This window comes from Pinus tabuliformis, chromosome 3_2, assembly GCF_031772625.1.
Source record: "Pinus tabuliformis cultivar Carrire ecotype Pingquan chromosome 3_2, CPIR1, whole genome shotgun sequence".
NCBI classification, from domain to species: domain Eukaryota; kingdom Viridiplantae; phylum Streptophyta; class Pinopsida; order Pinales; family Pinaceae; genus Pinus; species Pinus tabuliformis.
Genome location: NC_142302.1, coordinates 1,031,424,884 through 1,031,713,241, shown reverse-complemented (window position 1 = coordinate 1,031,713,241; position 288,358 = coordinate 1,031,424,884). Strand labels below are relative to the sequence as shown.

General features: G+C 39.4%; 1 pseudogene; it reads right to left on the bottom strand.

The window, feature by feature from the left end:
• Positions 1-215,774: 215,774 nt before the first annotated feature.
• Positions 215,775-216,408, bottom strand: LOC149184111 (pyrophosphate-energized vacuolar membrane proton pump 1 pseudogene; annotated as a pseudogene).
• Positions 216,409-288,358: the final 71,950 nt, after the last annotated feature.

Here is a 288,358-nt window from a genome sequence, read left to right as displayed (position 1 = left end):
AGCTCGTTAGAAAGATCTATCCGAGTACTACCACTTTGGGAGGCAACATGGGTCGTAGACCCATGTTGCCCCAGAATCCCAAAAAAACGTCGTTTAGGGCCTCAAAACGGCTCCGGAAGTTCAGGACCCGAAAAACTGCTAAAAATAGTAAACTGTTCTACAATTAAGGAAACTGAAAAGACTGAAAGAGACAGTTGTGAGGGTCCAAATGGGTTGGTGGGTGGCCACCAACATCCACCTGGATCAAAAAGATAAAAGATATTGTTTCTTTGATTTTCATTGCCGAGAAAGTTGTCTTTATAAGTTTTGCATTCTCCAACTCTCTTAGCTAGGGAATTCATTGAAAAGGAAAGATTGTTTTGTTTCATCCTAGGTGCATATTTTTAGTGGATTTGAGTCGAGTCTACACACCATCAGTTTCATCTTCGCTACCTTTTGTCCTAAAGAAAAGCCATAAAAATTAACGCTTAAAGTAAAATCAACGTAGTAAATTTTTATTTACTAGGGCTCTGAAACACCAATATAGATCAGGCTAGTGTCTTGGAGTGGGAGAGTAATTAACTCTCCAAGACAGTAAAACCAAACAAGTAGCTTATCTTGTGGTAGGATAAATCCAACTGTTTCATTTGTACTCTGGGAAAGCTCCTCTTAAAGGAGAAGCACGAGACCGTGTCCGAACCAGTGAGGGAATCAATCCTCCTTCATTGGGAACGACGCCAGATACGCACGTACTACAAACGATAAACCTCGGATTAATCATTGTCGAGGAGCCTGGGGTCACTTGTCGGTAAACATTGGATTATTGTCAAGGAGACGGCAAGGGGATTGAGCTTGTTACTCTGCCCTTGCGTGCTATCGGGTCGTAGACTATTCCCCCAGGTATATTTGTTGCTGTTGGTAACCTTAGTGACTATTATCTTTAGGATTCTACCCAAGGTGACGGTGGAGGGAAGATCCCACTATACCTGGAGCAGACGTCGGCTAGACTCACTTGCATTTTATGGGGGGTCCACTTCACTCGAGACGGTTTAAGTGGAGGAACTTGGTCCAGTCTATTCATTAAGCAGGTTGCCAGGGTAACTGTTCCACCCGCCACTTCTGTACTGAATTCGGCGATGTTGGATTTCATCACCAACTAGTGTTTTTGGTTCGGAAGGTTACTGTTTGTGTTTGGTTTGACGCCCTAGATTCTTTAGGTATGTGATTCGAATTTGTTTGGTTCTTTAGAGACTTTAGGCGGTTTGCTTTGAGATTTTACTTTGTTTGCGTGTGCAATAGTTAAAATTTTTAACTGTGGCTAAATTACCGAGACAGTCCTGTAGACTTCGGGGCTAGTCTCCTGAAGTTGTAACCGTGGCCGATTTTTTGAGGAAGTCCCGTAGACTTCGGGGCCAACCTCCTGAAGACATCCTGGGTCATTACGAAGGTTTAAAAGTCCTTGTAACTCCTAGTGGCAGTAAAGTAGGATCACCTGAAGAAGGAGAGTCGTCATTGGTTGTTCATCCTGATTACCAAAGTCTAGAAACAGGTTATAATCCTGAAGCTATTGCAGTTTCCGAGCTTGCTGGTAGTTTTTCATCTACTAGTGATATAGGCGAAGAACCTGAGATATCTGAACCTGATACTCCAACATCGGGGTTAGTCTCTCCAACTTCTAGTGCTCCTGATTCACCTAGGGTAGAAAGAGTCATCACCGAAAATCTTCCTTCTAGTTTGATAGCTATTGAAGAACTTGCTCCAGAAGAAGAAATAGGCATCCCTATCCCTGAAAATCAACCTACTATTGATCTAAGGGAGCGTGAATCCATTTTTTATAGTCCACCTAGAAGTACTACCTGGTATCTTTCTTTAACTAATTATTTGGACAACTCAGGGTTAAGTTTTTCTCCGCCTCGTGCTCATTATCCACCTGGAGGTCTTTATACTCCTGTAAATATGTCTGGTCAGTCATCCATGTTTATTCAATCGCCTGAATCCTTTTTGTACGGTGGTCCTTCTGTTCCCTCTGGGTATCAGTCACTGTCTGGTACCTTTGCGGGAGCATCTCCTCAACCCATTGAACATGGGTTATTAACTGGAAACAATGGTAATAAACCGTTGAGCGTAGGAGACATTTACATGATGTCAAGTTCAATTCCCAGTTCTCAACCTCAAGGTGGCCAGTTACCGGCTGGGGGGCAGCCTCAATTAACGCCTGGGGGGCAACCTCAAGGTACACAAATTGTGTCTGGGGGGCAACCTCAAGGACAGTACGTACCCATGGTGCAGTACATTCCTCAAGGTCAACCTCAGCCTCAATATGTACCCCAAGGCCAACCTCAGTATCAATTTATACCTCAAGGTCAACCCCAGTATCAGTACCTACCTCAAGGGTATCTACCCCAAGGTCAGTACTCGAGTCAAGGTTTCCAACCACCCCACGGTCAATCTTATGTTCAAGGTATGGGAAATGTACCTTTTAATTATCAATCCTACCCTCAATCCGGTTATGGATCTCAATATCCTCAACCTGTTATGGGTCAATACCCTGGAATGAACATAGTGTGGGATCCATTGCAAGTTCAACAGGTATTGCAGCCAAGTGTACAGTTGTCATCTCAAATTGGACAACCCTTAGTTTCTAGTTCACCCCAGCAACCAGTCCAGTCTAATATTCAAACTTCTGTACCTTCGGTAGTTTCTCAGTCTGGGCCTATTGCACCTAGTACTCCATCTCAAACGACTGTTGCAACTACCGCAACATCTGTTCAATCTACCCCGCTTACTTCTGGAGTATCGACAACTCTGATTTCTACTGTCTCTGTAACTACTCCTCAGACATCTTTGCCATCGTCTGGATCCACGATTCAAACTACGGTTGAGATGCCTGTAGGAAAAACTGGTTTAAGTACGGTTGTCACTAGTCAACCACAATTCACTTATCAACCGTACCAGGGCCAGTACCAATTCGGTCCTGCTGTCCAGCAGCCAGTTTACCAGTATCAACCGTATCCTGGGTACACTTATCAACAACCACAACAACCCCAGTACGGTCCGATTAATCCTGGTTTTCCAAGAGGATACAATATCCCAAACGCGATTCCTATTCCTAGTTATCCAGGATATCCTCCTCCTTGGACTGGTCTTGTGACCTGGAGTTTTAGGGATCCTAATTGGCAATTATTGTTTATCGCAACTTTGGATTTACCAGACTTGTCACGCCTAACGAACGATCCAATAAATTATCTTCCGTTTTGGCCGCCAATGCCAAATAAGTTGCCCAGTGACATACCCAAGTTCGAAGGTAAGTCTGGAGAGGACCCGTCGAATCATGTGATGACTTACCACGTTTAGTGTGCGTCTAATTCCATCTCGGATGATTCGATCCACTTACGTCTTTTTCAGTGTACTCTCATTGGTCTCACGGCCCAGTGGTACATTGAGTTACCACGAGCCTCTTTTTATAATTTTAGCTAGTTAGCTACCTCGTTTTTAACTCATTTTCAGTTGCCGGTCAAATATGATAATGGCACGGAGTTATTAACTTCATTAAAACAATCGACGTCCACATATATTTCCGATCATATTCATTAATGGAGACGTCAAAGGCGGTTAGTGAAAGTTTTTATCTCGGACCAGATCTTAGTGTTACACAGTAATTTGTCACTGTCTCCCTGTCAGTCACCCTACTATGTCAGGAGTTCACAATAATCAAGTTCATGCCTTCTGAACTGGCCAAAAACCCATTTTTTCCAAAGTTTTCATCATCAACGCGTCTGTTTCTAAAATACCCGCGCTGACTGGCGCTTCATAACAGACCGCGTGCACTGCCAGCGCGGAAGCACACGGCTTTTCCACGCTGATCGAATTTCATGACCAGCGCAGCCTCTATTTGTATTATCCCGCGTTGACCATAGCTTGACCGTTATTACCTTGCGACGTCAGCGCGCCAGACCAGTTATGCACCCGCGCTGATCCAGTTTGGGCGAATTTGTTCCAACAGCCAGCCTTCCAGATAACTACAGGTTTGGTTGTTGGCCTTGTGAATATCCCCTCCCTTCTATGGCATGGTTGTTCGACCCTTTGAAACTACTTCCCTTGGAGATAAGCTCATCCTTCCACCTTTCAAGGAGACTCCTTCTCCTATATAAACCTCTACCATTACCATGAGCAGCTAGTTTTGGAATAGCTTGGATGGTGTGGAGCTTATAGTGCTCAGATTGCTGCTACTATAGGTAGATGGTGTGATAAGTGTGGAAGTGCTTGATAGCTTAGGGAAGGTTGTGTTGTGTTGCTTGTGTGAGAGAGAGAGTTTCTTGTTTTGGGAGAATCATTTCCAAAGGAGAATGCTTAAGAGACTTGCTGACTGGGCCCTCCTGAGAAGGATATCGACGTCAGAACACTTGGTTGTAGTCTTCTCTGTTATTGATTAATAATAGATGACTACTATTATTGTTCCATTCTCATTTGTCTTTGCAATGGTTAATGTGAATTACATCCTTTCTGACTGATGTATAGTTGCTTTTATTAGATTGCATGCTTTTGTTTGTCTTCTCTTCGTGTGTGCAGGTATCTATCCACGGAGATCGCGGAGGATCGTGACCAGCCAGAGCGAAGGAGCGAAGGTGGCGTCTCTTCATCACACAATAGCGCTGGAATCCAAGTAGGTGTTCTTTACCTACCTTTTAATTGCAATTAGGAACTTGCATAGTAGCATTGACTGATTGTTGCTAGACCCATTCTGGGCTAGTAGGGATCGCCTCTATCCGTAGAGGGGATTTGCCTCTCCAACAATTTGGCGACTCCACTGGGGAGTTCAGCCTTTTGTCTCTTGTGTCCATTTTTTTGTTTGAATTTGATTGTTCTCTCTTTTCAAAATTGGAGATTGGTTCTCTATTTTTAGACTTCCTGGTTCAGTCTGGGAGGTGTATGAATTGTTTAAAGAGTTTTGGCCTTGGTTTGGGAGTCTTTGGCTTGATTTTTCCTCTTTTTTACCCTCAGCGCGGTTTATATCAAAACAGTTGCGCTGACAGTGCATAGTTGTTTCTTTAAACCCATTGTCATCGCGCTTGTACGTATAACAGTCGTGACGGTTCTGAAATCGAACCAGCGCACTTAATCTGTGTCCTTCCGCGCTGACAGTGCCAAGTTGCTACGCGTGAGCTAGTGTCAGCGCACAGTTGCTGAGCGCTACCCGCGTTGATCCTGTAAAATTGAATTGTCTCAGTTTTACCTCCTGAGCCTCTTGGTTTGACTATCTCCAGCTCTTTCTACTTGGTTTGTGACTTGATATTCATTGTTTGAACTGTTGCACACTTGCTCGCAAAGCTTTGTCGAACGAACTTCATTTTTGTGACCCGTGACCTAGTGCCATTGCCCAGTTTCCACTGGACTGACCTTGTTTTTTTCACTTGTTCACTTGTTTGCAAAAGTTCGTCGCTGCTTGCCTTTGCTACTGCGTAAACCGTCCTTTTTACTCTCTTCGCTTGGTTGTTTAGGTGGTTGTCCTTGAACCAGTCCTTCGGTTGTTTCGGTCACTCCTCGCCACCCAGACATAGATTACAATTTCTTGGGTTCAACCAGCTCTTTTCACGCTTGTTGTGTGTTCCATTGAGTGTTTTGTTTTCTTTACTCGGTGTTGCCGTCTCTCAAAATTCATTGCAAGTGTATCGTGCCATTGAAAAGGAAATCAAACTAATGTCTTTTGCATTCAATAGTTAATCAAAGGAAGAGCATTTCGTTAATTTGCATTCTCAAAAGAAAAGCCTCATTTCTTAGCCATTAGCTGCATTAGATTGTTTGGTCGCTTGAGTTCGTTTTGTTTGATTGAAAGCTCTTAACCTTCTCATAGTTAGAATTCATCGAACGAAATGATGTTCTTTGGCATATAGCTTGCATCTAGGTAATTGTGAGAGATCACACGATAAGGCCTGAAACCGAAACTTAAATTCAAGATCAACCATAAAATGAACTAAATTAACCTAAAAACGCATTGGAAATAAATGCAAACATCTAGAGGTCTAGGTTAGAGACGTGTTCCGGCGTCTTTAAACATAGTCACTATTGTTTCACATTACGGTTGGGTGATTCCTCCTTCTGTGACTCAATAGTGGTCTAACACGGACTGTGCTCCCACGTACCGTCGCGTATATAGGGAGACCCCACTAGGCTTTTATCCTTGATCCATGGGAAGCCGAGTCTGTCGCCTTGTGAACCGTAACGCACCGAACACAGCATTCGGGAAGATTGACTGCAGTATGGAAAGTCCTTGGCTCTCATACGATTGCTAAGGTGTATAAGCAGTTTTACGGATTGCTTGGTAAACCCTTTACCTAGAGTCTCCAGAGCAGTCACTTTTGATCCTTTTCGGACTCCCTAAAAGAAAAGGTGCCTGTGAGCGTCTTGTCACTTCGTGCTCATTAAACATTCGAAGGAGAGTGGAGTCATCTTTTCGTCCTTTTCTCGACTCTTGAAACATGAAAAGGTCAAGTTTGGTTCCTGTGCCTTAAAAATTTATTCGGCCACGATAACATCACCTGGTTAGATCTTGTGTGCATTAGCTTGAGTAGGGTCTTTATCGTTAGTTTTCTTTAGGTTTTCTAAGGGGTCTTGTCATCCTGGCTGACCCGTCAACTCCCGGTCCGAGTGATCAAGGTTCTCCATCTTCTGTTGCTCCTGAGGTACCAGTTGTAAGCGGTACTCTTCCTATTGTCCCGAGTATCGAGCCTATCAACATACGTGCCCCGGGCGACGAAGATTACATAGAAGATTGGAATCCTATCTGGGGGCCTGACAGCGATCATACCCCCCGTACTCCTCGCGGTATGTCGTCTCCGATGTCCACTTCCCACATGGATGAGACATCTCCCAGCACAGGTGAGACACCCGTGGTGTTGGACATTGAAACTCCGATCCCAGCTACTTCTCCACTCCCTCCACGATATCAGTAAGTAAGGGATAGGATAGCTGCTAGAACTACTTCTACGACTATATGGGATCCTAGTCTTATTGCCACCACGGGGCCCTTTATTTCGCGACCTCTTAATACGCCTGTTACTTCAGCTCTTAATATGCCTGTTACCTCAGTTCCTACCAATCCAACCGTTTGTGTAGCGCACTCGACTCCGGTCGTTAGTGCCGTGTCAGCGTCTTCGTCTATGAACGATGGTGCTGGTCCTTCTCGCAGTCAGGGCCAGCCAGAGGTTTCATCTGGAGTTGTTGATCCTGCACAGAGTCCTCAACCCTCTTCTGGTGCTGTTCCAGGAGCAGGGCCGTATGATGCCCATGGGCAACCCATTGTGGACCCCAATTACCAAGGTCCACTCTTCTATTATGATGCTAACGGTCAGTATCTCGAGCTCGTTCAATCCCTGCCTCGTCAACCTTACGTTGAAGTCTCGACGCCATTCGACGTTACTTATGACCCCGTTACTCATATCATTCGTGGACGCCAGGTCATCCCTGGGTAGCCTCAAGGACCGCCAAATCAAGGCCAGCCACCTTATGTGCAAACCCCTCAAGGGCAACCACTTTATGGCCCGCCTTACCCAGGACAATCTGGGGGGCCGCAGGGACAACCCTACCTGGGACAACCCTCGGTCGTTGGTGGTCCGTCGTTTTCCTATCAGAGTCAACCTTCTGGTTACCCAGGGCAACCTGGTACCCAGAAGGTTACCCAACTGGACAACCAGGGCAGCCTTACATCCAACAAGGCCAACCTGGTTTCCAGCAGGGGTACCCATCTGGACAAGCTGGGCAAGTTTACACTCCTCAAGGTCAACCAGCAGTCCAGCAGGGGTATCCTCTTGGGCAGGGGGGCAACCCTACTTATAGCAGGGCTAACCTACTGCCCAGTCTGGTCATCTTTCTGGGCAAGGAAGGCAACCCTACGTTCAGCAGGGTCAACCCACTGCTCAATCCATGCATCCTTTTGGGCAAGGGGGGCAGCCTGCTATACAGCAAGGCCAACCCATTCCTCAGCCTATGCACCGAGGGGGGCAGCCTGCTATACAGCAAGGCAATCCCACTGCTCAGCCTGTGCACCCTGGGGGGCAGACGGGACAACCTTCTATGCAGCAAGGCCAACTCGCTGTCCGCCCTAATCATCCATCTGGACAAGCTGGCCAACCTCAGGGTCAACCAGCTGTCCAGCCGACTCAGCCATCTGTTCCGCAAGGACAACCCTTGGTGGTTCACGGACAATCTGGCACCCAGCAAGTTCGTCCTTCTGGGTAGGCAGGTCCATCCCAAACCCAACCAAGTCAACCTTCGGGCCATATGATCCAAGCCCAACTGGTTCAAGGACATTATTCTGGGCCTCAAACTCAAATGGGTTATCAAATGCAAGGTGGGCCACAACCTCAACCTTCTTACCAGATGCAGCCTCCTTATCAGGCTCAGTATGGGGCCCAGCAAACATATGGCTACCAGCAACCCCAGGGGCAAACTCAGTTTACTCCTTATCAAAATTATCAACAACCGCAAGTCACTCCTTACCAAAATTATCAGTATGCTGCACCTGTAGGGCAAGTTGCTAATACTTGGGGAGCTGGGGGGCAGACACAGGGACAACTGTCCGCATATGGCCAGAATCCGTATGGACAGAACTCCTATGGGCAAGGTCCCTATGCACTAGGCCCTTTCGGGCCGGGTCCATCTGGGCAGAGCCCATGGGGGCAACCACCACCTGGTTGGAACCCTAATACTGCCTCGAATCCGCAGCCACAAATGTCCTTTAAACCTCAGTTACCATTCTTAGCGAAGTTGGAACTTCCTGATGTGTCCAAGTTAACAAATGATCCTATTTTGCATAATCCATATTGGCCACCAGTTCCAACCAAAATACCAGGTGATTCTCCGAAATTTGATGGCAAAGCTGGTGAAGATCCTTAGGCCCATGTAATGACCTATCACCTTTGGTGTTCATCGAACTCATGGCTTGATGACTCTATCCGGCTCCACCTCTTTCAAAGAACTCTCACTGGTTCAGCCGCTAAGTGGTACATCAAACTAAATCGCGGCATGTTTCAAGATTTCAACTCGTTGGCTATGGCCTTCTTGACTCATTTTCAGTTACCCATTCGGTACGAGACTGGGACACATCTCCTCACATCTCTCAAACAGGATACGGCCACGCACATCTCTGATCATATACATGAATGGAGACGGCGTCGTCGTCTGATCAAATTTTGGATTCCTGATCAACTCCTGACCGATCGATTCACGACTTCCTTTGTCCCTAAGATTGCAAAAGACATCGCAATGGGAGCGTGTGTAACTGAAGAGCAAGAAATTGTGCGAGCTCAGTACCTCGACTTAGTGTACTCTCAGTCAGGTACCTTATATGAGTATTTTCCAGATGCCCCGAGGCCTGGACAGTCCAAGGCTCCGCCGAAACCCTCTGTTGATGGAGTCATTTGCTCTGTGAATTTGTCATCAAAGAAATCGGCCGCGAACCCTGGGAAGCAGAAACAGAACGCTTCTAACGAGAATGCTTCTCAGGGCCAATCAATGTCTGGGAGTACCTCCGAGGTAAACGCCATTCAGTCCACCGCGGCGGATAAATCCTCAAAAGGGAAGAAGAAAGGGAAAGCTAAAGATAAATCTGGACAGCCAAAGCAGGATCCCCCTAAGCCTCCCTCCGAGGAAGGAGCTAAGCGAAAGCCTAAGTATCCTTGTCTCATCTGTGATGAGGATCACTATACCAAGGAATGCCCGAGGCGGTCCGAAGTTAGTCAACTTTTGAAAGGTGCTCCTGGGCCTCCTGTTGTGCTTAAAGAGCCTTTCCCTTCCCAGCAGACTCAAATGGTGGTGGATCCATCTCAATCCTCTTCCTCGTTCAGTTCTCAAGTGTTCATGGCTGGAACGATTCCCATCCATGTTTCAACTCGAGCGAAAGATTATCCATCTCAAGCCGGGAAAGAGCCAGAGGTTCCCTCCAGTGCTCCTCCGTCCAGTTCTGGTTCCCTTCACCTCGAACGGCCCAGCACTTAGACGATCCCCCAACCCCCTCCCAAAGGTGTATACAGGAAGTCATCTTATAACCCCAATGCTCGTGCCGCCCAGCACTATAGCATTGTCGAGGACTTAGCTTAGGCTCCGTCTGCTATGTCCGCGTTAGAAGTCCTCCAGAGCTGCCCCTCCCAGAGGAAGTCCTTGCTATCAGCTATTGGTGGCATCGACCCGGCAGATTCGGATTTAATTTCTTTTGATCTCGAGGGTTTTGCACAGAGACTGCCTCCCCAGGTGGCTTTCCTTATACAGGTCATCATCAATGGAAAAACGATCCATCGTATAGTTATTGATGAGGGTGCCTCAACGTGCATCATGTTTGTTGCTTGCTGGAAGGCTATTGGTTCCCCTGCTTTGAGCCAATCTCCTACGACCCTGGAAGCCTTCGATGGAAGAGAATCTCGTCCATATGGTATCCTCCAACGGTTGCCTATCTCTTTAGAAGGGAAGACCGTAGAGGTGGAGGTCAAAGTTGTTGACGCTAATCTCACTTACAACCTTCTCCTTGGACGAAGCTGGACATACGCCATGCAAGCCATGGCTTCCTCCTTGTTCCATGTCATTCGCTTCCCTCATCAAGGGAAGATCGTCACGGTGGACCAACTCTCCTTTTTTGCTTCTTCTTCTGAGGGTAATGTACCATTCGTGGAGCATACCTCCAAATCATTAGTGAGCGTGGGTGCCGGACTGTTCAAAGATCCCTCCTTAATGGGAGTCTTTCCCCTCCCACCTCCGAACCTCGCCCCTGTCAACATGATTTCAGTACGTTCTGATCCATGGGTTCTTCCTCCCTTGAATCAGGAAGACTCTTGGGGTGATATGATGCCGTTGAGTCCTGCCGAGCTCAACTACATCGAGATTGTCACTGCATCGGCTTCCCCTCCTGAACCTGCTTTTCTAAGCAGTGTTCCCGATTCATATGATCATTTCCCTTGGTTGGGTGATGAGGCCACTTCGGATCCACTGAAGGAAACATTTCCCTCCGATGAGGCCATCATAGAGACTATGTCTCTCGAAGAGCTCCCTTGGTTAGATCACCACCATCGCTCCTCGTTTCTCCCTCCACCTTCGGAAATGGTCGCATGTCTCGAGCGGTTTGCTTCATGTGTCCCATCCCCGCCCCTCCAAACACCTGTTCAGCTATATCAAGTGTCTTCAGAGGGAAATATGGGCAACATCATGCAAACCCAGCCTATCGACATCTCTGTCAAACCAGGGATTGTCGAGAATATTTTTATTGGAGTCACGTGCACTCCTGAGGAAGTTCATCTCTATACTGCCCTATTTCGTGAATTCCGTGATGTTTTCGCATGGTCCTACGAGGAAATTCCCGGCATCGACCCTAGTATTGTGGTGCATGAAATACCTACTTATCCAGACGCTAAGCCTGTTCGTCAGCGCTTACGTCCAGTGCACCCTCGAAAGGCTGCAGCCATCAAGGCCGAAGTCGAAAAGCTTCTGAGAGCTGGTTTCATCTACGCCATTCCCCTCACGGAGTGGGTGTCCAATATAGTCCCTGTGAACAAAAAGCAGGGAACTATCCGGGTCTGTGTTGACTACCGCGATATCAATCGTGCCTATCCAAAAGATAACTTTCCTACGCCTTTCATTGATCAGCTTATTGATGACTGCGCAGGAAGTGAAATTTATTCGTTCATGGACGGCTTCTCTGGCTATAAGCAGATCAACATAGCCCCTGCAGACCAGCATAAGACAGCTTTCATTTGTCCTTGGGGCACCTTCGCCTATAAGAAGCTCCCTTTCGGTCTCAAAAATGCCGGTGCCACCTTCTAGCGTGTGATGTCATATGCTTTTCATGATATTCGACACATCGTACAGCCTTACCTGGACGACCTTCTGGCTCATTCAACTAAACGTCAGGACCATCCATCTCATCTACGAGAAATTTTTCTCCGCTGTCGACACTACCGTATTCGACTCAATCCGCACAAGTGTGTCTTCTGCGTAGAATTTGGCCGACTACTCGGGTTCATCGTCTCCCGAGAAGGCATCCGTCTGGATCCCCTCAAAGTCGAGGCCATCTTGAATCTTCCTCCCCTTGCCTCTTTGCAGCAATTGCAGAGCTTGCAGGGCAAAGCTAATTTTCTTAGACGATTCATTCCGAATTATGCCGAGGTAGCTAAGGGTTTCACACGGTTATTAAAGCGACAGACACCCTTTCGTTGGGATGCTATCGCCCAGGAATCTTTTGAGCGCCTTAAAGACCTTCTTGTCTCAGCTCCGCTCTTAAGGCCTTCGAACTACCACCGTGATTACACTCGTTATCTAGCTGCCGCTGACACCACCATCGGCATGGTTCTAGTGCAGGATGATGATGATGGCACCGAGCATGTTATCTATTACCTTAGTCGCAACCTTCTGGATACGGAAACTTGCTACGCATATGTCGAGAAGTTGGCGTTGGCAGCTGTCTACGCCGTTCAATGATTCCGGCATTATATCCTGTTGCGCACAACGACCGTGATCTCTGACTGTAACCCAATGACCTACATCTTGTCGCGTCAACTGCTGGGGGGAAAATACTCGAAGTGGATTGTAATCCTCCAAGAGTTCAACTTGGAATTTACTGCGGCCAAGTCTAAGAAATCTCTGGTCTTTGCTGAACTGCTCTGTTCCTTGCCATCTCATTCTGCACCATCTCGTTCGGAGGAGCATATCTCGGATGAAACATTGTTTCTCATCAGTACCCTTGACCCGTGGTACGGGGACATTATAGTATATTTGTAGATGTCTTCCTTCCATCCCAATGTGTCGAAAGATGCTCGACGACGAATTCCTCACCAATCTCAACCCTATCGCATTTTGGGCGATACCCTGTACCGCCTCGGCGTTGATTCTGTTCTCCGCCGATGTTTGACTCTCGAGGAAGCTGAGCGGGTGTTGAATGACTGCCACTCTGGTGCTTGTGGCGGCCACATGTCCGGATATGCTACCGCCCAGAAAATTCTCTGTGCTGGTTACTTCTGGCCTTCTATCTTTAAAGATTGCATTCTTGCCGTTCGCGCATGCCATGAATGCCAGGTATACCACCGGAAAATGCGTGCACCTCCTGCACCACTGCACCCTGTTGTTACCGTAGGCCCATTTGCCAAATGGGGCATCGATTATACGTCTTGTAACCCTCGTTCGGCCGGGGGGCATGGGTATATCATCGTTGCCGTGGATTATTTCACCAAGTGGGCCAAAGCGATGCCTACATTGAACGAAGACGGTTACACAGCGGTGCATTTTTTGTTTAATCATGTCATTACTCATTTCGGAGTCCCTCAGGCTATCATCACAGATCACGGAAAACATTTCTGTAATCACATGATGACGGAACTAACGACCCAACTAGGATTGCGTCAAGATAGTTCGACACCGTCCTATCCACAATCCAATGGTCAAATCGAGGCCGTGAACAAAGTCTTGATCACTATGCTTCAACGCACCGTCAATACACACAAGTCTAATTGGCATCTGATGTTGTTCCCTGCCTTGTGGGCCTACCGGACTTCTGTGAAGGACGCCACCGGTTTCACGCCATTTCAGTTGGTTTATGGACTGGAGGCCACCCTTCCCGTTGAGTGTGAGATTCCTTCGTTGAAATTAGTTGTCGAGTTTCTTCCCAACACCACTCCGATGGAGGAACAGCTTCTTTACCTAGAGCGGTTAGACGAGACCCATCGTTTGGCTTCTCTGGCTATCGAAGCGCAAAAGAAGAGAGTCAAGGCTCACTTTGACGATAATGTTTAACCTCGTTCCTTCGTTGAGGGAGATCTAGTACTGCTCTATGATCAAGCTAAAGATAAGATGGGGGCAGGAAAACTCGAATCCATGTGGCTAGGTCCCTATATCGTGAAGAGAGTTTTACAGAAGGGTGCATATGAGTTGATTGATTATGAAGGAAATCCTCTTGACAAGCCCCACAACGGGCTTTATTTGAAGAAATACTATGCATGATTTCGTGCACTCATCTTGTACATACGCGTGTTTTAGTGTGTTTTGTGTGTGCATGATTTCACGTTTTGCTTTGGTGTGAAGGCGTGTTTGCCTCTTATTGTGTTTTCTCCTTCTTCTGTAGATGTCTAGTGCACCGTATGTTGGTTTCCCTGATGGCACCTGCCGTAGTACTTGCAATTTGTCTTCTGCGGCGGCGGGAAATCTATGATCCTCACGGAGAGTTGCTGGACCTTCAAGGAGTCTGCCTCGGTCGCATCACTAATAATGTTGCCGAATACAGTGCCGTAATTGAGTTACTAGCCGAAGCCATCGATCTCGGCATTCATGCAATGATGGTAAACCTGGACTCTCAGCTTGTCGTCCATCAACTCAACGGGAGATATTTCGTCAGAGACCAACGCATTCTAAGGTTGTATCTACGTGTCAGATTGTTAGAAAGGAATTTTGACTATATCACATATCAACATATTCCGAGACGATTAAACACGTTGACTGATGCATTGGCAAATCGTGTGTTAGATAGACATTTGCGAAACAGATAAACATCATACAAGAAAACGTAGAAAGCATAATAAGACCATAGAGTAAAGCATATGTAAATAAAATATTTTTCCAAGCATAGTTTGCATGCGTGTCATGTGTGCTTTTAAACTTGCTTTCAAAAAATTAAAATACATGGGTCATGTGTTATGCAATTCATATATGAGATTACATTTGTACTGAACATTTGCATAGCATAAACAAAACATCATCACATGAAACAAGATCCATCCAAAAAATCGCTATGTATATATATATATAAATATAAATATATATATATATATATATATATCATGTGGCGCACTAAGGCGCTCAAAAATAAGTGTATATGTCAAAAATAGAGTCAATGTCCTCAATACATCCGAGACCTATGTCTCTCAAAACATCAGTGGAAGTAAAACCTAGGCGACTACTATGCTGGATTATGCTCTCTGTAGCATACAGCTGCTCGTGCCACCCGCCTCAAAAGGCGGTGCATCCTGGGTTCCACCCCCACTATGTGGATCTGATGAGCTATGGGGACCTCCTCGACCCCCTGGTAATCTGGTACCCCCTCCAGCAAACCCTCAAGCTTGCGAGCTATAGTCTCCGTCGTGTCAACTCCTGGAGGAACTAGGGCCAGGGCTCCAGCTCCTTTCCCCTCTCGCCATGCCGTTGGGGCTAGGCCAATGGGTCTCGTGGGTCCCACATCTGCACACCATGACATTTATCAAGACATGTACATGAAAAACCAAAAACATCAAAAAATATTAAAATGAGATCAAGTGACATACCTCCATCATCCCAATGCTCTCCTGCGGGTAGTGGCATGTCAGGTTCGTTGCAGAGGTCCATACCCGCATATGGCCAGTCCTCGACGAAGATGACCTGCCGGTCCAGCCACTCTCGAAAATACACCCCCCAAGCCACTGGGCGACCTCCACCTCCACGTGGCATGACGCGGGCCCATCGGCTGGCCCTCGTCTCCCGAGGACCTCTAGGTGGATCCACAGCCATCGTCTGTAGCTGTAGGGCCGGCACCCGCTCCAGCATGAGCGGCAGAAGAAGCGACCCGTACGCAAACTGCTTCGTCTCTCCACGACGGCAGTTGCTCAGTTGCCTCTTCATGCTCGTCGTCACAGTTGTCGCCCAGTTGAAAATGGTGGGTTGTAGGCATTCCAGAGCTAGTAATAGTTGGTTCTTCGAGGCCTCATGATTGGCTAAAGAACCCGCTACCCGTGTCACTAGGAAGAGTATAGTGCGAAGAGGCATGTCTCGCACCATCGGGATACCAACCTTCCCACTCAGTGTTTTAACGGCTCCTGGGCATACTCGAGCCATCAGCTGGTCCAGAGTCTCACCGTTGGGTCGCTGCCCCTCCAAGATGGGAATCTGGCCCCTACGTGACAATCCAGTCAAAAAGTAGATGTCCGTAGAGTCAAACTCGATATCCTGGCCACAGATCGTGAATTTTCCATCTACTGGGTTCCAAGCTCTGATTAGGAACTCCAGCAAGTCAGGTTGCGCCCTCAGGCGCGGAGTCAGGAAGAATTTTAAGAACCCACATGCCCGCATTTCATTCCGGCATTCGGAAAGTGCATAGGCGGCTATATCCTCATCATCGTGAGCTCTCTCTTGCCAAACAAAAGCCATTTTGCCCTGCAAGACCTTGAAAAAACATTAGAGCGCTAATTGTGGAAGTTTGAACGTTCATTTCATTAAAAATCAAATTTTTCCGTGCCAGCGCGACTGTTTTTAAAACAGTCGCACTGAAAATGGCGCCCCTTTGTTTTTTCCTTGGGTCAGTGTGGAAGCACACGTGTTTTCCGCGCTGACCCAAGAGGTGGTACGTGTAAATATAAATCGATCAGCGCGGACCCGAGCGGGAAATCCGCGCTGACCGAGAGTGCACCAACGCTCAAAGAATTTGCCCAAAGGGCCAAATTCCACCATGGAATTGCTCTCAGAAAGGATCAAAATGAAACGCAAGGAGAGGAGAACCTACCTGGAAGAAGTTGCCGGATGAATGGTGTCCGCACGGGCTAGAAATCACTCCGTGAACCTTGCATCTCCTCAACGTTCTTCACGACCCAAAATGGTAACAATGGTAAAAAATGACTTTTACTCCCCTATTTATGGTAAAAAATTCATAATTGACTATATTTTCTTATCCATATGGGTTTTTGTCATCTTTTCACCATGGATTTAGCACTAATGTCACTGTATTATGCCTTTATGCATGTTTTAATATGTTTTTACACATATCGAACAGATTTATGCGGGTGGTGTTCTTGTGCAGGTTCTGGTAACCGATGTGGTCATAACGGTTCTTCGTGCACTTGGTCCCAAAAAATGTCGTCTTTAAAGCTCTTTTCCGACATGAATCAAGAAAATATGGACGAGTTTCCTTTCGGCTCGTTAAAAGGAACGAGAGGCGGTCGTTTTAAGCTCTTTTTCGACCGTTTAACTTAAAATGATTGTCGGGTGTTTGTTGTTTCGCACTCGTTATTGGCTCTAAAACGACGTGCTTCCGACCGCTTTTTTACCTTTTCGGGTCGAAGGCACCATTTATGAAAAGTAATCCTCGATCGTAATGGTCGGGTGGTTCTTTCGAGCATTGTTTTATACTTTTTCGGGCTCGAGAGACAACTTTACGAAAAAGGACCCCCCTGGAGTTTCCTTTTCCGCTGTCTTTCCAGACTCTCTAAACAAGAAAAGACGCCGAGGTTTTCCTTTGTCAGGCTCGTTAAACACTTGATGACATCGAGCATCGTCGAAATGATGCTCTCCAAGCATATGCTATCCCCGTCAAGCTTGTCATCCAAAAATAATCGGGGTACTTGCCAGAAATGGTGGGGAAAATGGAACTGTAATAATTATCGTGTCGGCAGTATGTCGCTCTTGAACATGGCACTGGTCTGCATTCGTGTCGGGTGGGGATTTCTCATTTTGTTTCACAACTGGCCTCCGTGGGTACGGGTTATCCTATTTTTACCCCTCATTTGCTCATTGCCTCATACACTCTGCTCATTTGATGTCAAATACTGCCAAATCCACTGTCGTGCCGCCGATATGTTCAAGAGAAGTTGACCTCTGCAACAGTGCAACCTTATCTGCTATCTCACACAAATCATTTTACCTCTGTCTCGTGTCGATGATGTGGGAAACATCATGGCCCACCTTCGATCAAGGTCACTTCCTGTCGACTTCAACTCATTATCCAGGAAGGCGACTTAGAGACTCCCTTCAGGTGCCTTGGAGCCTGCATGCCTCAATGGCAGGTTCTTCGTGTTCGACGAGAGGTTTTCATCATTGGCCTCCGATCGAACGATTCTGCGGGTGTTCGACACCAGCTCATTGATTCACACGCCGCGGATTGTACCTATAGTACCTTGAGGACCATTGTCATTATTGGTGGTACCTCTCGCGTCTGTTAACAATTTTCATCATTGACTGGTAATCAGATGATGTTCATGCATGTTCGACTTCGGCTCATGTATTCACATGCTTGGACTTGTACTTTGTTCGGGTCGGGACAGAGCGCAAGACCCTGGATCTCTGTCTGTTATGGTCTAGGTTGCGATTTTGTGGATGATCATTACATGGCTCATTAATGGATGGCTGCACCCATACTTGAGTCTTCATGGATGGCTGCGACCATACCTTATTATTATTCTGGTCTCTTTAGTTGGGTGGCTGCGTCCATTCCACAGACCTTTCGCATGTCTTTTGGATGGCTGCGCCCATGCCTAGACTGCATGTACTTGATTAGCAGAGATATTCGGTCCTTCCTGGTGGTGTTCCAGTTCGGCGAGTTTTGTAAAGCATTTCACCCCTCCCACTCTCTCGGTCTTCATGATTTAGGGGGCATCTGTTACACAGTAATTTGTCACTGTCTCTCTGTCAGTCACCCTACTGTGTCAGGAGTTCACAATAATCAAGTTCATGCCTTCTGAACTGGCCAAAAACCCATTTTTTCCAAAGTTTTCATCATCAGCGCGTCTGTTTCTAAAATACCCGCGCTGACTGGCGCTTCATAACAGACCGCATGCGCTGCCAGCGCGGAAGCACGCGGCTTTTCCGCGCTGATCGAATTTCATGACCAGCGCAGCCTCTGTTTGTATTATCCCGCGCTGACCATAGCTTAACCGTTATTGCCTTGCGACGTCAGTGCGCCAGACCAGTTATGCACCCGCGCTGATCCAGTTTGGGTGAATTTGTTCCAACAGCCAGCCTTCCAGATAACTACAGGCTTGGTTGTTGGCCTTGTGAATATCGCCTCCCTTCTATGGCATGTCTGTTCGACCCTTTGAAACTACTTCCCTTGGATATAAGCTCATCCTTCCACCTTTCAAGGAGACTCCTTCTCCTATATAAACCTCTACCATTACCATGAGCAGCTAGTTTTGGAATAGCTTGGATGGTGTGGAGCTTATAGTGCTCAGATTGCTGCTACTATAGGTAGATGGTGTGATAAGTGTGGAAGTGCTTGATAGCTTACGGAAGGTTGTGTTGTGTTGCTTGTGTGAGAGAGAGAGTTTCTTGTTTTGGGAGAATCATTTCCAAAGGAGAATGCTTAAGAGACTTGTTGACTGGGCCCTCCTGAGAAGGATATCGACGTCAGAACACTTGGTTGTACTCTTCTCTGTTATTGATTAATAATAGATGACTACTATTATTGTTCCATTCTCATTTGTCTCTGCAATGGTTAATGTGAATTACATCCTTTCTGACTGATGTATAGTTGCTTTTATTAGATTTCACGCTTGTGTTTGTCTTCTCTTCGTGTGTGCAGGTATCTATCCGCGGAGATCGCGGAGGATCGGGACCAGCCATAGCGAAGGAGCGAAGGCGGTGTCTCTTCATCAAACAACAGTGCTGGAATCCAAGTAGGTGTTCTTTACCTACCTTTTAATTGAAATTAGGAACTTGCATAGTAGCATTGACTGATTGTTGCTAGACCCATTCTGTGCTAGTAGGGATCGCCTCTATCCGTAGAGGGGATTTGCCTCTCCAACACTTAGCTGAATGGTTTGTTAAATAATTGTTACCGAAGATTACTGAAGATGTAGCTAAGGCCGGATTATTTACTGAGGAGCAAGTGATTGCTCAAGCGCAGTACCTTGACTTAGTTTATACTCAGTCAGGTACGTTACACGAAAAGATCCCAAATCTTCCTAAGTCAAATCAAATCGTTGCTGCTCCTTCGGGGTCTAATGCCGCTGATGGTATGATTGGTATGGTGAATACTAAAAGTAAGAAGAATTCTTCCAAGAACTGTTCTCCTATTATAACCTTGCCTAACTCCCCGACAGGAGATTTTTCTGCTGAAGTTTCCGCTAATATTCAAAATCTGGTGGGAAAAAGAAAGGCAAGAAGAAGAATAAATTAGACAAAACTCCAAAGGAGAAAACTGAAAAGTCAGAAACCAATGACGAAAAGCACAAACCTCGTTATCCTTTTCTTATTTGTGAAGAGGATCATTTTACAAGAGATATCCCTCATCGGGCAGAGGTTGTGAAAATCGTAAAAGGTTCCCCAACTCCTGCTGTTTTGAAAGATCCATTTCCAAAGCAGGAGAGTAAGATGATAGGTTCTTCCTCGAGTGCCAGTGAAGAACCCATATTGATGATGTCTCATGTAAGGATTGCGACTCGATCGCAAGATTATGGTAGTAAAAGTCCTGTTGATGGCAAAGAAGCAGAATCTTCTCATTCTAATCCATCAACCTCAGCTCCCGGTTCCGATCCACTACAGATCGAGAAACCTAACCCGGACTTAGTAATCAAACTGCCCGCTAAGGGTATACTTCGAAAGTCTGCTTTCAATCCACATGCGAGAGCGGCCCAGAATTATAACATTGTTGAGGACTTAGCTGTTTCACCCTCAGCAATGTCGGCTTTGGAAGTGCTGCAATCATGCCCAGCACAGCGCAAATTACTTTTTTCGGCTATAGGAGTTGTTGATGTTCAGGACCCGAACCTAATAATCTTTGATCTAGAAAATAGTACACCGCGTTTACCTCATCAAATGGCTTTCCAGATCCCAGTGATAGTCAAAAACAGGCCTATTCATCGGACTGTAATTGATGAGGGAGCTTCCACGTGTATTATGTCGATACAGTGTTGGAGATCGCTTGGTTATCCTTCACTAAATCAATCCCCGACAATTCTTAAGGCCTTTGATGGCCGTGGGTTTCATCCTTTTGGCATTCTTCAGGATTTTCCTATAGGGGTTGAAGGAAAAACCATTAGTTTGGATGTGGAGGTGGTTGATGCCCCTCTAGACTACAACCTTCTCTTGGGTCGAAGTTGGTCTTATGCTATGATAGTGGTCGTTTCATCGGTCTTCCGAGTAATAAAGTTTCCACATAATGGCAAGATCGTAACAATAGACCAGCTGGCTTACTTTTCATTCGACCCAGCCTCTTCAGAGAATATTCAGCATGTCGGTAAAATGACTATCCCTTATAAGGATGTTGGAGTAGGATTAGTTAAAGATGTCGGTTTACTGGGAACTTTTCCTTTTCCTCCAATCAACGCATTGTCTTCATTTGCATCCATTCATATGATTACATCAGAGACTATTGTTTATGACGATCCTTGGATCGTTCCTTCTGAATCTGAGATAGACTCATTTGGTGATACTATGCCTTTGAGTCCATATGAAATTTCCTATAAGGCCGTGCAGTCTTTTACCAACCTGCGTTCAACCAAAATCGACCAAATGAATGTGGTCCGTGAGGAATCACTTTTCACATCAACCTTGGAGTTAATAGCGTTTCCCAAAGTTGTGTCATCTGACGAGCAATTTCGTGAAGTCCTGTGTGTAGACGATTTACCATGGGAAGATCTCCATCACAGATCTTCGTTTTTACCTGAGGATGATCGTTTTGAAAATGATTTCTCATCTGTCTTTATAGTTGAATATGTCAAGGAAGCTCAGAATCCCATGAAACATCCTGATTCAGAGTTGAATTTGGGAAATATTTCTCGAACTATTCCCATTGACATTTCAGTTAAGCCCGGAATTGTTGAGAACATTCATATAGGTGCCTCGTGTACAGATGACGAAATTCAAATATACAAGGCCCTATTTCAAGAATTTCGCGACATGTTTGCCTGGTCCTATGAGGAAATACCCGGAATTGATCCCGCAATTGTTGTCCATGAGATTAAGACTTACCCGGACGCTAAACCAGTCCGGCAACGTTTGCGTCAGATTCACCCACGAAAAGCTGCTGCAATTAAAGCAGAAGTTGAGAAGTTGTTGAAAGCAGGGTTCATTTATCCGATCCCGTTAACGGATTGGGTATCGAATATTGTTCCGGTTAACAAAAAACAGGGAACAATAAGAATATGCAACGACTATAGGGACATTAATCGAGCTTGTCCAAAGGACAACTAACCAACACCCTATATCAATCAAATAATTGACGATTGTGCCAATAGTGAAATATTTTCCTTTATGGACAGTTTTTCCGGTTACAATCAAATCAATATTCTACCTGCCGATCAACCAAAAAAGGCTTTCATTTGTCCATGGGGGACATTTGCTTATTGCAAATTACCTTTTGGGCTAAAGAATGTCGGAGCAACTTTTCAAAGGGCGATGTCTTATGCGTTTCATGACATCCAACACATTGTGCAACCGTATCTCGATGATTTGCCCGCTCATTCATTACATCGAGCTGACCACCTTGTCCATTTACGAGCAATTTTCATGAGGTGTAGGCATTATCAAATTCGGTTGAACCCACACAAATGTGTCTTCTATATAGAAGTGGGACGATTGCTGGGATTTGTAGTTTCAAAAGCCGACATTCGCGTCGATCCCTCGAAGGTCGAAGCAATCATCAAATTGCCTCCTCCTTCGAGTCTTCGCCAACTCCAAAATTTGCAGGGGAAAGCAAACTTTTTATGACGATTCATTCCTAACTACACTAAGGTTACAAAGGGTTTTACAGGGTTGTTGAAATAGAACGCTCAATTCACTTGGGATGAGATAGCTCAGAAAACTTTTGATGCACTCAAGCACGCGTTGACCCATGCACCGTTGCTGCATCCTCCCAACTACAACCAGGATTACTTTTTGTACCTCGCCGCCGCCCATTCCACCATCGGGATGGTCTTAGTTCAGGAAGATGAATTCGGAACGGAACATGTGATATATTACCTTAGTCGGACATTAAACCCCACTGAGCTCAAATATTCACATGTGGAGAAATTGGCATTGGCAGCCGTTCAAGCTGTCCAACGTTTTTGTCACTACATTTTACTCCGTAAAACTACAGTCATTTCAGATTGCAACCCTATGATCTACATTTTGACTAAACAATTGCTAGGGGGCAAGTACTCTAAATGGATCGTTATCCTGCAGGAGTTCGACTTGGAGTTTGAGAAATCTAAGTCTAAGAAATCTTTATTTTTTGCCGAGTTAATGTGTGACTTCCCGCATGTTGACACGGAAACTGTGGCAGAGGAGCCCATTGCGGACAAATCTCTATTTCTAATCATCACTTTAGATCTGTGGTATGGGGATATCATCATCTATCTCCAGACCCAATCCTTTCGGCCCGAGGCTTCAAAGTCGGAACGTCGAAAAATTCGATTCCAGTCCCAACAATACAAAATTATTGGAGATACTCTTTATCGCCGTGGCGCGGACTCTATTTTTCGACATTGTTTAACTCACGAAGAGGCTGAAAGGGTTCTAAATGAATGTCACTCTGGAGCATGTGGCGGTCATATGTCTGGGTATGCCATAGCCCAAAAGATATTGCGCACTGGCTACTTCTGGCCGTCCTTGTTTAAAGATTGTATTACTGCGGTCCGAAAATGCCACAACTGTCAAGTTTTTGATCGAAAGATGCGCGCTCCACCTACTCCTCTCCACCCTATAATTTCCGTTGGTCCTTTTTCCAAATGGGGTATCGATTTTGTTACATGTAACCCTCACTCGGCCGAGGGGCATGCGTATATCATCCTTGCGGTTGATTATTTTACTAAGTGGGCCGAGGCGATGCCTACATTCGAGGCAGATGGCAAGACAGCTGCAATTTTCATGTTCAATCACATTATTGCTAGGTTTGGTGTCCCACAAGCGATAATCACTGACCATGGGCACCATTTTCGAAACGTTATGATGACAGAACTTATAGGCCAGCTTGGTTTGCGTCATGATAGCTCAACTCCTTATTATCCACAAGAAAATGGTCTGGTTGAGTCCATCAACAAAGTTTTAGTTATCATGATCTGACGAATCATTGGTATTCATTGGTCGAATTGGCACAACATGTTATTTTCAGCGCTTTGGGTGTATCGAACCTCGGTGAAAACATCAACAGGGTTCACTCCTTTCCAACTAGTTTATGGTTTGGAAGCTGTGCTACCCATTGAATGCGAAATCCCATCACTGCAAACGGCCATCGAGTTACTTCCAGCTACTTCCGAAAAGGAAAAGTGTTTATTATACTTAGCTCAATTAGATGAGACTCGACGTGATGTTGCATTAGCGATTGAGACTCACGCAAAATGGATGAAAGCTCAGTATGATCAAAATGTGACCCCTCGAAATTTTTCAAAAGGAGACCTAGTGTTGTTATATGATCAAGCTAATGATAAATTAGGTGCTGGAAAATTCGTTCCTATGTGGCATGGGCCCTATATTGTCAAGCGAAAGCTAGTAAAAGGGGCCTATGAGCTGGTAGACTTTGACAGGGACTCTTTGGGTAAACCCAGAAATGGACTTTACCTAAAGAGGTATTATGCTTAAAAGATGGGTATGGAGATTTTTATTTAGATTAGTTTTTTCTTTCTAGGTTAGTTTTTCTTTCTAGCTGGTGGGTTTGTTAGTTTAGACAAGTGTGCTTAGCTTAGAGAGTGTGTTTTTCATCGTTATTCTGCTTATCTTGGTTTTACTCTTGATGTTTGCAGATGTCGATGCCTCTCCAAACATACATTGGTTTCGCTGATGGTGCTTGTCATAGTACACAGAATGTCTCTTCCGCAGCTTGGGTCATCTATTCGCCCTCTGACGAGTTAGTTTCTATGCATGGGGTGAGCCTCGGTCAAACAACAAACAACATTGCATAATACAGTGCAGTGATTGAGTTATTGTCTGAATCTATTTCATTTGGGATTCAGAGTTTGATAGTGAGGTTAGATTCTGAGCTTGTTGTATTACAGCTTAATAGAGTGTATGCCATTAGAAATCCAATGTTATTAAGGTTATTTTTGAGAGTGCGTCTCTTGGAACGTGAATTTGATTACATTGAATATCAGCATATTCCAAGGTCTTTAAATACATTAGCAGATGCAATTGCTTCTTGAATGTTAAATAGACATTTGCAATAATCATACACGTAAATTTAAAAACATTTCATCGCACATGTTTAACAAGATAAGCCGGTAATAATGATATATATAGATAGGAGTGTGTCAAAAAATACATCGTCTTCGATCATAGGTTGAAAAACACCTTATGATCGGCAAAAATGATAAGTACAAAAAACCAAAATGTCGCATGTGTCTACAAAACGACCATCCAATCACTGGTGATGCTCTCTATACGACACCACTACACGAGCTACCCTACACAAGAACCTTCTAAAAGGTCCTGGGACTGTGACTACATAGCGCTGAAGCCTGATAGGAATATCATCTATAGTAGTCTCTGGTATATTTGCTGTAAGACGCTCTAGGTCTTGTTCCAACTCAGCTAAAGTCTCTGTGGCCTCGTCCTGTGGGGCTGGCGCCGCTACAACTGGTAGTCTCCTCTCGAAAGGCCAGAGATTGGCTGGACGACGTGGGCCTACATCTGCATTTTGAAAATTGTTACCTGTCAGTTTTGAGACGATATAAAAACAAACAAAAAAAATAAATAGTTTAAAAACTTGTGAAAATGAATTACCTGTGTCATCCCATTGTTCTCCCGATGGAAGAACCATGTCCGGATCTCCACGAAAATCAACTCCAGCATAAGGAAAATCCTGTATCGAAAAGACCTGGTCCTCTAACCAATGAAAGTACTCCGGAGTAAATTGAACAACCTTCGTGCCCTCATCCGGATGACGGGCCATAACTGCAACCCATCGCATCAATTTGGGCTCTCAGGGAAGCCCAACCTCAACAGTGAGCTGTTGTGGGATCAGCATTGGAACCCTCTCTAAGCCAAAACTGACAACTATAGGCCCATAACCAAAAGTCTTCAGCTGCCCGTTTTTGGCTCGAGTCAGTTGGCCTTTTAAATGGGCCAGCACAGCATCACACCAGTTGAAAATGGTGCCTCGATAGCAATCAATCACCATCCGCATCTGGGACCCGGTGGCAATGAGCAAAGCGGCAGCCCCACAATGTCTGGTAACTGTAAAGGAAATCACCATAAGTTCAGGTCAGGATATAGTTTTGATCTCTATCCCCTTCTCCTGGTTCTGAGTGTTACACCACTCTAGTCGGAGACTAGCGATGGACTGGCCACCCGGCCTAGTCCTGAACAGAGTTAAGTGTTCGCCTCTCTTGGGAAAACTAGTGAGAAAGTAAATATCTGAGGGTTCTATCTCGAGCTAGTGCCCTCTGATATAAAAACATTGTTCCTGAAAATTCCACCTTTCTACCAGCCACTCTAGAAATCTCACCTGGGCCCTCATGCCAGGTATGGCCCAGTATTTGTAAAGGCCGCATGCCTTCAAAGAATCAATGGACGGTTGATGATTAATGGCGGCCAAATCAACATCTTCGTGCTCTCTCTCGCGCCAATCAAGCATGGTGGGCAATCTACACACCAGAAAACATCTGTTAGATTCAATGAAATTTAAAAAAAATTGGTCCATTTTGGAGAATTTGGGGTTTGTAAACCCTTTGCGCGGAGTACGCACCCCACCTTTAGGAACAGAGTGTGGGTACACGGGTTCCCTTAAGGCAAGGTGCGTACGCCCGACATTTTCCCAACTGAGAAAATGTCGGGGTACGTGGGTCCCCAGTGGAGCACCTACGTACCCCGAAAGGCGTCTTGAAACCCCAAAGCCTCCAAAAAATGAAACTAGGGCCTAAAAACAAATTCTAAACGAATGAAAATGCAGAGGAGGATGTTGTAGAATACCTGAAAGAGACGGCGTTCAGTTTCGACGGTCGGATTCTCCGCAATGTCCACGGGAAGTTTATTGCCAAAAGCCCTTTTTCTCTCCTCAACAGTAAAACGGTAAAAATGAATTGGTAAAAGCCCTTTTTATAGGTTTTTTGGGTAAATAAATGGTAAATTTGTTTATTTTTCACCATGAAAAGGTATTTTTCAAAGTATTTTTATCTATCTTAAACAGGTATGAGTAATGTGTTGGTTTTTGTGCAGGATAAAGGATTTTCAGGGAAAATTGTCATTTTTTACAAACAAAAACACGAGAGTCATCTTTAAGCCCTTTTCTGACTCCTAAAACATGAAAATATTGCCGAGTGTTTCTTTTACACTCGTTAAAATGGAATTAAAAGACGGTCCTCTTATAGCCCTTTTCTGACCGTAAAAACATGAAAAGATTGCCGGATTTTTGTCGTTTCAAATTCGATATTGGGAATAAATTGGCGTGTCCTTGATCGCTTTTTACTTTTCAGATCAAAGACACTAATCATGAAAGTAATCCTTGGTCGTAAAGATCAAGCGGTTCTCTCAAGTATTATTTTATACTTTTTCAGGCTTGGGAGACACAAATTTACGAAAAAGTTCAACCCTGGAGTCTTCTTAAGTTTTTTCAGACTCTCTAAAATTGGAAAACATCGAGTTTCTCCTATACTGGACTCATTAAAATTTCACAGTAAAGGACCTATTCGATTACAAACAGGAACAGACCACTCCTTCTTAGGGTTCGAATCTAAACTAAGTTGGACTCATCCGAAGGATGAGCTTATAATCAAGCAAATGTTATCCTCCTCAAGCTTGTAAAAAATAAAGAGGTACTTGCCAGAAATGGTGGGGGAAAAGAGAGGAAAATGAGCCTATTTGTTATCCTTTGTCACAGAAAAAACCTTATCACCACTCTTGAACACGACACTTTTTCATTCACCTGGGTTGGGAAATCCTTTGCCTAACAGTTGATCAAACCACATTGAAAATCTTCAGCCGGTTCCGAGTATTAACTTTGGGTCAATTGTCACCAAGCCATATGTCGTCTCGTTATGTGTTCAAGAGGTCACTGCAAATAAACCATTCATCTGCAAAATACCTGTCATCCATCTTGACCATCCCTGAGTCATTCCTTATAGCTACATTTCTTCAACTTGATTTATGATTTTGTGTTGTAGGCTTGCCTACGACGGATCGCTTTCTATCGACATCAGCACATTATCTAGAAAGATGATATAGAAATCTTCAGTACCTTGAAGTCTGTATGCATCAATGGCAAGTTTCTCGCCTTTGACGATAGTTTACATCATTGACTTTCGATCGAAGGATTCCGTGACATGTTCGACATCAACACTTTCATTCACATCTCATGGATTGTACTGGGTACTTTGAGAACCATTGACATCACTGGTGGTCTCTCTCACACTTGTTAACAGTTTACATCATTGACTGGTAATCAAGTGGTTTCTACCATGTTCGACATCAACTCATTTATTCACATGGATAGAATCGTACTATTTTTGGAAGTAGAAATGAAGACCCTGGATCTAGTTTCCGCCATCCAGGCTGCGAGGATTTTTGTATTCATTATATAGTAGACTAATTATAAACAGATGGCTGCGTCCATACTGTGTCTACATGAGTCTATGATTATGAGGTACTGCAAAATCATTCCTATATCAGAGCAGTAGTTAGTTTGTTAGTTAAAGTTTTGATCTGAGTATGGGAATGCCTACCTCAGCGATGATATGATCTCATATATGTATTTTGTGTTGAATATTTGCAGGTTCCGTGTTATAGACATTTTTGTGCCTTGCATCACTGAGCATGAAATGTCAATAATTAAGGGATCCAAAGTCCCTAAACATGTTGTTCCTACCCCTAGAGGAACAAGGCCAGCAAACCACAGCAATTCACAGAAGTTCTCCACCTGAAAACACTCAAAAACAAGCCAATTCTGGATCATGTCAACTGCTCCACTGAGCATCTGCGTTGAATGTCAACTGCTCCATTGTCGACCTGCGTTGAATGTCAACTGCAACAAAGGCTACCTGCGCTGAGCGTAACTGGACAAGTGGCAGGCTCATTTCTCAATGTGTCAATGCTCAGGAAGCTTTCAAAATGACATTTGCATCAGGGAATTCGATTGGTGATGAGTAAGAGGTTCCAAATCTCCAAGTGGAAGAAAGAACCTCCAAGTGGACTCAAGAACTGAGAGAGGGAGAGGACACTAGTCAGTTTCATACCAGCCTCAAGCTGACTCATCCTCTCTCCAAAATCCCTATATATAGATCTCTCCTACATGAGATCTGGGAGGCTGGAATCTTGTTATTGCAAAGAATTGCTGTTGGTTTGAGGTTGGATCATTGGGTGCTTAATGCTTTGAAGGGAGCTGAAGAAGGAATTCCATTCTGCTGGGAAGGAGATGCTGGGTTGGAGCCCTATGGGTTTTATCTCTTCCTGAACCTTGTTATCAATCAATAAAGCTTCTTGGTTCTTTCCTATATGCTGGTGTATTTTGTATGATTTGCATTAGTATATTTGATTTACTTCTAATCCTGAATCATTTATGAATATGTATATTTGCCTTTGAGTTGTGTTCTTCTCTTGTCGCAAGTAGCTGTTCTCTTGTCACAGGTAGTTGTTCTCTTGTGATCTCGTGGGAATCAAGTAGCTGTTCTCTTGAGCAAGCGAGGAGGCAAGTAGCTGTGGACACCCAAAGAGAAGAGGATCTAGATCGAGGGACAATCGGAAGTAGCTGTATCTGTTTGTTGCTAAGGTACTGTCACACCTTAGGTGGATAGGATCGTCCTGCGTAGGCATTTTTCTACCCTTACTGATTTTGGAAAAAGTTTAGGAATCTTCCGAATCCATTAGATATAGAAGATTCCATATTGTAGGTTTCCACTGTGGCCACTTCTGCCAGATTACTTGCAGGCGGTAGGGCAAAAGTACCCATTAAGGCAGGGTCTTTTAGGAGACCTACTCCAATATTTTGAAGCGAATGATTGCTTCCATGGATCATTGGAATGCTTCCCGTAACTTGTGAACTGTCGGGGAGGAAAGTTTGTTGGTCGATGACTATAATTCCTCCTTGAAAGGGAAATGCAATCTTCCTGAAGTAGGTCGACACAACTGCGGCCATGGCATATATCCAGGGCCTTCCCAGTAGGATGTTGTAATCGAGGTTTCCATCAATTACTTCAACATCAATTCCTACTGTTTTGCCCCCTAGTTCAACTTGCAAGTTACTTAAAATCCCGTATGGAGTGTATGATCATCCATCAAATGCTTTTAACGTTGTTGACGATCTCGACAAGGGTGGTGAGCCTAAATTCTGCCAACAACTCATCGACATAATACACATTGATGCCCCCTCATCAATAATTGTTCGATGAACAGTTTCGTTGAGGGCTTTCACTTGAATAAGGAAAGCTAGTTGAACTGGTAATTGAGGGTCATATCCTTTATGATTAAAGGCCACAAGATTGGAATCCATCGGGTCAATCCCACCTATTGTTGATAATAAAGCTCGCTCTTGGGAGGGGCAATTTTGCGGTACCTCAAGCGTCGACATAGCGGACGGCGATGAGGCCAGGTCCTCTATTATATTATAATTCTGTGCTATTTTTGCATGAGGATTAAATGTCGACTTGTACACTACTCCCTTTGGTGACTTTATCATTGGTTCAGGAATGATGGGTGGCACAACTTCGGTCAAAGTTGTCGTCGAACTACTAGGTTGTTCATTAGCCTTGTTATTCGACAGTCGTGGATTCCCGTAATCTTTATTCCTTGTCAAAGCATCATTCTGCTGCTTTGAGGTAGACAACATAAGCACTTGGGATCGAGAAGCATTTTGATTAGCAACCAGTTTGGTTCCCGGGCTTGGAAATGGATCAGTCAATACTGATGAGGTTTTTGAACTCTTAAAGAGTTTCTTAACTTCAGCTATGTGTGGACAATCTCTCATCCAATGATCCTCATCGCATATATGACACCCCGCAGGGGGTTTCCTTTTTCTCCCTTTCTTTTTCTTCTTGCCCCCTGGTTGCTTCAGTTGTTTGCCCTTGTCGGTCGAGGCGGCATTTACTTCCGAGGCAAGAAGTTCGTCATTTTCATTTTGACTGGAAATCTTACGGGCCCTTTTAGATGTAGCCTTTGTCGATTTCGTGTCTATCGTACCAATCACGCCATCGATGGCATGAGAGTCATTGTTTGATTTAGGAGGAGGAGGAATTGAGAATTCCGGTCTAGGGGCGTCAGGTATTTTGTCGTAGAGCGTGCCAGACTAAGTATAGACCAAGTCCAGATATTGCGCATGAGCGATGACTTTCTCTTCCGTTACGACTCCCCCCTTTGCCACATCTTCCGTGATTGTAGGAAGTAAGGATTTGATAAACCATTCAGCTAATAGCTGATCGGGAACGTACGTTTTACCATCCTACGACGACGTCGCCACTCATGTATATGATCAGATATGTGAGTGGCCGTTGTCTGTTTGAAGTTGGTTAGGAGTTCCGTTCCCGTTTCATACCTTATCGGTAATTGAAAATGGGTTAAGAAAGTCGTGGCTAAGGTACTGAAATTGTCGAACGAAGCTCTACGCAATTCAATATACCATTTTTCCGCTGGACCCGTTAACGTCCTCTGAAAAAGGCAAAGTCTTATCGAATCATCATTCAGGGTGTTTGATGAACACCACAGATGAAATGTCATCACATGACTCGACGGATCTTCACCCGGATTTCCATTAAATTTAGGAATATCTGATAGAAGTTTATGCGGAATCGCTGGCCACCAAGGGTTATAAGCAATTGGATCATTCGTCAGTCGGTTTAGATCTGGTAATTCTAGAGTTTCTACAAAGGGCAACTGTTGATTCAGGTTAGGCAAAGCATACCCAGGATGAGATGGAAACGCCTGAGCAGTGGGTCTTTGCATACCAGCATAATGTATTTGATGCTGGCAACTTTAACAAGGTTGATGGGCATAACCATTATAATATGTTTGTTGATTACTGCTTTGGAAATGTGATTGCCCATTACTTACAAAGACTTGTTGTTCAGGTCCTTGATATGATTGCTCGAATGGGGGTTGTTGAGTTTGAACCAGCTCTGGTTGTTGAACCTTTTTTTGTTGACCAATACTGGATGATTGACCAAGATGAGGAGTCAAAGTACTTGTTTGATCCTGAGTCGCTCCAAATAAAGAGGCACTAACATGAGGTTGTGATTGAGTCGTTGAGACAAGAGGCTGTTGTCGTGTCGACCTCGTTAAAAAATGAAACAAGGAGTCATGAGGATAGTTCTTTTATTGTATCAACCTCATTAAAAAATGAAAACAATCCCCTTTCCAAATCTCAAAGGTAAACCTTCATTCCAACCACCAAGTTGAATGCAATGAAGCTTGGGGGGCGTGCACCTCGATTTGCGTTGTTATGCTGGGGGCATGCAAACTTATCATCGAGCAGTTTTAGCACATAGTTCATGCTCGTTAAAAAATAAACATAAGATCGAGCAGTGTTTTGGCGCATTCAAGCTCGTTAAAAAATGAACCCATCCCGGTAAATAACCATTGTGTATGTAACCTGATCAACCATAAAAGCCTTGGTCGTGTTTGCACCGTCACCTCCACTTTTCATTTGGCCGATCGTTTACCTCCATTTGATTGTTTACCCATTTTTGAGGAACAGCTGTGAAGAGTGATTTCACCTAGCCATCCTTGTGACATTGCAGTGATTGGAAAATTCCAACCTGTACCTGGAATCAGCTGCTACCCCTGTTCATCACTCGTTCCTCAAAAGACGAGTCTTCTTTAAGCTCTTTTCAATTGACTCGTAAAACATGAAAAGATTGTCGAGTTTTGGCCTTCCAGCTCGTTAAAGCGACCTAAAGAGCTATCCCTCCTCTAGATTTTAATCTTTTTGGACCTGAGGGATTATTGCACAAAAAGATCGAGCGCTTGTTTATTCGGCTCGTTAAAAATATCGAAAACTCATCCCTTCTGTATTGTTTTATACTTTTTCGGACTTAAGGGATTAGATGACGAAAAAGGAATTTTGGAGTTAACTTTATGTACCTTTTCAGACTCTCTAAAAATGAAAAGGACCGAGTTACCCTTGTCATTAGACTCGTTAAAATCACTAAATAGCGACAAACTTGTCTTTAGACGAGAACGAGTTTCACTATCGCTAGGCTCGTTAAAACATAGCGATGGGCTTTCCCGAAGGGCAAGTTATAGAACAAGCATATGTTATCCTCCTCAAGCTTGACAAAAATAAAGAGGTACTGGTCAGAAATGACTGGGGAAAAATTGGGAAAAATCAAGAAAACTTTGATGGTAGCAGGTTGCTCTTGAACATGACACTTTTCCTCCATACCACAATCGAGTTGGGTTGTTTCATTCACTGGTCACATCACCATGGTCTCGCCATACCATCCATATTTGGGGTAATGCTACCGATCCATCGCATCAGTGTCGCCATATGTTCAAGAGAAGTCGTTCAGAAAGAGTCAACCGGGTCCCACCCACTGCCATACATTATCCTTCATCCATTCATGACCGCCGCCCTGAATCATATGTCACAGATCGTTTTCACCTCCACTAAAATCATTAGCTCCATTCCGTGTCACTGATGTGGGATTCATTAAGGCCCTCCTTTGACAGATCGCTTCTTGTCGACATCAGCTCATTATCCAAGAAGTTGATCTAGGAACAACCCCTTCAGTACTTTGAAGCTTGCATGCCTCAATGGCAAGTTTCTCACTTCCGGCGACAGGTATACATCAATGACCTTCGACCAGAAGATTTTGTGTGGTGTTCGATGCCAATTCCTTTATTCACACCACGCGAATTGTACTGCAGTACCTTGAGGGTCATTATCATTATCGGTGATTCCTCTCGCGCTTGTTAATGGTTTACATCATTGACCGGTAATCAAGCGATGTCTTTCCATGTTCGACTTCAGCGCAATTCTCACATGGATCGACTTGTACTTAGAGTGAAGATCGAACGAGTTTGAAGACCCCGGATCTAGTTTCATCCATCCGGGCTGCAATATATATTCAGGAAAAATAAAGACATTTGACATGTACATCATTGCAGCAGATGATCATCCTACTCAAAGGATGATAATTTCGCCAAAAATTATCAGTCTACCATCAGACGATCATCTATTCTATGTACAAAAATGAATTTATAAAGCTGAGCATGGGAATGCCCGCCTCAGCTAGATCATGAAGGTAGTATGAATCATAATGTATTGTATTGTATTTTATTACAGGTCTCCTCCCAGCAAATGGATGAACTTCGGACCCTCCTAGATAAAGCATTTCACCTGATAAACGGCCTCATACTTAAGGGGGCAACTGTTATAGACATTTTTGTGCCTTGCATCACTGAGCATGAAATGTCAATAATTAAGGGATCCAAAGTCCCTAAACATGTTGTTCCTACCCCTAGAGGAACAAGGCGAGCAAACCACAGCAATTCACAGAAGTTATCCACCTGAAAACACTCAAAAACAAGCCAATTCTGGATCATGTCAACTGCTCCACTGAGCATCTGCGCTGAATGTCAACTGCTCCACTGTCTACCTGCGTTGAATGTCAACTGCAACAAAGGCTACCTGCGCTGAGCATAACTGGACAAGTGGCAGGCTCATTTCTCAATGTGTCAATGCTCAGGAAGCTTCCAAAATGACACTTGCATCAAGGAATTCGACTGGTGATGAGTAAGAGGTTCCAAATCTCCAAGTGGAAGCAAGAACCTCCAAGTGGACTCAAGAACTGAGAGAGGGAGAGGACACTAGTCAGTTTCATACCAGCCTCAAGCTGACTCATCCTCTCTCCAAAATCCCTATATATAGATCTCTCCTACATGAGATCAGGGAGGCTGGAATTTTGTTATTGCAAAGAATTGCTGTTGGTTTGAGGTTGGATCATTGGGTGCTTAATGCTTTGAAGGGAGCTGAAGAAGGAATTCCATTCTGCTGGGAAGGAGATGTTAGGTTAGAGCCCTATGGGTTGTATCTCTTCCTGAAACTTGTTATCAATCAATAAAGCTTCTTGGTTCTTTCCTATATGCTGGTGTATTTTGTATGATTTGCATTAGTATATTTGATTTACTTCTAATCCTGAATCATTTATGAATATGTATATTTGCCTTTGTGTTGTGTTCTTCTCTTGTCGCAAGTAGTTGTTCTCTTGTCACAGGTAGCTGTTCTCTTGTGATCTCGTGGGAATCAAGTAGCTGTTCTCTTGAGCAAGCGAGGAGGCAAGTAGCTGTGGACACCCAAAGAGAAGAGGATCTAGATCGAGGGACAACCAGAAGACAACGGTAAGTCTACCAATCTCTCCTCTTTCACATTTCATAAAGGAAGAAACCGAAGTAGCTGTATCTGTTTGTTGCTAAGGTACTGTCACACCTTAGGTGGATAGGATCGTCCTGCATAGGCATTTTTCCCCACAACATTCCGACTGGGCTCTCCACGAGATAATCCTTGAAATGATAAAGTACTTCACCCTTCCTAGATGATATGAAACCCTAATCTACTACAGGCTTCACACTTTAGGGGGCAATCTGTTACACTAAAATTTGTCACCATGACTATTTGCAGTTAGTATGGCTCCATCAACTGTCATACTATCCTCCTTAGTAAGTCTTATACCTCTGCTCCTCATGTCAAACCCCAATAAAGAGAGAAAGCCCTTAAAAAGTCAATTAACTTTGGTTACGCAGTTTCTCTTACCCTTACCTGCGTGTACGCACCTCAAGTTCACAATACCTGCGTACTTTGTATGCTCTGTCTGTAAAGGGCTGGGTGCGTACTCCTGTAAAGGTCAAAAGGCGCAAGTTTTACTCCAAAAAAGTTACTTGTGGTCGATTCTAGAGCTTTCTAGAAGATGGTTTGACGTGTATTGAGCGCCTCCAGATGGTTCATGCATCCCAAAGAAAGAGGAACTTATCCCATCAAGAGGGGAGCTATCCCATTGAAAGAGGGACTTATCCCATTGATGGTGGACCTGATTAACTTCCTCCAAAGCATTATAAATACAGGCATTGGGCCAGAGGGAGGGGAGGTTGAAAGCTGAACATTCCTAAGGGTAGATGTTGCTGAAATTAGGACTCCCTTTTAGAGCTTGAGAGGATAGATTCCAATCCTTTCTTAGCTTCATTCGGAAGTGGGTGAGCTGATCAAAGTAAAGGAGAACTCTTGCTGGACCCTGGGAGGGACCTGCACAACACCAAGGCACTGGTTGTAATGGTTTCTTTTGTTTCCAATTAATACAATTATTCATTTTTCTCAACAAGTTGTTATATATAATTTGTTTCATATACTCCTTGGTCTTTATGATGAATATGTTTTATTATATGAGTTATTCAGGTGCTATGTAATCGTTTGCTTGTTAGTGAATGCAGGTTTCAAAGAGAAGGAGGAGCTCATCTGGATCGGAGAGGCTTGGCTGCTGCAAACAAGCGTTGGACTAGAGGTAAGCCTTAAACACCTGGTTGCTTTTATTTTAAATGCATATTTAGGGAAAGATAGTCCTTCATTGTTTTGTTTGTCACTAGTAAACCTTAGATTCTAGGGAGGTCGGTTTTGTCTGCAAAATTGACTCTTTCCGCATGACATCTTTCTTGTTTCTAGGTAAGGGGATGTGACTGATGGCCTCTACTTTCTTAGGATTGATTTTCACTCCTCCTATTTCACTATGTGTCCCAGCAGCTTTCCTTCACTTAAGGATAACTGAGATTTCTTAAAATTTAGAGATAATCTATATCTTCTTCATTTTTCAAAGGTGAGTTTCAGGTGCATGATACGCTCTTCATCAGTCCTGGAGAAGACTATGATGTTGTCTAAAGATATTGTTAGCTTTGCTACATGTTTCTGATATTCGAGGAGAGGAAGTGGGCTTGGTTCTTGGTTTTGCTCAAAGGAGGCCCACACCGGTCGCTCTCACCTTCCCCTTCACCTCATCCATCCCCTTTCACCTAAATTTCCCAGGGCTTGCGATCAAAAATCATATGAAAACCTTTACTCTTAAAGCCCCAAGCGCTAAGTTTAAAACCACATATGACCCGCTTCCATATACCCGTATGCCTTCATAAACCCTGCCGTAACCTAACCATTGCTACCCGCCACCCCCAATACATCGTTTCCCTGTCACGTCAAACAAAACCTACACAGTTAAATCCCTACCGTCTGATCATCCCCTCTGCGATCAGATGGCAGTCACTTCCCCTGCACCTTCGAACCGCCCGGATGATAACTTGTGATCAAAAGCGGTTTCGTTTATTCCCTGCCGCCACACATCATGTGTTGACTCGTATTGCTCACCCTTGTATGTTTACCGCTTTCCCCCCAATGGCAGTGTGGGCAATACCGCTTACCGCCCTTCTGTTTTCCCCGCTCGTTAACCACCATGCACGTCCTTCGCCCGATGACCATTGGATCTAACTGCCTGAGATCCAACGGCTCATGATTGTCTACTCCCGTTACCTCTCGATACTTCCCACCAAGCGCTTCCCGCTGTCAATCCACCAAATCTAACGACCAATTTTCTTCCTCCATCTGTCTCGACTATCCACGTCCATAACCATTCCATACTCTAGAAAGGACGAAGGTGGCCAGCATCCAGTACTTGGTGTAGAAGCTCCTCAACAACCGCATTCAACATGAATTATGGCTTAGAGAGAAAAGGATGTGCCTCGAGCAGATTAGCGCATTTAACAGTTATGGAACTTCTTCCATATGATACTCCACCTACCCAAGAAGGACAGCAAAGCACCTGAGAAGATCGAATTTCTTCACTGAAGCACGCAAATTGTTCCAAAGACTCCATTAGGCAGTTAAGGTGGTTGGTGGTCAATTATGACCCCTCCATACCTAGAATGGTCGAGTGCCTTTATAATCAAAACTATATATATACCCAGAAAGAAGATGTAATCAGGGTTGATGGTTGTTGTATTGATGCAAGGTTCAACTTCTGGAGACTATAACTGCTTTGATACTTGCATCATCTCGTCTTCATTTTCAGCTAATACAAGCTTCTTTTTCTATTAATTGCTCACTTTCCATTTCTATTCTATTCTAGGCTGTGCCTGTTATGCTGCTTTCATGAACTCTTGATGTTTAGCATTAGAGGAGTTTTCATCCTACCTCTGTGTTAAACTCTTGTATGTATCAGTGAATGTGTTATTCAGGTTTCTTTTTACTTAATGCCAGAGAACTGTCATCCTGTCTATGCATTAGGAAATAGATTTTCAGACCTTTTACTGGTTGCAACCGGCCATCACATGGTCTTGTGCATCTGCTGGTGTGGTCGTATTCTCCATATTCACCTAATCCTTAAACTGTGGGTAATTGGTGGTCTAAAGCCTTGTAGTCTGGGGGTGTTCATGCATGTCTAGAGTTAAGCATAGTAGGAGTGGTTATCTGGCTTGAACAAGCATCATTCCTTCCATTCATCCATTTCCAACATCATGTTGAGTTTGTAATGTTCCCGAGCATCTCCGAGTTACAACCTAGGAGAGTTTCTTGGGGTGATAACATATACCACTACAAACTTGTCTTGTTCCCACACAAGTGCTATATCCATAGCTCTTTGAAACATGACTCCTGCATTTATAAGGCCAAAGGGCATGCAGGCATACATGAAAGTTCCCCAAGGGGTAGTGAATATCGTTTTCTTTTGGTCATCTGGGTGTACTTCCACCTAATTGTAACCTGAGAACTCGTCCATCATGGACGTTACAACTTAACCAATCACTTTATGTAGTATATAGTCCATCTTGGGCAGTGGGTAGTTATCTTTCAATGATGCTATGGTAAGGTTCCGAAAATATACACATAATCTTATTTCCCCGTTCTTTTTTCGGAGTGGGACTAAGTTTGCTGCCCACTCTGAATACCTTAAAGGCACTATGATTTTAGCTTGCAAAAGATTCCTACTTCCTTCTCAATAGAGGGGAGTAGTAGAGGATTGATCTGCCTAATTTTTTGTTTACAAGGTTTCATCCAACTTTTTAGAGGAATCTTATGCTAGATAATGTTAGTATCAAACATCTTCAAATCATCATAAGACCAAGAAAAAACATCTTTATAGACTTTCAAGAGATTTAAATACCTTTGTTGATATTGTTGATTTGGATTTAAACAGGAATAGAACAAATTACAGAGATAACCATAAATGCGGAGATGCAGGAGAAATAATACTTCATTTCATTAATGTAAAATATTGAAATATGCTTACAAATAGAAATGGAAATAAACTAGTTCAGGTGATGGTAGCTTATCTTTGAGAAGAGATCTGGTGGCTACATGCCTCTGAACTGTGTTACAATGAGGCTCGAAGGCCTATTTATTGTTTAGAAACAATGGAAAACCCTAAACATCCAAAAACATAACCCTAGGAGATGAAGCACCAAACTATGGGCCTTGTTTGGGTAAATTGGTACATCAACTTCTCGAGGTCGTAACTTTGGCATACGATATTCGTTTGACACGCACAATACCTCGTTAGAAATATCTATCCAAGAACTACAACTTTTGAATGAGAAACATCAATTTACAACCCATGTTGCTACTCGTTTTCCCAAAAAAACTTTTTTAGGGCCTCAAAATGGCTCCAGAAGTTCAGAACCCAAAAAACTACCAAAAATAGTAAATTGTACTACAAATAAAGAAACTGAAAAACTAAAAGAAACAATGGTGGTCCAAGTGGAATAGGACGATGGCCACCAATATCCATCTGGAACATTCCTCCCCCCTTAGGAAGCAATGGTCCCCATTGCGTTGAGTTCCTCCATGAGATGAGGAAACTTATGCTGAACTTGGTCCCTAGTGAGCCACTTGCCCTGGCGAAGGAGTTGGCCTGCTTTGACAACTCGATATAGATGGATCCTTTGTTGTCGAGTGTTCTTGATTTGTGTGTCCATTATCCGATCAGTTGTGGCTTGCTCCATGCAATACGGATTTAAATCTATAGGTGTGAATTGTTCTGCAATGTCTGATGTGTCTAGCAGTGGTGGGAAGTATGGTCGAGGGCGGTCCAAATTGAACACTAGGTGAACACCAAGGAATGGGGGAATGCTAAGCTCAAATGCATTGTCTCTCACAGCCTTGGTAATGGTGTAAGGACCATATCAGAGTGGTCTGAGTTTCTGATAGGCTTCGGTAAGGCGTTCCTTTCGTAAATGCAACCAAAATTCATCACCCACCTGAAACTTGTGTGGGACTCGATGTTGATCATGTCGCTGCTTGTACTTGGCATTTGATTTCTCCAGAATGTTGTGGACCTGTTGTCGAATATGTTGGATGTGCTCAATGAATTTGTTTGCCTTATCGGTTTCAGACTGGACATGATGCGAATCTATCAGAGTAGCTGCAAATGGCATGGCCACATCAACAGGACATAGTGGCTAGAATCCCAAGCCCACCTGAAAAGGGCTGTGACTAGTCAAGCTATGGAGAGCCTGGTTGTAGCTGTGTTGGACATAAGGGAGGCTCTCATCCCATGTGCATGGATTCTTTGAGTTGTACATGTGTAGAATGTGTAAAATCATCCTGTTGACGACCTCTGTTTGGCCATCAGTTTTGGGATGGAAGGTTGTGGAATTAGTGAGCTTGGTATCCAGCATCGACTAGATACTAGACCAAAATGTACTGAGGAACCTGCTATCCTGATATGAGATGATAGACTGTAGGATCCCAAAATGTACCCACACTCATTTAAAGAAGAGTTTAGAAGTGGCTTCTGCTATGATATTCTTCTTACAGGCTGCCAAAATGGCCATCTTTGAGAATCTGTTGACGACCACAAGAACACAGTGATTGCCATGCTTAGTAGAATTCACAAGGTCAACTAGGAGTAGGAAGAGTATGGAGGCCTTGATTCTTGATGGTCGGTTTTGCAATGGGATAAGAAGTGCAAGATCTGATGTACTTGCCGACATCCTGTCGAAGATTTGGCCAATAGAAATACTTCTACAGTACCACCACTGTTTTCTTGACCTTGAAATGCCCAACGGCCCGACTGCAGTTTGCTTCCCAAATAATCTTGGCATGCTCGTTTGAAGGAACACAAAGGTCTCCCAGGTGGCATAACAGGGCATCCTGGAGGTGAAAATCAGGAACTTGCTTACCCTCTAAGAGTGTTTGGTATGTGTGGCCGAATTCTGGGTCACTTTTGTAGAGAAGTGGCCAATCAGAAGTCTCGTGCCCACAAGAGGTTAGCATGGTGGTTAACGTCGTGACTAGTGGTTGGCTGAGTAAATCTGCAACATTATTGGTGTTTCCCTTCTTATACTTGATATTCAAATGGAACTGTTGCAAGTATGTGGACCACTTCTTACGGCGATCATTCTACAACTTCCCTTGTGTCTGTATGAACTGCAGTGGCCGGTGGCCTGTGTGGATGATCGTTTCCTTCCCCAAAATGTAATGCTTCCATTGTCAGTAGGCCTACACAATGGAATACATCTCTTTGTCATAAGTGGGATACTTCCAGACAGTTCCTGAAAGTGCCTCACTGTGATATGCCACTGGATGCCCCTATTGAGTAAGGACTGCCCCAATAGCATAGTCAGAGGCATCAGTCTCAATCTCAAATGGTTGTTGCAAGTCTAGTAATATGAGCACTGGTGCAGAGCAAAGGCAATGTTTCAACTCTGTGAATGCCTTCTGTTGAGATTCAGACCAAAAGAATTTTTCTTTCACTCCTTCCTTGGTGACTTGACTCAAGGGCCAAGTGATATGAGAGAATCCCGACACAAGCCTGTGGTAGAAATTGGCAAGACCCACAAAGTTGCAGAGATCTGTTAGAGTTATTGGAGCTGGCCAATCCCAAATGACTTGGATCTTGGTTGGATCCACATGCACCCCTCGTTCATCAATAATGTATCCCAAATACTAAACTTGGGTCATGCCAAAAGTGCATTTCTCCAAATTGGCACATAGCATGTGTTGTCGCAGTGTTTGGAGAACCTGTCGGATGTGATGGAGGTGCTCTTCCCAGCTCTGGCTGAAGATCAGGATGTCATCCAAGTATACCACTACAAATGAGTTGGTGAATGGCCGCAATATGTCATCCATTAGCCTCATGAATGTTGCAAGAGCATTTTTCAACCCGAAAGGCATAACCAACCATTCGAAAAGACCCTCCTTAGCTTTGAAGGCAGTCTTCCACACATCAAAGGGTTCGATCGGTACCTGATGATATCCTAACTTCAAGTCAATCTTGCTAAAATATTCCCCCCCCCCTCCCAGTTAGTCCAAAAGGTCATTGATCTGTTTGATCGTGTACCTATTCTAGACAGTGATCTTGTTCAACACCTGATAGTCAATACAGAGTCTCCAAGTCCTATACTTCTTCTATACATACATGATCGGACTCCCACAGGGTGATGAACTCAGTCGGATGTGACCTTTCTGTAGGAGTTACATAATCTGCCTCTTGATTTCATTGTTCTCCAGAACAGATCACCAATATATTGATCCATTGGGTAGCAATGCACCTGGGGTCAGATCAATGGAGTTCTTGACCTGACAATGCAGAGGCACCCTTGTGGGGGAGGTGAAGATTTCCTTGTACTCCTCCATGACCTTGTCCATCTGTTGTTTTCATGCGGAGGGCCCCTATCTGGAGATCGTGGACACCGTCTTCTTCTTTCCTTGAGGGCGTATCATCATGAAAACAAATTTCCTGGTTTTGGAAATGAGCTTACTGCATTGTTTTGCAGTAACCAAAGAGATGGCGGTAGGTGATGCTACCTCCGGTATCCTGTACAGCTTATTTCCCAAAGTAATAATAATAGCACGAGGCCTTGACTCATACACATCATGTCTCTTCCACAAGTATGCTTGGCCTAATAATACATCACAAACATCAAGGGGAGAAATGTCACATAATACCTCATCCGTGAAGGGCTTGATGTTGTATGGAAGGTGGCATTACTGGCTCACACGAAGATCCCGTCCTCGGTGAAGCCACCCAATGGTGTACGATTGTGGATGTGTTTGTTAGGTCCCTATAATACTAGTGTAAACCCTTATTGTTATTAGTACAAACCCCTTATTATATTGTTGTGCCCATGTAGTCCCCATATTATTATTATTGTTCCCCATAAAATCCCACTATTGTTATTATTGTGCCCTTACATTATTATTATTATGTCAGCTCTAATTATATTATGACCCCTTAGACTCCTATATATAGAAAGGAGGTCTTGTCATTTGTATTACCCAAGAATTGTTCATTTGTGTAATGTAAAGGAGGTTTCCCCCTCGAAGAGGCTGAATTCTAAGGCATTCATCTACCTTTCCTATCTTTTTGTGAGCTGCTTTCATAACATTTGGTATCAGAGCTGTGGATTCTAGGGTTTCGCTGCCCCAAATAGGTCATCGTGGAATTTTCACTATAAATTTTATGATACTAGGTTTCAGAATCTACAAAAAAAGCCCATTTGAGAAGAAATTAGTCTGAACCTCGCATCCAAATTTTAGATCTTTTCACACTATATTTTTGGTGATATGATCTGAGGAATTTAGGGTTTTGTCAAGCTCTAGAATTTCATCTAAAATAGGTCATCATGGAAGTTTCACTATAAATATTTCGCTATGAAGTTTCAGAAGCTAAGAAACAAACCCATTTGAGATGAAGTCGGTCTGAACCTTGGCTCTGAATTTCAAATCATGTCTCGCTATATTTTCAGAGATATAATCCGAGGAAGTTAGGGTTTCTGCAGACCCGCGAATTACATTCCAAACAGGTCACCTTGGGAAAATCATCATAACTTTTTGTCTAAGCAACAAATCGAATTTTCGTAAGAAGTTACAGAAAGAGGATGGATTGTAGTTGTTTTTGCATAGTTTTTAGACCCGAAGGTTGAAATAGTTACATGTGGCACGTCGTACAAGTTCGCTCTAGTGAAACATTATATAATTAGGTCATCTTAGGAGATTGGGCATAACTCTTTCTTGGAGAATAAAATTCTTATCAGACTTGCAAGGCTAGAAAGAGGACTCAGAGTGCTACTGTAGGAGACAATTTTAGGACTTTGAGATCTAGAAGTACAGAGTTATAGTCATTTCAAGATCGAGCTCCTAAAATCAAGAAAAGGCGATATGAGGAAGTTTGATGGAAAGGGTCCAGTAAATTGGATACTACAAATGGAGCAATATTTTGATCTACATGGTGTACCACTATTACAAAAGGTATGTATTGCATATTTATATTTAGAACTAGATCAATTATTATGGTATAAAGGGCTTTGTTCTCATAAACAACTTGTTACGTGGTCAATTTTCACGGAGGAAATGATAGCACATTATGAGGATACAAAGAGCAACACCTTCTTTAGAGAAACACCACAACAATTGCAAGAGAAAAGAGAAAAAGAGCTTTGTTACAAAGTGGAAAGCAAAATTATGGTAACAAGGAAGTCTACCCCTCACAACTATAGAGATGAAAGTGTTGTTTCTCCTAGCCTTCAACAACCTACAAGGGTTACACCGAAACAATTGGAAGAAAAAAGAGAAAAATGGCTTTGTTACAATTGTGATAAAAAATACATTAAAGGTCATAAGTGTGCTGAGAAGAAGTTATTTTACATTGATTGTGGAGAGAAGGAAGAAAAGGATCAAGAAATTTCAAAATAAGAGCATATACACCAAGAACCAACCCTAGAGAAAGAAGAAATGATTCTGACCATACCTTGTAAAGCATTGGAAATAATTACCACTCCTAAAACTATCAAGATAGAAGGAAATATCAAGAAGAAAAAGGTTCAAGAAGTGAAATCTCACATCGAGAAAAAAAGAAATGAATCTGACCATATCTTGTAATGCATTGGACGGAATTACCACTCAAACTATCAATATAGAAGGACATATCAAGAAGAAAAATGTTCAAGAATTGAAAGATCACGTCGAGAATCAAGAAATCAATCGGACCATATCTTGTAATGCATTGGAAGAAATTACCACTCCTCAAACTATCAAGATAGAAGGACATATCAAGAAGAAAAAGGTAAGAGTTTTGATTGATTCGGGTAGTACCCATAACTTTATTGATTGTAATATCGCCAAGGAATTGAAGTGTTTCCTATATCTAGCATCAGAGTGTCAAGTGCTGGTTGCAAGAGGAGGAACCATAAATTGCTCTGGAAAGTGCCATAATATCAAGCTATCCATGGGAGAATATGTATTGAATAGCCCAATGCTTTCCATTCCAATGGGTGGTGCTGATGTTTTACTAGGAGTCTGATGGCTACAATCTTTAGGTACGATAGCTTTTAATTTTCAAGAAGTTTTCTTGAATTTTTTTTGGGAAGGAAATTAAGTTTAATTGATGGGTATCGAAGGAAAAATTGGAAAGATAATCAACTCTAACAGCATGTCAAAGCTTGTAAATAAAGAACAACGGGGTGTAATTGCACAATTATGTTCACTAGAGGATCCCACATCGAAATCATGTATTTCTCCAGATCTCCAAAATGTTTTGGACAATCATTCCAAGGTATTTGAGACTCCCAAAGGCCTCCCACCTATTCGTGATCATGATCATGATATTCATTTGATTCCACGAAGTCTTCCTCCAAACATCAGGCCTTACATGTATCCATATGTCCAAAGGACTGGGAGCTCATTCAAAAGTTGCAGAAGATCCTAGTTCAAACGGTATTGCGAGAACTTGACAAGGAAGGAAAAATCATATTGGAACCTGAAGCAGTCACAGAATCGAGAAATTGAAAGCTATGAAATAGATCAATTTCAGAGTATCTCATCAAGTGGAAGAACTTACCTGCTGAAGATTCCACATGAGAGGACAAGAATTTATATAGAAGCATCAAGAACTACTCAAGCATTGAGGACAACATTTTTTGAAGGAGAGGGGCATGTTAGGTCCCTATAATACTAGCGTAATGCCTTATTATTATTAGTACACCCCCATTATTATACTGTTGTGCCCTTGTGGTCCCCATATTGTTATTATTTTTCCCCATAGAAGCCCACTATTGTTATTATTGTTCCCTTACATTATTATTGTTATGTTGGCTCTAATTATATTATGACCCCTTAGACTCCTATATATAGAAAGCAGGTCTTGTCATTTGTATCATCCAAGAATTTTTCATTTGTGTAATGTAAAGGAGGTTTCCCCCTCGAAGAGGCTGAATTCTAAGGTGTTCATCTATCTTTTCTATCTTTTTGTGAGCTGGTTTCATAACAGTGTTTTGGTTGGTAAGCCCAACTGCTTCACAACCTTTGCCGAAATGAGGTTCTTTTGGCTCCTGCTATCGACAATGAACTATAGCGGGGAACCCTTTACCCACATCTAGGAGTGAAAGAGGTGCTCCTCCTCCTTTGGATCTTGGGGTTCCTCCTTTTGGATCTTCGTGGTGGCAATAGTGGCGTTGGGCTCCGCATTGATAATCTGCTTCCCTTTGTCATTCCCCTTGTCGGGTTCTAACTCAGAGTGGGAACATGCATTTGATTATGAAGCCTTTAGTTTGGCCACCAGTGACTGCTTAGCCTGACACTCACTTGTGTTGTGAGTGGAGCTCTTATGGAACTCACACCACTTTCCCATGTCCTTCTTCGGCTTCGCGGTGTTGTTATTTTCTTGTGGCTTTGGTGGGATGTCCTGGGATGCCCTACCTTGGCTTTTTCCTTTATTCCACGGTTTGGGGGCACCTTTCCCTTGTTTCAGATTCACAGATCCAAAGTCTCGCTTCCTCTATTTAAAATTTTTCTCGATCTTGACAACATATCGGTATGCAATGCCGAGCGAGGAGATGTCCACGAACTCCATCTTGTCCTAGATGTACCTATGTAGGCAGCCACAATACTTGAGAACCAAATGTTTCTTAGAATCCTTGATACCCAACTTCATGCGAAGGGTATGAAAAACATTGGTAAACTTCAACACATCTTGGTCCCTTCCCTGTCACAGTGTTGTCCACTTTATGTATTTATCCTCATAGCTCCCAACAGGGTAGTACTACTCCTTGATGGCATCCTGGAACGAGTTCCAAGTGGGTGCGGCTGAAAACAGTGAGCTCGTGCTTTCATCCTTTTGCTCACAGTAGGTTTCCCACCAGTCCTTGACGTGGGGAGCGGCTTTGAGAAGAAAAAAAGTAATATTTTCTCGGCTGGAAAATTCATGAAAAATAAAATATCCTTCTAGCATATTTAACCATTTATCTACAGCTTCTGCATCTATTTGGCCCTCAAAAATGAGAATTTCAAATTTTACTTGTATCTTAAAAGGAGTGGAGCCTCCATAGTGGCTGCTAGATGGGGATGCACCGCCGGTGGGCAATCATTGAAGGATCTAGGAAAAGTTATCCATCATCGCGTTCCTTTGTTTCTAGAGGGCCTCCTCCAGCAATATTTTGATAGGATCCCCTACCCCCTTGTCTTTATTTTCTTCCCCCATGGGTGGCCATCAGGGTTTGCGAGGCTGATCTTGCAAAAGTTCAACCAGATCGATCCCTATCTCCTTATATCCCGACCTCATTGGGGACATGCAAAGAAAAGCAGAGAAAGAGCAGACTGATCTAATACCACTGATCTGGATTTAAACAAGAACACAACAAATTATAGAGATAACCATAAATACATAGATGCATTATAAATAATACTTCATTTCATTAATGTAAAACACTGAAATATGCTTACAAACATAAATGGAAATAAACTAGCTCGAACGATGGTAGCTTATTTTTTAGAAGAGATGTGGCAGCTACATGCCTCTAAGATATGTTACAATGAGGCTCAAAGGCCTATTTATTTTTTAGAAACAATGGAAAACTCTAAACATCCAAAAGCCTAACCCTAGGAGATGAAGCGCCAAACTATGGGCCCTGTTTGGGTAAATTGGTATATCAACTTCCCAGGGTCATAAATTTGGCATACGATCTCCGTTTGACATGTGCAATACCTCATTAGAAAGATATATCTGAGGACTACAACTTTTGATTGTCATTTAGGGCCTCAAAATGGCTCCGGAAGTTCTAAACCAGAAAAATTGCCAAAAATAGTAAATTGTGCTACAAATAAGGAAACTTAAAAACTGAAAGAAACAATGGTGGGGTTCCAAGTGGAATAGGCAGGTGGCCGCCAATATCCACCTGGATCAAATGGAAGCTGAAAGATATTATGGGATGTTAAGTTGACACCGAGATTGCTTAATTTTATGTAAACATTCCAAAGCAACCCTATTTATTTTTAGGGTGGTGTCTTCACCCATTAGACAAGAAATTGTGGCTAAAACAGGTTGAACAAATGTCTTAATGAGAGTCAATGGAAGTCATATATTTGAGGGCATGGTTTCGACCTCTGGGGTCAGGATTTTCTCTAAGAATGATTACTTCTCTCTAGCTAGGAGTGCTGCGAAATAATCGGCTAGGGCAACATCAGTGAACGTGTACATAGTAGAGGATTCAGGGAAATTCAGAGCTCTTTGGATTAAGAGAGGGGTTATCTTGAGGATTACAACCCCTAAAGTAGAAACAAAGCAGTTCCTCTCCTTTTGATAAGAGTCGTCCAAATAAGTTACAAACTCAGGGAGGTGATGGACAGGATGGGTAATCTGATAGTAAAACCCAGAATTCACAACCCTAAAAGGGTCCTCATTCCTCACATAGCCGGTGAACATTTCATAGCAGAGATATGTGAGTGGAAAGGGACAAATAGGGTCCGCTATTTGGGTCTCGGTGTCTGTTACAGGACTGAAACCAATGCTTTTGACATCATGAGTGTTGGGGGTTGTAGGAGTCACGTGCTGCATCCCTTTGAATAAAACAAAAAGTAAAAAATAATGAGGTCGGGGTGATGGGTTACCTGGAGCCCGCAGGGAGGAATGAAAATGACTTGGGAAGGCATCCTTGACATTTGGAAGTGTGCAAAGAGATGAATCATGTGTTGTTTTCCAAGCGAGAGGTTCTTTGACTGGGACTAAAAGATCAATGTCGGGAAATAGTTTTAGGGTTTAGGGGAGAGCCAACATGTTGGACCAGTTGAATGGTTTTCCTTCACTTTCCAGTTGATATAACATAGCAGCCAAACTCTATGGGAAGGTCTCTGTACTCCCTTTTCCGTACAAGTAGTATGCGAAGATGACCAAGAAATGGTATGCCTTCCTGAGTGTCTTTGTCCTATATATCTGGTTAGGTGTCATCCTGAACTTTGTTGGCTCCTTTACCTAATGCTTCAAGATGTCTCTTATGTCCATGAAGTTGTTTGGAGTGTAGAACGGTGCATCCATCCTTCTCACTGGCAATAGAAAATGATACATCTCCTAATAATCCTTCGTGCTAAAGGAAGCGAGCCTTGCTCCACTAACACTGCTCAGTATCATTGTCTCAGGATCAATGTGTGAGACAATCCAGTGGATCACATCTGTGTAAGGGAACAAAGGAAACATGCATGCAACCTTCCATAATCCTGACTTATGGATGTTCACATAGGCCTGGTCAATCCTCCAGATTCTCCTCAAAGCTACTTGAGAAAATGGTGTTGATGTATTTCCATGTGATATTGATGTCTTTCTCGATGAACAGGTGTGTGTGTGTGTGTACACAGGCAAGATCATAGTCCCATGTTCAACCATGTCCCCAATGCTTCTTTCAACTGTGTCTTTTGATCCAGCTCTCTTGGAGGCCATGATACCTATACTGATGAGAATCTGCTCAAAAATTTGTGGTACCTGGAGATAGCAAAGACACTCATGGAAAGACAATGTCAGCTAAAACATCAAACATCTTTGAGAAACATTCAAGGAATAAACTAGTGACTTTTGGGAAAGATGTTACAACATTGACTTCGGGAAGTTGGGAGACTGTCAGCTTGATCTGCGCATTGTGCAGTCCCCACTGCCAGTGAGATTGACTGCTGGTTGAATCTACGCAATGCGCAGTCCAGTGAGGTTGACTGCTGACTGAAACTACGCAATCCGTAGAATAGTCAGGATAAGTTATTGGCTGGAGTTGTGCATTTCACAGTTCTAGTGGGCAGGACTGGGAATTGCCTCCGAGGATTTCGCAGACCAAAACTGGGAGACAGTGTGGGAAGCCTCTGCGCAATTCCTAGAGGCAAAGCAGAGCCTTGACTACCAGGAATACACAGAGCATGACAGGAAAGACAAGATCCAGACGAAGTCAGCTTAGATCTGCCCAATGGAAACCTAAAAACATGAAGGAGTGAATGCATGTGTGAAGCTGGTGCATATCTAAGTGAAATAAACATGCATGCAATTCAAGCAAATGCAGAAATCATTCAAATGTCAAAACCAAGAAGCTCATGAAGCGAGTCACCGAAACGGTGACTGTGAGTGCAGAAACAATGTTATGTGTGTGACACTAAGGAAAGGTAATGCAAAAATTGAAAAAACACTTATATAAGATAAAATACATTGAAACTCCAGTGGTCATTCAATAAAAACAAGGAAAAATCACTCATACAAGCCGAAAACTAAAAAGCGACAGAAAAAGCGGCAAAAGGCGTGAAAAGAAAAAATTACCTAGAAAGTTGCACTGACTATGCCAAGGGTTCTTAGATGCCTCGAGAATGCTAGAGTTCCAAGATCGAATGTGAAGAATGAGCTCTGAGGCATTTTTAAAATAGATTTGGCGAAATTAGGGTTTATGATGCGCATGCCACAAATCTAGGAAAAAGTAACACTTGGTGGGGAGTTTCTAAAATTAATTTTTCATGTAACTCATGCTGCTAAAAATAAATCCCTAAAACCTAGGGATGTTTTTTAGCATTTTTATCTTTTTCCTTTTCGGTAAAAGTTCCTTGGCATGCAAAGAAGGGTTGTGCAATTCTGGAGGGAATCAGGTAACTTGTCAGCACATGCAATGGACACCAACTGAGGGAAACGTTTTATGTTGTTTATGGATTGAGAGGCCTTGGTTGAGTGGCTAGGTCTACGCAATTTTTAAGAGTAGTGAGGCTAGGCCGCTCTACGAATTTCCGGAGAGTAGTGCAGCTGGCCAGTTTTGCGCAATTTTGGAGAACAATGTAGTTGGCATAGGTTTCTCTGCGCATTTCTAGAGAGCATTGTAGCTCGGACAATTCTACGCATTTCTAGAAGGTAGTGCAGTTGGCCTGGCCTGCTCTACATAATTCTAGAGAGTAGTTCCAGCTTGCTAAAACTACACATTTCTGGAGAGCAGTGCTGATTGGCGTGCTCTGTGCAATTTAAAAAGCAAGGCTGGCTGGCCTACTCTGTGCAATTTCTAAGTGCAGGGTAGATTTCAGGTTCCTCTACGCAATTCCTGAGGGGAAGACAAGTTGTCCTCTAGGTTTGCACAGTTTTTCCAAATAGTTGATTGATTGGGTGTGAAACAAGTGTTGGGTGTGCTTGTGGTTGACTGACAGGACAAGTGATTTGAACACAAGCTGTTAAATGACTTATGAAATCAAATAAGCACAAGTACCCGATCAATGCATGATAGTTACGATGATTTCGAGGAGGGAGGCTCCAAAATGAAGGGAAGGAAAATTTTTGGAGGGTGGTTGTAGCTGCTACAATAGAAGGGGGGCTCATTAGTGCACTTGATGAGTTAAAGAACCCCAAAATAAAGAAAAGGAAACTAAAATAATAGTTGCAACATGCTCAAGAAGGTATGTATAACTCAGACAATGAGAATTTTTTTTATAAAAATAAAATAAAATTGATGCCACTAAAAGAAAAGATAATTTAGCTCTTCTACTAGAAGAAAAACAAGGACCATGTGAGAAACTAGAAGAAGAGAATAAGCATCTAAAGCAGAAGTTGTTCAAAGGAAAGAAGGAAATGATATCAAAAAAATGCAAAGGCAAATTTTTTTCCCTGAAAGTCAAATTAGAAGAAGCTAAATGAAAATAAGAAGTTCTTAATGGTTTGATTCATGAATGGGAAGAAAAATTTCAGAGTATCGAGGTAGAATTTGTCTCTCTAAGAAAGGATCTTGAGAGACTGGAGACCGAGAAGGTTGTAAATGCAAAGTTTGCAGAAGGATCAAGAAATATAGATTAGATTCTGAACAGTCAAAGGTCTCCTGAAAATAAAACAAGTCTGAGATATTCTAGACCACAGTAATCTTCTATGAGGAAGATGAACTTCAGGTCCACAGGATTTGACGAACCTTATAGCTATGCAAAGGCGCATGAAGAAAGAATCAAAGAATATAGAAAGGGAGCAAGCAAGAAAGGATCCCTTCATTGGAAAAAGAAATCCAACTTCTCAAAGGAGTCATACCATCGAAGAATAAATCATTCGATGAGACAACAAAGGTACCTTCATGCACAAACTCATGAACTTTCCAAATTCAGGTACTCTAATATATTTTATGGTCATTGTTATAAATGTCATATATTTTGACATAAGGATGCTGATTTTAGAAGAGTCAAATTTGAAAGAGATGAAAATTTTGCATACAATAAGTATCAACATTATAGATCTCAAACTCTCACTCCATAGATAGAAATCCCTTCTCTCCCCTAATAAATGATATTGAATTCTTCAAATGTAATAATTTTTGGCACAAGGTAAGTGAATGCAAAAGTAGATTTGAGCACTCATTTAAGTCTCAAAATGCTTGGAAACCAATGTTTCAAAATGAGAAGAAGAATTGGAAATGTAAGTATGGAAAACGAATGGAATGTGGAATCGCTATGTCAGCACATGATCAAGAAAACATCTGGTAAGTGGATAGTGGTTGTTCCAAGCACATGACAAGGGATAAAAGTAAACTCCCATCTCTAAAAGAAAAATAACAAGGTAACAAGGTTACATTCGAAAACATTTCTCCATCAAAAATTAAAGGCAAAGGCATAGTCAATCTTGATGAAAAGACTAAAGCTAAAAATGTATTGTATGTAAAGGGTCTCAAGCACAACTTTCCTAGTGTAAGATAGATGTGTGATAATGACTATAATGTGACCTTTGGATCCAAATTATGATATTTGACATGAAAAGAATGGAAAATTGTGGAAAAGGTTGTCAAAATGCATAATAATGTATATGTGTTTGATGACTCTAGAGTAATATTCTATTTGAGCAAGAAAAATGAAACCCAATTATGGCATAGGAGACTTGGTGATATGAATTTTCATAGGAACTTCTTCTCTATTCAAGTCTCTTAGCACATGGAAATATTCCTTGGATGAGATATTTTGGCAATTTTCCTTATTCTTTCATGATGTTTTCCATAAACTTCTCCTTAGGGAGGAAGCATTTTTACCAGAGGATTATGAGAGAATCTCCCATAACCATAATTGTGTCCACCTATTTCTCTTTGTCTAACACAATTCATTGGTAAAGACCATATATATCTGATTGATTATTTTTCCATGATTGAGAACCCATGAGAACCTAAACATATTGTCCTCCTCAGGGTCATAGAGTACCTATCCCCCTCTTCCACCCCTAGGTTTCATTTGGATGCCCCATCAAAATAGAGAATTCATCCTTGTTGCAAGCTCTTCCATGCTCTTAATCCTACCTCTATAAGTCTTAACTTCCAAATTTTATGTATTTCAATCATGTTCTATCCTATGTTTTGGGAAAATTTGTCTAAAACTATAAACTTTTTAATCCAATCCAATTTCATTTGATCTAAGGTTTGTTGCGAAGAGTTCTAGCCTATCTTTTAAGCTTGAAACTCAACACACAATGAGATTATTCATCACTATGTTGTGGGGAGGAGTATTCATGTTATTAAATAAGGCATTATTCCTTGTTAGAAATCCTTTCCAACATATTGTAACAGCCCTGGTAAAAAATTCATGTAAAAAAAATTTATAAGACCAAGGTCATGGGACTCATATTCCAAGCTAAATAGTGGGAAAAACATCCTAGTGGGTGTTCATTTTGGTTATTATGGCTAAAGGAAAATGGTGAAGGAAATGGAAAAGGCTTTGGAAAGGAAATATGGCATTAATTGGCATTTTATTTATGAAAATAATCGAAATTAGGAGAAAGTGAAGGTGAAAGGTCATAGGCTACATGTGAGCGGGAAAGGAAGGAAAATAATGGAAAATGAAGAAAATAGAGGCCTCATTGATAAAAAGGCTTATGCAGATTAGTTCATAGACTTTTGTCAGTTTGGTTTTGGAGTGCTCTCTCTATTCTCTCTCTCTCTCACTTGGACACTTAGAGTTTTCTTGGAGCACTTCAGCATTGGATTAAGAAAAGCAAAGAAGGAAAGAGGATGCAAAGATCAAGCAAGGAAGATCAGGATCAAGTGGCTACTGTGGAGCACTGGAAAGGTATGTTTTTGACGAACAATTTAGTGACTTTTCAGTAACAATTGTAACCCTTTCTGCATAATGAGCTTAAAGAAATAAAGAATTTTAATAGAATGTGTAAGAATTAGTATGGAAAGCTTAATCGCTGATAATTGTTATTTTTCCATGCAGAAAAGGGTGGAAACGAAGGACTGCCATTCGAAAGGAAAAGACAAAGAAGCAATAACTGCTGTCCCTTTAGGAGGGAACTGGATGCGAACAAGATCGAACAGATCGAAGCAAGACGACCCTGGAAAGAAAGAAGGATTATCAATTCGGCGGAACAGGGGAAGAAAAGTAAAGGATTAACGGCTTGGCGAATCCCTCAGGATCTTTGATCCTGAGGGATCGCTGTTTTTCTTATTTTTGCTACCTAGATACCTTCGTCATTACTCTTATAAGAAGGGACAACAGTGTTAAGCAAAGGGACTTTTTGTTCATATATGTAACTGTGAATTTCAGATTCAACTTTGATCATCGACTCTCACTAAGACTTATTTTGTTGTACATTTGTTGATGCATTAATACAAAAGACCTGGTGTTTATTTCATCTCTGCGTCTGGAGTAATCTAAGGCGGTGTACCGTTGGAAGCTAAGGGCCCAGCTTCGAAGGACACTTGCTTTTGTATCATTATAATTTGGTTTCTGTGTGGTTTGTTTATCTTTACAGTTTGGTAATCTGACGCGTTTTTCATATGCTATTCCATGCTCTGTTACAATTAATTCATTAATGGTTTCTTTCAAGAAGTGACTCTGTATTGTATGAGCGAATCTTTTCAGAGTTGACTGTTTCTGTTACAGAGCCTTCATATTGAATATTGCTGTATTGGATTCATTTTAAATCTCAATTATTGGAATCCTAAAGTGATATTATTCTATTTGGAAACATAGTCAGATTCTCGTTAATCATCAGATTGCTATAGTAAGCGTGTTGTGTATATATGTATGATGATTGATGTTCCATAATTCATTTGTGAATATTGCTCCATAAAGTATAATTCATTGAAGTTTCTTTCGAGAGAAGATTTCTATTTGATTGCAGAATGTGAGTTTCATTCAATAGAACAAAGCTTAGTCTGACTCGCGAGATTTAGTTTATTGGATTGTTGTTCCATTTATTGTTGTTCCATTTCAGATTTGCTGTTCCATTTCCTGTTTGTTGTTCCATTTTACTTTCTGTCGTTCCATTTACTTGCATTTACTGTCTTGGTGTGAGAGAAGGTCTAAGGTTGTAGTGAGCCTCAGCAAGTCGCTGCCTAGCTCCCAGACCTATGGTCCATGCTCTAATTTCCTTTCCATCAGTTTCTAAAGGGATGGGTTATCGCTTCCGTACCCTTGACTGATAAGCTACTTTGTGTGATCTTATTCTTTTAAGCAGTTTAGTCATAAGTTTAGCATCCGTTTATTCTTGTATTTCCTAGACAATGTACTACTAAGAATTACTCTGACGAATAGCCTCGGATTGAGTTACTCTTTGCAATAACAAAGCATTCCCGGATTGACTTATTAATGTGGCATAACTAGAGGTGAAAGAGACCCTTGTTACAGCTCTACATTTTGGCGTCGTTGCCGGGGAAAGAGTATAGCCATTTGTCTTTTACAGAGTAGTGTACGAGTCTGCTAGGGGAGAGTTGGATTTTAAAAACGGAAGGTAAGAACCTGCGTACGGAGCATGTAAAAGCCCTGCTCCACCGTCCGCTTTCTTGGCAGAATTGTGGGTTGAATAGAATTTGGTAGTTTATAGAGTGCATGACTAAGCAGAAAAAGCCAGAAAAAATTATCAAACCTCCGTTCAAACCTGAAAAAGCCAAAGGGCCGGTGACCCTTGGCCGAACAACCTTCATAGACGAAATCTATAAGAAAACTGAATCTCAGCCATCAGTAGGGTTTAGGAAAACCAATTCTAAACAACCTACTAGCTCCCTTCAGGCCGCAGGATCACCATCTGTAGCCTTCGCTGAGGTGCATAGTCAGACTGATGAATAGGACTTTCAAGAAAATGAAAATTCTATTCCAGAACGACTGCAGGAAGGGAATCTAAGCAATATTTGTGAAGGAGAAGGGGAAACAGGAGAAGTTGAGGAGCCAAGATCTCCTCCTAGGATAATTCATCCATTAAAAAGCCCAGATAAAGGAACCATTGTAAAAATCATTGTTGAAGGGATTCAATCTCCTCAAGCAACATGGACTCTCGTTATTCTAGACAAAGGAAGTGCTACTAAAACAATCCCTGTTAAGGTCGTTCCTTCTCTGCCTAAGAACACCCTCTTAGAGATCCCGGAAGGTTACTGACACATATTCGATCCCATGGCACAGAATCAGCCAAACACTCAAACTTCTACATTACAATATCCTATAGTGGATTCCGCAGCAAATGCTCCTATGAAAGCAATTCCCCTTCAACACATTCCTACATTTCATGGACTTACATCAGAGGACCCTGATGCATTCTTATTTGAATTTGATGTATTATGCAGGGGATATGATTACACCACTGACCCCCAGAAATTAAAGTTGTTCCCCTCCACTTTGAAAGGAGCAGCTTTAAGATGGTTTATGGGTTTAGGTGGTGGGGTTATAAATAACTGGGAGCAAATGAAAGAATCTTTCCTAAAGAAATATCAAGATTATTGTAGGTCTAGAGAATTGAAAGATGAAATATTTCAGATGACAGCTAGACCAAACGAAACACTAGAAGAATATGTAGAACGTTTTCAGCATAATTTGCAAAGATCTCCATATGCATCACTACCTCTGCCTGATAATGTGTTAAAAACAACATTGATTAGAGGCATGAAGGAACAATGGATTGAAACATTAAATATCATGGGAAAAGGGGATATTTATCAAGAAAATTTTACTGACATCATTGATTTATGTATCAGGAGCTAGAGAGGTAGCACGAGGATAAAACCAACAGAATATGATCAGTTTGTCAGAGATAAAAAAATATCAACAGAAGGAGTAACACGTGTAGAACTTGGGAATTTATTAGAAAATTTTAAAACTGATATCCTAGGGACATTGACTACACAACTTGATATTGTGCAGGCTAAACAGAAGCAGATAGAGGCAGAACAGAATTTGGCGATCTTCTGCCCCCGATGTAGAAGAAAACATAGCCACAAGGAATGTCCGCTGGATGCAGTTCAAACATGTGCTATTTGTACAAAAGATCACCTTACTGAAAGTTGCCCCTCACTTCCTAGATTGAAAGCAGTATATAAGGAAGCAGAAGAAGAGCCAGAATCAACATACTTCGTTAACCAACATCGCCAATGGAAACCAAGGCAATCAGGTATGTTTTCAGACCCAACTTCTTCTTTTCAGCCTCCACAGTTTAACGCTCAGCAATATAGTATGTGGCAAAACCAATCTCAAAGCCCATTCCCCAACTGGACATCACAACCATTTCCTTCTCCAAATCCATGGATGAATCAGCCAAGCCAATTTGGTTGGCCGAATTTTCCTTACGCCCCACCATATTGGTAGAATAGCTCATACCCTCCACAATGGACCCCCCCTACTTCACAAAGTTCACCCTGCTCGACAAATTGGCCAAGATCGACAAATCAGCCAACAGGAACTATTCCGCTCCCTCAACCGACTCTGCCAGCTTTGCAACAAAATCCCCAATCTAATCTGAGACCGCAAATCCCAGCCCAACCCAAGCCTAATCCTAATAATAGGCCGGTCCAATCCCTCCAAATTATAGAATCAGCAGAAATTGAACCTGAACTAAGGGAGTGCAATGATCTTCAGTTAAGATCTGGGCGTATAATAGAAACAAAGGGAGATAAAACAGTTCACACTGAAGATCAGTTACCAATAGAACAGTCGTTACAACAAGAGGGTGCAAATAAGGAGCAGACTCATCATCAAGCAAATACACCCTCTCCTCCCTTCCTAGAACGATTATTCATACCACGACCTTTACAACATCCAGACTTTGACATTCTGGGAGAGCTACAAAACCTGTACATACGAATTCCTTTCCTCCAAGCCATTCAAGACATCCCTATATATGAAAAAACTATAAAAGAATTGTGCATAAAAAAACCAAGGAGGAACGTAACCACTAACCCAAGAGTCCAAGTAGTTGGTACTTTATCTGACCTGTTATCAAGAGCACCCATTAAATATGAAGATCCAGGAAATCCAATCGTAACTGTCCAAATCTATGGTCAGACCCTGACTAATGCTTTAGTTGATTTAGGAGCTGCAATTAATATTTTGACAACTTCTACTTGCCAAAAGCTCGGTATTACATCAGTAGAACCCACTTCTACTTTGTTAGAATTGGCTGACCGATCTATAGTTCGACCGGAAGGAACTCTATACGATGTTATGGTCTCTATAGATTCTTGGGAATACCCAACTGATTTCCTGGTAATTAATCCAAAAACCCGACTGGATGGACACCCGCTAATTTTAGGTAGACCTTGGCTTGCTACCGCCGATGCTTACATTGGTTGCCGACAGGGGAATATGACCATATCCAGAGGACCAGATATTAAAAATCTAGTTCTATACCCTCCAGCACAGCCAAGTCTTACAATGATAAAAACTAACCAGCACCCTGTATCATACCTTACTGACAATATCAGATCACCATTGACTATACAGAAGGCCCTAGAATTTAAAGACCAAACAGAAGATGATTCCATCAATAACTTTGTTAGTCAAACTGAATCTAGGCCTCATGCACAGTGTTTTATGATAGAAGCTACATTCAAGAATGAACTAGAAGAAGATCCCTTGAAAGATACACATGACCAAACGATACCTGTGACTTCTGTTGCCAATAGTAAAGCAGTGGAAATTGAACTGGGAAAAACACTAAACATCAATGCTAACCTTACACCGGACCAAGAAATAAAACTCATCCACCTGTTACGGAAGCATCAAGAAGCATTTGCGTGGGATTACCCCGATATGAAAGGGATTGACCCCCAATTGTGCACCCACCATATTTATATAGAAAAAGATGCAAGACCTATCCATCAACCACAAAGAAGACTCAACCCTCACCTAAAAGATGTTGTAAAAGCAGAACTTCAGAAGCTTTTAGATGTTAATTTTATCTATCTTATTTCTGATAGTAAGTGGGCCTCTACACTTGTGGTTGTAACCAAGAAGAATGGGAAATGGAGGATTTGCGTGGATTATAGAGAGTTAAACAAAGCCACACAAAAAGACCACTTTCCCCTCCCATTCATAGACCAAGTATTGGAAACGTTAGCAGGAAAGAAATTCTTTTCTTTCCTGGATGGCTTCAGCGGATACAATCAGATTCAGATTGCCCCTGAAGACCAGGATAAAACTACGTTTACTTGTCCTTGGGGAACGTTCGCCTATATAGTTATACCCTTTGGCCTATGTAATGCTCCTGCCACATTCCAAAGGGCCATTCCTAGTATCTTTGCAGATTTAATAAATGATGGGCTTGAGGTATACATGGATGACTTTACACCATACGGGGATGATTTTGATCCAGCTCTTGACACTTTAGAAAAAGTCCTACAACGTTGCATTGATACCAGGCTTTGTTTAAGCCACGAAAAATGTTATATGATGATTACTGAAGGGCTCATTCTAGGACATTTCGTCTCAGCAGCTGAAATTCAGGTAGATCCGGCCAAAATTCAAATTTTGTTGCTTATCCCCACCCCCACTACTCAGACAGAGGTATGCAACTTTCTTGGATTTTCTGGGTATTATAGACGATTTATAGAACATTATTCACACATTGCTACACCTTTATATGCATTAACTGGTAATGTTGATTTCATGTGGACAGAAAAATGCGACCGCGCTTTCAAGGATAAAGAAGCTTCTATCAACAGCTCTAGTCCTTCGAGGACCAAACTGGAATTTACCATTCCAAATTTCATCTAATGCCTCAGACACGGCAATCGGTGCAGTCCTTGGGCAGGAGGAGGATAAAAAACCATATGCTATTTATTATATCAGCAAAAATTTATCCCCTGTTGAATTAAATTACACTGTCACCGAAAAAGAATTCCTCGTTGTAATACATGCTGCCAATAAATTTAGACATTATATTGCAGGCTATCTCGTTGTTTTATATACAGATCATTCTGCTATCAAATATTTAGCGAATAAGCCTGTTACAAATGCTAGAATAACGAGATGGTTGATCTTATTGCAGGAGTTCGATATCACAATCAAAGATAGACCTGGCAAAGAAAACCCTGTAGCTGATTTTCTCTCACGAATACCAAAATCAATTGAGGCAGCAGCAGTGGAAGACCAATTTCCGGATGAGCACCTATTTGTTGTTGTTGTTCAAACACTTTGGTATGCTGATGTTACCAACTACCTTGCAATAGGTAAGCTACCAAAACACTTAACCCCTAATGAACGTAAGCAGATTGTTCAGAAGAGTACTCGGTTTTCGTGGATCGGGGGTTATTTGTTCCACACAGGGGCAGACATGCAAATTAGAAGGTGTATTCGAGAAGATGAAATTTTCGACATCTTAAAAGCTTGTCATACTGGACAATGTGGGGGACACTTTGCCGAGAAACGAACAGCACATAAAGTATTGCAGACGGGATACTATTGGCCTACAATCTTTAAGGATTCGAAGAAATTTGTTCAAGCCTATGACAGCTGCCAGCGAGCAGGACGACCTGGTCAAGCCGACGAAATGCCTCTGAGGCCACAATTAGTCATTGAACCATTTGAACGATGGGCTCTTGACTTCGTTGGACCCATCAACCCATCATCAAATCAGAGAACATATATTTTGGTAGCCACAGAATATGTTACCAAATGGGTTGAGGCCGAAGCGTTGCCTAGAGCTACAGAAGATTCGGTAGTACAGTTCCTGTTCCATTTGTTTGTATGATATGGCCTTCCGAGAGAAATAATCATAGACGGAGGACCACAATTTTTCGGAAACAAATTAGCTGCAACACTTAACAATTATCACGTCCAGCACAAAATTACTACCCCATATCACCCGCAGGCGAATGGGCAAGTAGAAAGTAGCAATAAGGTAATAGAGTCCATTTTAACAAAAATCATTGCTTCACATAGGCGTGATTAGGCCGCCCGACTACCTAAAGCACTCTGGGCCTATAGAACCACCTGGAGAGTACCACTGGTTATTCACCCTATCAATTAGTGTTTGGGAAACAACCTATTTTCCCCATAGAATTTGAAATCCAAACGCTACGAACTGCACAGGAAGTTGGCCTAGATTTAAGTGAGGCACAAATCAATCGACTACAGCAGATTAATGAATTGGATGAAATAAGGCTCTCTGCATTACGAAACACAGCACTTATTCAGCAGAAGCGAGCTAAATGGCATGATGCACTTATCAAGAATAAAGTCTTTCATGAAGGAGACTGGGTTCTGTTATATGACTCTCGGTTTCAGGATTTCCCGAGGAAACTGCAGACTCATTGGTTGGGGCCATACGAAATCCAGAAAGTACATGATAATGGGACCCTTACTCTCATCACAATCGATGGTTCTGGATATGTATTCAAGGTAAATGGCCACCGAGTTCGTCTCTATCATAGGCCACTCACTCGGGAATCCTTCTGTGAGCAGCTACGTCAAGACACTGACATGGATATTTTAGGAGAGGAAGTAAAATCTTCCTCACCCATAATTCAGTAAGGAATGCATTTTTTTTACTTGTACTTAAGTTCTTGTATCTACGTTTTTATTTCTTTGATCTGTCTTTCTTAAGATTGCTTTTACGGTCAGCGTGTTTTTGTTGTTCCTTTTCCAAAAGGAACAGCAGTGGCTTGTTTTCCTGTTTTTGCTGTTCCTTTCTCAAAAGAAACAGCATTTCGTGTTTTTGCTGTTCCTTTCTCAAAAGGAAGAAAATTTCGTGTTTTTGTTGTTCCTTTCTCAAAAGGAACAACATTTCGTGTTTTTGCTGTTCCTTTCTCAAAAGGAACAACATTTCGTGTTTTTGCTGTTCCTTTCTCAAAAGGAACATCATTTCGTGTTTTTGTTGTTCCTTTCTCAAAAGGAACAACTTTTTTGTGTTTTTGCTGTTCCTTTTTTAAAAGGAACATCATTTTTGGGTTTTTGCTGTTCCTTTTCCAAAAGGAATAGCAGTTGCTTGTTTTCGTGTTTTTGTTGTTCCTTTTTCAAAAGGAACAACATTTTTGGGTTTTTGTTGTTCCTTTTTCAAAAGGAACAATAGTTGCTTGTTTTCATGTTTTTGCTGTTCCTTTTTCAAAAAGAACAGCAGGAGTGAGTTTTTGTTGTTCCTTTTTCAAAAGGAATAGCATTTTTGGGGTTTTGTTGTTCCTTTTCAAGAGGAACAGCAGTTGAGAGTTTTTGTAGACAGCACTCATGATCTTAGGTTGTTTCTTCTCAAAAGAACGGCATCCTAACTATTTGTTTGTATGGATTCTTCTCTTTCAAAAGGAACACTATAGCCATATCTTTGCTCTCAGTGATGATTCATATTGAGGATGCTTTTCGCCATGATCTCTCCAGTCTTTAAGATACAACTATACACTTATGCAATGAACATCAATTACAACATGTCGAAGTCAGCAAATCATAAAATCGCTATCTTTATAGAGCCTAATATTGATAAGAGGACACGAGGAGGGACATACTTCTCATCTCCATTGTCATTGCCTTATTCCCATTGTCCTGGTTGGTTATCTTTATCATGGCGATCTCCTTAAAAAAAAAAAATTCTCTGATTATTACACAAGAATAAGAAAAGAGGATTTATATCTTCCTGTTGGGATGATAAGGCTTCTTCCACCATTCCCACTCTTAAGGAGTGCTGAACCACCCTTATGTGTAAATAAATAAGAAAAAGTGCTTTTCAAAGAAAAAATGATGAGGAATATGGATTATTAATTGTCAAATGCAGGATAGGGGGTCTCATCAAGAGCTAGCCTACCATGATCATCAGATTGGAAGCGAAGTGGCATTCCCAACATGGCCACCAAACCAGGGATATGGTCCAAAAGGTACACTAAATAAACAGACCTTGGAACAGGGGGTCTCATCACGAGCCGGCCTGCCCACGATTCGCACCTTCCTTGTGAATGGCATTATGGCTATCTGGTTACCAAGCCAGCATAATGGCCTGCGTTTTGACAAAATACTTTTTATACACATACAGGATCATGGTTTCGGGGGTGAAATAAACAACTCTGCCAAGGTTATGAACACCTGTCGGCAACAGAGCTCTGTTAATGGTATCGAAGTCATAATGGTTACACCAACGGGGATGATATTAATACCTCTTTGTCTCTTCTATCCTATGAATAATTCATATTTTATTTCCCGATGAACATATCGCACGAACACTCATTACTACCAATCATGGCAAGGAAACTGACAATGACCTCTGGGGATTTCGTACGATTGACAGACGTCCCATCCCCCGGCCTCCCATCATATTACGCAGGCTCTTATGTAAAATGCGATCCACCTTTTTGCCTTGATTTCGATATTTCATTGTCCATCTAAAACATGGCGTAATTCTATATGTTGTTCCTTTATGACTGGTTACACGATGGTTGCTGCTCCTCTATTTGACGGCTGGGGCAGCCTATCACATCGCGGGGGGGAAGGTAATCTCATTACTCCACGAGTTACGTGTCAGCACACCATTCAGGGTAGATAGTGTACGAAAGTATGGCATGGTTTAACGGTATGATAATTCTATTTTACACAACGTTGCCATCCACAATCCATTTTTGCTGCATACTCTATTTTTCTCCGCGATGATCACCTTCTCTGCGTCCCAAAACAGCACAGGCAGTTGCTGTTCCATTGAAAATCCTTAGTAGAACCATGGGAGGAAAGGCAGTCCGAAGCGAACCTCAGGAATTGACAGTCTCTGCTACTGCCCGGGAGATCCTGGAAAAGGCTGGATGGCTGAATTATTTCAGTCGCCTACAAGAATCAAACGAGACAGTGGCGTTGGAGTTTCTGCAAAACTTACAGGAGGACTACTCCATAGTAAGAGGAAGGCGGATAGCGGTCACTGACGATGTAATTGCAGAAGTCTCAGGCCTACCAGCCACCGGACCTGTATGGACGCTGAGGAAAGAAAGACTACAGAAGATTATGGAGATTTTCCAGGATGAATTCCAAAGCTTGACAGTGAAGGGGAAGGGAGTTCTGCCAGCAACGTTAGGAGAACCCTGGACCGAACTAGCAAGGATAGTACAGAGCTACATTACTTGCGAAGGAAGGAAGGACGTGGTAAGACCACGCCATCTTAAACTCTTAGCTGTTTTGAAAGAAAAATGTTCTGTAAATATGTCTACACTTTTAAATTCACTATTGCATGATGCGGCCCGAAGCCTGAAAACGGCACAGCATGTAGAAGCAGTTGTTAGCCACCATGGATTGATTCGATTGATAGTAAGCCATAGTCTCACTCAACAGCAAAGTAGCTGGGAGGAGCTCGTTGCATTGATCGAGGGGAAATTGGTTGCAACACCCCCAAAACCTAAAACTTCCTCCAGCACACCAGAACGATCAGAGAAACGCAGAGAAGTGGCAGCAGGAAAATGTGTCGCTCCAAAACGAAAGCATTCTTCAAGTACACCGGAGCGACCAGAAAAACGCAGAGAAGTGATAGCAGAAAAACCTATTGCTTGTACACCTGAACAACCAGAGAAACCAAGAAAATCAGTCCGGCTAGCTCGAATACGAGGGAGGCTGGAAAAGATTCGAGAAAGCACCAGCCAACCAATTGAGATTATAGAAGAACCTCCAGAACCAGAAGGAATACCTTCCGAAGAAAATGCTGGACAATCTTGGGGTGAAGCTGAGCAATCCGGAGGAGGAGGTGAGGAGAGAGAAGTGCACTCCGAAACAGAAACAGAAGCTGAACACTCCAAGGCAGTCACTGAACAGGACAATCGGGAGGAGGAAGTAATACAGCCAGAAAGCAGCCCGCTGCGAGACCCTGTGGGCGAAGAAGAATTGGCCGTAATCCTGGCCAGTTTGGGGGAATATGGCCAACCCTCCAGCCCAACAGGTCCTCCCGATGAACCTCCAGAGGAAGACATACCTGAGGGTTCACATGAAAAAAAGGAAGGAGAAGAAAACCCGCCCGTTCATGAGGAAGAAATAAGGGACACCAACCGGGAACAATCTGTTCCCGAGGCACCAGAAGAAACTCTAGATAGAGTAGGAGCAGATTTAAGGGCCAGTCGCAAACCCTCTACTGAGGCAATGGAAATCAAGAAATTAAGGACTAAACAGCAGAGGCTGCTGAACACTATAGCCCGGCTCTGACAGCAAATTCAGATTTTGAAAGCCATTCTGAGGATACAAAGGACCACAAGGAAAAGAAGGAGGACCACTGCAGCAAAATCCCACAGAACAAGAAGATGAGGGACTTACAGTCGCACTGTTGGTCGAAACCCAATTGGAAGACCTGCTGCTGTTCCAAATGACATTGAGGAACAAACTGTTGTTCCAATTGCCACAGAAGAACAGACTGTTGTTCCAAATGACGTTGAGGAACAAACTGTTGTTCCAATTGTCACTGAGGGACAGACTGATGTTCCAATTGACAATGAGGAACAGACTGCTATTCCAATTGATAATGAAGAACAGACTGTCGTTCCATTTGGGGCAGAGGGACAGGATGATGTTCCATTAACAGAGGAACCACAGCAACCTTTCATTCGTGTTAAGAAAGAAAAGGAGAATAAGGAGATCCAAACAGAGGCACCGCCCTCAGGGGTGATCCGGGTTCTGAACTCCAAACAACATAACAAAAAGGTTTAGGTAAAACTCTCGGCCTCTACGGCCCTATGGAAAAAGGATCCAAAAACAAGAACCTTGCACAAGATGATGAAGCAAGCTCAGCAAGAAGCTGAACAGTTGAAGGAACAAACAGTCCCCCGGGAGAAATATGAAGAATTGCAACAGCAACTTCGGGATATTAGTCAGTCCGAGAGCCAGGCCTTCGAAGGCTGGCAAAAGGAGCAAGAAAAGGTTGCAAAGGTAACTCGTCGATTAGATATTGTTGTTAGGCAGATGGACACTATGTGTTCTTTGTATAATGACGTTCTGGCCTGTAGGTCCCCTGCTAAAAACTATGCTTTATTTTTGCTTGAACGATATTTACGATTAAAGATAAAAGTTGTCAGGGCAGGTGCCCCTATACAAATCAATACTGTTAATGATTTCATAGATTGTTGCAAGCATTACGGAGTTAAGGTTCAAAGGTTATTATGTGAATTTTACTTGCATAACCTCGTGCTAGACTAGGAAACTGATTTAAATCCTGGCCCTTTTGTTGGGGACATCCAATTGCAACCCTTCATTTCCTTCGGGGTTAATCAGCTAAAATGGCTCAAGGCATATAACACTTTTCAGAGACAGGAAAATAGCCTAGACTTGTGGGTAAGAGTCGAGCCTAGAGACCCAGTACTGTTATGGAGAGCACATAGGAAACTTATGAGAACCCCGGGTGTTATGGAGACATTAGGACCCATGCACGAGGACCTAATCTGACAAAATCTGGAATATTTCTGACTATTAAAGACTTTGCCATCGATGCTGCAAAATTTTGATACCATGCTTCGAACCCAAACATTCAGCTCAGGGAACCATTCAGATATGAAAATTTTGAGCTAGCTGCCAGCCGATTGAACCTTTATGGCGAACATATTTTGCAAGAAGGGCCATCCTGGTTAGGGTATCGATTTCGTAGTCCAATTATTTGGCACCCTGCACCTGGATATCAAGCCTTGTATGAAATGCCTGAAGGTCAAACAAATCAGTTCTTTGATGATCTAGTTGCTCATCACGGCTGTAGGCCTCCACACGAGGTTCCCTCTCCAGCCTATTCTCTACCACCTTGCATGTCAACTATAATGTTTTCATGAGGGCATGAAACAGGGTAAGCAGGGGGGTGTTGTGGAGCACTGGAAAGGTATGTTTTTGATGAACAATTTAGTGACTTTTCAGTAACAATTGTAACCCTTTCTACATAATGAGCTAAAAGAAATAAATAATTTCAATAGAATGTGTAAGAATTAGTATGGAAAGCTTAATCGCTGATAATTGTTATTTTTCCATGCAGAAAAGGGTGGAAACGAAGGACTTCCATTCGAAAGGAAAAGACAAAGAAGCAATAACTGCTGTCCCTTTAGGAGGGAACCGGATGCGAACAAGATTGAACAGATCGAAGCAAGACAACCCTGGAAAGAAAGAAGGATTATCAATTCGGCGGAACAGGGGAAGAAAAGTAAAGGATTAACGGCTTGGCAAATCCCTTAGGATCTTTGATCCTGAGGGATCGTTGTTTTGCTTATTTTTGCTACCTAGATACCTCCGTCGTTACTCTTATAAGAAGGGATAGCAGTGTTAAGCAAAGGGACTTTTTGTTCATATATGTAACTGTGAATTTCAGATTCAACTTTGATCATCGACTCTCACTAAGACTTATTTTGTTGTACATTCGTTGATGCATTAATACAAAAGACCTGGTGTTTATTTCATCTCTGCGTCTGGAGTAATCTAAGGCGGTGTACCGTTGGAAGCTAAGGGCTTGGCTCCAAAGGACACTTGCTTTTGTATCATTATAATTTGGTTTCTGTGTGGTTTGTTTATCTTTACAGTTTGGTAATCTGACACGTTTTTCATATGCTATTCCATGCTCTGTTACAATTAATTCATTAATGGTTTCTTTCAAGAAGTGACTCTGTATTGTATGAGCAAATCTTTTCAGAGTTGACTGTTTCTGTTACAGAGCCTTCATATTGAATATTGCTGTATTGGATTCATTTGAAATCTCAATTATTGGAATCCTAAAGTGATATTATTCTATTTGGAAACATAGTCATATTCTCTTTAATCATCAGATTGCTATAGTAAGCGTGTTGTGTATATATGTTTGATGATTGTTTTTCCATAATTCATTTGTGAATACTGCTCCATAAAGTATAATTCATTGAAGTTTCTTTCGAGAGAAGATTGCTATTTGATTGCAGAATGTGAGTTTAATTCAATAGAACAAAGCTTAGTCTGATTCGCGAGATTTAGTTTATTGGATTGTTGTTCCATTTCAGATTTGTTGTTCCATTTCCTGTTTGCTGTTCCATTTTACTTCCTGTCATTCCATTTACTTGCATTTATTGTCTTGGTGTGAGAGAAGGTCTAAGGCTGTAGTGAGCCTCAGCAATTCGCTGCCTAGCTCCCAGACCTATGGTCCATGCTCTAATTTCCTTTCCATCAGTTTCTAAAGGGATGGGTTATCGCTTTCGTACCCTTGACTGATAAGTTTCTTTGTGTGATCTTATTCTTTTAAGCAATTTATTCATAAGTTTAGCATCCATTTATTCTTGTATTTCCTAGACACTGTACTACTAAGCATTACTCTGACGAATAACCTCGGATTGAGTTACTCTTTGCAATAACAAAGCGTTCCCGGATTGACTTATTAATGTGGCATAACTAGAGGTGAAAGAGACCCTTGTTACAACTCTACAACTACTATGAGATTATTTGAAGGTATTGAGTTGCATGTATGATTTCCTTTCTATTTTTGGCATGCATGGTTATGCATGTGTGTTCTTGGTTCTCTTGATGTCATTGGCATGGGTTTTTCCAAGCGTGACAATGTTCTTCAGCCTTACATTTCCATTTCCAGATAGCCATGGTGTGATTGGGTTCTCATGTTTTGGTTGAGCTGGATTGTTGGATGGATTCGAAGCTGACTGAGGTGGATCTCTGAAAGAAAAGAACACATGGCCTAGTGATCCCTGAACCAGATTGTGGATCGCGGTAAAGACACTGACATAGTAACCCCTGAACCCAACGTGGGTTGCGGTAAAGCCAGGTATTGTGTGCCTTGGTGGGCCTAGGAATCCTTGATCGATGAATGGAAATATATACAGTAAAGCCTAGAGGGTGGAGTCTCAGTTAGGGCCTAGTGATTTGGTGTGGATTGCAATAAATCCTAGAGACTAGAATCTCAGTTAGGGCCTAGTGATCTAGTGTGGATTGCGATAAATCTTAGATACTGGAGATGGGAAAATTCCTCATGATGTAGCTGGAGAAATTCAGTGGCATCCATGTTTATTTATGGCCTAGTGATCTAGTGGGGATTGAGGTAAAACCTGATATTTTATGTTTATTCTTTTGGCCTAGTGATCCGGTGGGTATTGTGGTAAAGCCTTGTTCTATTGATGAGGATGAGGTGGTTTAGTCTCAAGAATCCCTGGTTGAGTTTTAGTTATGAGTCCCACATTCATGCTTGGAATATGGCATGAAGGTGATTCGCTGAAGAAATATTTGGTTCATCCAATCTATGGCCAAGTGCTTCCTAGAAGTCCCATATTTGGTTGGCTTATGCATTCATTAATAAGAGTTCCTTCTCCTTGATATTTCATGTGTAAATGTACTAGTTCATATGTGGTATTTATGGATGTTGTATCCTTATTATTTATGTTGGTTATATGTTGGTTATGAGCATGTTTTATGACAATAATGATGTATGGATCTCATCATGTTTTGGTTGATAAATGAATGAACAATGAATATATGACCTAATAGATGATAATGCAGATAATGTGATAAGGCATTAATTATTCCTTACAAATCTTAGATAAGTATGAGACCCCTATGTTGTTTTTATGACCTATAGATTACATGTGCACAATGTGTTCAAAAAAATGTCTATCATGGTTAGGATTGGTTAGGTCAAGTCCTTGATCAAGTTTTGTGTTAGAGTATTTTTCTTGGTGTCATATATTTTCTTTGAAAGTCTCATCGAGTTTCGGGTAGTGGTTTGGAGACATGCCCTGAAAAAGTGGCTTAAATCTCGGAGTATCTGGGACAAAACTGATTGAAAAATATTGTTGTCTCTCCCTTGAAGGCATTATGGGAGCGACTGAAGGGTCCATGTCGCATGCATGCCTATGTCATGGGAGTGGCTGAGGGTTTAATTCATTGAAAGGCTAGGTTAACTCAGGGTTTGGGCACTTGGAGTGGTAGATTAGCTCCTGGGGGTCTTATAGCACTCGATGGAGGTCTATAACACATTGGTTCATTAGTTCCACTTCCTTAATTGCACTTAAGGAGTTGTATCATATCATAGTAACTATTCATCACATGTTTACCCTGGTGGAACGGTTAGCTTGGATAAATGAGGGAGGAGGCCATTACCAAAGTGGTAATGGAGTATGGTTCAACACTTGGACTGTATGGGCAGAATGTGTTTTTCATGCATAGATGTGAGTTGCATATGTGTTATTTATGCTTGTGGTCTATGTGATTTTTGTATATGCATGGTGGTGGTCATTGTTACAGTTATTTTGTCATGCAGAAGTTGATGATGTTGTTGGGATGTGTTTGTCATGCATAAAGGTCAATTATATATGTGTTCATTATGCATGCTAGTCTATGTATGTTCGTTATGAATATGTTATGGTGACGATTATGCATTCATAGTAGGTCAGAGATGCATTGTGAGATTCATTGTTGCAACTTATGTCATCATGATGCTAATGTGTTAGTTGAGATAAAGCAGGAGATATAGACTATCAGAGTGAGGTTGTGTTATGAAACCAACTCAAAAAATAGAAGAAAGCGATAGATCAACGACTTCGAAAGTAACCTTTTCAAGGGGGAAACCTCCTTTACATTACATAAAATGAACAATTCTTCAATGATATAAATGACAAGACCTCCTTTCTATATACGGGAGTCTAAGGGGTCACAATATGATCAGAGCCGACATAACAATAATAATGTAAGGGCACAACTAACAATAGTGGGCTTCTATGGGGCACAATAATAAAAATATGGGGACAACATGGGCACAACAATAAAAATAAGGGGTACAATGACAATAATAATAAGGGATTACACTAGTAATATAGGGACCTAACGTACCTCTCTCCTTCAAAAAAGTGTTGTCCTCAACGCTTGAGTAGTTATGGATGCTTCTATATAAAGTTCTCATCCTCCCATTTCAGCAGGTAAGTTCTTCCACTTTATGAGATACTCTGAAATTGATCGATTTCATAGCTGTCGGGTTCTTTTTTTTGTGACTGCTTTAGGTTCCAATATGATTTTTCCTTCCTTGTCAAGTTTTGGCAATATTGTTTGAACTGGGAGGTTGTCACCTATAATCTTCTTTAAGCATGAAACATGGAAAACTGGGTGTACTCAGGAAGATGCAGGAAGTTCCAATTTGTATGCCATAGTACCAATATTTTGCAACACCTTGTATGGACCATAATAGTTTGGTGATAATTTATTATCCTTCTTAGGCACTAAATTTCGGGGTAAGATAAGATCGTCATATAGGTATTGTATATTTGGCATGCAGGTATGTTAGTTAATGGATTATTATATGAATTAGGATTATATACATGTATGAGATTCTATTATTGTTGTGGTTACCTGCATGATATATGCTAGTTGATCAGTGTAGTCATATGCACATGTGTTAGATAATCATGAAGGATAGTAACCTGTTGTTGTATGCATTGTGGTCATATGCCTGATGATTATGGTCATTGCAACTGAGGTATTGATGTTATTATGTTTTGTGCTAATTTGGATTAACGTATGCAGATGATTATTGTTATGACATTGAGGTATGAGTTAATATATTGTGATATGATGTCATATTAATCTGGACTTATTTGTGCAGATGTTACAAGGTATGAGTTTGATTATGTCGTCTATTTTGTGTTTGAGTGTTGATTATGTCATCTATTTGTTGTTTTAGTGTTTGATTATGTCGTATATTTGGTGATTGAGAGTTTGGTGTCTATTATGTCATTTATCTGTTGTTTGAATGCTTGATTAATTGCATGATATGAGTATGTGTCTATAATATTGCATGAAGGAATGATCTTGTTTTAAGATGCTTGTACTAACACAATATGTTCTGAGACAATTGATATGTACTTGAGTGTAAGTGGGTGATAGTTGTAGCATTATGACTAAAGACTATGAGTTGACTATTGATTATGACATGGTTGTTAGTCTTGGTAAAGGCTGATTTGAAATTCATAGACATGATGCCTTGATTTTTGGAACATGTGACTAACATGTGTGAACAGTTGCAGGGAAACATGCTTGGTATTAGCATGACAAGGTAATAGTTGATGTGTTTATATAACTAACAGTTGGGTGATGTGATAGTACATAATAAGACTCAATTGTAGCAAGGTAAATGGTAAAATAAAGGAATTGGGTAAGAATTACTTTGGCTATGTTTGGAAATCATAATTCCAAATGAATGTTTTCTTTGCATAAAGGAAGTCTTCTTAACCTTGATTTTGTTTGATATTATGTGAATATATGTTGTATTCATGAACATGTATTTGATAGGTATATTAATTATTTTCTAGTTATAGCTAGGTTCGTCAAGGGAATTGGAGTCCCTTGAGAGATGGTATGGATGTTTTCAGTTACAGGTCAACGTGCTTGGAATAACAAGGTATGTTAACTAGTATATTGTTATATTGCAATATTATGGTAAAGCACTTCAGGAGTATGGCCATTGTGGGACACTGTTTCCCAATAATGTCCATTGATTTCCATGAGCATGTTATGACCGGTATGATGGTTTTTAGGTAAGTATATTCCTTGGTTGTTTTAACTTCTTATGCAAGGAAACCTTGCTAAGGGATGGATCACCAGAGATAGGGGATGCCAGGGAACTTTGAAGGTGAGTGAATACACGGAAGGGGGTGATCAAACTGCTTGAGGGACTATGTAGCAGAGAAGGGAAGGTTGAGGATGGAGTTTTTTTGGTCATTAGCATTGCATCTGGAATAATATGCATATTGGGAGTGTGCCTGGGAATGATGAGCCAATAACTATTCACTAAGAGGACAAGTGGTGAAAATTATAGCACTAGACATTGGGTGCAGCTTTGATTTTAGCAACGGATTCTAGACTTCCTAGGAAGGAGATGAATCATGCTACTACTTTCAAGGTGGAGGTGTAAGCATCTAGATTCCCTTGTTGTTGATGCATATATCCTATCCTTTTATTTTTTGGTTGAGCATATGTGTATATGTATATATTGTTGTAAATATTGTATTGAGTTGGATTTATAAAGCTCCATAGACGGTATGATTATTTGTTGGTCGAAGAAAATGTGCATGAGTATGTTTGGTTGTTATTGTAAATACCGTAATGATTTGTGTTATAAAGCTCCAGTAAAAGGTACGTTCATCATGTTTTCATCTGTGGTCATTGTAAATACTGCAACAAGTTGTGTTATAAAGCTCCATGGGTAGTATGTTTTGTTTTCATTGGTTTGTTGGTTTATAGGTGTTATTGAACACCGAGGATGGTGTTCCCCCAAGGGGGAGGGTTCTGTAACAACCCTGGTAAAAAATTTATGTAAAAAAAATATAAGACCAAAGTCACAAGACACGTAATCCAAGTTGAATGGTGGGAAAAACATCCTAATGGGTGTTCATTTCAGTTATTATGCCAAAATAAAAATGGAAAAGGCAATGAAAAAGGCTTTGGAAAGGCAAAATGACATTAATTGGAATTTTATTTATGAAAATAATGAAAATTAGGAGAAAGGGAAGGTGAAAGGTCACAGGTTGCATGTGAGGAGGAAAATGAAGGAAAATAATGGAAAATGTAGAAAATAGAGGCCTCATTGATAAAAAGGCTTCTAAGGATCAGTTCATAGAGTTTTGTCGTTTTTGTTTTGGAGCTCTCTCTCTATTCTCATTGTCTCTCACTCTTGGAAACTTAGAGTTTTCTTGGATAAATTCAACATTGGATCAAGAAAAGAAAATAAGGCATGAAGAAGAAAGTACCAATCAAGGAAGAGCACAATCAAGAAGCTACAGTGAGATTATTTGCGGGTGTTGAGTTGGATGTATGATTTTCTTGCTGGTTTTGGCATGCATGGTTATGCACGTGTGTTCTTGGTTCTCTTGTTGTCATTAGCATGGGTATTTCCAGGTGTGACAATGTTCTTTAGCATTTCCTTTCCATTTCCAGATAGCCATGGTGTGATGGGATTCTTATGTTTTGTTTGAGCTGGATTTCCAGATGGATTCGAAGCTAAGTGAGGTGGATTTCCAAAAGAAAAGAACACATGGACTAGTGATCCCTGAGTCAAAGTGTGGATTGCAGTATAGACACTGGCCTAGTAACCTTGAACTTGACTATGGGTTGTGATAAATCTAGGTATCATGTGCCTCAATGGGCCTAGGAATCCTCGACTAGTGAATGGAAGGATATACGGTAAATCCTTGAGGTGGGTGTTCTCCATCATGCCTAGGAATCTTAGGATGGGATATACAGTAAAACCTGGAGTGTGGAGTTTCAGTTAGGGCCTAATGATCTGGTGTGGATTGTGGTAAATCCTAGAGACTGGAGTCTCGGTTAGGCCCTAGTGATCTAGTGTGGACTGCGGTAAAATCCTAGAGACTAGCGTGTAGGTGGAGAAATTTGGTGGCATCCATGCTTGTTTATGACTTAACGATCCGATGGGGATTGCGGTAAAGCCTAGTATTGTATGTTTATTCTTTTTTCCTAGTGATCCAGTGGGGATTATGATAAATCGTGGTTCTATTGATGAGGGTGAGGTGGTTTAGTCTCGAGAAACCGTAGTTGAGTTTGGTTATGAGTCCCACATTCATGCTTGGAATATGGCACGGGTGTTATTGGCTGAAGAAAGGTTTAGTTCATCTAATCTTGGACGGGTGGTTTGTGGAAGTCCCATACTTGGTAGGCTTATGCATTCATTAATAAGAGTTTCTTCTCCTTGGTATTTCATGTGTAAATGCACTGTTTCATATGTGGTATTTATGGTTGTTGTATCCTTGTTATTTTTGTTGGTTATATGCTAGTTATGAGCATGTTTTATGACAGTTGTGATGTATGGCTCTCATCATGTTTTGGTTGATAAATGAATGAACAATGACTATATGATATAATAGACAATAATTCAGTTAATGTGATAAGGCATCAATGATTCCTTATGAATATCACATAAGTATGAGACCCCTATGCTCAAATTTGTTGTTATGGCCTATAGATTACCTATGCACAATGTGTTCGATGAAATGTCTGTCATGGTTAGGCTTGGATAGATCAAGTCCTTGATCAAGTTTTGTGTTATAGGATTTGTATTGGTGTCATTTATTGTCTTGGAAAGTCTCATCAAGTTCCGGGTAGTGGTTTGGAAACTATCCCTGAAAAAGTGGCTTGAATCTCGAAGTATCTAGCATAGAACTAGCTGAAAAAGGTTGTAATCTCTCCCTTGCAAGCATTGTGGGAGTGACTAGAGGGTACCAGTCACATGCATTCCCATGTCATGGGAGTGACTGGGGCTTTAATTCTTTAAACGGCTAGGTTAACTTAGGGGTTGGTCACCTGGAGTGGTATATTAGCTCTTAGGGGTCCTATAGCACCCAAGGGAAGTTTTTAAGGTGTTGGTTAATCAATTTCACTTACTTAACTATAATTAGGGAGTTGAATAATATCTTGTCTAGGAGGAGAAGAATTATGCTATACAACCATCTCACAAAATGGAAGAAGAGATAGATCAACGACTTCAAAATTAGCCTCTTCGAGGGGAAACCTCCTTTTCATTACACAAATGAACAATTCTTGGATGATACAAATGATAAGACCTCCTTTCTATATATAGGATTCTAAGGGGTCACAATATAATCAGAGCCTACATAACAATAATATTGTAAGGACACAACAATAAAAATAGTGGGTATCTATGGGGCATAATAATAACAATATGGGGACTACATGGCCACAACAAAACAATAAGAGGGTTGCACTAATAACAATAAGGGTTGCGCGAGTAGTCCTAACATGCCCCTCTCTTTCAAAAAAGTGTTTTCCTCAATGCTTAAGTAGTTATGGATACTTCTGTATAAAATTCTCGTCCTCCCACGTGGAATATTCAACGGGTAATTTTCTCCACTTGATTAGATACTCTGAAATTGATTGATTTCATAGTTGTCGAGTTCTTGTTTCCGTGACTGCTTCAGGTTCCAATATGATTTTTCCTTCCTCGTTAAGTTCTGACTGTATTGTTTGAATTGGAAGCCTATCACCTATAACCTTCTTTAAGCATGAAACATGGAGAACTAGGTGCGCTCGGGAAGATGCAGGAAGCTCCAATTTGTATGCCATAGTACCAATCTTATGCAACACCTTGTAAGGACCATAGTACTTTGGTGATAATTTATTATCCTTCTCATCTTGCATGAGGAAAATTTGTTTGTATGGTTGTAGCCACCCAGTCAATAACATCAAAACGTCTTTTGCTGCGATGTTGATCTGCCTGTTGTTTCATTCAATTTTGTGCAAAGGTGAGGTTATCCTTTAAGAGTTGGAGAACTTGTTGTTTATGCTCAATGTGATCTTCCACTACTTGAACCTTAGAATGATTTTCCAATAATTTTTGGACATCTTGAGAAATAGATGATTTTGAGACACATATGGAGAAATATTTTGATCTACATGATGTGCAACCGAGTGGAGCCAAAATCTTGGTGAACCTTGTGTACGAATTTCAGATCTTGGTTCGCTCTATTTTCATAGATATGTGTTGAATAGTCCAATGCTCTCCATTCCAATGTGTGGTGCTAATGTTGTACTAGGAGTCCAATCGTTGCAATATTTGGGTACAATATCTTTCAATTTTCAAGAACTTTTCTTGATTTTTTGGGGGAAGGAAAGGAAGTTGAAATAAGGGGTATTGCATGGAAACTATGAAAGATAATCAACTCTGATACCAAATTGAAATCATCTCATAAAATAGAAGAAGAGATAGATCAACGACTTCAAAATTTAACTCTTCGAGGGGGCAACCTCCTTTACATTAACAAATGAACAATTCTTAGATGATACAAATGATAAGACTTCCTTTCTATAGATAGTAGTATAAGGGATCACAATATAATCAGAGCCTACATGACAATAATATTATAAGGGCACAACAATAACAATAGTGCTTCTATGGGGTATAATAATAACAATATGGGGAATAAATAGGCACAAAAATACAATAAGGGGGTTACACTAATCACAATAAGGGTTACACTAGTAGTCCTAACAAATTCTTAAAAATTGGAGTGCCATTTCACTCTACTAGAGAGTGGGGAAATTGCTTCCATCCAAACCTCTCTAGTATAATCACAATCTAGAAAGATATGGGAGATGCTTTATGCTTGATGCAACGAAAGAGGATACCCAGAGGGGCCATGAATGTAGGGAAAATTTTAAGAACCCCCCCTAAATTTATAAATATAATAAATGGGCGAATCTCCATGGTATATAGGAAAAATGGAAGGGGATTTTATCAATAATATAATATGTATATATAATTTTTTGGCGAATCTCTCACCAGGCATGGCGAATATTTTACTCAATTATAAAATCTTGTAAGATCTTGGCGAGTCTTTCACTAAATAATAAAACTTTGTAAAGTCCTAGTGAATCTTAGCATAGGCTACATGCTGGTTTAATTCCCCCATTTAAATAGGCTACATTCCACGTGAATACCATGGGTCAATACCATGTGCCATTTTTATTTTTATTAATTCTAATATTAGGGTTAATAATGGTTTTTTGCATGGTATTAATAACAATCTAGTCCATGGTATTTGTCTCATAGTATTTTGGCCATAGGTTTCACCTAAATATAACCCATTTTTGAGTGTTTATTTGTCTCATAGTATTTTGGCCATAGGTTTCACCTAAATATAACCCATTTTTGAGTGTTCGTAAATATAAGGTGACTTATGGAGTAAATATAAAAAAATAATTTATTTGTTTACCATACCTCTCGTTTATTTATATTTTTATTAATTTACCATACCTCTTTTACAAATATGGTATTTGGCCCATAGGATTCACTTAAATAAAACCTCTTTCTTGAGCCTTCATAAATAGCACGAGGGTTATGGACTAAATATAAAAATAGGTTTTATTTATTTACGATACATCTAGTTTATTTATATTTTTATTTATTTACCATACCTTTTGAGTAAGTATAAAAAGACGTTTTATTTATTTACCATACTTCCACTTTACTTATATTTTTATTTGTTTACACCCTTATATGTATATAAGGTGACTTATGGAGTAAATATAAAAAATGTTTTATTTATTTACCATACCTCTCATTTATTTATATTTTTATTAACTTAGCATACCTCTTTTATAAATATGGTATTTGGCCCATAGGATTCACTTAAGTAAAACCTATTCTTGAAAATGGGCGAATGGATTCACTTAAATAAAACCTATTCTTGAAAATGGGCGAATAGAAGGTTGTAAGTCCTAATTTCAAAGGCTAAATTTACCTTTTTTACCCTCTCCCTTAAAATAAGGTGGGCTATTTGAGGTGATTTGTAAAAATGTACTATGATACAAAATATTCGCCCACTAAAAAATTAAAACCCCTTAATTTCGCCAAAGGGCGAACATTCGCCCCTAAAATTATCCTTGCATGAATGCCTCTTTCTTGAATTCTAATTTGTCATTTTTTTTATCAGAAGGAAGCTAGAACAAAGATTTTACCTTTGGATTGATGTTGGATTTCCATATTTTTTCCAAGTGTTAAGATTTCGAGGAACTCCGGACTAGAAGAGAAGAGTGACATGTCCCTCCTTCACCAAAATAAGTAAGGCATTCCATCTTGCCTAATCCGCTTCCTTTGATTTCCATGGCATGCATTCCACTAGTTGATCATGAAGCTCGAAGGCCAAGTGATAAAGATTTTGTGGAATATTTCTAAAGTTCCATCTAGTCCAATTACCTTCCTCATCCCAATTAGAAGTGTCATCTAGGGTGAATTTTCTTTGAGCACATAAGAATTCTCTTTGTGGAAGAAACCCCTAGAAACATTTTAGTGGTTTGTTGATCCATTATTTTATCACTCCATAGGTTTATATTTCCCCATTTCTTGGCTTCCAATGTAGACCTAAACAAATGATAAGGAATGCTAATACAAATGATTTCCAGATTAGGGGGCACCCTCTTGAGGCTTAAATTGAATCCATACTTCTTATTCTTTCTCCTTGAAGGTATTTTGCCTTGACAACAACCTTATACCAATCTTCTTCTTGGGTGATGAATCTCCAAGCCAATTTTTCCCCAGTTTATTTTTTCATTAGCATAGGGTCCCTAATGCCAAGCCCTTCATGATTTTTAGGATGCTTCACAATACCCCATTTAATTATACTTATTTTCCCCCCTTCCAATAAAAACTTACAAATTTCCTTTGCCAAAATAGAGAGAATGCTTTATGGAGCAAAAAGCGCTGATAATTGATAAAGTGGTAAAGCAGAGAGGTATGCTTTGATCATAAGAACACACCCTGCCATATTGAGGCATCTATCCCACCAAGCAAAAAAAGATCCTTTGAATCTTGAAATAATACCTTCCCAAGATTGGGATGAATGTGATTTCAGGAAAATAGGAATGCCTAAATACTTAAATTATTTCCATGTTTCCTCCTATTGAAAACCCATTATTCTTCCAATTTTTCTTTTCTTTCTAAATGAGATATTATATGTATAAATATGAAATTTCCCATAATTTGTTTGACCCCCCAAAGCTTGAAGGAAATTATTCAAGCTCCTTTTAAATCTTCTTGATATTGTTGAGGAAGCTCTGCCCATCAAAAGTGTATCATCATCAAATTGAGAGTGATTGATGCTCTTGCTACCTCTCACAAAATTTATTCCTTGGAAGTGTTCACATCTTCTTTCAAATTCCAATCTGCGGCCAAGGGAATCTTCCATAATGATATGCAAGAAGGGAGATAAGGGGTAGCCTTGGTGAAGGCCTCGCAAAGCATGAAAAACCCCAACCACTCTCCCTTTAGCCAAAGGGGTAATTCAATGAAATTTTATGTAAAGAGAGACCGAATGAATGAATTTAATATCAAACCAAATTTTTTCATCACCTTAAATAGGAATTCATGACTAACTGTAATAAAAACATTTTCCATGTCAAGTTCGACAATCATGCCTTCATCTCCCTGATTTTGATTAAAATTGACAAACCCTTGAGAAAGAATGATGTTATCATTTTCCTCTCATGCACAAAAGCTCTTTATTTTCTTATATTAGTTTTGAAAAAAATGATTTGAGTCTTCTAACAAAATTTTTAGAAATCACTTTATACGAAACATGACAAAGCTAAAATGGGCCTTACTCTTGAAAAAGAAAGAAGAACTTAATTCTTTTGGAATCAACAAAGAAAATCTAATTTCACTCATGCGATTATTCTTAAGAATACAACATACCATTCTGCAAAAATCAATTCTTATTACCTCTCAAGGGAATTAAGCCTTCGGTATTTTAACATAAGGTAATGGTGAGTTTGTTATCTTCTTATTGTGTAGGAGTATTGTGGAAACATTGTAATGGGTATAAATGATTGTTTTATTGTGGAAATGTTGTAATGAGGGGAAATGTTCAATTCGAAAGAGAGATTAGTGTTGATAAAATGACATATTATTTATATTAAAATAGACACAACGCTGAAATATTGTTTATTTTCATAATTTGATAAAATTAATAATATATACCATATATATTTATGTAAATAAATACAGGTATATTTTCAAGCATGAAGTAATATATTTATGTAAACAGATATAGGTATTTTTTCAAACATGAAGTAATGGTGAATTGTAGGTTCATACCAATCATATGGAAATGGTGAGTGTAATATTTTTTTCTCATGTATTATAGTTTCAAATCAGGAAAATATTTTAAAATATATGAATATCCCCACATATTTAATAAATATTTATAATTAAATATTAAAAAATGTTACACTAATTTTTTATATAAATTTTTTAATATCAAGTAATAGTGAATTAGGTAATTGATATTTTTTTAACATAAGTAGCGATGATGATACAAGTTTTTGTATATATTATGGTTTCAGATACTAAAATAATATTAAATAAAATAATTTTAGTTATATGCATTTTATAATAATTAAGTTATATTTAATTAATAGTAATTTTTTTATAATATAAAATAATAGTGAGTTTGATTTCTTATTAAATATATATATTGTAATTTTAAATAAGAAAATATTTTTAAATATAATAATTTCATTTAAGTATATTTAATCAGGTATTTGTAGTAAGTAAAAAAAATAATTAAAAAATTAGTTTATATTTGGAAATGATTGATTTCAGCCATTTAAATTTTTTGATAGATTAAATTTCTCATCTTTGTCTTGAGGATGAATTATAGTAATTAATTGGAAACGTAGACCAAAAAGAATAATTATATGATTAAATTGGAAAACAATCTAAAAATAATATTTTAGTTTTTAATTATTATTATTAAATATATAATAAATTTTGATATAAAAATAAATATATATTAATAAAAAGGTAAATAAATGGAGTGAGATTTATTTATTTTAAATTACATTAATTTTTAATGAAACACTATTATTCGATTGGAAATTAATAATTGTGATAAAAAATCATTAAGAAGTGTTGATAAAATTAATATTAATATCTAAATATATACTAAAAATGATATATGTAGGATGAGAATATAACATAAAAATCAATTTATTCTTTACAAACTAGAAGTAACATCCATTTTTGGCTTTTTATCTACACAATTGAAGAGTTGTGGTTTGTTAGGTGGTAGACCCAACACCCATTGTTAGCTCTCTTCCAAAAAATGAATACAACAACTACTCCCCAAATTCTAATACCCACTCCAATCCCCATTGCCATTAATGACATATTTTCATCCACATGTTCAAGTCATCCCACTTTAATATTGGCAATGTTGCTACTGTTATCGCCTTCTCTCACTATATTTTCTTTTTCATTGCATGGATCTAAAGGACAACCATATAAGCACTCGTTCCTTTGAAACATTGTTGCATTGAATATGGAAAATTGTGTTCCTTTAGGGACTGGCCCACAAATTTTATTAGATTAAACATCCAATACAATCGAGCTTGCTCAAGTCCAATTGCTCTAAAATATTTATGTTACAAATGTTACTAAGAGATGCAAGTATTAGTTCTTCCAACTGGTTGGCAAATAAATTTAGCAATCATAAGCTAATTAAAGTTCCTATTCTTGTAGGTATTTGTCCTATAAGATTGTTGTTGCAAAAATAAAATATTGTGCTTGTAGATGACAAGTATGACACAGTGTATTCACTTCCTTTCATGTCAATTGTCATTTCCTGAAACAAAGTATTATCTTGTGAAGTGTTTTCAAATCCTTGAAGTCTTTCAAAATAATTTTTTTGCTTAAGCAAGAGACAGTCCTTCTATTAACTTAGGTAAAAAAATATTTTACACATGTTACAACAAATGACCAGAGGCACAAAATCCCACAAAGGGGAGTGAAAATACCCTAAGTACCCAAAAAAAATCCTCCAAAAATCAAACAGAGACAAGGCCTAGACTGCCCTGGAACTAAGAGCGGGCAAGTGGATCCTAAGTTTGTTCCCCAAAACTGACCGAAGATCTGCCTTCTAACAATCCGACAATCAATATTCAACTCGTGCAGGGGCAAAGCCCCTGAAAAACCCTAAAGTTGCCCGATCAATGCTGACCGTTGATCTTCTCCTTATGATCCAACAGTTGGAGTCCATATTGTGCGGCTTATAAAGCCTGCTGAATACCGCGTGATAAAGGCGGTTTGCTTTTTCGGTCCTCTGCCACTTGTTGCTTCCTGAGTGGAATCGCTAGCTTTTCCTTAATACCATCTTTGGTTTGGAAGGTGCCCAATGAAGGTGGTAAACCATTAGTGGTTTTATCCTTTCAGCCCCACCAACATGCACACCAAAAGGTGGTCGTTGATCTTCCCTCTCCAGATCTGACGGCCACAGACCAAATCTAACCACACAACTGCTCACGAAAAACCCTAAAGTTGCACAATCAATGCTGACCGTTGATCTTTTCCTTCTGATCCAACGACTGGAGTCCATATCGCACGGCTTAAAAAGGCCGCTGAATACCGTGCAATGAAGGTGGTTTTCTTTTTCGGTCCTTTGCCATGTGTTTCTTCCTGAGTGGAATTGCTAGCTTTTCACTAATACTGTCCTTGGTTTGGAAGGTGCCTAATGAAGGTGGTAAGCCATTAGTGGTTTTATCCTTTCGGCCCCACCAACTTGCACACCAAAAGGTGGTCGTTGATCTGCCCTCTCCATATTTGATGGCCACAGACCAAATTGGACCACACAACTGCTCACAAAATACCCTGCGATGAAGGCAGTAATCACTATCCATCCACCTCCATGCGTCACCTGCTGAATGGCATCACTTGTCTTCCAGGAAAACTTCTCCCGAGTAAAAGGTCGCCTGAAGTAGGTGGTATGTCTCGGGTAGTTTTTGACCCTAGTAATCTCTTCCTTTGACGCATTCGTCTTCCATGGAATCATTCCTCTTGTGAACGGATATCTTCTGTCTCGATTGTTGCCTCTGTTTCTAGAAGCTCCCTTAGAAAACTGACAGTGCATCTCCGCTGATAGGCTGTCTGAAGTGAACTTATCCATCATTTTCATGAAGTAACATTCTTTCTCTTGATTTTTCCTGATATTGTTGTCTATCGCTGAGGGCTTGGGATGAGCATTCCTCCTTCAACCTGTCATTCGTTACCTCCTCCCACCAACAACACAAGTTGATATGCTTGTTTTGTACCCCCTCATTGGCAAGACAGTCCGCAATTTCTTTGGCTTCCCTGTGGACATGCACCAAATTGAGAGTTCTCGGCATTCTTAGGTGTGCTTGGATTCTTTGGTAGACTTGCATAAGTCGCCGGTGTCCTGAGATCTTCTCTGGTGCAGTGCCAGCATTTATCCCCTTCACTGAGTTAATGACTAATTCCGAGTCAGCCTCAATGATGACATTGTGAATGTTGTACTTGAGTAGTATTTCCTGGCATAATTCCATCGCCATGAGCTCAACCATATTGTTGGTTGCCTTTCCTAGATAATTATGGAAGATTACTTGTATGGTTCCTTCCTCATCCTTCATGACCCCTCCATATCCTCCTTCTCCCGGATTCCCTTTTGAGGCCCCATCTATGTTAAATTTTAAAAAACCATGTGAAGGGGGTTGCCTTGAAGCCTTTTATGCTGAGGTATTCTTTTTGCTCTGCATAGAACCTTGAGAGGGATGAAACTTGAGCTCTAACTTCTCCAGTATTCTAGCCTCTCTTTGTCCGATGGGTTTTCCAATAGCTACACCTCCCAGGATATGAATAGTCTCTTTGAGTTGTTTAAGTTGTTTAAGGATTAGCTTAAGGATGCTACTCACCGAACTCGCTTTATCCTTGAAAATCCTGTTGTTGTGCTCCTTCCAAACATTCCAAATTATGAATCCTAGGGTGAGCATCTAGGCGGAGTTAATGATCTCATTATCCGAAAAAAAAATTCGCCATTTTTTCAAAGTAGCAATGATGTCATTTACATTTCTGTCTGTTTGCTCGAAGACTTCTCCAACCCAATTCCAAATTGTTGTAGTGAAAGTGCATCTATTCAGGAGATGATTTGTAGTTTCTTCCTGTTGTCTACATAAGTGACATCTTGAGGGGCCAACAAAGCCTCTTTTTCTTAGGTTATCCAATGTCAGAATCTTGCCCTATTGAACCAACCACTTGAACAGATTGACTTTCATCCAATGAGGATTATCCTAGAGTTCTTTCCATGTCTTATCAATGTTTGGAAGGTTAAACCCTGAATCTATCTTTTTGGCCTCCTTAAGGTTGAAGAGACCTGCCTTGTTCTTTCCCCATCTTAGTTGATCGTCGAACGTTGAGTTTAAGATTTTCCTCTTGTCTAAAAGACCTTTAAGGGCTATAGCTTGAGTATGCAACATGCCCATTCCACTATAATCTGGAAGTTTCCATGTTCTCCATTTCCCATTGTTCCTTGATTGCTCCCAATATTCACTTACCCACCTTAATCCTTTGTTGATGGTATCGTGTGAATGTCTGCTAATTCTTCATTTTGGAAATTGTCCTCCTGCTGCTAATTATCCTCCCAGGACCAAGCCAAATTTCCATTTCTGATCTCCCAGAAACTGTGATTTTGGACTAGGGCCCTATTCTCCCATGCCCTATTCCAAATTGCAGAACCTTTTACTTGTCCTGTCATTCTGATGAGGTTCTTCTCTTGCCACTCTCTTGCATATTTTTGCTTCCATAATTTTTCCTAGGGGGCTTGTATTTCCTTTAGCCATCTCCACCAAATTTTGGCACCGAACTCTGTTAAGAATTGCTGGGTCATGAAGACCCAAGCCACCGTGGGACTTAGGTTTTCATACCCTATCCCATGCTACAAGGGCCCATTTCTTCTTTTCTTCACCTTTCCCCCAGAGAAAGTATCTCTGAATGTTTCTTATATTAGTAATTACACCAGTTGGTGCCGGAATGGCTGATAGCATATAGATAGGGATACTTTGGAGGATAGCCTTAGTTAGAATCAGTCTCCCTACTAGATTTAGTGCTCTATTTGTCCATTTGCTAATCTTATCTTTTAGCTTATTTAGAATAGGCTCCCAGATATCCTTGTGTAGAGGTTTGTCGAGGGGAACTCCCAGGTACCTCGCAGGCAGTGACTCCCTTTCAAAGCCCAAAATTCTGGAAAGATTTCTTTCTATTGAAATATCTATATTGAAAAGGAAAACCTTTGATTTAGTAAGACTTACCTCTATGCCTGCTGCCCTAGCAAACTCACTCAGAATCTGCTTGAATGCTTTGGCTTCCTTGACAATGGGTGTGCCTTGAAGCACAGTATCATCGACAAATTTCTAATGTGTCACCATGTCCCCACCTTGAGTGAGTCTCAGACCCTGAATTCTCCCTTCCTCCTTAGCAGCTCTGATTGCTCTCCCTAACCCTTCCATCATTAGAATGAAAAGGAAAGGAGAAAGAGGATCGCCTTGCTTGAGACCTCTAGAAGGCTTGAAGGTTTTGGAGGGAGAGCCATTGAGAATAATTGAACTGGCGGTGGTAACTAGCACCATAACCCATTTAATCCAATTGTAATCAAAGCCATAGGCTTTTAATATTGCTCTTATGTACAACCAGCTAAGTTTGTCATAGGCCTTTGCGATGTCTAGCTGAATTATCATTCCTGCCTATTTATTGGTAATGAGTGAATCAACCATTTCATGTGCTTGAATTATGTTATCTAGAATTTGTCTTCCTTCCATATAGCCCATTTTCTCCTCTGACACTAGGGTTGGGAGGAGTGGTTTGAGATGATTGGCAATTACTTTGGATATTATCTTGTATACCACATTGCATAGTGCTATAGGTCTAAATATGTCTGGAGAGGTGGCCTTTTCCTATTTGGGGATTAAGGCTATGAAAGATTCATTGAGCTCATTTAAGACTATCTTAAATCGTTGAGAGTCTTCCACTACCTCCAAGATGTCCTATTTTACTATCCTCCAACAAGCTTTGAAAAATTCCACATTGAAGCCATCCGGGCCTGGTGCTTTCCCATTGTGCATCTCTTTAACGACTTCCTCAATTTCTTCCTCTGTTACTAGTTTGTTGAGATTGCAATTATCTTCTTTAGTAACCAATTTAGGAATGTACTGAGTAAATATTTTCATAAACTGGTGTCTGTCTTCTGAGGTTTCCTCAACAATTTTCTGAAAATGTTGGACTAGAACCTTCTCCATCTCTTCATGATTGTTTCTTTCTATTCCATGCTGATCTATAAGTTTCACAATTCTATTGTTGTTTATGTGAGCTATGGTGGATCTGCGGAAGAATTTGGTGTTTCTCTCCCCTTCTTTAATCCATTGTACTCTGGATTTCTGTCTCCAGAATATTTCCTCTTGAAGACATCTATTTTCCCATTCCTACTGGAGTGACTCTGCCATCTCTTTCCTTTCATCTTTATAGCCTTTTGTGATAAGAATATGGTTTATTTCCTTTAGTTTCTTTTCCACATCTCCTTTAGCTTTGAAGATATTACCAAATTCCTTTTTATTCACTCTTTGATTTTTCCTTTAATGTGTTTGAGCCTACAGTGAAGAAGGAACATCTTTGTACCTTGAAGGTGTAGATCTTCCTTCCACTATTTTTCGATGTTTGTGAGGATGCCTCCACATCAATCACACCAAATTTTTGTGGATCCCATAGAGTGAGAATGCCACCAACATATTTATTTTCCTTAACTTCAAGGTATTCATATCTATTTAACCATTTGATATGTTTTTCATAGATCTTCTCCACTGAGCATTTTGTTTCCGGTATGAATACTATGTTAGGTTTTTCCTCTCTGATCTTGTTACCTAAATTCCTCTTTTTTTCTTCTGCTCCCTAGTCCTCTAATGTTCCAGGTTGTGATTTTCATTGAGGTTGGGTTTTAAAGGAGTAAATGGAAAGGTATTTTATCCTTCCTAAGTCAATCATGATTTTGCCCACTCCAGCAATAGTTCTTTCTGTCTTTTTCTTCCCTCCTCTTGCCTGGATTTTTTTTTAGTTTTCCTGTTATTAATCCTATTGAGGAAGTCCCTTTATTTTCCTGGTTATCATGTCCTCTTTTGACTCCTGCAACTGTTTGATGTGACTTCTTAAGGAATATCTGTTGTACCTTGTCCACATCCTCCTAAGGGATGGAGTTTATTCCCAGGTTTCCTCCTTGTTCTAGAAACTTTTCCAGTTCTAGGTTCTCCCTTTCCAGGATCTCCTATAAGTCTTGGTCCTCTATACCACTTTCACTTTGAGTCATTTCCTGGTCTTTTTCTATTTCCATGGTACTCAAAGGGTCCATCGTGTGTTCATTCTATTCTTGAGTGAACTCCATGCTGGTCTCTTTTCCTTTCCCCCTTGCTGACTGATTCTCTGTACTCTCTTGATCACCTCCATCTACTTCTTTTTCTCCTAAGATCTCAAAACTGTTGTGACTTTTTGTTTTGTTATCATTCGCAATAGGGTTCTTTTGTGTCTTCCTTCCCCCTCCTTTTCCTTTTCCTCCTACTTTGGTGAAACCTGTCTAATCGTTCCCCTTGCTGGTGTTTAGGTTTTCCTCCCTTCTATTAAGAGGACAATCTCTAGATAGGTGCCCATGCTCAAGACATTTGTGACATCTAAACGGGATATGTTCATAGTCAACTGTTTGAACCCATTCCTCATCATAGACTTTTAGAATGAGCTCATCTGGAAGGGCTCCTGATAGGTCCATCTCCACACATATATGAGCATAGGAGGTATATTTTCCCTGTAGAGTTGCCTCTGAAATTTTTAAGAAATGACCTAATTTATTGCCTATATCTTTTAAAGACTCTAGCATCTAGTAATCTAAAGGTAAGGAGAAGAGTCTAATCCATACCTATGCCAAAGTGAAGGTTTCTTGTTCTGTCACAAAGTTCATCATCCATGGCCGCATATAGAGACCAGAAGCTACAAAGAAGTGTGGTCCTCCTTCAAAAATCTTGTCTCTGTCTTCCATGTTCATGAACACCACTCTAGAAAAACCTTTGGATCCAAGATGTATATTTAACTCCCCCTTTGGCTTCCAGTTGTATTTTATCCAGGTGTACAACACTTTCTCTGATGGCCAGATTCCCATAAATTTGCATATGATGGCATAGTTTGCCATGTGATCCCTGTGCGCTTGCAGAGCTGGATAATTCAGAATAACCCGAGGTTTAGTTATGGTTTTGGGTTTACAGGGCCCCATCTTGGGTCTGTTCTTTGTTTCCTGACCTCTGTCTTATGCTTTCTCCTCTTGTCGGACTTCTTCGTGGGCCCCTTAATCTGCATGGGTTTTGCTGCCTTCCGCCTTCTGAGTTTCAGTGTTTTTTGTCTTGACCTCCAAGGGTTGTGGAGGTTTGTTCTTATTCCATCCTCTTCCTCTGCTTGAAACCACATTACTGTAGGAGGGAGTGGAGCTTCCTCCTCCCTGTGCCTCCATGGGTACCTTTTTCCCTTTGTCACTCTCTTAGTTAAACCCTAGAACCCTCTCGGGAGAAGAATAGTCATTGCTATCTATACAAGTCAGAAGTTTTTTCAGGAATAGTGGCCGTCTTTCAAAATATAATAGCATTCTTCCATTGAATTTATTGTTGGATAAATCCAATACATACAATAGGGTAAAATTTGTCACCCATTCAAGAATCTCACCATGGAAATTATTGTAGTCCAAGCCTAAAACATTTAAGTAACTAAAAAATGTCAAATAGTAAGGAAGTTTCCCTATCAATTTATTTCTTCTTAAATCTAATAACTTAATATAAATACAATTAATCAAAGATATTTGAAGAGTCTCAAACAAATTATTAGTATGAGCAGAAAATAATTGTAAAAACGTATAATTGCCAATATTTTCAGTAACTTATCCTTCAAAGTTGTTCTTTGATAAATATAAAACTCTAAGGGAAACTATAACACTAATATTATTGTGTATAATCCCAAAAATATTATTATTATATACATCTAAATCAATTAAAGCATTTAGTTGGCCTACACTATGTGGGAGAGATCCAATTAAATGGTTATTTGATAAAAAAGAAGATTCAATGCCACATTGGTTTCAGGAATACTTGAAATGCTACTAATGTTGTTAGTGTCTAGGTGTGACACAAATAACCGAGTACCATTGAAGAGTGTGGGAGGTAGTGATCAAATTTGAATGGTTGGCCTTAATTTAATTTGGAAGGGTATATATTCATATAACCCTTCAAAGATGAAAAGTGAAAAAGAATTGTACTTCTATTTACAAGTGTATATCAAATAAACCCTTCATAAAATAATACCAAATAAAGTAGTTCCCTACTAAATCTTTAAGATCTTAAAAATTTAAAGAGTAGCAACATTAAAACACTATAAAATATCATTAGAACTTACTGAATAAGCAAACACTTTTCTCAAATTCCATTAAAAAAGGTAAACATATGTTTCTTCTATTCCTTCAATGAGCTTGAAAAGTATTTAGACTTGCATCATTGCAAATATAAATCTATTTTCCCAAGTGAAAAAAGGATTTTTAGTTTTCATTTATTTCCATACATCATAAATAGCATTCAAATCTACCTCATTTATATGATGAGGTGCACTATGAGACATAAAAATTAACATATCTAGTGTCTCCAATGAAAGTCTTGATATATCATCATTTTTTATCATGTTTAATTTTGAGAAGCCTCTTTCACACACTATTATGCTTGTTGGAATAACGAAAGTAGCTTTCCATAATTCCATCAAATATGGAAAGCCTTCAAACCATTCATTTTCATCTCTGCATATATCCCATGCTCCATACATATGCTTTTTAGGGTACGATTCAGAAATAATCATGGGGTCTTCACTCAATGAACCTCTAAAATATCACGTGTTCGCGACATACTAAACAATACCCTTAATTTGACTACAAATTCGAAAATACCTCTAAAATTCACATTATTTAACCCCCTACCAATGTGAACCCAATACACCTTCCTAATTTAAAAAACCCCTACTTTCACTAGATATTGTAGGTATCTATTTTTTTCATTAACATTTTTTATACTCCTTTATATTTTTTCATTAACTTTGAGGTCCATATTTTATACCCTTCAATATAAAAAACCTTTACCCCCTGTTATATGCTTAATATATTATGTCATTTTTTCCACGATATATATCCCCCAATATGAATGCATGTGGTATGTTATTTCTTTCCCAATGAAGCCCCTCTGGAAATAGTACAAATAAATTCATTCATTTCACCCAAACATCTATCAGTAGGTGATTCCAGAACACTAAATTTTTCACATAAACATTTCAACCATCTTTTTGTTTGATAGTCTCTATCATCCACTTCTTCATAATAATGTCGAGGATTGAAAAACTTAGTATCATTAAATAAATGTATAACTATGAACCTCCTATCTAAAGATTCAATCACCTATACAACAAAACATTTTCCCAAAAGAATACAATCGTCTAGTGTCCTTGATTTTTACATCTTTATAAACTTTCGAATCTCAATGGAGTAAATGGAACATACCTATTTTATCTGCAAATTCATTCCTCCTTGTGCTTTAACTGAAAAAGAGGACATGTGAACTACACCTACCCCATAAATGCTTCCCAAAAATCATTTGTGAAACATGCTAATAGAAAAATCTAGAGGACTACCAATAGATGTAATATCGACATGATCCTCTTGGAACTTTTGATTTAACTTATTTAATTCAATGAGAACATATGCAAGTAGATGGATGAAAAATTTCACTTGATTTATTGTTTCCAACTCATACACTTTTTTCTCCCCTAACCTGAAATCCTCTAACAAAGCAAGCATGAGTTTAACAAGTCTTTCCATAATCTTCCTCTATAGAGCCACCCAATTTGATGAATTCGTAAGACCTCTAACTTTGTGATTCAAAATGATTCTATTAGGCTTTTCAATTCTTCATGTCTTTTAGATGATTTCCCAAGCCATGATAAACTTTGTTTACAAATTCGTCAATATATTGCAACTCTATAAAATGAGATGAAGCATCATTGGTTGCTAATGCAATAGATATCTAATAAATGAGGGTCATATTGATTAGTCTTAGAAGATAAACCTTCATGAATGCCCCTCATGGTAGATGCACTATCCGAGCCAAAACCAACTAACTTCATCAAAGATACATCCATTTTTTCTTTACAAATTTAATATCATCATAACGGGGTCAAGGTACAAACCCAAGAACCTCCTACCAATAGTCTCTCATCCTTCATTATCCCTACAACTTAGGTAGTGCACTCCCTTCTCTATAATTGTAGTCCATCAAGCAACACAACTACCCTTCTAAGGTCTCCAACTCAGTCATTAAGGGATCTCAAGGCACCTCTTAGACCTCACATCAGGGAACCTATTCCCTTTCTCCTGAATCCTCCTTGAATTCTACTCAAGGTCTACTATGTCTTAGGGTCTTCCTTGCTTCCCCTTTGGGGAGTCCAATCATCTTTCCCCAAAAAGGTCATGATGTAATGTGTCTTCCTATAACACTAACACCATCACGTTTATGTGAATGTCAGTCTCTTGACACATGGTAGCCTCTAAAGTAATTTTATGGACCTTGGATAAAAACATGTGCACTTTTGACTTAGGATTATTTTTATAATATCTTAGACACATAATATTAAGCCCTTCATCGCTTACCCTTTAGCCTCGCTTTCACATTTGTGAACTCTTAGCCCCTCATACTCTCTTCTTTGAATTCATCTACAACAGATGCATGTGATTTCATATTTACAAAACTAGGCTCTCTAGTCCCAAACATGTAAGCACAATTACAAATCCTAGAACCCATATTTACATAGGCACACCACCCTCAAAGTAGTCCTTAGATCACCAGCCTAGACATGATATGTACATCACAGACATGGGTAATCATAGGGGTGTTACAAAGCATATCAGTAGCCTATAACCATACTACAATGCTTACCAAAATATTTGAGTTTTAAATTTATAATGGTTTCATTAATAACATTGGAACATGGTATATCCTTATTACTTTGGAGAGTAAATATCATGAATAAATACACTAATTTTCACATTGAAATATATTGGTCTCTACTAGAAGGACACTAGATTTATTGGGATAGGTATGTGTGGCTTTTAAGATTTAAATTGGAGATATTTATTATGATTGATGGAATATGTTAGATTCGTTGATATTTAGGGGTGATTGATTTTCAATTTAGGAGCATCAAGCAAAATCTTATAAAGAACACCCAACTGGGAATAAATGAGCTATAATTGCTGGGCTCTAAAGATAGCATGTTCTTCAGTGAACACCCTAGAAAGTCACACATCCTTAGAAATATCTAGTTGCAATTATTTCTAAAACAATTCAATAGGTGCACAACCATATTTAAAAATTATGTGTTTTATTATTGGGGAAATGGGTTGGGGCTAAGCCATAGCCCCGGGTCTCCCATGCCCACGAGACTGTAAGAAGGGGAGCCGAGGGATCAGGCTTAGCCCCATCCCATGATTCAAACATAAAAAATAGAAGCCACCAGACCATATGCCAAACACCTCGGAGCGGAACAGTTGGGGGCAGAGTTTTGGGGCCAGCCCATGGTCACCTTATCGCATGGAACCACACACCATTAGTGGAGGGCTCGACAGAGGATTTTGCAACAGGTGTAGAGTTTATGGGATAAGCCCTAAGGTCATATGTCACCATAGGAACATGCACCGGTGCAGAAGGGGGCTTTGACGGATAGGGTGGGCCGTTGGCCCAGCCCTCGGCCCCGTGGGGCACCAAATGATGACGTTGAGAGAGTAAAGGGTCTTAACTGATAGGGGTAGGTGTTAAGGCCCAACCCTTGGCCCTATGTGGCCCATGTGGCCTTGTTTTTTGGATGAAGGGGTTTGAGGCTAAATTAACTATCCAACAAAATGTATTGACGAGTAGCGAAATTGTTCAGGGAGGATTTGTAGGACCGATAGATAAGGGTGAATTTGTAGGATGATTAATTTCCAAGTTCATGGGAGAGGTTAGGAGCTCATATCTTTTTTATTTTTTGACCAAATTGAGCTCCGAAAGAGTGCACTTAGGGGTTTTTGGGTGTTTTGAATCCATTGGTAACCTCTAGTTTCTTATTTGAGCATATCTACAGAGCCTTTTTGTATGTTTGAGACTAAAGGTGTATGGATCAATCGAGGTTTGTAAACAGTTCTAGATGATATTTGGGTTTGGAGAAGACCTTGTAAGGGTATTCTCACTTCTAGAAATCTACTACAATAGATGTAACTAGCAAGGTTCAGTTTAGGTTTAACTTCTATTAACATGAAGTTTTGATTATGTGCATCAATGTGGAATTGAAGTGTTCACATTCTCTTTTTAGTTCATTTCAGTTGGAGTATGTCATCTTTGTAGAAGATGCTTTGAGTTGTTGTTGTTTGTGAGAGTTATTTGTAGGAGAACATTATCTTGTAGGGGTAATAGCCACATATTTACCTACATTAAATGTTTATATACTTCAATTGAAATTGAATATATGAGTGGTTTAGTCATGTTGACAGGCCCAGAGATGTAGCCTAAGAGGAGTGAACTCTGTCAACAAACCTTTTATTTTTCTCTTGATTATGCCTACATGAATTATCTGTTATTATGTTCATTATTTTAAGCTACATATGAAGACTAATTCATGACTTGAAGAGACATTGAAAAAACCGGTTGTTTAGGGACCCATTTTTAACCTTGCAAAACATCGACACAATACTAATTTTTTTGTTTTTGTTTTGTTTTTGTTTTTGGAAAAGAGGAAGAATTCACCTAATCCAATTTTAGATCAGGAATTCCCCCCCACAGTCACCTATGTGATCCCTAGCAAAGGGAACTAAGGTCACCAGCTCATGATCAGACGCTGGGAGGAATAGTCATGGGCACGTGATCCAACAAGTAAGAGAGGGGTATCTCTCTTTCCTTATCTTCACATGTCCTTGTGCTGAACTCCTATGTTAGATTCTGGAAATAAAAAATATTTGAGAGGACTTGAATCTCTCATTCATCCAAGAATTACAATCATCTTTCACAAACAAAAAAAAAGAAAAGAAAAAGCAATCCAACTTCAAGGTTGCACAAGAAGCAATTTCAAGAACAACCATACCTGTTCCAGAAGCACATAACAAGGAGAGACTTCGTAAAGAAGATCTGGAACCCAACTTCAAACACCAAAAGCTTCAAAAACTACAAACCCTAGGTTGACATAAGCTTTTCACAAACAAGATGAAGAACAATGAAAAGACCTAATAAAAATATAATTCTAGGCCTAATTCATATCATAAAATAAGAAACAAACTTGGTCAAATGCCCAACAAAAGCCATAAATGAAAAAAACAAAATTTTGTTGGGTTGTGTTATATTCTTTCCACAACTAACTGACGTAGTGAAACGGGGGGTTAGAGGGGGGCAGGAGCCCCCCTTCGTTGCGCCGATTGCGCAGCGGGGGGGTCACAGGGGGGGCGGCAGCCCCCCCTGTCCGGGGGGTTTGAGGGGGGCGGTAGCCCCCCCTGTCCGGGGGGTTTGAGGGGGGCGGTAGCCCCCCTCTACGAGGTCCGGGGCAGCGCCCCGGGAAAATTTTTTTTGGACCCTATATTAGGTTGGGCGAACCTACCTATGGTTTTGTGCATGATTTTGGCACATGGTATTGGACGCAATGGTTTTTTGGTCCATGGTATTGGATGCTTCGGCATGTATAAATATGTATTGTAACATTGAAAGGAAAAAATGAAAAATCAAGCTGGTAGTCCCGGTTTTGGGATCCAGGGAAAAATCTCTGTGCATATGTGTTTTATGGGTTTTGCTCTCGCATTGTTTATTTTCTTTGTTTAAGAATTCGTATGCAGGTAATTTCTGTATAGGGTTAAAACCTACAAATTTTTTAGATTTATATGCAACTGTCTGACTCGAAAACCATGTATGTACATGTATGAAGAAACTCATGTATACACAGTTTTCTTCGGAAGAAAACACACACACATATATATATGCTATTGTCTATAATAAAAACCACGTATAAATGGAAAAATAAAGAAAAAATAAAAAGACAGGCTTGGTCCAAGAGACCAGGCTGAATGACCAGATTGCTTAAGAATCAAGAAGGCCGGAAAAGTCAAGAAACAACAAACCAAAACCCATATCAAAGAACAAAAACCCTTCTAGGAAATACTTGATGGTATTCCCCACTTGAGTCGACAATTCTGTTGGCAGGAAAAGTTCCCTAAGGTAAGGGTTGAAAACCTCAATAGAGCAGAACAAGATAATCAACAAAGAACAATCAAACTAACATGCCAAACATATGAATTACTAAACATAGATTTGGAAATGTACCTAAAGGTCCTACGTTTAATGATGTTCCCATAGGGTCCAAACCCTCTGCTTCCTCTAGAATGAACAAGCGTGCAAGTCAATTCACAGAAACATATACATGATAGATAATTCAAAGTGCATACATAAAATATATGTTAGATTGTCTTATATAAGCATATAAATTACTATTCATGAGACAAGAACATATCAAGAACAAGAAATGAGCTTCTTTATTGATTAACAACAATAGTTACATGAAAGGTACAACATGATCCAAGCTAAAGCAACGAGGAATCCTTCCTCCAGATCTGTCCAGCTCGAGCCACGAAGAAAACCTCTCTAAAAAGCACAAGGAGATGCCATAAAGATGATGAACATCTCTATAAAGGAAACCAAGGTTTCTTAGAGACTGGGAGTGCAAGAGGCACAGGAAAAACAAACTTGATCTGGAAGAAAAATGGATATAATGTTGATAGCCCTTTTGTTCTTTTTTTTAGGCCTACCCAAGGGGTGTATATATACCACCTGAAATTAGTTAACTCAGTTGTACCACAGTCTCTTGTAGGTGGGATCTCAGTGTTATAGACATATTTGGGCACTGCAACCCCAATCACATATGTCCATAAACCAAGGGCTTCTAAGCCCCTAAAAGTGTTGTTTCATACCCTAAAGGAATAAGGGCAGTTGATTACATCATTTCCCAGAAGTTCTCCCTGAAAAACTGCTCAGAACTGGTCAAAATTGGACCATACAGACTGCTCCATGCTGAGGGTGCGATGCATTTCACCTATTACACAAAGAGGCTATGATGCATACTGAAAATCCCTTCTGTAGGGTGCGATGAGCGAGAGCAGACAAATGGTAGAGGCAGTTTGCTAGGTGGAAAACCAGAGAATCTTCTAAAAACTACTCATTTGACACTTGCCTCTCTGAATTCGCCCAGGGATGAGTAAGAGATCATGAAATCTCCAAGTGGAACCAATAGCTATCCAAGAAATGACGCTAATCAAAATCCCAGAAGCTAACTCACCCACCTGCAAATATATATATATATGGATCCCTCATCCTAGAGATCCAGGAGGCTGGAATTTTGTATTTTGTAAGGAAGTGTTGTTGGTTTCTCTGTGAAACATCATAGTGTTGGGTGATCTAGCTTTTCATGAGGTGAAGAGGGCTTTCATGCTGGGAGGATGGCGCTGGGTCATACCAATGGGTTGTAGTCCTCTCTTCTACTACTTCTATCAATAAAGCTATTTGAGTTTTCCTCCATATTCTTCTATATTTCTGAATCTTGTATTGATATATGCATTTGTATGGTTAATATAAATTTGATCCTATATTGTTTATGGTTATAGATCTCTATGCTTTGATGGTATTATGTTGCTTTGACTCTATAGGTGTTTCTTTGAAGCGAGAGAAGTGAGGAAGGAGTGGCAAAGCTCGATCAAAGGAGGGCGGAAACAAGCAAGGAGCCAAGTGAAAGATTGAGGTTGGTACTCTCTCCTTCTCTCTCATCTATCTCTCATAAAGGAAAACACAAGTAACTTTAGTTTGTTTGTTTCTAAGATAGCTACCCGTCTTAGTGGGACTAGCAGCTCTGAATGCGTACTAGTTTTCCCAATAATAAAATGGCAACTCCACTGGAGAGCAAATAGTTTGATTGTTAGTCACTGTTGTTTGCTTTATAAACTATAGACGGAGCCTGAAATTAAGCTAGCTAGCCTTCAAACTGCTTTTGCTATGCAACTGCAAAGTAGATCAATGTTGCTTCAGTCAATCTCCGGGTTGGTTTATGAACTGAACATCTGAATTGCAAACATCCTAAGTGCCCTAGTCGTAGCTCAAATAACCTCATTAGATCAGCCCCTATGCTTTGTGTTTACTGCCTATCATTAGCTCAGCCTAAATCCCTGAACTAAGCTGCAAACTGTGAGCAAAAACCAAGCCCAGTCTCGTCCCTGGATCATTGTACCGTCTCCCATTGGCAATCTGGATGCATCACGGCTCCCATGTGCTGCAGGTGAGATGCATCCCTGTTTCCCTGTGTTACAGGTGCGATGATTAGGTGAGACTGTTTCTGCTTCCATATTTTTGTTTTCTCTTCATTGTCTTTAGCTTTATTCAGTAGTTTTGCTGTCTATGATCAGTATATCATTGTTGAAACTCTCTTCCTTTGCATTATTTAGCCTCCATTGATAAAGAATTGTGAATGATTTTATGTATTTTTCGTCATTTACAGTTCTCCTTTGCAAACAATAGCTTAATCAAACTGTCATCTTTTGATTTGAAAGTGTCGCAAGTGTCGTTTTCAATCAAAGAAAAGAGTGTCGTAAAGTCTTCCTCTTTTAGATAGTCGATTACATTTTTTCCATTGTATTTGATTTGAATCATCAATTCTCTGAAGTGTCGAAAGAAGTTTTCAAGTCGAAATTGAAAGTGTCGTCTTAGTATTTCTTTCATTTTTGAACAAGAAATTGCTAAAGTGTCGCTTTGAGAAAAGATAGTTCAGATTTGTACTTAGTTTTGTTTTTGTCATTCTCACATTAAGGAAACTGAGAAACAAATACATGCATGTGCATTTGCATTTAGACTGCATGCAGAAATTGATTTAGGACAGTGCATCTTAGTGTGTGCTCTCTGCTCTATGTTGAAAAGATTTTACTTCTCTTTCCTTAGTAGCTAGGATTGTCATTGCAAAAGAAAGTAAATGATTGTTTATCATCTTAGATTGCATATTTAGGAATTGTATATCTACATCACGCGGTGAACCTTAAAGGCAAACTTCCTAAGAAATATCAATTGTAAAATCAATTTCAATGAACATAAAAACACTTTGGAACCTAACGCACAACATCTAGAAGTCTAGGCTAGAGACGTATTCCGGTGTCGTAAAGCCTGGAAACTATTGTTTTCATCGTAGGTTGGGTGATTCCTCCTCCTTGATACGATAAGTGCCAATACTATCGAGTATATATTGGGAGACCACAATAGGCTATATCCTTTATCCTTAGGAAGTTGTGTCTTCTGCCCTATAGATCGCAATGCACTGAACACAGCATTCGGGAAGATTGACTACCGTATGTAAAATGTATTCTGCAATTTTGCGATTGGTTTGCTAATCCCTCTGTCTAGATCTCCAGAGTAGTCACTTTCGTTCCTTTTCAGACTCCTTAAAAGAAAAGGTCAAACAAAGGTGACTAGAGTCATCCTTAGCTTTTTCTAGACTCTTTAAAATTGAAAAAGCAAGTTGTGTCAAAACTTCATAAAATTCATTCAATTCGGAATAACATTTTCCCCTTTTTATTTTGAGTTGATCAAGTAATCTGTAATTGTGGAAGAAAGTCAATCAAAACCCCATCATTCATAGAGACTAATGAGTCAACCATCTTTGACTTCAGAAACGAAACCATTCTAAGTAACTGGGTCAAATCTCCTGCTTTATTTGAAACTTGTGTTTCAACATCCTCAGAGACTCCAGTTACTCCAACTATTTCTGGTATCCCTGCCTCTACAGAAGAAGTTCCGCAGTTACAAGAGGACACTAGAACTGATCCTAGTGTAGCAGCAAACACTTCTATTTCTGAACCAGCTCCATCTAGGGCTGATTCAGAAGGTGTCACCCCTCCAACATCTATTGTTGCAGAGTCTATACCTTCTTCGGCACTAGAAATATTTTGTGGACCTGACGGTCTACCTCTTCCACCTTGGTTGATTGCTATATTAGATATTGTGGAGGATCTTCCATCTAGTACTCCATTGCATTTTGGAACTGGGATCCACCTATATCCTTCTACTACATAAGTTAGTCGCCCTTCATCGCAAGTTCCTATAGAATCACTAGGAAATCTTTTGGATAGACTCGACATGTCTAAACAACCATCGACATCTAGGACTGTGTCATCTGATACAGCAGTAGCGAAACCTCCCGCTTCCACTCTGACAATGTTCGCTGGTGTACTATCTATCCCAACTAGTTCTCAACCACTAGATGGAGTCCACCCAGGGACTGTTTCGATAGTATGGTCTGTTCCTATTTTTTCATCTGGAACCTTATCTAGAATTTCTTATGTTGAGTCTCAGCAAATTGATCCTTCATATCAGTATCAATTTGGCTAGTCCAGTCTCCAAAGGCTAATTTTCCCTTTGAACACTAGATTACTACCATATGGGAGGTAGTATGCCTTTTCATTGTTCCCTCCAAGAGAAAAACCATATGAGATTTCACAACAGAATTCGGGTCAAGCTGGAATCACATCCAGTGGTTGGGTACCAATACTGCCTCAACAACCGAGAGTTGTATATTCAATGCAACAAAATCAACCTGTGTTGAACATTCCCACTACACCAGCTATTGTGACGGTGTCGCAAGTACAAGCGCTGCCTGTTGTATGTCAACCTCCAATCTCTCAGGTCGTAATACAACAGCCTCTTGTCTCAGTGACTCAATCACAACCATCGATTACTGGCTCCTTAACTGAAGCAACTCAGGCTCAAACGGGTACTATAACCCCTCATCTTGGTCAAACATCCAGTATTGGACAACAGCAAATGGTCTCACAGCCATGGCTGGTGCAATATCAACAACCGCAATTCCAGCAAGCTTACCGAGGACCTGAGCAACAAAGCTTTGCAAGTAATGGGCAGCTGTATATTCAAAATGGTTACCAACAATCATATTATAATGGTTACACCCATCAACCTTATCAAAGTTATAAGCAAAAAATACATTATGCTGGTATGCAAAGACCCACGGCTCAAGCGATCCCATCTTATCCTGGGTATGCTTCGCCAAACCTGAATCAACAGTTGCCTTTCATAGCAACTTTAGAATTACCAGATCTGAATTGGTTAACAAATGATCCAATTGCTTATGCCCCTTGGTGGCCGACAATTCCTCATAAACTTCCGTCAGATATTCCTAAATTCAATGGAAATCTAGGTGAAGATCCATCGAATCATGTGATGACCTTTCATCTGTGGTGTTCATCCAACACTCTCAATGATGATTTGATTAGGCTTCACCTTTTTCAGCGAATGTTGACTAGTTTGGTAGTAAAATGGTAAATCGAATTTCCTAGGGCTTCATTCAATAACTTCAACACCCTTGCCATAACCTTTTTAACCCATTTTTAGTTACCCATAAGGTACGAAACAGGAACGGAGCTTCTTACCAACTTTAAGCAGATGACAGCCACTCACATATCTGATCATATTCATGAGTGGTGATGTCATCGTAGAATGGTAAAGACATATGTTCCTGATCAGCTGTTAGCTGAATGGTTTATTAAGTCATTGTTACCTTCTATTACAGAAGATGTGGCCAAGGGAGGAGTTGTCACTGAAGAGAAAGTCATTGCTCGTGCACAATATCTAGACTTGATCTATACTCATTCTAGCACGCTCTACGACAAAATTCCTAATGCTCCTAGACCGGATTTTTACATTCCTCCTCCTCCTAAATCAAATAGGGACTCTCATGCTGGAGACGGCGTGATTGGTACCTCCAGTATGCAAAGTGCGAAGGCTTCATCTGGTAAAGCCCTTGCAGTTTCTAGTAAAAAGGCAAATGACAAGATTCCTACCTCGGAGGTTAATGCTGTGTCGACTGAAAAGGCAAAGATCTGAAGCAACTAGGGGGAAAGAAGAAAAAGAAAGGCAAAAAGAAGAATAGGATGATTTGTCTCCTGAAAAATCTTCTGAAAACCCTTATGGACAAAAGTAACCTGGTCGACCATGTCTCATATGCGATGAATACCATTGGATGAGAGAATGTTCGCATAAAGCTGAGATTAAGAAGTTTTTTAAGAGTTCAAAAACCTCAGCAATATTGACCGACCCGTTTCCAAACCCAGAAACCAATCTGGTTGCTAGTGACAATGCTTCTCCATCCCAAGTGCTTATGTTGTCCATTTCGAAATAGCAAAATGATGCTTTGATATCAACAAGGAACACAGATTACGGGAATCCATAGCTATCGAACAACAAGGTTGCAGATCAACCAAGTAGTTCGACAACAACTTCAACCGGAGTTGCGCCACCCATCATTCCTGAGCTAACGATAAAGCTGCCAAAGGGAGTAGTACACAAATCAACATTTAATGCTCATGCTCGAGCAGCATAGAATTATAATATAGTAGATGACCTGGCACAATCGTCATCCGCTATGTCGACACTTGAAGTACTGCAAAATTGCCCCTCCCAAAAGCAGGCTCTATTATCAGCAATAGGTGGGATTGACCCAGCGGATTCCAATCTTGTGGCCTTTAATCATAAAGGATATGAACCTCAGTTACCAGCTCAACTCACTTTCCTCATCCAAGTGAAATCCCTCAACAAAACCGTTCATCAAATAATTATTGATGAGGGGGCATCTACATGCATTATGTCAATGAGTTGCTGGAAAAATTTAGGCTCACCACCCTTGTCACGATCGTCAATGATGTTAAAAGCATTCGATGGATGAACATACACCCCGTACGGGATCTTAAGTAACTTGCAAGTTGAACTGGGGGGCAAGATAGTAGAAATTGATGTCGAAGTTATCGATGGAAACCTCAATTACAATATCCTATTGGGAAGGCCTTGGATTTATGTTATGGCTGCAATTGTGTCAACATACTTTAGAAATATTGCATTTCCTTTTCAAGGAGGAATTACAATCGTTGATCAAAAAACCTTCCTCCCCAACAGCTCACAAGCTACGGGAAGCATTCCAATGATCCATGGAAGCTCTCAATCGCTTCAAAATATCGGAGTAGGCCTCTTAAAATACCCTACCTTAATGGGTACTTTTTCCCTACCGCCTCCGAGTAATCTGGCGGAAGTGGCCACAGCGGAAACCTGCAATATGGTATCTTCTATATCTACAAAGGTTCAAAAGATTTCCGGACATGATGTTAGCATGGATCATCATCAGGTATTGCCTCCAAGCCCAATAGAAATTCTGTAGCAATCAATTTTCTTAGCCTGGGCGGCGAACCCAAATCAATGCTCATCGAGTGTTTGGATAGATAGGTCTAAGGAATATGGTACCTCTTCAGATCATTGGTTGCATGTACATTCTGCAGACGAAGGAATTGTTCAGTCAATGATGATAGGAGAGGCACCATGGGAAGATTACCACCATCATTTCCGTCTTTCAGATTACCACGAAGATTGTTCCAGCGACCTTAATCATCCTTCAGTTTTTTATTTTCTATCAAATATTGTAAATACGGTGGATTCCAAGCGAAATCTGTCCAATATTGAAGAAACTATCACCATAAATATCTCGACCAAACCAGATGTTGTAGAGAATATTCATGTCGACAAATCTTGTTCTTCTTCAGAACTAGAAATATATTATGCTCTCTTTCGCGAGTTCAAGATGTCTTTGGATGGTCATATGAAGAAATTCCAGGCATTGACTCGAGTATAGTTGAACACGAAATCAAGATGTATCTAGATGTCAAACCGGTACGACAACGAATTTGGCAGGTGCACCCAAAGAAAGCCACTACCATTAAGGTAGAAGTTGAAAAACTTTTGCATGTTGGTTTCATTTTCCCCGTTCCTCTAACTGATTGGGTATCGAATATTGTTCCTGTGATGAAAAAACAAGGAATTATTAGAGTGTGCATTGATTACAGGGATGTAAATCAAGCTTGTCCAAAGGAAAACTACCCTACACCCTTCATCGACCAGATAATTGATGAATGCACCAGATGTGAAATCTTTTCATTAATGGATGGATTTTCCGGGTATAATCGAATTAATATCCATCCACAGGACCAGTCGAAGACTGCATTTATATGTCCGTGGGGCACATTCATGTATTGCAAATTACCTTTCGGTTTAAAGAACATAGGGGCAACTTTTCAGAGGGCTATGAATTATGCCTTCCATGACATCAAGAACATCGTTCAACCATATCTCGATGATCTACCAGCTCATTCACGAAAGCAGACTAATCATCCGCAACATTTGAGAGCTATATTTCTACGTTGTCGACACTGCAAGATACGACTCAATCTGCACAAGTGTGTGTTTTGTGTCAGTTCTAGTCGTTTACTTGGCTTTGTAGTTTCAAAGGACGGGATTCGACTTGACCCATGTAAGGTTTAGGCGATCATCGATATGCCTCCACCTTCAAATTTGCTTCAGATTCTGAAACTCCAAGGGAAAGAAAACTTTCTGAGGAGGTTCATTCCAAATTACGCCGAACTTGCTAAAGGTTATACGCGTCTTTTGAAAAATGAAGTGCCCTCTAACTGGGATCAGGTTGCGCAAGCTTCCTTTGACGCTCTAAAGGAATCCCTAATAAAAGCATCATTAATGTACGCTCCTGATTGTCAAAAAGACTTTAAGATGTATCTAGCTGCAGTAGATACGACCATCACAATGGTTTTAGTTCAAGAAGACAATGGAATCAAACATCCTGTCTATTATTTAAGTAAAAAATTAAATGATACAGAAAGAAAGTACTCCTATGTTGAAAAGCTAGCTCTAGTAGTTGTTCAAGCAATACAGAGATTTCGACACTATATAATCTTTCGCAAAACAACCATTTTGTCAGATTGCAACCCTATGACTTACATTTTGTCGCGTCAGTTACTTAGGGGAAAATATTTGAAATGGATAGCCATTTTGCAAGAGTTTGATCTGGAATTCGTAAAATCCAAATCAAAGATCTCTCTGGTTTTCGCGGAGTTACTATGCAACTTCCCATTGTTTTCCAACGATTCAACATCCAAAGCATCGACCGTGGATGAATCTTTGTTTCTGATATCATCGAGTGATCCCTGGTATGGAGATATAATCATCTATCTCCAAACCCAAACATATAGGCCTAATACCTCTCGCTTAGAACAACGATGTACTCGATACCAAGCAAAAGACTACATAATCGTCGATGATACACTTTACCGTCGCGGTATCGATACAATTTTGCGAAGGTGCCTCACCTATGAGGAGGCTGAAAAAGTCCTGAATGATTGTCATTCAGGCGCATGTGGGGGGCATCAATCTAGTTACGCTACTGCGCAAAATATTTTACGAGCAAGTTACTTCTAGCCAACAATGTTCAAAGATTGCATAACCACAGTTAGAAGTTGCCATGCTTGTCAAATCTTCGATCGCAAAACCAGAATACCACCTGCACCTCTGCACCTAGTAGTTGTTGTTGGGCCATTTTCCAAATGGGGCATAGATTTCATGACATGTAACCCCACCTCAGCCGGGGGGCATGGGTATGTCATAGTTGCAGTTGACTATTTTATGAAATGGGCTGAGGCGATGCCTACATTAAACAACAACAGTGAAACGGTTGCTCTCTTCTTTTTCAATCATGTAGTCTCTAGATTCGGTGTTTCACAAGCTATAGTCACATATCATGGATCACATTTCTACAATAACATGATGGTTGAATTGGTTGCCAAATTAGAACTGTCCCACGACAGTTCTACTCTGTATTATCCGCAAGCTAACGGACAAGTTGAAGTGATCAACAAAGTCCTAAAGCGCATGCTACAAAGGATGATTGGAGTCCATAAACGGAGTTGGAACCTAATCCTGTACTCAGTCTTATGGGCATATCGAACATCGGTAAGAAATGCAACCGGATTTACACCCTTTCATCTAGTGTATGGCCTGGAAGCGGTCTTACCGATTCAGTGTGAGATTTCATCTCTCAAGCTCGCAATCGACCTTCTCCCCAAAACTTCAGAAGAAGAGGCTCGTTTCTTGGAACTAATCCAGTTGGATGAAACCCGTCGTGATGCCACCTTGGCTAACGAAGCTCATAAGAAACAAGTCAAGGTGAAGTTTGACAAGAATATCAAACCCCGTGTCTTCTTAGAAGGTGACCTGGTCTTACTTTATGATCAGGAATCCGATAAATTGGGAGCAGGAAACTTCCAATCATTGTGGATGGGTCCCTACATTGTTAAGCGAGTCTTAGAAAAAGGAGCCTACGAGCTAGTAGATTATGATGGGATTCCACTGTCGCAACCCCGAAACGGGTTGTACCTTAAGCGTTACTATGCTTGACTAAGTGTAGTAATCTCTTCATATGCTTTTTTTACATTTTTGTTTTCGTTAAGAGTGATCATTTTGGTTAGGTAATCCACTTTTGCATTTATTACAGATGTCGAACCTATTGGAATCATTTGTTGGCTACGCCGACAGAGCTAGTCATAGTACGCAGAACCTATCTTCTGCAGCCTGGGACATTTTTGATCCAAGCGGTGAATTAGTGAGTTTCAGAGGGATATGCATTGGTTGGTCAATGAAAAACATTGTTGATTATAGCACATTGATAGAAATTATCTCTGATGCCATCACACATGGAATACGCTGACTTGTTGTCAGGCTAGACTCACAACTCGTCATCCTATAGCTCACTGGCATATATTCTATTTGGAATCCAGCTATCTATCGTATGTTCCTAAGGGTCAGGATTTTGGAAAGGAAATTTGATTCTATTCAATATCAACACATTTCTAGAAGCTTAAACACATTAACTTATTCATTAACAAATTATGTGTTGGATAGACATTTGCAACATTTATAAAACAAAAGCATTTCATCAACATTTGCATCAGGATCATATAACTTAACCAAAATAAAGCTCCGAAAATCAAAAATATATAACTGTTTATAGTTTTTACAAAATGATCTATGTCTAGGACAAAATCGGTCATACGATCCAAAAACTCAAAAATGCAAGGAAGCACCCTAGACTAATGGTGTTGGTGATAACAAGTCACCGCCTGTGCGATCATACGTAAGAGCCTAGTCCAGCGACTCGGCACACCAGTAGTATGGCGCTATAATCTTAGAGGTAACTCGTCAGTCATCACATTTGGAATAACAAGGGTGAGACTCTCGATATGATCCTGCAATACTGCAAGGGTCTCGGCTACGTCCAGATCACGAAGAAAAACCCTCCCTATAGCCTCTCCTGCTGGAACGGCAGTTGCTACCCTCGGGTGCACTACTGGTCGCACTGGTCCAATATCTGCACAAATATATGAGTTTGATTAGTCTTGATAACATGTAAAAAAACAAAAGAACATTATAAAAGCAATAAACAAAGATATATTCAGATCTTTTACCTATAACACCCCACTGCTCGCCAGTCGGCAGCACCAAATCTGGGTTGCCCCGGAAATCCATCCCGACATATGGATACGCGGCATAAACCATCTACTAACGATTAAACCACTCAAAGAAAGCATCAAAGAATGAAACCTAAGACTAACTAGCATGTTTTTCCATAAGGTCAACCCATCTCTGCATCCGTGGCTTTTTCGGTGCTGGCAGTCCGAGTGAAATGTACTGTGGCTGCATCAGTGGGATCTTCTCCAAGGTGAAAGTAGTCAGAATAGAACCATAACCAAATTTCTTGGATCTTCTGTTCTTCACCTTGGTAAGTTTTTCTTTTATCACTAGAAGTACTGTATCACACCAGTTGAATACCTTCGGTTCAAGGCATTCCAAGGCATACTGCATATAGGACCTATTGGCCAAGTGAAGAGCCACATTGCCAGCCAATCTAGCAAATGTGAATAAGATAGTCCTCAAGGACCGATTAGTGATGTCTCTAATGCTAATATTTCTGTCCCTGCTCGGTTGAGATCCATCCCTACAGTATCGACGAATGTAATCTGTTGGGTCCCTATAATACTAGTGATTACCCCATTACTATTGTAGTTATACCCCTTATTTATATTGATGTACCCATGTAGTGCCCATATTGTTACTATTGTGCCACATAGAAGCCCTCTATTGTTATTTTTGTGCCCTACAATATTATTGTTATGTAGGCTCTGATTATATTGTGACCCTTAGACTCCTATATATAGAAAGGAGGTTTTTCATTTGTATGATCCAAGAATTGTTCATTTATGTAATGTAAAGGAGGTTGCCCCCTCGAAGAGGCTGAATTCTAAGGCGTGGATCTCTCTTTTCTATCTTTTTGTGAGCTGGTTTCATAACATTTGGTATCAGAGCTTTGGATTCTAGGGTTTCGCTGCTCCAAACAGGTCATCGTGGCATTTTCGCTATAACTTTTTTTCTGTGACGTTTCAGAAGTCGCAAAAAAAACCCATTTGAGAAGAATTGGCGCTGAACCTTGGGTCCGAATTTCAGAGCTTTGCTCGTGATATTTTCGGAGATATGATCTGAGGAAGTTGGTCTTTTTGCAGACTCCTGAATTACATTCAAAACAGGTGACCTGGGGAAAATCGTCATAACTCTCTCTCTGAGGATCGGATTGAAATTTCGTAAAAAGGTACAGAAAGAGGACGGACTGTAGTTTCTTGTGCGTGTGTTTCAGATTCAAAGGTTGAAACAGTGACTCGTGGCACGTCGTACAAGTTCGCTCTACTGAATCAGTCTAAAAGCAAGTCACTGTGGGAGATTTCACATAACTCTTCCTTGGAGAATCCAATTTGGCTCAGACTTGTGGCATTGGAAAGAGGACACAGAGGGCTACTACAGGTAGAAATTTCAGAACTGGATGATCCGAAATTACAGAGATACATCAGATTCAATATCAGGCTTCTACAAAGTGAAAAAAGGTGTGTAGTTTTTTTTTAATTTTTGTGTAAGCTTGGTTTAACGGAATTCAAAGGGCATAGTAAAGCATTATTATCGGTAACTGATGCCCCGAGGAAAGAAAATGCAAACACCTAGTAAGGAACCTGAAAGCTCTAGCATGACTCATGAAGAAGAGGAAGAAATGCTACATGATATATCAAAATTACAAGAACAAGTGCAACAAATGTCACGCTCACAAAAGCTAACAGAAGCTAAGATAAGTGGCGTGGAATCTAAGGTAAATGGCGTGGAATCTAAGATAAAGGGAATGGAAGCTAAGATGGATGGCATGGAAGCTAAGATGGATGGCATGGAAGCTAAGATTGACGCTAAATTTGATGGCATGGATGATAAGATGGATGAATTGAAGAAGTTGCTACAAGAAAGGGTCACTAATGGTGAAAAGGTAGTAAAGGAAACTCATGATGAGAACAAAAGAAATGTTAATCATGATTCCATAGATCTAATGTTGGATCGAAGACTCACCATGTTCCAAAAATCGATATGAGGAAGTTTGATGGCAAGGATCCCGCCACATGGATATTACAGATGGAGCAATTCTTCGATCTCAATAATGTGCAAAACACACAAAAGGTACGTATGGCAACTTTATATTTGGAACCAAATCAGTTTGTATGGTATCAATGGCTTTGTTCTCGTAAACAATTTATCACTTGGGCAATTTTTACGGAAGAATTGATAGCACATTATGAGGATACAAAAAGCAACACTTTTTTTAGCCAATTGATAAGTCTCAAACAAAAGGGTTCAATAATGGAGCACATTGAGGAGTTCCAAAAATTGAACATAAGGGTAAAAGATATTCCAGAGGAGCATAGGATTGATGTGTTCATAGGGTCTTTAAAGGATAATATCCAACATGATGTGCGCCTTTGGGAACCTGATTCATTAGAGAAGGCATTCAGGTTAGCAAGAAAAATGGAAAGCAAAATTATGGCAACTAGGAAGCATACCATTCACAACTATAAAGACGGAAGTGTTGTTGCCCATAGTCTTCCACAACCTACAAGGTTGACACCACAACAATTGGAAGAAAAAAGAGCAAAAGGGCTTTGTTACAATTGTGATAGCAAATACACAAAAGGTCATAAGTGTGCTGAGAAGAAATTATTCTACATAGATTGTGAAGAGGAAGAAGAAAAGGAGCAAGAAAGGTCAAAAGAAGAGGATATATTCCAGGAACAAAGCCTAGATGAAGAACAAATAAATCCGACCATATCTTGTAATGCATTGGCGGGAATTACCACTCCTCAAACCATCAAGATAGAAGGACAAATCAAGAAGAAAAAGGTAATAGTGTTGATTGATTCAGGAAGCACCCACAATTTTATTCATTGTAGGGTAGCAAAAGAATTGAATTGCTTCCTATATCCAGCACCAGAGTGTCAAGTGATGATTGCAAATGGAGGAACAATAAATTGTTCTGGAAAGTGCCATAATATCAAGCTATCCATGGGAGAATATGTATTGACTAGCCCAATGCTTTCCATTCCAATGGGAGGTGCTGATGTTGTACTAGGAGTCCAATGGCTACAATCCTTGGGTACAATAGCTTTTAATTTTCAAGAACTTTTCATGAAATTTTCTGTGGAAGGAAAGGAAGTTGAATTAAGGGGTATTGCAGGGAAACCAGGAAAGATAATCAGCTCTAATGGTATGACAAAGCTTCTAAAAAAGGAGCAAAGAGGTGTAATTGCACAATTATGTTCGCTAGATGTTTCCACATTGGAATCATCTATTTCTCCAGATCTCCAAAAAGTCCTGGACAATCATTCCAAGGTATTTGAGACTCCCAAAGGTCTCCCACCTATGCGTGATCATGATCATGCTATTCATCTGATTCCAGGAAGTGTTCCTCCAAACATCAGGCCGTACAGATATCCCTATGTCCAAAAAAGTGAAATTGAACGTATGGTTGCAGAAATGCTAGAGGCTGGTATAATTCAACCGAGTCAAAGTTCTTTCTCAGCTCCAGTAGTATTGGTGCACAAGAAGGATGGATCATGGCGCATGTGTCCAGATTATAGGGAGCTCAACAAGCTCACTATTAAAGATAAGTTCCCCATTCCTGTCATTGATGAATTACTGGATGAATTGCATGGATCAATTTACTTCACCAAGTTGGATCTTCGTTCGGGATATCATCAAATCAGAATGAAGATTGAAGACATTCCGAAAACAGCATTTAGAACTCATGAGGGTCATTATGAATTTTTGGTCATGCCTTTTGGCCTTACCAATGCACCTTCAACATTTCAAGGTTTGATGAATTCAATTTTCAAACCATTCCTTAGAAAATTTGTGTTAGTATTTTTTGATGATATACTAATCTACAGCAAGTCTTGGAAGGATCATGTTGAACATGTTGACAGGGTGCTACAACTATTGGAGGAGAAACAATTATATGCAAAAAGATCCAAATGTTTCTTTGGAGTCCAGGAGGTGGAATATTTGGGTCATATTGTATCTCATGAAGGAGTTAAGGTAGACCCTAGCAAAATTAAAGCCATTAAGGAATGGAAAATCCCCACATCCATAAAGCATCTGCGAGGATTTCTTGGGTTGACAGGGTATTATCGCAAGTTTGTTAAGAATTATGGGAGAATAGCAGCACCTCTAACAACATTATTGAAGAAAGATTCATTTTCATGGACTCCGGAAGCAACAAAGGCCTTTGAACATCTTAAAGAGGCAATGTGCCAAGCACCGGTCTTAGCTACACCGGACTTCACAAAAACCTTTATTGTGGAATGTGATGCTTCAGGAAATGGAATTGGTGCTGTTCTAATGCAAGATGAAAGACCCATTGCTTTTGAAAGTCGTCCAATCAAGGGAAAGTTTTTAAGCAAAGCTATTTATGAGAAGGAAATGTTGGCAATACTCCATGCACTTAAGAAATGGCGACCCTACCTAATGGGAAGACACTTCAAGGTAAAAACGGATCATGATAGCCTTAAATACTTTTTAGAACAAAGATTATCCTCTGAAGAGCAACAAAAGTGGGTCACAAAGATGTTGGGTTATGACTTTGAAATCATCTACAAAAAAGGGAAGCAAAATGTGGTGGCAGATGCACTCTCAAGAAAGGATGAGGATGTGGAAGCATTGTTGTGTGCCATTTCTATTATCCAACCAGATTGGATAAACGAAGCAAGGGAGGAATGGAAGAATGACGAAGAAGTGTGGGCACTTATTCGAAAGCTACAACAAGATTCCAGTACTTCTGATACATTTAGCTGGAAAAATGATTCGTTATGGTACAAAGATCGCTTATACCTCTGTAAGAATTCCCAGCTAAAACAAAAGATTCTTATGGAATTGCACACTTCTCCCTTAGGAGGGCACTCAGGATTTTTAAAAACTTACCACAGGGTTAAGAAGGAATTTTTTTGGGATGGCCTTAAATCAGATATTCAAAAGTTTGTGGCGGAATGTTTGGTTTGCCAACAAAATAAAGTTGAAACAATTAAGACACCGGGTCTATTACAACCTTTATCCATTCCAAGCCAACGTTGGGAGGAGGTTTCAATGGATTTTATCACAGGTTTACCCAAGTCTGAGGGAAAGAGTGTCATCATGGTGGTAGTTGACAGACTTACCAAGTATGCACACTTTTGTGCATTATCACATCCATTTAAAGCCAGTACAGTTTCTACTGCATTTATGGAAACAGTTCAAAAGCTACATGGAAACCCAAAGATTATTGTAAGTGACAGAGATCCCATTTTCACTGGAAATTTTTGGACAGAATTATTTTCTTGTCTTGGTACTCAGTTAGCTCATAGCTCATCTTATCATCCTCAATCTGATGGGCAAACTGAGATAGTAAACAAATGTTTGGAAGGATATCTTCGTTGCTTTGTATCTGATAAACAGACACAATGGGTCAAATGGTTGCCTCTGGCTGAATGGTGGTATAACACTTCCTTCCATACAGCAACAAAAATGACCCCATTTATGGCACTTTATGGGTATCAACCACCATCCATCACATCATATTTAAGAGAAAATTCTAAGGTTCAGGCAGTGGAACATCACATCGAACATCAACAACAAGTCCTCCAACTCTTAAAGGATAACCTCGTGTTGGCACAAAATAGAATGAAACAACAGGCAGATCAACATCGCAGTGAAAGAAGTTTTGATGTAGGTGATTGGGTATTCCTACGGCTACAACCATATAAGCAAATGTCCCTCAAGCAAGCTAAGAAGGATAATAAATTATCACCAAAGTATTATGGTCCGTACAAGGTGTTGCAAAAGATTGGTACTATGGCATACAAATTGGAGCTTCCTGCAGCTTCTCGATTGCACCCAGTTTTCCATGTTTCATGTTTAAAGAAGGTTATAGGCGACAAGCTCCCAGTTCAAACAATATTGCCAGAACTTGACGAGGAAGGAAAAATTATATTGGAACCGGAAGCAGTCACAGAAACAAGAACTCGACAGCTACGAAATCGATCAATTTCAGAGTATCTTATCAAGTGGAAGAACTTATCCGCTGAAGATTCCACATGGGAGGATGAGAATTTTATGCAGAAGTATCCAGAACTACTCAAGCGTTGAGGACAACACTTTTTTGAAGGAGAGGGGCATGTTGGGTCCCTATAATACTAGTGATTACCCCATTACTATTGTAGTTATACCCCTTATTTATATTGTTGTGCCCATTACCCCCATATTGTTATTATTGTGCCCCATAGAATCCCTCTATTGTTATTTTTGTGCCTTATAATATTATTGTTAGGTCGGCTCTGATTATATTGTGACCCTTAGACTCCTATATATAGAAAGGAGGTTTTTCATTTGTATCATCCAAGAATTGTTCATTTATGTAATGTAAAGGAGGTTGCCCCCTCGAAGAGGCTGAATTCTAAGGCGTGGATCTCTCTTTTCTATCTTTTTGTGAGCTGGTTTCATAACATAATCCATCACAGATTCACCCCCACGGGCGGATCCTGATAGTGAGAGAGGGGCACCATGCCTCGATAAACTAGTCAAGAAGTAGATATCCTCAATATTCAAAGGGATGGATTTACCTCTAATCTGGAACACTTGGTTGGTAGGATCCCATGCATCGAGGAGATATTGCAACAAGTTGATTTGTTGCCTCATGCTAGATATGCGGAAGAACTTGAGCAAGCCACAGTTTCGTAATGCAGTTACCGTACCTGGATCATGTAAGGCAATCATATCCTCTTCTTCATGCTTGTGTTCATGCCATATAATGACCATCTTGCTCCGATGAATCTCTGAAAAATAAACAAGAGAAGAATTAGGATCTTTATTTGGGCAAAAACAGGCAAAATTTCCATGAAAAATCAGTGCATAAACTTTCCTCCTTGCACACATCGCACCCTAGATGTGTAATGGGTGGGATGTGTTAGCCTCCTGTTGCAACAGGTGTTCATCTTTCATGATTGACATTTTTACATGCCAAATATGTCATACTTTGCATGCTGCAATGCTCCATATTTCCAAAAAGAGGCCATGAAAGTGTGCCAGTCTAAATGCCACTGCTATATTCCAAATTTTGATGAGTTAACCATTTTTGAAGAATTTTTCTGTTAAGGGAAGTCCAAACAGCTTAATCTTGGCTTCCCTAGGTTTCAATTTCTAGTTTTAGAATATAGAGAATGAATATTTGTCCAAACAGCTTAATCTTGGCAGATTTGTAGATAGGTAGAGAAACAAAGGAGCCCAACTGCTTAATCTGGGCCCTTGGAAGAAATAAGTGTAGATTTAGATAGGAGGACAGAAAAAAAGAAAAAAGGATAATCAGGGTCTGCAAGTCCAAGTGCACCCATGCAAAAAGAATAAAAAATGTTAGGTAAGTAGGCTAGGTAAGTAGTTTTGTGGTTGCAGAATCATGCTGTGTGATCCATTTCATCTTTTCAAGTGTTATATCTATTCAGATCACAAGGCAAGGAAATTTCCATTTGGAGGAGCTCAAGCGAGGCGTGTCTAACTCCCCCTTCTTTTCATTCCCCAAATCACTCACTAACATCCCCTTGAGGACCTTGGGATCTGCCCAACCAGTCCTATTATCATTTTATTGTTGTAAAGCACCAAGTCAAGCTTTGACTTTCTTTTTGTAAAAAGAAGCCACATTTCTTGTGTAAAAACATGTCTCCACAGTCCATTCACTTTCAAATGTCTAAGTTTCAACTCACAAACTTAGTCTTCCCCCTACACTTTACCTCACAAATTCATATTGACTCCTAACTCTATTATCTAACTCCCTAAATCATTTCCCCATCCCCTATTATACAAAAAATACATAAAATCCAAAAATATTATATATCCCCTTCCCCTTGGCATTATAGCCATATTTATCAAGTCCGGGAAATAGTAGTCCATCTGGGGCTACTACTAACCCTTCCGTGTCCTAACCTGGAGTTAGTCTGACATCTAGTCACCCTAACAACCATTTCCCCTAAGTCCTAAACCCCACCCTTATCCTAAGGTCATGCTTGTAAATATTCAACACCGCCTGTATACAACCCAAAAACCCACTTTCCTAAAGTTCCCCCCCCCCCGCCGGATTAAAACAATTAAATAAAATAATGCCGCGGGCCCCGTCCCTAACCATCCGCCACGTTAACTATGCCTCCGACCGCCTGATCTGGCGCGCCCAAGATCTATGGTGGGCGGGTCTTTTTGTGCCCCGACATGCCGAGGGTTAGCGCCCGGGAGATGGGCGGTTTTCCTATCGTACTCCCGCCACGCGTCACCCTCTCGGCTATGGCGGAGCCCCCTCCTCCGAAACCGCCTGTGCATAAAAGCAGTTTGTCCGAAACCGGATACCGCCTTCCCCCTCCTACGTCAGCACCACGTCACCGCTGACGTCATCATCGTGTGTTGACCTCCTCCCACCGTGTCCTTGCCACATCATCTCCTCCACCGTACTGCCACGTCACCCGGCCGTACTGCTGATGTCACCCTGCCACGTCACCGTCGTACTGGGACCCACCATTGACGTCATGTTGACATCATGCTGACGTCAAAAAGCACAAAGGGCGCAAATCGCAGCACAGGAAGCCCGGAAAAAAAATCTGAGGCAGTTTTTGATGTGCGATTAGCAGGCCCGAAAGTCACAAAATGACATAAATGTCTTCGCAGAGATTCAGGAAAGGGGCAAAGACGGTTTTTTAAGCAACAGAGGGCCGAACAGCAGACATGAAAGGTCGATCCAACAATTTAAAGAGTATCAGAAGTGAGAAAGGCACACATTCAGTGCCAAAGCATATCAAGGAAGTGGCAAAGAGTATCAGTCGAATGTTTTTAATGAAAATCTTTATTCCCAATGCAGGTGAACATTGAATGGCCTCCAACAAAGTCAAAGAAAATGGTGAAAGCCCATCAAGGCTCTCCCATCATAGTCAAAAGCAATTAAAGCCACCGAACAACAATGGATCAAAACCCAAAGCACAGTTATGGCTAAGTGATCAGCACAGAGCCATAAAGACAACGCATTAAATCTTTTTTTACAGCTGCCCCAGCACAGCTCAAAGATATTTTGTTGCATTTATTTCAAATAGATGTTAGGTTAAAAGCACTTATTACAGCAGATCTGTCTGAGATCTGATTAGTGTATATATTTTAATTATAAAACAAGCCTAATTCACTGTCAAAAGGGTTAGTTGGTTGTATAGCTCCAGGAGAGACTCGCTTTGTATACCTGATGTTTTACTTAATCAAACACTGTTGAAAAGCTCGGAGGAATGACTGTGTGCTGTGTACTAATGTTTTGAAGAATTGAATGTGGAATTCTTGTGCTTCAACATGACTCAATAAGTGCTTCCTATCTCTGTTTCAATTTCATGTATGTCTTTATCATCCCTGTATCAGCATCTAAATAGCAGAAAGAAAGATTAGTTTAGACGTGGTTTAATGGCCCTCTATGCTCAATTTCTGCTATTTCTTTATGTTTTCATCTGAATTAGTAATGAATATGAATTCCCTGTGGCTCATATTTCCCCTAATTCACTCATGTTTGACAGTTATCTAGGGATTCTTTACTGCTCCTAGATAGAGCTCATTCACCTTCCCTCTGTTAAGCTGAACGAGAGATTCTTAATTGCCTCTCATTCCTTAGCCCTCATTCCATCCTTTTAGCTTGAATCATTGTTTCATGTGCAGCTCGCTTGCTCCATATTTCTCTCTTGTGACCAAGAAACGCAGTAGCAGTCCTACTCCTTGACTCCACGCCCAATGGTTCTAAAACTTTCATGCTATCCCTGCCTCTTTACTTGAAAGCATCATCCTTCCCACCAAAACTCAAACAAAACGCCTTGTACTTAATAACTAGCCTAAAATCATCATCAAAAAAGCTAAATCCTAAAGAGAGAGCCCTCTCTGACTGCTGGTAGGCTAGGACCTGCAGTCCAAAGATTGGTTTGTGGTTACCTTGGTCGTATCCCTTAAGGAGCCAAGGGACAACCTGAGTGATAACATAATGGCGACTCCACTGGGGACAACAATAAATTTTCCAAATTGCTGCATATTCCTTAAAACTACAGATGAAGCCTGAATGTCAGCCAGGAAGCCTTTGAAACTGTTCTTGCTTTTCATTTACAGGAATAAAAAAATGTTGCTTCAATCAATCTTCATGCTAGTTTTAAGTTATAGATAGCTATTCCAAAATTTGATCAGTTCCTTGCTAATTCTAAAAACATTCACAGAAAATACCAAAACAAGTTCAGAATCTGGCTCCCAAAAGGAATTCACGTTATACAAGGTCAAATCCAGACCCAAACCCCCCAGCTGCTTTTGAAAATCCAAATTTAATCCCAAGGAACCTCAGGAAGCTAGAGCAAAGAGAAGATTTTGTTGATTTTAGCCCTGAAGCAGTTCAGCCAAGCTGTGTTCCAACCCCTGTCAAAGTTTTATTTCATTCAACCACTACTTCCCCTTGTTCATCATCCACCTCTCAAAGAACTCCATCCACACCTCCATTTACTGCACATACTCCCATTACCACTGTAGTTACAGTTGTTCCAGTTGTCCCTGTTGTTCCACTTATCCTTGTAAACATGGCTAATAGATATGCACCCCTGCAATTACCTGCTAATCCAGAGGCTATGCCTCAGGATTATCAAACTAAAATCACATATTTTGATGGAACTGGCTCTTGCACAGCCCTTCAGCATACAAAGAAGATGCAAGACTATTTTGAGAACTACGAGATAGATGACGATAGCGTGAGAATGAAGATTTTTGTCCAAAGTCTGACGGGTGATGTCAGAACTTGGTTTAGAGCACTCACAGCCAATTCCATAGCAGACCTAGAAGCCTTATACCAGTCATTTATCAACAGATGGGAGAAAAAGAAAGACCCCTTACACATATTATCTGAATATGACACCATCAAAAGGGGCCCTCAAGAATCTGTCTTGGACTATTGTGCAAGATTTAATAATGTTTATAATGCAATACCATAGAACTTAAGACCTCCACCTGATCTTGTTTTGTATAAATTCCCTGATGGATTTGACACTGACATGGCTTATCAGTTAAGGGAAAGAGCCCCTCAAACCCTTGCAGACATGCAAAATGTTGTTGTTAGCGTAGAGGCAATCTAATTTCCAAAAGAAACAGAGCTAGAACTGAGAGAAGAACCACCTTTAAAGAGGAACCCTCAGCCTTAGATCAAAAGTTGGATGCTATTATCAGTGGCATGTACAGGCTGGGAGATAGAGTAGAGAGTGTTGAGAGGAAATCATCATGGGAAGGACAACAACCTAATACCATAAGGAACCCAAATTTCTGGAAAACTCAGAATACAAATGCTGGTAGGTCTAACCCAGACCATGATGTAAGGCCTCCTTTTCATGAAAATTACGCTGAAGCATCTACATCTAGTGAACAGACAGAGGACACTCACATGAACTTGGTGGATTCTAAGGTTGGGCAACAAATTTTCCTAACTCAACAAGACCAAGATGAGCATGACGTTAATCGATTTCAAACTAAATCTGGTGAGTCTTTTGATTTTAAACAAGGTTATGATACTATTGTGTATGAGGTCCACAAACAATATAAGATGAGAACTAGGACCATTGATATTCCTGAACCTAGCAAACCAAAGGATGGCAAACATCCCAACAAGATTAAAGGCAAGACTGTCATAACAGAACCAACTGATATACCTGTCCCAAACCCGCATCAAGTGACTGTAGAGGACATAACAGACATGCAGCCTTCTAATGATCACCCTCTGCCACCTTCTTCCTCGAAAGAAAATTTGAACAGCATTCCAAAAAGGCCTCCTAAAACTAAAAAACCACAAGCAATTACTTCCCTTAACACTGATAAACAAGACCAAATTGCTGATACTCCAATGGAAAAGGGGAAGCCTGCCTCTCAAAATACTAAGATCCAATCTGAAAATCATTTGACTTAGAGGCAGAAATAGGTAAACTGAAGATATCCATCCCTTTATCTGAACTTGCCAAACATGATGTGTATAGGCAACAAATTCAAAGATCACTTCAAACGCCATAGGTTAAGGATGATGTAAATGTGCTTGACGACCAACGTGAACTGCTATTCGATGTAGAAGTTAATGGAAAATCAACATATGGATCTGTTCTACCATTCTATGTTAGTTTACATATACATGACAAAGTCTTGCACAATGCTATGTTTGACTCAAGTGCCTCACACAACCTTATGCCCAAAGCTATAATGGAAAAGCTGAACCTTGATGTTACAAGACCCTACAAAGATCTATTCTCCTTTGACTCAAGCCAAGTCAAGTGTTTAGGCCTCATCAAAGACTTGTGTGTCTCCTTAGTCCAATATCCCAACAAGACAATCCTCATGGATGTGGTGGTTGCTGACATTCCACCAAAGTATGGCATGTTATTGTCAAGATCTTGGGGAGCAAAACTCCAAGGATCCCTCCAATTAGACCTCTCTTATGCCACTATATCTGTCTTTGGGAAACCAAAGAGGCTATATAGAGAAACACTGATGAAGTATGTGGTAACTAGTGAGGACAAGCCCCAAAATTTTCCTATTCACTCAATCCATTCTGATATGGATTCTTTTATTTTATTTAATGATGAAACAAATCCTCTTACTGATGACAAGCCGTTGGCTTTAGAACTGAACACACACACCAATGAAGAATTGGTTTCCCATACTGATGAAACTGTCAAAACAATAGATGCAACTAGCAGACAAGAAGAACCTCCACAAGCAGAAATTTCAAATCTGTCCACTGCAAGAATGACTGAAACTCTTGATACTAACCAAAAGCAAGAAATCACATGGTATTTAGAGTTTGATGGCTCTGTTAACAAGTTAGGAGCAGGGGCAGGTGTCTGGATTCACAATACACATAACAATCATGCAGAAGGCCATGCCTACAAATAGAATTTCAAATGCACCAATAACATGGCAGAGTATGAGGCTCTCCTTTTAGGCCTTAAACTGCTCAAAACTCTAGGAGCTACAAAAGTGTCTATTCTAGGTGACTCTGATTTAATCATACAACAAATGAAAGGCAACTTTGTTACCAATAACAATAGAATGAGGGCCTATAGGACTGTTGCCACTAATATACTCAAGGCATTCGCTGAATCCAAGCTTGCCAAGATTTCAAGAGATCATAACATTCATGCACACAGCCTAGCCACTTTTGCTAGGACATGCAAGCTTCCCTTTGAGCCAAATCACCATTTTACTGCTGAGATAAAACATAGGCTTGCTATCCCAAATAATGTTAAAGATTGGCAAGTGTTTGAAAGTGATGCCCAGATTAACAACTTCCTCACTCTTGAGCATGAGTTTTCAAATATTAACATTGACATGGATGCTATGACGGATGAACAATAGCAAACAAATGAAAATCAGCAGGCTGTAACAGCTGTGACAGCCAAACAAATGCTGAACCCAACTGTTTTTGACAATGCAAACATAAAAGAGCTGAAACAGATGCATTTGGAGGAAATAGTAGAAACAGAGGCCGAGATCGTTGATCTGAAAGATAACTTTCTCCCTGCTGGCCTCACTCCATTAGAAGATATGTTTGATGCAAATGATGTTCCCAAAAAACCAAAAATGCAACCCCTAAACGCTGCTATAGAAGAACACAACATTGGGACAACAGAGAATCCCAAAATGATCAAACTATCTCAATCTTTGCCACCCGATCAAAAACCCAAATATGTTGCTTTGTTCAAAGAATTCCAAGATGTATTTGCTTAGAGTTATGAGGACTTGGAGTCCTATGACACCTCAGTAATCCAGCACGCCATTCCTTTAAAACCAAACCAAAAGCCCTTCAAACAAAAACTAAGGAGAATTAATCCCATGCTCCTTCCTTTGATTGAAAAGGAAGTGAAAAGAATGTTTGAAGCAGGTATCATAGCACCCATCAAATTTTCTGAATGGGTATCCAATCTTGTTCCCACAAGAAAAAAGACAGGTGAGATTAGGCTATGTGTAGACCTAAGAAATTTAAACCAAGTCTCCCTAAAAGACCACTACCCCTTGCCAAAAATGGACCACATTCTACAGAGAGTAGTGGGGTCATCTAGAATCTCTTTGCTAGATGGCTTTTCAGGTTTCAATCAAATACTGGTTCACCCGGATGACCAAGACAAGACAGCCTTTACCACACCGTGGGGAACATTTAAATATGTGAAGATGCCTTTCGAACTTAAAAACACTGGTGCTACCTTTCAAAGGGAAATGGATATTGCATTTGCCAAGGAAATACATGATTTCCTAGTTGTCTACCTTGATGACTTAACCCCTTTCTCCAAATCTGATCAAGAGCACCTAAAACATTTGAGGAAAATATTCATGACATGTAGGAAATATGGCATTTCCTTGAACCCCAAGAAGTCCCTTTTTGGCCTTGAAGAAGGCAAACTCCTTGGCCATATCATCACAAAAGATGGTATTAGAATAAATCCTGAAAGGATCCAAGCCATCCTCCAAATCCCATATCCAAGAAGCATAAAAGAGTTGCAAGCATTCCTTGGAAAAATCAACTTCATAAGGAGATTTATTCCAAATCTAGCTGAGCTAATAAGACTGTTAAGCAACATGTTAAAAAAGGATGCTAAGGTAAAATGGTCTCTTGAGACCAAGCAAGCCTTTGAGAGTATCAAAACTGCCTTAACACAAGCCCTTGTCCTCACCAGTCCACAATTTGACAAAGATTTCATCATATTTCATTTGCATCTGAGCACACCATCGCTGCTATCCTTTTGCAAAAGGATGATCAGGGAGCTGAAAAGCCAATTGCATTTTTCAGCCGAGCCTTAAGATATGCCCCTTTGAAATACCAAATCATGGAGAAGCAGGCCTATGCCCTTGTTAAAGCAATCAAAGATTTCCGAGTTTATATTTTATATTCACATGTGATTGCCTATGTCCCAAATGCTGTTGTAAAAGACATATTAACCCAAGAGGGGTTAGAGGGAAAAAGAGGCAAGTGGATTGCTAACATCCTTGAGTATGACATAGAAATAAAACCAACCAAGCTCATAAAGGGACAAGGTTTAGCCAAACTGATGTCCGAAACAAACTTTCAAGCCTTAGACATTAACCAATTGGACAATGAACAGGAGCTGGCGACTCCACAGATCAGTGAAACCCTTTTTCAATCCCCATGGTATGCTGATATATGCTTTGTATTATTAAATCTGTTTGCTCCCCCAGGATTGACCAGAACTAAGAAAAGATTTTTAAGAATGAAGGCTTCAAAGTTTTGTGTCATAGATGGTGCTTTATTTTGGAAAAATCATGAAGGTATATTGCTTAATTGTTTAACCATGAGTGAAACTAACAATGTCATGAAAGAATTCCATGCAGGGGATTGTGGAGGACATCTATATTGGAAGTCCACTGCTAATAAAATTTTAAGGGTTGGTTTCTATTGGCCCTCTTTATTTGCAGATGTAAAGAAGTTTGCTATCTCATGTCATAAATGCCAAATCTTTGAGGGAAAAAGAAAGTTGTTACCCTTGCCCCTTAAGCCCATCTCAACCGTAAAACCTTTTCAACAATGGGGTCTTGACTTCATTGGGGAAATCCATCCCTCTTCCTCAGGCCAGCACAAGTGGATTTTAACAGCCACCGACTATTTCACTAAATGGATTGAAGCCATCCCATGTAGACAGGCCAATGACTCCATCATTATCCAATTCCTTGAGTGCAATATCCTTTCTAGATTTGGCTGCCCTGAGAAGATCATCACTGACAACGCTGCTGCTTTCAAATCCAAAAAGATGATCAATTTTTGCCATAAATTTCACATTACCTTGGCCCACTCCACAACCTATTACCCTCAAGGTAATGGCTTGGTCGAGTCATCTAACAAAAGCCTCCTCAACATCATAAAGAAAGTGCTAGAAGAAAACAAGAGGAACTGGCATAGAAAGCTCACAAATGCCCTATGGGCAGACAGACTTTCGACAAAGAAATCCATTGGGATGAGCCCTTATGAGCTGGTATATGGCATGGAGGCCAGATTTCCTTCATCCTTGGGCATCCCTACTATCAAACTGTTACAAGAGATGCAGGCTGAACCAAATGACATTCAATGAAGAATAAACTAGACCATTCATCTGCAGCAAACCAGAGAGCAAGTTTATGACAGAGCTCAGATTTTGCAAGAGAAGCTCAAAAATATGTTTGACAAAAGAGCTAAGGCTGAAGATTTTTGTGTTGGCAACAAATTTCTAAGGTGGGATTCATGAAGAGAAGACAAGGGAAAACATGCAAAATTTGATTTTTTATGGAAAGGGCCATTCGTTATTTTTGTTGTTCAGGGAAATAACACATATTTCCTCAAATCTGTAGAGGGCAGCACTGCTGAAGAAGGCCCTGTTAATGGCCGAATGCTAAAACATTACCATGATACCTTTTAAGGGATACAATGCAGCTCTGTATATATCTCTTTGTACATTGATATTTGTATATATCAGCCCTTTGTTTTATTTTTGTATAAACAGTCTGATCGTTAGAGGAGCAGCGGCAAAGTTGGTGAAGACACAACCAATGCAAGTGCTCCATTTTTTAAAGCTCCGTCTCTGCATTAATCTCAACAAAACAACAATAGTAGCGCTGTCATATCATAGAAATTCATGGTAAAAAGAAACTGTTTGCAGCTTTCAGTCTTCAGTCAAACAGTATCAATAGGAGAGGAGCAATTTTTTTAGTTTCACATCAGCAACTGTTTCTAGATCAAGGCTAAGAGAAACACATCAGTTTTGATCCATGTTTCGGATCTATTTCAAAGGCAATGCTCAAGCAACATTGTATATAATATCAAGCATGCAGAAGAAAGCAGACAGTGCTGTGTATTTCACAATATTTCAGTTGAGGAGAGGGTTGCTCATATTTCAAAGTTTCACACTTTTAGCAGCCAGCACAAAGAAATTTTTCAGTCCACAACAACAATAGAAGATCAAGGCAGTCTGACCTGCTGTTCTTGGCTTTTCACAAGGAAAATCCATCCCCAAGTGGAGCCACTGTTAGCCTCCTGTTGCAACAGGTGTTCATCTTTCATGATTGACATTTTTACATGCCAAATATGTCATAGTTTGCATGCTGCAATGCTCCATATTTCCAAAAAGAGGCCATGAAAGTGTGCCAGTCTAAATGCCACTGCTATATTCCAAATTTTGATGAGTTAACCATTTTTGAAGTATTTTTCTGTTAAGGGAAGTCCAAACAGCTTAATCTTGGCTTCCCTAGGTTTCAATTTCTGGTTTTAGAATATAGAGAATGAATATCTATCCAAACAGCTTAATCTTGGCAGATTTGTAGATAGGTAGAGAAACAAAGGAGCCCAACTGCTTAATTTGGGCCCTTGGAAGAAATAAGTGTAGATTTAGATAGGAGGACAGAAAAAAGAAAAAAGGATAATCAGGGTCTGCAATTCCAAGTGCACCCACGCAAAAAGAAGAAATTTTTTTAGGTAAGTAGGTTGGGTAAGTAGTTTTGCGGTTGCAGAATCATGTTGTGTGATCCATTTCATCTTTTCAAGTGTTATATCTATTCAGATCACAAGGCAAGGCAATTTCCATTTGGAGGAGCTCAAGCGAGGCGTGTCTAACTCCCCCTTCTTCTCATTCCCCAAATCACTCACTAACATCCCCTTGAGGACCTTGGGATCTGCCCAACCAGTCCTGTTATCATTTTATTGTTGTAAAGCACCAAGTCAAGCTTTGACTTTCTTTTTGTGAAAAGAAGCCACATTTCTTTTGTAAAAACATGTCTCCACAGTCCATTCACTTTCAAATGTCTAAGTTTCAGCTCACAAACTTAGTCTTCCCCCTACACTTCACCTCACAAATTCATATTGACTCCTAACTCTATTATCTAACTCCCTAGATCATTTCCCCATCCCTTATTATACAAAAAATACAAAAAATCCCAAAATATTATATATCCCCTTCCACTTGGCATTATAGCCATATTTATCAAGTCCGGGAAATAGTAGTCCATCTGGGGCTACTACTAACCCTTCCGTGTCCGAACCTGGAGTTAGTCTGACATCTGGTCACCCTAACAACCATTTCCACTAAGTCCTAAACCTACAACACACATTTCCCACCCTTATCCTAAGGTCATGCTTGTAAATATTCAACCCCGCCTGTATACAACCCAAAAACCCACTTTCCTAAAGTTCCCCCCCCCCCCCCCCGCCGGATTAAAACAATTAAATAAAATAATGTTGCGGGCCCCGTCCCTAACCATCCGCTGCATTAACTATGTCGCCGACTGCCCGATCTGGCACGCCCAAGATCTACGGTGGGCGGATCTTTTCGTGCCCCGACATGCCGAGGGTTAGCACCCGGGAGATGGGCAGTTTTCCCATCGTACTCCCGCCACGCATCACCCTCTCGGCTGTGGCGGAGCCCCCTCCTCCGAAACCACCTGTGCATAAAAGCGGTGCACCCAAAACTGGATACCACCTTCCCCTTCCTACGTCAGCACCACATCACCGCTGACGTCATCATCCTGCGTTGGCCTCCTGCCACCATGTCCTTGCCACGTCATCTCCTCCACCATTCCGCCACGTCACCCGGCCGTACTGCTGATGTCACCCTGCCACGTCACCGCCGTACTGGGACCCACCGCTGAAATCATGCTGACGTCATCCTCAAAAAGCGCAAAGGGCGCAAATCGCAGCACAGGAAGCTAGGAATCAAAATCTGAGGCAGTTTTTGATGCGCGATTAGTGCCTAGTGCTAATCGCGCATCGCTAAGGGAAATAGGCCAAAATGGAAAGCCCTTTCATGGCTCGGCCTCCAGCAGGTCCAAAAGTCGCAAAATGACATAAATTTCTTCACAGAGATTCAGGAAAGGGGCAAAGACAGTTTTTTAAGCAACAGAGGGCCAAACAGCAGACATGAAAGGTCGATGTAATAGTTTAAAGAGTATCAGAAGTGAGAAAGGTGCACATTCAGTGCCAAAGCATATCAAGGAAGCGGCAAAGAGTATCAATCGAATGTTTTTAATGAAAATCTTTATTCCCAATGCAGGTGAACATTGAATGGCCTCCAAAAAAGTCAAAGAAAACGGTGAAAGCCCATCAAGGCTCTCCCATCATAGTCAAAATCATTTAAAGCCACCGAACAGCAATGGATCAAAACCCAAAGCACAGTTATGGCTAAGTGATCAGCACAGAGCCATAAAGACAACGCATTAACTCTTTTCTTACAGCTACCCCAGCGCAGCTCGAAGATATTTTGTTGCATTTATTTCAAATAGATGTTAGGTTAAAAGCACTTATTACAGCAGATCTGTCTGAGATCTGATTAGTGTAGATATTTTACTTATAAAACAACCCTAATTCACTGTCAAAAGGGTTGGTTGCTTGTATAGCTCCAGGAGATACTGGCTCTGTATACCTGATGTTTTACTTAATCAAAGACTGCTGAAAAGCTCGAAGGAATGACTGTGTGATGTGTACTAATGTTTTGAAGAATTGAATGTGGAATTCTTGTGCTGCAACATGACTCAATAAGTGCTTCCTATCTCTGTTTCAATTTCATATATGTCTTTATCATACCTGTATCAGCATCTAAATAGCAGAAAGAAAGATTAGTTTAGACGTGGTTTAATGGCCCTCTATGCTCAATTTTTGTTGTTTCTTTATGTTTTCATCTGAATTAGTAAAGAATATGAATTCCCTGTGGCTCATATTTCCCCTAATTCACTCATGTTTGACAGTTATCTAGGGATTATTTATTGCTCCTAGATAGAGCTCATTCACCTTCCCTCTGTTAAGTTGAACGAGAGATTCTTAATTGCCTCTCATTTCTTAGCCCTCATTCCATCCTTTTAGCTTGAATCATTGTTTCATGTGTAGCTAGCTTGCTCCATATTTCTCTCTTGTGATGAAGAAACGCAGCAACAGTCCTACTCCTTGACTCCACGCCCAATGGTTCTAAAACTTTCATGCTATCCTTGCCTCTTTACTTGAAAGCATCATCCTTCCCACCAAAACTCAAACAAAACCCCTTGTACTTAATAACTAGCCTAAAATCATCATCAACAAAGCTAAATCCTAAAGAGAGAGCCCTCTCTGATAGCTGGTAGGCTAGGACCTACAGTCCAAAGATTGGTTTGTGGTTACCTCGGCCGTATCCCTTAAGGAGCCAAGGGACAACCTGAGTGATAACAGGATGCATACTGACTGGCCAATGGCTAGCTCAGTATACATCACACCTTTCGATGTGTACTAGGTGCGATGGGGAGAGAACGAAATGTTCAAACCCCAGAGGCTCAGAAAAATAGCAGAACATGCTCAGAATCAGAAAAGGAAAGAATGCAAGTGAAGAGCTTAGGGTTAGCTCCTACCTGGTCTAGACGACACTAAAAATAGTCTATAGAATCTCCTGGAATTAGCTGATGAAAATCGAGGGGGAAAACACCTCCAGAGCTCCAACAATCCCAAATTTGAATGAAATCGTAAAATGAGAGGTAAAAACTACTTTTATGTTATTGTTCACGTAATTCAAGTAAGGTATTGGTTTTTTAACTCATTTTTTCAAGCATGTATTTACATTTCTAATCAATTTGATTGAGCAATTGAACAGGTAGTACGACCGTCATGAGAACATAGTGTTAATGGTGAATCAAACATCTCTGACTATTATCACGAGCAATGTTTCTGCAAAGTTCAAGCTCGTTAAAAAATAAACCTAGTTATGAGCATATGTTCCCCCAGAGTTTAAGCTCATTAAAAAAAGAACCCGCTTCCGGTAAATAACCTTTTTGATCGCATTACTATCAACTTTTGAGCCTTGGTCATATTCTTACCATCACCTCCACTTTTTAGTCGATCATCTACCTCCACTTGATTGTTTACCCTTTTGAGGAACAGCTGCGAAGAGTGATTCCGTTAGCCACTTTATTTACACTACCGTGATTGAAAAGTTCCAAACCTTACCTAGAACCAGATACTACCCGAAAATATCACTTGTTCCTCAAAGATGAGTCTCTTTTAAGCTCTTTTTAGACTCGTAAAATATAAAATGATTGTCGATCAATTGGCCTCTCCAACTTGTTAAAGTCATTGGAAGTGCCATCCCTCCTCTAGATTTTAATATTTTTGGACCTGAGGGATCATTACACAAATAAAAAAGCGCTTGTCTTTTTCGGCTCGTTAAAGTGATCAGAAAAGTCATCCCTTTCATATTATTTTATACTTTTTCAGACTTAAGGGATTATACTACGAAAAAGGATTACTGGATTTTCCTTTCCATCTCTTTTCAGACTCTCTAAAATTGAAAAGGACCAAGTTATCTTTTTCATTAAACTTGTTAAAAGAATAGCGACAAACTTGTCCATTACAGACAAGAGCGAGTTTCACTGTCGCTAGGCTCGTTAAAACATAGCGATAGGTTTGCCCGAAGGGAAAATTATAGAACAAGCATATGTTATCCTCCTCAAGCTTGACAAAAATAAAGAGGTACTGGTTAGAAATGACTGGGGATAAATTGGGAAGAAAACTTGAAGAAAATTTATTGGTAGCAGGTCGCTCTTGAACATGACACTTTCACTCCATCACCATGATTGAGTCAGGTTGGGTTGTTCCGTTCACTGGTCATTTCACCATTGGTCCTCCGTACCATCCATTTTTGGGGTTAACGCTACCAATCCATTTCAGTGTCACTGATATGTTCAAGAGAAGTCACTTAGAGAATTCACCAACCCAGCTTACGCCTCATCCGCTGCAATACCTTCATGCTCTAATCTTTCATGACCGTCACCCTGAACCTTGTATCATCAAATCGTTTTCACCTCCGCAAAATCATTTGCTCCGTTTTGTGTCGTAGATGTGGGATTCATTAAGGCCCTCCTACGATAGGTTACTTCTTGTCAACATCAGCTCATTATCCAAGAATTCGACTTAGGAACAACCCTTTCAGTACTTTGAAGCTTGCATGCCTCAATGGCAAGTTTCTCACTTCCGGCGATAGGTATACATCAATGGCCTTCGACCAAAAGATTTTACGTGGTGTTTGACATCGACTCATGTATTCACATGACGTGAATTGTACTGCAGTATCTTGAGGGTCATCATCATTATCGGTGATTCCTCTCGTGCCTGTTAACAACTTACATCATTGGCTGGTAATCAGGTAATGTATTTCCATGTTCGACATCAGAATATCTTTTCACGTGGATCGACTTGTACTTCGAGCGAAGATTGAATGAGTTTGAAGACCTCGAATCTAGTTTCATCCATCCAGGCTACGATATATTCAGGAAAATAAAGACATCAAATGTACATCATAGCTGCACAGATAATCATCCAAGCTAAGGGATGATGGATCTACCAGAATCATCAGTCTACCACACAGACGGTTGTCTATCCTATGTACATGAAAATGAATTCATAAAGCTGAGCATGGGAATTCCCACCTCATCTAGATCATGAAAATGTTATGAAGATAATGTATTGTATTGTATCTTATTACAGGTCACCTTCCAATTCGAAAAACCTCAGATCCTCGTGATAAAGCATTTCACCCGACATCAGAAGATTTACGACCTCATGCTTTAGGGGGCAACTGTTATAGACATATTTGGGCACTGCAACCCAAATCACATATATCCATAAACCAAGGGCTTCTAAGCCCCTAAAGGTGTTGTTTCATACCCTAAAGGAACAAGGTCAACTGATTACATCATTTCCCAGAAGTTCTCCTTGAAAAACTGCTTAGAACTGGTCAAAATTGGACCATACAAACTGCTCCATGCTGAGGGTGCGATGCATCTCACCTGTTACATAAAGAGGGTGTGATGCATACTGAAAATCCCTTCTGTAGGGTGCGATGAGTGAGAGCATACAAATGGTAAAGGTAGTTTGCTAGGTGGAAACCCAGAGAATCTTCTAGAAACTGCTCATTTGACACTTGCCTCTCTGAATTCTCCCAGGGATGAGTAAGAGATCATGAAATCTCCAAGTGGAACCAAGAGCTATCAGAGAAATGACACTAATCAAAATCCCAGAAGTTGACTCACCCACCTGCAAATATCTATATATGGATCCCTCATCCTAGAGATTCAGGAGGTTGGAGTTTTGTATTTTGTAAGGAATTGCTATTGGTTTCTTTGTGAAACATCATAGTGTTGGGAGATCTAGCTTTTCATGAGGTGAAGAGAGCTTTCATGCTAGGAGGATGGTGCTAGGTTAGACCAATGGGTTGTAATCCTCTCTTCTACTACTTCTATCAATAAAGCTATTTGAGTTTTCCTCTGTATTCTTGTATATTTCTGAATCTTGTATTGATATATGCATTTGTATGGTTAATATATATATCTGATCCTATATTGTTTATGGTTATAGATCTCTATGCTTTGATGGTATTATGCTGCTTTGACTCTATAGGTGTTTCTTTGAAGCGAGAGAAGTGAGGAAGGAGTGGCAAAGCTCTATCAAAGGAGGGAGGAAACAAGCAAGGAGCCAAGCAAAAGACTGAGGTTGGTACTCTCTGCTTCTCTCTCGTCTATCTCTCATAAAGGAAAACACAAGTAACTTTAGTTTGTCTGTTTCTAAGATAGCTACCCGTCTTAGTGGGACTAACAGCTCTAAATGGACACTAGTTTTCCCAATAACACTCGTTAAAACCAGTGAACCCTGCCTGAAAAATAACATTTTTATTTCATATTTTAAAAGGTATACACGGGTGCAATGTTATAGGACTCGCGTATTTATGCGATTTAGTGTGGGCAGAGTCACGTATGGAATTTGAAATATTATTTTTTAATATAAGATCGAGTCTATATGAAAAAAGGGACTTCCTAGGCCCAGAAAAGAGCATCAAGTCTAAAAGAGTTCTAAATGATTCTATAACAGAAGCTCGAAAATAGGAGATTCCACAGAAACTCAAGGTTTTCTGTTGGGTGGCCATACATGGTTGAATACTAACATGGGATCAATTACATCATCGGGGTTTCATCGGTCCCAATATATGCCTTATGTGCAAAAACAAATCTAAGGATGTGAATCATCTGTTTTTCAGATGTCCCTTTGCTAGGAAGGTATGGGATGGCATACTAGCTGCTCTTACATAAATCCCCTGAAGGTGCATATTTCCCTTACAACTTGTATGGGACTATGGTGCAAAACTAGACCTCACACCATTTCCTTCCCTTTTACATTATTTGGACTATATGGCAGTACAAGAACTCTAATATTTTTGAAATGAAAGAGCTAGTGATAAGGGAAGCCACACTTAAAATTGTGGCATACTATGAAGAAATTGGAACTAGGAAAACGCGTTGTCAGAAAAACGAGCTGAAATCCCAGAATATTTGGGAGATTTTCCACATTGATTTTTTTTATGGTGCCTGTCATTAGAGAAAGTGTGGTTTTGGTGCCTTTATTATCTCAGATCCTGGACACTACTATCATTTCTAGTGGGAGGGAGGCACGGGGACTAATAGTAGAGCCGATATCATTCCACTATGGGGTGTTCTTTTATTTTCAAAGTGGATGGATCTGGAACATCTACAAATATTTGGGGATGCAAAGGGCATCATAGACAGGGTAAAAGACTTCATTGATTTCAACCCACTAATTCTATCAAATTGGATGAGACGCATCAGGTCTCTGGTAAGCTCTTTTCAGGATATCACCTTCCAACACATATACAGAGAACAGAAACCAGGTCACAGATATTCAATCAAAAAGGGGCATCACAAAGACTCCAGGTAAGTTTTATTATGTTGTCTATGTACATGATGTACTCACCAAAGCTGTAAACACAAAATTTTCTTAGAAGGTAAAACATGTGATCCAAATATGGAAGCATAGACTTTTCTTAGAAGGTAGAACATGTGATCCCTGTTGCATGAAAAATGATGAAATTTTGTTTTGTTTTTGTAAACTTATAAAGTATAAGTCACACATCTATGAAGGATTTTTGAAGGACATAAATGAACATTGTAAAAAGGAGAAAGCACATGGATAAAATTTATGATAGTATAATAGATGTAAGCTCTAAAAGTATCTTTGATGCATAACCATGAAAGATATACTCACTTTTTTATAATAACAAAAAGTTAGTGTTTTCTTCCCGGATATGAATGCAATTATATGGATATGAATAAGGCTTACCCACCTTGTTGATAAGAATGCAATTATATGGATATGAATAAGGCTTACCCACCTTGTTGATAAGAGTGCAATTATATGGATATGAATAAGGCTCATCCACCTTGTTGATAAAATGCAATTATATGGATTTGAATAAGGCTCATCCACCTTGTAGATAGGAATGTAATTATCATCACCTATGCTTTCAAATGATAAGAATTCTTGTGATGAATTATCTTTATTTACTATGGCATCATATAATAATGTTAATTAGTTGAATTTAATTACTAGGTCAAAATGTATTTGAGAAGCAAAGGATTGTTGTCTTCATAGGGACTTTAAAGGATAACATTCAACATGAGGTTTGTCTTTGGGAACTTGATTCATTAGAGAAGGAATTTATGTTGGCAAGAAAAATTGAAAGAGAAATTATGGAAACAAGGAATCCCACCACTCACGACTATAATTATGGAAGTGTTTTTTCTGCTAGCCTTCCACAACCTACAAGGTTTACACGAAAACACTTTTTGAAGGGCATGTTAGGTCCCTATACTACTAGTGTAACCCCTTATTGTTATTATTACAACCCCCTTATTATATTTCTATGACCATGTAGTCCCCATATTGTTATTATTGTGCCCCATAGAAGCCCACTATTGTTATTATTGTGCCCTCATATTATTATTGTTATATCGACTCTGATTATATTATGACCCCTTAGACTCCTATATATAGAAAGGAGGTCTTGTCATTTGTATCATCCAAGAATTGTTCATTTGTGTAATGTAAAGGAGGTTTACCCTTGAAGAGGCTTATTTTGAAGGCGTTGATCTATCTTTTCTATCTTTTGTGAGTTGGTTTCATAACATTTGGTATCAGAGGTTTGGATTCTAGGATTTCGCTGCTCCAAACAGATCATCGTGGAATTTTTGCTATAGCTTTTGTTCTGCGACATTTTAGAAGCTAAAAAAAACCCATTTTAGATGAAATCTCATTGAACCTCGAGTCCATATTTCAGATCTTGTCTCACTATATTTTCAGAGATATGATCTGAGGAAGTTAGGGTTATTGCAAGCTCCACAATTTCATCTAAAACAGGTCATCGTGGAATTTTCGCTATAAATTTTTTCACTACGAAGTTTTAGAAGCTAAAAAGAAAACCCATTTGAGAAGAAATCGATTTGAACCTTGGGTTTGAATTTCGGATCTTGTCTCGCTATATTTGTAGATATATGATCTGAGGAAGTTAGGGTTTTTGCAGACTCCCAAATTAAATTCTAAACAGGTGACCATGGAAAAATCATCATAACTTTCTCTCTGAGCATCAGATTGAAATTTAGTAAGAAATAACAGAAAGAGGACAGACTTTATTTTGTTTGGGTATAATTTTCATAATGTAAGGTTGAAATGGTGACATGTGGCATGTCGTACAAGTTCACTCTACTGAACTAGTCCATAATTAGGTCATCGTGGGAGAATGGGAATAAATCTTTCTTTGGGAATCCAATTGCAATCAGACTTATGGAGTTAGAAAGAGGACTCAGAGGGCTATTAAAGGCCGAAATTCCAAAACTTAAATATCCAAAATTATAGAGTTACAGCCGTTTCAAGATCGAGCTCCTAAAATCAAGAAAAAGCGAGATGAGGAAGTTTGATGGCAAGGATCCGGTAAATTGGATACTACAAATGGAGAAATATTTTGATTTACATGGTGTACCACTGTTACAAAAGGTACGTATTGCATCTAATTATTTAGGACCGAATCAATTTTTATGGTATAAAGGGCTTTGTTCTCGTAAACCACTTGTCACATGGTCAATTTTCACGGAGGAAATGATAGCACATTATGAGGATACAAAGAGAAACACCTTCTTTAGCCAATTGATAAATCTAAAAAAAAGGGGTTCAACGACAGAGCACATTGAGGACTTTCAAAAATTGAATATAAGGGTAAATGATATTCTAGAGAAACAAAATATAAATAGTTATATCTATGCCATGGAAGTTGATATCGATGGTATGAAAGCATATTGGAAGAAAGGCATGGAAGATTTGAAGAAAGACATGGAAGGTTTGAAGGAAGGTGGGACAAAGCTACGACAAGAAAAGCCTCCAAATGACGAAAAGGATCAAGAAATGTTAAAAGAAGAGGATATACACCGGAACCAACCCTAGAGAAAGAACAAATGAACCTGGCCATATCTTGTATTGCAATGGTAGGAATTACCACTCCTCAAACTCTCAAGATAGAAGGACATATCAAGAAGAAGAAGGTTCAAGCAGTGAAATATCAGGAAGAAAAGTATCAAGAGACATCAAAAGAAAAGGATACTCACCAGGAACCAACCCCAGAGAAAGAAGAAATGAATCCGGCCATATCTTGTAATGCATTGGTCGGAATTACCACTCCTCATACTATAAAGATAGAAGGACACATCAAGAAGAAAAAGGTAATAGTGTGGATTGATTCGGGTAGTACCCATAATTTTATTCATTGTAAGATAGCCAAGGAATTGAATTATTTCCTATTTCCAGCACAAGAGTGTCAAGTGTTGGGCATGGAATCCCCCAAGGCATGTTTTGGGGCCCAACGCCCAAGTTTTGACTGAATTTTGTTGTAAAGTTACACGAACAGCGGGCACGAAGAGTATGACAGAGTCACAAGGTTGTCCACCCTAGTTTTGTAATGTAATGTCAGCCTACCCATGGTCTATGGACCATGGGATTATATAAATAGAGTGAGGCTCTAAGTGTAAAAGATAGCGAAGTAGTAGAGAGAAGAAAGAGTCTAAGTACCTAAGTGTGTCTTTGGGTCATAGAGTATGAGAAGGCTCTGTAGCTGAGTGCGTAGAGGCCTAGTAGTCCACAGCTGAGTGCACGGACCCCTGCAGCTCAATGTACAGGGCGGAGTTGAGTCTATAACCCAGGAAGGAATTAATAAAGAGAAGTTTTATCATAATTTTGTGTATATGTTCTTGGGTTATTGCATGTTTGATATAATTTGTGAATATACTGTTTATTTACTACATGCACCTGTATGAATGGTTTATATTATTAAGTATAACTTAAAGCATGCAAGTAGGCTAAGATAATCAACTAACATTGGAATAGCAGTAATGTCTCGGGTAATAATGAAAAAGCATAACAGTCAGCCCTTGAGTAGGGTTGTGCGAAGGCAGTATCTCTGGCTGCGAGGTTGTGAGAAGTGTGCAGAGTCGAACCGCGGACCACTTAAACTCATCAAACATCTCTAGGGTGAGGAAACCTAGTTCTAGCACCCTCCCATACTAATTCGGGTGAGACCTCAGTCCGCACTCAACGGACTGTTGCCGAAAGGGCTAGTAGTACCGAGATTTGTTTGGCTAAATCAACTCTAAACCTGGGTCAGGCACCAATAAGCCAACAAATGGTTCAGGACCGGGATCTGCATAAGAGATGTCTAATGTCATATCACTGGAATCCGACAAAGAAAGGAATTGAAGAGTGGTTAGATAGGAAGATTCACGATTTCACGGTGCAGGAAAACAGGAATCCGTGAGTATTGAAGGAAGAGTGCGTAGAGCGCTACTTATATACGGAAATACACGAAATTTTCTTTACATCCTTCACCTATGAGTTGTACGAGTGGGTCACAAAGTTAGCAGACAATCAAGGAAGGTGTAGGCTCGACAAACTTATTGTGTGGACTCCAGAGCTGGTGCGTAGACTAGAAGCATCGGAAGATAAAATTGCGCATGTTGTGGACCATTGGCTCGATCAAATTATAGGATGGAATATCACCGAGTTCATGGTAGATACTTCAATCAGCTACAGTGAGGCGGAACAACGCTTCCTCAACAGACCACGACGTAAGTACGTTAAATCTTTGAACACTTGGATTAAGATGCTACTGTGTGAAAAGCGGGTTATGCGAATAAATTGATGTTTGGGGCTACACGAAGTGGGAGGATATACAAAAATGAAGGTAGCATAGAGATATAAACTAGCCCCTTGATTTCACCTCCACGAGAAAGTGAGGAAGAGCTCGCGAAGGTTTCACCAAGAAGTGAGATCTGTTTGATAAGGTAGTGAATTCCGTGCATACCACTTCCACCTATACCACCACCAGTCTCACCATATTCACCCCCGTCTTTGCCCACACCACCTCCGCCACCACCACAATTCAATATGGCAAGTGCAATAAAATTTCTAGTGTTCAAGGGAGTAGGGAATGAAGATCCGGACCAATTTTGGTTCGTGGTAAATGCTATATGGGAAGCGCAGGGAGTCACAGATGACAACATAAAGAAAGAAATGCTAGTCAGCACTCTACAGGATCGTACACTGATGTGGTACATTAAGCATTCCAATGACAATCCAAACACAGGGATTGTGGATATTCAAGCTACACTAAACAAGGAATTTAGTAGGCCAAAATTATAGACACAGTCGATTATCGGATTTAAGGAAATTGTGATGCTTCTAGGCGAGACCCCCTGGGAGCTGGATCAGAGACTGAAGGGTATGATTCGTGAAGCCAACATGACCTTGACGGATGGACAACACCATGCATGGTTTGTAGTGTCACTAACATCACATCTAAGCACCACGTTGTCACGACAGAAGCTATCCACTCAAGCCGAGGCCTTGGAGATCGTAATGAGACTGCACGAGACCCCAATACAAGTTCCTAACCTGGGAGTCCAATAGATCCACATGTAGTTGAAAAACTTGTGTCTTGAGATACAGAGTTTGAATCAAGACAAGACAACTCGCCCAGAAGCACGCGAGGAAGTATGGTGCACCATTGTCCATTTTTTGCGAACTACCTGACGGGAGAAGGGCCAATGCCATTGAGACCAAAGGCACAAGAAAGACCAAGTGCGGTGCCTACATTATGGTGCACAATTTTCTAGATAGGATTGAAGCATGCTATAGATAACTGACATCTATTAAAAAAGTATACATAGACATCCTAGTAGTTGTTCTGTAATTTCTCAAGGTCAGTAGGCCATGATGAGCGTACCTGTAGAAGTTATGAACTGATGATGGATCAGACAACTACCTACAGAGTTCAGACCAAAACACGAGCCCTCGATCAAAATGCAGGGATGGCGTGCACTGGATTTTAGGGGCGCGGATGAGGTCGAGGTGGAATTGGGCCAGGAAAGGGTTGAGGACAGCTGATTTGTTACAATTGCGGAGGGCCAGGGCATTATGCCCACAATTGTACAGATCTGATGAGAGCATCATGTTTATATTGTACCTAGTTTGATCATGAGACAGAGGATTGTCCCACGCTGATAAAAAGGTTGCGCGATAAAGGAACGCTCCAACCTCCCCCAACTCAGAACCTGCAAATGATGAGGTCTGAGCCACGCGAGGAAGACCCAAATGTAAATATCCTGCTCAGAAGTGGTATCACGACAGGAGATGACAAAGGCAAGCAGATCGAAGAGAGTTCTTGGGTTCGCAAGGCTCTAATGAAGGAACCAGAATTTGATTTAGAGCATGCTAAGGAGACATTCATGGAAGCTAAGAAGAGCTTCATAGAGGCCTCCACTTCAAGTAGTAAAGACAAACTGGAACCAGAAATGGACCCATCAATGCTCACTACCTTTCTGGAGACATGCATGAAGTTGTTATGCGACATCAAGGCTGTGAAGGGACTACAAGAACTCATCACTAGATGTGATGGCTCAAGAGAACCGCACGTAGTCTGGAAGCTCGGGAAGCACACAACGTGAACAGGAAGAGGGATGAGATTGACTGCGCAGATTGGGGAATATAAAATGGATCAAGTGATTTTGGATCTAGGATTAGACGGGAATGTCTTGCTAAAGCAAACATGGGAACACATGGGCAGTCCCACGTTGCAATGGTCTCCTATTCAATTTTGAATGGTGAACCAGCAAAAGATCCTACCAATGGGAGACTACAGGGAATAACGATAGATATCGAAGGTGCGAGTGCGCTTGCAGATTTTGAGGTAATAGAGATTGTTGATGACAACAATCCCTATCCTGTACTACTAGGAATAGATTGGGCCACTGACATGAATGGAGTGATAAATCTAAATAAGCGCAAGATGAATTTTGAGAAAAATTCACTATGCGTAGTGGTACCTTTAGACCCTGCGGAAGGATCGCGCTACACAGAGCCGATGCATGACTTCGATAACGAAGATGATCTAGACTGTATCTACAAGATAACTACGTGAGAGTAGGACTGGATGAATCCAACAACGAATGACAGGATTTCGTGGGAGCGCAAAAGCTCCTACACCCCAGATTCAGACAAGGAAATAAAATGATGGCAGAACCGGTTACAAGAGGTAACCACACTCAACTGAAACATGATGATAAGGTCACTAGACTATGTGACAATAGAGGTAAGAAATCTTCTTATGTATGATGAGTTGAGAAAAGTGGATGATTTCCTGGAAAAATTTGAAAGAGAGGTGTCAAAACAGTAGTGGTTCGATGCTTTGAAATGGGTACTACGAATTATGCCCACAAGGTGGTGGGGTACGCACCAGTGGAATTTTGAGGACTGGCGGGAATGCAGAAGGATGATGTGCCTACGATTTGGGAAACCTCAGATGTAGCTAACAGACAAGTATGACGGATGGATTGATCCACATGCACACCTTGAAAAATGGACCAAGGTCTACAGGGAAAAGGCTCAACCTGAATGGGTGCATCTGTTCTATCATACCCTGGATATCATACCTATGAATTGGTACACTGGGATGGAGCTCTGCCATGGCATGAGCGAATGGGATATCTTGCACAAAGGATTCCTATTAACCTTCATGTTTGAGGATCATTGGTGGGATACTATTGATGATGCGCTACAAGCAGTAAAAGTAATTATCTTCAAAATACCCCAGGAGATAATGGAAGTGCTTCGACCAGAATGGGCAACCCCGCTGAGCTGTGCACTGGAGTGTTACAATGTAAATATTGAGGAGGATGATGAGGATCCATGAAAAATTAACATTCCATAAACTGAAGGCCATCGCGAGGTTCGAGGACCATTGATTGAAGATCCTGACATCAACGCGCTGATGGAGAAACTATTGAAAAATGATGTCACATTTTGCTGGAATGATTATTGCATGAAGAGCCTAGATGTCCTAAAGGGGAAATTAGCCTCCGCTCCAATACTGGTCTTCCCAAAATGGGATGTGGAGTTTCATGTCCATGTTAATGCGTCATGTATCGCGCTGGGAGTGTTGCTCACACAATAGGTGGAGAGGGCTTGGATCACCCTATTGTGTTTGCAAGTCATAGATTGTCCAAAGCTGAGAAGAACAATTCCACAACCAAGCGCGAGGGGTTGGTGATGGTGTACGCACTCCAAACATATCGACATTATTTGCTAGGAGGACATTTCAAGATGTATACAGACCATTCTGCGCTAAAGTGCTTGGTCAATAAGCCTGTGTTGGGGGGGTGCATATGTAGGTGGCTCTTATTGTTCCAAGAATATGACTTTGAGGTCGTGGTAAAACCTAGATGCATGAATGAAAGATCGGATCACTTGTCGCATATTGAGACAGGTGAGGAACCTACTAGTTTGGAGGAACGATTACCTAACACACAACTCTTTGTTGTGCGCATCGCGGATGGACACTTCGAAGATGCAATCCAGTTTCTGACAACAGGGACCACACCAAAGCAATACTCCATCCAATAGATGAAGGAATTGGTGGTGCACGCGGTGTGTTTTTCTATCATCACGGGGCACCTATATAAAATGGGAAATGATGAGATATTGCGAAGGTACGTACCTAAATTTGAGCGAAGTCAGATCCTCGCAAAAGAACATGGTGGCGCTGCAGGAGGACACTATGTAGGATGAGTGACCAAACAAAATATTCTTCGCTCAGGGTTGTGGTGGACAACCCTTCACCAGGATTCAAAAGCACACTGTAAAGCCTGTGATATATGTCAAAGGACCAAAAAACCATCGCGTAGGGACGAGATGTCGTTGAATCCATAAATGACACTACAACTGTTGGAGAAATGGGTGATCGACTTTGTGGGACCTATCAAACCTTAGGGAAAAATAGGCACGTGCTACATCATCACCACGACGGAGTACCTGACACGATGGGCGGAAGTGCAGATGTTCAAAGACTGCATGGCTGCTACGGCTGCAAAGTTTTTGTTTGAACACATGTTGAGTCGATTTGGTTATCCGAAAACCTTAATGAGTGATCGAGGTACACATTTCCTGAACGAAACCATCAGTGTGCTCATAGAAGAGTTCTGTTAGAGCCTAAATCTACCTCAGGCTGAAAAGGTAGGATCCAGGGCCAACATCAAACCACGCTCAGCCTGGTAGCTAGCACTACCAGGTCAGGAGAGGGTTCTCTCCAAGTCAATCTTAGCAAATTATGATCGTTAAGGATTTAAGATTGACTGATATAGCTGCTAATCTTAGTCTAGGTATGAGCACAAAAGAGTTTGATTTGCTAAAATGGGGTTTTGTTGGCTCAGAGGGAAAGGCACATTTTGGGGTGCGGGGATTGAGGCTCAGTTCTGCAGAGATCTCAATGGGGCAAGGTAGGCAATCGTTTTGGCACTTAAATTTTAGTGAGATGGAAGGAATAGATAGGTGAGGTGTTGAAGAGGGTAAGAGCAATCATGAATCCTCCCCAAATAGTTGAAAACATCAAATAACTAAAGCAAACTTCAAGTAGAGCACTACACTTTCAATGGATTCTACTTACACTCTTGTTTGTTTAGTTCAAAAGAAATAAGATAGATAATGGCATACATAAAAACAATCACAATTACAAAGAGAAGCACTGTACCAAGACAAATAGCCACATGAATCCCAAAGAGTGCTGCAAATCCTAGTCTCAATTCCTTAGCCAAAATGATACAATGATGCTCAATGCTTTCTCAAGAGTCCAACCATGCTAATGACTGAAAAACAACATAATATAGACAAACATAGCTCATCCTTTCCACTAGGGGTCGAGCACACATGTTTAGGAGCTGATCCAACTGATTCTAAACTGAGAACTAGAAACTAGGCAAGATAACCGCATGCCTCTAAAAACAAGGGAACTGATTCATTCAGTTTCAAACAAACTCTAAACTGATGAATCTACCTCTACAAGTGAAAATCCAACATATTTACATCATGATCCATAAACTTTTATCAAATTACATCATAAATTTGCAATTAGGAAAGTCAAAAACTCAAACTAGGCAAAGTTGGGCGAAAAACAAAGCAAAACTTGGTCAAACTGGCAATTTTTCCTCTATGCACCGCGCTTGATTCTCTATGCATCGTGCCTGTTTGGAACCACTTTTGGAGGCCTTACCGATGTCCAAATGAGATTTAGGTGTGCTTGCTGGAAAGTTTTTCCTGTCTACTTTCCAACCCAAGTGGAATTTTCCAATTTGGCCTCCATTTGCCCCTCCAAAAGTCCATTCTCCCAACACTGCTTCCTGTGTGTCAAAATAGGGGCAGTGAGGTCATTTTTTGAGTGTTTTTTACCTTTTTGGGGGCTCAAAACCTGCCCAAATTTCTTGGCCATAGGTAGGCAAGTGTAAGTTTGCATGACAAATCCAAATATGTTGAGTTTTTGTGATTTAGAGGCTCCTAGCAAAAGCGAGCGCCACGTGGTGCGGCGCATTGGGCAGAAAAGCCTGTTTTTGCTCAAAATTTTCTAGTTCCACACTTTCTTTTCGTATTACCTGTGGTCCCGCACTTATTGGTCATGCCTCCTGTGTACCTGACCGCACCTTTCCTTTGTTAAAGGTGCAGACCACTGAGTGCGCCACGCCACTACCCAGGTGCAATGTGCCTTTTTGCAGGAGAGTTTTGGAGGCCTTCCTAGTGTCCAAATTGGGCACGAGATAGCTCATTGGAAAGGTATTTGAATCTAATTTCGAACCCAACTGGAATGTTTCAATTTGGATCTCATTTTTCCTGTCAAAAATCAAATCTCCCAAGACTGGTCAAAATGTGCAAAATGAGGCTACCTAAAGGCAGAGTGTTGTTGCAGTCAACTTTGAAGGTCTTCCTAAACTCCAAATTGAGCTCATGATAGCTCATTGGAAATATATTTGTGTCTAGTTATTATTAGACTCATCAAGCAAGTCATTTGGCCAACCAAGCTAGGAGAAAACTTGATTTTCCCAAGGTTACTTCAGAGGTGCATCAATTCTCCCGAGGCAACTTTATTTTTGACATTTCTCTAAAACCGTGACACCTGTGTAAAAAGTGAAGGGGGTTTTTCTTCCTTGGCATATTTTAGATAGAAAGGTCTCTCAGGTTTCCCCAATTCATCTTTCCTTGCTCAAAAACATCATTTTAGTAAAACCTACCCTAATGTGTGGAACAGGGGATTTGTCTAAATGAAGGGAAATGAAGGAGATAAGGGGCTTCTAAATTCTTGATAAAATTTTGGGAAGTATGGAGGGATGTTAGGAGGTAGGGGAAAGTGGAATTTCAAATATTGAGTGAGGGTAAGGGGTCCAAAAGGGCAAAACACAGGCCTACCCTAGAAAATTGCCAAGTTGTAGCAAGAAACTAGGGTTTGTGCGAAAATGAGGAATTTGAGGGATATCAGTGATGGGAAGTGTTTAATAAGGTATGTTAAGGATAGGGGAAGGTGTATGAACATCAGGATCCAAGTTTTGCTGATGATTTGACCATCCAAGAGAAATTTCCCTCAAAACCCTAGGAGAGGGAAATGAACCTTACCTAGACACAACTGAAGCATGAACAAGGTGTAAAATGACCCATTGGAACCTAACATGATGATGAAAACCCTCTGGATGATGGTACACTCAGCTGAATGGTGACATGGATCAACATTTTGACAACTTGACAGGAGTAAAAGCAAACCCTAGACCTAATACTTAGTGACCAAATTTTGCTTGAAGACTCACTAAAATGACAAAATTTGACCTTGACACCTTAAAATCACTTTGTAAGAGCATATTTGATCACTGGAGGAAGGCTGCAAAGACTGACACTAACATTGGCTCCAATGGGGATGGTAGCTCCTTGGAGGTGCCAAGAACTACAGATCTTTGGAAAGCAGACAGTGCCTTCATCCATTGGGCAATGGAGTCAAAAACTCAAGCTGAAATGCATGACTGAAAACTGATGACTTGACAACACAAATTGACTCTTACTCAACTAAAAACTTACTCGATACTTAAACACAACCGACAAACTAGAAAATAATTCTCAAAATAGAGCTTATTCATCAAAACCTACTCTAACAGTTTCATTCATCACCTGATCAAGTGAAATGAAACAACCAATGCAACCAAGTAAGTATTCCGGCTGCTGTTTGAATTCTCCACAAGTGCTTGCTTATGAATAACAAGAGAGAACTACTGAAAGGCAACCCCCATGAAAACTTGTGAACAGATCCGTTGAATACTATGGATTCTCTATCTGCCTCCAAAAACACTGCATAAGGATCTTGAAATTCATGCACACTGGGACTTAGCTCATCCAATGGATTACTTCTCTTTTCCTCGTACCATGAATGCAAACTTTGATCTGAGCTTTATGACGAGACTCCTGCTGAAAATGACAAAGAAACCGGCTGCCGGATCAAGTTTATATCAGCACACATTTCAAGCTCACATGTAGTCAATGGAGAAGGACTTTGACTACAGACATCATCCAACACATCAACTATTGGATCGTGAAAAACTTGAAAATACTGATGCAACCCATTTTATATTGGTTCCGATCAGATTACATGATTTCCTACAGGCTGCTCATTTGAAGATATACTATGCAATTTACCCTTCAAAAACTGAAATGATTCAAAACAGAAAGGTACGGAATCATCTTGTATCATTTGATCATATGTGCCAGCTTCCAAGTCCTCATCTGCAACTTGACAATCAATGGCATTCGGGAGCTGCAAATCTGGATATGAGAAGTCTTGAACAAGGTTTTCATTGCCCTTAAGATGGTCAAAATCAAGACTTGTCGACAGTTGATTTCTGATTGCATGAATGTTGTCTCTAATGAATTGAAATGAAGCAAAACAAAAAGGCAAAGATCCTTCACTTACTTCAAAATTTGCTGCACTTTCCTCGTCACTGTCATAGCTGATATGTATCGGCTGATCACTGTATTCGAGTTGCTGAAAATGATCTTCCTCCTTCCACAAAGTAGCTGGTGATTTTTCTGCAAGATTAGCTTCTATTTGGAAAACATAATCATCATCATACTGATCAAACTAAGGAAAATCATCAGTATAAAACACATCATCAAGCATACATGTCATATCAACAGCTCTCTCTTCTCCAAGAGGATCTATAAAACAATCATTATCAGATCTATGACAGCTAGGATAAGAAAGAAAATGTTTTGGAGCAGCCATTTGTTCTTCTTCAATTAGCGAGCGATGGGCTTGAACATTATACTCATTCCTTGCGGTGATCTTTTGCATCATCTCTTCCACTGCACTTACCAAAATGTCGAGCTTTACCTCTAAAGATGTTGATTCCTTTGGATCTATGTTTTTCATCTCTTCTTCCTTCAACTTTGCCCTTCGGATCAACAAATGAGCCTCTACATCTACTACACTGTTTTGCATCTCTTCAAGTGTTGCAAGGTTCCTTTCTCTCAGCTGAAACTCCATTTCCAGATCAAAGGCACCCGGGTAGTGCAAGAGAGAGCATCCAGGAGAAGGTATTATATTAATCGGCATCGAATAATAAACTTGGTTAAATCTGGTAGAAAATTATTGTGCTGTCTCCCCTGGCTGTCTTTTCAGCTGGTTATACTCTTCTATAATCAAGAAATGGTTTTGTCTTACCACCCACCTGTCGAGGAAAACTTTGACGAACTGTTGTAAATCTGAGATGTTCGCATCAGGCAGGGTTTTGAACCAACTCTTGACTTTGTCTTGCAAAGAAATAGCAAAAAGCCTAATACTGACATCTTCTTCATCAACTTCAAAAAGGTCAAGAAAAGACTCAAAATCCAATACATGTCTCTCAGCAGTGATATTGTCGCATTCACCATCAAATCTTGGTAGATATAGGTCATGATGTTTAGGGAAAGCATGGAATATAGGAGGTAAAATCAGAGGCTTGTATCGATCTGGAATTTTACAAGGTAGTGGGGTATGTATAGAAGCTGTAGAATTAGTCTTGGTCTCATTAGGCTCATCAGTTTGAAAACAGTCATCACAAGATTCGGAAGACGGGTCTTGATCAAGATCAAAGGCATGCAAATCTTTGGTATTCACAATCTTCAAAGGGAAGGAATCAAATGCAGGCCGAGGATCTTTTCCCAAATACAATATACTTTGCAAAGCTTTCTTGACATTCTCAGGAAAAGAGAAGAAATAATTTACAACAAAGAACAAAATGTCTTGGATGAAATTCCAACTTGAATACCTGATCTGTCCATATTGTCCTTTCATGTTTCTGCTGGTCGGGTTCATCCTCCAATGGTGTCTTTGGATCTGATCTCGAAAATGATTTGGAATCACCAGGTGAATGATTTCAGCCTTGTTGAGTCTGATCATTGTTCACCATCAACAATCAGATCTAACTTGATACATGTACTAGGGTGATCGTTTAGATCAGATGTTCAGTTTATAAACTAGACTGGAGATTGACTGAAGCAGCTTTCATCTACTTTCGCTAATGCAAAGCAAGAGTGTTTCGAAGGCTACCTGGCTAACTTCAGGCTCCATTTGTAGTCTATAAAGCCAAACAATGAATTAAACTTTCTTACCCAGTGGAGTCGCCACTATGTTAGAGCCTAAATCTACCTTAGGCTGAAAAGGTTGGATGCAGGGCCAACGTCAAACCACACTCAGCCTGGTAGCTAGCCCTACCAGGTCAGGAGAGATCTCTCTCTAGGTCAATCTCAGCAAATTATGATCGTTAAGGGTTTGAGATTGACTGATATAGTTGCTGATCTTAGGCTAGGTATGAGTGCAAAAGAGTTTGATTTGATAAAATGGGGTTTTGTTGTCTTAGAGGGAAAGGCACATTTTGGGGTGCACGGATTGAGGCTCAGTTCTGCAGAGATCTCAATGGGGCAAGGTAGGCAATCATTTTGGTACTTAAATTTGAGTGAGATGGAAGGAATAGACAGGTGTGGTGTTGAGGAGGGCAAGTGCAATCATGAATCCTCCCCAAACAGTTGAAAACATTAAATAACTAAAGCAAACTTCAAGTAGAGCACTGCACTTTCAATGGATTCTACTTACACTCTTGTTTGTTTAGTTCAGAAGAAATAAGATAGATAATGGCATACATAAAAAAAATCACAATTACAAAGAGAAGCACTATACCAGGACAAATAGCCACATGAATCCCAAAGAGTGCTGCAAATCCTGGTCTCAATTCCTTAGCCAAAATGAAAATATGAGTGTACAATGAAGCTCAATGCTTTCTCAAGAGTCCAACCATGCTAATGACTGAAAAAAAACATAATATAGACAAACATATCTCATCCTTTCCTCTAGGGTTCGAGCACACATGTTTAGGAGCTGATCCAACTGATTCTAAACTGAGAACTAGAAGATAGGCAACATAACAGCATGCCTCTAAAAACAAGGGATTTGATTCATTTAGTTTCAAACAACCTCTAAACTGATGAATCTACCTCTACAAGTGAAAATCCAACATATTTACATCATGATCCATCGATGTTTATCAAATTACATCATAAATTTTCCATTAAGAAAGTAAAAAAGTCAAACTAGGCAAAGTTGGGCGAAAAACAGAGCAAAACTTGGTCAAACTGGCAATTTTTCCTCTATGCACCGCGCCTAATTCTCTATGCATCACGCCTATTTGGACCCACTTTTGGAGGCCTTCCTGATGTCCAAATGAACTCCAGGTGTGCTTGCTGGAAGGGTATGCCTGTCTACTTTCCAACCCAAGTGGAATTTTCCAATTTGGCCTCCATTTGCCCCTCCAAAAGTCCATTCTTCCAACACTGCTTCCTGTGTGTCAAAATAGGGGCAGTGAGGTCATTTTTTGAGTGTTTTTGACCTTTTTGGGGGCTCAAAACCTGCCCAAATTTCTTGGCCATAGGTAGGCAAGTGTAATTTTGCATGACAAATCCAAATATGTTGAGTTTTTATGATTTAGAGGCTCCTAGCAAAAGCGAGCGCCACGTGGCGCGGCGTATTGGGTAGAAAAGCCTGTTTTTGCTCAAAAATTTATAGTTCCGCACTTTATTTTTGTATTACCTGCGTTCCCACACTCATTGGTCATGCCTCCAGCATACCTGACCACACTTTTCCTTTGTTAAAGGCGTGGACCACTGAGTGCGCCACGCCACTACCCAGTTGTGCCGCGCCTTTTTACAGGAGAGTTTTGGAGGCCTTCTCGGTGTCCAAATTGGTCGTGGGATATCTCGTTGGAAAGATATTTGAGTCTAATTTCCAACCCAACTAGAATGTTTCAGTTTGGAGTTCATTTATCCTATCAAAAATCAAATCTCCCAAGACTGGTCAAAATGTGCAAAATGAGCCTACCTAAAGGCAGAGTGCTGTTGCAGTCAACTTTTGAAGGTCTTCCTCAACTCCAAATTGAGCTCATGATAGCTAATTGGAAATATATTTGTGTCTAGTTATCATTGGACTCATCAAGCAAGTCAGTTGGCCAACCAAGCTAGGATAAAACTTGATTTTCCCAAGGTCACTTCAGAGGTGCATCAATTCTCCCAAGGCAACTGTATTTTTGACATTTCTCTAAAACCATGAAACCTGTGTAAAAAGTGAAGGACTTTATTCTTCCTTGGCCTATTGTGGACAAAAAACTCTCTCGGTTTTCCCAAATTCATCTTTCCTTGCTCAGAAATATCATTTTAGTAAAATTTACCCTAATGTGTGGAACAGGGGATTTGTCGAAATGAAGGGAAATGAAGGAGATAAGGGGCTTCTAAATTCTTGAGAAAATTTTGGGAAGTATGGAGGGATGTTAGGAGGTAGGGGAAAGTGGAATTTCAAATATTGAGTGAGGGTAAGGGGTCCAAAAGGGCAAAACACATGCCTACCCTAGAAAATTGCCAAGTTGTAGCAAGAAACTAGGGTTTGTGCGAAAGTGAGGAATTTGAGTGATACCAGTGATGGGAAGTGTTTAATAAGGTATGTTAAGGATAGGGGAAGGTGTATGAACATCAGAATACAATTTTTGTTGATGATTTGACCATCCAAGAGAAATTGCCTTCAAAACCCTAGGAGAGGGAAATGAACCTTACCTAGGCACAACTGAAGCATGAACAAGGTGTAAAATGACCCATTGGAACCTGACATGATGATGACAACCCTCTGAATGATGGTACACTCAGATGAATGGTGACATGGACTGACATTTCGACAACTTGATAGGAGTAAATAAAACCCTAGACTTAATACCTAGTGACCAAATTTTGCTTGAAGACTCACTAAAATGACAAAGTTTGACCTTGACACCTTAAAATCACTTTGTAAGAGCATATTTGATCACTGGAGGAAGGCTGCAAAGACTAACACTAACAAGTTCCAGGTATATCATCAAAAAATCACATTGTATCACCCACAAGCCAATGGGATAGTAGAAGCATTCAACAAAATATTGGAGACTGCACTGACAAAAGTGTGCAACGCACAGTGAAGCGATTGAGACCTGTGCGTACCTACAGTGCTATGGGCTTACAGGAGAACGTGCAAGAAAATGATGGGACAAACAACTTTCCAGTTAGTTTATGGTGTGGACGCTGCAATGCTGATGGAATATCTCATACCTAATTTGTGCATATCAGCACTCACAGGGATGACGGACCGCGAAGCTCTGGAGGAAAGACTTGTGCAATTGGAAGAACTTGAGGAGGAATGGTTCTTAGTTGGTTTTCATCAATAGGTACAAAATCAATGTGAAAAGGCCTGGCACGATCACAATATTAAGTTGCACACCTTCAAGGTAAATGACTTAGTGCTGTTGTATGACAGTAAGTTTGAAATTTCCTGGGAAAATTCATAATGCATTGACTGGAACCATACGTGGTTAAGGAGGTCTCAGATGGAGGTACGATTTAGCTAGTCAAACTAAATGGATAACTCTTCCCAGGTAAAGTGAATGGCAACCGCTTGAAGCCCTACAGAAGTGGGCCAGCTATCTGACTAGCCGGCAGAAGCACAATCTTCGCGCTCCAATTATCTAGACAAGGGCGTGGGACTATAAACATATACAGTAGATACCGGTACAGATGTATGGAAGCAGTTTGGATACAGAAGTCTCGGAACAACTTATGCAATAGATCCAGCAAGTAGTCAGTCAATGCACTGCTGATCTCTGCATAGTTCGAGAACAATTGGAGGAACTCCATGCAAAGATTGTCACGCCGACCGAGTGACTTGAGGGTGAGTCACGATGTTTGTGTTGAGGGCCTGTTGGGCATGTAATCCCCCCAAGGCATGTTTTGGGGCTCAAAGCCCAAGTTTTGACCAAATTGTGTTGTAAAGCTCCGCGAACTACAGACGCAAAGAGTATGATAGAGTCACAGGGTTGTCTGCCCTAGTTTTGTAATGTAATGTCGGCCTACCCATGGTTCGTGGCCTACCCAAGTTTTGACCGAATTGTATAAATAGAGTGAGGCTCTAAGTGTAAAAGATAGCAAAGTAGTAGAGAGAAGAAAGAGTATAAGTATCTAAGTGTGTCTTTGAGTCATAGAGTAGGAGAAGGCTCTGCAGCTGAGTGCGTAGACCCCTGTAGCTAAGTGCATAGGGTGGAGTCAAGTTTGTAACTGAGGAAGGAATTAATAAAGAGAAGTTTTATCATAATTTTGTGTATCTGTTCTTGGGTTATTGCATGTTTGATATAATTTACGAATATACTGTTTATTTACTACACGCACCTATATGAATGGTTTATATTGTTAAGTATAACTTAAAGCATGCAAGTAGGCTAAGATAATCAACTAACATTGGAATAGAAGTAAAGTCTCGGGTAATAATATAGAAGTGCAGCGGTCAGCCCTTGAGTAGGGCTACGTGAAGGCAGTATCTCCGGCTGCGAGGTACATGTGTTAAGCGACTTGCGTGCAGAGTCGAACCACAGACAACTTGAACTCATCAGACATCTCCAAGGTGTAGAAACCTAGTTCTAGCACCCTCCCATACTACTTCAGGTGAGACCTCAATACGAGCTCTACCGACTATTGCTGAAAGGGCTAGTAGTACCGGGATTTGTTTGGCTAAATCAACTCTGAACCTAGGACAGTCCCCAATAAGCCAACATCAAGTGATGGTTGTAAGTGGAGGAACCATAAATTGCTTTAGAAGGTGCCATAATATCAAGTTATCCATGGGAGAATATGTATTGAATAGCCCAATGCTTTCCATTCCAATGGGTGTTGCTAATGTTGTACTAGGAGTCCAATGGCTACAATCCTTGGGTACAACAGCGTTTAATTTTCAAGAACTTTTCATGAAATTTTCTTCGGAAGGAAAGGAAGTTGAATTAAGGGGTATCAAAGGGAAATCGGGAAAGATAATCAGCTCTAACGGAATGACAAAGCTTCTAAATAAAGAACAACGAGGTGTAATTGCACAATTATGTTCGCTAATGGTTCCCACATCGAATCATCTATTTCTCCATATCTCCAAAAAGTCTTGGACAATCATTCCAAGGTATTTAAGACTCCCAAAGGTCTCCCACGTATTCGTGGTCATGATCATCCTATTCATTTGATTCTAGGAAGTTTTCCTCCAAACATCAAGCCTTATAGATATCCATATGCCCAAAGGAGTGAAATTGAACATATGGTTACAGAAATGGTAGAGGTTGTTATAGTTATCCAACCAGATTTGATAAACAAAGCAAGGGATGAATGGAAGAATGGTGAAGCAGGGTGGGAACTCATTCAAAAGTTTCCAAAGATCCCAATTCCAACAATATTGCCAGAACTTGACAAGGAAGGAAAAATAATATTGGAACCTGAAGCATTCACAGAACCAAAAAGTCGACAACTATGAAATAGATCAATTTCAGAGTATCTCATCAAGTGGAAGAACTTACCCACTGAATATTCCACATGGAAGGATGATAATTTTATACAGAAGCATCCAGAACTACTCAAGCGTTGAGGACAACACTTTTTGAAGGAGAGGGGCATGTTAGGTCCCTATACTACTAGTGTAACCCCTTATTATTATTATTGCAACCCCCTTATTATATTTTTCTGCCCATGTAGTACCCATATTGTTATTATTGCGCCCCATAGATGCCCACTATTGTTATTGTTGTGCCCTTACATTATTATTGCTATGTCGGCTCTAAGTATATTATGACCCCTTAGACTCCTATATATAGAAAGGTCTTTTCATTTGTATCATCCAAGAATTTTTCATTTGTGTAATGTAAAGGAGGTTGCCCCCTCGAAGAGGCTTATTTTGAAGGTGTTGATCTCTCTTTTGTATCTTTTGTGATCTGGTTTCATAACATTCTAAACTAATTATATTTACATCCGAACATAGTCCATTTATTTTAATGTCTACTTTTATTTATAAATACATAATATTGTAATAATAATATACCAGTGCAATATCTTCTAAAGTGGTGTCTGATGTAACTCTCACACTATAGAGCTTGAAATATGTAAGTGTGAGAGTAATACTCTCCTATGTGTTTTGTGTGACAAGAATTTTGTCGAGCCACTCATGCCTATGATAATGCCACCAAGAATCACATGTGGATAAAGCTAAGGCCAATATTCCTATCATTGTTGACGATCATAATGCTTGCACCACACTCTCGTGGACTCAAACATGGCAACCTCAACTGTACAAATGGATGGAAAAGCAAATATTTGGAGTCTAGGACATTTATATTTTGATGTAAGGTTGTTTCTTGAAGAGACTTGATGCGAATAAAAAGTTTTAATGGAGTGTTTATGCTTTTTATCATTTGACTTATCCCTAACATGTCTTTATGATCACTATAACATATTTCTTTGATAATCACTGGTTACTTCATGACCGTTGTCATCTGCCATACTATTCTGATTGATTTTTTCCTCAGAAAGCAATAATATTCTCACTACGTAACTTCATAATTTTTCTTTCATGAACTATATTATCATTGGTTTTGGATGGCATTTTTTCATAATTATTTGATTCTCATTACATGACTCAGAAGTTTTTCTTGTTGTGATGTCAAAATTTGAATTTTTTAGGCTATTTATGGTCACAATCTTGATCATATTCTTGTGATAATGTGATAAGTTCTTGAAAGGATTGTGTTTACAAAAAAATGGGTCGAAGACTATTTTTGTATGTGTTGTTATTGTTGCATTAATGACATATAGATAGATAGATGTTGTTATCACCATCTTGAGATACATGTGGTTGATTCAACATTCAAATGAAACATTAATTTTCATAGGATGCAGATATCTCTGATGTTCACAATAATAAGTTAAAAAAATAAAGTGTATCGATAAAATCTAAATGAACTCTCAAACCCAAAGTGCCAGCCCTGTGAACCCTTAGTATTGCAAGATAGCATTGTGATTATGCAGATTTAAACAACTTAATATTCAATCCCTAATATTTTCCTTACTTATGTCATATTGCCTACCAAACTCTCAACTTTGTAATATCGAATTGAAAATATGAGCTGACTAAATTTAGAAGGCCACATTGAGAGATGACTTTAGAATTTATTTTTTGATGGTATAATCATTTTTTTCATATTAGAGCATGGAAGTGAAACCTAATTCATATATGGAAATGATCTATGATAGTAGATGCCAGGCATTTTATGATAGTTTATGTTGATAATGGATTGTTGAATCGCAGGGACATCTCTGTTTATATGTCCTGGTTTTCTTCATGTTAATATGATCAATTACAACGTTTTTTCTTTCCAAGAAAATATAAAATTACAAATATACAAACCTCAAGGTATATTGGAAGGCCACTGTAGATCAAAGGGAATTTAAAGGTTTTCAATAGATTAATGCCGCAATTTCCTCTTTGCTTCAAAGAACTTCCACTACTAAATTTGGTGTCTTTCCATGGAGGGAATGCTTTTTTAGGCAATCTCTCTTCAAAATATTTTGTATGTTTTGTTATGTATATGAATGTAATGCAAGCCATATCAATCATGTAAATAAGAAAAATCTTCATTTTTCACTTTGTATTTAGCAGGACATTTAAAGTCGATTAAACTAGAACTCTAGTGGCATGTAACATATTATTACTTGTATTGTTACACCACAAGATGCAGCGTTGCAATGTGTTGTGCTATTCAACACCCCCCCCATTTATTAATAGTAGTAGTTAATGTTACATTAATAAATGGGGACCCTTTAAAAAATCCTTCCAAAATAAACTTAGCATTTAGGCATTTTTCTTATTTAATTTTGGAATAAAGCAAGATGTCAATCAAACCCCTTTTTCAAAAGAACTACTAAATGCTTGCCTTCCCACATATCGCATGATTAAGCATCATCAAAAACCTTGCTAACCCACCAAATCTAGTGAAAAATGATTAAAAGAAGACTCCATGCTTTATACCTCAAAACTATCATATTTTGATATAAACTAGGTCCTAAAGATTTTCTCGTCAAAACCGAGTCTCGCATCGCATATCGCTAATTATAAAGGGCCCGCCTTAAAAGGTTACCTCAAAACAAGCGAAATGCGAAAATGCGATGGCATCATAACCTTTACCGCATCGCATTTTGAGCATTTAAAAGAGCACCACAAACTTACCATCAGTTGATATTGCAAAATGCAATCAAGACCCAGACCCACTCCTTGGATACATTACGAACAAATGTTTAGGTCCGCCGCTTATTAAAAAGGTCTTTACATAGAAAAACCTGACAAGTAGCTATGTTCTGAGGAAATAAACGAGTTGCCCGCATCTCGCAGCACGAAGAAATGTAAGGGAAGGTAAGAAAAACGAAAAGGCATAATGTGATATTGCGATCTGTGATATTGCTTCACAAATCGGAAAATCAACATTATTGCAACTCAAAGGCTCGCTACCCTAGAAGCTTTCTTCTTGAGTTATGATGCAGACATTTATGAACATTAAAGCTAAGAGATAACGAATAATTAGTGGGCATTTAGTAAGAGTTAACTGCATTTATTTATGAAGAGCCATTTGACGTGGTACGATATCTTCTCACTCGCATTCAAATAAAAATCCTTTCTTATCACCTTTTCAAAGCTATCCACATTATTCCATTTCACGTTCATTGTTATCTTTGTATATCCGATACTTGTTGTTCTTCACTTTCATGAAAAATCCATAGAGAAAATCGTTGGGAGCAATGGTGAAGAAAGGCAAGGCAGTCGTGTCTGAGAAATCAGAAATGACTCCACTATTTATGGATACTACATGCAACAGAGAGGGAGGAACCTCTATGTGGGAAGCCATGTATAATATACTGGAAGAAGGGAAACCAAGGATTCTAGAAACGAAGGTCACAGTTGACAGTCGTGATTCCTCATATGCCTCCATGTTTGAGACATCATGCTCATTTTTTCATCGCATAGTTCCGTGTCCAAAGATAATCCCTTATACAGACATGGTTAAATGGGTTATTGATGAATCCGACATCTCAAACAGAGAATTCAGGACCAGAAGCCAAGAGGTTATGGGATATTTTATGCCAGACAACCTGCAGCTTATGTACCACCTACCAAAGCCACAAGTCATCTACAACAAACAGTTCATCAAGAAGTTTTCCAAAGAGAATGAGGACCCAGCAGACTGCACCCAGACCTGGTCAAATAACGAGGGAAAAAAAAACAAGAATGGTAGGTACACTACTGCATCTATTTGTCCCCCTCATAGTTTTGCAGTGGCCATGCTATGTAGACTATTTGGAAAACTCGATAGCACTAAATTTTCCCCAAAATGGCTGCCATTGATAGATGCAGCCGTAAACACAACTATAATGAATTGGGCACAAATTTTTTCTAATAATTTAGAAAGAACAATAATGGAGTATAGAAGGAAAAGAAGTGTTGCTTCGAGGGTTTACCCTCCATTTTTTATGAGTGCCTATGTAATGGATGCAATTTGTTTTGATTCAAAATTTCCTATCATGGGATGGAAGTGGACTGTCCAAGATCCGCTTCCCATTCACATATACCATAGAGACATGTGGGAAGCTCAGTTTCAATCACATTTTTACAAAATTTGTCATGGAGTCATGCTCCCTATCCACAAACATCTTTACAACCAAGATGCCCCCAGGTTTTCCAAGGAAGCGGAGGTATATATCCTCCCAATGGCCAGATGGTTTAGGGAGGTAACATTCACGTATACCAGGGTATTTGGCAGCATTTCCCCCACCCCCCCCCCCCCATGTCCTCCCATACTATGTTCCAGACAAATTGATGGCTAGAGAGATAGCCTATCAAACATCTAGTGAGGGTGGGATGAGAAAAAGATTAAAGGATTCAATGAAGTCCATTTGGCCTACATTCCCTTTATGGTCTGGAGCATTTGCATTGCATAACCTGGGCATGCATTAAAATAATAAAAGATCATGTTATCTCTGCAATTACCTAAATTCCTAGGAAGGAAATATGACCCATTTGGCACTGTTAAAGACTTTACCACCATGATAAAAGTGAAAGTATTCAGTAATGAGGAATATGCATTTGATGACATCTTTTTACATAAGAATACGTTCACGGAGGTGAAGCATATGGCACGATTACGTTTTGACCGTGAAGATATTGAAGCATTTTATGAGTACAGAGAAAGGAGGCTAATAGAGGTCCCATTGGACCAATTATTAATTGAACCAATAAGGGAGCCAACTCCCAATGTAAGTCTAGAAGGAGACTCCAAAGAAAATTCTAAAAATGATTCTAGAGCATAATCCTAAGAGAAGTCTACTAGGGAGTTAGAGCAGTCAGAGCAACAATGACAAAATGGGAAAAGCAGAAGCAGGGAGTCAGAAAAAGATACAACCCAATCTACAAAAAAGACAGCTGAGCAAACTTCATCTAGCAAACAAGCTGAAATCCATTCCACCTCCACCCAGCCAATAAAACCCCTGGTGATTGATTTAGAGGAAGAATGGGAAAAATTTAATAAAAAGCTCCATACAGAGGAACAAACGCCAAAGTTGCAAACTCCACAATAGAAAGCAACTCAAGAAATTACAACAGAGGAGACTGTAAATAATCAAGAGCTAGAGCACATTCTTGTCACTCCCACCTTTGAAATTGTTTTGAGAATTGAGGAGATTCCCCCTCTAGATGTGTTCTATAGCCCAAAACACAAAGCAGTTGTTAAAATACAAAGGAAGAAAAGGAAATTGGATTCTACAACTGTTACTACCCCTGATAATGAACCGATGGATGTTGTTTGGAAAGACTCACCCATCGATCCATCCAAAAATCTTACTAGATTGTCACAATTTGCAGGTGCCTATGCTACAACAAATATCGACAAAGAAACAGAGGTGCAAATGTTGCTTCAGGAAAAAAAATTGTCGCTTGAACAACAATTACAGCAAGCAAAATCCAACCAACAAGCTAAAACACGGTTAGCTAAGCTCCAACAAGAGTTTGAGTAGATACAAATAAGACATCAAGCCAGCTTAGCAGAAAAGGAAGTGCAGTTACAAGAAATAACTAATATACATAAGGATGATCCAAAAATTGATCAGTTTATTACTGAAGCACTTGGCCTTAACTCCCAGCTGATGCACCAAAAGGAATTATTATGCCAGAAGATTTCGCAATGGAATTCTTGTTGCGAAACAAGCGACAAATTGATGAGTCAAGTCATTTAAGTGAGACTTGAATATGATGAAATCTTGAAAAAAGTCTCCAACTTCATCACCTAGCAGAATTTAGAAGATGGGAGAAAGGTCGACTTACCTAAACTGGAGGAGTGACACAAAGAAATCTTATTTGTAAACTAGGATTCTCGGCTTAGAGAGGCAGAAAAGGAAACAACAAATGCAGTAGTAGCAACAAACAATGTTATCGAGAATATTAACAAAAATTTACATTGCGTCAACCTGGTACTAGAGTCCATTTTGGGTTTTCTTCCTAATGTAAAATAGCTTGAACTACAGTAGAGGCAGGAAATAGAAGAAAAAGCAGAAGCAATTAGGCAAATGACCAGGTTAAACTGGGAAGCATATTGGCAACATTTAGTGATGTTGGGTTGTGTTATATTCTTTCCACGATCGGCTCCCCTAGTTAACCTAGGGGTTAGAGGGGGGACATAGCCCCCCCTTTGTTGCATTGATTGTGTAGCGGGGGGATCACAGGGAGTTTGAGGGGGGCAGGTAGCGTCCCTCTACCGGGTCCGAGGCAACACCCTGGGGAAATTTTTTTTGGACCCTATATTAGGTTGGGCGGACCTACCTATGATTTTGTGCATGGTTTTCGCACATTGTTTTGGACACGATGGTTTTCTGTCCATGGTATTGGATGCTTCGACATGTATAAATATGTATTGTAACATTGAAAGGAACATAATGAAAAAGCAAGCTGGTATTCCCGGTTTTGGGATCTAGGCGAAAATGTCTATGTTTATGTGTTTTATGTATTATGCTCTTGCATTGTTTACTTTTTGTTATTAGAATTCATATGCAGATAATTTCTGTACGGGGTTAAAACCTACATTTGGTATCAGAGATGTTTTTGCTTCAAGGGGACACCTTTGTTGCTGAGGGGTTTCGTTTAGGCTTGTGGTAGACCCTATTTAGTGGGAGATCTGCGGGATCGATTCTGGTGGTGAAAGAATATGGCGAGTAGTGGAAAGATAGAGATCAAGAAATTTAATGGTCAGATTTTTGAGTTGTGGAAACTCAAGATGGAGGATTTGTTGGTGGATAAAGATCAATGGATCACGGTAGATCCAGGTACTAAACCAACAGGATTATCTGATGAAGAATGGAAGAAGTTGCATTGGAAGGCAAAGAGCACAATATGATTGTGTGTCTCAGATTCAGTATTGCTGAATGTATCAGGGGAAGCTATGGCGAAGGATTTGTGGGACAAGTTAGGGACTTTGTACCAATCTAAGTCTCTGGTCAACAAAGCATATGAATGCATTTAATACTGTTGTAAGTTAGTTATTATCTATTGATATTAAAATTTTAGATGAAGATAAGTGCATCAGTTTGTTGTGTTCTCTACCAAATTTGTGGGATAGTCTGGTTATTGCAATAGGTAGCAATGCAACTGCCTTGCAGTTTATGAAATAATCTCATCCTTGCGTACGGAAGAGATGAGATGGAAAAATATGGAGAGCTAGAATGGTGATGCCTTGTCTGTACGAGGACGGTCCCAGAATAGAAACAAAAATAAGTCATCAAGTGGGAGATCTAAATCTAGAGGGAGATCTAAATCTCTAGGAAAACTTGTAAAGGTGGTGTGCTAGAAATGCGGAAAGGAAGGGCACTGCAAAAGGGAATGTCAATCTAAAGCTCCCAAGAAAGGAAAGGGATCTGATTCTGTAGATACGAAAACGACCTCAGATGAATGTGGGGATGTGTACTTGGCTTATTCAAGTACACATGTAGATCATGAGGCATGGTTGATTGACTCAGGTGCATCCTTTCAGTTCACTCCCCATAGAGAGTGGTTCTGCGAGTATGAGAAATATGATGGTGGTGATGTCTTCTTGGGGGGTGACAAGAAGGTTAGAATCATTGGTCGCGGAAAATTAAATTTGAAGATGTAAGGTGGAAGGATTAGAACACTTCTGAGTGTTTTTCATATTCCTACATTGGCCAGATATCTAATTTCTGTAAGCAAGTTGGATGGTGCAAGTGTAAAAATAGTGTTTGAGAAATATACCTGCAAGATGGTTCAGGGAGCACTGGTATTGATGTGGGGAGTTCAGATTGGAACTCTGTACAAGATGCAAGGTATCACTGTTATTGATGGGTGCAACAGTTCTATGGTTCCTTAAAGTGGAGCAGAAAATCTAGTGGTCACTGGAGAAAAGACCATGCTATGGCATCAAAAGCTTGGACATATTGGAGAGAAGGGCCTTCGAATACTTCATGGTAAAGGTATGGTAGAAGGTATGAATAATATCTCTCTGGATTTTTATTTCTGTGAAAATTGTGTATATGGGAAGCAGAATCAGGTGAGTTTCCCCTCTAGTTGTAAGAGGGCAAAACAGATATTAGAGCTTGTGCACAATGATGTGTTTGGACCTGTGAAGGTTCCATCAATGGGTATGTCTATGTAATATGTATCATTTATAGATGAATTCTCAAGGAATGCATGGATATATTTCCTCAAGAAGAAATCTGAAGTCTTTGACAGGTTTAAAGAATTTAAGGCTTTGGTGGAAAACCAGACAGAGAAGAAGATAAAGGGGCTGAGGACAAATAACGGTGGAGAGTTTTGCAGCAAGGAATTTGAAGAAGTTTGTAAGAAGTGTGGTATAGCACGACAGAAGACGACTCCATACACACCTGAGCAAAATGGAGTTGCAGAAAGAGTGAACAAGAGGTTGATGGAAAGGGAAAGAAGCATGCTCAGTGGTGTCGGGTTAGGACAGGAATTCTGGTCAAGGGCGGTGGAGACAACATGTTACCTGGTCAACAGATAACCTTCATCAGCATTGGAGGATAAGACTCCACAAGAGGTATGGACTGGTAAGAAACCCTCTCTTTCACATCTGAGGGTATTTGGATGTGATGCATATGTAAATTTTCTAAAGGAGAAAAGAACAAAGTTGGATAGTAAATCTGCAAAGTGCATCTTTATTGGGTATAAGAATGGTTTAAAGGGTTATAAGCTTTGGAACCCAGTAACAAGGAAGGTTGTGTACAACCAAGATGTGGTGTTCAGAGAGGTGAAAGATGTTATTAAAAATGAAGTGCAATCAAAGGAACCTGAGAAGATAGATTTTGAGCTAAAGGAGGAAGAATTAGACTCTACAGTAGAAGAGGAATCAAAAGATGAAGAGCCACAAACTTCGGTTGTGAGAAGATCAGCTCGAGAAAGAAGGCAGCCACAAAGGTATAGTATATCTTCTTTCTATTCAAATTTTTCTTTATCTATTACTGATGATGATCCAAGAACTATGAAGGAAGCAATAGATTTTGAGAATGGAAAACTCTGGAAAGAGGCCATGGTTAATGAAATGGCATCTTTGCACAAAAATGAGGCATGGGATTTGGTGGAGTTGCCGACTGGAAGAAAACCCATTGGCAGCAAATGGATGTTCAAGAAGAAGACAAATGCAGAAGGAAATGAAATTTGGAGAAATACAAAGCTTGGTTGGTAGCAAAAGGTTATTCCTAGGTATCAAGAATTGACTTTGGTGATATTTTTTCTCTTGTTGCCAAGGTAGCTTCTATTAGATTACTTTTATCTGTTGTTGCTGCTTTTGATTTTGAGGTAGAATAGATGGATGTGAAGACAAAATTTCTTCACGAGGATCTGGAAGAAGAGATCTACATGAAGCAACTTGAATGCTTTGCGGTGAAGGGTAAGAAAGAACTGGTATGCAAGTTAAAGAAGTCTCTTTATGGGTTAAAACAGTCACCAAGGATGTGGTATCAGAAATTTGATACTTTTATACGGGGACTTGGCTTCACCAGAAGCAAAGTAGATCACTGTGTTTATTTTAAATTAATTGGTGACCGTGCTATTTATCTGGTCTTGTATGTGGATGATATGTCGCCTGTTGAAAATGAAAAAGAAATTATCCAGGATTTGAAGACCCAATTGTCCTCCAAATTCAACATGAAATATCTTGGTGCTGCAAACTCTATTTTGGGCATGGAAATTAAAAGAGATTGGGCAAAGAGGAAGCTCATGGATGTTCAAGAAGGAAACTCATTAGCAGCAAATGGATGTTCAAGAAGAAGACAAATGCAGAAGGAAATGTGGAGAAATACAAAGCTTGGTTGGTAGCAAAAGGTTAATCCTAGGTGTCAAGAATTGACTTTGGTGATATTTTTTCTCTTGTTGCCAAGGTAGCTTCTATTAGATTACTTTTATCTGTTGTTGCTGCTTTTGATTTTGAGGTAGAACAGATGGATATGAAGGAAACATTTCTTCACGAGGATCTGGAAGAAGAGATATACATGAAGCAACTTGAATGCTTTGCGGTGAAGGGTAAGAAAGAACTGGTATGCAAGTTAAAGAAGTCTCTTTATGGGTTAAAACAGTCACCAAGGATGTGGTATTAGAAATTTGATACTTTTATATAGGGACTTGGCTTCACCAGAAGCAAAGTAGATCACTGTGTTTATTTTAAATTAATTGGTGACTGTGTTATTTATCTGGTCTTGTATGTGGATGATATGTTGCCGGTTGGAAATGACAAAGAAATTATCCAGGATTTGAAGACCCAATTGTCCTCCAAATTCAACATGAAATATCTTGGTGCTGCAAACTCTATTTTGAGCATGGAAATTAAAAGCGGGGCAAAGAGGAAGTATGTCGATACAATATTGCAGAGGTTTAATATGCAGGATAGTAAACCGGTGCAGGTTCCTATTCCTATTGGTGTAAAGTTATCTACTGAATAGTGTCCCAAGACATAAGAAGAGGAAGAGGACATGTCCCATGTTCCATATGCAAGTGCATTTGATAGCCTGATGTATGCAATGGTTTGTACTAGACTAGACATTTCACATGCAGTGGGAGTATTGAGCAGGTTTATGTCAAAACCAGGAAAGGAGCATTGGAGAACAGTGAAGTGGGTTTTAAGGTATTTGCGTGGCACTAGTGATTATGGTTTGTGCTACCAAGGAAGACCAAGATAGGACAAAGTTTTGAATATTCGTGGCCTTTTTGATGTAGACACGGTTGGAGATCTAGATCAGAGAAGATCTGCAAGTGGTTATGTGTTTAACCTATTTGGAGGTGCAGTTAGTTGTATGAGTAAGAAATAATCTGTAGTGGCACTATCAACTACAGAGGCAGAATACATCGCAGCCACTCATGCAAGCAAGGAAGCAATTCGGTTGCAGATATTGTGTTCAAGTATGGGGTTAGTACAAGGAGCTATAAGGATAGACTATGATAGCCAAAGTGTAATTTTCTTGGAAAATTCAAAGGCAAAGCACATTAATGTTCAGTATCACTTTGTGATGGATATGATAGAAGACAAAAAGGTGTTGTTGGTAAAGGAGGACACTTTGAAGAATACTGTGGATGCATTGACAAAATTTGTGAGCTCTGAGAAGTTCTCTTGGTGTAGAGAAACAATGGGTGTTGCAGGACTGGATAAATGACTAAGCTCTCCTGTGGCCCCCTGTGGAAAGAAAACAACAAGTGGGAGAATGTTGGGTTGTGTTATATACTTTCAATGACTAGCTCCCCTATATTAGGTTGGGTGGACCTACCTATGGTTTTGTGCATGGTTTTCGCACATGGTTTTGGACGTGATTGTTTTCGGCCCATAGTTTTGGATGCGATGGTTTTTGTTCCATGGTATTGGATGCTTCGGCATGTATAAATATGTATTGTAACATTGAAAGGAACATAATGAAAAATCAAGTTGGTAGTCCCGGCTTTGGGATCCAGGGGGAAATCTCTGTGTATATGTGTTTTATGTGTTATGCTCTCACATTCTTTATTTTTTGTTATTAGAATTCATATGCAAGTAATTTCTGTACGGGGTTAAAACCTACAAGTGAAACCTCACAGCCAGTGGATGATCTTGCGATGCCTAACCACTTCTACAGAGAAAATGGTCCCATCACTGACCGACATTGTATTCACTGGGCAGTTGAAAGCTGAAATCATCCAACTGACACAGCTCAAGCCCATGACGAACATTTGTGATCTAAAATATCAAATGCAGAATAGTTAGTCACCATGTTCATTTCTATTTTTGTTTTATTTTGCATAATTTGAGGAAGGTCGTTTAAACCTCCTCAGTTATTTTTATAAGAATATATTTTTAGTTTTATAGTTTAATATTTAAACCCCTCTCATGCATTTAGAGAGGAGTCTAGAAATTTTATTAGAAACAATATTCAAAACACGCACTTTTGTCCCTTTGAAGAAGGTCTAGTGAAATGAATGGAACATGATTTATTTTTATCTTATCTGGCATCTTCTACAGAAATTGAACTTTTGTACTCTTAGATGGTGTTGGATGGATTCGAAGCAGATCAATATCGTTGAAGCACATAAGTAGGACTTATTACAAATGGTACATTTATCTCATAATTCTCTTTTACTTATGTATCAAGAAACAATTTCTCTTCAAGTTGTTTATGTATGAAAGTTTGAATCTTGGTTAGCATTATTGCACTTATGTAAGATGATGGCCTAAATTTTATGCTAAATACATAAATAATTTATTATGCAATATATTTTTCACAATCGTTTCGGCTAACTTTTTATATGAAACGATTATTGTTAAACGATTTCATTTCTTATTGCAATTGAATGATCTTTATTACCAATTTCTTTTGGACATTATTGTAGATAGCATACTTCAAATTTATTCCTGGGTATAGTCATAATTAGATAGTGTTTAAATTAGGATAAATGCATGTGATTATTAGTTTAGATTAGATTACTTTTAGCTTAAACATTACTCCAAAATATCACATATCACCCCATCAACACTATCATAAATTATATTCGGAAACTAGTCCCATTATCCCTAGTCGAAGCCACTACACCAAACGTAAAAGGAGATGCCAACCAAGGTCTGTACTGGGTGGTTTTCCCCCATGTTGAAGCAACGATTTTCAAGGCTTCAACATTTTGGTACTAGAAGGAGGGCATGACTGTGAATTGCAAGTAAATCCAAATCAGCAGGCCATTCTAAGAGTAAAACTCTATTGGCTTGTATGGGCCTGAATCAGGTTCAGAGGTGATTTAGCCAAGCAAATCCTGGTACTACTGGCCCTTTCGGCAATAGTCCATGGAGCGAGGACTGAGGTCTCACCTGAAGAAGTATGGGAGGGTACTAGAACCAGATTTCCTCACATTGGGGATGTCTAATGAGCTTCTGGGGGTCCTTGGTTTGACCCTCCGCACACGTTTCTATGTGCACTTGCTATCCCTTCGCAACCTACAATGCTACTTCTGTGTAGCCCTACTCAGGTCACAACTCATAATATCCAAGTCCTTTTCTATGTAATATGTTATTATCTAGTTACTTAACTTATTTAGGTAAGACTAATGATAATTACAACATATTCAGGAATCATATTATTGTGCACAATAAATAAAACAATATAAACGTAAATAAGGCAATGCACAACATATGCATAGAAATAGGAATCAACTTCTCTTTATTAGCCTTCAATCCTGATCACAGACTCGACACCACCCTGCACACTCAGCTGCAGCGGTCTGCGCACTCAGCTGCGGACTCTACTAGACCTCTGCGCACTCAACTGCAGAGCCTCTCCCTACTACTATGACCTAATACCCTTAAACTCCTACTCTAAGATCGAACCATTCGTCTTCTTATTCTATTCTTCCTTCGCCCCCCTAACAACTTAGAGCCTCTCTCTATTTATACAATCCCATGGTCTGCGGACCATTGGTAGGTCGACATGACTTTACATTACATTACATTACTTTAGGTTGGACAACCCTATAAATTAACCTATACTTTGCGCTCCATGCCCACAAATCGCAGAGTCTTACAACACCTTTGACTAAAACTTGGGCTTTGAGCCCCAAAACATGTTGTGGTGGGATTCCATGCCCAACAGGCCCCCAACACAATCATCACGACTCGTCCCAAGTCACTCTGCTAGTGCGGTGACCTTATCGTGGAGCCCCTCCAACTAGTTTTGTACTACTCGAAGGTCCGCGACGCACTGTTCTCCAGTTTGCTGGACTTGTTGCATGCGCTCCTCTGATGCTTCTTTGTGAGGATCCACTACCTGCCTTAACACATATAGTTCTTGCATCTGTGTGAGATTGCCCTCAATGTTGGCGATAATGGTGAAGGCCTCATCAATCCAAGGCTGGACGAACCCCTTGAGAAGTTCTTCTTTTTGTCTGGCGGCATCGACCTGCTCTTTCAACACCCTTTCTTGCTGCATCTTTGCCATTCATTGGGTGAGGACGACTATCTGTGCAGTTCGCGCGCCTCTGTTTCCAGGCGCTGTATGTTGGGGTCCTCCTACAAGGATGTGAGGATTTCAAAAGCTTGGTCCAACATATTGGTACAGTCCTACACTACCCATCTAATTTCTTCCAGTCCTGTTTGAAACGCACTAACGCGCTTCTCTCCAAATTCTAGAGGAGTGGAAGGCTCCGCCTTCATCTGCAGCTCAACAATCTGGAGGTTCAGCTTTAGTTTCATTCATGTTGTTTCCTCGCGCGCGCTTTGGACTCCACTTGCCAAACATTGTATCAGCATATCTGTTGGTAGGTCTGCAGCGATTGACAACTCTGGAACTTGTCGGCATGCTTCATCCACTGTCTTCACAATCTGCTGGTTCTATGGTGCCAGTTCGTCCCGCTACAGGTTGAGCTATTCGATGTTGATCTTCTACTCACTCATCACCTGAATCACACGACCTTCCCTGGCGCGGAGCTCTACTATTATGCCATCTTGCAGCTGGGACAATGTGTCTCACGGAAAGGAAGCCAAATTTAGGCCAAGTCCCTTGTTCCTACCCACCGCGGCCCTGTCATCCTCTTTCTCTACTGTTAGTGCTCCTTCTGGTAGCACTACGGTATTGGCCATATTTGCACGTAGTAGCTGCTCTGCTGTTGATGTACTTGTTATGTCGTAGGTGGCTACGGTTCCTTCCTGTGGGGGCCACACCTATAGTTCCTGCAGTTGTGCCCTTAGGGCCCCCAACACAATCTGCAACTCCGACATGGCTTCCTGGAGTGCTTTCTTGGTGACCTCGCAAATCGTGTTGCTGATGTCATAGAGGTCACCTTCTATTAGTGTGATTGGTTCGATGGCCAATTTAGATTCCTTGACCCTTTTTCATGCACCCGATCTCTCCATGACATGCGATCTTTTCAGCTGGGTGAACGTTATGCCCGGGCCCGCACCTTCTTCTGTCTCTGCTCCCTATCCTATAGACAAGTTGTGGCCCTCCTCATCCTATGTTGTGGTGGCCCCTGTTGCCTGCGCTGCTACTGCTTTTTCAGCGGCCTTTGCTTGCTCTGCCGTCACCCTTGCTGCCTCATGGACAACCCTTACCTCTACGACCACTTGTTCATTGCACCTTTGCTGGGCCAACTTCGTGACATGCAACTTGGTTGCGTACTTCTACTTCTGTACTGTTGTTCTATCCATCTTTGCCAGATCTGGGGTGTGCCACTCGAGGGGCCATGATTCCAACACTTAAAAGATCTCATCATCGATATCGATGAAGGGTAGCTTGGTCCATTGTTGTGTCGGGTACTTACGCGCCTTGATGTACACATTATGCATGTCTACCTTGAAGTCTACAAAGCTCCGCTGACTGTTGTACACTGTGGGGGGCAGGCATAGTCATCTGTTGATCCACATCCAGATGCTCACCTCCATAAGCACCCAGAATATGTTAGTCTTGCAAATCCACTTGGTGTCCTTAGTGGCCCAGAGCGACACATACTTTGCGGCCTCTGGTAAGTCTTGTTCAATACTAGGGAACTGACTGTCCTCGGGCAGTTCCCCTGTTTCCAGTAAGATAGACAAGAGCAACCATGCATAGTGCAAGGTCTTGCCCTGCTCCTGGGCTTCCTTGTAGTTAGTCAGGAACTCCTCGCAGAGGAACTCGACCCAGTTGAATCAGACCCCCTCCGCGCATTATTCTACCAGTACAACTACCGGTGTTGGTACCTCATCTCCGTGGCATTTTCTCAATTACCTTCTTGGCCAAGAGCTGGGTGGCTATGCACACCCCTTTATCTTTAATGTTTCTAATTGCGTAACCCCTCTTTTTCTTCTCCAATTTGTATTTTTTCTTCATGGCCTCTGCTAGCGCCAAATATCTGCTTTTGCCTGCTATCGCCGTGGGGTCCTTTCCCTTATAGGAGAGTCGGGAAATCCTATGGATGAGATCTGTCGTGATGGAAATAGGCTCTTCCAGCCATAAGTACTCATCCTGCACCAGGCAAAGTAGTTGCCTGATGACGAAAATAGTGATAGGCACGTGGTGAAAGTGTGGAATCCATAGCAAATGAAGTAATCCGGCCTTCTCCACACCACGAAGCAATTTCCGCGGCTCTAGTGTTGTGACTGACTCCTCTGTACTTTGCTTCATGAGGCTCTCCATCTCCAAGTGTCAGAACTTCTCGTTGTCCATGAGGTCCTAATCGTCAAACTTCATTGTGGGTATGTGACCCAGGTGCGAGCCGTCAAACATAATTCCATCAGGGAGGAGTGGGGTCTGGAGTGTGCTTTTAGTGGCATCCAAGTCCTTGGGTATCTTGGCTTTCCCTTTTCGCAGAGGAACGTACTCGAGCAATTTTGCTGCAACACGCATCGGCTGGATGTCCTCTTCCATGTCTTCTGCTGCCTTTATCTCATCGACGAGAGCTTGTAGGTCCTCCTCCTCATCATCTATCTCAATGGTGACAACCTTTCCCTTTTCTTCCATTGAAAGTTTACCGAATCACGGATTCCTTGGGGACATGCGAACTGGTCCCGCCGCTTGCTTATCTTTCTTGGGCCTTGGTGTCCGAGGTGATTTCGCGATTTCCAGCGTGACCCAGTGTCTCCGAGGACATCATGCACCGTGGGGTTCTGCGCAGCTTCGTCAAGGGTTCCTTCTATAGAGCCAAAACCTCTCCTGGTAGTTGTCATCTTTCTTGAGCTGTCTGTGGTTGTTCGTGAACTTTGGGGCTCAAATCTTGCTCAGCGCTCAACACTCTGTGCTCTAATGAACTGCTCAAATCTCTATTGAACAAGTGTTGTCTCATGGTTAGACCTTGGAGTTTTATAGCACCTTTTGAATTCAAATCCGACCGTTCCCCCCAATTCTGGGCCATCAATGCTTTCTTAGTAGCAGATTGCCCCAAATCTAACCCTTAATTCATGTCTTAAATGCCTGTTGCTGACTCCCTTTTGCCTTAAATTGGACATATCATCAAGAACAGTGACACCAATGGTTACTTCCCAGCTTGCCCGCGTAGCAGCGTAGCCCCGGTGCGCAGGCGTGACCCTTGTGTCATGCTGATTCTGCGCGCACCTCCCTCATCGTGCAGCCCCCAAACAGACTCTTTTATATTCCTATACTCTTTCAACTGTCTGGAGAGTTGAGACTGTGCTCCCTTCGGCTAGTTAGGTGGTTGCACCACCTGTGTGAGACTTCAACTCGACTTCTAGCATAATCCACAGAAACACCTCAATTGTTTGCACAACTGACCACGCATTCTACTCTATGCAGTGCAATTCCTTGGTTACTAAGTTTGGTGAGGCGTAGTTGTAGCCATGGCAGCAGAGTCATAAACTCTCAACGACAATATTTTAATGTAGTGGTATGGTCATCCGTATCTTGCTTTGTCATCCTTGGTTTGAGACATGCTTGCATGATCTCGTTTTTTATTTCAGCATCCATCCAAATTCTTTTCTTCCTCAATCGTACCCAGTCCTGTCGAGTTCGCAAAGTCTAAGGTTCCCTCGCCAGATGGCTTCCTGAATCCTTAGATGTTCATCCTCGCGTAGATGTGTGATTTCTTCCTCCTTGCCATCGCACATTGTAAAACTATGAGAGCCATTACATTCGAACTCTTTTTGTATTCCCTTCAGAAATTACAGTTTTTACTATGCTTTTCATCTTTGGAATCATCTCCAGGTTTAGGGTTTTGAACATGGTCCTATACGCCCATTGAACCGCAGGTACGTGCAGGTCCCAATTGGTTCGCCTTGCTTGGTGAACCTTGTTCAGTACTCTGCACACCCTATCGAATGCCTCATCATGGAGAATTGGTAGCGCGCATCTCCTCCGTTGCTATGGTTTGTTCTGATTCTCTAGTCTAGGGGTGGTGTGCGCTTGTGCGGACTGTACAACATATGTTCATACCCATTGGGAAAGGTGGGTGCGCAAGTTGTTCCGCCCCTGCTGATTGGCTTTCGTTCGGAGCTGGGGTTTTCCAAAACATAGCTGCATCATCCTTCTGCATCTGCGCCAATCCTCAAAATTTCCTTGATGCGTATCCCACCATTGTGTGGGTGTTGCGCGCAGTGCCCACTTCAGCACATCGAACCGCTGCTGTTCTGGTACTGCGCTCGCAAATTTGCTCAGAAATTCATCCACTGTTGTTAATCCATCATACGTTGGTAGCTCCCTTGCCTATGTTGTCACACAACGCAATCATCTAATCATCGGGTTGTAATTAAGCATTGTTACTTCGTGCAACTGATTTTTCCATCGCTTTATCTCTTCGTCTGAATTTGAAGTGCAGGAGCTTTCGCACTCCCATTAAATCCTTCCATCTGCAGTCAGATTCACCCAATCCTGTTCTCGGGCAATTATCTTGTAAATACAATTGAGATCATCATCACTATCATCATCGCGCACTGGTTCAGTGTATCGCGCTCCTTCGGCTGGATCTAGCGGTACTACCAAGCGTAGTGACTTTTTCTCAAAGATCATTTTGTGCTTCTTTAGATTTATCACTCCATTCATCTCAGTGGCCCAGTCTATTCCTAGTAGCGTGGGATAGGGGTTGCTGTCATCGACAATCTCTATCACTTCAAAATCCACCTATGCGCTCGCACCTTCAATGTCGACTGTTACCCCTTGCAATCTTCCCATGGGAAAAATCTTATGTTGGTTCGCCATTCATAACTGAATAGGGGACCATTGTAACGCGAGTCTGTCCATGCATTCCCATGTTTTCTTTGGTAGTACATTCACGTCTGAACCCAGATCCATGATTACATGATCCACTTCGTACTCACCTATTTGCGCAGTCAACCTCATTTCCCTTCCTGTGTGTAATGCATGCTTTCCAAGTTTTTGGACCACACACGGTTCTCCTAACCCTACACACCTAGTGATAAGTTCCTGTAGTCCTTTGACCACCTTGCTGTCTTGCAACAGTTGCATGCATGTCTCCAGAAAGGTAGTGAGCATTAAAGGATCCATCCCTGGTTCTAGTTAATCCTTACTACCTGAAGTGGAGGCCCCTGTGAAGCTCTTCTTAGCTTCCATGAATGTCTCCTTCGTGCGTTCTAAATCAAATTTGGGTTCCTTTGTAGGAGCCTTATGAACCCACGCGCTTTCTTCTGCCTGCTTCCCTTTATCATCTCCCATGGTCATACCACTCCTAAGCATCATGTTTACATTTGGGTCTTCTTCGCACGGCTCAAACCTCATCATTTGTAAATTCTAGGTCGGAGGGGGCTGGAGTAACCCTTTTTCGTGCATCCTCACTATCTACGAAGGGCAGTCTTCTGCCTCATGATCAAACTGAGTACAATACCAACATGATATTCTTGTCAGGTTTGTACAATCGTGGGCATAGTGCCCTATCCCTCCACAACTGTAACAAATTAGCTGTCTGCGCCCCCTTCCTGGTCCCATTCTGCCTCGACCTCAACCGCGCCCCTGAAATCCAGTGCGCGCCATACTTACATTTGGGTCAAGGGCTCGCATTTCAATCTGCACTCTGTAGGAAGGAGTCTGATCCATCATTAGTCTGTAGCTTTGGCAGGTGCATTCATCATGGCCTACCAACCTGCAGAAATTACAAAACAATTGCTGGGACGTCTGCGTATACTTCTGCAACATATGACAATTGTCCATAGTGTGTTTTCCTCCTATCTAGCAGATCACACACCACAGGGAAGATGCCATGCTTGGCCCTACCTGTGCCTCCATTCTTAATGGAATCATCCCTCCTCTTGCCAAGTAGTTCATGAACATTGGACAATGGTCCTTGTCATTCCCTTGGCCTTTGCATTTTATGCACCATACTTCCTCGCGCACCTTCGGTTGAGGTGTCCTGTCTTGTTTCAAACTTTGCATTTCCAGACACAGATTCTATAGTTGTACGTGGATTTGTTGGACTCCCAACCTAGGATCTTGTATAGGGGTCTCATGTAATCTCATTGCCATTTCCAACGCTTCGGCCTGGGTGGAAATTTTTCGTTGTTATAGTGTCATCCTTAAGTGTGGCGTAAGTGAGGCCACAAACCATGTGTGATGCTATGCATCTGTTAATGTCATATTCGCTTTGCGGATCATACTCTTCAGCCTTTCATCCAGATCCCAAGGGGTATCACCTAGGAGCATCATGATCTCCTTAAACCCGATGATTGATTGTGTTTTTTATTTTGGCCTGCTAAATTCCCTATTCAGTGCGGCCTAGATCTCTGCGATTCCTGTGTTCGGGTGGTCATTAGAATGCTTATATACCATGTTAATGCGCAATCCTGTAGCGTGCTCACCAGCATAGCCTTCTTAATATTATCATCCACGACGCCTTGTGCTTCCCATACTACTCTTACCACGAACCAGAATTGGTCCAGATCTTCATTTCCCACTACTCCGAATACTGGTAGTTTGATCGCACTCGCCATACTGATCTATGGTGGTGGCAGAGGTCGGGTGGGTGGAGATGGAGGTGAGGATGGTGAGATGGGTGACGGTGTGGGTGGAGGTGGTAAATGCAGAATACGTTACCTTATCAGATTGACCATGCTTCTCAGAGAAACTTTCACGAGCTCTTCCTCATTTTCCCGCAAAGGTGAAATTAAGGGACTGTTTTCCAACTCTTCACTACTTCTGCTTCTGTAGATCTTCCCGCTTTGCATAGTTCCAAACATTAATTTATTCGCATAACTCGCTTTTCACACAACAACGTCTTAATCCAAGTGTTCAAAGATTTAATATACTTACCTCGCGGTCCCTTGAAAAAATGTCATTCTGCCTCACTATAGCTGATAGTCGTGTCGACCGCAAACTCAATGATAAATCCTCCTATCATTCAATCGAGCCAATGGTCCATAGCTCGCGCTATCTTATCTCCTAATGCTTGTAGTCTGCACACTAATTCCGGAGTCCACACTATTGGTTTGTCGAGCCTACACCTTCCCTGTCCGTCTGCTAACTTCGCGATCCACTCATACAACCCAAAAGGAAAGGATGTAAAGAAAATTTCATGGATTTCCGTATACAAGTAGCACTCCAACCACTATTACTTAGATACTTGTGGATTTATGTTTTCCTATACCGCGAACCCGTGAATCTTCTTGTCCAACCACTTCCTTGGATTCTAGTGACATGACATTAGACATCCTTTATGTAGATCCCCGTCTCGACAACGAAACCATTTGTTGGCTTGTATGGGCCTCACCCAGGTTCAGAGGTGATTTAGCCAAGCAATCCAGGTACTACTGGCCCCTTCATCAATAGTCCATGGAGTGAGGACCGAGGTCTCACCTAAAGTAGTATGGGAGGGTGTTAGAACCAGGTTTCCACACCCTGGGGATGTTTGATGAGCTTCTGGGGGTACGCGGTTTCACCCTGCACACACGTTGCTACACACACTTGCTATCTCTTCGCAACCTATGATGCTGCTTCCATGCAACCCTACTCGGGGCGCAACCCATAATATCAAAGTCCTTTGCTATGTAATCTATTAATATATAGTTACTTGTTTAGGTAAGACTAATGATTATTACATCCTATTTAGTAATCATATCAGTGCACATGATAAATAAAATAGTATAAACGTAAAGAAGGCAATGCACAACAGATACATAGAAATATGAATCAACTTCTCTTTATTAGTCTTCAATCCTAATTATAGACTTGACACTGACCTACGCACTTAGTTGTAGGGGTCCGCGCACTTAGTTGTGGACTCTACTAGGCCTCTGTGCACTCAGCTGCAGAGCCTCTTCCTATTACTATGACTCAATACCCTTAAACTCCTACTCTAAGCTCGAACCATTTGTCTTCTTGTTCTCTTATTCCTTCACCCCCCTTACAACTTAAAGCCTCGCTCTATTTATACAATCCCATGGTCCACAGACCATGGGTAGGCTGACATGACTTTACATTACATTACATTACTTTAGGGAGGACAACCCTATGACTTAACCTATACTTTGTGCTTCTCGCCTACAAATCACGGAGTCTTACAACACCTTTGACTAAAACTTGGGCTTTGAGCCCCAAAACATGTTGTGGGGGGATTCCATGCACAACAAACTCCCTCACCATCACCTCCAATGTCTCGATCGCATTCTAGATCCCCTAATCCTAAGCATGAAGTTGTAAACAAAATCATAGAACCCATTATTGAAATCCCAAAGAAGCCAGATCATTATTCTTCTACTGAAGCCCCTGAAGTCCAATATTTGATTCATAAATTACAGGGGTTTCTCGTTATCTCAAGAAGAATCTGAGTTATCCGAAGATATTGTTACCTCTCAGTTTACCCCATCTTAACGATTAAGTATTGCACATATTGAAAAACTTGGAATCTCCCTATTCGAACTCCCTCTACCAAGCCGTAAGAAAGCTAAGAAAACACCATCTGAATCTCACAGCGAGGTTCTTTCATCAGCTCAATATTCATCTTCATTCATTCCATCTATACCATCACAAGATCAATCATCTGCCTCGCCACTCCAGATCGTGATTCACACAGGTACAGGAACTACATCCTCCTCTACCCAATCACCTTCAACCACTACTACACCTTCTCCTACTCACATACCAGCAATGGCACAGAATCCTCTGAGGCCATGGACAAACCTAGGAGTTGTTAGGATGGCTGGGCCTTTACATCAATTGCCAGCTCATCCAGAGAAATCGTTACCCAAATTCAATCCTGATAATGGCCTACTTGTTGAGAAACATATAAACAATTTCATCTTGTCCATTAACTTGAACAAAGTAGTGGAAGAAGACGTAGTTGTAAGATTATTTCCCCATACTTTACAAGGAGCAGTAGGATCATGGTACTTCTCATTACCGTCAAGTTCGATCAATAGTTGGGATGCTTTTCAAGAACAATTCTTAACTAAATTTGGATATGATAGATCCACATCTACCTTAATCAATGATCTCTCCAATTTGAAAGCCAAACCGAAAGAACCCATTAAAGACTTCAACTCTCGCTTCAATAAATTATTGAATAAAATACCAACAGTTTCTAAGACTAGTGATGAGGTCCAAAATGAGTGGTATATTTCTTCTCTACCTTCAAATGCAACTACTTTCATTGATAGAGCTGCCAAACCGACTTTGGCAGAAAATATGAAAGAGGCAATAGCTTTAGAAAAACAAATTCTAGCTATAGAAAAGAAAAATGCATTAGAAGAATGAAAATCTAAGAAAGTGACTTTTAGGGATGACTCCAAGAAGAAACCACCTAAATATCCTTTTGATCTTGAAGGGTTACAGAAATTCCTCAAGACCATGTCTAACAAAATGGTTGATATCAAATAACAGGTAGCAGAGACCTCCTCTAAAAAATATTTTAGACCATTTAAGAGGAATTCCCTTGTTGGTCCTAAACCTCCAAATGCTATATCAAATACCAAATCAGATGGAGAGAAGGATGAAGTTTCAACAAAAAAATAACAAACAGATGATGAAGAAGTGGCGGAGTTAAAAGGAATGTGGGATTTTATTCTTCCAAACGAAGAGACTCAAGAAGCACTGTCTGTTGCCACCCGAAGTAAAAATCCTTTTGATTTGTCACAAAAAAATACAAAGCAGAAGGCTACAATTCCAACTCCCAGAGACAAAACAACATGTAAGAAGTCTTCACCAAAATCCACTCAAACCACTCCTTCTCAATTAGATTCTTCATCTTTGGCTAAAACTCTGATAGTTTCTGATAAAATGGAATATAATATTGTTGATGATATGAAGAAGACTAGGGAAAACATCACCTTTCATAAGCTTAGCAAATTGAAACATCAGCAGAAGCTACTCCTCAAGGAACTCAAAGCAGTACCTACATCATCGCTTCATGTTGTCGTGGTTTCACAAGCCGCCCAAGAAATGGTAAGGCCCCCTAGCACCTCTTTAAACAAGATTGATCCAACCGACATCACTCTAATTGGAGGAAGATCTAAATCTCATACTCCTCCATTTCTCCTTACTTTTGAAGTCTTTAATAAGAATTTACACAACTGTTTAGTTGATTCGGGAGCTTCATCTAACACCTTACCTAGAACGGTTTGTGCAAAGTTGAATGTTCAACCTCAAAAATCTGTTGTATGTATAGTACAGTTTGATCGATCTCAAGTCGAAGTTGTTGGGGAAATTAATCAAGTAACCATCATACTTTCATCAAATCCTAAAGTTTGTCAAGTCATTGACATACTTGTGGCTGATATTCCTGAGGTCTATGGCTTAATCCTTAGTAGAGACTGGTCAGAAAAACTTCTTGGTCATTTTGCAACTGACTGGTCTCACATGTGGCTTCTCTATAATGGCAAGCCAAATCAAATAAGGGTTGATCGTGAGAAATATCAAAAGTACATAGTCACAAATCTAGAAGGAGAAATGAACCTATCTTGTATAGTAACAATATCATCAGTAACTACTCAGTAGAATCATTTCTAGGAAATTTCAATGCTTACACTTCACCTTTCTTAGAAAACTTCGTTGTATCTCAAGTCGAATTTTTTTCCCAAACAAACACTTCTAAATGCGTAAATTTTGTAGATAAACATGTAGTTAGCTCTTTATTTTGGAAATTATTTTTTGATGGAGCAGGAGCAAGATGCATATTAGTTAGCCCAGAGGGGGAGATGACTATGTTAGCATGAAGACTTGAATTCGATTGCACAAACAACACTACTGAATATGAAGCACTATTTCAAGGTTTGTATAAGGCAATTGGCCTTAATATCAAACACCTCTAAGTATTTGGAGATTCAGAAATTGTGCTAAAACAGGTGCGAAATACTATATATTGTTTGTCAGGACATTTGAAACACTATCAGTCGTTATTCCAAGACCTAACCTCTCACTTTACAGTGTTTAATATTTCCCCTATTCCAAGACTCCAAAATGCTAGTGCCGATCTTCTAGCTAATGTCGCTTCTAAGCTTATTCCACTAGAGGATTATAGCCATGATCGATTTTCCATTGAATTGGTTTTCAGGCCTTCTATTCTTAATAATATCACCAACTGGAGAGTCTTTAATAATGATCTAGATATGATAAGCTTCCTAACCTCAGAAGGCTCTTACGATCAACAGATAGTTGATGAATACCATCATGATAACCAAGTTAAACAAGAAACCGTCAATAACACTATACCAAAGTCTGTAGTTAAGTTGGAAGATTTATATGACCTCAAAGACAAATTTAAATGACCCACCAATTCAAAAATTCAGAGTTCAACTCTGAGGTTTGAATTGATTAATCTTGGAACTGACCTAAAGCCTCAGAATATTAATCTAGGCCTCGGACTTACATCAGATGAAAAATCAGCCTTTATACGTTTGTTGAAGAGGTACAAGAATGTCTTCGCATGGAACCATGAAGATCTTAAGACATATGAAACCTCTATTATTCAACATATTATTCCCATGACATCTGATGAAAGACCTATTTAGTAGAAATTAAGGAAGATCCATCCTAATTTAGAAAATCAGATTAAATATGAATTGAATAAACTGCTGAAAGCCAAGATTATTTTTCCTGTCAGACATTCCCGGTGGGTCTCCAATCTTGTCCTAGTTAGAAAAAAGAATGACGATATTCAGATATGTATAGACTTATGCAACCAGAAAAAAGCTTGCCAAAAGGACAATTTCGCATTACCTCCTATGGAACAGATATTGCAATCAGTTGTAGGCTCAGAACTAATGTCTTTCCTGGATGGATTCTTAGGTTATAATCAGATCTTAGTACATCCAGATGACTAGCTAAAAACTACATTCAGGACAAAATGGGGCACTTATGCTTATCAAAAGATGCCATTTGGACTGATTAATTCCGATGCCACTTTCCAGAGAGCCATGGACATAGCCTTCAAAGGTTTAGTAAACAAATCAGTAGTAATATACTTAGATGATATAACTGTATATTCCAGAAAGCGCAGTAATCATCTAAGGGATTTAAAGCAAATCTTTCAACGTTGCCAAAGGTATGGGATCTCTCTTAATCCCAAGAAGTTGTTTTTCACGTTAACTGAAGGAAAGCTCCTTGGATTTGTTGTGTCCAAAGCAGGGATTCATATTGACCCTGACAAAATTAGAGAAATCTCTTAAATACCTTCACCGAATAAGAAAAAATCAATGCAATATTTCCTAGGTCAGATAAATTTTGTTAAAAGATTTGTCCTTGACTTCTCATGAATTTTTTTACCCCTTTAATCCATGATAAAGAAAAATTCTCTGTTTAAATGGGGACACTCAGAACATGAAGCCTTTAACTTGATCAAAGAAGAAATAAAAAATGCCCCATCTTTAATGACGCCGAATTTTTCAAATCATTTCATTTTATATACTTTTGCTTTCGAGAAATCATATGTAGCCGTATTGACACAAGTCAATGAAGAAAAATCTGAAGCCCAAATCTCTTTCTTTAGCTCCAATTTGCAGGGAGCTGAATTGAATTACTCAAACATTGAAAAACAAGATTTTGTTGTTTTCAAATCGATAAAACACTTCAAACCTTTTCTCCTCAAAACCCACACCAAAGTAATAGTACCATTCTCAGCAATGAGAAATATGTTAATACAAAGGGATGTAGGTGAGACAAGAGCAAATTGGGTTACAGCTCTGCAAGAATATGAAATCAAAATCAGACCGACAAAAATTGTAAAAGGTAAAGGTTTTTGCAGGATGTTAGCAGGAGCATCTAATCTATCAGAATTACAGCACTCAGGTGATGATGTACAAGTCTATGAGGTAAGCCTTAACAACACTGAGTCAAGATATGCTGATATCATATTTTACTTAAGAAATGGATATGCCCCAACACAATTAAATTACACAAAGAAAAGGGCCTTGAGATTAAAATCTAGACAATATCAAATTGTCAATGATGTTTTGTTTAGAATAAATTATGATTAAGTTTTTACGTAGATGCCTTGAAAATTTTGAGGTAGAGAAGGTGTTGCAGGAACTTCATGATGGACCAGCTAGTGGTCACTTTGGAGGAGATACCACTGCACATAAAATCCTGCATGTCGGCTATTACTGGCCAACATTATTCAAAGATGCACACAGTTATGTAAGAAGATGTAAAATTTGTCAGACAGCTGCTGGAAGACAAAGGAAACCCGCATTACCATTATAGCCAGTCAATATTGACCAACCATTTGAGAAATGGGGATTGGGCATAATAGGTGAGATCATTCCTCATTCTTCTAAGCATCATAGATTTATCCTTACAGCAACTGATTATTTCACCAAATGGGTGGAAGCAATTCCACTCAAGGTAGCCAATTATGAAAACATTATTGAATTCATAAATCAATTTATCATTACCAGATTTGGCCTGCCATCTGCCTTGATGTTTGATAATGCATCTTATTTTTCAGGCAATGCTATGACAGAATTTGCTCTTAAAAGAGGTTTTAAGCTTAAGTACTCTGCTAATTATTATCCGCAAGGAAATGGGTTAGCTGAATCCACAAACAAGAATCTCATTAGGATTATTAAACAAACTATTGACCAAAGCTAGAAGAACTGGCATAAGTCTTTGATGTTTGCTCTATGGGCAGATCGAATAACTCAGAAAGCCTCCATTGGCACTTCTCCTTTTAATTTGGTCTATGGGAAAGAAGTCATCTTACCTACAAATGTAGCTATTCCCTCTTTAGCCTTAGTTTAGTTCATTGAAGAAACTCCTTCCTCATCTATGCAAGTTAGACAGTTACAAATCCTTAAGCTTGAAGAGGAAAGAGAAAAGGCCAGGATCACACATGCACATCATCAGCAGTTAGTCAAAGCTTCCTTTGATTCAAATTCTGTAAGTTCAAAATCTTTTCAACTCGGAGACCTAGTATTGAAATGGGATAAAGCCCATGAAGAAAAAAGTAAGAATACCAAGTTCCAAAAAATGTGGCTTGGTCTGTTTCAAATTGTGGATCAAATAGGCCCATCAACTTTTCTATTACAAGATTTATCAGGTAAGAAAGAATCTCTACCTGTTAATGGGAAGATTCTAAAGAAATACTTTCCATATAAGAAGATATGTTCTATTCACTGTATATTACTACCTTTATTTTATTTCTTTTTTAGAAAGAATAATACAAGTTGAAAAACATTTAATTTTGGCTTTATAAATGATAGTCTCTTTTTAATTTTGACTTTTCGCTTGAATAAGTAAAGATTGTTATAAAAGTAATCTTCACATATGAAATATATAGTTAAGTTCTATTGCTCTAGATTTTCTTGTTCTCTACTAAAAATTATCTGATCTTTGATGAAACTTAGCTTTAGAAAAGAAATCTTTCCCTTACATCAGTCAAGAAAAGTATAAATAACAAAGCAAAGTCTCTCTAGAGAAAAGCATCTTTAAACTCTACAATTGTCATCCAAAAGCTCTTAAGGAGCCACTGATTCTCCCCACCTAATCAACTTTCATTTTTAGAGTGTAATTCTAAAATATACTTAAACTTGAAGGATAAGAGGTCTCATCAAGAGCCAACTTACCATGATCATAAGATTATAACTGACTGACATTATCAATACTGCATATCAAAATAGGGTAATGGCTTGAGATTATATTAATCAAAAGACAAGGGGTCTCATCAAGAGCCAACTTGTTCATTTAAGTTATAAATAAAGTGAATGGCATTGTCAATTTTGGTCACCAAACCAAGACATTGTCCTTTAAGAGATAAAAGATGAAAATTTGAAGGAAGAAAGAATTATTTCAGAAAATAAAGAGGGCAATAAGTATACAAACGAGCTTATCCTTAAAATTGCATTCTGACCTAGGTGGGATACTAAACCATTGTTGGTTAAAAGGTAACCCTGTCGAGGCTATGAACGCCTGCTGGCAGCAAAGGCTCTACCTCTGACAACTGAGTATACGAAAATTGATATGAAAAGAGCCTCCCTATTTTTATCTTTAAAAACCAAGTAATGACTGATGTAGACAAAGTGACTTTCTTATGAGAAAAGGATAATCAAAAGAATGATAGTTAAGTAGATGTTGTTTTATTATTAATGAGTAGTATTACTTACCTTATATTCCATGTAATTTTTATTTTCAAAACTATCTTTATTTTGGAAGTTTTTAGAAATTTCAAAAAACTCTCAGAGATAACTGGTTCTTCCAAGTGAATCGCCAATTGTTGTGCTATTCAACAACCCCCCATTTATTAATAGTAGTAGTTAATGTTACATTAATAAATGGGGACCCTTTAAAAAATCCTTCCAAAAATAAACTTAGCATTTAGGCATTTTTCTTATTTAATTTTGGAATAAATCAAGATGTCGATCAAACCCCTTTTTCAAAAGAACTACTAAATGCTTTCCTTCCTGCATATAGCATGATTAATCATCATCAAAAACCTTGCTAACCCACCAAATCTAGTGAAAAACGATTAAAATAAGACTCCACGCTTTATACCTCGAAACTATCATATTTTGATATAAACTAGGTCCTAAAGCTTTTCTCGTCAAAACCGAGTCTCGCATCGCATATCGCTAATTATAAAGGGCCCACCTTAAAAGGTTACCTCAAAACAAGCGAAATGTAAAACTACGATGGCATCGTAACCTTTACCGCATCGCATTTCGAGCATTTAAAAGAGCACCGTAAAACTTACTATCAGTTGATATTGCGAAATGCAATCAAGACCCAGACCCACTCCTTGGATACATTACGAACAAATGTTTAGGTCTGCCACTTATTAAAAAGGTCTTTACATAGAAAAACCTAACAAGTAGCTATGTTTTGAGGCAATAAACGAGCGGCTCGCATCTCGCAGAAACATAAGGGAAGGTAAGAAAAGAGAAAAGGAATAATGCAATATTGCGATATGCGATATTGCTTCGCAAATTGCAAAATTAGAATTATCGCAATTCAAATGCTCGCCACCCTAGAAGCTTTCTTCCCAAATTACGATGCATAAATTTATGAGAATTAAAGCTAAGAGATAACGAATAATTAGTGGGCATTTAGTAAGAGTAAACTGCATTTATGTATGAAGATCCATTTAACGTGATAGGATATCTTCTCACTCTTGTTCAAATAAAACTCCTTTCCTATCACCTTTTCAAATTTATCCACATTATTCCATTTCACGTTCATTGTTATCTTTGTATATCTGATAGTTGTTGTTCTTCACTTTCAAGAAAAATCCACAGAGCAAATCGTTGGGAGCAATGGTGAAGAAATGCAAGTAAGTTGTGTCTGAGAAATTAGAAATGACTCCTTTATTTACGAATACTACATGTAGCAGAGAGGGAGGAACCTCTACGTGGGAAGCCATGTATAATATACTGGAAGAAGAGAAACCAAGGATTCTGGAAACAAAGGTCATAGTTAACAATCATGATTCCACAGATGCATCCATGTTTGAGATAGCATGCTCATTTTTGCATCACATAGCTGCGCGTCCAAAGATAATCCCTTATATAGACATGGTTAAATGGGTTATTGATGAAGCCGACATCTCAGACAGAGAATTCAGGACCAGAAGCCAAGAGGTTATGGGATCTTTTACGCCAGACAACCTACGGCTTATGTACCACCTACCAGAGCCACAAGTCATCTACAATAAGGAGTTCGTCGAGAAGTTTGCCATAGAGAATGAGAACCCAGCAGACTGCACCCAGACCTGGTCAAATAATGAGGGCAAAATCAAAAAGGACAAGAATGGTATGTACTCTACTGTGTCTATTTGTCCCCCTCGTAATTTTGCAGCAGCCATGCTATTTAGACTATTTGGAAAACCTGATAGCACTAAATTTTCCCCAAAATGGATGACATTGATAGATGCAGTCGTAAACACAACTATAATGAATTATGCACAATTTTTTTTTGATAATTTAGCAAGAACAATAATGGAGTATAGAAGGAAAAGAAGTGTTGCTTCGAGGGTTTAACCTCCATTTTTTATGAGTGCCTATGTAATGGATGCAATTTGTTTTGGTTCAAAATTTCCTATCATGGGATGGAAGTGGACTATCCAAGATTCGCTTCCCATTCACATATACCATAAAGACTTTTGGGAATCTCAGTTTCAACCACAGTTTTACAAAATTTGTCATAGAGTCATGCTCCCTATACACAAACAGCTTTGCAACTGAGATGCCCCCAGGTTTTCCAAGGAAGCTGAGGCATATATCCTCATAGTGGCCAGATGGTTTGGGGAGGTAACATTCACGTATATTAGGGTATTTGGCAGCATTTCCTTCCCCCATGTCCTCCCATAGTATGTTTCGGAAAAATTGATGGCTAGAGAGATAGCATATCAAACAGCTAGTGAGGGTGGGATGAGCAAAATATTGAAGGATTCAGAGAAGGCCATTTGGCCTACATTCCCTTTATAGTGTGGAGCATTTTCATTACACAACCTGGGGCATGCATTAAAAGAAGTAGAGATCATGTTATCTATGCAATTACCTAAATTCCCAGGAAGGCAATATGACCCATTTGGCAGTGTCAAAGACTTTACCACCATGGTAAAAGTGAAAGTATTAAATAATGAGGAAGATGAATTTGATGACATCTTTTTAAAGAAGAACACGTTCACAGAGGTGAAGCATATGGCACAATTACTTTTTGACCATGAAGATCTTGAGGCCTTTTAAGAGTACAGAGAAAGGAGGCTAACAAAGGTCCCATTGGACCAACTATTGATTGAACCAATAAGGGAGTCAACTCCGAGTGTAAGTCTAGATGGAGATTCCAAAGAAAATTCTAAAACTGATTCTAGAGTAGAATCCCAAGAGAAGTCTACCAGGGAGTTAGAGCAGTCAGAGCAACAATGACAAAATGGGAAAAGCAGAAGCAAGGAGTCAGAAAAAGATATAGCCCAATCTACATAAAAGATAGTTGAGTAAACTTCAGCTAGCAAACAGGTTGAAATCCATTCCACCTCCACCGAGCTAATAAAACCTCTGGTGATTGATTTAGAGGAAGAATGGGAGAACTTTAATAAAAAGATCCATACAGAGGAACAAACACCAGAGTTGTAAAATCCACAACAAAAAGCAACTCAAGCAATTATAACAGAGGAGACTGTAAATACTCAAGAGGTAGAGCACATTCCTATCACTCCTACCTCTGAATTTTTTTTGAGAATTGAGGAGATTCCCCCTCTCGATGTGTTTTATAGCCCACAACACAAAGTTGTTGTTAAACGACAAAGGAAGAAAAGGAAATTGGATTCTACAGTTGTTACTATCCCTAATAATGAACCGATGGATGTTTTCTAGAAAGACTCACCCATCGATCCATCCGAAAATCTTACTAGACTGTCACAGTTTGCAGGTGCCTATGCGACAACAACTATCGACAAAGCAATAGAGGTGCAAATATTTCTTAAGGAAAAATAAAATAAAATTATGCCGCTTGAACAATAATTACAACACAATAATCCAACCAGCAAGCTGAAACACAGTTAGCTAAGCTCCAACAAGAGTTTGAGTAGATACAAATAAGACATCAAGCCAACTTAACAGAAAAGGAAGTAGAGTTACAAGAAATAACTTATCTTCATAAGGATGATCCAAAAATTGATCAGTTTATTACTGAAGCGCTTGTGCAGCCTTAACTCCTAGTTGTTGCACCAAAAGGAATTATTATGCTAGAAGATTTCGCAATGGAATTCTTATTGCGAAACAAGTGACAAATTGATGAGTCAAGTCATTGAAATGAGACTTGAATATGATGAAATATTGAAAAAAGTCTCCAACTTCATCACCTGGCAGAATTCAGAAGATGGGAGAAAGGCCGACTTACCTAAACTGGAGGAGTCACACAAAGAAATCTTATTTGCAAACTAGGATTCTCGGCTTAGAGAGGCAGAAAAGGCAACAGCGGATGCGACAGCAGCAGTAAATAGTGTTATCGAGAATATTAACGAAAATTTACATAGCACCAAATTGGTAGAAAGGTCCATTCCGGGTTTTCTTCCTAATGTAAAACACCTTGAACTATAGTGGAGGTAGGCAACAAAAGAAAAAGTAGAAGCAATTAGGCAAATGACCAGGTTAAACTAGGAAGCATATTGGCAACATTTAGTGAAACCTCACAGCCAGTGGATGACCCTGCGATCCCTAACCACTTCTATGGAGAAAATGGTTCCAGCATTGACCGACGTCGTATTCACTGGGTAGTTGAAAGCTGAAATCATCCAACCAACATAGCTCAAGCCCATGATAGACATTTGCGATCTAAAAGATCAAATGCAGAACAGTTAGTCACCATGTTCATTTCTATTTTTGTTTTATTTTGCATAATTTGAGGAAGGTTGTTTAAACCTCCTCAACTATTTTTGTAATAATCTATTTTTAGTTTTATAGTTTAGTATTTAAACCCCTCTCATGCATTTAGAGAGGGGTCCAGAAATTTTATTAGAAAAAATCTTCAAAACATGCACTTTTGTCCCTTTGAGGAAGTTATGGTGAAATGAATGGAACAAGATTTATTTTTATCTTATCTGGCATCTTCTACTGAAATTGCACTTTTGTACTCTTAGATGGTATTGGATGGATTGAAAGTAGATCAATATTGTTGAAGCACATGAGTAGGACTTATTACAAATGGTACTTTTATCTCATGATTCTCTTTTACTTATGTATTAAGCAATAATTTCTCTTCAAGTTGTTTATGTATGAAATTTTGAATCTTGGTTAGCATTATTGCACTTCTGTATGATGATGGCCTAAATTTTATGTTGAATACATGAATAATTTCTTATGCAATATATTTTTCACAATCGTTTCGGCTAACTTTTTATACGAAACAATTATTGTTAAACGATTTCATTTCTTATTGCAATTGAATGATCTTTATTACCAATTTCTTTTGGACATTATTGTAGATCGCATACTTCAAATTTATTCCCGGGTATAGTCATAATTAGATAGTGTTTAAATTAGGATAAATGCATGTGATTATTAGTTTAGATTAGATTACTTTTAGCTTAAACATTACTCCAAAATATCACATATCACCCCATCAGCACTATCATAAATTAGATTGGGAAACTGGTCCCATTATCCCCAGTTGGAGCCACTACACCAAACGGAAAAGGAGCTTCCAACCAAGGTCCGAACCGAGTGGTTTTCCCCCATGTTGAAGCAACGATTTTCGAGGCTTCAACACAATGGGAAGAGATGTCTTTTCAGTAATATGATCTATTTTGGCTTTTATGGTTAAACACAATAAATGGGATTTTGCTATGATTAAGGTAGTTCTAGATGCATTCCCCAAGAGAAATTTGGGGATCCTAGTAAATTAGGGAATTTATTTTTTTATATATAATTAATTTGTAAAATAGTTTATAATTTTTTTATATTGTAAAACAGAAAAATCAGATCATATATGTTATAGAATACACGGTAGGAATTATAAACATTATATACAAACTTCCAATATACGCAAATACAAACCCTATATACAAACTTCCAAAGTACCCAAATTATATTTTTATTTTTATTTTCAATTTCCACATTATATCTATATTGTTAAATTAAATAAGAATTTTTCACGACAGACATCTAATTGATTAGATAATGCAAACTATGGAATTTGATTACCAAATTATACATAATAAAGTAATGTTTAATAAAATCAACACATTTAATTGTCCATCGTCCAGCCATGCTATGATCTATTGGTAGATGCAAACAGGTGTATTAACATTATCTATTTTTTAAATCATTCTATATCTCTAGAAGGGATGGATTTGGATCGACAACTTGTTCATTGATTTTCCTATTAAATAGTCAAATCACAGTCACCAATCTTTTTTAAAAATGTTAAAATTATCAAATTTGACCGTTTTAGCTTTGACTCTCAACTAATTTTGAGATTATTTTGTTTTTTTAGGTTATTGAAGGTTAATGTTTTAGTCAAAAATGCATTGGTGAAGAGTTCTATTATTATGAAAACATTATTTTTGAAGAGAAAATTTTTAAACATAATGTTCTTTAAGGAAAAGCATAAAAACCCAACATTTCAAAAGAAAATTGTCTGAGAGGTAAAGAGGAATCAAAATTTCAACCCTACACTGACTTTCCATCCAATTTTAAAAATATATACATTGTTTGCATGTTAAGAAGGCTAAAAATTAGCATGTACAACATTTCAGATTTTTTGTGTCTCGGGTCAATGAATCTCAAACCCTGACAGTCGCCTTTCATACATGCCTTCGTACATAAAGAAATGATTCTCTGATGATGATGGCAGTCACATTTCATACATGTCTTCGTACATAAAGCAATGATTCTTTGACAACGATGAAAAATCACCGTAGTCTAACCAGGTTTCAAACTTTCCTCTAAAATCATGGAAATTGCAGCAAGATTTTGATAAAATATGATAGTTTTTTTTTGTAAATCTAGGTTATAGTTGTCTAATTTCAATATTTTGAGTGCCTACAAAATTTAGATGGTTCTGAATCCATTTTCACTATAAAAAAATGCATTTCAAACACTCCTACTAATGGATTCCAACTATTTTTTGATTTTTTTTAACTAGATTCTAGCTATTTTTAAAATTCTTTTTTACCGAATTCCAGTAATTTTTGGCTATCCATACAAATTTACCACTTAATAATCTATGCATGGAAAATCGGTGAACCTTATAGAGTTAGTAGGAGAAGCACTGTGATTCTCAAATTATTCAATTTCCTCATACCTTTTGGGGTTTGCTTCAAGCCTTCATCTGTTAAAATAATAAAAGGGGATGATCTTATTTATATGTTGTACACTTGTCCTAAATGAATTTCTTTTTATGGGGGTGGACATATCATGTAAACTGTGCTAACAATCCTTTTTTTCAAAGGAAAAAAAATATTGGATTTTATATGAAAGCTTAAGATCTAGTACATGTTGTCATAATAAAACATAAACTCTTATGTTGAGTTGTTTTACAACTCTGACTCATGTAACAAATAATGTCATAAAAAATCCCACATACATGGTGTTTTTTCCACATTATAGAAAAAAGTCTAAGCACGATTACAGTAAAAAGATCAAAAGCAGAATTACAAGGGAGATATCATATGTTACGGGAGATGGAGCACTCCCTCCTCTCATGTGTGGTTATCTACTATATACTTGTACATGATGACCCCAAAGGAATCACTGAGACCCTCTTTTGAGAGTGAGTATGCTACCATGTTTATTCATGGTAGATGTGTTGAACAAAAATGCCTGGAAGAGTCCCCATGATTTGTTTGATATGTCAATCCATCTAGATAAGATAGGAGAATCAAAAGTTGTGTGTCCGTTGATCCCCTCAATGAGATTTCTTGAATATCCATAGACATGTAAAGAATTTACTTGCATATTTTTAGCAAAGCAGAGTAATCCCCATAAAGCCAATAAAGCCAATACTATTGCCTTTATGTTGGTACCTGGGTCATCGTTCCAATGGAGTTTGTAGCGTTGCCTTTCATTGATTTTGAGCCATGCACCACAACCATGAATTCCATGTTGTGTTTCTCCATTGAAAAGACCTGCAGCAAAAAATATTTTTGGTGGAATGTTGCAGTAAGATAAATATTTACTAGAACCTTCAAATCTGGGAGGAGTAGATAACCATGAGATAATATGGTGGCATATCCTGTTGGTTTTTATGGGCACTCCTTTGAATAGATAGTGATTTATGGCATTCCAAATCTCCTAGAAAATATAAAAAGGAAGATCTTTGTCCTTGATATCTCCCACATCCCACTTTGTGATGCATTGTTCAATGTTTTGTTCCTGTCTATTCATTATTCGCAGAGTCTGTGTGGTGTACTTCCAAACATCCTTAGTGATAGTACAAAAAGGAAAAATATGAAAGCAAGATTCAAAATCATTTCTGCATAGTGTGTAGTGTTCAGGTCCCAAGTATCCTGTTTTCAAGAGGTTATCCCATGTAAGGATTTTGTTCTTCCATACCAGCCAAGTGAACATGATAATATTGAGGGGAATGTTCCATTTCCGAATGTGTCAATACCACGAAGGGGCCTATAAATCATATGTCTGTACCATATAATATCAGTATGACTTTGCCACCACCACCGACTGCTTGTGAAGTCATTCACTCCAAGTGATATGATCCCCCTATAGACTAGTAGAAAATGGGGAAATTAGTGAGTAAGTGACTAAATAATTTAGTCACCTCAGCTTTTCAAAGTGAAATACTACCAAAAATGAGCAATCTTAAATGACACAACTAAAAATGACTAACATAAATGACTAATTTAGTCGTGGGGTAAAATATATGACTAGCTAATAAGTAATACAACTAAAAATGACTAATGTGAATGACTAATTTAGTATAAGAACAAAATACGACTACCTAACAAGTAGTACAATAATATGAATCAATATTTTATGTTAGTCATTTTAATTATGTCACTCCAACAATCTAAACTAATTACAAGTGATAGGGGATCGAAAGGTTGTTATAGATTCATAAAAAAATTATACTTCCTTAAACACTTCTTTATTGGATCAATGGATGATTAGAGTTATGGAGTTGATTAGAATCTTCAAGGTTATATCCTTTGATCACAATCACAGGGAATTAAATTTAGAGGCTGAAAAATTATCGAAAATGGGAGTGGGCTGACACCTCTTTTTGCAACATGACATAACCACCTATATATGTTGCAACAACTTTCCAACTTCTTTAGTGGGTTTCACATCTATTTCACATGTCTTCTTCATCTTGAAAAGTGGTAGTGCCAAGGAGAGGGTGTCAATTTCAATCAATGAATATTTTTCACTTAGTACTGCTACCAAGTTTTCTAATTCGTACAACTTGTCAAATGTCTTAATTTTTCTTCACAACTTCTCATGGTGCTTAAATTACTTGTCTACACCTCTAGGTGAGATTAAAACCCCTAAAAAAATTTAGCTTTTCAACCTCTTCAATCCTTGTTAGAGTCGTCTTAGACATGCGCTCATGCCTCAAACATAACATAACACTAGCATCCCAAATGTGCATGTGTGTTCCCTGTTTTAATGCCTCATTGAAATCACATTATCACACTGGTTAAAATGAAATGTTCACATCTCAAGGAAAAAAACCTACTTTTCTTGTGACAACCTAAACTATGTCAATGATTAGGAGAGGACTCCATTTTCTCAAGATAAAAACATACCATCTCACAACCCCATTCACACAACAATTTGAATATATTTAATCTAAAAAGGATATGCACTCTACTCCTTCCAAATTTGACATATGACTTTTAAGAAATTAACACTAATTTTTAATTATTAAATCCACATACTCTATACTCAATTTTGTTTTCTCCCATCTAACATATGAGAACAAATAAATATTTTTAATAAAACCAAATTAAGACCACTTGTTTCCTTCACAGACAATCAAAAACATATAAGATGTCGTTAGTTTCTCCACTACAACAAATTTGATGTTAAGTGAAAATAAAATATGAAATCTATTGTTTTTGCGATGGAAAATTTTGTGAAAATTTTATAATTTAAAAAAAAAAAATATTTAATTTTTTGACAAAATCCCTCCAAACAAAAGCTTCGTATTTGTTGACTTTTCACAAGGCAGGAGAAAAAAAAATCGTATTTGTTCACTTTTCACAAAGGGGAGCGAAAACCAGAACTTCGTATTTTCTCTCAGGCAGGAGCGAAAACCAGAACTTAGTATTGGTTCACCAGAACTTAGTATTGGTTCACCAAAACTTAGTATTGGTTTACTTTTCACAAGGCAGGATAGAAAATCATAACTTCATATTTTCTCACTTTTCACAAGGTGAAAATGAAAACCAAAACTTCGTATTGGTTCTCTATTCACAAGGTAGGAGTGAAAACCAAAACTTGCTATTTTTTCACTTTTCACAAGACAGGAGCTAAAATAAATTTGAGAGAGTCGGTAAATAGGGTTTTAGCAGTAGAAAAACCCAATATCAAATGCCACCATCGGATTTCCATTCCATTGACATTGCCAAGGTATATTTCATTTTTAGCTTCAATGCATTTCCACCCACATTTAGTCTTCCACACAGAGAGGAGTACACACACCTCACGTCTCTAGTTTAAAATCCATTGTTTGTTTGCATTCACACTTGTATGTTTAGGTTTTAATCTTTGTACTCATTTCATAGTTAAAAAAAGGGAAACCTAATCTTGCTTCTTGTTGGTCCATGTAATTGCTTCAATACCTTCGTTGAAAACATTGCTTGATGTGGATTTCATGTCCTCCATTGATTATACCTAGTATAAATCTCAATATTCACATAATTGAGGTTCTTTATTCTTCCATATAGAATGCGAAACTATAATTTTCCTTCTATCCTCACACCCTTTTTGTTGTTGTTCGGTGTTCTAAACTTCTACTTTTGAAGTGGAGATGTATTTGATTCCATAACTCAAGTTATGTCTAATGTATAGAAATATAGATGAGGCTTCCCCCTAATTACCTGAACATTGATTCATTAACTGCTTTAGAATCATTCTTGGCAGAAGGATTCAAGCCTTTCTCAAAAAGTGTAGATATATTTTGAAATATATCATGTTGAAACCCATCTCAAAAACTTGTGGCCTACATTCTATGAACAAAAATATGTTTATCTATTTTCCAAAATTCTACAACTAAGTAGTAATGTAGGAGGCCTAAGTTAGTGATGTGAAAAGTTGCATATAAATTGGATTTTACCTGTGAAATAATACTTTCCTTGCTTCTTCTGATGATGATTTCATATGCATATACCATTGGAATAATTACATAATATTGAATGATTTTAATGTAAAGATTGGGATTTGGAGAGATTTTATGGAATTATGGTTCACCCAAATATTTGTCAGTTTTGATGTACTATGTTTTAGTTTCATGTTGTAGTGCATAGAGAGATTACTTCAATTGATAGACAAGATTATTTCCCTAAAATTTGAAAATCTAGTGGTCGGTTATATCAACATGTATACTTCTTCCAAATCTCCATTGAGGATGGCACTCTTCACATCCAGTTGGTATAGATTCCAGCTAAATTCTGTTTCCATGGCTAAAACCAAATGGATTGTGCTCATCTGTGATGTTGAAAGTTATTTTCATAATCAATTACTCCCTTTTGTGCAAAGCCCTTTGGAACCTTTCTTGCCTCATGTTTTTCAAGTGTCCATTCTTCTTTGCACTTGAATTTATAGTTATACACCCATTTGCAGTGAATATACCATAAAAATCTAGGAGACAAAAGATCAATAAATAGAGCCTTGCATGTACTTTCTTGAACCTTCACTTCTACCTCCGATGTTATATTCAAGTAGGCTTAGAGGGGTTTTCACTATGAATTCAACCGTGAATAAATAATGGAGGGAGTGAATCCTTATATTGGTTTGAGATCCATCTCCTTATCATTTAGTGGAATCTAGATCCACAAATATCTCCAAATGATAACAATAAAATATCTCTAGATTCGCGGATTTCTTAAAGAAAAACACTATAATAATACACCATAGGGCTCTCCAAGACAAAAATAACCAACGTAGAGTAACAATGGTGAAGGGGATGCCACATGTCCTTTTTCAAGCAAAACACCTCCTTCGATGAAGCATCTTTAACCAAGCAAGTAAACACCTCATGCTACTTATTCTCTTCTCCTTTGACATGCCCTTCAATGATGGCCTCATAACACGTAAATTTGTTCCCTGTGCGCAATGTGTTCTCCATCATGTGCATTCTGTAATCACAATATTCCCAAATAACCAAAATGATCAAGCAACAAAGGTTGGCATTTATTAAAACGTTGATAAAAATGTGGTGAGGGTTTTAAGAGGATGGATTTGTAGCCACCATAGCTCCCAGCGAGATTTGTCAAAATTTCTATTTGACCCTAATTTTAAAATTTTGCAACAATTTTTCATTTATTGGAACTCATTTGGCAATAGTTTGGGAACTTGTCAAAAGGTATATCTTCAAGGGCTAGGATGCCCCTCCAATAAACTTATCACACTCCTCCATAAGTAAATCTCATATATAAGTGGGAAAGCAATGGTCAAATAGTTGTTATGAAAACTCCTCAAAGGGTGACCTCAACATGTGTGCCAATAATATGTGGGGCATTCCTAAAATCATGCCAAGCAATCCCATATGTAGTGGATCTACATAGATATAACTGTAAAGCGGGCAATGATTGTAGTGTATACCATGGAATACCATAATATTTTTTTAATCCTTAAATATGAACAAGGGTGTTTACCTCATGAGCATCAAACTATGCTAGAGCATATTCAATCATCCCAAGAATAATTTCAATTCAAGTGATAACAGAAGGAGAATGATAGAGTGTTGTACACCATCATGAGGCTATTGAAATGATTATGTCAAAACGATTTGGTTTAGGGCAAAAATGATATGGAATTTCATCAAGTGAGTCATACATCAACATGTATCATTAACCATCTAATGATCACAGGGGCTTCACAACTAAGTCAACTAGCATGAAAAGAAAACAATCATCATCAAGGAAACCCAAACATCAACATCATCAAGCCATTTATGCTTACTACATAAATAACCTCTTTAAATGCAATCAAAACTCTAGGGCCATCTAAAGGTCAACCTATAAACCTCCCTTTGTGATGGTAATGACAAGAGTAGTGAAAAAATTCACAAGTGTAGGCCTCATATAACATGATAGGTAACAAGCCAGAGATCCAAATTCTCCAAGTGCAGCCTGCTTGGGTGGGGTCTTCAATTGGATTAATTCTAATGCCATATGATGGGTAACGGGGCTCACCAATTATGCATTTATTTATTGGTTGGGGATTTCCACCATCTTGGGAGGATATGTTGTCATTCCCCTACCAAATATGTGAGATGTTCACCCACACATGGGGACATCTACCCTGACAATTACTCATATATACATCAAAACTGACATGTGACAATTTTTGTAAGAGTCTAAGACTCAAGTCTTCAAACATAAATGTTCTAGATGAACTACTTTTATGATTTTATGTGTTATTTCACTCATAAATGATATAGTCAATTCTCATGTATGCATGAGAAATTGTTTTACCCTTGTCTCTTTTATCTTGGATGGGACCTAGTTGCATTAAGGATGTGTCCCACCTATAAAGGATGCATCCACTGATGGACCAATCGGTGGATCTATTCTTGTTGTCAACCCACCCTGAATGGATCCAGCCACCATCAAATGCAAAATGAAAGTGGATTGGCTTAGACTTTATTGTTTCCCTATCCATGAGGTACAAGGCAACTATTGGGGACATATCTTTTCCTTTTGGGATGTTACCCACATCCCAAAAAATTGGTGATGTAAATGTCCCTGAGGATGGGAAAATGTCCCTCAACTGTCTTAGGAATGTTTGATTTCCACCTGTCAAAACTAGTTCCTCTTAAGTGCGCTTGATGAAAAGTGAAAACAAATCTAGAATTCCCTTGGGTGTGCTAGCATGGGATACAAAGGAAGGCAAGCAAGCAGTGGTGTTACTATTAGAGCTATCAATAAATAAAAAATATTGGCAACAAATATAGAGTTCAAGATGATATTCTTCTACTAGTCACCATGCTTAATAATGAGACCCATTCTCTAGAGTCTCCTTGCTTAATAGTAAAGACCCCATGATGTAGAGGATTGTTGAGAATATCACAATACTTTATTAGATGGTAATAAAAATATTGTCCAAATTTCAAAAGATAATAATTTCAAGTCACTTTCCTAATATTTGTGTGAAGGCAATATATGTTCTTTCTGAAGGAATTCTTAAAAACCTTCAACAAAGTCTCAGGTTATTGCAAACTTTTGTTACCTCCTAGGTATATAGGAGTTGTTACTTAAGCATACTTACTACTTTGGTCAACTATTTGATATTTATTAAGCAAGTTTTCTTGCCACATTATCATTTATATTGAAATGTTGGAAGCTGTTTTATTTTAGTTTATCCCAATGGAGTTGCCTAAATTCCTTAAGCTAATCCAACAAATATTTTAGCACTCTACATGCTATTGGAAAGTGATATAATTTTCTTAGTAGTTGATTCCATTTTCCTTCTCATTTGTGTGAATATAATTTTTTTTGTGTCTTATGATTAATCATTAACCTATAAATCTAACAAATCAGTATATGCCCATTACTTCTATAATTATGATAGTAGTAGATGGTGTTGGTTGCGTATTGTTTAGTTGTCTTTTATCATTCTTCTCATTTGATTGTATGTATTTTGTAGGTTGTCGGCCATGTTTTTCTTGTAATAATATTTTTTTGGACATTTTGTCTCCTGGTGCATTTTTTGGAGGTTTCTCTGACACTGGAACCATATTAGAGGCACCAGAAGTTGTAGCATTTTGGGTAGCAGTTCTGGTAGATTGTGAGGGAATTGAACTAGACAAACATTCTTGTTGGCTATTGGGATGAGGCCATCACCAAACCCTCATCAAATGAAATCAAGACTCTAGGGCCATCTAAAGGTCAACCTATAAACCTCCCTTTTGTGATGGAAATGACAAGAGTAGTGAAAATATTCACAAGTGTAGGCCTCATATAACATGACAGGTAATAAACCAGAGAGCCACAATTCTCCAAGTGCATCCTACTTGGGTGGGGTCTTCAACTAGATTAATTCTCATGCCATATGATGGGTAACAAGGCCCACCAATCATGCATTTATTTATTGGTTGGGGATGCGCACCAGCCTGGGAGGATATGTTGTCATTCCCCTAACAAATATGTGAGAGGTGCACCCACACTTGGGGACACCTACCCTGACAATTACTCATACGTACATCAGAAATGACATGTGACAATTTATGTAAGAGTCTAAGACTCAAGTCTTCATACATAACTGTGTTAGATGAAATACTTTTAGTCTATTTCTATCACTGCTAAATGATATAGTCCATACTCATGTATGCATGAGATTTTTTTTTTATCCTTGTCTCTTTTATCTTGAATGGGACCTAGTTGCAATAAAGAAGTGTCCCACCCCTAAGGGATGCATCCACTGATGGATCAATCAATGGAACTATGCTCATTGTCAACCCACCCTAAATGGATTCAGCCACCATCAGATGCAAAATAAAAGTGGGTTGGCTTAGACTTTAATGATTCCCTATCCATAAGGTACAAGGAAACTATTGGGGACATCTCATTTCTTTTGGGATGTTACCCACATCCTAGAAAATTGGTGATGTAAATGTCCTTGAGGATGGGCAGATGTCCCTCAACTGTCTTAGGAATGTCTAGTTTTCACCTATCAAAACTAGTTCCTCTTAAGTGTGATTGATGAAAAGTGATAACAAATCTAGCATTCCCTTGGGTGCACTAGCATGGGATATAGAGGAAGGCAAGAAAGAAGTGGTGTTACTATTAGAGCTGTCAGTAAATAAAAAATATTGGCAATAAAATATAGAGTTCAAGGCTATATTCTTCTACTAGCCACCATGCTTATTAATGAAGACCCATTCTCTAGAGGCACCTTGCTTAATAGTAAAGACCCCATGCTATAGAGTATTGTTGGGAATCTCACAATACTTTATTAGATGATAATCAAACTATTGTCCAAATTGCAGAAGCTAATCATTTCAAGTCACTTTCCTAATATTTATATCGAGGAAATATATGTTCTTTCTGAAGCAATTCTTAAAAACCTTCAACAAAGTTTTAGGTTATTGTATAATTGTGTGATCTCCTAGGTATATAGGAGTTGTTACTTAAGCACACTTACTACTTTGGTGAGTTATTTGATATTTTCTAAGCAAGTTTCCTTGCCACATGATTATTTATATTGAAATGTTGGAAGTCGTTTTATTTTAGTTTATCCCAATGGAGTTGCCTAAATTCCTTAAGCTTATCCAAAAAATATTTTAGCACTCTACATGTTATTGGAAAGTGAACTCATTTGCTTAGCATTTTATTCCTTTGTCCTTCTTATTTGTGTGAATACAAGTTTTTTGGTTTCTTATGATAAATCATTAACATATAATTCTAACAAATTTGTATATGCCCATTACTTCTATAGTTCTGACAGTAGTAGATGGTGTTAGTTGTGTATTGTTTAGTTGTATTTTATCTTTCGTCTCATTTTATTGTACGTATTTTGTAGGTTTTTGGTCACGTTTTTCTTGTAATAATAATTTTTTGGACATTTTGTCTATTAGTGCACTTTCTAGAGGTTTCTCTAACACAAGAACCAGCTTAGAGGCACCAGAAGTTGCAGCATTTTGGGTAGCAGTTCTAGTAGATTGTGAGGGAATTGAACAAAACAGAAATGCTTGTTGGCTATTGGGATGAGGCAATCACGAAACCTCATCAAATGCAATCAAAACTCTAGGGCCATCTAAAGGTCAACCCGTAAACCTCCCCTTGTGATGGAAATGACAAGAGTAGTGGAAATATTCACAAGTGTAAGCCTCATATAACATGAGAGGTAACAAGCGAGAGAGCCAAAATTCTCCAAGTGCAGCCTGCTTGGTTGGGGTCTTCAACTAGATTAATTCTCATGCCATATGATGGGTAACAAGGCCCACCAATCATGCATTTATTTATTTGTTGGGGATGTCCACCAACCTGGGAGTTTATGTTGTCATTCCCCTACCAAATATGTGAGATGTGCACACACACATGGGGACACCTACCCTGACAATTACTCATACATACATCAGAAATGGCATGTGACATTTTATGTAAGAGTCTAAGACTCAAGTCTTCATACATGACTGTGTTGGATGGAATAATTTTATGATTTTGTGTGTTCTATTTTTGTCACTGATAAATGATATGGTCCATTCTCATGTATGCATGATAAATCAGTAATGTCATCTTGCAAGAATAGTTAATCCCATGTTCCTAGGATAACAATTAGTCTATGGGATCAATTTCCAACTATGTGGTAGTTATTCCAACAATTTGTTGATATGGTGTCTAAATGGATCAAATTTAATGAAAAGCCCTATAAACACTATGTAGTAGTAATAGTTATCCTAATGGAATATTTCTTGTTTTTATTCTCAAATCTTACAGACAAAGGCTTAACATTTAAAGAGCATCCACGGATGATAGGAATGGTTAGTTAGGTTTACTTGTTTATGAAAATATAGAGCTTGATATTTTATCTCTTTGAAGAGTTGTCATCTTCTATCAAAGTGTGGGTTAGCCTCCTTGGCCTACTACTAGAGCCTTGGCATGAATGTGTATTTTCTTGGGTGGAAAACTCTGGGTTCTTATTTGATGCTAGCAAAGCTCACAATAGAACGAACCAATCTATTATAAACAATATTGGTTATGGATTTTAAGCCGGACTTAAACCTTACAAACTTTAACTCCACTTGAAGCTAAAGGACTATTTGTGGGAGAAACATATTTGAATATGAAAACGTCCCTTTGAATTGTAATATCTTCTCTAAAACAGGGCATTTGGAAAATTATTGTGCAAAGGGATATGCACCCTTGGCAATCATTAGGGGTGTTTGTACAGGAAGTGTAAGGCACATAATTATGGGTAGTGTACAAAATCGATTACAACAGTCCTTCCTTTTAGCTAAGTTGTAGCAGTTGAAGTGTATTTACCCTTTCAAAATCACCCATGATTTGCACCTAGTTTCGATTCTCATCCACAACACATTGTTGGACATATCACATTTGTCTATTTTTCTACACAATCTATTATCATTATGCTTGACATCAACCTCATACTCTTGGTGAAGCCACAACTTACTGCTAGATCTTACCATGTGTACTGATATCCTTATTGTCCCTTTCCTTTTGGAAGGAGTATTTTTTTATTTCTTCAGTTGTTTGAATTTCAGTGGAATTAAGTGGTATTTCCAAGGTTTCATGTTTTTGCATTCTTCATTCCTTTTTTTTCCTCCTGTCTATGTTTTTTAATTCCCATTTTATCTCCTAGTCTTCACTTCTCTGGATATTTTCTTTGATTCCCTTCAAATTACTTCAAACTATTTTATTATGTCACTAGTGCTTAGAGTCTATTTGTACAAAATAGTACATGTCTCAAGTGAATCACACTTGGAAAGCTCTTTCCCATGCCAATATCAATATAAAATTTGCCACATGTAATGAAGGCCTCATCTTTATAAATATTATGACAAGGAAAAAGCTAGCAATAGACTCCAGGGTTCTTGGTAGCTACCAATAGACTATTAGTTGATATAATCATGAATACCTTGTTCATATATGATGACCAGCCATCTCAACTAGTTGTGGAGGATGCCATATCAAAAGTTCTAAGAGAGCCTGCATTTGTAAAAACATTTGCTGCTCCTCTTGTTCAATCTGCTAAGAAACATGTGAAGGTTGGGTTGCTTTTTAGATTCCTTAGCACTGTTATTCATGGGAGTCAACAAGCATCCAACAAGTGCCACATTAGCTTCAAAAATATTTGGCTTTCATCGTGAAGATTGTAAGTTGACATTTTCTGCCCCAAACCAATACCACTATTCTCATGACACAAGTAAAACCAACACTCCTCTCCTAGCTAGCTCAATCTATTGCATAGTTAGTTCCAGTTGGTTTTCATAGACAAACCTAGCCGGCCCAAAGATATCTCCCATGAGACATTCAGAATGAACCCTAACAAATACATCTAGTCCATCACCCATGTTACTCTTAACCATGACAATATGTTCCATGCCTTCCAACTTTGAATGATATAAATATGCTTGAAACGGTCCCGACATTGTAGGCAACCTAACAATAGCACTTAGTTCAACCAAATTTTCACATTTCTTCCCATACCTAACAAGATGTGCAATAGATATAAGTGGTAAATTATGCTCCTTTTCAAATTTTTGCAACCTTGGTAAGTGAGCAATTGAACCATCATCATCAACTATCTCATAAAGCACTGCAGTAGGATTTAATGTTGCTAATGTTGGCAGATCTGCAGATGCTTCTGTATGACAAGATCTCTGTAGGACACCATCTTCTCTATATTTCAGAGGGAAGATATGACCAGGTCTCACCAGGTTTAGAATATGGAGATGTGAGGGCCAAAATTATCTTCGCCCTATATTTTGTTGATACTTCAATAGTTCTACCCTCTTTTGCATTCACATATATTCTAAATGCAGTAATAAGCTTCTATTCATTTTCTTTTTCCGATACCATAACTGGAAATTCAAGCCTTCTTAGGACTTCTTCCTTTATGGAAGATGATTTCTACAGTTGATTCAAGCTAGTTATAGTTTCTACTTTAGTGTAAAGTTCTATCTTCTTCACTTCTGTATTATCCCTTTTATTTGATTCTTTTGTAATAGTCATATTTTGTTTATGACACTAACATACACATGAGTTGCGATGGAGTTGCAAGATGTGTTGGGTTTGAGATTACTCAACACTTAGTTGTTGTTATGATTGGATTCATTGCAGCACATAGGTGACTTTGTCCCATTTTCTCATCGTCTTTCCTTAAACAATCATCCAACTTGTGATTTTTACCAGTTGCCTCCCAAGGAGCCATATTAGGCATATCAGGTAAAGTTGTAAGGACACTATTAATTTTTCTTGCCAACTCTAATAGAAGAAACAATTGCTAGTGTCTATTCAAGGTTACTAGATAGACACTCTGTATGTAACATAAGAATAACAGGTTCATACATAGGCAAAATATACACATGTTTCCCATTCCTAACATAGTAGCATTCATGAGCCTGCACTTCATCCCCTAATATTATTTTAAGATGTTATCTAACAACTTTGTTCCTTCTAACCTTATGCTCTTCACAAGTATCATCAGCCACAACAATGAAAATCGTATCCTTTCTCTTTTCACTCTTAACAAGGGTCCTATTTCCCCTGAAAAATTGCAATGCTTTCATAGGCTCCTCTTACTGTAGTCCCCTACTAGATTCATAACTAGAAAGTACTTCAAGAAAGCCTTCAAGATTATAAAAACATGTCAAACTCAGGAAAGGATTATCTTTTAAAATAATTGGCATGTTGAATCAGATAACTGTGGGTCTTAAAAGTGATTATAGTTGCATATGTGTTTTAGGCAGATCACCTAATGGAGGAGGCTTGTCTTGAAAGTACTCATAAAAGTTTGCCTTTATGATAATGAAATTCTTGAAGGGATATACACCATGGAAAATTTCAGAGGCCATGAGTACTGTTTCAACAGTGGGCTTTTGGGGTTCCTTCTACAAACTAATATTTATGTTATTCTCCTCTTGAAATTGATTGATTCCATACTATCCACATATAGACCACAATTTCTTAGGGCCTTTTCTATGCATGCGGAGAGGAGCTTCAATTTGAATGGGAATAGAAGACAATGTCCAGGGTGCATATGTATTAAGGTTTCCTCTACTCTGTTGCATCTCATTCCAAATAACACCTCCTAGGTCATGAAGATGATTAGAAACACTTCCATATAATGCTAAAAATTAAACTGATATGTCCTTTTCACTAGCAATAGGGTCATCTACCCTTTCAGTTGGGAATAATAGTAATGCTAGATATAGCCCCCTTTTCTTTCAATTTAAATATTTCAAGAGTGGACTGCAATTATTTAGGGTACAGTCTCTTTGGAAAACTAAAGGAGATATGTTGGTTGGTTCATACTTCAAATGATCACCCTCATCCACTGTAAATTTTCTTTCAACATACATTGAATTTCTGCAGTGTTCAAAAAAATGGTGTAATTTATAAACAACCAAGTCAGATTTACAAATCCCGCACCAACCTTTGCTAAAAAACACCAAGGCATCCTTCATAGAATAGTGTTGTTTTTTTCATTGCAGACCAGTAAAGGTTTCAATGGACAATGTTGTTGTTGCTAATTTCTTCTTCTCAAGTTTTGAGGGACGCTTGAGCAAAGCCTTATTTAGACCTTCCTCATTATTTCCACTATGGAGGTTTTTATTTATCTATAGATTATTCTTTAGTTTAATGACATCAGAGGCATTCTTTACCACATGAATATTTTTCACAAACTCTGAGCCAATACCATTTACATTATTCACGTCAGTTTCCATATTCTGTTTCTTGGGAAATCCTAATTTTGGTTGATGCAACTTTGTACATTTTTCTTTAGTGGGAGTTAATTGTTCTCTTTCTAGCACATGGGTCTTTTCAACTAGGATTCCACCCAAAACTTATGCATAGTGTTGTTTTGTTTCTGCTACTTTGGTATTGGATGCATAAGTTCAACTTTGGTATTGGATGCATATCCTAGGAAAATTATGAAATGGATAAAAATGTTCCTTGACAGAATAATCCTACCCCCTGCTCTCCACAGATGTTTCCTTGAGAATCTCCATCAAAGAACCCAATCAGGGGGGTCATGTGATATTCCAGGAAATTTGATCTTTCTCCGAATTTTTCTAGTTTAAAGAGAGAAGTATTCCCTATAGAGAGAAACAATCTTAGAAGATTTAAGAAGAATGAAAATACTCACATTTTGGAAGATTACCACGTTCTTAAGCAACCAGATACTCCAGGCAACAGAAATAGGCAGAGTGCAAAATGTTTTATACTTCTCCCCCCAGTGAAAAAGAAGGAACTCAAAGGAGATATGATCTAGATTCTCCCTAATTCCCAACACCAGAAGAACTGCATGCGAAATTTTCTTATCAGTATAACTCCAAATAAAAATATGATCAATAGATTCATCAAACTATTTTTAGAGGAAAAAATAGTTTGGTCTAGTGACAGATCTTTTTTGCAGGTTCTCCTAGGTTAGAACTTTTTCTTGAAGAACAAGCAAGGTGAATCACTTTAGGTTGTTGGGAATATTCCATTTCCAAATAAATTTGTTCCACCAATTGGAATCTTGGACCACTGCAGAATGGGCTATTGCATCATATTAAGCAAGACCAATTGTTTTCCTACCTGAGGAGGAATACATCTCCAAACTTGGAAGTCCTTGGAGTCACTTACATATACCCCGTTGATAATTTATCTCCTTAATGAAAGAGTTCCACTCCTCTACCAAAGAACCATCCAGTCCCAATTTAGCATAACCGACCAGTAGTTCTTAGAAGATAGAGCGAAGACCATTCTTTAGCATTATGGAGGGAGAAGAGGCATTTTTCATTTAGTTATTGGCTCAAATCAGAAGATAATTTGAAGACATAAAAACCACCTATAAAAGGTTCCTTTCCTAATATCACTTTCTTACCATCCCAAACTTTCTAGGAAAGCTAATTAAAAAGGAATGGGAGAGAGTCAATAAGGGTCTTCCAAACAATGGATATCCTCTTAACAAGTTTGTTTGCTTCTCCTCTAAAAAATTCCATCACCAACAATCTTTTTATATGCTTTTCCTATAAAAATTGGCCCCAAATTCCCACACCAAATAGGCCTCTCCACATAATTTTTAGGGCCAAATCTTTATCAAGCCAATGTAGATTTTTAAATCCCCACCCACCAAGAATTTTATTTTAGATAGGGACTCCCAACAGGCTAGGTGAATAGGTTTCTTACTATTTTACCATTCCTCCATAGGAAGCTAAACGTTTTTTGCCTGAGATTATTTATAATAGAAATATGGATTTTAGCTATAGACAACCAATAGACAAATATTTTGTAGCACAGATTTTACTGAGACTTGAATGGAGTAAAAATAATGGAGAAATAAGTTCTTATTGGTTTCCTCTCTAGATCTACAAAGGAGACATATTCCATGCCTTATTTCCACTTTAAGAAATTGACTGCAAGTAAGGATTTTACCCATAAGAGTATGCCACATCAATATTTTAGTTTTAGATGGTACAATTGTCTTCTAAAGATTGGACCAATGCCACTTAGCATTTACTTCTAAATTTAAAGCTTATTTATATCCTAACTCTATTGTGAAAACCCCGCCAACTTCATTCAAACTCTAGATGAAAGAATCATAGTCTTGCATTAATATAAACCGATCCATTTCTAACTCACATATAAATGTATGCAAAGTAGGAATAAAATCCCCAATTAGGCCTAATATTTAGCAAAAGGCCACCCTTGTGACTATCAACTTGTAGACTTTAGTTTGTTGATTTGATTTAACATGAAATAATTGTATTCATGTAGGTGACAAATTAGGTTCTGTAACAAAAGTATGTATTGACTCTAACACATAACAGTATATTTTCCCAAGCTAATTTTGAACCATTCCCAACCCTCTAGGCTAGAAATTTCTTTGCAAGAGGGAACACTAATGAAAAATATTTCCAATGATTAGAACCTCTCTAAGATCATTTTAGATCCTAGTGGATCCAGTTAATAATTGAACCCAGAGCAATATAATTTTGCACAAGAACCTTTTCCAAAGTACTTTAGAGGAAATGAATAGATTTGGCCATTAATGAACACCCAAAGGTAAAATATCCTTCAATCTCCAATCTCCCCTAGCCTTAGGTTTTGTTATCCTTTCCTAGCCATCCCAATGATACCTCTTAAAGTTTAAGCACCCTTTCAATAGGAAATTGTTACAACAATATATGATACTTTTTCTACCACACTCTTTGGGATTGAGGAAAGAGTGTTAAAAAATAAGGATAGTTTGTAGAATGGACTTGACCAAAACCAACCTACCTCTATGAGAGAGCCATTTGTGACACCACATACTAATCCATTGTTCTAATTTTTTAACAATCCATCTCAAGTCATTTCATCTATGAAGCAAACCCATGGCACATCCTTGTTTTTCCAAGGTTATTCAGCCTCATCCTTATGCAAAACACCCTTCAATGTTTTCAATGCTTTGGAAACTTCCTATGAGAATCGTTGGACCATAACTATCTCCCTTGAAGTTGCAGGTTCCTTCTCACTTAATATGGGTCATATCTCATTTTTTTCAACCAATCACGCTAAATTGTCTTCCCATGAGTAGTTTTTAGCCAAGAGGTTTTGATTTCAAATGAAACACACAACATATTTGTTTCTTTTCTTTGGCTATGTTATTTTTGCAATAGTTCCATTTGAGCAGAGTTGAGCACCCTCTCTCCTAATCACCAATATTAAACCATCTCATTCAAGACCTTGGCTTCCTTACTTGGTGTTTCTCATTCCTCCATTGATTCCATAAATCATGCCATCTTTCTTGACTATCTATAGTGCTTTACATAATGATTTTGTGAGCAATAAAAGCCCTTGATCAATTTACCTCTCCTTGTAAGCATGTTGGATCACTCCATTATTGTTGCAAGCTATTGTTGGTCATTCTATGTGTTGGATATGGGATCCCGCGCAGCAGGTTTTGGGGCTCAAAGCCCAAGTTTTGGTCAATTGTGGTGTAGAACTCCACGAAGTGCGAGTGCGAAGTGCGAATTGTATAATCGAGTCATAGGGTTGTTCGCCCTAAGAATTGTAATTTAATGTAAAGATGTGTCAGCCTACCCATAGTCCGTGGACCCTAGGATTGTATAAATAGAGCAAGGCTCTAAGTGTAGAGTAAGCTTAGTAGAGAATAGATAGAATAGCAAAGGCATGGTTAGAGCATAGAGTGGAATCTGAAGTGTATTGGGTCATAGTGGTAGGAAGAGGCTCTTTAGCTGAGTGCGCAGAGGCCTAGTAGAGCCCGTAGCTGAGTGCGCGAGCCCCTGTAGCTGAGTGCGCAGGGCAAAGTCGGGTTTGTACTTGGGATTGAAAGATAAAAGAGAAGTTTATTCTGTGCATCTGTTCTGGAACCTTTATGTTGATGTTATACATTACTTTTATTCTGGTTATTTACTGCGCGCACTTGACGAATAATTGTATGAATTCTTATATATGAAAATAGTCTAAGTAAACAGGTTAACAGAGCCTAATCAAGGAACACTTGGGTAAATAACACGGGTTGCGCTGCGGCTGGAACCACACGAAGAAAGTAGCACAGGGCGCAGGGTGCCCGCAGGTGCGCGTAGCGCAACAAGTGTGAAGGTTGGACCGCGTACCAATCACCTCACATCAGACATCCCTAGGGTGCAGAAACCTAGTTCTAGCACCCTCCCCTACTACTTTGGGTGAGACCTCAGTTCGCGCTATGTAGACTGTTGCCGAAAGGGCCAGTTCTATCTGGATTTGCTTGGCTAAATCACTTTCGAACCTAGGTCAGGCCCCACTAAGGCAACAAATGGTTCCATTGCCGAGACCAGGATCTGCATAAGGGATGTCTGATGTCATGCCACTAGAACCCAACAAAGAAGGAAATTTAAGAGTGGTTGGATAAGAAGATTCACGAGTTCGCGGCATAGGAAAACAGAAATCCATGGGTATCTAAGGAACAGTGGTTGGATCGCTATTTGTACACTGAAATCCACGAGATTTTCTTTGCATCCTTTCCATTGGAGCTGTATGAGTGGATTGCGAAGTTAGCAGACAGCTAAGGAAGGTGTAGGCTCGACAAACCAATAGTGTGGACTCTGGAACTAGTGTGCAGACTAGAAGCCTCAGAAGATAAGATAGTGTGAGTTGTGGACCACTGGCCCGACCAAATAATAGGAGGATTTATCATTGATTTCGCGGTGGACATGACCATCAGTTACAGCGAGGCATAGTGATGTTTTCTCAAGGGACCGCAAGGCAAGTATATTAAATCTTTGAACATCTAGATTAAGATGTTATTATGTGAAAAGCAGGTTATGCGAATAAATTAATGTTTGGGACTACGTGGAGTGGAAAGATCTACATAAACGAAAGTGGTGAAGAATTAGAAAACAGTCCCTTAATTTCACCCTCGCGGGAGAGCGAGGATGAGCTCGCGAAGGTTTCTCTGAGGATCATGGTCAGTTTGATAAGGAATCAGATTCCACGGTTACCACCTCCACCCACACCACCTCCTGCCTCACCTCCCTCACCTCCATCTCCACCTACTCCACCTCCATCACCTCCACAGTTCAGTATGGCGAGCGTGATCAAACTACCAGTATTCAGATGAGTAGGGAATGAAGATCTGGACAAATTCTAGTTTGTGGTAAGAGCAGTTGGGAAGCACAAGGTGTCATAGACGACAATATTAAGAAGGCTACATTGGTGAGTGCGATGTAGGATCGCGCATTAACATGGTATATCAAGCATTCTAACGACCACCCAAACGCAGGGATAACAAAGATCCAGAACGCGTTGAACAGGGAATTTAGCAGACCAAAGTCAGAAACACAATCAATCATAGGGTTTAAAGAGATCACGATGCTCCCGGGCGAGGCTCCCTCAAATCTGGATCAACGGCTGAAGAGTACAATCCGCGAAGCCAATATGACATTGACAGATGGACAACATCACGCATGGTTTGTAGCATCTCTGGCACCGCACTTGAGGACGGCGTTGTCACAACAGAAACTTTCCACCCAAGCTGAAGCATTGGAAATGGAAATGAGATTGCATGAGTCCCCGATATAAGACCCTGGGTTGGGAGTTCAACAAATCCATGCGCAACTACAAAATTTGTGTTTGGAAATGCAAAGCTTGAAGTAGGATAGGGCACCGTGGCTAGAGGCACGCGAGGAAGTATGGTGCATAAAGTGCAAAGGTCAGGGCCATGACAAGGATCACTGCCCAGTGTTTGTGAACTACTTGGCAGGAGGAAGGCCAATGCCGCTGAGACCAAAGACGCAGGTAGGGATGAGTGTGGCACCCGCTTTATGGTGCGTGATCTGTCAAATAGGAGGGAAACAAACGACATAAAATTGTCATTTGTTGTAGAAATATACACAAACACCCCAACAATTGTTTTGTAATTTCTGTAGCTCGGTAGGCCACGATGAGCGTACTTGCCGCAGTTATGAGCTAATGATGGATCGGACCCCAGCCTATAGGATGCAAATTGAAACGTGAGCCCTTGACCCAGATGCGGGGATGGCGCATGTTAGATTTCAGGGGCAAGGTCGAGGACAAGGTGGAATGGGACCAGGAAGAGGTTGCAGACAGTTAATTTGTTATAATTGCGAAGGACTAGGGCACTATGCCCGCGATTGTACCAACCCAATGAGGATATCATGTTCATATTGTGCTCAGTTTGATCATGAACGATAAACTGTCCTACATTGATCACAAAGATGCACGAAAAAGGGGTATTCCAACCTCCCCCAACTCAAAATATACAAATGATGAGGTCTGAGCCACGCGAAGAAGACCCGAATGTAAAAATGATGCTCAGAAGTGATATGGCCATGGGAGAAGATATGGGGAAGCAGCCAGAGGAAAGTACATGGGTTCGCAAGGCTCCTGCAAAGGAACCCGAGTTTGACTTAGAACATGCAAAGGAGACATTCATGGAAGCTAAGAAGAGCTTCGCGGAGGCCTCCACTTTAGGTAGTAAGGATCAACCAGAGCCAGGAATGGATCCTTTAATGCTCACTACCTTTCTGGAAACATGCATGAAACTGCTACGCGAAAAAAAGGCAGTTAAAGGATTATAGGAACTGATCACCAAGTGCGTGGAGTCAAGAGAACCGCTCATAGTCAGGAAATTGGGAAAGCATGGATTGCGCACTGGAAGGGAAATGAGGTTGATTGTGCATATTGGTGAGTATGAAATGGATCAGGTAATCCTAGATCTGGGTTCGGACACGAATGTATTACCGAAGAAAACAGGGGAATGCATGGGCAGGCCCGCATTACAATGGTCCCCTATTCAATTACGAATGGAAAAACAACAGAATATTTTACCCATGGGAATGTTGCAAGTGGTAACAGTTGATATTGAAGGCGCAAGCGCGCAGGCGGATTTTGAAATAATAGAGATTTTCGATGATAGTAATCCCTATCCCGTGTTGTTAGGAATAGACTGGGCCACCGATATGAACGGAGTCATCAACCTGAAGAAGCGGAAAATGATCTTCGAGAAAAAATCACTACGCGTAGTAGTCCCACTGGACCCAGATAAAGGAGCGCACTACACTAAACCAGTGCGCGACGATGATAGAGATGATGATCTTGATTGCATTTATAAGATAACTGTGCGAGACCAAGATTGGGTGAATCAGACTGTAGATTGGAGGATCTCATGGGAGCGTGAAATCTCCTGCACTTCGGATTCGGATGAAGAAGTAAAGCGATGGCAGAATCGGTTGCATGAAGTGACAATGCTGAATTGCAACATGATGATTAGATCACTACATTACGTGACAACAGAGGCAAGAAAGTTTCCGAAATATGATGGATTAATGGCAGTGGATGAATTCCTGAGCAAATTTGAAAGTGCAGTAACGAAACAGCAGCAGTTCGATGTGTTGAAGTGGGCACTGCATGCAACACCCGCACGATGGTGGGGTACACATCAAGGAAATTTTGAGGACTGGCATGGATGTAGAAGAATGATGCGCCTACGATTTGGAAGCCCCCAGCTTCGAACAAAAATTGGTCAGCAAGGATGGAACAACTTGCGTGCCCACCTGTCTCGATGGGTACAAACATGTGTTGTGCAGCCCACACAAGAACACCCCAAATTTAGGATCGAAAATCAGAATAGGACACAGTAGGAGAGGTGACGCGCACCACAAACATTTCACGTAGAAGCATTCAAGAAGGTACGTGGAATCCTAAATAGGGTTCACCAGGCAAGACGAACTGATTGGGACCTACACGTACCAATGGTCCGATGGGCCTATAGGGCCATGTGCAAAGACCTGAGCACGGAGTATTGGGTTGTGTTAAATTCTTTCCACGGCTACCCACGTAGTTAACCGAGCGGTTAGAGGGGGGGTGGAGCCCCCCCTTCGTTGCACCGATTGTGTAGCAGGGGGGGTCACAGGGGGTTTGAGGTGTACCCGTAACCCCACTTTATGGGGTCCGGGGAAGCACCCATGAAAATTTTGGTTTTGGACCCTATGTTAGGTTGGGAGGACCCACCTATGGTTTGTGCATGATTTTCGCACATGTTTTTTGGACATGATGGTTTTCGGTCCATAGTATTGGACGCGGTGGTTTTTGGTCCATGGTATTGGATGCTTCGACATGTATAAATATGTATTATAACATTGAAAGGAACATAATGAAAAATCAAGCTGGTAGTCCCAGTTTTGGGATCCAGGGGAAAATCTCTGTGTATATGTGTTTTATGTGTTATGCTCTTGCATTGTTTATTTTCTTTGTTTTATAATTCGTATGCAGGTAATTTTTGTACAGGGTTAAAACCTACACTGAGATGATTCTGAAGCTTAAGAGCAGAGTCAAGACCATAATTTTGGAGGAAAGGAGTCCTCACATAATAGCTCCCATGGTTGGGACATTACGTGAGGACCAGGATGAAGGAATTATGAAGCCACGCGAGGGTGAACATATGCGGATTCATGAAGCCATTCGACGTGGGAACCTTAAGCTTCGCGAAATCAAAGAAGATCGGGTACGACTGAGGAATAAAAGCATGTTAACAGATGCAGAGATCAAAAACCTGGAAAATAAAATCGCACAAGCGTGTCACAGCCAGACTCTTGCATTAGAAGATTACCGCCGAGGATTTGTCACTCTACTACCATGGTTGCGACGACACCTTAACAAACAAAGTAACCAGAGGAGCGCACCGTAGAGGGAAGAACACGCAGTGCTAACTGTCGCAAGGATAATTGAGGGGTTTCCACGGGCTAAGCTGGAAGGTGAATTGACGTCTCGCACAGGTGGTGTGACCACCTGACTAGCCATAGGGAGCACAGTCTTAGTGCTCCGAGCAGTTGAAAGAGAGCGCGAGACTATAAAAGAGTCTGTGGGAGAGCTGCACAATAAGAAGGTTGCGCACATGATCAGTATGTCACAGGGGTCACGCCCACACATAGGGGGTTGCGCTGCCACGCGAGTAGGCTAGGAGGCGACTATTAGTGTCACTGTTCATGACAAGATGTCCAATTTAAGACAAAGAGGAGTGGGCGGCGGGCAATTAAGACACAAATTAAGAGCTAGATTTGGGATGATCTACCACCAAGAAGGCATTAATGGGCCGAAGGTAGGGGGAACGGTCAAATTTGAATTCAGAAAGGCCTATAAATTACAGGTGGCTATCCAGCAAACAACCCTTGGCATTTTGAGAATTCAGTTGTTGCGCTATCAAGTGGGTATGGACCTTATGAATTTGAAGGCTTTAAGAGCAAGTTCAATGTTTGAGACATTGCTGAAGGAGACGCGGGACCTCCTGAATAGAATGATGTCGACAGCCGAGGAAGCCACGCAGAGCCCTACACTACAGGTGGGGGATGCACTGGAAATTCAAGAATCACCCTGAATGCTGAGGCCCAAGACGGATCCACAAGCAACGGGACCAATCCGCATGTCCCTGCGAAATCCACAATTTGGTAAACTTTCTATGGAAGATGAGGGCAAGATTGTTAATCTTGAGACAGATGATGAGGAAGAGGACCTCCAGGCTTTCATAGAGGAGATAGAGGCAGATGAAGAAATGGAAGAAGACATCCAGCTGGTGCGCGCTGCAGCAAAATTGCCCAAGTATGTCCCTCCACGGAAAGGGAAAGCAAAAGTACCCAAGGATTTGGATGCCGCTAAGAGTGCACTCCAAACCCCGCTCCTTCCAGATGGAATTTTGTTTGAAGGTTTGGTTCTGGGCCATGTGCCCACGATGAAATTTGAAGATTGGGACCTCGTGGACAGCGAAAATTTCCCAAACTTGGAGACTACCAAACTCATGAAACAGAGCAAGGAGGGGTTCATTACAATGCTAGAACTGCAGAAATGGCTACGCAGTGTGGAGAAGGTCGGGCTACTCCACCTACTATGGATTTTTCATTTTCACCGCACATCGATTATGATCTTTGTCATCAGGAAGCTTATTTTCCTGGTACATGATGGGTACCTGTGACTGGAGGAATCCATTCCCATCAAGGCAGAGCTTATTCACAGGATTTATCATCTTCCCTGTGAGGGAAGGGACCCCGCAGAAATAGCTGGAAAAAGCGAAGATTTGGCGCTCGTAGAGGACATGAAGAAGAAATACAAGTTGGAAAAGAAGCAAAGAGGCCACATAATTAGTAGCATTCCAGAAAAAGGGATGCGCATAGCCACCCAGCTACTAGCCAGGAAGGTGATGAGAAAATGTTGCGGCAATGAGGTACCAGCGATGGTTGTCACGCTTGCCGAACAATGCGCGGAGGGGTTCCAATTCAACTGGGCTGCCTTCCCCTATGAAGAATTCCTCACCAATTGTAGGGAAGTCCAGGAGTAGGGCAAGACCTTCCACTACGCGTGGTTGCTCTTGTCCATCGTACTGGTGTCAAGGGAACTACTTGAGGATAGTCAGTTCCCTCCTCTTGAACAGGACTTGCCAGAGGCCACAAAATATGCGTCACTCTGGGCTACGAAGGATGCCACACGGATCCGCGAGACCAAGATCTTCTGGGTGCTCATGGAGGCGAGTGTCTGGATGTGGATTAACAGAAGGCCGCGCCTATCCCCCACAGTGTATGACAGTCTGCGGAGCTTTGCAGACTTCAAGGCGAATATGCACAATGTGTATATTAAGGCGCACAAAGATCCAGTGCAAAACTGGACCAAACTACCATTCATCGTGATTGATGATGCCATTTTCGCTGTGCTCAACTCATGGCCACCTGAGTGGCGCACCCCGGATCTGGCGGCATGCGATAAGATAGCAGTACAAAAATAGAAGGATGCCACCAAGCTACTGGCTTAGTAGAAGTGCAATGAGCAATTGGCCGAAGAGGTAAGGGCTTTTCGTGAGGTATCAAAGGTCGCCGTAGAGCAGACCAAGGGTGTCGAACAAGCAGCAACAACACAGGAAACAAGGGCCACCATGACACGAGAAGAAGGAGGCCCAGACTTGACCATAGGACAAGGAACAGAGGACACAGTGGAAGGCGCGGACCCAAGCACGACATCTACAAAACTGAAACAGCTGCGCGGTATGTAACGAGCAGACCCATGGAAGAAGACCAAGGCTTCCAAGCTAGACAGTGAACCCATTACACTAACAAAGGGTGACCTCTACGACATCAGTGACACAGTTCACGAGGTCACCAAGGAAGCACTCTAGTAAGCAATGATGGAGCAGCAAAATGTGTTGGGGGCCCTCAAGGAGAAGCTGCAGCAACTTCAGGTGCAGCCCCCCACAGGACGGAATGGTAGCTGCCTACAGTGCCATAGGTACATCGGTGATGGAGCAGTTGCTACAGGCCAAAATGGCTAACACCATCGCACTGCCGGAAGGAGCACTAACAGTGGACAACATGGAGGACAAAATCGCAGTGGGCCGGATCAAGGGACTTGGCCTAAACTTGGCTACCCTTTTGCGAGATACATTATACCAGCTACAGGACGGAGTGACAGAAAAACTCCGCGCTAGGGAAGGACGCGCGGTACAAATGCTCAGTGAGCAATGAATCAACATTGAGCAGCATAGTCTACAACGCGATCAAGCGCTAGCGCAGAATAAACAGCTAGAGTAGATAGTAGAAGGAGCATGTTGCCACGCTCCAATATTAGAAATTGCGACAAACCTGCCAGTTGGAGTGCGAATTCACAGATTGGCTAGTGGATTCTACGAGGCAAAGGAGGAAGCAACGAGGATACAGCTGGAGCTCAACCTTCAGATTGTCGAACTGCGATTAAAGGCACAATCATCCACACCCCCAGAAGTTAGGGAACAACACACGAGCGCTATCCAAAAGGGGCTGGAGGAAATAGGACAGGCAGTGCAGGACTGTACTATGATGTTGGAAGAATCCCTCGCGGTCCTCACTTCCTTATAGGACGGCCCCACCATAAAACACCTGAAAAAATAAGCGCAGGAGCTTCAACTGCAGTATGACAGTGTGCGTGGAATGGTGCAGACAGTTGTCCTGACTCAGTGGTTGGTGAAGTTACAACAAGCGAAGGCCTTGAAGGAACAAGTGGATGCCGTGCAATAGAAGGAGGCACTACTTAAAGTGCACGTTTAGCCTTGGATTGATGAGGCCTTCTGCATCACTGCCGATATCAAAGGAAAGCTCTCACAAATCAAGGTGATGCATGCCTTAAGATAGGGATCTGCCCCTGACAGCGAGCATTCAGTAGAAAGAGTAGAACAGATCCAGCAGACTGCAGAACAGTGCGCTGTGGACCTTTGCACAACATAGGCACAGTTGGAGGGGTTCTGTGCCAAGATCGTCGCACCAACAAAGTGACTCAGGATGAGTCATGATGATTGTATTAGGGGCCTGTTGGGCATGGGATCCCCCGCAGCAGGTTTTGGGGCTCAAAGCCCAAGTTTTGGTCAATTGTGGTGTAGAACTCCGCGAAGTGAGGGCACGGAGCGCGAATTGTATAATAGAGTCATAGGGTTGTCCTCACTAAGAATTGTAATTTAATGTAAAGATGTGTCAGCCTACCCATGGTGGGATTGTATAAATAGAGCAAGGATCTAAGTGTAGAGCTAAGTTTAGTAGACAATAGATAGAATAGCAAAGGCATGGTTAGAGCATAGAGTGGAATCTGAAGTGTACTGGGTTGTAGTGGTAGGAAGAGGCTCTGAAACTGAGTGCGCAGAGGCCTAGTAGAATTCGCAACAGAGTGCATGGGCCCCTGCAGCTGAGTGCACAGGGTAGAGTTGGGTCTATACTTGGGATTGAAAGACAATAAAGAGAAGGTTATTATGTGCATCTGTTTTGGAACCTTTATGTTGATGTTATACATTACTTTTATTCTAGTTATTTACAGTGTGCACTTGATGAATACTCGTATGTGGTGAGCTCCAGTATTGTAGCAATAATGTTACAACTCCTGGGGCTTCCTGTCTCTTAATTTTATCAACCCGGTAGTTCATACAAACTTGGAAGCAGCGGTGCTATATGCACAAGTACTAGCTCTTGTCGTAGCTGTCACTTGGTCAGCTGGCACAAGTCCGCTAGGGCTCAAGCCAACTTCTATAGGCTCACAGAAGAAGCTTTATCAATGATGGATGAAAGCTAGCTCAAAGAAGACTAATCTACTTGGCAAAAATGAACTGAAAGTAAATCAAAACATGGAAACCTAGGAAACCCTAATTTAACTAGTCTAACCTCTACAATGCAAAGAATGTAAATGCAACTTCTACCAATGCTGTCACTACCTCTAATAAATGAAAATGCATGGATCTAAACTACTTGCATCATGAAAGTTATGTTTTTGTATTTTTCCTTTAAGTGTGTGGAATGATTGTGATCTTGTGCTAACTAGGGTTTGGTTGTGTAGATGGGATGGAGAAGGAAGGAAAGCATGGGACAAGTTAGGGAGGCTAGGAGAGGTCCCTAGGGATCCTTAGCACCCATCCACAGAGGTTCCTCGCATTTAGATGCTCAGCAACCGAGAGATTTGCCTCCTACAGGATGGCTGTGGAGGATCCTACAAGATACTCTGTTTTCTACAGGATGTCTACAAATGGCTACAGGATGACCTACCGTGAGTGTTTGGAGTGATGGAGGGGTAATGGAATGGTAGAGGGAGATGTGTAAGGTAGGAATGAGGCTGGTGATGGCTGTAGAGGTGGAAGAATCAGATGAGGGAAGAGTGTATGCAATGGTTTGATGATTGGAAGGATGGAACCAACGAAAGTTGAAGGAGATGGAGTTATGTGGGAAATGAGAGAGTTGGAGGGTAAATGAGTGAGACAGAGGTTAAATAGAACTTGAGGAGGTGATGAAGATGATAGAGATGCCCTGCACAATGCTCATTTAAACGAATCAACGAATTCTTGCAAACAAACCAAGTCCTAGCTAACTTAATCTAATTGTCAATGAAATAAATGAACAGCAGCTTTGTTTGGAAAGAGAACCATGTACTTCACGTGAGAAAGAGCGTTCCAAAAGATCTAAATGCATAACAAACTCCTACCAATCGATTCTAAGCATAAAAAGCTACGTTACCCATCAAAACCAACTATCATAACAAAGCAAGATCTAAAGAGCAGATTTTTATTTCAAGAACACAGCAAACACATAAAGATACACAAGGGAGGTACTGGGCGCTTGAGATGGGCCCAACCCCAAGAGCTACAGCCTCCCATGAAATATTTAGAGCTGGTGCAAAGCTGGATCCATCTTTATTAATCAAGAAATGAAAAGTACATCAAAACTGTCCATAAGGAGAGCTTGAGAATGAGCTGAAAGCAAAGCTAATCCATGGCCTAAAAATTGAACTACAAGCTAGCTAACTAATGGCTAAAACAAAATGACTAACTAGCTACAAAAATGACTACCAACTAGCTAACCAAAATGAGGCCCAAGCCTTCTTATTTATACAATTTGAGGACCCAACAGACCTCCTAAAAGTTAGGGACTTGGCTGCCCAAGACTTGTAGTTAACAGCAGTCCAACTTGACTTGCTTGGCTGCCCTTGTGCTCATTGATTTGGTGGCCTTTGAACTCCGAGCTGATGGTGGAGAATTCGAGGTAAGGGTCCATAAATGAGGGGGACACCTTCCTACAAATCCTCTAGCTTGTTCTCCCACGAATTTGGCTGCCAAGTGCTCATTAAGACCTTCAATTTTGTCTCTAAGTTGACCAACAAGGCTACACAAAGCACCCATTAGACTTGTTGGCATAATGACTAACCAAATTCACTCTATTAACATAAAAATAATCAAAAACATGCAATAAACAAATGAGAATGGTGGATTAAGTCAAATTAGGAGGTTGGATGAGCCCAAATATTTTTCCATTTTTGGGGCTCATCATCACCCCCCTACTGAAAGTGTTGCTCATCCTCTGAGCAACCAAATCTCTCCCCTTGTCTTTGATGGCCTTGGTGACTTCCTTGGCTAGCATCTCGGCCGATTTCTCCTTTGGCTTCCCGCTTTTCAAACTTTCCTGTAGAAACTATTCGCTGGCTTCCTGTAGAAACAGTCTCTGTCTTCCTGTAGAAACAGTTTGCTAGCTTCCTGTAGAAATAGTCTGCTAGCTTCAATGAACTGCCCGAGAATGGATATTGCATGCCGAAGCTGGATGGGAATCACTATTTTTCCATTGGTTAACCTTGATTCACGTTTCTGTTCCTGACATGACAATACTTTCCGACTGCGGCAGCTTTCTTTGCTTCATAAAATGCTTACTGCAATAGCAAATATAATAACAGATTTGTATCCCACAGCCAACCCAAATATAACTTTAGTTTGTGCTTCCAGTCCTGCATGAACCGGCAACATCTTGGACAGGGCTGTAATCATTACTAGTGCAGTATTCAGTGACAAAACCAATAACAAGGCCAGACCACAAACCAATAGCACCACAGAAGAAAAGCTCCCAGTTCTTTACAACCTTCTGGGCACCAAAATTGAAGATAGTGAAGGATGAAGGCAATGCAACTAGGCTTACAGCAACAATGCCAATAGTCATCACTACTATGAAGATAATACGTTTCTTTTTCAATGCAGGCTCAATTTCCTTCACAGCCTTGATCTCAAATATGTTAGTTGCAAACAGAGTTGTGATTAAGCAAGCAATGATACCCATTGAACTAATAAGCAAGGGATAACACATGGCAGTAAGATCATGAGAGTTTTCAAATGATGATATGGATGCAACAACCAGAGCTGCACAGGAAGATTCAGTCATAGGACCCAAATAGATCTGATCCCATACCAGCGATATCTCCAACATTGTCACCAACATTATCAGCAATGACAGCTGGGTTGCGTGGATCATCTTTAGGAATGTTCCTCCGAACCTTGCCAACAAGATCAGCACCTACATCTGTTGCTTTGGTGCAAATACCACCACCTCCGCTGCCAAACAGAGCCATGGAAGAACCGCCAAGACCAAATTTGAAGATGTTGAAATAAGTTTTGCTAACCATTTCATATATTTTTCTTCAAGATATTCTGCTAATTTTCGTTTATCTCCATCTTGAGACAAGACAAACAATAGTTCCACCGCATGAGCTCGCATTTCAGAGTACGTAACTTTGCAAAAAGGGCAGCAATACCTGAATTTGAATACACTTCGAGTGAATCACGTTGCAAGTGCAAGTTGACCAATAGCTGAGCACTCAGATTTCTGCGTGATTTTTGGAGTGAGGTGGCAGAGACATGTGTTGGCCATGCAAACGGTTATCTCCACTATATTGTTTAACTATGAACTATAGTCTTCCGCCTGTAATCACTTACCATCAAGCACGCTGAAGTTTACTGTTCACCACTGCCCGTTTTCAATTTTCTTCCTGCGTTGGCTGAGCACACGTGGCGTATCCACCCACCGAGCCCTGTTGAACTAGATGAGGGTGTCCAGTTGGCTGGCCACCGATTCTCTTAACCACAACCATCTCATTCGTTCATGCAATGCTTCGAATTACATTCATGCAACAGAGGAACAAGGTTAAGTCACGTACCTCGAAGTTGAATGGCTGCCGTGAGCTGTTGTGGGCTGTCATTGCTGCATGCGTTTGATTTTATGGTTGCATTATGGCTTGGTTGTTGATTCATGGCTGGTTTTCTTGTGCAGGTGTCCTCTGGCCAGATGCATGCAACAAGAGTTCATTTCCACGTTCAGATCTGCATCCTGAAACTGCTGCCATTGAATTTTCACAGGACCAGAACTTCGTTTTTCCATTTCTCCCAAACGGCAAACCGAATTGAGTTGAAACTTGGTGGGCATGTTCCTAACATCATGATGCATCTCCCATAGAAAATTCGTGATCAATGGATGCACGGATTTCAAGAAAATTGGAAAATGGCTGAATATTTCAGAGGTCGATTTCTCGGAAACCGTGCATCAGAATTGGCTGAAACTGCTTGGGTAGGCTACTATCACCCACGTGCATCTCCCCATGAAACAGGTTTTGAAACAGATGCACGGTTATGGAGAAAATGCAAAAATGGATGATGGTGATGGAGGCTGATTTCTTGGAAACCATGCACCGGAATTGCATGAAACTGCTCAGGCATGTTGTCATCGACCTTGTACAATCCCCCATAAAATGGTTTGTCAAATGGATGCATGGTTCTCAAGTTATGGAAAAAACAAATTCTGCTCTATGTGTTTTTGGCTTCAAGGCATTTTGCATGTGTTTGCATGGTATGACAAAATGAATTTTTGCTGTGATGCAGGTATGGAGATGATGGAGGATGAGTTGGAAGACTGTAGGAGGACTCTTGAACCTTTGAGGAAGCTACCATGCTTGCAAAACCACTTTTTGAAATGCATGCCTAGTTTCCCACAATTTCTACAAGAAGATCCTATAGAAGCACAATGAGAGGCACAAGGAGGTGGAAAAAATGATGGATGAAGGCAAGGGATGGACACACAAGTGCTTGTAGGCCCGATCAACAGATTCCCACCATTAGATTCATTTTTGAGATTGAATTTGGCTCGTCCAAAGGTTCTACAGGATGTTTCCTGTAGAAATATAGAGCATCCTGTAGAAAGCACAGTTTTGAGGAAATAAGCATAATGACATGAAAAGAATGATGGAAAAGGGGTGAGGAGTGGAAACATAGATGAGTGTAGGCCTCATGGACGTATTCCAAGCCTTCAGGTCCTCTTTGGAGATCAATTTGGCTTTTTTGTAAGCTTCCTGTAGAAGATACGAAACTTCCTGTAGAAGGCACAAAAACTCCTTTGTCTTTGATTTGAGTGCTTCTCCTATCATGAAACGTCCTTCTTGCAACCTGCAATGTCATTGCTGCAACCTGAAATCATTCAATGGAGATTAGCTTCATTTTTCTTTTTTTCTTTTTTCTCTTTTTTTGAAAAACAACTAGGGCGCCTCATGGAGGTTTTCACCCTAATTGCCTGCCTTGGGCGCCTCCAAGGGAGGTTTTCACCCAAAGATCTTTTTCTTTTTTCTCTTTTTTTTTTTTTTTCAACCCATTGACCGCCTCATGGAGGCTTTCAATCAATGAGCCAACCTAAGGCGCCTCCGTGGAGGTTTTCACCTTAGATTTCTATTTTCTTTTTTCATTTTTTTTCTTTTTCTTTTTTTTCTACCCTACCCTACTTGAAAAACAAAAACATTTTCAAGTATAAGAATACTTCCAATGGAGCCATGTGCACATCAAGATTAGAGACAAAATGATGTGAAGGCTCAAAATGCATGCTTGGACAAGTATCCAGATCTCAGAGACAAAATGATCTGACTTTGAAAGTACAAAACATAGCTGAGGAAGAGAGTACTGCTGCAACTTAGTGACTGTCTGGAACCATGTCTCAATATAGCTTTGATATCCTTGGTTCTTTTGCTGATCTGGATCATTCTTCATGTCACCTTCTAACATGACCTTCTCATCTTCCTCTTTTTGCTGATCTTTCTCTTGAGTACATGGAGGATTTGATGATAACCATGAGGGAACTCTCTCGATCTCTGATTCTGATCTCTTCTCTTCATCAAGTGCAGCCCATGGTTCTTCGATCTCCTCTTTTGAACCTTCTTTTACTGGATGTGATTCTTCAATGCTTTTAAGATGATCTCTGCTTTGCAACACTCTTCCTGAGCTTTGGTGAAGATCATTGGGCTCAAGAGGAGTTGTTTGGATATGATGTGCCTCAAATTTGCAATGGGGTTGAGCTACTCCATTGCATGGCTTTGGAAATGGTACGGGTAGCTGAGTTGAGGTGTGAAATTGAGATGGGGATGGATGGCATTGTGGTTGGGTAGGCATTTGGGGTTGCCTTGGTGGAGGAGGAGGCAATGGTTGTGGATGAGCAGGTGGTGGAGGAAAATGAGCGGGATGAGAGTTGTACTGGGGCCTCCACTCCTGATAAGGTGCATTCCACTGAGGCTGTGGCTGAGCATAAGAGTGAAATGAATGACCAACTGGTTGGGCATAATATGGATATGTGAAGGAACAAGGAGAATATGACCAAGGAGGAGGTGTAGACCAGGAAGGATGAGCAGGGGGATCCCAAGAAGGCATGAAGGTGGCTTGGTAAGGGTCATAATAGGTCTCAGGTGTCCCTTGTAGTTCCTGCTGGTAGGGTATGGGTCCATGTGGCCTCCTTTGGTTCATATAACAGAGTGATTCAGTGGCTCTCTTGGCTCTTTGATATATAGCTTTGATTCTGGGCAAGGAAGGGCACTGATCTGTAGGATGGTATTCCTCACAGATGAAACACACTTCTAGGGAGTGCATTGGACATTTGTTCCTAGGATGCTTTTTAAGGCACCTAGGACAAAAAATGACCAAAGCCCTCTTGGCTTCCTCTTGCTTCTTCTGGATCCGCAAGGTATCCAGTTGCATGGCAAGAAACTGCCTCATATCACTCTTGAAATCTTCGATCTGATTTGCAAATTCATCTTTGGACAAGGGACTGCTCCCAACATCTCTGCTTGTAGCCATTTGCTTCAGAGGAATGTTTCTTCTTCTTCTCCCCTAGAGGTTCTTCAGATATGTCTTGATGTCCACCCAGGGGTTCTTTAATCACAGCCATCGAAGAAGAGAGAATATTGGTTGTGTGAAGCAGTGGGGGTGTTGTGCAATCATTTTTATAACTTATCTCTACTCCTACAAGGCATGAAATAGATTGAACTGCAACTAACTATCTTGCGAAATTGAAATGAAAGCAGGAAAGGACTAATCTATTTTGCTCAAATGAAATTGCAAGAATGAAATGCTAGTCTACGCTTGCGGAATTGAAATGCTATCTACGCTTGCAGAATTGAAATGCGGAATTGAAAGGCTATTCTAGGAAAGTAGGAAATGCTAATCTATGAAAGCAGGAAATGCTAATCTATGAAAGCAGGAAATGCTAATCTAGGAAAGAAAGAAAGGCTAATCTACTTTTGCATAAATGAAATTGCATAATGGAAATGAAATAAACTACTTAGAAGAAGGTTGTAGTAGAAAATAGAAGAATAGCAACAATCACCAATACTCTGTCGCTTCCCCGGCAACGGCGCCAAAAAGATGGTGAGCTCCAGTATTGTAGCAATAATGCTACAACTCCTGGGGCTTCCTGTCTCTTAATTTTATCAACCCGGTAGTTCGTACAAACTTGGAAGCGGCGGTGCTATATGCACAAGTACTAGCTCTTGTCGCAGCTGTCACTTGGTCAGCTGGCACAAGTCCGCTAGGGCTCAAGCCAACTTCTATAGGCTCACAGAAGAAGTTTTATCAATGATGGACGAAAGCTAGCTCAAAGAAGACTAATCTACTTGGCAAAAATGAACTGAAAGTAAATCAAAACATGGAAACCTAGGAAACCCTAATTTAACTAGTCTAACCTCTACAATGCAAAGAATGTAAATGCAACTTCTACCAATGTTGTCACTACCTCTAACAAATGAAAATGCATGGATATAAACTACTTGCATCATGAAAGTTATGTTTTTGTATTTTTCCTTTAAGTGTGTGGAATGATTGTGATCTTGTGCTAACTAGGGTTTGGTTGTGCAGATGGGATGGAGAAGGAAGGAAAGCGTGGGAAAGGTTAGGGAGGCTAGGAGAGGTCCCTAGGGATCCTTAGCACCCATCCACAGAGGTTCCTCGCATTCAGATGCTCAGCAACCGAGAGAGTGGCCTCCTACAGGATGGCTGTGGAGGATCCTACAGGATACTCTGTTTTCTACAGGATGTCTACAAATGGCTACAGGATGACCTACCGTGAGTGTTTGGAGTGATGGAGGGTAATGGAATGGTAGAGGGAGATGTGTAAGGTAGGAATGAGGCTGGTGATGGCTGTAGAAGTGGAAGAATCAGATGAGGGAAGAGTGTATGCAATGGTTTGATGATTGGAAGGATGGAACCAACAAAAGTTGAAGGAGATGGAGCTATGTGGGAAATGAGAGAGTTGGAGGGTAAATGAGTGAGACAGAGGTTAAATAGAACTTGAGGAGGTGATGAAGATGATAGAGATGCCCTGCACAATGCTCATTTAAACGAATCAACGAATTCTTGCAAACAAACCAAGTCCTAGCTAACTTAATCTAATTGTCAATGAAATAAATGAACAGCAGCTTTGTTTGGAAAGAGAACCATGTAATTCACGTGAGAAAGAGCGTTCCAAAAGATCTAAATGCATAACAAACTCCTACCAATCGATTCTAAGCATAAAAAGCTACGTTACCCATCAAAACCAACTATCATAACAAAGCAAGATCTAAAGAGCAGATTTTTATTTCAAGAACACAGCAAACACATAAAGATACACAAGGGAGGTACTGGGTGCTTGAGATGGGCCCAAACCCAAGAGCTACAGCCTCCCATGAAATATTTAGAGCTGGTGCAAAGCTGGATCCATCTTTATTAATTAAGAAATGAAAAGTACATCAAAACTGTCCATAAGGAGAGCTTGAGAATGAGCTGAAAGCAAAGCTAATCCATGGCCTAAAAATCGAACTACAAGCTAGCTAACTAATGGCTAAAACAAAATGACTAACTAGCTACAAAAATGACTACCAACTAGCTAACCAAAATGAGGCCCCAAGCCTTCTTATTTATACAATTTGAGGACCCAACAGTCCTCCTAAAAGTTAGGGACTTGGCTGCCCAAGACTTGTAGTTAACAGCAGTCCAACTTGACTTTCTTGGATGCCCTTGTGCTCATTGATTTGGTGGCCTTTGAACTCCGAGCTGATGGTGGAGAATTCGAGGTAAGGGTCCATAAATGAGGGGGACACCTTCCTACAAATCCTCTAGTTTGTTCTCCCACGAATTTGGCTGCCAAGTGCTCATTAAGACCTTCAATTTTGTCTCCAAGTTGACCAACAAGGCTACACAAAGCACCCATTAGACTTGTTGGCATAATGACTAACCAAATTCACTCTATTAACATAAAAATAATCAAAAACATGCAATAAACAAATGAGAATGGTGGATTAAGTCAAATTAGGAGGTTGGATGAGCCCAAATATTTGTCCATTTTTGGGGCTCATCAGTATGAATCCTTATATATGAAAATAATCTAAGTAAACAAGTTAACAGAGCCTAATCAAGGAAGACTTGGGTAATAACACGGGTTGCGCTGCAGCTGGAACCATGCGAAGACAATAGCACAGGGCGCGGGGTGCCCACAGGTGTGCATAGCAAGGTTGGACCGCATATTAATCACCTCATATCAGACATCCACAGGGTGCAGAAACCTGGTTCTAGCACCCTCCCATACTATTTCGGGTGAGACCTCAGTCCGCGCTCCGTGAACTGTTGCCAAAAGGGCCAGTAGTACCAGGATTTTCTTGGATAAATCACTTCCGAACTTGGGCAGGCCCCACTAAGCCAACATTATGTGTTATTCTTAATTTGTTTTACATATCCATTCTTGGCTTCACTCATTAAAAATTCTTGGCATGATCCAACCATCTGCAAAGCTTGCGGTGAATGCAGGTCTTGCATCTTACTTCGTAAAACATATGACCCAACCTTGGTAGGATTCACCAACTCATTCAATCAATTCACCTTGTTTTCATATTATTCTACAAAGTGTTCTCCTTAGCATAGACAACAACTAATGGATTCACCAACTTTCTCAACTAAACAAGGTCATTCCAAGATGGCAAGGCTATTAGTTTGGCCATATCCTATCTCAATTATGTCCAAGACTGACAAGTCTTGTAGTTAAGCTTCAATGTTAACAATAAAATATTTTAGTTAACTCACCCATGACATCTATCACACAACGATATCAACCATCCTCTTTAGTCTTTAGTCCACTACTTCTTTATCTACTTGTCATTCTATGTCATCAAGATGATGCCCCATTCCTGCTAGAGTCATGTCTCCTATACTATTTCCATCACTTGTCTCACATATCAAAAAATCTCACGCATATATATGAGATTGTCCCATAAGTTTCAATGTTGCAATGTTCCATATGGCATAGGCCAATCATGTCACATTGTAATACTCATCCACATGTGAATTCAAGTTGATCCAATTTTTGTGTGGTCCACAACTTAGTGAGTTGTCCTGTGCATCCTCCTACACACATCATGTTGACACATGCATATCATTTCAAATTGATGTCAAAATATGTGTCACTTGCTTCATTGCAATACCACCTGGTTTGCCATATAAGTCATTCTACCATCCACCAACATCATGTGCTCTGCACAACAACTGGATTGTAGACATAACTTATCTAATCAACCTCCATATGGCCCCATTGGAACTTCATACACCTAATATTCTATCTTTTCTCATTACATATCGATTGCTTCATCATGTATCGACTACACTCATCCACCTAGTCCATAGTTGTTTTGACCATTTGTTTAAGAACATGTCGGTTACTCGATTATGGTCATTCCTTTTCCTACCACACAATTTTTGTTGATGAGCCTTATATAGGTCTATCACACAATGTATGGGCATAAAACTAATATTCATAGACAACTTGATATGTGCATCCACAATCCTTTTTTTAGTTTGTTACATGGTGTCTACACCCAAGCCCTAGTCTCGACTTGTCACATTGTATGTGTGCCCAATATCTTTGACCATCCCCATGAAAGCCCCTTAGCATGTCATATGCCTAAAGTTTACCAACATCCATGTTATAGGGTCCGTCTCAACCTTTGTCATGTCGAGCACATTTTCCAAGACTGTAGACATTCATCCCATGACTCAAGCTCTTATGTTTCCCTTGACAAGGGCTTCAAAAACTCCATTTCCAAGCGTATATTTTGAATTTTTTTTTAGGAAATAAAATAAGTGAAAGGAGTATTACCATTTTTATCATGATTATAAATAATACAAATGAGAAAACATTGTACCAATTCTCATTAAATAATGTGAAGTATTTGACAATATATTCAACCTTGTGATGTGAACAACTATACCCTTGGGCCTCCTATCTCAACCAACTTTGAGTGGGCCATGACAAAGTCATAGGTTTGAAACTGACCGCACATTGTTGACCACTAATAACTCTAAAAAATGAGGATTTTTTCATTGGTTGGGATTTTAGAACATGGATATTCCTTTCCTCTTCATTGTTAAGTAATTGAAATATCTCAAAACTTCCATGACTTTGTTAGTTCCATGAAGATGCACCAATATTACTGGCTATTCTGCTATTTCTGCAAAGATGGAATGAACTGCAATGTTGATGCCTCATTAATTGATGACAATTTCTCAAAATTCAGGTAGTCATTGTTGCTAAACAAATATTTCCAAAAGTTCCTTGAAAATCTTCTAATTGTTTCTCGACAAGTCCATTTTTGAAATTTAGGAAGCCCATGATGAAGATGTTGGTTTCTCTCATGATGAAGATGATGACAAAGACGAGAGAAAATACCAATTGTCCATTCAATTTCAATCCAAAATGATTGAGTTTATGAGTAGCCTAATCTGGCCATTAGTATGAAGCCTGCAATGTAAGTTGATGGAAAATACTACTTATAACTAGATAAAAAACAATTAGAAAATTGGATTATTTATTGATATTTCACTATGACTTTAGATGCAAGCACCTAGAGCCCCGCATATTTATTATCCCAACTAAATCCATTCATGTCCTACATTTTCCCACTAAGTGGACCTACATTGTCAATCATCTAGTTCAAGTAGTACTGGTCTTTTGTTGCTTCATGAAGCCATGTTGCTACCCATAACAGTTTATCCTGAACAAGGCAAAACACAATATCCAAACCCAAGTCAAAGATATATCTCTTCATGCACGTAATTTGTGCTGACTTGTGTTAAGTTGAAAAGAACCTACAACATATCCAATAATTGACCCATAATATTCTCTAAATTGTTTAATATTGCTATCATACTTGAGCAGTTATATGGTTGAAAATAGACTCATTCATCATATATTGTATTGTTGATTTATTTTACAGCCTTTGTAGGGATGGACAGTTTGTATTTTAGGGCTTTTATATGCCCTTTTAATTTCAGAATTTGTATGTTAATTAAAATATAGTATACTTTTTCTTTCGAACGCTAGTTTTCATTGGGATTCAAGTTCAAGGGCTAATTTAGTTGGTGATGTAATAACTTGTGTTATGAAACATACTATCTTAATTGCAATTTTCACAATAACCATAAGTTTTTCTTCACTTGTAGTGTTTGTGTTTTACTTTTTGACTTATGCTAACTTGATAAACATCCCAGAATGGTCTTATAAGGTTTATATGCTAAAATATGCAAAATCCCCTCACAAACCATTTTATTTCTTACCTTGAATGTTAGGTTTAAGTTGTAGTAATGAGTAGTTAGTATAGAAGGCCCTAGACTTGATTTTGTCTTACCTAAGGATTTCTTGAGGCTACAAGGGAATCCTCCCTTGTGTTGGATTTATATTTCACTAAAAAGAGGAACTAGTTACTTATGTGACAATAGTAATATTTCGTCATAACAATTCCATAGAAGATATTTCTTCATGGTTGATTGGAACATTGAGTCCTTACACAATCTGTGTGTAGCTGAGAATTTTGATCTTTTTGTAAGTTTACTATTGCTAAAATCTCAGTGTAACGAACATGATGAGTTACCTTATTTCTTATGATTTATCTTTCATCCGTTAAATATAGAGTGGTCATTGCCCTGTGAATATACTTTCTTCATGCTTGACACCAATCCCTAGAGAAGGAAGGATAAGGATTTGACATACTTCCTTCCATATACTTTCCAGCAGGAAGAGTTGCAAAATATTTAGAAATGACAATACAAAAACCCAATCAATAGGTAAATCCCATCTACATTTGTTGTTATGGAGCTAACTGACATGTTAAAAATGATCTTCTCCAGTATTTGATGGTCACGCCCTTTTGTATACAAGAATATTGATGCCCACCCTTGCCACAAGCTTGCATGCCTTTGCTTGTCTTGACATATGAATTGTGATATTGATTTTCTGTCTTGCACATTAAAATTTGAATAAATCATAATTAGAGCTCATGGTATAGGGACAATGAGGAGTGATGTTCCTTCCATTTGTAACTAGTTTTATGGCTTGTAGGAAAGATGATGCATTTTTTGAGTGATCGGCCTTTTGGTTTAGTCCTCTTAGCACATGGTATAAATCAATGAAATAAAATGTTTTTTTTCCTATCGTTTGATTCTTGAGATTATTCTTGCATGATTAAGAACCACTGGACTGGATAAATTGGTATGTAAGCCATAATAAGAGAAGAATCTGCTATGAATATTAGTTGATCAATTATTTGCTGCCTCCCTAGACCCCACCCACCATTGTTTCTATTTTCCCCCCAAGGTCAAGCACATCCCCACCCCCACACCGGCCAGTGGATTACCCTTTTGAGTCTATTGAGAAAGAGTATTTTTTCTGAGATCTGCCATTTTTGGGATTCATCCTCTTCCATTCAAATTTTCCACATCTCCACTGATCTGGCTTTTTTGAGGATATATTTTGGATGTGTCATCCCTCTTGGAAATAGATCTTTGATCCAACTCTTTTCCTTCTTCTCTAGTATCTGGATATTATTCCTCTTCATTCCATTAGCCTGTATTGTTTCCATCAACATCCTTAAACTTTGGCTGCTACTTTTTTGACATATTGTTTTCTTGATGGATGATAATTTTGTTTCTATCCAAACACATTTGCAGACATATGAATTTAGGCATGGCTAGGGAGGTGTGCTTTAGAATTTGGTTTGTTAAAAAAAATGTTCATATTTTTTGTGCCATGAAGTGAACATCTCTGCTCACGTTGAAGGCAGATCCAGCCATGGAAATAATTAATGTGGCCATTGTGGAGCGATAAAAAGGTGTCTTGTGAACTCCTAATTACCTCACATTAATTATCAACCCAAGGACGACTTTTTATTTCAAGAGTGTACTCTGTCTGAGGCGGCTACTTACTTAAGAGTAATGTTTTGCAGTATAGTGCTCAAAACCCAAAAGTAAATGAATGCTTGAAACAAAATCTAATTGGAACAGCAAGAAACTAAATCATTCATTCAAACAACCATCAATCGAGGATATAGTAGCAATAACTCATTCCTCTAGAAATTGATGAAGGAAAAGGAATTAGAGTATGGATCATGGATCTGGGAGCATAATAGCGTCTGCTGTGTCTCACGACAGCCTTGATCCTCCTCCCACACTAAAACAGTAAATGCAAGTAAATGGAATGGAAATTAGAGCATGGACCAAAGATCTGGGAGCTAAGCAGCGGCTTGCTGACTCACTACAGCTTCAGACCTTCTCTCACACCAAAGCAATAAAGGCAAGTAAACAAATCAGCAGAAAGTAAAACGGAATGGCGAAATGCAAATGGGACAGCAATAAATGATGCAACAGTAAAATGGAATAGCAATAATCAAATGGAACAACAGCAATCAAATGGAACCGCAAACTCAAATGGAACAGCAAACTCCGATGTATGTATGCGTTCTATACTATTGTAGCGATCCGAGAGTAATGTATGATGTGACTATGTTTCTGAACAAAGTGATATTATCTTCAAGCCTCACAAATACTTATTTTATATGAATCCAATAATGATAACATTCATACCAATATCTTGCTGTAGAAATGGATGCAATTCGAATAGATTCAGTTTGTGTAATACAGAGACGTGAATTAAAGAACTTATTCAGATTCAGATATTAATTAAGAAGCATAGTCTATCATATAAAAGATATATCGGATTACTGAAACAAGAGAAATAAGCAAACCACACAAATCACCGTATGATACAAAGGCAAGTGTCCTCCGGAGCCGGGCCCTTAGCTGCCGATGGTACACCGCCTTAGATTACTCCAGACGCAGAGACGGAATGAACACCAAGTCTTTTATATTAATTGCATCCACAAAAGTATAACAAAGTCAGGTCTCAATGAGACTCAGCGATCAAAGTTTATTCCGAGAGTGTAAAATTACAAAAGCAAATCCTCCTCCTCTGATCTTTGGTTTCATTTAAATAGAGAAAGATCAGAGCATAGATAATTACAACATGATAAATTTGGGTTGATTCTAACCAGATGATCAACAAGAAAATATATTGCCTCTCATCTCTTCAACAAAAGCAAGACGAATTTGGGTTTGCAGCTAAGATTTGGAGGGCGGCCGCAACAACAAATCTCAGAAAATCGTGCTCAAAGAACTCCGCGTTTCTCCATGTACAAGCCGAATTTGGGCAAACTGTTATATTTGAAGATAATTGGGCCCGTTCTGGACAAAACCCATGTTCCGGATTTTCCAAATTCGTCTTCATTTGCTCAGAATCTTAACCGCAAAACTGTCACTCCTTAAACCAGCGAATTTCTGAGTTGGCTGATTTAAAAATCAAATCTTCAATCTGGAAGTTACTTTGGAGGCTAAAAATGGTAAATAAGGTTACAACCAACTTATTAGAACTATCATTGGTAAAATAATGCATAATAATCAATTTATTAGAAATAAAGGAGAATAAATAATATTTATTCATGAGAGCATAAATAATTAATAAAATGGATTTAAATGATAAATTATAATAAATAACATGATGAAGAATGGTAGAAATGGGTGAAATAAACGTTCACAAGTGACAATAATAATGGCATATTATCGACTCTACACACCCCCACACTCAATATATTGCATGTCCTCATGCAACGAAAACTGAATATATTGCATGTCCTCATGCAACCCAAAGACAAAAACCCATGTGTTAACCAAGAAAAAAAAAATATGTTCATCTCAGCTCATGAAATGGATAGAACAAATGAATTCTTCCTTAATTAATGAATATTCACTTTTGGTAATCTTGATGAAGGCATTGACATTCAATTATATGTATATATGAAGTTGCAACAAAATATGATATATGTAACAGCAAACTTCATGAACCATTTTCCCAAAAACTACAAACCGGATTTTGTTTGAAATGTTGCAAGTAGATTTGTAATATATGAAGGCTTCTATGATCCACAAATCAGATCGTTTTGATGCATGGATCATGGGATATAAACAAAATGGCTGTAGGTGAGAGTGCATGATTTTCGAAATTTTATGAACCACTATTTCTTGAAATTGTGTGGGTTTGTATTAATGATAGGTATGTGTTTTCCAAAAATTACAAGAATTGGGTTCATAGTTTTAAAAAAATATGTGGAAATCAAAAAATGAAATTGTATGCCTTAAATAAGGAAGAAAGTAGAAAATATTCATCATGCATAGCAATTCCTCCCCCTCTCTGAAAAATTAGCATGTCCTCATGCGATGCTAGAAAACAAATAGAGGCGGTTGCTACCAGCTGTTGAATTCTATGGTTGGTGTAAAACAACATGGAATAAGGGAGGTGTTGAGAGTGAATAAGAATAGCAATGGATGGTAAAGGATATGAATGGTGTGATGATAAGAAAGAAAGGAATGAAAGGAACACTCCCCCACACTCGAAAATGACATGCTGCTGAAAAAGGGAAGTGGTAAAGATGTGGAATGAAGGATGACAAATAATGCTCAAAATGGATTTTCATTAGATTCTCCTAAATTTATAATAAATTAGAAAACTATGCAATTTTACCTCAAGTTTTACCTCCAAAAGTGTGGAATGACATATATGTATTGGCAGTTGTTGAAGCTGATGTAGACAGAGTTGGTGCGGAAAGTGATATAAAAGGTGGAATCCAGGGAAGCACATCATGTCTGAAGAATTGTTCACGTTCGCGAGCCTCTACTGTGAAGTGCAATAGTGTGGTCATGCGACGAATAGAATTCTGCCCATACTTGTTGTTCTCCTGTAAACAAAGCATTATTTTGCATACAATGTGCTTGAATCCATAGTGTTAGCTTTGAATAGCAACAGATAAAATGCATGCAAAATTTCAATGAGAAAAACTTATGTATACATGCAATACTAATATGTTGTGAAATCAACAAGGTATGGCATATCGCATGCAATTCCATAATGCATACATTTCCCCTCCAATTGGAAAATGGGTCCCATAACCATAAAGCATATGAAAGGGGTGGTGCTAACGGCAAGGCAATTGAATGAACAATATATCAGTAAGTGAAGCAGAGTACACTTATCAATGATAGGACGGTGAAAGTTATGGTTATATTGAGAGAAAAGTGTGTAAATATAGTTATGAATAAGAGATAGGACGCTTTGGATTGATGATAGTTTATACAAAACGAAAAAGGACAACAATATGCTAAAAAGATGCTTTGCTGACGGTATTCTAGCTGAAAATAATGTGATTGATCATCAAACAATTTCTCATGCATAAAGGTTCAAACAGGGAAAAAGTGAAGGAAATAACTTCTCTGATAAAAAGAAAATAAGAAAAGGGTATTATAATAATAATTGACGAAAAGATATAACTTCAATACCATCAGCAGAGCTGCTACTGCCAGCAGGCGTCCATAGCCTCGGCAGGGTTGCTTTTTAACCCATATGAGCCAGGATCCTCAATTTATAAATGGAGAGTTTTAGTGTTGTTCTACAGAAGATATCAGTGTGCTGGCGTGGTAACCAGATAACCACACTGCCATTCACTAGGAGGTAGCAAAAGTGATCAGGCCGGCTCGTGATGAGACCCCCTGTTCCAAGGATAATTTGGCTATCCAAAGGATCATAACCCTGGTGTGGTGGCCATAATGGGAATGTCACTTTGTTACAGCCTTATGAACATGGTAGGCTGGCTCGTAATGAGACCCCCTATCCTCCATCTGCGAACAAAATTTTGTTATTATTACACATTTTTATGATAAAAAGAGGGAGGCTCAATACTCCTTAAGAGCAGGGGATGGCGGAAGAAGATGAACATGTCAATATAAAAAAAAAAATATACCCATAATCTCATTTATTACAGACAGAGAAGATTATAACCAGGGATGATGGAACCAACATGGTATTAAGATGGTCAATCAATATCATGTTCAACAGAAAACAATGCAGTAAAGTGATATATAAATAATTGTGTCCCTTCTGAAAAGAATCTATCATCAAGGAGCTGTCCTGTTAAAGATCATAACTTGAATGATATTAACTTGCTTCAATAGAATCCATAATTCTTGTCCTTATAAAAGTAATGTACTTCATGCCATGAAAGAGAATCAGGAAAATCTTGTTGAGATGAACTATGAATAATTCCACAAGAGAAAGGAAGGGTTGCTCTCAAAAATACTCTCAAAGTGTTGCCTTTTTTTTTGGAAGGAACAACAAAAACATTCAAAAAGAAAGTGGTGTTCTGTGTAGGGAACAAAAAAGAAAATGCATACCAAAAAAATCAAAAATACACATAAAAACGCGAAACTGCTGTTCCTTTTGAAAAAGGAATAGCAAAAACATGCACTGCTGTTCCTTTTGAAAAAAGGAACAGCAAAAACTCAAACTGTTGTTCCTTTTGAAAAAAGGAAGAGCAAAAACTCAAACTACTGTTCCTTTTGAAAAAGGAACAGCAAAAACACGCACTGCTGTTCCTTTTGAAAAAAGGAACAGCAAAAACTCAAACTGCTGTTCCTTTTGAAAAAGGAACAACAAAAACACGCACTGCTGTTCCTTTTGAAAAAAGGAACAGCAAAAACTCAAATTGCTGTTCCTTTTGATAAAGGAACAGCAAAAACTCAAACTGCTGTTCCTTTTGAAAAAGGAACAGCAAAAACTCAAACTGCCGTTCCTTTTGAAAAAGGAACAGCAAAAACTCAAACTGTTGTTCCTTTTGAAAAAAAGGAACAACAAAAACTCAAATTGTTGTTCCTTTTGAAAAAGGAACAGCAAAAGCTCAAACTGCTGTTCCTTTTGAAAAAGGAACAGCAAAAACTCAAACTGTTGTTCCTTTTGAAAAAAAGGAACAACAAAAACTCAAACTGCTGTTCCTTTTGAAAAAGGAACAACAAAAACTCAAACTGCTGTTCCTTTTGAAAAAGGAACAGCAAAAACGCACACTGCTGTTCCTTTTGAAAACAACGAACAACAAAAACTCAAACTCGTGTTCCTTTTGAAAAAGGAACAACAAACTCAAACTGCTGTTCCTTTTGAAAAAGGAACAGCTTCAAAAGGAACAGCAAAAACTCGAACTGTTGTTCCTTTTGAAAAAGGAACAGCAAAAACACGAACTGCTATTCCTTTTGAAAAAGGAACAACAAAAACACACCAAATGTTGTTCCTTCTGAAAAAAAGGAACAGTAAAAACACACCCAACGTGAAAGTGCAAAAGTGTTGTTCCATTTTGAAAAGGAACAACAGCTGTTCCATTTCGAAAAGGAACAGCAAAATACACAACCATAAAATGCAAACACGCAAAGAATGAATTAGCTGTTCACTGCATTGATGCTTTTGAATGAAGCAACACCTGAAACACAAAATATAAAAAAAATTAGAAAAGAAACAACATTTTATTTAAAAACAATATGTAAATTAAGTTACAACAGCGATGATATTATGTAAAAAAATGATCTTTTTGAAAAATGTTTTGGCAGTAGTAACAAGACATGAATCTTGAAATTGGAATCAATTCTTCATTTGTTCTATTATGAATCCGTTGGGTAATGATTTGGATAAAATTCCTCTGTTTTATAAAAACTTCTTTGAAAAATCACTCGTCCATAAATTGACCTTCTTTATTTTCCCAGGACCTGCAAAAAACGAGTATCTACCTGCAATAAAGCATTAAATCATGAAGAAAGAGAGGTGTACGAGCTCCCTTAATCCAAGAATTATGCAAAAAACAACAAGTAGTTATTCTGTATAAAAAATCCATAGAGAAAATAACAAAGTAAAATTTATGTGTTACCTGCGGGAGAGCAGTGGTCGACCATACTAACCAGCAGTGTTTTAATCACAACTTCTTTGTTTTTCGTCCAAATTGAGTGATTCCAAAGCCAAATGAGAGCTAAATCAAAGGTTTATCTCCAGTAGAAACAGGTTTTAAAAATTCAATCATATGATATGTCAAATTTGTTTAGAACAACCTGCATAATAGAGTCATTTTCGATTACCCAGCTTAGACCAACAGTTGATATTTCAAGCATAACGTTTTCGTTTGATGTCGGATTCGAATGATTCAAATTGGAAATGAAAATAGATTCATTTATTGATCTCCAATAGAAACAGGTTTTGAAGACAAGAAGAATTGATAGGTCAAATACTTTAAGGAACAGCTGGAAAGACATAGTTTTAAGGGTGTTGATTTACGATAGACAGTCAGTATTTTGATCATAACTTCCCCATACGATATCGAAAATGTGTTATTCCAATTGAATTGTAAACTAGATTCATAGGGGAACCTACCATAGAAACAGGTTTTAAAAATTCATTCATTTAGGCCTCCAAAAACTGACTGTCCCAACTCTGTTCCTGAGCTTCCCGCTAGACATCCGGTCAATGTTTTGGCTCTAACTTTTTCGTTTCAAATCCAAATTGAGTGATTCAAATTGGATTGGAAAGTAGAAATCAAGGGATACTTAGGATTGAAACAGGTTTTAAAAATATGGTCATTTAGGCCTCCAAAAACTGACTGTCCCAACTCTGTTCCTGAGTTGCCCGCTAGATAACCGGTCAATGTTTTGGTTCTAACTTTTTCGTTTCAAATCCAAATTGAGTGATTCAAATTGGGTTAGAAAGGAGACATCAAGGGCTACCTAGGGTAGAAACAGGTTTTAAAAATATTCACTTTTGGTCCCTCAAAACATGACTGTCCCGACAGTTTTTCCAGAAAGTTCATCAACCCCGCAAGCCAAAAAAAATGAAATTCAAGCATTTTTTCAAATTGGTGATAAAACTGAAAACGAGTGTTTGTAGAACTTATTATTTCCATTATGATTCATCTACATACACAAATTATAAAAAAAATTATCATCGATATTGATTTGCATAACATGTTGCAACAAAAACCCTAGTTTTACAAAAAATAAAAAAAATGTGCTTGTTTTATTTCGTTATTTATTTTATTTTCTCCACTATCCTACTCTTCTTTGAGAATTGATTATGTTTATGTATAAGAGTATTTCCAGTGGAACCATGTTAGAAATAAGGCCTCATGTATGCACATACCCAAATTCGAAAAATGCATATTGATAAAAATTAGGGTATGAGAAGCCAACTTCCCTTGAAAAGATGGAGTCAAAAATTGTTGAAGTGTGGAGCAATGTTGCAAACAAGTGATGGAGTGAAACCAATCTTCAATGTATGCGTTACTTTGTTGATTTCTCATATCCATCAAATCATGAAGTCCTTGGTCTTTTAAAATAACTTGTTGATGCATCCTACAAGAAACCTCATTTCCTTCCATAGCTTCTACAATTTTTGCATTTGAAACATTCTGAATCTCATTGTAGGTTTTCTCTAATAACACATGTGAGATAGAATGGGTGGGAAGGGTGGGTAAATTTTCTAGTTCAACATTGTAAGCATGTTGTACTGGTTTATTGTGGTGAGAGTGTGGAACTAGTTGAGCAGGAAAATGTGTAAAGAATGGAGCATTGTGATGATGTGGTTGATTGGGTTGAGTGGATGAATTTGGTATGCAAGCAGGATGTTGTGGAGGAGCTGATGAAAAATATGGAGAATATGTTTGTGCTACAGGATGAGGGAGAGTAGTCATGCCATCATAAGATGAACCATGCCCAACTTGTAAACAAGATAGGTGGTTATATTGAAATTGACATGGCTGCCCTAACACATTAACATTCCATAATGGATTATGCAAGTATGACAATGGAGAAAAAGTGTTTTGAACCATACCTATAGGCCTTGTTGCAGCTTTCCCATCTCTTTGATATGCTACTTCCATCGTAGATAAGGAAGAGTGAGTATCTATGAGATGCTCCTTTCGGTCATGAGGGCAAAACACTTCATCAAATTCTTGATTTTTATGAACCTGCAAAACATCCAATTTTTCATTTAGAGAGCTAATAAAATCAACTTTAAGATTTTCAAATAAAACATTGATTTCAGCTCTTATGTCTCCTATTCTTGTAGCAGATTTGGAAAACAAAGAAAAAACATCTCTAGAATTCTTACCAGCCTTAGAGATTCCTCTTGAATACCTTATGCACAACTCACAAACATCATCATATGATAACTGAAAAACATCACCTTTTCCTATCAAATTTAAAAGTTCTAAAAATTCATCTTTGATTCCTTTAAGAATGAGTGTTTTTAAGATCTCTTTTTCCAAATGCTTATGCTTTGATTTTTGAAGGTTATAATGAAATCGATCTACATAGTCCTCCAAACTTTCATCTTCCCCTTGTATCATATAGAAAATATCTTCATTGGCTTTGCAATAGTCTTGGTACTTTTTCAAGAATATGTTCTTCATGTCCTCCCATGATTGGATGCAATTCCCACCTAGGCTCATGAACCATCGAAGAGCATAATAGAAGATGTTCTTCATGTGTTTCTTCAAGGCTCCTTCTTCAAATGTTCCTGTCAATTAGTTAGTGAAATGGGTGGTGCTTACATCACCACCTAAGTGAAATCATGTGATTCATTTTTAAAAAAAAAATTCTATTTTTCCTAATAATTCACACAAAAATTCAAACATCTATTTCTACTCTAGGTTCTTTAACAATCCTGCTGGAAAGCGGACGGGGGAGCAGGGCTTTTACATGCTCCGTACGCAGGTTCTTACCTTCTATTTTTAAGATCCAACTCTTCCCTAGCAGGCACTCATCGGATTCACACTACTCTTTAGAAATGGCTACACTCTCCCCGGCAACGGCGCCAAAATGTGGAGCGATAAAAAGGTGTCTTGTGAACTCCTAATTACCTCACATTAATTATCAACCAAGGGACGACTTTTTATTTCAAGAGTGTACTCTGTCTGAGGCGGCTACTTACTTAAGAGTAATGTTTTGCAGTATAGTGCTCAAAACCCAAAAGTAAATGAATGCTTGAAACAAAATCTAATTGGAACAGCAAGAAACTAAATCATTCATTCAAACAACCATCAATCGAGGATATAGTAGCAATAACTCATTCCTCTAGAAATTGATGAAGGAAAAGGAATTAGAGTATGGATCATGGATCTGGGAGCATAATAGCGTCTGTTGTGTCTCACGACAGCCTTGATCCTCCTCCCACACTAAAACAGTAAATGCAAGTAAATGGAATGGAAATTAGAGCATGGACCAAAGATCTGGGAGCTAAGCAGCGGCTTGCTGACTCACTACAGCTTTAGACCTTCTCTCACACCAAAGCAATAAAGGCAAGTAAACAAATCAGCAGAAAGTAAAACGGAATGGCGAAATGGAAATGGGACAGCAATAAATGATGCAACAGTAAAATGGAATAGCAATAATCAAATGGAACAACAGCAATCAAATGGAACCGCAAACTCAAATGGAACAGCAAACTCCGATGTATGTACGCGTTCTATACTATTGTAGCGATCCGAGAGTAATGTATGATGTGACTATGTTTCTGAACAAAGTGATATTATCTTCAAGCCTCACAAATACTTATTTTATATGAATCCAATAATGATAACATTCATACCAATATCTTGCTGTAGAAATGGATGCAATTCGAATAGATTCAGTTTGTGTAATACAGAGACGTGAATTAAAGAACTTATTCAGATTCAGATATTAATTAAGAAGCATAGTCTATTATATAAAAGATATATCGGATTACTGAAACAAGAGAAATAAGCAAACCACACAAATCACCGTATGATACAAAGGCAAGTGTCCGCCGGAGCCGGGCCCTTAGCTGCCGATGGTACACCGCCTTAGATTACTCCAGACGCAGAGACGGAATGAACACCAAGTCTTTTATATTAATTGCATCCACAAAAGTATAACAAAGTCAGGTCTCAATGAGACTCAGCGATCAAAGTTTATTCCGAGAGTGTAAAATTACAAAAGCAAATCCTCCTCCTCTTATCTTTGGTTTCATTTAAATAGAGAAAGATCAGAGCATAGATAATTACAACATGATAAATTTGGGTTGATTCTAACCAGATGATCAACAAGAAAATATATTGCCTCTCATCTCTTCAACAAAAGCAAGACGAATTTGGGTTTGCAGCTAAGATTTGGAGGGCGGCCGCAACAGCAAATCTCAGAAAATTGTGCTCAAAGAACCCTGTGTTTCTCCTTGTTCAAGCCGAATTTGGGCAAACTGTTCTTCTGGAAGATAATTGGGCCCGTTCTGGACAAAACCCATGTTCCGGATTTTCCAAATTCGTCTTCATTTGATCAGAATCTTAACCGCAAAACTGTCACTCCTTAAACCAGCGAATTTCTGAGTTGGCTGATTTAAAAATCAAATCTTCAATCTGGAAGTTACTTTGGAGGCTAAAAATGGTAAATAAGGTTACAACCAACTTATTAGAACTATCATTGGTAAAATAATGCATAATAATCAATTTATTAGAAATAAAGGAGAATAAATAATATTTATTCATGAGAACATAAATAATTAATAAAATGGATTTAAATGATAAATTATAATAAATAACATGATGAAGAATGGTAGAAATTGGTGAAATAAACGTTCACAAGTGACAATAATAATGGCATATTATCGACTCTACACACCCCCACACTCAATATATTGCATGTCCTCATGCAACGAAAACTGAATATATTGCATGTCCTTATGCAATACAAAGACAAAAACCCATGTGTTAACCAAGCAAAAAAAAATATGTTCATCTCAGCTCATGAAATGGATAGAACAAATGAATTCTTCCTTAATTAATGAATATTCACTTTTGGTAATCTTGATGAAGGCATTGACATTCAATTATATGTATATATGAAGTTGCAACAAAATATGATATATGTAACAGTAAATTTCATGAACCATTTTCCCAAAAACTACAAACCGGATTTTGTTTGAAATGTTGCAAGTAGATTTGTAATATATGAAGGCTTCTATGATCCACAAATCAGATCGTTTTGATGCATGGATCATGGGATATAAACAAAATGGCTGTAGGTGAGAGTGCATGATTTTTGAAATTTTATGAACCACTATTTCTTGAAATTGTGTGGGTTTGTATTAATGATAGGTATGTGTTTTCCAAAAATTACAAGAATTGGGTTCATAGTTTTAAAAAAATATGTGGAAATCAAAAAATGAAATTGTATGCCTTAAATAAGGAAGAAAGTAGAAAATATTCATCATGCATAGCAATTCCTCCCCCTATCTGAAAAATTAGCATGTCCTCATGCGATGCTAGAAAACAAATAGAGGCGGTTGCTACCAGCTGTTGAATTCTATGGTTGGTGTAAAACAACATGGAATAAGGGAGGTGTTGAGAGTGAATAAGAATAGCAATGGATGATAAAGGATATGAATGGTGTGATGATAAGAAAGAAAGGAATGAAATGAACACTCCCCCACACTTGAAAATGACATGCTGCTGAAAAGGGAAGTGGTAAAGATGTAGAATGAAGGATGACAAATAATGCTCAAAATGGATTTTCATTAGATTCTCCTAAATTTATAATAAATTAGAAAACTATGCAATTTTACCTCAAGTTTTACCTCCAAAAGTGTGGAATGACATATATGTATTGGCAGTTGTTGAAGTTGATGTAGACAGAGTTGGTGCGGAAAGTGATATAAAAGGTGGAATCCAGGGAAGCACATCATGTCTGAAGAATTGTTCACGTTCGCGAGCCTCTACTGTGAAGTGCAATAGTGTGGTCATGCGACGAATAGAATTCTGCCCATACTTGTTGTTCTCCTGTAAACAAAGCATTATTTTGCATACAATGTGCTTGAATCCATAGTGTTAGCTTTGAATAGCAACAGATAAAATGCATGCAAAATTTCAATGAGAAAAACTTATGTATACATGCAATACTAATATGTTGTGAAATCAACAAGGTATGGCATATCGCATGCAATTCCATAATGCATACATTCCCCCTCCAATTGGAAAATGGGTCCCATAACCATAAAGCATATGAAAGGGGTGGTGCTGACGGCAAGGCAATGGAATGAACAATATATCAGTAAGTGAAGCAGAGTACACTTATCAATGATAGGACGGTGAAAGTTATGGTTATATTGAGAGCAAAGTGTGTAAATATAGTTATGAATAAGAGATAGGACGCTTTGGATTGATGATAGTTTATACAAAACGAAAAAGGACAACAATATGCTAAAAAGATGCTTTGCTGACGGTATTCTAGCTGAAAATGATGTGATTGATCATAAAACAATTTCTCATGCATAAAGGTTCAAACAGGGAAAAAGTTAAGGAAATAACTTCTCTGATAAAAAGAAAATAAGAAAAGGGTATTATAATAATAATTGACGAAAAGATATAACTTCAATACCATCAGCAGAGCCGCTGCTGCCAGCAGGCGTCCATAGCCTCGGCAGGGTTGCTTTTTAACCCATATGAGCTAGGATCCTCAATTTATAAATGGAGAGTTTTAGTGTTGTTCTACAGAAGATATCAGTGTGCTGGCGTGGTAACCAGATAACCACACTGCCATTCACTAGGAGGTAGCAAAAGTGATCAGGCCGGCTCGTGATGAGACCCCCTGTTCCAAGGATAATTTGGCTATCCAAAGGATCATAACCCTGGTGTGGTGGCCATAATGTGAATGTCACTTTGTTACAGCCTTATGAACATGATAGGCTGGCTCGTAATGAGACCCCCTATCCTCCATCTGCGAACAAAATTTTGTTATTATTACACATTTTTATGATAAAAAGAGGGAGGCTCAATACTCCTTAAGAGCAGGGGATGGCGGAAGAAGTTGAACATGTCAATATAAAAAAAAAAATATACCCATAATCTCATTTATTACAGACAGAGAAGATTATAACCAGGGATGATGGAACCAACATGGTATTAAGATGGTCAATCAATATCATGTTCAACAGAAAACAATGCAGTAAAGTGATATATAAATAATTGTGTCCCTTCTGAAAAGAATCTATCATCAAGGAGCTGTCCTGTTAAAGATCATAACTTGAATGATATTAACTTGCTTCAATAGAAACCATAATTCTTGTCCTCATAAAAGTAGTGTACTTCATGCCATGAAAGAGAATCAGGAAAAAGTTGTTGAGATGAACTATGAATAATTCCACAAGAGAAAGGAAGGGTTGCTCTCAAAAATACTCTCAAAGTGTTGCTTTTTTTTTTGGAAGGAACAACAAAAACACTCAAAAAGAAAGTGGTGTTCTGTGTAGGGAACAAAAAAGAAAATGCATACCAAAAAAATCAAAAATACACAGAAAAACGCGAAACTGCTGTTCCTTTTGAAAAATGAATAGCAAAAACATGCACTGCTATTCCTTTTGAAAAAAGGAACAGCAAAAACTCAAACTGTTGTTCCTTTTGAAAAAAGGAACAGCAAAAACTCAAACTGCTGTTCCTTTTGAAAAAGGAACAACAAAAACACGCACTGCTGTTCCTTTTGAAAAAAGGAACAGCAAAAACTCAAACTGCTGTTCCTTTTGAAAAAGGAACAGCAAAAACACGCACTGCTGTTCCTTTTGAAAAAAAGAACAGCAAAAACTCAAATTGTTGTTCCTTTTGATAAAGGAACAGCAAAAACACACACTGCTGTTCCTTTTGAAAAAAGGAACAGCAAAAACTCAAACTGCTGTTCCTTTTGAAAAAGGAACAGCAAAAACTCAAACTGCTGTCCTTTTGAAAAAAAGGAACAACAAAAACTCAAATTGTTGTTCCTTTTGAAAAAGGAACAGCAAAAACTCAAACTGTTGTTCCTTTTGAAAAAGGAACAGCAAAAACTCAAACTGCTGTTCCTTTTGAAAAAAAGGAACAACAAAAACTCAAACTGCTGTTCCTTTTGAAAAAGGAACAACAAAAACTCAAATTGCTGTTCCTTTTGAAAAAGGAACAGCAAAAACACACACTGCTGTTCCTTTTGAAAACAAGGAACAACAAAAACTCAAACTCGTGTTCCTTTTGAAAAAGGAACAGCAAAAACTCAAACTGCTGTTCCTTTTGAAAAAGGAACAGCTTCAAAAGGAACAGCAAAAACTCGAACTGCTGTTCCTTTTGAAAAAGAAACAGCAAAAACACGAACTGCTATTCCTTTTGAAAAAGGAACAACAAAAACACACCAAATGCTGTTCCTTTTGAAAAAAGGAACAGTAAAAACACACCCAACGTGAAAGTGCAAAAGTATTGTTCCATTTTGAAAAGGAACAACAGCTGTTCCATTTCGAAAAGGAACAGCAAAATACACAACCATAAAATGCAAACACGCAAAGAATGAATTAGCTGTTCACTGCATTGATGCTTTTGAATGAAACAACACCTGAAACACAAAATATAAAAGAAATTAGAAAAGAAACAACATTTTATTTAAAAACAATATGTAAATTAAGTTACAACAGCGATGATATTATGTAAAAAAATGATCTTTTTGAAAAATGTTTTGGCAGTAGTAACAAGACATGAATCTTGAAATTGGAATCAATTCTTCATTTGTTCTATTATGAATCCGTTGGGTAATGATTTGGATAAAATTCCTTTGTTTTATAAAAACTTCTTTGAAAAATCACTCGTCCATAAATTGACCTTCTTTATTTTCCCATGACCTGCAAAAAACGAGTATCTACCTGCAATAAAGCATTAAATCATGAAGAAAGAGAGGTGTACCATCTCCCTTAATCCAAGAATTATGCAAAAAACAACAAGTAATTATTCTGTATAACAAATCCATAGAGAAAATAACAAAGTAAAATTTATGTGTTACCTGCGGGAGAGCAGTGGTCGACCATACTAACCAGCAGTGTTTTAATCACAACTTCTTTGTTTTTCGTCCAAATTGAGTGATTCCAAAGACAAATGAGACCTAAATCAAAGGTTTATCTCCAGTAGAAACACGTTTTAAAAATTCAATCATATGATATGTCAAATTTGTTTAGAACAACCTGCATAATAGAGTCATTTTCGATTACCCAGCTTAGACCAACAGTTGATATTTCAAGCATAACGTTTTCGTTTGATGTCGGATTCGAATGATTCAAATTGGAAATGAAAATATATTCATTTATTGATCTCCAATAGAAACAGGTTTTGAAGACAAGAAGAATTGATAGGTCAAATACTTTAAGGAACAGCTGGAAAGACATAGTTTTAAGGGTGCTGATTTACGATAGACAGTCAGTATTTTGATCATAACTTCCCCATACGATATCGAAAATGAGTGATTCCAATTGAATTGTAAACTAAATTCATAGGGAAACCTACCATATAAACATGTTTTAAAAATTCATTCATTTAGGCCTCCAAAAACTGATTGTCCCAACTCTGTTCCTGAGCTGCCCGCTAGACATCCAGTCAATGTTTTGGCTCTAACTTTTTCGTTTCAAATCCAAATTGAGTGATTCAAATTGGATTGGAAATTAGACATCAAGGGATACTTAGGATTGAAACAGGTTTTTAAAATATGGTCATTTAGGCCTCCAAAAACTGACTGTCCCAACTCTGTTCCTGAGCTGCCCGCTAGATAACCGGTCAATGTTTTGGTTCTAACTTTTTTGTTTCAAATCCAAATTGAGTGATTAAAATTGGGTTAGAAAGTAGACATCAAGGGCTACCTAGGGTAGAAACAGGTTTTAAAAATATTCACTTTTGGTCCCTCAAAACATGACTGTCCCGACAGTTTTTCCAGAAAGTTCATCAACCCCGCAAGCCAAAAAAAATGAAATTCAAGCATTTTTCAAATTGGTGATAAAAATGAAAATGAGTGTTTGTAGAACTTATTATTTCCATTATGATTCATCTACATACACAAATTATAAAAAAAATTATCATCGATGTTGATTTGCATAGCATGTTGCAACAAAAACCATAGTTTTACAAAAAATAAAAAAATTGTGCTTGTTTTATTTCGTTATTTATTTTATTTTCTCCACTATCCTACTCTTCTTTGAGAATTGATTATGTTTATGTATAAGAGTATTTCCAGTGGAACCATGTTAGAAATAAGGCCTCATGTATGCACATATCCAAATTCAAAAAATGCATATTGATAAAAATTAGGGTATGAGAAGCCAACTTCCCTTGAAAAGATGGAGTCAAAAATTGTTGAAGTGTGGAGCAATGTTGCAAACAAGTGATGGAGTGAAACCAATCTTCAATGTATGCGTTACTTTGTTGATTTCTCATATCTATCAAATCATGAAGTCCTTGGTCTTTTAAAATAACTTGTTGATGCATCCTACAAGAAACCTCATTTCCTTCCATAGCTTCTACAATTTTTGCATTTGAAACATTCTGAATCTCATTGTAGGTTTTCTCTAATAACACATGTGAGATAGAATGGGTGGGAAGGGTGGGTAAATTTGCTAGTTCAACATTGTAAGCATGTTGTACTGGTTTATTGTGGTGAGAGTGTGGAATTAGTTGAGCAGGAAAATGTGTAAAGAATGGAGCATTGTGATGATGTGGTTGATTGGGTTGAGTGGATGAATTTGGTATGCAAGCAGGATGTTGTGGAGGAGCTGATGAAAAATATGGAGAATATGTTTGTGCTACAGGATGAGGGAGAGTAGTCATGCCATCATAAGATGAACCATGCCCAACTTGTAAACAAGATAGGTGGTTATATTGAAATTGACATGGCTGCCCTAACACATTAACATTCCATAATGGATTATGCAAGTATGACAATGGAGAAAAAGTGTTTTGAACCATACCTATAGGCCTTGTTGCAGCTTTCCCATCTCTTTGATATGCTACTTCCATCGTAGATAAGGAAGAGTGAGTATCTATGAGATGCTCATTTCGGTCATGAGGGCAAAACACTTCATGAAATTCTTGATTTTTATGAACCTGCAAAACATCCAATTTTTCATTTAGAGAGCTAATAAAATCAACTTTAAGATTTTCAAATAAAACATTGATTTCAGCTCTTATGTCTCCTATTCTTGTAGCAGATTTGGAAAACAAAGAAAAAACATCTCTAGAATTCTTACCAGCCTTAGAGATTCCTCTTGAATACCTTATGCACAACTCACAAACATCATCATATGATAACTGAAAAACATCACCTTTTCCTATCAAATTTAAAAGTTCTAAAAATTCATCTTTGATTCCTTTAAGAAGGAGTGTTTTTAAGATCTCTTTTTCCAAATGCTTATGCTTTGATTTTTGAAGGTTATAATGAAATCGATCTACATAGTCCTCCAAACTTTCATCTTCCCCTTGTATCATATAGAAAATATCTTCATTGGCTTTGCAATAGTCTTGGTACTTTTTCAAGAATATGTTCTTCATGTCCTCCCATGATTGGATGCAATTCCCACCTAGGCTCATGAACCATCGGAGAGCATAATAGAAGATGTTCTTCATGTGTTTCTTCAAGGCTCCTTCTTCAAATGTTCTTGTCAATTAGTTAGTGAAATGGGTGGTGCTTACATCACCACTTAAGTGAAATCATGTGATTCATTTTTTTAAAAAAAATTCTATTTTTCCTAATAATTCACACAAAAATTCAAACATCTATTTCTACTCTAGGTTCTTTAACAGTCCTGCTGGAAAGCGGACGGGGGAGCAGGGTTTTTACATGCTCCGTACGCAGGTTCTTACCTTCCGTTTTTAAGATCCAACTCTTCCCTAGCAGGCACTCATCGGATTCACACTACTCTTTAGAAATGGCTACACTCTCCCCGGCAACGACGCCAAAATGTGGAGCGATAAAAAGGTGTCTTGTGAACTCCTAATTACCTCACATTAATTATCAACCCAGGGACGACTTTTTATTTCAAGAGTGTACTCTGTCTGAGGCGGCTACTTACTTAAGAGTAATGTTTTGCATTATAGTGCTCAAAACCCAAAAGTAAATGAATGCTTGAAACAAAATCTAATTGGAACAGCAAGAAAATAAATCATTCATTCAAACAACCATCAATCGAGGATATAGTATCAATAACTCATTCCTCTAGAAATTGATGAAGGAAAAGGAATTAGAGTATGGATCATGGATCTGGGAGCATAATAGCGTCTGTTGTGTCTCACGACAGCCTTGATCCTCCTCCCACACTAAAACAGTAAATGCAAGTAAATGGAATGGAAATTAGAGCATGGACCAAAGATCTGGGAGCTAAGCAGCGGCTTGCTGACTCACTACAGCTTCAGACCTTCTCTCACACCAAGGCAATAAAGGCAAGTAAACAAATCAGCAGAAAGTAAAACGGAATGGCGAAATGGAAATGGGACAACAATAAATGATGCAGCAATAAAATGGAATAGCAATAATCAAATGGAACAACAGCAATCAAATGGAACCGCAAACTCAAATGGAACAGCAAACTCTGATGTATGTACGCGTTCTATACTATTGTAGCGATCCGAGAGTAATGTATGATGTGACTATGTTTCTGAACAAAGTGATATTATCTTCAAGCCTCACAAATACTTATTTTATATGAATCCAATAATGATAACATTCATACCAATATCTTGCTGTAGAAATGGATGCAATTCGAATAGATTCAGTTTGTGTAATACAGAGACGTGAATTAAAGAACTTATTCAGATTCAGATATTAATTAAGAAGCATAGTCTATCATATAAAAGATATATCGGATTACTGAAACAAGAGAAATAAGCAAACCACACAAATCATCGTATGATACAAAGGCAAGTGTCCTCCGGAGCCGGGCCCTTAGCTGCCGATGGTACACCGCCTTAGATTACTCCAGACGCAGAGACGGAATGAACACCAAGTCTTTTATATTAATTGCATCCACAAAAGTATAACAAAGTCAGGTCTCAATGAGACTCAGCGATCAAAGTTTATTCCGAGAGTGTAAAATTACAAAAGCAAATCCTCCTCCTCTGATCTTTGGTTTCATTTAAATAGAGAAATATCAGAGCATAGATAATTACAACATGATAAATTTGGGTGATTCTAACCAGATGATCAACAAGAAAATATATTCCCTCTCATCTCTTCAACAAAAGCAAGACGAATTTGGGTTTGCAGCTAAGATTTGGAGGGCGGTCGCAACAGCAAATCTCAGAAAATCGTGCTCAAAGAACCCTGCGTTTCTCCCTGTACAAGCCGAATTTGGGCAAACTGTTCTCGATGAAGATAACTGGGCCCGTTCTGGACAAAACCCATGTTCCGGATTTTCCAAATTCGTCTTAATTTTCTCATAATCTTAACCGCAAAACTGTCACTCCTTAAACCAACGAATTTCTGAGTTGGCTGATTTAAAAATCAAATCTTCAATCTGAAAGTTACTTTGGAGGCTAAAAATGGTAAATAAGGTTACAACCAACTTATTAGAACTATCATTGGTAAAATAATGCATAATAATCAATTTGTTAGAAATAAAGGAGAATAAATAATATTTATTCATGAGAGCATAAATAATTAATAAAATGGATTTAAATGATAAATTATAATAAATAACATGATGAAGAATGGTAGAAATGGGTGAAATAAACGTTCACAAGTGACAATAATAATGGCATATTATTGACTCTACAGCCATGAAAATGAAAGGTATTATTATTGTTGTTAGTGTGTTTTTTTAACTAGTGACACTCAGGCCTCAACCATAACCCCATGCTTCCCACTTACTCTATTGCGTGGGAGTCCACAATGGCCATTTGTGTAAGCTGGGGCATTCCTTAAGTTTTTCCTCTTATTACAGGTGAACATGTAGTTAAAGCTTATTGAATTGCCTCTGATGTCATGGAAAGGGTGGTGTACACTATACTTACAACAATATCTTCTCATTTATCTTGAGACAACCATTTGTGAAAGATGTAATAATATTTTTTTCATAAGATGATGGCTTGACTTCTTAAAGCTTTAGAATCATGGGATTTAGCAATGTTTATATAGCCATTGGTCATAAGACACTTTTTCTTGTTATTAATATGCTTGTAAATGCTCAACGTGTTGGTTGTTTTATAAATATGAAACTACTAACATGCTATGATTTCCTCACCTATAATCCACTACATCCAAATTGATTTATGGGTGTTATTTTCACTTCCCATAAAGATTGTTGCCCACATATAGATAAATTCTAGAGCCCACCATGTGGCACAAATGATATTCTCCTTCCAATTATGTTGGAAGATGATACAGTGAGTATTGTATTCTTAAAAACACCATATTATGATGTAGTTTCTTTGCGATCTTCTTGTTTTGAAATTCATTTACTAATGTTTTACAAAATATTTTATGTATGCTTTTTGAAATTTCTACCATCATATCAATTTCACGAATAAAGGATTTCTTATTGTTCTTAAATAGATGATTGTGCAAGAACTACCTCCAAATTCAACTATGAAGGATTTGCTAGAAAAAATAACATATGGAAGTTCACTTTTTACATTATATGGCATGCCAATACAAGAGAAGCTGAGGCATTTGAGCCATAGACTTTGGAAATGTTTCTAGTAGGGATTCTTATGGTTTTTAATGTTGTGATTATTTCACCTCATGGTTATTTTGGGCAAGAAAATGTTTTAGGAATGCTAGACAAAACACTGGTGGATAGGTAAAATCCACAAAATGTATCCCTAAATTTGAATCATGGGAGAAAAACATATGATTTTTATCATCTAAACGATCCATATCTCTTGGAGCCCCAAAATCAATTTCTTTGGATAAGCTTTATCTATAACCTTAAAAGGAACTCTATTATAAGCTAAATGACCATTACGTCCTCTTGAGTCTTGAGAAAGTATGATGGAATGAAATTGGGTGAGGACTAGATCCAGGTTTACCATTTTAGAACCTAGATACATTAAGATGATGACCTTGGTTTGAAGATATCCACCATAAAAACTAGGACCACCCATACTTATCGTTTCCATCTCTCTTTCATTGTCAAGACTAACATACTGAGGACCTGCAACCCGTGGAGGCCCATGGTAGTCATTGCAATGCAATTTATTAGAATACATGCCATGTCCACAAGTTTTTATATTTAATCTCTGCATCCAATGTGGCCATTTCTTATTATGAGATTTACCACATCCAGAAATGGCATCATTCACATCATTTTGATGAAGTCTACAAAGGTCAACATAATTTTTTTCACATTTACAACTTTCCTCACATTTGCTGGTTTTTGAAGCTCAAGCACTTTCATAACAAAAATAGGCAAAGTCAAGCAGCAAAAATGGTCCACTCTCTTTTCATCTAGTGATATTAGAATGAAGTTTTATTAGAGACATTGTTTTTTTTTTTTTTTTGGTTAGAAAAGGGTTTGCTTTTGGTTTTATGTGACTTTAAATTTATCATATGTAGCATGTTGAGAAATGGAAAAGAATAATGTGTGACATTTATCTTGCAGAAATTGATGTTGAATGAAAGGATACAAAGTTTAACCAAGCTAGAGTTCACTTTGGTAAAGGCAAAGGAACATCTTAAAAAGATGCTTAAGAATACACCATATACAGAGTTTGAACATAAGAAATTTATGGATTATTTTTTTGCAGATATGTTCTTTTTTCTACCCAAGATATCATAGCAAGAAAAATATTGATATCGTAGAGGTTGTTTGAGGGCCTCATTGAGGTCGATTTTTCTAATTTCATGCTGGATTGACACCTTCTCATATGTCAGGAAGACTTTAAATATGAATTAATATGTTCCTGAAACAAATCAGATCCAAATTTTATAGATATAAAAGATAAAAACAAATGTTAATTACATCATTTGTTTGTTACTTATATCATAGCAAGAAAAATATTGATATTGTAGAAATTGTTTGAGGACCTCATTGAGGTCGATTTTTCTGATGTCATGCTTGATTGATACCTTCTCATATGTGAGGAAGACTTTAAATATGAATTAATATGTTCTTGAAACAAATCAGATTCAAATTTTATAGATATAAGAGATAAAATAAAATCTTAATGCCTTCGTTTGATTGTTACTTGACTTTGTTGTGGGCGGGTTATAGGAAATGTGATTGGAAAAAGGATGGGGAGACAATGCAGAGCATGTCTTAGATATGATTCATTTGTTGTTAGAGATCCTTCAGGCACCTGAGCCATCGACTTTGGAAATGTTTCTAGTAGGGATTCCTATGGTTTTTAATGTTGTGATTCTTTCACCTCATGGTTATTTTGGGCAAGCAAATGTTTTAGGAATGTCAAGCAAAACATCGATAGACAAGTAAAAAAAAAATTATAATTGCAATCTCCATTCCATGATATCTTCTCTTTATTGTTTGATTGTATTTTGAATGTTTCTTTTGATTTTGTTGTCTTTAAACTATGAAATAGAAAATACTTTGTATCATATCCATTTAACAACAATCAAAGCTTTTAGATGAAATTAGCATTACACGATATTGATTGGAATTCTTATAGCTATTTTGTGTTAAAAAATTATGACTATCAAAAAAGTTTACTTTCATGTTGTTATTTGAGCACATGTTGTTTATATACTTGACCAAGGTCATGCACTAGAAAATGAAAAGTTGTTGTGAATAAATAACAATAATTAAACATCACACCTCAGATTATTTGTTTTCACAAGTTATCTACAACTTTAGCTTTTTAAAATGTAAATTAGTTGGCATGATTGTGCCTAAGCTTTCTTTGAAGGTTGAATACTAATTTACTAAGGTGTTATTTTATATGGTGACATTTTATTTTCTTTGTTTATACAAGTCATCTAGCCACATTATAGTGGCCACTATCGCCCAACTGAAGAAAACTTGTTCAAGTTTCTTGCTTGTGTGGGGAAAAATGGCTTTGACATTGCTGATGTTGAGGTATATGTCGTATAAAATCTTTTTAGTATATTTTAGTTTATATTCTAGTGTTAATTGTATTTCATTTCTTACACTGTGCATTGTATATTCTTTTGTTTTCGGAAAAGGAACTCAATATTGATGGTAAGAAACATGAATTGAAGAAAGAGGCGGAGAGCAATAACACTGGAGCAAAAAATACAAAAAGAGAGAGACAAGAGAGCTAGTCTAGTGATACCCTTAGAGTCAATATCCCACACAAGACACACAGATAGAGACTGATGGTCAAGCCTTCAGAGTTGGTGAATTCACCTGCAATGCCTTGGCAACACAATGATAATGTTTTGAAGTGATGAAACATAATTTCATGTGTAAATTGTAGTCCAACCTATATTAAGTTGGAAACTCATATTGTAATACTTTAAAATTTCATATAATATAATTTATGTGGTTGAAATTATTTATAGTTGCACTTGATATTATTTAGTATTGTAATTAACATATGCAACTATGCGTTTTTATATTAGATGAACATGCACATTGTATGACATTTTTTAAATTTAGTCTCAAAATCATATTAATTAATTTATGTTGATTAATAATGAACACATAAAATCAATCTAAAACTACTAATTAGTAGGCTATATTGATTAATGATGAACACAAATAAAATGAATATACAACTAAGTTAGTCATTTATAAGGATTATTAACAAAATTAAATGAAATGAATATAAACTACTAAATTAGTCATTTACATAATGAATATGAAACTACCAAAAAAAGATAAATGACTATCGCAAATGATAAATTTGTGACTACAAATGATGATTAAATTTTGCATATATACGACTATTAGTCGCTAATTTACAGTATCTTATAACACGACCAAAATTTAGTCATATTTCTCTAGTCATTAATTGGTTTCAAACGATGACAAAAATTTGCATATATATGACTATTAGTAGCTAATTTACAGTATCTTATAACACGACTAACATTTTGGTCATATTTTTTTGGTCATTAATTGGTTTTCTCGGGTGATCATATAGTAATATATTTTGTTGTATATTTAGTTATTAATTGTGGCAATTAATGACTAAATTTATGACTAAATATACTATGTAGAATTTTGTAGAATTTTTCCTACAAATCAACTAGCTCTGATACCATGTAGAACTTTTTCTACAAATCAGCTAGCTCTAATACCATGTAGAAATTTCTCACCTGTAGATCAACCTGGTAATGCAATGTACTAAAGCAAAAGACTTGATCTACTTCTACAAACAATTTAGCGGAAGCTTAATCAACCATGAGCAACATCAATAAGAACACATATAACTGATAAGAAAGAATCAATCACACATAACACAGAATATATCACTGGGGAAAGCACCGGCATAAAACCCCAACATTGTATTATCAATCAAGTGGAATCCTCTTCAACATACAAAAAGAATCAGCTCAATAGCTATCTTGCTCTCTCTATAATCAGAAGATCCTGATGATCTTCAATCAGAAGATAAAAATCATGGACTACCTAGGCCTCAATATATAGGCCACAACTCCTCCAATCTCCTATAATAGATCCTTCTCCATGCAAGGAATACTTACTAGAAATATCCAAGCATCTGATAGTACACTGTCCCACATCTGATCTCAACTGGGTCTCTGACAGAACTGACAAGCAATAATTATCCATGAGTGAATTCTCAGTTATCTAAAATAATAGTTGTCACATGCATGCAAGCATTAACAAACTATATTTTATTATTTTAGCAACTTGTTAAAATAATCTAACTGGACTTGACTCAGTTAACTGAACCAACTAATTACAACTCATAATTACAACTTATCCTTATCTCTTTAACTGATGGATAAATTCACCAATTAATAGATAAATTGTTACATGTCCTCACATAGACTTCAAGTTTTTTTTCCTTAACTAATTAACTCATGGAGATTAATTAATTAATATTTTAAACTACTTGTTATATACATTTTTGTGCCTTACAGCATTGAGCATGAAATGTCCATAATCCAAGGGATCCAAAGTCCCTAAATGAGTTGTTCCTACCCCTAAAGGAACAAGGTCAACCAAAGACAGCTTCTCCCAGAAGTTCTCCACCAAAAACCACTCAGAAACAGTCAATTCAGGATCAATTCAGAGGCTCCACTAGTTGTCTGCGCTGAAGTGCAGATATTACACTGGCTAGGTGCACTGCAATGCAGGTAGAAGCACTACCAGGGTGCGCTGAGCGGGAAATGACAAATGGCAAGTTCATTCAACAAGGTGGAAAGACCTTGGAAGCTTCCAGAATCTTCCTCAATGACACTTGCCTCAATGAATTCGACTAGTGATGAGTAAGAGGTTCTCAACCTCCAAGTGGAAGCAAGAACTGACAGAGAGAAGCCACAAGTCAAAACATGAGCTGACTCATCCTCTCTGCTCACATCTATATATGGATCTCTCACCCAGAGGTTCAGGAGGCTGGAATTTTGTACTTTGTAGAGAATTGTTGTTGGTTTGAGATTGAGATTAGTACATTGGGTGATTTATGCTTTGTTGGAGGAGAGGAAGGGATTCTTTTGCTGGGAGGTAGATGCTGGATCGGGACTCATTTGGTTGTATCTCCTCTTGGACCTTGTTATCATATCAATAAAGCTACTTGATTTTCTCCTATATGCTTGTATTTCAATGATGTTTTGTTATATTTGCATATTTAGTTTATATCTGATCCTAAACTAGTTATGAATGTGAATCTATATCTTTTGTGTAGTTTTCCTCTCTTGTGATCTTGCAGGAACTGGGTGTAGCTGGACCAATGAAAGAGCAGGCAGCGGGAAGCCAACGAAAGAGAGAGTGATTGGATCGACAAACTAGCGGAAGACACCGGTTAGTTACATCCTTCTTTCTCTATTTGCATCTCATAAAGAAGAATACTCAGATAGCTTTCCTTGTTTGTTGCTAAGGCACTATCACCTCTTAGAGTGAGATAGGGGCATTCCGAATTGGATACTTTTCCCAACAAAAAATTGGCGACTCCGCTGGGGAAAGTATTTTGTTAGTTTATTTGTGTTTCTATTGTTATTCATTTCATAAACTCAAGAGTGCCGAATCGAACTGCATTTGCCATTTACAAATGCAAAGTAGAGATCAGCTACTCTAGCCCACTCACTGGGCATATTTATGATCTGGACAGTTGATCCACAAGTGCTCTAACAGCCCTTTGTGATAGATCTTAGTCCTCCTATAAATCATCCTCCTAATTGTACCTAATTGATAGCTTTTATCCGGCCAAAAATTGTAGATCAAACTGCAAATCGTAACCCAGAACTTAGAAACAACTCTCGTTTTTGTTTCAGCGCAGACTCTGTGAAGAGGTTCTGCATTTCAACGCAGGTCCCGTGAAGGCTACCTGCGCTGAATGTCAAATCCTCTGTGTTGGGAGTGCGCTGATCAGTCTTTGCCTTGTGCAGTTGTGGTTCCCTGCTTCCTTTTGCTTAGTTTCATCTCTGTTTTTTGCAGCCTGTTATCAGTCAGTGTACCTATCTGAAACCCCTTTTCTTTGCCTCAATTCCGCCTCGGTTTTATAAAGAAACTGTATTTGTTCTTTGTGTATTTGTTACATCATTTGCGGTTTCCCATTACAAAAGTAAACTAGTCATACTGTCACCCCTAGATCTAGACCTGTCGTAAGTGTCGTTTTGATCTTAGGAGTGAGTTTGTTTGTTGTTCACAGTTGATTTAGCTTTTAATTTTGTCTTTCGGTTTGAATTTATGCATTTCAAGTGTTGAAACAAGTAAATCATAAAGTGTCGTAATCGTCTTTTTGATTTCGAAAAAGGAACTTGTTTGTGTTTTCACTGGAAATCGAATTCAAATTTATATAACAGCTTTCTTTTTAGGCATCAATATTAAGAAAGTGAAAACAAATACATGCATATGTGCATTTGCATTTTGACAGTTTGTATGTTGATTTAGGGGAAAGTGCATTACTGTGTGCTCAATGCTCTTTGAGAAAAGATGGTGTCTTTCTTTTCCCCTTGTAGCTAGGATTTTCATTGTTGAAAAGATATAAAAGCTTGCTTATCATCTTTAGACTGCATTTAGGAATTGTATCATACATCTCGTGGTGATCCAAAAAGGAAAAATTCTAAGAAAGATCAACCTAAAATAATTGAATGAACTTAACAACGCTTTGTAACTTAACGCACAACATAGAGGTCTAGGCTAGAGACGTGTTCCGGCGTCGTAAAACCTGGTCACTGGTCGCCTCACTGATGGTTGGGTGATTCCTCCTGAGAGACGAAAAGTGCCAGTACGGATTGTGCTCCCACGTACCGTCGAGTATATATTGGGAGACCCCTATAGGCATAAAACCTTTATCCATAGGAAGCCGTGTCGGCCGCCCTACTGATCGCAATGCACTGAACACAGCATTCGGGAAGATTGACCGCCCGTACCTTAAAAAGTATTCTGCGGTTTTGTGAAAAGTTTGGCACACCCTCTACCTAGAACTCCAGAGCAGTCCCTTTCGTTCCTTTTCAGACTCCTTAACGGAAAAGGTCCATCTGAGCACTTGTCACTTCAGGCTCATTAAAAATCGAAGGAGACTAGAGTCATCTTTTGCTTTTTCTCGACTCTTTAAAATTGAAAAAGCAAGTTGTGTCTAAGCGTCATTAAAATTTATTTTAAACGGAATAATCATCACCTTTCCCTCGTTGATCTTCGAAGTTAGTCTCTCTTCATCGTAAGTTCTTGTAGAATCGGTAGAAAATATTTTGGATAGACTAGATATGTCTGAACAACCGTCGACATCTAGGACTGTGTCGTCCGATACAGTAGTGGCACAGCCTCCTACTGCTACTCCAACGATGTTCAATGGTATACCATCTGTCCCAGCAAGTTATCAACAACAAGCCGGAGTCCAATCAGGGACTGCTTCGACGACATGGTTAGTTCCTATTTCTTCATCCGTATTATCATCTGGTATTTCCTATGTTGAAACTCAACAAATTGATCCAATGTGTCTTCAAAGGCCAATCTACCCTTTAAGTACTAGATTGCCACCATATGGAGGGCAGTATGTCTTTTCATTGTTCCCTCCCGGAGAACAACCATGTGGGAGTTTACAACAAAATTTAGGTCAAACTGGAATTACGTCCAGTGGTTGGGTACCAATACTGCCTCAACAACCAAGGGTTGTATATTCAATGCAACCAGTCCACCCTGTGTCAGATATTCCCACTATACCTGCTATGGTGACTGCATTGCAAGTACAAGCGCTACCTGTTGTATGTCAACCCCAAGTTTCTCAGGTTGCAATACAACAACCTCTTGTCTCAACGACTCAATCACAACCTCAGGTTAGTGACTCCTTATCTGGAGCGACTCAGGCTCAAACAAGTAATATGAATCCTCATCTTGTTCAATCATCCAATATTGAACAACAGCAAATGGTCCAACAACCAGAGCTGGTTCAATCTCAACAACCGCAATTCCAGCAATCATATCAAGGACCTAAGCAACAAGTCTTTGTAAGTAATGGGCAACCGCATTTCCAAAGCGGTTATCAACGACAAATTGGTTATGCCCATCAACCTTGTCAAAGTTGCCAGCATAAAATACATTATGCTGGTATGCAAAGACCCACTGCTCAGGCGATTCCATCTTATCCTGGGTATGCTTCGCCTAACCTGAATCAACAGTTTCCCTTTGTAGCAACTCTAGAATTACCAGATCTAAACCTGTTATAGACAATTTTGTGCCTTACAGCAACAAGCATGAATTGTCAATAATCCAAGGGGTCCAAAGTTCCCTAAACATGATGTTCCTACCCCTAGAGAAACAAGGTCAGCAAACCAACAGTTCTCAGATCAGTTCTCCACCTGAAAACACTCAAAAACAAGCAATCCTGAAATCAAATCAGGTGCTCCACTAGGTTTCTGCGCTGAAACTCAGTTGCTCCATGGTGTACCTGCGTTGCAAAGCAAGTGGGACAAAGGCCACCTGTGCTGAGCGAGAAGGGACAAGTGGCACAGTGAGTCATTGCTTTGGAATCTTCCAAAAATGACACTTGGATCAGGTATTTCGCCTTGTGATGAGTCAGAGGCTCTGTTTCTCCAAGTGGAAGCAAAGTTCACCAAGTGGACTCAAGAACTGAAGATCAACTAAAGATTAACTGAAGAGAGAGAGGACACAAGGTAGCTACACATCAGTTGCAAGCTGACTCATCCTTTCTCAATTCATCTATATATTGAGCTCTCTCCTATGAGCTCAGGAGGCTGGAATTTTGTGCAAAGTAATGATATGCTGTTGGTTTCACTATTGAGTTATTGGGTGATTGTTTGAGAGAGGTGAAGAGGAGCAATTCTTTCTGCTGGGAGGTGTTGCTGGGTTGGAGCCTTCAATGGTTGTAATACTCTCAGAACCTTTATTTCTTCATTAATAAAAGCTATTGAGGTTCTTCTATGTGTCCTTGTTTCAATAATATATTGTGATGATTGCATGTTTGGTTTACACTAATCCATGAACCAGTTATGATTGCATGCCTCTTGTAGTTTCCTTCTTTGTTATTTTGCAGGATCTCATTGTAGCTGGGCAAGCAAAAGAAAAAGGAGCTAGGAGCAAGCGGCCAAAGAGAAGAGTTTGGATTCGACATTAAGCGCAAGGCAACGGTTAGTGCATTTCTCCATTCTCTTTTGCTTTCATAAAGAAGTAAACCTTAAGTAGTTTGTTTTACAGTTGTTGCTAAGGAACTATCACCCTTAGAGTGGGATAGGGTCATCCGAGTCAGATACTTTTCCCTACAACAAACTGGCGACTCCACTGGGGAATGTATCCGTTTGATTGTGTTTGTAGTATTTTGCTATTCATTTCCTGAACAAAAGAGTACCAAATCGAAAAGCTTTTGACTATATCAAAAGCAAAGTAGAGGGCAGCTACTCTAGCTCATTTCTGAGAAAGTTCATGATTTGAAGAGCTGATCTACAAGGATCCTTGTAAGCTCTTAGTGATAGCTTTTCATCCTCCTAATCATCCCTTAGTGTGTTCTTGACTGATTGCTTCTGATTTGAGAAAAAACTATGCATTTTTGAGAAAACTGTGACCCGGAAACTGTGAAAACGCAACTTTCGTTTTCCAAAGCAGGATGTACACAGGCTACCTGCTTTGCAACGCAGGTAGCCCCTTCGGGACCTGCGCTGAATGTCAAACTGACAGTGTACTACCTGCTTTGATCTAGTTTTACCTAGTGCTGCTGGGGTTTCCTCCTGTTTCTTGCCCTGTTTTCACTATTGTTTTTGCAGCCAGTTACCAGTCCATGTACCTATCTGAAACCAACTTTACTTGCCATTATTCCACCTCGGTTATATAAAGAAACTGTACTTGTTCTTTTTTATTTCTTACATCATTTACGGTTTCCCATAACGAAAAGTGAACTAGTCTTGTTGTGGCCTCTTAGATCTAAACCTGTGATAGGTGTCTTGCTGATCTTAAGAGTTAGTTTGTTTGTTGTTCATAGCTGATTGGTCTTTTGCTTTCGTCATATGGTTTGATTTCATATATTTCTAGTGTCGAAACAAGTGAATCTTAAGGTGTCTTTTGATTTTGGACAAGCTTGTTTGTTTTCACTCGAAATTGAACTCAAAGTTATATAACAGCTTTCTTTCTGTAATACATCAACATTAAGAAAGAGAAAAGAAATACTTGCATTGTGCATTTTGCATCTGAAAAGTTTGCATGTTGATTTAGGAGAAAGTGCATTAGTTTTTGCTGTATGAACTGTGTGAAAAGATATGCCTTTCTTCTCCCTCAGTAGTTAAGATTTTCATCAGTCAAAAAGATTTGAAAAAGCTTGCTTCTCATCTTAGGCTGCATTTAGGAATTTGTCACATACATCTCGTGGTGAACCTTGAAAGGCAAACTTTAAAAAGATCAACTTAAAATATACTGAATGAACCTAACAACGCTTTGAAACATAACGCAAACACATAGAGGTCTAAGCTAGAGACGTGTTCCGGCGTCGTTAAACGTAGTGACTGTCGATCTCGAAGAAGGTGGGTGATTCCTCCTGAGAATCGGTGGCACTAATACGGACTTGTGCTCCCACGTACCGTCGAGTATATATTGGGAGACCCCTATAGGCATATATCCTTTATCCTTAGGAAGCCGTGTCGACTGCCCTACTGATCGCAATGCAGTGAACACAGCATTCACGAAGATTGACCACACATACCGTAAAACGTATTCTGTGGTTTTGCGAAAAGTTTGGCACACCCTCTGCCTAGATCTCCAGAGTAGTTTCTTTTGGCCTTTTTCAAACTCTATAACTGAAAAAGTCCATCCGAGCATTTGTCACTTCGGGCTCGTTAAAACATCGAAGGAGACTAGAGTCGTCTTTAGCTTTTTCTCGACTCTTTAAAACTGAAAAAGCAAGTTGTGTCTAAAGCGTCGTTATAAAATTTATTTTAAGCGGAATAATCATCACCCTTCCCTCGTTGATCTTCGAAGTTAGTCCACCACAAGTGGAAGTTCCTGTAGAATCGCTAAGAAATCTTTTGGATAGACTAGATATGTCTGAACAACCGTCGACATCTAGGACTGTGTCGTCCGACACAGCAGCAGCAGAGCCTCCTGCTGCTACTCCAACGATGTTCGCTGGTATACCATCTGTCCCGGCAAATTGTCAACAACAAGCCGGAGTCCCAACAGGGACGATGACATGGTTAGTTCCTATTTCTTCGTCCGGATTATCATCTGGTATTTCTTATGTTGAAACTCAACAAATCAATCCAACGTGTCTTCAAAGGCCAATCTACCCTTTAAATACTGGATTGCCACCATATGGAGGACAGTATGCCTTTTCATTGTTCCCCCCTGGAGAACAACCATATGGGAGTTTACAACAAAATTCAGGTCAAACTGGAATTACGTCCAGCGGTTGGGTACCAATACTGCCTCAGCAACCAAGAGTTGCATATTCAATGCAACCAGTCCACCCTGTGTCGAATGTTGCCACTATACCTGGTATGGTGATTGCGTCGCAAGTACAAGCGCTGCCTACTGTATGTCAACCCCAAGTTTCTCAGGTTGCCATACAACAGCCTCTTGTCTCGACATCTAAATCACAACCTCAGGTCAGTGCCTCCTTATCCGGAGCGACTCAGGATCAAACAAGTATTGTGACTCCTCATCTTGGTCAATCATCTAGTATTGGGCATCAGCAAATGGTCCAACAACCAGAGCTGGTTCAAACTCAACAATCGCCATTCCAGCAATCAGGTCAAGGACCTGAGCAACAAGTCTTTGTAAGTAATGGGCAACCATACTATAATGGTTATGCCCATCAACCTTGTCAAAGTTGCCAACATTATGCTGGTATGCAAAGACCCACTGCTCAGGCGATTCCATCTTATCCTTGATATGCTTCGCCTAACCTGAATCAACAGTTGCCCTTCGTAGCAACTCTAGAATTACCAGATCTAAACCGGCTGACGAATGATCCAATTGCTTATGCCCCTTGGTGGCCAGCGATTCCGCATAAACTTCCATCAGACATTCCTAAATTTAATGGAAATCCAAGTGAAGATCCGTCGAATCATGTGATGACATTCCACCTATGGTGTTCATCAAACACCCTGAATGATGACTCGATAAGACTTCGCCTCTTCCAGAGGACATTGACAGGTCCAGCGGCTAAATGGTACATTGAATTGCCAAGAGCCTCTTTCGACAATTTCAGCTCCTTAGCCACGACTTTCTTAACCCATTTTCAATTACCGATAAGGTATGAAACAGGAACAGAACTCCTTACCAACTTCAAACAGACAACGGCCACTCACATATCTGATCATATACATGAGTGGCGACGTCGTCGTAGGATGGTGAAAACTTATGTTCCCGATCAGCTGTTAGCTGAATGGTTTTTAAAGTCGTTACTTCCGGCTATAACGGAAGATGTGGCCAAGGGAGGAGTCGTAACAGAGGAGCAAGTCATTGCTCGTGCTCAATACTTAGACTTAGTATATACTCAGTCGGGCATGCTCTACGACAAAATACCTGACGCCCCTAGACCTGAATTTTCAATTCCTCCCCCTCTTGAATCGAATACTAACTCTCACGCCAATAATGGTGTGACTGGAAAACGCAAAATTTCTAGTCAAAATGCAAATGAGGAACTTCTTGCCTCAGAAGTAAATGCCATGTCGACCGACAAGGGCAAACAACTGAAGCAACCAGGGGGCAAGAAGAAAAAGAAAAGGAAAGGGAGACCCCCGACAGGGTGTCATATATGCGATGAGGATCATTGGACAAAAGATTGTCCACATATACCTGAAGTTAAGAAACTCTTCCAGAGTTCAAAAACCCCGGCAGTATTGACTGATCTGTTTCCTAATCCAAGACAAAATCTGGTTGCGAATCAAAATGCTTCTCGATCCCAAGTGCTTATGTTGTCCACCTCAAAGCAGCAGAATAATGCTTTGACAAGGAATAAAGGTTACCGGAATCCATAGCGGTCAAATAACAAGGCTGATAAACAACCTAGTAGTTCGACAACAACTTTGAATGAAGTTGTGCCACCCATCGTTCCTAAGCCAATAATAAACTTGCCAAAGGGAGTAGTACACAAATCGACATTTAATCCTCATGAAAAAATAAAACGGGATTATAATATAATAGAGGACCTAACCCAATCGTCGTCCGCTATGTCGACACTTGAGGTAGCGCAAAATTGCACCTCCCAAGAGCAAGCTTTATTATCAGCCATAGGTGGGATTGACCCAATGGATTCCAATCTTGTGGCCTTTGATGATAAAGGATATGAACCTAAGTTACCAGCTCAACTAGCTTTCCTTATTAAAGTGGAAGCCCTCAACAAAACTGTTCATCGAACAATTATTGATGAGGGGGCATCTACATGTCTTATGTCAATGAGTTGCTGAAAAATTTAGGCTCACCACCCTTGTCGAAATCGTCAACGACGTTAAAAGCATTTGATGGATGATCATACACTCCATACAGGATTTTAAATAATTTGCAAGTTGAACTGGGGGGAAAAACAGTAGAAGTTGATGTGGAAGTAATCGACGGAAACCTCGATTACAACATCCTACTGGGAAGGCCTTGGATATATGCCATGGCTGCAGTTGTGTCGACCTACTTCAGGAGGATTGTATTTCCTTTCCAAGGAAAAATTACAATCGTCGACCAACAAACATTTCTCCCCAACAGTTCTCAAGTTACGGGAAGCAACACAATGATCCATGAAAGTAATCAATCGCTCCAAAATATTGGAGTAGGTCTCCTAAAAGACCCTGCCTTAATGGGTACTTTTGCCCTACCGTCGGCAGGTAATCTGGCGGAAGTAACCACAGTGGAAACCTACAATATGAAGTCTTCTATATCCAACGGATTCAGAAGATTCCTAAATATTTTGTCAGCATGGATCGTCGCCCTAATGGAAATACTGTAAATACAGTGGGCCCCGAGGACGGTTCTTATCTCGTGTCAACCTCGTTAAAAAATGAAACAAGGAGTCATGAGGATAGTTCTTTTACTATGTCAACCTCATTAAAAAATGAAACAAATCCCCTTTTCAAAATTCAAAGGTAAACCTTCATTCCAACCACCAAGTTGAATGCAATGAAGCTTGGGGGGCACCCTCCTTTGACATGCGTTATTATGATGCTGGGGGCATGCAAGATTCGAGCAGTTTTAGCAATGTTCATGCTCGTTAAAAAATAAACGCAAGAATCGAGCAGTTTTGTACAGAGTTCATGCTCGTTAAAAAATAAACACAAGTTGTGAGCAATCTTTCCCTACAGTTCAAGCTCATCCAGAAAAATGAACCGGTAAATAACCTGGAGAAATGTAACCTTTGAAACCCAGTTTAAAAACCTTTGGTCGTGTTCTTGCAGTCTCACCTCCATCCGTTCATTTGGCCAATCGTTCACCTCCATATGTTTGTTTACCCATTTTGAGGAACAGCTGCGAAGAGTGATTTCACTTAGCCATCCTTGTGACACTGCCGTGATTGGAGAATTCCAACATGTACCTGGAATCTGGTGCTATCCCTGTTCATCACTCGTTCCTCAAAAGACGAGTCTTCTTTGAGCTCTTTTCACTGACTCGTAAAATATGAAAAGTTTGCTGAGTTTTGGCCTTCCAGCTCGTTAAAAGGACCGGAAGAGCTATCCCTCCTCTAAATTTTAATCTTTTTGGACCTGAGGGATTATTGCACAAAAAGATCAAGCGCTTGTTTTGTTCGGCTCGTTAAAGAAATCAAAAATTCATCCCTTCTGTATTGTTTTATACTTTTTCGGACTTAAGGGACTAGAAGACGAAAAAGGAATTTTGGAGTTAACTTTTCGTACCTTTTCAGACTCTCTAAATATGAAAAGGACCGAGTTTTCCTTGTCGTTAGACTTGTTAAAATGATTAAATAGCGACAAACTTGTCTTTAGACAAGAACGAGTTTCCCTATCGCTAGGCTCGTTAAAACATAGCGATGGGCTTGCCCAAAGGGCAGGTTATAGAACAAGCATATGTTATCCTCCTCAAGCTTGACAAAAATAAAGAGGTACTGGTCAGCAATGACTGGGGAAAAATTGGGAGAACCTCACAGCATTAATGGTAGCAAGTCGCTCTTGAACATGACACTTTGTCCTCCGTATCACATCGGGTTGGGTTGTTTCATTCACCGGTCTCATAACCATGGTCCTCGCCACACCATCCACAATTGGGGTAATGCTACCAATCCATCACATCAGTGTCGTTATATGTTCAAGAGATGTGGTTCTGTAAAGAGTCAACCGTGTTCCACCCACTACCATACATTATCCTTCATCCACTTCATGACCGCCACCCTGAATCATACATCACAGTTTGTTTTCACCTCATCACAATCACTAGCTCTGTTCCGTGTCACTGATGTGGGATTCATTAAGGCCCTCCTTTGACGGATCGCTCCTTGTCGACATCATCTCATTATCCAAGGAGTTGATCTAGGAACACCCCCCTCAGTACTTTGAAGCTTGCATGCCTCAATGGCAAGTTTCTCACTTCCGGCGACAGGTATACATCAATGACCTTCGACCAGAAGATTTTGCATGGTGGTCGACGCCAAGTCCTTTATTCCCACCATGTGGATTGTACTGCCGTACCTTGAGGGTCATCATCCTTATCGGTGACTCCTCTCGCGCTTGTTAACGGTTTACATCATTGACCGGTAATCAAGCGATGTCTTTCCATGTTCAACTTCAAGAAATTCTCACATGGATCGACTTGTACATCGAGTGAAGATCGGAAGAGATTGAAGACCCCGGATCTAGTTTCATCCATCCGGGCTGCGATATGTATTCAGGACATAAAGACATTTGATATGTACATCATTACAGCAGATGATCATCCTTCTCAAAGGATGATAATTTCAGCAGAGAATTATCGGTCTACAATCAGACGATCGTCTGTTCTATGTACCAAAATGTATTTATAAAGCTGAGCATGGGAATGCCCGCCTCATCTAGATCATGAAAAATGTATGAAAAATAATGTATTGTATTGTATCTTATTACAGGACACTTCTCAGCAGATTGAATAAACTTCGGATCCTCTCAATAAAGCATTTCACCCGATAAACAACCTCATACTTTAGGGGGCATCTGTTATAGACAATTTTGTGCCTTACAGCAACAAGCATGAATTGTCAATAATCCAAGGGGTCCAAAGTTCCCTAAACATGATGTTCCTACCCCTAGAGAAACAAGGTCAGCAAACCAACAGTTCTCAGATCAGTTCTCCACCTGAAAACACTCAAAAACAAGCAATCCTGAAATCAAAGCAGGTGCTCCACTAGGTTTCTGCGCTGAAACTCAGTTGCTCCATGGTGTACCTGCGTTGCAAAGAAAGTGGGACAAAGGCCACCTGCGCTGAGCGAGAAGGGACAAGTGGCACAGTGAGTCATTGCTTTGGAATCTTCCAAAAATGACACTTGGATCAGGTATTTCGCCTTGTGATGAGTCAGAGGCTCTGTTTCTCCAAGTGGAAGCAAAGTTCACCAAGTGGACTCAAGAACTGAAGATCAACTAAAGATTAACTGAAGAGAGAGAGGACACAAGGCAGCTACACATCAGTTGCAAGCTGACTCATCCTTTCTCAATTCATCTATATATTGAGCTCTCTCCTATGAGCTCAGGAGGCTGGAATTTTGTGCAAAGTAATGATATGTTGTTGGTTTCACTATTGAGTTATTGGGTGATTGTTTGAGAGAGGTGAAGAGGAGCAATTCTTTCTGCTGGGAGGTGTTGCTGGGTTGGAGCCTTCAATGGTTGTAATACTCTCAGAACCTTTATTTCTTCATTAATAAAAGCTATTGAGGTTCTTCTATGTGCCCTTGTTTCAATAATATATTGTGATGATTGCATGTTTGGTTTACACTAATCCATGAACCAGTTATGATTGCATGCCTCTTGTAGTTTCCTTCTTTGTTATTTTGCAGGATCTCATTGTAGCTGGGCAAGCAAAAGAACAAGGAGCTAGGAGCAAGCAGCCAAAGAGAAGAGTTTGGATTCGACATTAAGCGCAAGGCAACGGTTAGTGCATTTCTCCATTCTCTTTTTCTTTCATAAAGAAGTAAACCTTAAGTAGTTTGTTTTACAGTTGTTGCTAAGGAACTATCACCCTTAGAGTGGGATAGGGTCATCCGAGTCGGATACTTTTCCCTACAACAAAACCGGCTGACGAATGATCCAATTGCTTATGCCCCTTGGTGGCCAGCGATTCCGCATAAACTTCCATCAGATATTCCTAAATTTAATGGAAATCTGGGTGAAGATCCGTCGAATCATGTGATGACATTTCATCTGTGGTGTTCATCAAACACCCTAAACGATGATTCGATTAGGCTTCGCCTTTTTCAGAGGACGTTAACTGGTCCGGCAGAAAAATGGTATATCGAATTGCCTAGAGCTTCATTCGACAACTTCAGTACCCTAGCCACAACCTTTTTAACCCATTTTCAGTTACCGATAAGGTATGAAACGGGAACGGAAATCCTAACCAACTTCAAACAGACAACGGCCACTCACATATCTGATCATATACATGAGTGGCGACGTCATCGTAGGATGGTAAAAACGTACGTTCCCGATCAGCTATTAGCTGAATGGTTTATCAAGTCATTACTTCCTGCCATAACGGAAGATTTGGCGAAGGGGGGAGTCGTAACGGAAGAGTAAGTTATCGCTCGTGCGCAATATCTGGACTTGGTCTATACTCAGTCTGGCACGCTCTACGACAAAATACCTGATGCCCCTAGAACGGAATTCTCAATTCCTCCTCCTCCTAAATCAAACAATGACTCTCACGTCGGCGATGGTGTGATTGGAACGACAAACGCGAAATCGACAAAGGCCACATCCAAGAAGGCTCGTAAGATTTCAGATCAAAATGCAAAAGACGAAATTCTTGCCTCGGAAGTAAATGCCATGTCGGCCGACAAGGGCAAACAACTGAAGCAACCAGGGGGCAAGAAGAAAAAGAAAGGGAGAAAAAGGAAACCCCCTACGGGGTGTCATATGTGCGATGAGGATCATTGGACGAGAGATTGTCCACATATAGCTGAAGTTAAGAAACTCTTTAAGAGTTCAAAAACCTCAGCAGTATTGACTGATCCGTTTCCAAACCCGGGAACCAAACTCATTGCTAATCAAAATTCTTCCCGATCCCAAGTGCTTATGTTGTCTATATCAAAGCAGAAAAATGATGCTTTGGCAAAGAATAAAGATTACGGGAATCCACAGGTGTCGAATAACAAGGCTATTGAACAACCTAGTAGTTCGACAACAACTTTGACCAAAGTTGTGCCACCCATCATTCCTGAACAAATGATAAAGTCGCCAAAGGGAGTAGTGCACAAATCGACATTTAATCCTCGTGCAAAAATAGCACAGAATTATAATATAATAGAGGACCTGGCCCAATCGCCGTCCGCTATGTCGACACTTGATGTACCGCAAAATTACCTCTCCCAAGAGCAAGCTTTATTATCAGCAATAGGTGGGATTGACCCAATGGATTCCAATATTGTGGCCTTTAATCATAAAGGATATGACCCTCAGTTACCAGCTCAACTAGCTTTCCTTATTCAAGTGAAAGCCCTCAACAAAACGGTTCATCGAACAATTATTGATGAGGGGGCATCTACATGCATTATGTCGATGAGTTATTGGAAAACTTTAGGATCTCCAACCTTGTCGCGATCTTCGACGACATTAAAAGCATTTGACGGAAGGACATATACACCATATGGTATCCTAAATAACTTGAAAGTTGAACTAGGAGGGAAAACAGTAGAAATTGATGTTGAAGTAATCGACGAAAACCTTGATTACAACATCCTATTGGGAAGACCCTGGATATATGCCATGGCCGCAATTGTGTCGACCTACTTCAGGAAGATTGCATTTCCTTTCCAAGGAGGAATTACAATCGTCGACCAACAAACATTTCTCTCCAACAGTTCACAAGTTACGGGAAGCATTCCAATGATCCATGGAAGCAATCATTCGCTCCAAAATATCGGAGTAGGTCTCCTAAAAGACCCTTCCCTAATGGGTACTTTTGCCCTACCGCCTCCGAGTAATCTGGCGGAAGTGGCCACGGTGGAATATGAAACCTTCTATATCTAATGGATTTGGATTCCGAGGACGGTTCTTATCTCGTGTCAACCTCGTTAAAAAACAAAACAAGGAGTCATGAGGATAGTTCTTTTACTGTGTCAACCTCATTAAAAAAATGAAACAAATCCCCTTTCCAAATCTCAAAGGTAAACCTTCATTCCAACCACTGAGTTGAATGCAATGAAGCTTTGGGGGCATGCACCTCGATTTGCATTATTATGCTGGGGGCATGCAAGCGTTATTATGCTGGGGGCATGCAAACTTATCATCGAGCAGTTTTAGCACATAGTTCATGCTCGTTAAAAAATAAACATAATATCGAGCAAGTGTTTCAATCCGCGTTTAAGCTCGTTAAAAATGAACTACCCGGTAAATAACCGCGGCGAATGTAAGTTTATCAGCCATTAAAGCCTTGGTCGTGTTTGCACCGTCACCTCCACTTTTCCATTGGCCGATCATTCACCTCCATTTGATTGTTTACCCATTTTGAGGAACAGCTGCGAAGAGTGATTTCACTTAGCCATCCTTGTGACACTGCCGTGATTGGAAAATTCCAACCCTTACCTGGAATCAGCTGCTACCCGTTTTATCACTCGTTCCTCAAAAGACGAGTCTTCTTTAAGCTCTTTTCATCTGACTCGTAAAATATGAAAATATTGCCGAGTTTTGGCCTTCCAGCTCGTTAAAGCGACCGGAAGTGCTATCCCTCCTCTAGATTTTAATCTTTTTGGACCTGAGGGATTATTGCACAAAAAGATCGAGCGCTTGTTTTGTTCAGCTCGTTAAAACTGTCGAAAACTCATCCCTTCTGTATTGTTTTATACTTTTTCGGACTTAAGGGATTAGATGACGAAAAAGGAACTTTGGAGTTATCTTTACGTACCTTTTTAGACTCTCTAAAAATGAAAAGGGACCGAGTTATCTTTGTCGTTAAACTCGTTAAAAAACATTAATAGCGACAAACTTGTCTTTAGACGAGAACGAGTTTCACTATCGCTAGGCTCGTTAAAACATAGCGATGGGTTTGCCCGAAGGGCAAATTATAGAACAAGCATATGTTATCCTCCTCAAGCTTGAAAAAAATAAAGAGGTACTGGTCAGAAATGACTGGGGAAAATTGGGAAGAAACTCAAAGAACTTTTATTGGTAGCAAGTCGCTCTTGAACATGACACTTCCACTCCGTGCCTGAGTCGGGTTGGGTTGTTTCATTCACCGGTAACATCACCATGGTCTCACCAATACCATCCATCTTTGGGGTAAATGCTACAAATCCATCACACAAGTGTCGCCGATATGTTCAAGAGAAGTCATTCCCATCCACTACCATACATTGTCCTTCATCCTTTCATGACCGCCACCCTGAACCATATATCATCAGATCATTTTCACCTCCATCAAAATCATTTGCTCCGTTTCGTGTCACTGATGTGGGATACTTTAAGGCCCTCCTTTGACGGATCGCTTCTTGTCGACATCAACTCACTATCCATGAAGTTGATCTAGGAACACCCCCTTCAGTACTTTGAAGCTTGCATGCCTCAATGGCAAGTTTCTCACTTCCGGCGACAGGTATACATCAATGACCTTCGACCGAAAGATTTTGCGTGGTGTTCGACGCCAAGTCCTTTATTCACACCACGTGAATTGTACTGCAGTACCTTGAGGGTCATTATCATTATCGGTGATTCCTCTCGCGCTTGTTAACAGTTTACATCATTGACTGGTAATCAAGCGATGTCTTTCCATGTTCGACTTCAGAACATTTCTCACATGGATCGACTTGTACTTAGAGTAAAGATCGAACGAGATTGAAGACCCCGGATCTAGTTCCATCCATCCGGGCTGCGATATATATTCAGGAAAAAATAAAGACATTGACATGTACAGCATTGCAGCAGATAATCATCCTACCAAAAGGATGATGATTTCATCAAAATCATCAGTCTACCATCAGACGATTGTCTGTTCTATGTACAAAAAAAATGAATTTATGAAGCTGAGCATGGGAATGCCCACCTCAGCTAGATCATGAAAGCAGTATGAAAAATAATGTATTGTATTGTATCTTATTACAGGTCTCCTCCCAGCATTGGAAGAACTTCGGATCCTCCTAATAAAGCATCTCACCCGATAAACGGCCTCATACTTTAGGGGGCAACTGTTATAGACATTTTTGTGCCTTACAACATTGAGCATGAAATGTCCATAATCCAAGGGATCCAAAGTCCCTAAATGAGTTGTTCCTACCCCTAAAGGAACAAGGTCAACCAAAGACAGCTTCTCCCAGAAGTTCTCCACCAAAAACCACTCAAAAACAGTCAATTCAGGATCAATTCAGAGGCTCCACTAGCTGTCTGCGTTGAAATGCAGAGATTACACTAGATAGGTGCACTGCAACGCAGGTAGAAGCACTACCAGGGTGCGCTGAGCGGGAAATGACAAATGGCAAGTTCATTCAACGAGGTGGAAAGACCCTGGAAGCTTCCAGAATCTTCCTCAATGACACTTGCCTCAATGAATTCGACTAGTGATGAGTAAGAGGTTCTCAACCTCCAAGTGGAAGCAAGAACTGACAGAGAGAAGCCACAAGTCAAAACATGAGCTGACTCATCCTCTCTGCTCACATCTATATATGGATCTCTCACCCAGAGGTTCAAGAGGCTGGAATTTTGTACTTTGCAGAGAATTGTTGTTGGTTTGAGATTGAGATTAGTACATTGGGTGATTTATGCTTTATTGGAGGAGAGGAAGGGATTCTTTTGCTGGGACGTAGATGTTGGATCGGGACTCATTTGGTTGTATCTCCTCTTGAACCTTGTTATCATATCAATAAAGCTACTTGAGTTTCTCCTATATGCTTGTATTTCAATGATGTTTTGTTATATTTGCATATTTAGTTTATATCTGATCCTAAACTAGTTATGAATGTGAATCTATATCTTTTGTGTAGTTTTCCTCTCTTGTGATCTTGCAGGAACTAGGTGTAGCTGGACCAGTGAAAGAGCAGGCAGCGGGAAGCAAACGAAAGAGAGAGTGATTGGATCGACAAACTAGCGGAAGACACCGGTTAGTTACATCCTTCTTTCTCTATTTGCATCTCATAAAGAAGAATACTCAGATAGCTTTCCTTGTTTGTTGCTAAGGCACTATCACCTCTTAGAGTGGGATAGGGGCATTCCGAATTGGATACTTTTCCCAACAACACTACTGTTAAGACCAAATTCGTTTTTACTTCCTATAGATAGACCAGGGACTGCTATAAATAGGAAGGGACCTAGAAATGTTATTTTTAGTAGTTTCACCTTTCACCCAAGGTGGCCAATGACCTCATTGGCCAAACTGCTATTTTTAGACATGCTATTTTTAGACATTCTATTTTTAGCACATTCTAAACTTAACATTTCTTGTTGCACAATTTTCAACACTCCCTCTCAACAAGAAAGGCTTCCTCTCGAACTTGATCCTGTAACTCTGGAATGTTCTGCATGCAACACATCTACCCGGTCCACTTGCTCCAACAACACTTGGAACAAAAACACTCCCAACTGACCACTCTGTTCAGCTAGGAACGTACTCTGATACTGAAGCTCTACCTGCTGCCGACAAGTGCTCCCTCTCTGACATCTGCGCTACTACAACATCTCCATGCATCTCGCACCATTGCACACCTCTCTGTGCCACCTAGCACTATGCAAAACACTTGTGCCTCTCGCATTGCTGCAGCCTGCTAGCTATGTGTTGTCCTGGGATTCCCTGCATTGTCGCTCTCTCTGCCGCTTCATCCACATCTATCTCTACCCAATCACTCAATTCCTGCTACTCCACATCGAGGCTCCCGTAGCAAGGTCTCATCCAAGAGGTTGGGTACCTCAAGGATCCTACCCCTCCTCCATGGGACAATCACTCTACATCACCCCACCTCCTACTTGGAGGTATGGCTACATGTGATCCCTCAGCCCACTTGGCTCGAAGTCTCCCCCTACTGGAGGTCTCCGCATGAGTGGATGCCTCCACTCTGTCTCCTCTCGGCTTCCCTAGTTGTGGCTGCTCCACAACCTCTTGAAGTTGTTGAACCAATCATGTCTCGTCCACAATCGTCTGAGACTTCTTTTGGCGCTACTTGTTGAGAGGTAATATACTCTCCCTCTCAACCACCAAGTCTCTAACCTTTGCCTTGCTCCTCAAGGCTTTGCATGCAACTTGTACCTCAAGTCCATACAAGTTCTTGGCTAGCACACCAATCTATTTCCACTTTCCCGTTGTCATGAAATTTTCTAAAAAAAAAACTGATTTAAAATCAGCGATATCTCCCTCATCCGAACTCCGATTCAACCGATTTTTTTATTTATTTTGGGTATTTTTCCGCAAGGAATCCAAATCTGCTATTTTTTTCTGAAAATTTTGTATAGAAATTTTCATATCTTCTCTACAAACTCTTGGCCCAAAACTCAAAACTTTGAAATCTCCTCTCAGTATATTGTTCTCTCCTTGATCACTTGTGCTCTGATACCATGTAGAATTTTGTAGAATTTTTCCTACAAATCAACTAGCTCTGATACCATGTAGAAGTTTTTCTACAAATCAGCTAGCTCTAATAGTATGTAGAAAGTTCCCACCTGTAGATCAACCTGGGAATGCAATGTACTAAAGAAAAACACTTGATCTACTTCTATAAACAATTTAGCGGAAGCTTAATCAACCATGAGCAACATCAATAAGAACACATATAACTAATAAGAATGAATCAATCACACATAACACAGAATATATCACTGAGGAATGCACCAGCATAAAACCCCAACATTGTATTATCAATCAAGTGGAAATCCTCTTCAACATACAAAAAGAATCAGCTCAATAGCTATCCTCCTCTCTCGGTAATCAGATGATCATGATGATCTTCAATCAGAAGATAAAAATCATGGACTACCTAGGCCTCAATATATAGGCCATAAGTCCTCCAATCTCCTATAATAGATCCTTCTCCATGCAAGGAATACTTACTAGAAATATCCAAGCATCTGATAGTACATTGTCCCACATCTGATCTCAACTGGGTCTCTGACAGAACTGACATGCAACAATTATCCATGAGTGAATTCTCAGTTATCTAAAATAATAGTTGTCACATGCATGCAAGCATTAACAAACTATATTTTATTATTTTAACAACTTGTTAAAATAATCTAACTGGACTTGACTCAATTAACTGAGCCAACTAATTACAACTCGTAATTACAACTCATCCTTATCTCTTTAGCTGATGGATAAATTCACCAATTAATAGATAAACTGTTGCATGTCCTCACATAGACTTCAAGTTTGTTTTTCCTTAACTAATTAACTCATGGAGATTAATTAATTAATATTTTAAACTGCTGTTAAGACCAAATTCGTTTTTACTTCCTATAGATAGACCAGGGACTGTTATAAATAGGAAGGGACCCATAAATGCTATTTTTAGAACTTTCTATTTTTAGTAGTTTCACCTTTCACCCAAGGTGGCCAATGATCTCACTGGCCAAACTACTATTTTTAGACATTCTATTTTTAGCACATTCTAAATTTAACATTTCTTGTTGCACATTTTTCAACATACTACTAGACGATAAAATTGAGACAACCAATTAATAACTAAGCTAAAAATGACTAAAAGTTGGTCGCGTTATAAGAAACTGTAAATTAGCTACTACTGGTCACCGACTAAAAAATGGTCGTTTATATGCAAATTTTAGTTGTTTTTTTAGTAATTAATTAGCCATTTTGTATTAGTGATATGTTTTGACTAAGGCCAGGCATGCAAAGTAGGTTTATATAATCATTCCAATATACATCCCTTTAACCTTGTAGTCTCATATGTTCAACGTCTTTGTAGATTGGGAAACTTGATTTCCATCAGCTGATGATTTGATACAAATAAAAAAAAAACCTCTAGAATGAATTATCTCTAATGTCTGTTCGTTTAATAGTGCATCCTGATGTGTACCATGTATATTGTCCAAACCAACGAGAATCTTATGAATGTTGCCAAATGCCCATTTCATTCTCATTTTGAGCTAAATCATATCTTTTGTGAAACTCCTCCAAATGTATGAGCCCTTGATCATCATCAGGTGATTGTCCCTATACAAAGTATCACGTTGCGAACCTTTCAGATATTTATATTTGATAATGTCATGCCAAATCCCCTGTTCTGTCAATGCTCTCCCGATTTATTTGATCAATAAGGTCTTGCCAAAATCCTTATTATCCAAAAATCCCCAGCCACCATATTCTTTTGGCTTAGTCAATGTTTCCCACTTACAAAGATGAAATTTGTTGTCCTCTCCAATTCCAGACCATAAGAAATCAGAAATGATGAAACTGATTTCGGTTATAATCATTGATGTCATCATAAATAAGTGAGCCCAATATATGGTAATCTGTTGTAAAAAACCCTATATTAGAATATATCAGCCTCCCATGGTAAGTTATATGTGGGTCCAACAATTTAGTCTCTTTTTATACTTTTCTAAAATCCAAGCCCAATCTGAGTTCTTGTAATTATTAGGCTCGAGTCTAAATCCCATATAGGTGAATCCATCAATGAGGGGAGAAATTCTTACTCCAAATAAGCCTTATATGATCTCAATGTCCTACATGTCAGCATATGAAGAGAGTAGTATAGATTTTTTACCATTATCCATTAGACCAGAGGCAACACCATAGCATAGAAAGATATAGTGTAAGGCAGACCAGGAAACAATACCAAAAGTAAGAATGCCATCAACAAAAAATAAATGAGTGATAACCACTTGTGGAGAAATAGAGAGAGCCCTAGACCGAGCATCCCTTATCTTCAAAATATGTGCATCCATGACCAGAATAAAATGTAAATGGGAAAGGAACATCCCTGACGAAGTCCTCTTCTCGCTTGGAAGAAACTTGAGGGGAAGCCATTAATCAGAACAACATAACATACCAAAGAAACACACACCATTATCCACTCAACATTGTGTGGGAATAGACCAATCTTATTTAGAATGAGGCGAATGTATGACCAGTCCACACAGTCACAAGCCTTTTGTAAGTCAAATTTCATAACAAGTTTCCAACTTCTTAGTATGTATAGAATATATGCATTCTTGCGCAATAGCAATTGCAACATGTATCAGTCTATTGTTCAAAAAACCAATTGCTCCCGAGAAATATATTCAGAGAGGACATTAGTGATATGCCTTGCAATCAATTTGGAAATCAATTTGTAAGTGATGTTACAGAGGGAGATAGGTTTGAAATCCTCAAAAGTGCGAGGGGAAGAAGACTTTGGAATAAGAGCTTAAAAAGTGGAATTAATAATACGAGTGATTTGTTCAGAAGTCCTGGATTCTTCTACAACTTCAAGTAGACTTTGTCCCATTAAATAAAAGAAATGTATGAATAGATCCATGGTCCAGCCATCTAGGCTCGGATATTTGTCTTTTGAAAAATATTTAAGTACCTATAGAATCTCTTCCAGAAGTACAAGACGATACATGTCTTCATTTGCTACCACATTGAACATTGTAGGGTGTAGGTCCAAGGCCCATATTTAATCCATGAAGTCTACTCCATATCTGTGTTTATAAAAGGCTTCAAAATGTCCAACAACTTCTCTTTGAATCTCTAGAGTGGTATATTTAAGTTCCCCATCAGTGGTTTCAATGTGCCATATAGAGTTCATAATTTTTCTTTGGTTAGCATAATGATGAAAAATCAAGTATTCTGGTCCCCCTCTCTTAGCCAGATGGCCCTGCTCTTGAGTCTCCATGTAATTTCTTGTATCTTCTTAATTTCATTATTTCTATCTTCAAGGGCTATTAAGAAGTTCAACTCCTGTGGGGAAGGGTTTTTTTATTTCCAAGGACTTGCCGAAATTGGAAATATCACTGGTAATCTGTTGTAGTTCCATGATCAACCTATTTTTTTCCTGCTCCCAAGTTCTAGTCCTTCTCTTTAATGTATGAAGTATATGAGTAATTTCCAACATGGTAGAGTCTCCATGTGGATGTGTAACCTAGGTCCATGTACAAGTAACCATCTCATTAAAATCACAATCATCCAACCAGACCCTGTTGAATTTAAAAGGGATCACTCGACAAATATTCTTCGTCCTCCATTGTAAAATAACCAGTAAATGAACATAAAGATATGACTTGTATATAGTCGAATTCAAATTACCCAGCGTCTCAACCAATTTTTCATGGACAAGGACGTGATCTAAGCGCTTCCCAATATGTTCATCACCATACCTGTGATTACGCCAAGTGGGAGATAGTGGGCTGGGGCAAATATCGACCAAGTGGTGATATGCAAAATGTTTATATAACTGGTTAGCCAAGGGGTCCAATCAACTGTGTGTTCCCCAAAATTCAAGAAGCAATATAGTAGCATTGAAATACCCTACCATTATTAGATCACCAATTTTGAGCAGATTACATGATTTCATACGATCCCAGAAAGAGGAGTGTTCTCTACATGACACATATAAGTTAAGTAAGTGGATATGACTGGGAATCCACCTAAAATGGCTAATTAGTAGAATTCCAAAAAAAAACGAAAGGCATGCATATTTTCCTACTTGGGATTCCACATGGCAATTATTCCAGCAGACATAGAAGAATAGTTCACCCCCACAATTTTCAAGTCATGGAAAATAATGTGAAAATATGAAATTGCCCGTGTAGAAGTCGACAGGGTTTCTTGAATGAGAATGATAGAGGGATGAATACACAAAAACAGATGACAAAGACCCAAAAGTTTAGTGTGGTCATCCAAACAACAGATATTAAGAGAGAGTATATTCATCATGAGACACCATTGACGGGTGCATGTGCACTAAGGGCCCGAAGGTTAGTAGTAGAAATAATGGGGATATCTCTTAATCCAGCAGAGTCCTCAAGATGTAAAGTATGTGCAGTATGACGACCTAGAAAGTATCGATTTCCTTTTCTCCCCTTCTTGCGGACAATGATATTAATAATAGAAGAGAGACTAATCACTGGGGAAGGAGGGTGATACATCCCTTATGGATAGTCAAGGCTGCCAAGTCCATTGCAGGGTTTAATAAAAGGAAAACAATGTCATTTCCCACCGAATTGTGTGGAGAAGATACAGGAGCAGGTTTGTCAGGGCATCGAAGGAGGAGGAGTATTGGCCAATTCAAGAGGGGGCATAGAGGCAGAGAAAGCTAGCCCATTCGAAATTTGAGGGGAAAAACTATTCTTGGTCAATAAAGTGGAACCCTCCAAGGGAGAAAAATCCGGAAGAGAGGGAAATTCCTTAGGGGGAGAAGGGGCTTCCATCAGAGTCAAATGGAAAAGAGATTTATCAACAACTAAGAGGGGAGGGGCAACCATGACATTTACAAGATCATCAGAGGAAACATGAGAGGAAGGGGATTGGGAAGAGTGATAAGGAGAGGAGGAAGAGATAATATGCAGGGTCAGGAGAGGAGAAATACCTTGATATGGAGGTCATGGTTGTAATTCAGAAGAATATAGAATATCAATATATCGAGACATGTCCCAGCGAATTGTGAGAATGTAACTTATACAACTTCCTTCTACGGGGGCATAACCTTAGAATATGTCCCATGTCATGGCAGTTTAAGCATCTAAAGGGGATCCCCCAGTTGTCCACTCTTTGTCAGAGTTAAATCAGTCCCCATTCCAAATCTACATTTCCGGGGAGACCACTCGAGAAACATACTTCTACCAAAATCCACACCACATGCTTATCCCTTGTGCCCATACATCCCAAGTCCAAGTAGATGAATCTGCCAATGGAATTCCCAATCACCTCAAATCTTGTCTCATCCAAAATTCAAGGGGCAGGCCGGACAATGAACTGTACCATATCATTGTTCAGAGCATAATTACCAAATTCGGCCAAATCGGCCTTAAGAATTCGAAAAGTCGGCAATTCGGTCTGATTCGGCCATTAATACGCTGAAGTTCGGTTCAGACACATTACAGTCTCCCAAATTTTTTTTTTTAATTTTCTTTGTTTTTTTTTTTTGAAAAAGTCGTACTCCAATTTTTGTGCGTTAGTTTCGTCATGCAGTTGTAGAATATTGAACCTTTTAAACTTAATTCTTCCCGCTCGTCGAGGGATCCAGTTAGACAGTTAGACAATACTTAAGATAGAAGGGACAAGGATGTTATTGACGGTTTGTTTTATTTTTATCAAAGTTATTTTGATGTGTTAGTAACTTTCACATGTTATTAATTTTATTAATTTTTACATTGTTTGTTCAATGTAAAAAAATCTATATAAAAACTAAATAAATAGTTATATTAAATTTTCATTTTTACAATAAAACATTTTTTTGTCCTTTTTTTTTAAATTTCTTATTTTCACAATAAAATAATTTTTTGTCTAATTTTTTTTTTTTTTTTAATTTTAATTTCTTTCATATACTATTTTGGCTAGTAAGTAATGAAAATGGAATTATTTATTCATAATAAAATTGGTTGTAATTTAGTTGTTTGTTTTTAAGAAATTTGCAAGGAAAATATATTATATGGTTTCTAAATCTTTTAAACAATTAGCAAAATAGCAAGATAGTTCTAATTTGATGTTTTTTTATCTATATTTTATTTAGTTAGTAATTAGGAAATTTTCTAAATATTTATCATTAAAAATTACAGCATTAGTTACTATCTTTTGATTGACCAAGAGTTGTTTCTACTAATTTCAATATCTTATTCACTTCCATTTGAAAAATTAGGAAAACAACAAGAATTCTAATTTGATAATTCTTAATAGTTCTAATTTGATGATTTTTTATCTATATTTTATTTTAGTAATTAGAAAATTGCCTAAATATTTATCACTAAAAACTACAACATTAGTTACTATTTTTTGATTGACCAACCAACAATTTTAAGGGTGTCTTTTTTTAATGTTAAAGAGTTTGTTCTGACCATGGTATCTTATTCACTTCCATTGAAGAGGAGTTGTTTCTACTAATTTCAATATCTCATTCACTTCCATTAAAAAGGAATTGTTTCTACTAATTTCAATGTCTAATTTTATTTGCAATTCTATAATATAATTCACAATTGTTAATTTATATTATTCAAAATTTAAGAAAAAATATTATTAATAATAATATATGATGTATGTTCCCGAATTTTTTTCAGTATTACATTTTAGAGAGTCTAATTTTTTTCGTATTGAATCGAATTCGAATTTGAACTTGGTAACTATGGTTCAGAGTATCATATCATTATTGAGAATATCGTATAAAGGATTAAAGCGAATATACCATTTGTGAAGCTGCAAAAAAAACTTCTAACTCGCATCCAAGGAGTGTCGAGGAGTTTTTCTACGTCGTCCAAATGCAGAGAATGTACACTGAACTAAGAGTTCTTAAGAAAACTGACTTTCAGTGGATAGACCAAGAGCGACGTCCATGTCTTCTTCGCCCAACCTTGCCTGTCTTTTTCAAGCATCTCTGAGAAAAACAGTGGCCCACTATTGCTCGTTTCTGTAAGCTAATGTCACGGTCCCATAGCACATTGTATTGGAAGTAGCTGAGAAGTTTGGTATGAGAGCAAGGTTTGATGGCCTTACCCTCCTTCCCCTTTATGAATCTGTTACAGGTGTGTGTTTATAGTCACAGTGCAGTCTACAACCACATGTCCATGTAGGGACGTAGTCACCGGACGGCCCCAAATGCTAGCTTTTGCTGCATAGGCCAACTCAGCATCAACCGTAGCCTGAATGTAAGCCGACGTCGACATCCAAGTAATCAAATTGCTGATCCATTTGCTGACAAGATAAATATCTCCAGAATATGGAAGGTAGAAGTTAAACCAGTTGCCCCACCTACAACAGATAATGGAGAAAAATCCGCAGATAATGTAGCACATACCACCTCAGCCTGCCCAATAAAGACGAATATATATCATTAAAAACAAGATGAGGCCAGCAACAATATTTATTGCCTGTCGCTCCCATGTGTCTTCAACTGGTCTAAGTTTTAATATTTTCGTGGGATACTAATAGATTACTTTCCCTTCGCTCCGTGTCCAAATTACAAATCTCCGACATTTCTTTTTTAAATCCAACCGCTACAATCCTTGAATTCGCTGTGCATTGTTCACTTTGATCTCATGTTTTCTTCCTTTGATTTCCTTCAGGTATTTCAGAGTACTATATGAGTGTCTTGATCTGGAATAGAGTTCAGGACTTTGCCAACCATATTGTAGCTGGGTTTTACTAGAGTATAGCAGTATATCTATTTATTGGTCTTGGTATTGATTTGGTTTCACTTTTGTTACAACCATTCATCCAAAAACAGATTCGGATGTTGAACATTTTGAAGACGAAATTGTTTATTAGAAATTTATGAAGTGAAATGTTAAATTTATTATAGGTTCATTTTAATTTTGGATTTATCAAATGTTTAGAGATATTATGCAAATTATTTTTTAAATGTAAAATTTGAAAAAATGTTTATGCATCAAAATATTGGATTCATTTTCATACTTAGTAAAATTAGATGAAATCATCTCCATTTTTTACTGATAATATTAAATATATTTATATTTCATATATTTTTATTTTTAATTTTTATTAAAGCTCTTGGAATACAAGAAATTTATTTTTAATTTCATATGTTTTTATTTTATTAAAGCTAACGGTTATGAATGAATCTAGACATTTAAATGTCTCCTCAATATATTACATGAAAAATGTTAGAGTGTCCATGATAGTGAATAAAATAATAATAATAATAAATATTATATTATATTATATTTAATTTAATTCAATTTATTATATTATAATGTAATTTGTTTTCTTTAATAAAATACAAACATTTTTTTAAGAAAGAAATCATAATATGCATATCACATGAGTATATCGCTCACTACGTGGAAGATATATTGGAAAACATATATATATTATTATATATATTTTGGTTAATATTTTCTTGCACTACATTGGGAAGAATATATATTGGCGCTGGGAAGAAATATTGGCAAAAACATGTATAATATAATATATGTTTTACCCAATATTTTGCTTAAATGGTTTTTTTTATGGTGGAAATAGATTCAACGCCATCAAAAATCCCTAGGACACCTGTAATCCAAATTTTCAAAAAATTCTATCAGATTTTATCATAATCTTACTAAAATTTCCATTAATTTTTAAAGCTAATTTGTGGATTTTTTACACTACACTTTTTCTTTATATTCTTTAGGATGAAGACTCTTGTGTATGTATGAATGGTTGTCAAATTATGGAGAGGTTTTAATAATCACAACCCAATTTTTGTTTACTCCCTGTGACAACAAATTCTTTAGCCTACAGACGCTTCTGGAACTCGACCAAGTGACCTTTTGCTGGGACCACTTTTTCTCGTACTATTAGGAAATAAGAAACAGAAAATTGTAATGTTTATAAAAGATCATATGATTCAGAAAACTGAGGGATGAACAAAAGAAATTACCTTATATTGAATTTGAAAAGTGGATAAAATTCCATTCCCCAAGGCTGTATTTTCTTAAGCTATGCAAACTAACATCCATATTTTCTTGCTCAACTGCCACAGGGGATGTTGTTTGCATGTTCTTCATAAGGCTATCGAAGATGCGAGAGTCCTCATCTTATGACAGCCACAAACAATTCAGCAAAATATGGATAAGATATTTACTGCTTCTTTACTTCACTGAATGGATAAATTCACGAGCGGAGTATCTCAGACATCAAGTTGGCTCTTAGTATCTTTTGGAAAAAAAGACATTCATCCTAATTAGACTATGTAGTCAATCGTTGTCTCAAGTCTGCTGAGTCACTTCACGTTAATTGAGGGCGAGTGACACAGTTCGTGTGAAGTAATAAAAAAACAGTAAATCTATAATTACTAAACATATTTTTTTCTGTAACTTTTTTTATTTGTTAAAATTATATATAGATATAAAATTAATAATAACAAGGCCGTATAGTTAGTGTTTCCTTGGCAGTTAGTTTAATTATTGAATTTTGAAATGTATGAACTAACTATTGTATTTGAACAATAGTTACTTTGTAGATATTCTTGCTTATTTTAATATCTTTAAATTAGAGTAAGAAACAAATAAGACATACATGAATGAATGAATAAAGTGTTTTTAGTAGCCATAAAATATTGCTAATGACTTGAGACTTAGTACTTGAATGATGAAACTAAAATTCTAGAACCATACTTCCAAACAAAAAAGTATTTCTACCAAAAGTGGTAAAAAATCAAAATCTAAAACCATATTTCCAAAAAAATGTTCTTACCAAAAGTGGTAAAAATATATTGATATGAACCTTGAAACCAAAATTTTAGAACCATACTTCCAAACCAAAAAATGTTTCTTCCAAAAGTAGTAAAAAAAATATTGTTATCTTGCACTAGAAATCTGGTAACTAAAAGTGGTCTCATATATATATATATATATATATATATATATATATATATATATATAACTTCTTATCAAATTCTATGTTTACATAATATTACATTTGTTCGAATACATATGATTATGCTCAAGATAAATATCACAAATATATATGAATATACTATATATGAACAAAAAGTATATGTTCTACAGAAGTGAAACGAACACTCAATTAGAGATTTTTATCAAACACAACAAACGAACTAATAAATTAAGAATATATTGACCTTGTAATGTTTTATGTAATAAAGAAACACTTACTTTATTAGTTTTTGGTCATATATTTTTTAACAAAATTAAGATATATATATATATATATATATATATATATATATATATATATATATATATATATTAATAATGTGTGTTTGAATGCATAATGATTTAAAGATATCTCAATTAATTTTTATTTGATTTTAGGCAAAATTCACTAGTGACAATTTGATCATGACTTACATAACTAGATTCCAATGTATTGTAAAAAATATAAAAAAACTACATTTGCATTAATTACCTTATGGCATTTCAAAATGAATAAAGTATTTGGCAAAACTAACATTACATTTCAACAATATAAAATTATAATTTAACTAACCATTATATCAAAGACTTTCAAAATAAATATGATTAAAATCTTTCTCTGTGAAAAATGGGTATTTCAAGGTGTATTTCAAGAACCAATAGATTAAAAGTTATGTAATCTAAGCACTGTAAAATAATAATTTAACTAACTATTACATTTTTTAATAATTTCTATATTTCTCAAAATGAGATGTATTATTTATTATTTGATAATTTATTTTTTATATAATGTAATTTGTTATTTTATATAATGTAATATGTTATTTGATAGTATATATGACAATTTTATAATTGTATTATTCTAGAAATTGAAATTTAATATAAATTTTAAAATGCAAAACAATTAAATAAAGATTCAAAGATACAAAATAATTAAATACAACAAAAACTAAAAATATAGGGCATATTAAAATTTCGAGTTAAAAAAAATAATTTCCAAAATATTTAACATGAATTTGGAGAGACACTTAAGTCCATTGCACCTTTTTATTTTTACTTTTAGTTGGAAACCTTTGCTTGACAATAGACAAAATTCACCAAATCCAATATAAGTGTCAACATCAATGTTATTATTACATTGATGCGGCGGGAATAATAAGTAAAAAATATTATCTAATTTAAAATATGCTTAATTTATCTATCATTTTACGTTTTAAATAAGAAAATCTATCATCTCTAATTTATTTAAAAATATAACAACGATACCTAAGAAATAAATAATATTAATGTAAAATAATTATATATCATTTCAAAAAATATTAATTTAATATTAAAAAATAACCATTAAAAGCGAAAACTGCCCGCAAAGTATGACTCCACACACCTCTCGCCTCTTGCAACTGTGACCCTATTAATCGTTTAATAATTGAGCATATTGCAGTTAAATTTGTTTCATAAACGAGCGTAAATCTGTTTGGTTAACGAGCGTAAATCTGTTTGGTTTTTTTCGGTGGTTGAATTGAAACTTTACTGTACGTATACCCAAACATAAATAAATAAAGACTTAAACATAGGCATGGCTGGCGGCGCTTAAATTGGATGGAAATGGTAGTTATACGGTAGTCTATCCTAGGATCTTTTAATGAATAAAGTGTAACTTTGCATGTAATGACGGGAGGATGAAGGGACATTAAAAACTTAACAAAAAAATAAAAAAAAATTGCATATTAAAAACTTAAAAAAGAATTACATAATTTATTTGTGGTATCTTTTCCCACAGTGATTAAATTTAATTAAGTTAGTTGTTGTACAGTGTTATTAATATGTCAAAGTATATATGTACATATCATCATTACAGAATAAGATTCTAACAAATTAGAATGTAGAAAAATTAGATTTAAAAAAATATATTAATTTTTTTTCAAAAGTAAATATTAGATAACATCATTTAATTTTTGGTAAATTTAAAATTAATGTGAACATCAATATTTTTTGAATACTTTATTACTCTGTTGTAGCAAGAAATAACAAGCTTGACTCAAGATTGGTTGATGTGGAAGGACAACTACATTGCGATACAGATATTGATGCTCATGGAGGATTGAGTGCCAACGTCTCTACTCCCATCTCTTCTTTTGATTCTTAATGGTGTTTATGTCTAATAGTATATTTGGTATTTTGTTACACTTTGTAATGGGTGGCTAATATGTGAGGTTTTTGTATTTTCGAATTGGCTAGTTGATATCTTTTGTATTCTAGGATTAGTAGAGAAGTATGAATCCTCTTGTATAGCGAGGAGTTAACAAAAATCCCCTTGGTGGTATGGTGAACAACTATGAAATTTTGAGTTATTTTGGTAATACAAGTGCTTTAGTTTAAAAAAATGTTTATTTTTATATAATTACGTCATAAGGTGTTCCCTCTAAAATCAACTCCCCCAATTGTCACCGTGTACTTTTCTGAACCATTCAATTAGATGTTAGACGATTGAAAAGTTCTCAACCATTGGATCAATAGTTAAGATAAGAAAGAACCTAATAGTTAGTTTAGGTTAATAGTTAGTTAGTTTGGGTTAGTTTTTTATGTTCTTTTCCACACAGTTTTTTTCCTGTTGCACAGAATTGCCTCAAATGTTTTTCCTGCTGCACAGAATTGCAACAAATGTTGTTGAGCAGGCCGCGTATTTGAGCATCCCACTCTAGGAGCTTGATGATAACCCCACCATTGATCTCGCCATCGATGGAGGCACTGATGGCGACGCTGACGAAGTCGTCTCGGAGCTCAATCTCACCCAGGCCCGCGATGGCGACCTATCTTTCTTCTGGTTTGACAGAGACCTCTACAAATAAGTATAATATTTATTGAATTAATTAGTTGTTGAACAGTAGTGTTGAACAATTTATGTAGAACTTAATTTAATAGAAGTTTTGTTTATGCAAAATATAATGAGAAGTCTGTTCATGCTAAAGGAATGTGTTAAACCCACTTATATTGGTATAACAAAATTCTGCAGATAAGTATGGATATATATTGCTGGATTAAAGCACATGTAAATAATTCTGTTTATGAAAAGTAATGTGTAATTCCTTGATGAATATTGCTTACACAATTATAATATTGTACCAATGTGTCTTAATTGTAAACTGAAATGGAAAACTGAAATGGAAAACGTAGAGGGAATTTACATTACACCTGTTGTAGTAGCAGTGCAATTGGAAGGCGGTTCTGGACCGTTCCAAGCCTGTCTAAATAGTTGTTTGAGAACCCATCTAACAAGCCGTTGTAAAAAAAATGCTACCCTAATCGAGGGTAAGGGTCCATGGCAACCCACAGGTTGTTCAATTAACTTTTCATTATGGAAACTTTAAACCTGTAAGAGGGTATTGTTAACAAGTAGCGAAAGACGCTCGAATTGGTTCGCCGGTCCTGGGAACGGAACTAGGGTTCTAAGAAAACACTCAACGGCGCCGACTGCACTGCACGGAATATGCTCAGGGACTGAAAGGAAATCTCTGCAGCGCGACAGAGCTGTAGGGCATTAGCGTTGCGCAATGGAACATCCTTAGGGGAGGGCGTCAGAGCCCTCCCTTTCACAGCATGATCCTGAGCAAACGGTTATCTTTGGATCTGTAGATCAGGAAATCTTAAACAAAGGGAAAAAGCATCAAGATGATGACAAGGAGACCGGAAATCGGAAGAACAAAGACAACAACACACAAGAAGGAAGAGAAACTCCAGAACAAGGCCCGAAAATTTCCTCATCAACATGCCGACCAGTGGCCAAAGAACGGCCACGAATAGAGCTGCCGGGAGACAAGATTGACAGAAGAATAGAGTACATGAAAGATCATGCCCTCATTGGGAAGTTTATAGGGTTTTGGCCGACTGAGAAAGCCTTATACGGCTGGATTGCGGCGAAATGGAAACCCAAAGGAGATGTCACTCTGCAGCTAGGGCCGAAAGGCTTCTTCACTGCAATCTTTTTCTGTCTAGAGGACAAATACAGGATTCTAGGAGCAGGGCCTTACTTTTTTAACTCAGCAGGACTGTATCTGAGGGAATGGATTCCAAGATTCAACCCAGATAAAGAAGATCTTACATGGGCGCGAGTTTGGATTAGATTGTACTCTCTTCCAGATGAATATTGGGACGAGGATATTCTCAATGGTATAGGAAATGGAGTGGGAGAATACATCAGAGCGGCAGAAGAAACCAAATCTCGTAAGTACATCTCCTATGCTCGAATATGTGTCTTTATCCGCCTAAATGAAGCTTTACCAGAGTCGGTAACTCTCGCCCACCGAGACGAAGAATGGATCCAGCCTCTCGACTATGAACACGTACCCTTTCGTTGCAGAAAGTGCCATGCTCTGGGGCATCTCTTCAGGGACTGCCCTCAAAATGCCAAAGCCAACACCCCTGACCCTTCTGAAAACCTAACCCAGGAAGGCTTTACCAAGGTCCCAAGCTGGAAGCGCTCGCATAAAAAGCCCCAGAATGGGAACAAACCCCAGCCTAACAAACCCCAAGGCCCAGTAACTAAGAACAACTTCGATATTCTTGCTCAGACCTCTGAAGATCAACCCCTAATCTCTGAGACCAACCCAGCTCGCCCATCTTCCTCATCCCATCCCCCTCCCTCAGATCCCCCTCCCAAATCTCAGCCCCCCATCATCATCCCAACTATCCTCAACAGAAATCAAAAAGAAACAGCAGAGATTCACAAGGATATGGAAGTCGACGGAAAGGCAGACCTCCCCCAGGACTCAGAGATCAATATAGAAGAAAGCAGTCAAGTGCAACAAATGGAAGAAGAGCCAGAAAGCATAGATCTAAATGGTCTGAATATTCTGGAATTAGAACTAGCTTGCAAAAACAGAGCATACGACACAATATCAAAGAATCAACTCAATAAGCTCGAAGTGGTCATCTCGAGAGCCTATCATCAACACCAACTAGGGATACAACCAGGAAGTCATTGGGATGGCAGCCTATGCCAAAAGGATACTAAAAAGAGAGGAAGAAAAACAAATCTCCAGTGAACGATCGAGATTGGAAAAATCCTGGTAGATTCAGGCAGGTATGCTAAGTTAACGAAGTACTACAAGCCCTCCATTAACAGTTGAATCATGAAGCTTGTATCATGGAACTTAAGAGGGCTTAACAGCCCTGGAAAACTCAGGATGTTAAAAAACATGATTAAAATGGAAAAGCCACAGATGTGTTTTCTCCAGGAAACCAAGTGTAATAGTTCTACACTAGGCAGTATCCTCTCAAAAGCATGGCCAGGTTGTCGCTCAGTTGCAGTAGATGCCTCGGGAGCCTCAGGAGGGCTTGCTATAGTATGGAATACCCAAGCGGTAACCCTCACAGATTTTCATGCCTCTCATCACCTCATACATGCGGCCTTTCATATATTGGGTACCAAGATACATGGCAATTTATCAAATGTATATTTCCCGCAAGATACAGGAAGCAAAATTGCGCTCCTTGACACTATAGCAGCTCTGAGCAATAACAGGAGGCACCCATTATGGATTGTTTCCGGAGACTTTAACATGATCACTAAAATCGAGGAGAAGATAGGAGGGAGAATCAGAATGGAACCAGAAGTTGCTCGCTTCAAGGACTTCATCCAAAATGCGTCTCTCATAGATATGCCATTCTGTAATGGTACCTTCACTTGGATCAATCGCAGAGCTGAAAAACATCAAATTGCCTCCAAATTGGATCGCTTCCTCATCTCAAACAATGCGGTTCATCTAGGAGGAGACATCTCAGCTGCAATCCTTGCACACACAGGATCGGATCACTGGCTGATTGCTCTACAGTGGCAAAGACCACGAGACTTGACAAAAGGACCCTTCCGCTTTGAAGGGTTCTGGCTCTCACACCCTACATTCAAAGACTTTGTCAAGACCATTTGGGCATCTTTTGTCCCTCCAGAAGGATCAAAAATGTATCAGTTCCAACAGAAGCTAATATTTCTAAAAAATCACCTAAAAATATGGAATAGGGAGACCTTTGGAAATATTTTTAAGGCCCAACAAGAGTTAAATCAGGAACTGATGGATCTCCAACAAAAGACTATCACAGAAGGTCATACGGAGGCTACCCTGGAACAGGAAAGGATCATCCATAACCAGCTCGAGGACAGAAGAAAGCAGGAGGAAATCTATTGGAGGCAAAAGTCAAGGGTCAGATGGCTGAAGGAGGGGGAGCGCAACACCAAATTCTTCCACAGAACCACAGTGCAGAGAAGGATGCATAATAACATACCTTTCATCCAGAATCAAGAAGGGGCAAAAGTAGAGAAGCATGAGGAAATCGAAGAGGTACTCCTCAAACACTTCCAACATGTCCACCATGAACCAATGGAAGATCAGCAACAGGCTATTAGGAAAATAATCAGCAACGTGCCAAAGCTCATCAAGGAGGAACATAATGAGCTTCTCATGCGCCCTATTCTCCCCCAGGCAGTGGATGAGGCAATGTCCCAGCTTAAAGAAGAAAAGGCCCCTGGCCCAGATGAATTTACCACCACTTTCTTTCACGCTTTCTGGGATATGATAAAGTTGGTGGAGGTCTGGCAGATTGTAGAGGAATCAAGAGCCCTGCGCTGGATTCTTCCCTCCCTCAACTCCACCTTCATCACTCTCATCCCTAAAGAGGAGGACTCTATTACCCCTGATAAATTCAGGCCAATAGCACTATGTAACGTCATCTACAAAGTCATATCTAAAGTTATTGCAAATAGGCTTAAGCCTCTCTTACCTCTGCTCATCTCACCGGAACAATCGGGGTACGTGGAAGGACGACAGATAATGGATGGCATTCTCCTCACGCATGAGATAATACACTCCCTCAAGCATTCAAAGCAAGCAGGTATGATACTCAAACTGGATCTCTCTAAAGCGTTTGATAAACTCAGCTGGACTTATATTCAACATATGTTAAAAGCTTTTGGATTTTGCTCCATGTGGATCTGATGGATCATGAGCCTAATCACTTCCACTCACTTTTCCATCCTTGTGAACGGTATCCCCTCCCGCCCCTTCAAACCCTCGC